General features: G+C 48.9%; 74 protein-coding genes across 74 annotated transcripts; 40 read left to right on the top strand and 34 right to left on the bottom strand.

Annotated features, from left to right (window-relative positions):
• Positions 1-27,677: 27,677 nt before the first annotated feature.
• On the top strand, positions 27,678-28,816 carry J7T55_009490 (uncharacterized protein; the record flags this gene model as incomplete). Its single annotated transcript, XM_053135674.1, has 2 exons — positions 27,678-28,233; positions 28,395-28,816. 2 exons carry the CDS (start codon positions 27,678-27,680, stop codon positions 28,814-28,816), a joined length of 978 nt encoding a protein of 325 aa, XP_052986749.1.
• A 2,274-nt stretch (positions 28,817-31,090) lies between these two features.
• On the top strand, positions 31,091-33,229 carry J7T55_009488 (mfs phospholipid transporter git1; the record flags this gene model as incomplete). Its single annotated transcript, XM_053135673.1, has 8 exons — positions 31,091-31,258; positions 31,400-31,669; positions 31,793-31,918; positions 31,991-32,006; positions 32,068-32,309; positions 32,385-32,745; positions 32,818-32,877; positions 32,931-33,229. 8 exons carry the CDS (start codon positions 31,091-31,093, stop codon positions 33,227-33,229), a joined length of 1,542 nt encoding a protein of 513 aa, XP_052986748.1.
• A 166-nt stretch (positions 33,230-33,395) lies between these two features.
• J7T55_009487 (mino-acid permease) lies at positions 33,396-35,193 on the bottom strand (the record flags this gene model as incomplete). Its single annotated transcript, XM_053135672.1, has 4 exons — positions 33,396-33,619; positions 33,675-34,572; positions 34,629-34,779; positions 34,829-35,193. The coding sequence occupies 4 exons, from the start codon at positions 35,191-35,193 to the stop codon at positions 33,396-33,398; spliced, it is 1,638 nt and encodes a 545-aa protein (XP_052986747.1).
• Positions 35,194-36,223: 1,030 nt separating this feature from the next.
• On the top strand, positions 36,224-37,492 carry J7T55_009486 (uncharacterized protein; the record flags this gene model as incomplete). Its single annotated transcript, XM_053135671.1, has 1 exon — positions 36,224-37,492. One exon carries the CDS (start codon positions 36,224-36,226, stop codon positions 37,490-37,492), a length of 1,269 nt encoding a protein of 422 aa, XP_052986746.1.
• A 240-nt stretch (positions 37,493-37,732) lies between these two features.
• On the bottom strand, positions 37,733-40,195 carry J7T55_009485 (uncharacterized protein; the record flags this gene model as incomplete). Its single annotated transcript, XM_053135670.1, has 5 exons — positions 37,733-38,060; positions 38,133-38,435; positions 38,498-38,636; positions 38,769-39,591; positions 40,151-40,195. 5 exons carry the CDS (start codon positions 40,193-40,195, stop codon positions 37,733-37,735), a joined length of 1,638 nt encoding a protein of 545 aa, XP_052986745.1.
• A 363-nt stretch (positions 40,196-40,558) lies between these two features.
• Positions 40,559-41,422, bottom strand: J7T55_009484 (glycoside hydrolase family 61 protein; the record flags this gene model as incomplete). Its single annotated transcript, XM_053135669.1, has 3 exons — positions 40,559-40,615; positions 40,667-40,696; positions 40,793-41,422. The coding sequence occupies 3 exons, from the start codon at positions 41,420-41,422 to the stop codon at positions 40,559-40,561; spliced, it is 717 nt and encodes a 238-aa protein (XP_052986744.1).
• A 1,312-nt stretch (positions 41,423-42,734) lies between these two features.
• On the top strand, positions 42,735-44,892 carry J7T55_009483 (uncharacterized protein; the record flags this gene model as incomplete). The annotated part of the gene is made up of 4 exons (XM_053135668.1): positions 42,735-42,878; positions 42,933-43,218; positions 43,282-44,725; positions 44,844-44,892. 4 exons carry the CDS (start codon positions 42,735-42,737, stop codon positions 44,890-44,892), a joined length of 1,923 nt encoding a protein of 640 aa, XP_052986743.1.
• Positions 44,893-45,326: 434 nt separating this feature from the next.
• On the top strand, positions 45,327-45,539 carry J7T55_009482 (uncharacterized protein; the record flags this gene model as incomplete). The annotated part of the gene is made up of 1 exon (XM_053135667.1): positions 45,327-45,539. One exon carries the CDS (start codon positions 45,327-45,329, stop codon positions 45,537-45,539), a length of 213 nt encoding a protein of 70 aa, XP_052986742.1.
• Positions 45,540-46,994: 1,455 nt separating this feature from the next.
• On the bottom strand, positions 46,995-48,870 carry J7T55_009481 (mino acid permease; the record flags this gene model as incomplete). Its single annotated transcript, XM_053135666.1, has 3 exons — positions 46,995-47,158; positions 47,350-47,927; positions 48,014-48,870. The coding sequence occupies 3 exons, from the start codon at positions 48,868-48,870 to the stop codon at positions 46,995-46,997; spliced, it is 1,599 nt and encodes a 532-aa protein (XP_052986741.1).
• Positions 48,871-52,228: 3,358 nt separating this feature from the next.
• J7T55_009480 (uncharacterized protein) lies at positions 52,229-53,345 on the bottom strand (the record flags this gene model as incomplete). Its single annotated transcript, XM_053135664.1, has 2 exons — positions 52,229-52,887; positions 53,102-53,345. The coding sequence occupies 2 exons, from the start codon at positions 53,343-53,345 to the stop codon at positions 52,229-52,231; spliced, it is 903 nt and encodes a 300-aa protein (XP_052986740.1).
• Positions 53,346-55,304: 1,959 nt separating this feature from the next.
• Positions 55,305-60,022, bottom strand: J7T55_009479 (uncharacterized protein; the record flags this gene model as incomplete). The annotated part of the gene is made up of 7 exons (XM_053135663.1): positions 55,305-58,203; positions 58,369-58,544; positions 58,646-58,936; positions 58,990-59,095; positions 59,224-59,287; positions 59,544-59,675; positions 59,845-60,022. 7 exons carry the CDS (start codon positions 60,020-60,022, stop codon positions 55,305-55,307), a joined length of 3,846 nt encoding a protein of 1,281 aa, XP_052986739.1.
• Positions 60,023-61,435: 1,413 nt separating this feature from the next.
• J7T55_009478 (translation factor) lies at positions 61,436-62,638 on the bottom strand (the record flags this gene model as incomplete). The annotated part of the gene is made up of 1 exon (XM_053135662.1): positions 61,436-62,638. The coding sequence occupies one exon, from the start codon at positions 62,636-62,638 to the stop codon at positions 61,436-61,438; it is 1,203 nt and encodes a 400-aa protein (XP_052986738.1).
• Positions 62,639-63,517: 879 nt separating this feature from the next.
• Positions 63,518-64,226, top strand: J7T55_009477 (stress responsive a b barrel domain-containing protein; the record flags this gene model as incomplete). The annotated part of the gene is made up of 4 exons (XM_053135661.1): positions 63,518-63,691; positions 63,781-63,891; positions 63,999-64,019; positions 64,092-64,226. The coding sequence occupies 4 exons, from the start codon at positions 63,518-63,520 to the stop codon at positions 64,224-64,226; spliced, it is 441 nt and encodes a 146-aa protein (XP_052986737.1).
• A 706-nt stretch (positions 64,227-64,932) lies between these two features.
• J7T55_009476 (diketo-d-gluconic acid reductase a) lies at positions 64,933-66,041 on the top strand (the record flags this gene model as incomplete). The annotated part of the gene is made up of 4 exons (XM_053135660.1): positions 64,933-65,007; positions 65,086-65,096; positions 65,170-65,227; positions 65,301-66,041. 4 exons carry the CDS (start codon positions 64,933-64,935, stop codon positions 66,039-66,041), a joined length of 885 nt encoding a protein of 294 aa, XP_052986736.1.
• Positions 66,042-67,021: 980 nt separating this feature from the next.
• J7T55_009475 (uncharacterized protein) lies at positions 67,022-69,169 on the bottom strand (the record flags this gene model as incomplete). The annotated part of the gene is made up of 7 exons (XM_053135659.1): positions 67,022-67,678; positions 67,733-67,983; positions 68,063-68,173; positions 68,300-68,494; positions 68,623-68,831; positions 68,990-69,073; positions 69,132-69,169. 7 exons carry the CDS (start codon positions 69,167-69,169, stop codon positions 67,022-67,024), a joined length of 1,545 nt encoding a protein of 514 aa, XP_052986735.1.
• Positions 69,170-71,065: 1,896 nt separating this feature from the next.
• On the bottom strand, positions 71,066-72,182 carry J7T55_009474 (uncharacterized protein; the record flags this gene model as incomplete). The annotated part of the gene is made up of 3 exons (XM_053135658.1): positions 71,066-71,577; positions 71,641-71,926; positions 72,120-72,182. 3 exons carry the CDS (start codon positions 72,180-72,182, stop codon positions 71,066-71,068), a joined length of 861 nt encoding a protein of 286 aa, XP_052986734.1.
• A 2,124-nt stretch (positions 72,183-74,306) lies between these two features.
• J7T55_009473 (uncharacterized protein) lies at positions 74,307-76,940 on the bottom strand (the record flags this gene model as incomplete). The annotated part of the gene is made up of 1 exon (XM_053135657.1): positions 74,307-76,940. One exon carries the CDS (start codon positions 76,938-76,940, stop codon positions 74,307-74,309), a length of 2,634 nt encoding a protein of 877 aa, XP_052986733.1.
• A 468-nt stretch (positions 76,941-77,408) lies between these two features.
• On the bottom strand, positions 77,409-81,181 carry J7T55_009472 (uncharacterized protein; the record flags this gene model as incomplete). The annotated part of the gene is made up of 8 exons (XM_053135656.1): positions 77,409-77,510; positions 77,553-77,744; positions 77,866-78,511; positions 78,565-78,631; positions 78,691-78,713; positions 78,779-78,827; positions 79,348-80,959; positions 81,119-81,181. 8 exons carry the CDS (start codon positions 81,179-81,181, stop codon positions 77,409-77,411), a joined length of 2,754 nt encoding a protein of 917 aa, XP_052986732.1.
• A 719-nt stretch (positions 81,182-81,900) lies between these two features.
• Positions 81,901-83,674, bottom strand: J7T55_009471 (major facilitator superfamily transporter; the record flags this gene model as incomplete). The annotated part of the gene is made up of 3 exons (XM_053135655.1): positions 81,901-82,665; positions 82,733-83,037; positions 83,152-83,674. The coding sequence occupies 3 exons, from the start codon at positions 83,672-83,674 to the stop codon at positions 81,901-81,903; spliced, it is 1,593 nt and encodes a 530-aa protein (XP_052986731.1).
• A 1,064-nt stretch (positions 83,675-84,738) lies between these two features.
• Positions 84,739-86,082, top strand: J7T55_009470 (lpha-ketoglutarate-dependent taurine dioxygenase; the record flags this gene model as incomplete). Its single annotated transcript, XM_053135653.1, has 4 exons — positions 84,739-84,967; positions 85,042-85,136; positions 85,208-85,649; positions 85,775-86,082. 4 exons carry the CDS (start codon positions 84,739-84,741, stop codon positions 86,080-86,082), a joined length of 1,074 nt encoding a protein of 357 aa, XP_052986730.1.
• A 454-nt stretch (positions 86,083-86,536) lies between these two features.
• On the top strand, positions 86,537-88,309 carry J7T55_009469 (uncharacterized protein; the record flags this gene model as incomplete). Its single annotated transcript, XM_053135652.1, has 2 exons — positions 86,537-86,571; positions 86,890-88,309. 2 exons carry the CDS (start codon positions 86,537-86,539, stop codon positions 88,307-88,309), a joined length of 1,455 nt encoding a protein of 484 aa, XP_052986729.1.
• A 704-nt stretch (positions 88,310-89,013) lies between these two features.
• On the top strand, positions 89,014-90,167 carry J7T55_009468 (uncharacterized protein; the record flags this gene model as incomplete). The annotated part of the gene is made up of 2 exons (XM_053135651.1): positions 89,014-89,023; positions 89,257-90,167. 2 exons carry the CDS (start codon positions 89,014-89,016, stop codon positions 90,165-90,167), a joined length of 921 nt encoding a protein of 306 aa, XP_052986728.1.
• Positions 90,168-91,444: 1,277 nt separating this feature from the next.
• On the bottom strand, positions 91,445-94,353 carry J7T55_009467 (cell cycle control protein; the record flags this gene model as incomplete). Its single annotated transcript, XM_053135650.1, has 2 exons — positions 91,445-91,630; positions 91,750-94,353. The coding sequence occupies 2 exons, from the start codon at positions 94,351-94,353 to the stop codon at positions 91,445-91,447; spliced, it is 2,790 nt and encodes a 929-aa protein (XP_052986727.1).
• A 1,205-nt stretch (positions 94,354-95,558) lies between these two features.
• Positions 95,559-97,201, bottom strand: J7T55_009466 (cell cycle control protein; the record flags this gene model as incomplete). The annotated part of the gene is made up of 3 exons (XM_053135649.1): positions 95,559-96,498; positions 96,577-97,066; positions 97,189-97,201. 3 exons carry the CDS (start codon positions 97,199-97,201, stop codon positions 95,559-95,561), a joined length of 1,443 nt encoding a protein of 480 aa, XP_052986726.1.
• A 585-nt stretch (positions 97,202-97,786) lies between these two features.
• J7T55_009465 (uncharacterized protein) lies at positions 97,787-98,432 on the top strand (the record flags this gene model as incomplete). Its single annotated transcript, XM_053135648.1, has 2 exons — positions 97,787-98,281; positions 98,337-98,432. 2 exons carry the CDS (start codon positions 97,787-97,789, stop codon positions 98,430-98,432), a joined length of 591 nt encoding a protein of 196 aa, XP_052986725.1.
• Positions 98,433-102,250: 3,818 nt separating this feature from the next.
• Positions 102,251-103,492, top strand: J7T55_009464 (uncharacterized protein; the record flags this gene model as incomplete). Its single annotated transcript, XM_053135647.1, has 1 exon — positions 102,251-103,492. The coding sequence occupies one exon, from the start codon at positions 102,251-102,253 to the stop codon at positions 103,490-103,492; it is 1,242 nt and encodes a 413-aa protein (XP_052986724.1).
• Positions 103,493-104,359: 867 nt separating this feature from the next.
• Positions 104,360-105,384, top strand: J7T55_009463 (uncharacterized protein; the record flags this gene model as incomplete). Its single annotated transcript, XM_053135646.1, has 2 exons — positions 104,360-105,036; positions 105,111-105,384. 2 exons carry the CDS (start codon positions 104,360-104,362, stop codon positions 105,382-105,384), a joined length of 951 nt encoding a protein of 316 aa, XP_052986723.1.
• A 784-nt stretch (positions 105,385-106,168) lies between these two features.
• J7T55_009462 (uncharacterized protein) lies at positions 106,169-107,180 on the top strand (the record flags this gene model as incomplete). Its single annotated transcript, XM_053135645.1, has 4 exons — positions 106,169-106,259; positions 106,442-106,495; positions 106,650-106,909; positions 107,019-107,180. The coding sequence occupies 4 exons, from the start codon at positions 106,169-106,171 to the stop codon at positions 107,178-107,180; spliced, it is 567 nt and encodes a 188-aa protein (XP_052986722.1).
• Positions 107,181-107,737: 557 nt separating this feature from the next.
• J7T55_009461 (uncharacterized protein) lies at positions 107,738-110,275 on the bottom strand (the record flags this gene model as incomplete). Its single annotated transcript, XM_053135644.1, has 3 exons — positions 107,738-108,363; positions 109,045-109,481; positions 109,548-110,275. 3 exons carry the CDS (start codon positions 110,273-110,275, stop codon positions 107,738-107,740), a joined length of 1,791 nt encoding a protein of 596 aa, XP_052986721.1.
• Positions 110,276-111,081: 806 nt separating this feature from the next.
• On the top strand, positions 111,082-116,862 carry J7T55_009460 (uncharacterized protein; the record flags this gene model as incomplete). The annotated part of the gene is made up of 12 exons (XM_053135641.1): positions 111,082-111,872; positions 111,966-112,105; positions 112,168-113,027; positions 113,087-113,110; positions 113,176-113,368; positions 113,460-113,819; positions 113,883-114,470; positions 114,581-114,638; positions 114,698-114,961; positions 115,027-116,164; positions 116,573-116,679; positions 116,754-116,862. 12 exons carry the CDS (start codon positions 111,082-111,084, stop codon positions 116,860-116,862), a joined length of 4,632 nt encoding a protein of 1,543 aa, XP_052986720.1.
• A 941-nt stretch (positions 116,863-117,803) lies between these two features.
• Positions 117,804-121,054, top strand: J7T55_009459 (uncharacterized protein; the record flags this gene model as incomplete). The annotated part of the gene is made up of 10 exons (XM_053135640.1): positions 117,804-117,816; positions 117,876-118,497; positions 118,569-118,673; positions 118,739-118,962; positions 119,247-119,315; positions 119,396-120,242; positions 120,322-120,507; positions 120,592-120,742; positions 120,814-120,915; positions 120,983-121,054. 10 exons carry the CDS (start codon positions 117,804-117,806, stop codon positions 121,052-121,054), a joined length of 2,391 nt encoding a protein of 796 aa, XP_052986719.1.
• Positions 121,055-121,419: 365 nt separating this feature from the next.
• J7T55_009458 (uncharacterized protein) lies at positions 121,420-122,543 on the bottom strand (the record flags this gene model as incomplete). The annotated part of the gene is made up of 2 exons (XM_053135639.1): positions 121,420-122,115; positions 122,187-122,543. 2 exons carry the CDS (start codon positions 122,541-122,543, stop codon positions 121,420-121,422), a joined length of 1,053 nt encoding a protein of 350 aa, XP_052986718.1.
• Positions 122,544-123,551: 1,008 nt separating this feature from the next.
• On the top strand, positions 123,552-124,616 carry J7T55_009457 (uncharacterized protein; the record flags this gene model as incomplete). Its single annotated transcript, XM_053135638.1, has 1 exon — positions 123,552-124,616. The coding sequence occupies one exon, from the start codon at positions 123,552-123,554 to the stop codon at positions 124,614-124,616; it is 1,065 nt and encodes a 354-aa protein (XP_052986717.1).
• A 537-nt stretch (positions 124,617-125,153) lies between these two features.
• On the bottom strand, positions 125,154-125,792 carry J7T55_009456 (uncharacterized protein; the record flags this gene model as incomplete). The annotated part of the gene is made up of 1 exon (XM_053135637.1): positions 125,154-125,792. The coding sequence occupies one exon, from the start codon at positions 125,790-125,792 to the stop codon at positions 125,154-125,156; it is 639 nt and encodes a 212-aa protein (XP_052986716.1).
• Positions 125,793-129,363: 3,571 nt separating this feature from the next.
• Positions 129,364-131,199, top strand: J7T55_009455 (uncharacterized protein; the record flags this gene model as incomplete). Its single annotated transcript, XM_053135636.1, has 5 exons — positions 129,364-129,650; positions 129,735-130,133; positions 130,194-130,280; positions 130,361-130,775; positions 130,855-131,199. The coding sequence occupies 5 exons, from the start codon at positions 129,364-129,366 to the stop codon at positions 131,197-131,199; spliced, it is 1,533 nt and encodes a 510-aa protein (XP_052986715.1).
• A 1,338-nt stretch (positions 131,200-132,537) lies between these two features.
• Positions 132,538-134,804, bottom strand: J7T55_009454 (uncharacterized protein; the record flags this gene model as incomplete). Its single annotated transcript, XM_053135635.1, has 5 exons — positions 132,538-134,024; positions 134,119-134,226; positions 134,292-134,299; positions 134,367-134,464; positions 134,658-134,804. The coding sequence occupies 5 exons, from the start codon at positions 134,802-134,804 to the stop codon at positions 132,538-132,540; spliced, it is 1,848 nt and encodes a 615-aa protein (XP_052986714.1).
• Positions 134,805-138,550: 3,746 nt separating this feature from the next.
• J7T55_009453 (uncharacterized protein) lies at positions 138,551-139,770 on the bottom strand (the record flags this gene model as incomplete). The annotated part of the gene is made up of 2 exons (XM_053135634.1): positions 138,551-139,483; positions 139,630-139,770. The coding sequence occupies 2 exons, from the start codon at positions 139,768-139,770 to the stop codon at positions 138,551-138,553; spliced, it is 1,074 nt and encodes a 357-aa protein (XP_052986713.1).
• A 7,434-nt stretch (positions 139,771-147,204) lies between these two features.
• J7T55_009452 (uncharacterized protein) lies at positions 147,205-148,226 on the top strand (the record flags this gene model as incomplete). Its single annotated transcript, XM_053135633.1, has 4 exons — positions 147,205-147,310; positions 147,430-147,564; positions 147,739-147,769; positions 148,070-148,226. 4 exons carry the CDS (start codon positions 147,205-147,207, stop codon positions 148,224-148,226), a joined length of 429 nt encoding a protein of 142 aa, XP_052986712.1.
• Positions 148,227-153,764: 5,538 nt separating this feature from the next.
• On the top strand, positions 153,765-154,466 carry J7T55_009451 (uncharacterized protein; the record flags this gene model as incomplete). Its single annotated transcript, XM_053135632.1, has 2 exons — positions 153,765-154,112; positions 154,371-154,466. The coding sequence occupies 2 exons, from the start codon at positions 153,765-153,767 to the stop codon at positions 154,464-154,466; spliced, it is 444 nt and encodes a 147-aa protein (XP_052986711.1).
• A 2,108-nt stretch (positions 154,467-156,574) lies between these two features.
• On the top strand, positions 156,575-158,208 carry J7T55_009450 (uncharacterized protein; the record flags this gene model as incomplete). The annotated part of the gene is made up of 3 exons (XM_053135630.1): positions 156,575-157,483; positions 157,555-157,825; positions 157,991-158,208. 3 exons carry the CDS (start codon positions 156,575-156,577, stop codon positions 158,206-158,208), a joined length of 1,398 nt encoding a protein of 465 aa, XP_052986710.1.
• Positions 158,209-161,761: 3,553 nt separating this feature from the next.
• J7T55_009449 (uncharacterized protein) lies at positions 161,762-163,369 on the top strand (the record flags this gene model as incomplete). The annotated part of the gene is made up of 3 exons (XM_053135629.1): positions 161,762-161,876; positions 162,083-162,520; positions 162,597-163,369. The coding sequence occupies 3 exons, from the start codon at positions 161,762-161,764 to the stop codon at positions 163,367-163,369; spliced, it is 1,326 nt and encodes a 441-aa protein (XP_052986709.1).
• A 1,960-nt stretch (positions 163,370-165,329) lies between these two features.
• J7T55_009448 (uncharacterized protein) lies at positions 165,330-167,570 on the bottom strand (the record flags this gene model as incomplete). The annotated part of the gene is made up of 6 exons (XM_053135628.1): positions 165,330-165,347; positions 165,437-165,727; positions 165,804-165,941; positions 166,036-166,092; positions 166,168-166,715; positions 166,781-167,570. 6 exons carry the CDS (start codon positions 167,568-167,570, stop codon positions 165,330-165,332), a joined length of 1,842 nt encoding a protein of 613 aa, XP_052986708.1.
• Positions 167,571-168,807: 1,237 nt separating this feature from the next.
• On the bottom strand, positions 168,808-169,760 carry J7T55_009447 (aspergillopepsin-2 heavy chain; the record flags this gene model as incomplete). Its single annotated transcript, XM_053135627.1, has 3 exons — positions 168,808-169,149; positions 169,235-169,286; positions 169,369-169,760. 3 exons carry the CDS (start codon positions 169,758-169,760, stop codon positions 168,808-168,810), a joined length of 786 nt encoding a protein of 261 aa, XP_052986707.1.
• A 2,070-nt stretch (positions 169,761-171,830) lies between these two features.
• J7T55_009446 (uncharacterized protein) lies at positions 171,831-174,223 on the bottom strand (the record flags this gene model as incomplete). The annotated part of the gene is made up of 4 exons (XM_053135626.1): positions 171,831-171,958; positions 172,022-172,446; positions 172,501-172,991; positions 173,093-174,223. The coding sequence occupies 4 exons, from the start codon at positions 174,221-174,223 to the stop codon at positions 171,831-171,833; spliced, it is 2,175 nt and encodes a 724-aa protein (XP_052986706.1).
• Positions 174,224-175,858: 1,635 nt separating this feature from the next.
• On the top strand, positions 175,859-176,877 carry J7T55_009445 (uncharacterized protein; the record flags this gene model as incomplete). The annotated part of the gene is made up of 2 exons (XM_053135625.1): positions 175,859-176,332; positions 176,413-176,877. 2 exons carry the CDS (start codon positions 175,859-175,861, stop codon positions 176,875-176,877), a joined length of 939 nt encoding a protein of 312 aa, XP_052986705.1.
• Positions 176,878-178,196: 1,319 nt separating this feature from the next.
• J7T55_009444 (uncharacterized protein) lies at positions 178,197-180,303 on the top strand (the record flags this gene model as incomplete). Its single annotated transcript, XM_053135624.1, has 4 exons — positions 178,197-178,709; positions 178,893-179,879; positions 179,964-180,069; positions 180,167-180,303. 4 exons carry the CDS (start codon positions 178,197-178,199, stop codon positions 180,301-180,303), a joined length of 1,743 nt encoding a protein of 580 aa, XP_052986704.1.
• A 2,973-nt stretch (positions 180,304-183,276) lies between these two features.
• J7T55_009443 (uncharacterized protein) lies at positions 183,277-185,029 on the top strand (the record flags this gene model as incomplete). The annotated part of the gene is made up of 2 exons (XM_053135623.1): positions 183,277-184,764; positions 184,940-185,029. 2 exons carry the CDS (start codon positions 183,277-183,279, stop codon positions 185,027-185,029), a joined length of 1,578 nt encoding a protein of 525 aa, XP_052986703.1.
• A 409-nt stretch (positions 185,030-185,438) lies between these two features.
• Positions 185,439-186,634, top strand: J7T55_009442 (uncharacterized protein; the record flags this gene model as incomplete). The annotated part of the gene is made up of 3 exons (XM_053135622.1): positions 185,439-185,582; positions 185,652-186,140; positions 186,302-186,634. 3 exons carry the CDS (start codon positions 185,439-185,441, stop codon positions 186,632-186,634), a joined length of 966 nt encoding a protein of 321 aa, XP_052986702.1.
• A 919-nt stretch (positions 186,635-187,553) lies between these two features.
• J7T55_009441 (uncharacterized protein) lies at positions 187,554-188,988 on the bottom strand (the record flags this gene model as incomplete). The annotated part of the gene is made up of 2 exons (XM_053135621.1): positions 187,554-188,594; positions 188,677-188,988. 2 exons carry the CDS (start codon positions 188,986-188,988, stop codon positions 187,554-187,556), a joined length of 1,353 nt encoding a protein of 450 aa, XP_052986701.1.
• Positions 188,989-189,987: 999 nt separating this feature from the next.
• Positions 189,988-191,457, top strand: J7T55_009440 (uncharacterized protein; the record flags this gene model as incomplete). The annotated part of the gene is made up of 1 exon (XM_053135619.1): positions 189,988-191,457. One exon carries the CDS (start codon positions 189,988-189,990, stop codon positions 191,455-191,457), a length of 1,470 nt encoding a protein of 489 aa, XP_052986700.1.
• Positions 191,458-194,130: 2,673 nt separating this feature from the next.
• On the top strand, positions 194,131-195,208 carry J7T55_009439 (glycosylhydrolase 11-2; the record flags this gene model as incomplete). Its single annotated transcript, XM_053135618.1, has 3 exons — positions 194,131-194,398; positions 194,520-194,902; positions 194,987-195,208. The coding sequence occupies 3 exons, from the start codon at positions 194,131-194,133 to the stop codon at positions 195,206-195,208; spliced, it is 873 nt and encodes a 290-aa protein (XP_052986699.1).
• A 491-nt stretch (positions 195,209-195,699) lies between these two features.
• J7T55_009438 (glutathione s-transferase) lies at positions 195,700-196,425 on the bottom strand (the record flags this gene model as incomplete). The annotated part of the gene is made up of 1 exon (XM_053135617.1): positions 195,700-196,425. The coding sequence occupies one exon, from the start codon at positions 196,423-196,425 to the stop codon at positions 195,700-195,702; it is 726 nt and encodes a 241-aa protein (XP_052986698.1).
• A 692-nt stretch (positions 196,426-197,117) lies between these two features.
• J7T55_009437 (lpha beta hydrolase fold protein) lies at positions 197,118-198,269 on the top strand (the record flags this gene model as incomplete). Its single annotated transcript, XM_053135616.1, has 1 exon — positions 197,118-198,269. The coding sequence occupies one exon, from the start codon at positions 197,118-197,120 to the stop codon at positions 198,267-198,269; it is 1,152 nt and encodes a 383-aa protein (XP_052986697.1).
• A 1,099-nt stretch (positions 198,270-199,368) lies between these two features.
• J7T55_009436 (catalase) lies at positions 199,369-200,259 on the top strand (the record flags this gene model as incomplete). The annotated part of the gene is made up of 1 exon (XM_053135615.1): positions 199,369-200,259. The coding sequence occupies one exon, from the start codon at positions 199,369-199,371 to the stop codon at positions 200,257-200,259; it is 891 nt and encodes a 296-aa protein (XP_052986696.1).
• A 772-nt stretch (positions 200,260-201,031) lies between these two features.
• On the top strand, positions 201,032-203,162 carry J7T55_009435 (uncharacterized protein; the record flags this gene model as incomplete). The annotated part of the gene is made up of 4 exons (XM_053135614.1): positions 201,032-201,428; positions 201,480-201,838; positions 202,002-202,748; positions 202,839-203,162. 4 exons carry the CDS (start codon positions 201,032-201,034, stop codon positions 203,160-203,162), a joined length of 1,827 nt encoding a protein of 608 aa, XP_052986695.1.
• Positions 203,163-206,000: 2,838 nt separating this feature from the next.
• On the bottom strand, positions 206,001-206,879 carry J7T55_009434 (dienelactone hydrolase family protein; the record flags this gene model as incomplete). Its single annotated transcript, XM_053135613.1, has 1 exon — positions 206,001-206,879. The coding sequence occupies one exon, from the start codon at positions 206,877-206,879 to the stop codon at positions 206,001-206,003; it is 879 nt and encodes a 292-aa protein (XP_052986694.1).
• Positions 206,880-209,989: 3,110 nt separating this feature from the next.
• Positions 209,990-211,345, bottom strand: J7T55_009433 (uncharacterized protein; the record flags this gene model as incomplete). The annotated part of the gene is made up of 4 exons (XM_053135612.1): positions 209,990-210,402; positions 210,508-210,699; positions 210,808-211,141; positions 211,223-211,345. The coding sequence occupies 4 exons, from the start codon at positions 211,343-211,345 to the stop codon at positions 209,990-209,992; spliced, it is 1,062 nt and encodes a 353-aa protein (XP_052986693.1).
• Positions 211,346-216,618: 5,273 nt separating this feature from the next.
• Positions 216,619-217,734, bottom strand: J7T55_009432 (uncharacterized protein; the record flags this gene model as incomplete). The annotated part of the gene is made up of 1 exon (XM_053135611.1): positions 216,619-217,734. The coding sequence occupies one exon, from the start codon at positions 217,732-217,734 to the stop codon at positions 216,619-216,621; it is 1,116 nt and encodes a 371-aa protein (XP_052986692.1).
• Positions 217,735-218,789: 1,055 nt separating this feature from the next.
• On the top strand, positions 218,790-220,047 carry J7T55_009431 (methyltransferase; the record flags this gene model as incomplete). The annotated part of the gene is made up of 4 exons (XM_053135610.1): positions 218,790-218,810; positions 218,937-219,615; positions 219,696-219,739; positions 219,853-220,047. 4 exons carry the CDS (start codon positions 218,790-218,792, stop codon positions 220,045-220,047), a joined length of 939 nt encoding a protein of 312 aa, XP_052986691.1.
• Positions 220,048-222,317: 2,270 nt separating this feature from the next.
• Positions 222,318-223,945, top strand: J7T55_009430 (uncharacterized protein; the record flags this gene model as incomplete). The annotated part of the gene is made up of 2 exons (XM_053135609.1): positions 222,318-222,522; positions 222,654-223,945. 2 exons carry the CDS (start codon positions 222,318-222,320, stop codon positions 223,943-223,945), a joined length of 1,497 nt encoding a protein of 498 aa, XP_052986690.1.
• A 246-nt stretch (positions 223,946-224,191) lies between these two features.
• J7T55_009429 (uncharacterized protein) lies at positions 224,192-224,940 on the bottom strand (the record flags this gene model as incomplete). Its single annotated transcript, XM_053135608.1, has 3 exons — positions 224,192-224,443; positions 224,498-224,654; positions 224,723-224,940. The coding sequence occupies 3 exons, from the start codon at positions 224,938-224,940 to the stop codon at positions 224,192-224,194; spliced, it is 627 nt and encodes a 208-aa protein (XP_052986689.1).
• Positions 224,941-228,482: 3,542 nt separating this feature from the next.
• On the bottom strand, positions 228,483-229,789 carry J7T55_009428 (uncharacterized protein; the record flags this gene model as incomplete). The annotated part of the gene is made up of 2 exons (XM_053135607.1): positions 228,483-229,068; positions 229,248-229,789. 2 exons carry the CDS (start codon positions 229,787-229,789, stop codon positions 228,483-228,485), a joined length of 1,128 nt encoding a protein of 375 aa, XP_052986688.1.
• Positions 229,790-230,046: 257 nt separating this feature from the next.
• Positions 230,047-230,298, top strand: J7T55_009427 (uncharacterized protein; the record flags this gene model as incomplete). The annotated part of the gene is made up of 1 exon (XM_053135606.1): positions 230,047-230,298. One exon carries the CDS (start codon positions 230,047-230,049, stop codon positions 230,296-230,298), a length of 252 nt encoding a protein of 83 aa, XP_052986687.1.
• A 1,010-nt stretch (positions 230,299-231,308) lies between these two features.
• On the bottom strand, positions 231,309-233,479 carry J7T55_009426 (uncharacterized protein; the record flags this gene model as incomplete). Its single annotated transcript, XM_053135605.1, has 5 exons — positions 231,309-231,649; positions 231,710-231,910; positions 232,042-232,214; positions 232,276-233,243; positions 233,294-233,479. The coding sequence occupies 5 exons, from the start codon at positions 233,477-233,479 to the stop codon at positions 231,309-231,311; spliced, it is 1,869 nt and encodes a 622-aa protein (XP_052986686.1).
• Positions 233,480-234,270: 791 nt separating this feature from the next.
• J7T55_009425 (uncharacterized protein) lies at positions 234,271-236,634 on the top strand (the record flags this gene model as incomplete). Its single annotated transcript, XM_053135604.1, has 3 exons — positions 234,271-234,489; positions 234,567-234,891; positions 235,094-236,634. The coding sequence occupies 3 exons, from the start codon at positions 234,271-234,273 to the stop codon at positions 236,632-236,634; spliced, it is 2,085 nt and encodes a 694-aa protein (XP_052986685.1).
• A 2,155-nt stretch (positions 236,635-238,789) lies between these two features.
• Positions 238,790-240,132, top strand: J7T55_009424 (pectate lyase; the record flags this gene model as incomplete). The annotated part of the gene is made up of 5 exons (XM_053135603.1): positions 238,790-238,956; positions 239,024-239,193; positions 239,265-239,509; positions 239,566-239,753; positions 239,853-240,132. 5 exons carry the CDS (start codon positions 238,790-238,792, stop codon positions 240,130-240,132), a joined length of 1,050 nt encoding a protein of 349 aa, XP_052986684.1.
• A 1,582-nt stretch (positions 240,133-241,714) lies between these two features.
• On the bottom strand, positions 241,715-243,654 carry J7T55_009423 (uncharacterized protein; the record flags this gene model as incomplete). Its single annotated transcript, XM_053135602.1, has 4 exons — positions 241,715-242,840; positions 242,899-243,083; positions 243,144-243,254; positions 243,313-243,654. The coding sequence occupies 4 exons, from the start codon at positions 243,652-243,654 to the stop codon at positions 241,715-241,717; spliced, it is 1,764 nt and encodes a 587-aa protein (XP_052986683.1).
• Positions 243,655-243,822: 168 nt separating this feature from the next.
• On the bottom strand, positions 243,823-247,668 carry J7T55_009422 (uncharacterized protein; the record flags this gene model as incomplete). Its single annotated transcript, XM_053135601.1, has 9 exons — positions 243,823-244,011; positions 244,279-244,317; positions 244,476-244,581; positions 244,666-244,914; positions 245,464-246,047; positions 246,105-246,317; positions 246,395-246,813; positions 246,873-247,279; positions 247,586-247,668. The coding sequence occupies 9 exons, from the start codon at positions 247,666-247,668 to the stop codon at positions 243,823-243,825; spliced, it is 2,289 nt and encodes a 762-aa protein (XP_052986682.1).
• Positions 247,669-248,288: 620 nt separating this feature from the next.
• Positions 248,289-250,183, top strand: J7T55_009421 (uncharacterized protein; the record flags this gene model as incomplete). The annotated part of the gene is made up of 7 exons (XM_053135600.1): positions 248,289-248,378; positions 248,458-248,599; positions 248,703-249,079; positions 249,168-249,254; positions 249,333-249,725; positions 249,924-249,948; positions 250,041-250,183. The coding sequence occupies 7 exons, from the start codon at positions 248,289-248,291 to the stop codon at positions 250,181-250,183; spliced, it is 1,257 nt and encodes a 418-aa protein (XP_052986681.1).
• Positions 250,184-251,526: 1,343 nt separating this feature from the next.
• On the top strand, positions 251,527-252,992 carry J7T55_009420 (uncharacterized protein; the record flags this gene model as incomplete). Its single annotated transcript, XM_053135598.1, has 3 exons — positions 251,527-251,552; positions 251,617-252,043; positions 252,105-252,992. 3 exons carry the CDS (start codon positions 251,527-251,529, stop codon positions 252,990-252,992), a joined length of 1,341 nt encoding a protein of 446 aa, XP_052986680.1.
• Positions 252,993-253,554: 562 nt separating this feature from the next.
• On the bottom strand, positions 253,555-254,664 carry J7T55_009419 (uncharacterized protein; the record flags this gene model as incomplete). Its single annotated transcript, XM_053135597.1, has 3 exons — positions 253,555-254,139; positions 254,206-254,489; positions 254,556-254,664. 3 exons carry the CDS (start codon positions 254,662-254,664, stop codon positions 253,555-253,557), a joined length of 978 nt encoding a protein of 325 aa, XP_052986679.1.
• A 520-nt stretch (positions 254,665-255,184) lies between these two features.
• On the top strand, positions 255,185-256,533 carry J7T55_009418 (uncharacterized protein; the record flags this gene model as incomplete). The annotated part of the gene is made up of 3 exons (XM_053135596.1): positions 255,185-255,680; positions 255,741-256,214; positions 256,292-256,533. The coding sequence occupies 3 exons, from the start codon at positions 255,185-255,187 to the stop codon at positions 256,531-256,533; spliced, it is 1,212 nt and encodes a 403-aa protein (XP_052986678.1).
• A 1,223-nt stretch (positions 256,534-257,756) lies between these two features.
• On the bottom strand, positions 257,757-260,351 carry J7T55_009417 (uncharacterized protein; the record flags this gene model as incomplete). The annotated part of the gene is made up of 5 exons (XM_053135595.1): positions 257,757-257,906; positions 258,157-258,319; positions 258,379-258,895; positions 258,960-259,710; positions 259,824-260,351. The coding sequence occupies 5 exons, from the start codon at positions 260,349-260,351 to the stop codon at positions 257,757-257,759; spliced, it is 2,109 nt and encodes a 702-aa protein (XP_052986677.1).
• Positions 260,352-263,665: 3,314 nt separating this feature from the next.
• J7T55_009416 (uncharacterized protein) lies at positions 263,666-264,891 on the top strand (the record flags this gene model as incomplete). The annotated part of the gene is made up of 3 exons (XM_053135594.1): positions 263,666-263,977; positions 264,031-264,409; positions 264,470-264,891. The coding sequence occupies 3 exons, from the start codon at positions 263,666-263,668 to the stop codon at positions 264,889-264,891; spliced, it is 1,113 nt and encodes a 370-aa protein (XP_052986676.1).
• Between the last annotated feature and the right edge of the window lie 796 nt (positions 264,892-265,687).

The raw sequence follows: 265,687 nt of genomic DNA, 5'->3' as shown, positions 1-265,687 counted from the left end.
GGCCTGTGGGGTTTATCTGCGCCTTCAGGGGACCAACAGTGCTCCCCTGGTTCTATTCCTGTCACGTTCGTGACAAAATATTATTATTTTAAATACTTTTTAAATATAAACTTACTTACTAAGTTTATTAAGTAAAAACTAATTATAATTATTATATTTTAATTACTTTTATTTAAATATATAAATTTTAAGTAACATTATATATAAATATTACTTTTATTTTAATATATTTAAATTTAAAAAAAAATATATTTTAATAATACTTTTAATAAAAATTAAATAATACGCTTAATAAAATAAAATAAAAAAGATTTAGTAAAAAGTTAAAACTTTTAAAGCTATTATTAATATTATTAATACTTTAATTTTAATTAAAAATAATATTAAACTTAATAGTTTAACTTTATATAATAAAATTTTAAAATAATTATAAGTTTACTCTATATAAGTTTAAGCTTATTAATGCTTTTATTAAATAAACTATTAATTAAATAATAAAAGGATAATATATACAGCCTTTTTTTTAAAAAAAAAGCTTTTATATAGTTCAAACCCTACTTTATAAATTATTTAAAAATAAAACTTTAAAAAAATAAATAAGAAATTTAAAACATTTTTAGTAGCTATAAAAGCTTTTAAGATGCTAGAAAAAGCTTTTTTTAAAACTTAAATAAAGAATAATAAGCTAAATAAAAACTTATAAAATTTATATAAAAAGAATTAGTATTAATTTATATTATAAAATTTTAATAAACTTATACTTTAATAATTTATATTAATAATATTTAAATATTTATATTTTATAATAGCTTAAAAAAACATAAAAAATAAATTAATTATTAAAATTAATTATAAGCTTTATAAATAATATTTTTAAAAAAAGTAATAGTATAAGAAATTTTTAATAAAATAGTAATTAAGTAAATATAAAAAATACAATTAGGTTAAAACTATAGTATATAAGCAGTTATTAAGCTTAATAAAACTTAATGCTACTTAAAAAAAGAATAAAAAGGATATGAAATACTATAATTATAATAAGAAAAAATACTTTATAAAGAAATATTAAAGTAAAAAGAAAAAGAAAAATTAAAAGCTAGTATTAAAAATATAATAAGCTAATATTACTATTAAATAATAAGTATTTAAAAATTATATATAAAAAGCTAAATAAAATGCTTTGATAATTATTATAAAATATATTGACTTAATAAAAAGGCTTTAAAATAGTTTTTTAAAATACTTAAGAAATTAAAAATATTTATTATAAGAAAATAAAAGCTTATAATAATAGTAATTAAAACTAATATAATAATATAAGTGAAGTATTTTTAATAATATTTAAAATATATATTACTTAAATTATAATTTTAAAATAAAATAAAAGTATAGTAATAATAATAGCTTATAATAAACTATTTAAACTATTACTTACATATTTTTTAATAAATAATTTAAAAATATATAACTAGTACTTTTGTTATAAAAATATTTTATTAGCTTTTTATATAATTAATTAATATAAAATATACTATATTAATAAGGTTAAAAAAGATTTCTTTTTTAAATAATATAAAACAATAAAAATAGTTTAATTTTATTAAAAAAAAGAATTATACTTTTAAATAATATAGGAATATATATTTAAAAAAAACTATTTTAAAACTATAATAAAACTATTTTCTAAAATACTTATAAAACCTTAAATTATAATAATAACATTTTTAAATAAACTATTAAATCTATTTTTAATTAAAACTTTAAAACTTATACTAATAATATTATATAAATATAGTTTTAATACTTAATATAATAATTATAGCTAGTTCCTAGCTGATAAACCTAGTAAGCGGGTTTATATTTAAAAAACGTTTAAGGTAGTGATATTTTAAGCAATATATAATAATAGTAGATTAAAAGCTTTATAGCTATTCTAAGTAAATACTTAGATTAACTGTTAAAGAGCTATTCTAAGTTAATGCTATTTATTAATAATAAGCGTAATTTATATAGCCTATCTCTTTAGCTAAAGCAATAAAAGTATTGCTTTTAGTAGCTTATTTAAAGCGTTGCTTATTTAGAGCAATAAGAGTATTAAATTATTTAGATTATTTAAAGTAAAGTATTACTTTAGTTATTTTAATTATCCTTTTACTTTATTATATAACCTGCTTTTATTATATAGTAAATTCTTTTAGGCTTGCTTTATTAGCTTATAAAGTTTATTTATGCTATTAGGGAACTAATAATACTCCCTTAGTTCTATTCCTGTTATATTTATAATATTATTCCCTTTTTCTATTATTTTTTTATCCTTAAAAAACCTAAATAAGTTCTTTTCTTTTTTATTTCCTTTTATATATTGGTTATATTTATTCTGCTAATAATTATATTATTGTATATAAAGAAACCGTATTTTAAGAAATTGGATTAGCGTAATTAACTATTTGTATTTATTAAATTGTTAGGCTTTAAAGTTATACTTTATTTATTTTATTTTATAAAAAGGTAATTTTATTAAATAATAAAAAGTATTTCCTATTATTTTACCTATATTAAGCAAAGTAAAAAGTATAATAGCTTTAAAGTGCTAATAAGTGCTTATAAGTTCTGGTTTTCCTTATTTTTTTATTTTTTATTTTTTTTTTTTTTTTCTAACTATTTCTTTAGTATCTTAGGTTATTATAGAAAAAAAGAAGTTACATTCTCAGAAGCTTAAAGCTTAAAAGGCCTTATATAAGGCTTATTGTTAGGCAAGTAAGGTAATAGCTTATTTAAATTGTTTATATTGTTAAAGGGAGTTTTTAATTTATTATAGGGCTAGTTTAATAAATAAAGGTTTAGCTGCTTTAAATGTGTTCAAAGAGGCTGATTATATTAAGGTTATTAATTAAATTATAGCTAAAAAGTTTAAAGCTGTTTTTAATATTTAATAGAATAAGGGTTTTAGTATTATAGATTAGGGTTTTGTAATAAAATTTATTAATATAGATTTTTTTAATTAGTTATTTAGTAATATACTTAAAGTACTTTTTAGTAGTTTATTAGGTTTTAAATAAGTTTTTATAAATTATTTTTATTACTATAATTCTTTTATTTAACTAAGTATTTTATTATTTTTCTATATATTTAGTAGTTTAAAATATATTTTACTTTATATTTTGGTTTATAATTATTAAGCTTAATATTAATAGCTAATATTATATTAGCTAATATAGGTTTTAATATAAAAATATAAAAAATTAGGTAGATTTTTATTTCTTTTAGTAATATAAGTTTATAATTTATTTTTAATATTTTTTTTTTAACTTTAAATAGTTTAATTTTTTTAAAATTAAATTTATTATTAAATTGCTTAGTTTTAATTTGTTTTTTATAAAGTAGGTAAATTATATTTTCCCTTTTAAAGGTTAGTTTTTTTAACCTTTATTAATTTGCCTATTTTATTATATATTTTTAAATAAATTCTAAATTTATTATAATTTTTTTATAAATATTTTTGATTTATTTTATATAATTAATAGCTTATAGTATTTTTATATTAAAAATTAAGTATTAATAGATATTTAAATTAAATCTATAATTAGTATAAAATAATAAAATATTAATAGTATATATATTTGTACTATTATATGCAAATTATATTAATAATAGTAATAATACTTAATTATTCTATTAATAGTTAATATAATAGCGTATATATTATTTTAATATTTAGTTAAATTATTTTATTTACTTATTTATTTATAAATATACTGTTATTAAAAGTTTATATTTAGCTTTTAATTATTTTATTAAAAAGAATTAAAAATTTAATATAAATAATTTATTTTAGTTAAATATAATTTTATTTAGCAGCTTATATTAGCTAATAATTATTTTAAGAAATATATAGATAAGTTTTTCTGCTATATTAGCTTTTTTATAAGGTATAAAGTATATATATTTTATAAATCTATTTATTATAATTAGAATACTATTGTAATTAATTCCTATTATTAGTTTTTTAAATAGAAAAAGCTTAATAATAAAGTTTAAACTAATTAATTTTTATAGTTTATTTAGTATTAGTAATAATTATAATAGCTTATATAACTTATATTTTATAAATTTACTTTTATTATAAAAATTGTATTTATTAATAATTTAAGCTATTTTTTATTTTATATTAGAAAAGTTTTAGTATTATTTTAGCTTTAGGTATATAGCTTAAATGCTTTAGTAGCTATATATTAATACTTTATAAAGTTTTTTAATAACTTTTTTTTAAAAAGCTGTTAAAAGGTAGTATTTTTTTTTATAAAATAAGGTTTTATTTATATTTTATAGCTGCTTTTTTTTATTGCTTAGGATGTTTTTATAGCTTTATTTTGCTTAATTAAATTAATTTATAGTAAACTGTATTTAATAGGCTATTACGATTTATTGCTTTAGTAGGTTATTTTTTAGTTGGTTTATAGTAAATTGCCTTTTTAAGTATTTTATATTTAAGCTTTTATTTAAGTTTTTGTAAAGTATTATATAGGTTTTAAGTGGAATTTTCTATTAATAGTTTAACTGTTTATTAAAAGTATTTGCTTTTTTATTTTTGGATTTCTTTTAATATATAATTTTAGTATTAAATTATAAAAAGTATTTTAATTATTAAATTTACTATTTATTAAGTTTTTTAGTAGTTGTAAAGTATATTAGGTTTTTGTAGTTTATAAATATTTATATTTAGTATTTTGCTTTAATTAAATAGTATTTTTATTTTTTAAATACTTTAATAATTGCTATTAGTTCTTTATTATATATTAAGTAGTTTAGTTTAGGTTTATTAAGTTTTTATAAGAAAAATATAATAGAGTAAAATTATCCTTATTTATTATATTATTCTAATTTTTTTTTAATAGTAAAGTTTAAAGTATTAGTATTTATTTTATAAACTTTTTTAAAGTTTGCTTTTATAAATATAGGTTTTAAAAAAACTTATTTTTTAATTTTATTAAATATATTTTATTTTTATTTTTTTTATTTAAAGGGTTAATTCTTTTTAATAAGGTTAGTTAATAGTATAAATAACTTTTTATAATTCTTAATATATTATTAGTAAAAGTTAATATAACTTTAAAAGCTTTTAATTTTTTTAATATTAGTTAGGGTTAGCTAATTTTTAATTGCTATAATTTTGGAAGCCTGTATTTTAATTTTTTTTAGTTAAATTATATATTTAAGAAAGTTAACTTTTTATATATAAAAGTAACTTTTTTTTAGTTTTATTAAAAGTTTAATATTTTAAAGAGTTTAAAAAACTTAATATATATACTGCTTATATTGCTTAAGTATTTTTAAAAAGATTAGGATATTATTTAAGTAAATTATTATAAAATAGTTAAAGTATTTTTATAAAATATTATTAATTATTATTTGAAAAGAGGTAAGCGTATTAATAAAGCTAAAGGGTATAATTAAATATTTGAAGTAATTATATTTTATTTTAAAGGTAGTTTCTTATTTTTTTTTATATTTTATTTTAATAAGGTTATAAATATTTTTAAGATTTAGTACTATAAACTATTATACTTTTTAAAGTTTGTTGTGTAATTTTTTAATAAGTAAAAGGGGGTATTAATTTTTAATTGTAATTTTGTTAAGCTATTAATAGTTTATATAAAGGTATAGCTTTTTGTTTTTTTTAAGTATAAAGAGAATAAAATAGCTTATAAGTAATATAAATAATTAAATATATCCTTTTTTTAGGTTATTATTAAAGTATTTTTATAGTGCTTTAAGCTATTTTTTATTAAGGTTATAAATTTTATAAAACTTAAAGTAACTTTTTTTTTTAAAGGTATTTTATAGTTTTACTAATTATATTTAAATAATTTAGTATTAAGTATTATTTAAAATAGCTTTAAGTATTTTTAGTACTTTTTTAAAATTTATTTTAAATTATTTATCTTTTTTTATTATTATATAAAATAAATAAATTTTTTAAATAGTAGCTATATTATCTTATAATATACTAAATGTTATTATCTTTATATTTATTGTAAAGTTTTTTTTAAAAATATAACTATAATCCTTAAAATTTTTAATAGGTAGTATACTTATTTAAGTATTATTTAAATTTCCTATATCTGCTGCTATACTGCTTAGGCTAGCTGCTTTATCTTTTCTTCAATCTATAGTAAACTAAAATACTGCTATTATTTATTTAACTTATTTAAAAAGTTAGCTATTTTTATTTTAATAATTAAGTTTTTTTTTTATTTTTAAAAAAGTTTATTATATAAATTTGTATAAGTGCTAGTATTGCAGCTATCCTTAAAGACTAAATTTATTTCTTTATTTTTAATTTTCCTATCTATTAATTAGTTCTAATAAATCTAGCTAGTAGTTTAATTAATTTAAAAGTTACTTTTTTTAAGCTATAAAATCTTTAATATAATTTCGTATTTTGCTATATTTATAATATTAAATTAAATAATTTTCTTATAGTTATTAAAGATAACTAGTAAATAATTAGTTTTTATATTAATAATTCTGTTTTTATAAAGTACTTTTTATTTATTAATAATACTAAATATATAAGATTTTATTTTTTATTATTATAGTATTTTATATTAGTTTATTATTGCTAATAATATAAAGTTTTTTTATACTTTACTATTTAGAAGTGCTATAAAGAGTTATTATTTAATTTATAGTATAATTTTTATATACTTGTATTTTTTAATATCTATTATATAAAGAAACCTTTTTATATTAGTTAAAGCTAGTTAAGGCTTATTTAAACTTAGCTTTAGTTATTTTTTATTATTTAGTTTTTTATTAGGATTTTTTTAATTTGTTAAATAGCTCCTTATATAAGCCTTTTTACTGCTTTTAATACTTATACTATAGTAATAAGGTTTTTTAGTATTATATTTTTTTTATTAAATAGTAAAACTATATTAAATTAATAATATTAATACTAATTTTAAAATTTTAGTTTAAAGTATATTTAATAATTAGTTTATAAATAGTGCTTTTATAGTTCAGAGTTTTATAAGCAGTATAAAAGGTAATTTATCCAAAGTTTAAAAATTATATATCCTTAGCTTAAAAAGTATTATTAAATGCTTTAATATTATAATTCTTTCTGCTTATAAAGCCTTACTATCTCTATTATACCTAGCTATTTAAAAAAAAAATCCTTTTTAATTTTGCTTATATAGTATATTCTATACTTATTAAAAATACATAAAGCCTATAAAATTTCTTTATAGTTTAAATACTAATAATATATTTAAGAGTTATTATTAAAAAAATACGCTAATAATAGTATAAAAAGTTCTTTATAAATTACTAATATTATTATACTCTTATTTTATTTTAAGATTATAATTTAAGTAATACTAGTATTAAGTGCTATAAAGGGTACTTTACTTACCTATTTATAAGGGTTTTAGTTTTTTAAATTTAAAAGTACTACTTAATTAATACTAACTGTAATTATAAATAACTTTTATTTTACTATTATAAAAGTTTTTTAGCCTTTAAGTGCTTTTAAAAACTATTTTAATACTTTTTTGCTTAAAAAGTATATATTATAGTTATTATTATAGCATACTATCTAGCTTATAAACATATAGTTTTCTATAGGTTTTTTAATAGCTAGGTTAGCCTGTTATTGCTTTAATATTAGTTTTTAGTTATTTTTCTTTTTATTTTAGCAATTTTATATAAAATATCCTTTTTTATTATAATTATAGCATTTAATATTCTTTTTAAATTTTTTTTAAGTAGTATTAAGTTTTATTAGGCCTGAATATTATTTATTAGCTATTATTTATAGCTGGTATTGTTTTTTAAAGTTTAGCTTATTTTACTAGTAAAAGGGATGTGTTAGGTTTTGCCCCTTTTTTTTAAGTTTGTGCTTATAAATTTAGTTATTAATTTAAATAGCTAATTTTATATATTAAATAAAATTATTTAATTAATTTAATTTAAATAATTTGTTTTTTATTTTATTTTTTAACCTATTATAAAATATAAAGATTTTTATAGTATTAATATAGTTAACTTTAATATAAATTTAGTAAAACTTTATAGTATAAGTTATAGCGGGTTCTTTTTAATATAGTTTTATAAGTTTTTTTTTTACTTGCTATTTTTTATCCAGGTTTTAAAAAAGTAACTTAAAGGTAAGCTTATAATTTTTAAAATTACTAAAAATATTTTAAATTTCTTATTTACATTATTTAAATTCGTTTTTTTTAAAAAAGTCCATAAAATAAAGTTTAAACTATACTAAAGCTTATCCTTTTAAAAAAAAAGCTATATATATAACTTATTCTTTATCAAACTAATTATTAAAGCTATAAAAGCGCTAGTAAACTTTAATTTAAATAAGGTAAGCCTATAATTATCCTAAGAAACTATTATAAAAGGTTAAGTTAATAAGCTTAATAAATTTTTTAAGTTTAATTAAAATATTAATAATATTAGCAATACTTTAAAGTATTTTAACCTTAACCTTAAGTTTTTCTATTTTATTATTTTAGCTAGCTTATTCCTAAATATAAATATAAAATTTTTTAATCTCCTTAACTATTTTAAAGTATTAGGCTTATAAAAGTTTAAAATTATTATCATTCAACTTTTACTAAAGGTTTTTTTAAGTATAGCTAAAAAATATATTAAAGTAAGGGTAGTAACTATATAAGTTATTACTTAAGGTTTATATAAAATATTTAAATAAAAGTAGTTAAAATATAATAATTATAGCTAGTTCTTAGCTAATAAACTTAATAAACGGATTTATATTTAAGAAATATTTAAAATAGTAATATTTTAAGTAATATATAATAATAGTAGATTAAAAGCTTTATAGCTATTTTAAGTAAATACTTAAATTAACTATTAAAAAGCTATCCTAAGCTAATACTATCTATTAATAATAAGCGTAATTTATATAGCCTATTTTTTTAGCTAAAGTAATAAAAGCATTGCTTTTAGCAGCTTACTTAAAGCGTTGCTTACTTAGAACAACAAAAGCGTTAAATTATTTAAATTATTTAAAGTAAAGCGTTACTTTAGTTATTTTAATTATCCTTTTGCTTTATTATATAACCTGCTTTTATTATATAGCAAATCCTTTTAAGCCTACCCTACTAGCTTATAAGGTTTATCTGCGCTATTAAGGAACTAACAGTGCTCCCCTAATTCTATTCCTGTTATGTTTGTAACATTTAATTTTAAAAATATAAAATTAAAAACTTTATAATAATAACAACTATACTAAAAGTAGTATAAAGGCTTATTAAAAGAGCTATTAATAAAATTTAAAATATTTATATTTAAAATTAAATAATAAAAAACAATAAAGGCTACTTTTAAATAAGCTTTAAATAGCTATAAAAAAACCTAAAAAAGGTTTTTTTTATATAAGAAATAGTAGAAAATATAAGTATATAAAAAATATAATATAAATTAAATAAAAGCTATTTATAATACTTTTAAATAGTAAAGTATAAAAAATCTTTATTTTATTTATAATAGTAAACTAATATAAATTACTATAATAAATCAAAAGTACTTTATAAAAATAAAATTATTAATATAAAAACTAATTATTTTTATATTCTCTTTAATAATTAAAAAAAATTATTTAATTTAATATTATAAATATAATAAAATATAAGCTAATATTAAAAATATTATAATTAAAAAAAGTAATTTTTAAATTTATTAACTTATTAATTAAATATTTTAAAATACTAAGTTAAAATATAAAATAATTAATAGTAAAAAATTAAGTTTAATTTTTAAAAATAGCAGTAATACTTACACTTATATAAATTTATATATATATTAGTAATTAGCAGTAAAACTTTTTAAAAAAAAAAGTAGTTAGTATATACAGTATAGTAATAAATAAAAGAAATTTAAATAATAGTAAAATAATTATACTATTTACTAAAAATTTTAAAAAATTATAATAATATTTTTAAAAAGAATTTTTAAAATAAGCAAAATAATAATAGCAACTTTTACATATAAAGGTAATATAACTATTATTAAAAAAGTTTATTTACTTTATATAAAATAATAAAAAAAATAATAGCTTAAAATATATTTTAAAAAAATACTAAAAATACTTAAAGCTATTTTAAATAATACTTAATATTAAACTATTTAAATATAGTTAATAAAACTATAAAATACTCTTAAAAAAAGCTTAATTAAAGTTTTATAAAATTTATAAACTTAATAAAGATTAATTAAAGCACTATAAAACTATTTTAAAAAAAACTTTAAAAAGAATATATTTAACTTTTTATATTACTAGCTAAATACTTTATTCTTCTTATACTAAAACAAAATAATAAATTATACTTATATATAAATTACTAATAACTTAATAATATTATAATAGAAAATTATTATTCTTTTCTATTTATTAAAAAGCTATATAATAAATTTTAAAAAATTAAATAGTTTAGAGCTTTAAATTTAATAAAATATAAAACTTTAATAAAATAAAAAAGGAAAAAAAATAAAAAACTATATTTAAAATAAAATATAATTATTTTAAATATTTAATTATATTTTTTAACTTTATTAATATATTAGCTTTATTTTAAGCTATAATTAATAATATTTTATAAAAGTATTTTAACTTTTTTATAATAGCTTATTTAAATAATATTTTAATCTTTTTAAAAATATTTAAAAAAATATAAATACTATATATATTAAGTTTTTTTAACTCTTTAAAAAGCCAAGCTTTTAATAAAAATAAAAAAGTATTACTTTTATATATAAAAAGTTAACGTTTTTAAATATAAAACTTAAAAATAATTATAATTAAAAATTAGCTAACTTTTACTAATATTAAAAAAGTTAAAAACTTTTAAAGCTATATTAACTTTTACTAATAATAAATTAAAAACTATAAGAATATTTTAAAACGTTTAATAAACTTTACTAAAAAAAATTTACTCTTTTATTAAAGAAATAATAAATAAAAAGTATTTAATAAAATTAAAAAATAAGTTATATTAAAACTTATACTTATAAAAGCAAACCTTAATAAAGTTTATAAAATAAGCATTAATACTTTAAATTTTACTATTAAAAGAAAATTAAAATAATAAAATAAATAAAAGTAGTTCTATTTAATTATGTTCGTTTTAAAAAAACTTACAATAATAATTAAAGTATTTAAAAAAATAAAAATACTATTTAATAAAAATTAAATATTAAATATAAGTATTTACTAATTATAAAAATCTAACTTATTTTACTACTATTAAGGAACTTAATAAATAATAAATTAAATAAATTAAGCTTTTTTTATAATTTAATACTAAAATAATTTATTAAAAAAGATTTAAAAATAAACAAATTAATGCTTTTAGTAAAAACCTAAACTATTAATAAAAGATACTCCTTAAAATGCAAATAATACTATGTACTAATAATAATACAAGCCTAGGAATGAAATAGTGCTAATTAGCTGCAGCTTATAAAAAATAGCTTTAAAAGGATTTAATTAATAGAATTAAGTAATAATATAATAATATTTTAAATATAAAAGAAGTATAGCTATAAAATATCAAGAGTATATTGTTTTATAAAAATAAGCGCTATTTACTAATAATTTTTTAAAAAGAAGTTATTATAAAACTTTATAAAATACTAGTATATAGATATTAAGGTATTTATACTATAGATTTAAAACTAAGAAAATATTAAAACTTTTTTAATATTTATGAAAAAGTTACTTAAGTTTTTAAAGCATGTAATATTTGTAATAAAAGCTAACTGATAAAATATAAGCTATATAAGCTACTTTAATTATTACTAGTATTTAAAAGATTCTAAAAATAAATTAGCTTAAACTTTATTATTAAACTTCTTTTTATTAATAAAATTAATAATTAAAATTCTAATAATATTTTAATTATAGTAAATAAATTTATAAAGTATATATACTTTATACTTTATAAAAAAGCTAGTATAGTAAAAAAACTAGCTTATACTTTTTTAAAAAATTACTATTAGCTAATATAAGCTATTTAAATTTTTTTTAAAATAAAAACAAGCTATTTATATTAAACTATTAATCCTTTTTAATAAAATAACTAAAAGCTAAGTTTAAGTTATTTATAATAGTATACTTATAGATAGATTATTTATATAAAATAATTAAATTTAATTTTTATTACTTATATAATTTGCGTATAATAGTATATATATATTATTAATATTTTAGTATTTTATATTAATTATAAACTTAATTTAAATATTTATTAATAAATAACTTTAAAAATAAAAGTATTATAAGCTATTATTATATAAATAAAATTAAAAGAATTTGAAATTTATATAAAAATAAATAATAAAATAAGTAAACTAAATGTTTTTAAAAAAACTAAGTTTCAAAAAAGAAAATATAAATTACTTGCTTTATAGAAAATAAATTAAAATTAAAAAAACTAATAGCAAATTTAATTTTTAAAAAATTAAATTATTTAAAATTAAAAAATAAATATTAAAAACTAACTATAAACTTTTATTACTTAAAAATATAAATATTTACTTAGCTTTTTATATTTTAATATAAAAACTCATATTAATAAATATTAAATTTATTAATAGTATTAAATTTAATAATTATAAATTAAAATATAAAGTAAAATAAATTTTTAATTATAGAATATATAATAATATTATAAAATATTAAGTTAAATAAGAAAACTATAGTAATAAAAATAACTTATAAAAGTTAGCTAAAAATTAAATAAACTATTAATAGCTTTTAGAAAATTACTATTATATTTACTATATTTAAAAAGCAATATTTAATTTATATTAAATATATTAAAATTAAATAAAAGCTAAATAGCTATATTTATAATTTTAAATAAAATAATATTAAAAACTATTTATAATTTTACTTTATAATAATACTTTTATTTAGTATTATATTTATTTAAATATTTTATATTTTATTAAAATAAAATTATATAATATTTTTTAAAATAATAGTTTTAATAATATAAATATATAAAGTGCTTTAAAGTAGCTTATAATTTAATTTATAAGAAAAATAACTTTTTTTTTTACTTTTTTAGCCTTTTTTAAAAATTATTTTTACTTATAGTAAACTTTTTTTACATAAAAAAATAAAAAAATATTAAAGTTAATTAAAGCGCTATAAAGAGAAAAATAAAAACTATTTATAAGCCTAAGTTATGATATTTTTATTTTAAAATAAACCTTAATTTATATATTTAGAATAATAAGTAGAATTATTTAAATAAAAGTAATAAAAGTTATATTAATAATAATAAAAATAAAGTATATTACTTTTAATATTTTAAAATTAAATTAAAGCAGTAAAAGCTTAATATTATTTAGTTTCTTTAAAATAAAGTTTTTTGATTTTAAATATAATAATTAAAAAAGAAAGAAATTAGAAAATTATATAAAAAAAGCTAATAAAGATAAACTTATATAGAAAACTAGAATATAAAAGTAAGTAAATAATTAAATTAAATTTTTAAAAATAAAAACTTTTTAGAAAAAGAATAATATTATAATTTTAATAAAAATAAAATTAATAATTAGTTTTAAAAATAAGTATAAGCTAGTTATTATATACTTAAATCAAAAAGAAATATTAAGCTATATAATTTACTAGCTTATATAAAGTATACATTATTTAAATTAAAATTAAACTAAGTAAATTAGTATTTAAATTAAAATGCTTATTTTTTAAGCTATTTAAGCTAATATTATAAATTAATAAAATTATATTCAAGCTTAATAATTTAAGCTAAAAAAATGAATTATATAAAATATACTTATTATCAAATAAATAGTATTAGCTTAAAGTAGCTTTTTAGCAATTAATTTAACTATTTACTTTAAATAGTTATAAAGCTTTTAATTAACTATTATTATATATTACTTAGAACATTACTACTTTAAATACTCCTTAAATATAAATTTGCTTATTCAGTTTATTAGCTAAAAACTAGTTATAATTATTATACTAATAGTAAATATTTTTATTTATTTATTATTTTAAATATAAAATTTAGCTAAAGCTATTTAAAAAAGTATTACTATTTAGCTAATTTAAATATAATAAAATATATTATAATTATTTTCATTATAAACTAATTTTTAACTATAGCTTTAAAATTAATTAAATTTTTTTTTATTATATTAAACTTACTAGCTTAAAAAAAGTATTTATTTTTAAAAATAATATTATTTAAATTAAATAGTAAAATTTTAATTATTATATATTTTAAATTAATTAATAATTTATTACTATATAATTTAAGCTAAATATTTAAAAGCTTTTTATAATAAGCATTTATAAATTATTATTAACTTTTTAATTTTATTTATTATTATAATTTTAAAATTATTTTAATATAATATTTTTTTAAAAAAAATAAAATAAATATTATATATATAAGTATAAGTGTAAAAATAATTAATTGTTTAACTATACTTTTTACTTAAATAAAGTATTAAAGAAAAGATTAAAATTTTAATAATTTAATTACTTTTAGCTATTTTATATAAAATTATAAACTATTTTTTTTAAAAAAGTATATTAATTTATTTTCACTAAAACAGCTTAAAGCTAATAATAAATTAATATAAATCTTTTATAAAAAATAGTTTACTTTAATATAAATTTATTTATTAATTATTTTTAATTTTCATATTATTAATATAATAATTAATATATTAAATATATTATATTAATAACTTTTATTAAAAAGGCTAGCTATTAATAAGTAAATAAGCTATTTTGATTAAGATATTTAATAGCTTTTTTAAAAATTAAATATATTATTTAAAACTTTAATAATATGCTTTTAACTGTAGCTTATTAATATAATTAATAATATAATTAAAAACTTTTTTACTTTTAAAAAAACTACTTTTAATAATAAAATATTAGTTTAATATATTTAAAGTTAATAATATAATATAAAGTTCTTTTAGCTTAATAATTATAACCTATTATTTAAAGCTTTATTTATAATTAAATATAACTTGAATTTAAATTTTTAAAAATTAATTTAATAGCTTTATTAAACTCACTTATATATTAAATGTATTCAAGTTTATTAAAATACTATTTTTCTAATTAAAAGTTAATTATAAATTAAATATTTAAAAAAGTTTTAATTATTAAATTAATTAGCTATATTAGTATTATTTTTTACTTTTTTAATATACTTTTAAGCAGCTAAACTATATATAGTGTTAGTAACTAAATTAATTATATTATAAAGTATTACTTAATATAAAAGTTTTAATTTATAATAAAATAATACTAGCTATTATATTTTATAAGTATTAATTTAAAAAGATTAAGTATTTATAAAGATTAAAAAAAGTAAAATACTTAAAAGTAGTATATATATTTTTAAATACTACTAATTGAATATTACGCTTAAAAAGCTAGCAATAACGCTATTAGTGAAATTTACTTTAATAAAAAAGCTAATAAAATTAATAAAAAAGAAAAATAAATAATTTAATTTAAATTAATTAAATTATTAAAAAAAAGAGAGTATTAATTTAAAATATACTATTAATAAAAGCTTTAATACTTATATTATAATATATATTTATAATAATAATATAATTCACTTTACTTACTATATTTAATTTAAAATTATAAATTAATAAAAGCATTATAGAAGAATTTACTAATTACTACTATTAATAGAAAGTTATTCTTAACTTTAAGCTAAAATATTATTAATAAAATATATTAAACAAACTTACTATTATTACTATAAGACATTCTCTTTTAAAAATAGCTTATAACTACTTTTATATTAGTTATATAGTTAAAGCTAAACAGCTTATACTAAAAAAATACTTTTCAGCTATACATAGCAGCAGCTAAACCTTCTTAAAATACTTAAATATAATAATTTAAATTACTTAAATAACAGCTTTAGCTTCTGCTAATTTATATATTAACAGATTATTATTAAAGGGTTACTTACTAAAATAAACTATATAATTTATAGTAATACTAGTATTAAAGAAAATATAATTAAGTAAAAGTTTTTAATTTTAAATATATTTTAATTAAAAAGTTTTATTAATATTAAAAAATTTAAAATAAGCTAATATTAATTAAAAAGTTTACTAAATTACCTTTATATACTTAATATTTAAAATAATAAGCTAATAATAATTAAATATATAAAAACTATTTTATAATTAATAACAATTTTAAGCTTAATATACTTTTAAATAATAATTAAAATAAACTTTTAAAAATAATAATTAATTATAATATAAACTTATTTTACTATTTAATTTAAAATAATTTTAAAATACTCTTTATAATAAACTTATTTAATTATTTTTATATTAAAAAAGTATAATTAAAATACAGTTTGAATATTTTTTCTAAATATTTAACTTTAATTATAATTAATTATAGGCTATTATTATAATATAATAACTTTATATTAAATAATATATATTTGTATACTTTTTAATTATAAACACTTTTATATTTTTTAAATTTTTAAAAATAATATTACTTAAAAACCTATAAATTAAGCTAATAAAAGTTAATAAGTATACTTAACTAAGTATTATTATAAAAAATATAAATCTTACCTTTTTTTATTAATAATATTATTTACTATAAAGGCTTTTATTACTAAAATTACTTTAATAATAGTAATAAATAAGCTAGCTTTAATTTAATTAATATTCCATTTAATTAAAGCTAGTATATTATTAATAAAAATAAAGTTTAATTTTATAAAGCTTTTACTTAATATAGCTATTTTAGAAATATTAAAAAAACCTGTTAAAATACTATAAATAATACTACTACTAGGAAGGTAATTGTATAGCTAAACGCCCTTAATAATTATTAAAAAACTTATATTTTTTTAAATATAGTATATAAGTTTATATAATGTGCTATACTTTTATTTACTCCTACTTTAGCTTTTAATACTAAGAAACTATACTTTTATATTTAAAACCTTTATTAAACTTTTAAAATTAAGGATTTTTATAAAAGTTTTTATAATATTACTTTTCAAAAAATCTATATTTATTATTTTAAATAAGTTTAATAGCTTAATATTTAAATCTTTTAAAAAAGAATTAAACTTATTAATATTTTTTTAAAAAAAAGTAAATAGAAGTTTCTTTTATTAATAATTAATAAAAATAAAAGCTTAATATATATACTTATTATTTTAATATTTAAAATAAAAAAGCTATAAATTAAATTTATAATTAACTTATTAAACTTAATTAGCTATATTTTATTTAAAAACTAATTTTTTTTATTTATTTAATTTTTATAATATAATATAAAGTTAAGAAAAAAGTAAAGTATAAATAACTATTAATTTATTATAAACCTTAAATAAAGTTATAATACTTAATAGTTGCTTACTTTTTTTAAATTATAAATTATAGCTTATTTATAAAACAAAAATATTTTTTAATTATTAATACTATATAATTCTTTTATTAGTTATATAACTCTTTAACTTATATTTAAAAGTTTTTAAATAGATTACTTTATTTTATAAGCTTTACTATATTTTTATTTATAATATTATAATTTATTTTAATATTATTAAGAAATATAAAGAGTAATTAAAATAAAATTTTAAGCTTTATATTTAAAAATATTATTATTTTATAAATATTTATTACTTAAACTACTTAGTTTTATAATTAATACTTTTAGCTTAATTAGTTTTAAAAAGTATATTAATATTTTATAAAACTTTAATATATTTATAACTTTTTATACTTTAAAATAATACTTTAATATTATAAAATTTTTTAAATATTTTATTTTATATTATACTTAAATAACTAATTTAAGTTAAATATATAAAATAATAGTATTTATTAAAAAAGTAAAAAGCTAAATAAGTAGTATTAAGCTAGTTAATAAAGTATTAGATATATATTTAAATAGCTATTTTTTAGCTAATATTAGCTAAAAAAGCTAGCTTTATAGCCTTTTAAAATGCTATTAATAATAATAAGTTTTATTTATATTAAAACTTTAATAAGGTATTATTTTTATAAGTAAATAGTTTTAATAAGTAAGAATTTAGTATAATATTATTTTATTTTTAAAAGCATGCTATTTAAAAACTTAATATTAATATCTTTATAATAAAGTATTTGAAAGTAATAGTATAATTTACTTAAAAAAATCATTATTCTATTATAAAAATATAATTAATTAAATATTATTTAATATATCTTTTATAAATAAAATAAAGTTTTATTTAATTAATACTTTTATATATATATTTTAATATAGTTTATATATATATTATCTTTTTAAGTAACTTAATTTCATTTTTAATACTTTAAATTAACTTTATATTATTAAAAATAAAAGATTTAAATATAGCATTAAAAGAATTATTTTAAATAATATATAGTTTATAGTAAAAGCTTTTATAATATTTAAATAATAAAACTAATTTTAAAATAGCTATTATTAAAATTTTAAATACTAACTTATTATTAAATAATTTTAATAAAATAATAATAAAAATACTAATATATTTTTTTAAAAAAGTTATTATTTATTTTAAATTATAAACTCTTTTATTATATTATATTAATAATACTAATAATATTTAATAGCTTTATATTTTTAAAAACTTTATTTAAAATTTTTTAAAATAATATATTAGCTAATTTAAATAGTTTTAATATTTATTATAAAATATAAAAAATTAAAAAATATATAAAGTATTATTATATATATTATTTAAATTAAATAAATTAATAATAATACTTTAAATATATATAATTTGTTTTTATAAAGGATATTTTTATAAAAATAATTATTATAAATTTTATTTAAAAGCCTTTTAATATACCTTTAATAAAAACTTTATAAGTATTATTAAATAAATTTACTTTTAATTAGTTTTTAATAATTATTAATATATTTATTAAATAAATATTATTTATTTTAAAATATATAAGTTATATTATTAAAAGTTAAATTAAAGTTATATTTTTAAATATTTTTAATTATAAATTAATTAATTTTTTAAAAATATTATTTATAATTAAAAATATTTAAAAATATAACTTTAATTTAAAGCTTTTTAAATTTATTATTTATTATTTATAAACTAATAGTTTATATAAATAAAAAAAATTAAATTATAAAAACTTTTATTAAATATTATTATTTTATTAATTTAAAATCAATTTAAATAAATATTATTTTTATTTTATAACAATACTTATTATATAAAATATTATTTAAATTTTTTTTAAAGTTTTTTAAATTATTTAAATTACTAATAATAATAAATAAACTATTTTTTTAAAAAATATACTTTTTATATAATTATATTTAATATAATATTAATTTAGCTATTAACTTTATTATAGCTAAAGTAAAGTATTATTATAATTATTATAATTATATTATTAAATTTAAATATACTTAATAATATTTATATTATATTTATCTTTTATATTATAAAAAAAGAACTTTTTTTATTATTAAATTTCTTTTAAGCTAATAGTAGTTAATTATAAAAATAGTTAAAATAAGCTTAATAAAATTTAAAAAGTTTAATATATAATAGCTTATTATATAAGTAAAAGCTATATTAAAAGCTAATTAAAATATTTTATTAAATAAAATAGTTATAATTATAAATATAATACTTAATATATATAGTAATAATTAAGAAATATATAAAAGATTATTTATACTTATTAATAGTATTATAAAGGTAAATAAAACCTTTTTAATATTATTAACTTACTTTTTAGTTTAAAAAAAAGCTGTATTCAATATTATATATTTAGAAGTTATTATATTACTTAAATATTTTTATAAGTGTTTTTAAAAAAGGCTAATAAATAATATATTATTATTAAATTTAATATTATAATAACTTTAAAACTAATCCTATTATTTTTAATAATTTACTAAAAAAAGTATGCTTATTATTACTAATATAAAAGTGGTTATATTAAATATATAGCTATTTAAAAAAAACTACTTTTATAGTTATTACTTTTAATAGTATTTCTTTTTTTATTATTATTTTAAATTATATATTTACTTATTTAAAAAGAAATTTACTTTAAAATATTTATATTAAAAAAACTTAATTAAAAGTATTAATAAAATTTAAAATAAAAAAAAATATTAAAGTAAAACTTTAAATTAGTTAATATATTTTTAAAAGTATTTAATATTAAACAATAGTACTTTTAAATAATACTTTTTATATATTTATTTTAAAAGCAAAACTTGATAATAAGCTTTTTATAATATAGCTTATATATTAAATGTTTAAGTTATAAAGGTTATTACTATTTTATAAGTATTTAAGTTGCTAGCTTATATTTAAAAGCATTCTTTATAATAATTAGTACTAGGGGAGAAAAGTAAATATATATTAAGTAAGTATATTTTAATTAAAAGTATATTATATAAGCTATATTAATTATTTAATTACTTTTTAAATAAAATATTTATATTTTAATACTATATTACTTACTTATAATAACTATTTTATAAAATAGTAAAATATATTTAAAATAATTTTTTTATAAAGTAAATATAATAATTTAATATTATTTTTAAAGTATATATAAAATTACTAAGTGTAAATAATATTTACTTTTTTTATAAAGTTAAATTATAAAATAGAATAGTATAGTAAATTATTTTTAAGTTTAAAAATAAATTTAAATAATTAAAAGTTTAAATCTTATATATACTATTTTATCTTTTTTATATTTTAAGAATGGTACTTTTCTTTACGGGCAGTAATTACTATAAGCACTTTTTAAAGGTGCTATGGTCAGGTATAGTATGCACATGTGTGAAGAGCGATGATGTTTATTTGCTAGACTTAGAGTGATGGGAAGGAAGTTATCTAAGTTCACCTGCCAGCAGGCCTCCTAAAGGTCTTGAGAGGTGCCTATGACTGGCCGTAGCAAAAAGTTTTAGTAGGCTACCTAGCAAACACTTAATAGCTAGCTAGCAGCTAAATTTAAATACCTTTTAATAACTCTAAGTTTAAAAAATAAATATTATTGCTTTTTATATATATGCATACTGTACCTAACTATAGTAAAATAAAAATAAAAGCATTATAAGTTGTTAATTATATAAATAAAATTAAAAATAATTTAAAAGATATTTAAAATTTATATAAAAATAAAGAATAAAATAAGTAAATTAAAAAAACTTAAAAGAATTAATTTTTAGAAAAGAAAATATAGTTTACTTATTTTATAAAGAACTAAGTAAAAATTAAAAAAATTAATAATAGATTTAATTCTAAATAAATTAAATTATTTAAAATTAAAAAACAAATATTAAAAATTAATTATAAACTTTTATTATTTAAAAATATAAAGATTTACTTACTGTTTTATATTTTAATATTAAAACTAGTATTAGTAAATATTAAACTTAGTAATAATATTAAACTTAATAAATATAAATAAAAATATAAAATTAAAAGGATTTTAAATTATTAAATATATAAAAATATTATAAAATATTTAGTTAAATAAAAAAAACTATAATAATAAAAATAATTTATAAAAATAATTAAAAATTTAATAAATTATTAGTAGTTTTTATAAAATTAGTATTGAATTTATTATTTTTATAAAGTAATATTTAATTTATATTAATATATTAAAACTGAGTAAAGCTTAAATAATTATATTTATAATACTTAGTATAGTAATATTAAAAATTATTTATAATTTTAGTTTATAAAAATGCTTTTATTTAATATTATATTTATTTAAACTTTATATACTTTTTTAAATAATAATTGTAATAATATAAATATATAAGATACTTTAAAGTAGTTTATAGCTTTACTTATAAAAAAAATTAAATATTAAAGTTAATTAAAGTATAAAAAAGAAAGAAATAAAAGTAATTTATAAGCTTAAATTATATTATTTTTTTAAAAAATAAACTTTAATTTATATACTTAAAGTATTAAATAAAGTTATTAAAATAAAAGTAATAAAGGTTATATTAGTAATAATAAGAATAAAATATATTATTTTTAGTATTTAAAAATTAGATAAAAGTAATAAGAGTTTAATAGTATTTAGTTTTTTTAAAATAAGGTTTTTTAACTTTAAATATAATAATTAAAATAAATAAATAAAGAATATAAAGGAAAGAGCGAAATTAGGTAAATTATATAAATAAACTGATAAAAATATACTTATATAAAAATAAAATATAAAAGTAGGTAAATAATTAAATTAAATTTTTAAAAGTAAAGACTTTAAAAGAAGGATAATAATATTATAACTTTAATAAAAGTAAGATTAATAGTTAGTATTAAAAATAAGTATAAGCTAGCTATTATATAGTTAAATAATAAAAGAAAAATATATTAAGCTATATAACTTATTAGCTTATATAAGGAATGAATTATTTAAATTATAATATTTATTTTTAAGCTATTTAAGCTAATATTATAAATTAAAACAATTATATTTAAGCTTAATTATTTGGGTTGAAAAGATAAACTATATAGAATATACTTATTATTGAGTAAATAGTATTTGCTTAAAATAGCTTTTTAATAATTAATTTTAATATTTACTTTGAATATTTATAAAGCTTTTAATTAATTATTATTATATATTATTTAGAATATTAGTATTTTTAACGCCTTTTTAATATAAATTAGCTTATTAGGTTTACTAGCTAGGAATTAGTTGTAATTATTATATTTCCTTGTTTTAAAAATAATTTATAAAGTATAGCTTAAAATATATAAATACTTTTTTTTAAAAAAAAAAGCTTATATATTATTACTTTTTTATTTAATTAGTTAGTTATTTAAAATAAGCTTATAATTATTTTAAAATACTATTATATAAAGTAAAGCTATTAAGTTTAATATTACTTTTAAGTAAAATTAAAATATTAATAATATTAATAATATTTTTAATTTGTTATAAAAATTATTTATTTTAAAATATTTTAAATTAAATTATTATACTAATTAATTTTAAATTTATTTAAAAATTAATTTAAAAAGCTTTTTTACTAATTATTTTAGTTTAATATATTAAAAATAGTAATAAAATATATTATTATTATTATTACTTTAATATATTAAATTAAAAATAATAAAATTAATATATAATATTATTTAAAGTTTATATAAAATATTTAAATAAAAATAATTAATTATTAAAAAGCTATATTATATTAAGATTACTGATTTAATAATAAATATATTTTAAATATATTATAAAATACTTTTATTTAATAAAAAAACTTTAAATTATATTTTTAAAGTGATTAAGAAATTAATAATACTTATTATTATAAAATAAAGCTATTAATATTAATAAGTAAAAATAATATAATAAATCTTTTAAATTTATAAAACTATATTTTTTTATATATTATAAAAAGGTTTTTTTATACTATTTAAATTATTTATTATTTTAATTTTAATTTTTTTTAAAAATATAAGAATATTAAAAAAAGTATTCATTTATAAAAATATATGTAAATTTTAATTTATATATTTTTTACTAAATAATTATAAAAATATATAATATTATATTATACTAGTAAAACTAAATAGTTTATTTTTATAAAAAAGAGTTTTTATTATTTATAAAATTTAAAATTATAATAATATTATTATTAATTAATTTATTATATTTATATTAAATTAAAATTTTATAATTAATATTAAAAGTTTATAATTAAAAAATATTATAATAATAGTATTATAATTATAATAATAAAATTTAAATATTTATAAAAAGGTTAAACTAAAAAAGTTTTAAAATAATATATATTAAAAAATCTAAATATATTAAAATTATTTATAATGCTTTTAAGTAGTAAATACTTTATATTATTAATTAAATTTTTTTTACTTTTATTTTTAAAAAAGTAAGTTATATTTATATAAAAACTATTAAAAAAATAGTAATACTATAAAAAAGAATTAATATTCCTTTTATATATTAAAAATAAAAATAAGTTATAAATTTAATTTTTAAAAAATACTAATTTTATTTAAAAAAAATAAAAATAAAAATACTTTTAAAATAAAATATAAATATTTAATTAATAATAATTTATATAAGTATTTTTAATTTATAATATTGTATTTAAATAATATTTTAATTATTTAAATCCTTTTTAAATAAATATAAATAAAAAGATAAAAAAAACTTAACTTTTTAAAATATATAATATAATTAAAAAAGTTTTAATATTAAATTAGTTAATATTTATAATATTAAAAAACTTTTAAAAATTTAAATTATATTATCTTTTATTAATAATTTATTAAAACTTATAAAAAATATTTAAAACTTTTTATAAGCTTTATTTAAAGTATTATTATTTATTTTATAAAAATAAAATAAAATAATTAAAGTTTTAATAAAATTAATTTAATAACTTATTAAAAAAAGAATTTAATATTAAAAACTTTAATAAAGAAAAAACTTAAAATAAAAATATATAAATATATTATTATATTTTTTATAAAATTTTAAATTTTTTTAATTTAAATACTAAATATATAATTTATAAGTAATAATAATAATTAATATATTTAAATAAAATAAAAATAATACTTTTTATTATTTTAACTTATTTTATTATTTTTAAAAAACTTTATAAATAATAAATTAAATAAATAAAGATTTTTTATAATAAAATATTAAAATATTTAATTTAAAAAGATTAAATAATAAATTAATAAATATTTTTAATAAAAAGTTAATTTTTTAATAAATAATATTTTTATAAAGTATTAATATATAAATAGTATAATTATTATATATTTTAAAATAAATATAAAACTTAAATAACTTTAATTTTATTATTAAACTTTTTAATTAATAAAATTAATAATTAATATAATAAATATTAATATAAAGTTTATAAACTATTTAAATAATCTTTTTTTTAAATTTATAATATAAAAGTATATTAATATTTTAAAATAAATAATAATTATTATATAAAATATTAATAAATAATTTTAAAATATATTTTAGTATTTTAAGTTTTAATTAATAAATTATTTATTTATTTAATTAAAAATATTAATTTAAAAAAATTATAATATTAAATTTATTAAAATTAGCTATAATACGGTTTTTATAATATTTAGTTTAATTATTATTATTATTATTTTAAAAAAAGTAATTAAAAACTTATATTAAAATTTTTAAATTATTATAATATTAATTTTATTTTTTTATTATTTTATATATTTTATTTTAAATAATTAATAATTAAATTTAAATTATAATATTTTATATATAATTATTTTAATTTTTTATTAAATAAATTTTAAAAAAGATTTAAGTTAAGTTAAATATAAATTATATTTTAAATTATATTAGTTAATTTATTATTTAAATAAAATTAATAATATATTTAAATTATAAAATAATATTTTTATTTTTAAGTATTAAAAGAAAATTAATTTTTTAATAAAAGAAAATAGTATTTATATTTTAAATAATTAATTATATAATAAAAAGTAAGTTAATTTAATTAAAAAAAAATAATAAATAAATATTTTAAAAATTAAATATTTTTAATTTACTTTTTTTATAATATTATTTATTTTTATATATATTAAGTTACTAATTCTTTTTTATAAATATTTTATTAAAATACTTTTTTAATTAATAATTAAATAATAAAAAACTTAAATAAGTTTTAATAATAATATAATATAAAGGTTTTAATATAAATATAAGCTTTTATTATAATTATAGCTTTAAAAGAATTATAATAAAAAAGTAAATATTTATAAGCTTAATAAGTAATAAATTAATTATAAAGTTTATTAATAAATTATTTTATATTTTATAATATTATTATATTATTATTTTTAACTTTATTTATTATAATTATATAAAATTTAGCTTAAAAATAAAAATAATATATATATTTAAATAAGTGCTATTTATATTAACTTATAAACTAAAACATATATTTATATTTTAAAATATAATAAATTAATTTTTATTATTTTATAATTATTTTTAAAAAAATTTAAAAAAAACTTATTTTAATATTAAATAATTTTTTAAAGTTTTATTTTAAATATTTTATATATTTTATTTATAAATACTTTACTTTTTAATAAATAAACAAATATTAAATATATAATTAATACTAAAATAGTTAAAATATTTTATAATATTGATTATTTAATTAAGTTTATAAATTTATATATTTAATATTTTATTAAATATTAAATAATAATAAAAATATTTTAAAGTTTTTAAATTTTATTTATTATATTTTTAAATAATATATTTTAAAAAATAAAGTTTATTTATTAATTTTAAATAAATAATTTTTTAATATATATATTAAATAATTACTTTTAATTATTATTATTTTATATTATATATATATAGCTTTATTACTTATTATTAAAATTAATAAATATATTAATTTTATAAATTAAATAATAAATATATATATATATATATATAATAAAATAAATATTTTAATTTTTAAAAAAAGAATTTAAATTAAAAATAAATATATATAAATTATAAAAATATAAAAATATAAAAACATTTTATATAATTATAAAAAGCTTTATAACTTATATTAATATTTTTTTAAAATAAACTTTTTATTTATATTTACTTTTTAATTAAATAGCTTTAATAGTATTTATATAAAATAAATAACTTTTTATTTTATATATTTTATATATTAAATAATTTAAATTTATTAAATTTTTTTATATTTTTAATATTAATTTTTAATTTATTTTTATTTTTATTTTTTTAAAGTAATATTTAATTAAATATTAAATAAGCTTTATTGTATATTTTTATTTTATTTTAAATAATTTAATAAAATAAAATAAGTATTATATATATATATATATATTATAATATATTTTTAATTTATATTTTTATTTTAAAATTAATATTAAATAAAAAAACTTAATAATATTTTTATATTAAAATAAAGCGCTATTATTAAATATTACTATTATAATATTAATTTATTATTTATAAATAGTTTTAAAAATTTATTTATAAATATTTTATTATTATATATATTTAAAATAAAAGTATAATTAAAAGTATAATAAATATTTTATATAAAAATTTAATTATAATTAATTTTTAATTAATTAAATTAATAAATAAAATAATAATTAATTAAAAGCTTTATAATTTATTTTAAATAAATATTAATATTATTTATTAATAATAAATATATTATATATATATTTATTTTTTAATTTAGCTTATAAAATATATTAATTTATTTAAAAGTTTAAGAGTTTAATAATTTAAATACAAATTCTTTTATTTCATTTTATAATTTATATGTATCTGAATGAAGTTTATCCGTTAAGTAAATGGACTTTTCATTTATTTTTAAATTTCAAAGATTATAAGCCAGTCACTGTAGTGCTAACAAGCCTAAGCTCATTTGACACCTGTTATGTCGCCTTGACGCACCTGTCCCAGCGTCAACCGCCATGTACCAATAAACATAGACTCCATACGTTGCCTTGATTGCTACTTCAGCCGAACAAACCTCATAGACTATATCATAACTTATCTTTTCGACGTTCTCTTATAAAACCATGGAGGATAAGTCGGACTCAGTCGTAATCATGGCAGAATGTCTTTGCAAAGCACATTCGTTCAGCCCCGAGGTTTCCAAATCCAAGCTCCCGCTGGAATGCAACGTCTGCCACTGCGACTCGTGCCGTCATTCCACTGGAGCATTATACGTGGTCGAGACGACTTGGCCTCAACCGCTCGAGGATGTCGACCTGAGCGGGCTTCACAAATACCAGTTTTCTGACAACATCGCGTATCGGTTCTGCGGGACATGCTCGACGCTGATGTTCTATGAGTCGCGCAAATATCCCAGCAAGCTGGGTACTTTTAGCGGGCCGCTGAAGAATACAGATTCAGAAACCATCAGACTCGCTCGGCACATCTATGTTGAGGATACCATCGACGGCGGGGCAACAGTCTGGCTCAGGAAGCCCAATCCCGATGGTCAGCAGATCCCACGTTACCTCGAGCGTTCTGGAGAAGAACTTTCATGGGACTGGCCTCAGATCTCGAGTTTGACGGGATCCACAGGGAAGCAAGAACAAGCACCCATCCCTCTCTGGTGTCACTGTAGAGGTATCATGCTACTCGTCCATCGCGGGAATTATGCCACCATGACGAACGAGAAACTTCCATGGTTCATCGACCCAAGACAAAAAAGCACATCACCAATCTTGATGTATGCGACTCTTCGCGTTTGCATTTCGGAAACGACATTGTTCCCTGGACATTTTTAGATCTCTCCAATGTTACTCAAGGCGATGGCGACGCGTTCCCAAAGACAATGGCAAAGCTCAAAGCTGCTGTGGATGTGGCCGACCCACTCATTGGAACGCTGGCCTACTATCAACCAACATCGGGTGTACAGCGATATTGCTGCAAGGTCTGCTCTACCTCCGCTTTTCTCGCTTCTGACGATAGGTCGGAGGCTGTAGGCGTGCCCGTCGGCCTGCTAGAGGCATCTGATGGATCCAGGGCTGAGAGTTTCTTGTCCTGGGGATTAGGGGATACCCCGATAGGGGTGGATGATACCAAAGGCGGCTGGCGAGAAGAAATGATAAAGCGAGTGCTTGCCGACGCGGAGAAATTCAGGGTTGCGAGGGATTATCCCAGGAGCTGGAGAAGACAATTCAGGGAGGCGAATGCTGGGTCATCTTGAAGAAATGATTGTGAGTCAAGGAAGGTAAAATCGAGCCTTCCTTAGAACCAGTGACAGTGACATGAAATCCGAGAACATTCTTCTAATGAAGATAAAATGAACAAGGTGAAAAATGTTGCGATAACTCCACATACCAGTTTTTAGGGTCGAGGACCAGCCTACACGGCTTCCATCCAAGATTGGCAGCTTGCAAACACTAGGGTAAAAGACGAATACAATCTGAGCTCGCAGTAGCTGTATGACCGCATGGCGCCGTCGGCTTAAACTTAAGAATGGCCCTCATCCCAACGAAGTGAACACGTCCACTGCTCATGAGTGTAGTGGCCCTTCCTAATACCAGCATTCAGGAAGACGGCCCGCTCAGCGTTCACTATAGGGCACAGGCTCAACATCGAACAGGTATAAAGTCCGCGCCAGCGCGAATCTCATCTTCCTTGGCGCAAGAAAATGGGACAGTTAGGGCAGTATACGGCCCCGAAGCTGAGAGCCCTGTGTGGTCAGGGTCTATAGCTCGCCCCATTTCGCGGGCTCGACGGCTATCTCGGTCGCGAGAAGGATCTGTACAGGAGGCCTCTTGGACAACACCGCGGTGAAGCTGAAAAAGTGTCCGTCTTCGGTCTCGAGCATCTCCCGCGCGCTCAGCTGGTACGGCTTGTCCTTTGAGTCACCAGCAAGGTCGTCCATGTGGATAGTGGTGGCGTCCAATTCTATGTCGGATGGGGGGGGGGGGGATTCGCTGATTGGCTAAAGGGCAAAAACCCGAAGCTGATTCGGCTCGATCAGATGCGTCGAGTTGTAGCGGAGGCAGAGGTGTTGTCGACAACGTTCAAAGGGAGGTTGAAAGGTCACTCACATTGAAGACAGAGTTGGCACCCACTGATTGAACCTAACCTGAGCTATGTTTGCAAGGTTTGTTGGTGTGTTCGAATACAGTCGATGTGAAAATCTTCTTCCCCGGCTGGGTGCAAAGAAAAGGGAACAAGAAAACAAGGAAAATAATGTTATTCAGGCTATAGTTTGATGTAGAAATGGGTCTTCCGACATGGGCTGAAAGCTGGTGCTACCTAGGTAGTTCAGACCAGGCGCACTGCCGTCCAACCCAACGCGAAATATCCCGAATAAAATGCCACCAGAAATCGAAGCTTCTGTAGGGTTTATCACCAACTTGCCCAGCCGCGGGTCTCCGTCGACTCACATGCACACCGTGTCAAACATAGAGGCTGGGCTTCATCGAGACTCGCAACCGAAAATGACTGCACCGCAGCTTCGAGATCTGAATGATCGTCGGCATTCAGTCAGATCTGCATCACCACCTTTATTGTGCATGCAGTCAGGCAGGCAGAGTTAGAACATTTCGGAAGTGAACATTGGTGTCATATTCAGGTCCTTCTATCCAAACAAGACTCCCGTAGCACTGTAGCATTTTCTGACACACACCAATGGTGTTGTGTGTTATCTATCTCCAGAGTAGTACAGAGAGTCTGTTACACCTTGGGTACTCTCATACCACAACTCATCTTTTTCGTTCAGCCAAATGTGAACACACATAGACCGCTGATAATTTGCTGGGCTGCTCTTTCTTTTGTCCTTACTCGTATACGGGGATGCATGTTGTTCGCTATTATTAAGAATAAAACCCTTATTGATCGATGTAGTCTCCAATCCGAGCCCAGGGCCGGGCGGAGGCCCATCCCTTGCAGCGGGACGGAGGCCCACCAGGTTGAAAGGCACAGCATAAATTCGAGCCCCGGCGTGGGGGCAATGTGAGAATGGCTTCCAAAGGTCACAAAGGAACCTATCTTCGTAGTAAATTATAGCTTTCTCATGGCTATACATTTCGGTCAGAAAGTAAGTTATACTTCATATTTAGCTGCACATGCGAAATTGCTCATGTTGAAAACGTTACACCAGTGACGACTCCAACCCTCCAGCCTCCCTGGACGTATACGGTTAGAGGTTAGTGGGGGAGGGGAATGGAGGAATCAAAAAGAATGGCTCAGATTGTCCCGTTTGAGTGTGGCGCTCCGGTGGACTTGTCATCGTCCAAATAAATACCTTATCAACACCCTTGCGATTCTTGACTCGTCGTTGTCTTTGAGATCCTTCATCCTTGAGCTGATTCGCAAAATACGCGTCTCTCCGCCCTTGGCTTCCTCAACATTCGCCTTTTGTCGCATTTCCCCGGTCCCTCGGACGTTTGCACAGGAGCGCAGTCGGTCGAGCAGTTAGTTGGAGATTCTATCAGGCGCCCATCGAGTCAAGCCACTCGCCACCATGCTCAATTTCCGAAGAAAGAAGTCGGCCGAATCCGAGGTCGCGGCACAACAAGAGGCCGAGGCCGTCGCTGTCGCCGTCGATGCGCCCCGCCAGCCGTTCCGGAAGGCGATCGTGCCCGTCATTGCTTGCGGCGCCGGGCTGTTCTCTGACGGATACATCAACAACGTGAGCGCTCAGCTATACCTGCGCTATCCGACCCGTATTTAGTTGCATCGGCAGTGCCAAGTGCCCAGTGCCAAGTGCCAAGGTGCGGCTCTCGAGTATGCTTTGCTTGGTTGCTAACTTAGGCGGCTTTAACCGGTGTAGGTCATCGGGTCCGTCACCACCGTCCTTGCCCTGCAGTACGGCGACCTATACACGGACTCGAATGCCAAGAAGTATGTCGGCGACATCGCCTTTGCCGGCACCGTCGTTGGCCAGCTGGCGTTTGGCTGGCTCGCAGACCACTGGTCGCGAACCAACTCGCTGCTCGTCTCGACAATCATCCTGCTGGTATTTACCGCCCTCGCTGCTGGATCCTACTACAAAGGCGACGCTGTTGGCATGTTCAACATGCTAGCCGCATGGCGGTTCTTCGTGAGTAGCACCCACTCACCCATATATATATATATATCTACATATATCACCCCCGCCCGACGGCATTCCTTGCGTGTCTCATTTACAATATGTCCTCCATTAACGTCATTGTCATCTTGAAAGGTCGGCATCGGCATTGGAGGCGAGTACCCCGCAGGTAGCGTCGGCGCAGCCGAGTCCACTGGCGAGATCAAGTCGGGCTCGCGAAACATGTGGTTCATCATGTTCACCAATACCATGATTGACTGGGTAAGAAAGGCGTCGCTCGCCCCCCCCCCCCCTTTTCCCGACCGACTCCTGTTTGCTGATTGCCTGAATTAGGGTTTCGTAATTGGCGGTTTGTTCAGCTGCTCCCAAACCTCTTTGAGGGTGTGACAATCATTTTAACACATGAACAGCTTTTGTGCCATACGTAGTCGCCGCCGCTTGCCACAATGGCCATTACAGCACCGTCTGGCGAACCAGCTTGGGCATTGGCGTGGTGTTCCCCATGTTTCTCTTTGCCCTCCGTCTGTTCGTGAAAGAGCCCGAAGCCTCCACCAAGAACTCGATGCGTTATGCCAAAACACCCTACTTGCTGTCACTGAAAATGTACGGCTGGCGCCTTTTTGTTGTCAGCTTGATCTGGTTCATCTATGATGTGAGTCCCGCTCAGTCATGTCTGCTGTGCCGATGACCTACTAGTAAATCACCTAACCCCCTTGATGCGTCGCAGTTCTCGGCCTACTCCTTTGGAATATACTCCACCACCATCCTGACCACCTTGTACAAGAATTCGGCCCCACTTACCACCGTCTTTGGCTGGAACACGGTCATCAACCTGTTCTACATCCCCGGAACCATGCTCGGTGCCCCGGCCTCTGACTGGTTGGGCCCGCGGTACGCACTTGCTCTCGGCGTCTTCTTGCAGGCTGTCATTGGCTTCATCATGGCTGGTGACTACTTTAACCTCTCTCAGCCCAACATGATCGGCGGCTTCGTTGTTGTCTACGGCGTCTTCCTCGCACTGGGCGAGTTCGGCCCCGGAAACAACATTGGCCTGCTGGCAGCAAAGACCTGCGCCACCGGCATACGTGGTGAGGGACTATCTCCTTTCTTGGCAATGAGCTTCTCTTCTCTCAATGGCGTGTGCGCTGACAATCTAAAAGGAAAATACTACGGTATCGCCGCGGCTATTGGTAAAATCGGTGCATTTGTTGGCACCTGGGGTAGGTCCAGTGGCAATCGGTTGGAGCGGCACTCACTAATCAACATTTCTCAGTCTTTCCATACCTCCAGGCAGCCGGCGGCGACGACGTAGTTGCCTCAGCCCAGTACCCTTTCTGGGTTTCTTCGTCGCTGTGTGTTCTGTCTGCTGCCCTCGCTCTATTCTGCCTGCCGCACATCAGCCAGGACACCATCCAGATCGAGGATGCACGCTACCGGGCCTACTTGGAGGCGAACGGCTATGACACCAGCCAGCTTGGCATGAAGAAGGGCGATATTCTTGAGAGCACTCCTGCCGATACCTCGGTGGAGGAACCGGCTGAGACTGCGAAGGGCGAGAAGACGGCAGCTTAGGTACCAGGTTGCCATGGAGGTGAGATATTGTTGCTGGTGACCACATGTCGAGGCGTCTCTTGACATCAATGGCGCCATGGATGAATGGAAGTCAAGGCTGAATGCCCGTGGTAATGACCGCCCGGGAACTAATTTAGTCCTAATGTCTACAGTATAATTACAATCTTTAATACCGACGCATCATCCACAAGACACCTTTCTCTAAAGTACTGGGATATTTGCTTCCATCATCTTCAAGTCTGTTGGTGACGAGATCCATGGTGGAAAGCTCTACTTTCTTTGTCTTGGCATACACCTTGTAGCTAAGAATGTTCACCAAGTAGATGGCAATGCCGATGTACGAAGTCATGAAAGTTGACACAGTAAAGTCGGGAATGAAGGCATTGTAACCTAGACCATGATGTCAGAATAATATGTTTGAGAGATTTGGCGAGGCGAGACTGACCATTGAAGAAGATGACGAGCATTGTGATACCCAGTGCAAAATAAGACCCGTACGGTTGAAGCGGTCCCCGATACGGCATCAAGATCCTTGGAATACCCTGTGCTTTCATTCCACGAGTGAAATTAATGTAGCTGATGAGGATACTGACCCAGTTCAGTGTACCAAATACAGTGACCAAACTGACAAGGTAGCCAAAGACTTGAGAAGAGTTCTTAGCGGCGTTCATGTACGCCAGGGTTGCAAAACAGCCGGTGAAAGCAACTCCATAGAGTGGGACGCCCTTTTTGGAGGTTCTTGTGAAGACCTTGGGGGCTTGACCATCTCGCGCTAATCCAAACAGTGTGCGAGACCCAATATAGATGTCAGAGTTCGCGGCGCTGATGACGAAAATCAAGAGACATCCGTTAACAACATGGGGGAAGACGGGAATATTTGCGATCTGCACTGCAATGACGAAGGGGCTTGCAGCGGCACCCGTGCTCTTCTTCGTCCCGCCGATGAGCAGGTCATTCGTGTAGGGCACCGACATACCAAGCACGACCGCGCCCAGGACATAGAAGAAGACGATTCGCCACAGTGTCTGACGGACTGCTTTTCGTATCGTCTTGCGCGGGTTCAGCGCCTCGCCAAAGGCAACACCAACGACCTCGGTGCCAGTGTAGGCGAAGCAAGCCTGCACCATGGCAGCCCAGAATCCGAGGAAGCGGCCAGTCGGCCCGTCGACGAGGTACTGTCCAAAGGCACCTGGGTCTTGCCAATATTTGAAGCCGATCACTTCGCCGGAGGGCTGGCCGCCCACGGAGATGATGAAACAGGTCAGGATGAGCATGATGATGACGAGTAATTTGACGGTCGACATCCAAAATTCCGCCTCGCCAAAGAAAGATACGTGGAGGACCTGCACCTGATTAGCGTGGTTGTACTGAAAGGTTTCCCGGCATATGTATGACTGACGTTGACAGCAATAATTGCTACGGTAAAGGTTGTCACAAATATGGCAACTTCGAGGTCAGGGCGCCAGTATTGTATGATGATGCCGGCGGCTGTAAGGTTGTTGGGAAGGACAATCGCGTATTTGAGAAAGTAATTCCAGCCTGTGGCGTACCTGGGCTCTGTCAGCTAAGTTTAGTTGTAGGAGGCTATCGTCAACTTACCCCAAAGCTGGATCAACAAATCTAGTTGCATATCCGGCGAATCCCTTGTCCGACGGCAGCATCGTTGACATCTCTCCCACTGCTGTCATGATGAAGAAGACCACGGCACCAATAATGGAGTATGCGAGCAAAAGGCTCGCAGGTCCGCCCCTGACCAGGCCTGTACCTGAACCAATGATGAGTCCAGTGCCAATGGCTCCAGCAACGGCGATCATGGACACATGGCGCTCTTTGAACTCCCGCTTCAGTTGGTTTGTCTCTACAAAGGTCCCTTCGGCATTGGAAGCCGTGGCTTCCAAAGCGGAGGTATCCGCGTCGATGCCGTTGGCAGACTTGCCATACTTGCTGATGTTGTCGTTATTCATAATTTGGTATCAAAGGCCACCAGCAACCTGTGGTGTCTCAAGAAGTTGATAAGAAATAAGATTCCTGCTTCAAAGCCATATTTCTTGAACGCGTTGTGTTCCAGGGCCGGGCACCAGTTTTTATACTTCACCCCAGACGAGATAGGGAGAAAGAGAGCGGAATTTCCCCGGCATCATTCATTTGGGATTAGATAGAGATAGAGCCTGAATAGACCTAGCGACCATGTCACTAAAACTTTCATTTCACTTCCAAGGGCTACATTTTGACGACGCATTCAAGATTGTTTTTTTGTACTCTTTCCATGGGCGTTTTTAGACTCACAAAGTCTCTCTTCGCCCACCCGAGTAGTAAAAGTGACTTTCGATCGAGAAGTCAACGTTTCACCTCTGATCTCCCTGAGAATGTATGCTCAGACGGAATCCGAGAAAGCAATAAGACCAACAGCGGAGAGATAGACCACCAGACTATCTTGTATGTAAGACTCTGGCACGAAGTGAGCTCCAATCAACGCGCGGGGACAGGGCCTCTCTTGTCGATCCTGGATCCACTAATGGAGGTTGAAGTCCGTCTCCTAGTACAATATCACAAGATCTTCTGGACCAACCTTGCAACCACCCCATCACATGATTCCAAGCTATCTAAGAGGATCAGTCTCAAGATCAATGATTGATGCGCCAGCTGTTGGCCTTTACCCGTGTGAGTGAAGCTTCGTGCCGTGTACAGTGTATTCCATGCAATGGTTCCTAGTAACGCCCCACACACAATGCAACGTCCGTCCGTGGAGTACTAAAGACGGACTTCAGCCTCCATGAGCTACAAATTGGCAGATGTCATCGCGTCGCACGATGTCGGGAGCAATGAGATATATCAAGGCGACCGTGGAGGAACAATTATACTTGCGCCGATCTAGGAGTGTCGTGCAACGATAAAAGCTGGCAGGAACACAGCAGAAACAAATTCCGCGTCCAGAACCTCAGTCAAACCATCCAAATTAACTCTTATTTTTCACTTTCTCCCAACATACTCACCATGTCGCCAAGCGCTGTTCAAGAAAACGTGGACGATGTTCCGGCTCTGACCAAGGCGGTCACTCAGCCTCCCACAGAAGCCGATTTCTCCACATTCCGGTCCCTCGTCCCCCTTGTAGCTGACGACAAAATCACTTATCTCAATGCGTCCTACCAACCCCCTTCCAACCTAGTTATTCACGGTGCCATCACCAAGTTTGCCTCTGATGCGCTCTACAACCCTCACCCCAAGCCTCAGTGGCAAAGCGCCGTCGAGGATACCCGCGCCCTGATAGGACGGTACATCAATGCAGACCCATCCTCCATAGCCTTTACTCGCGATACAACGGAGGGCTTGGGATACTTTATTCGAAGCCTCAAATTCGAACCCGGCGATAACGTGGTTGTCCTGGACACTGAGCATCCGAACCATGTGTATGGATGGATGACTTTGCGCAAGGCTGGTCTCGAAGTCAGACAGGTGCCCACCATCCCAGAGGCGCAAAAGACTGGCAATGTGACCGCCGCGAACGCCGAGACATTTGCACCCTACGTCGACGACCGTACCCGAGCGATCGGTCTCAGCTCCATCATGTTCCACAGCGGCCAGTGGAACGACGTCGCCGGCATCTGCAGGACGTTCAGGCCTCGCGGCATCCATGTCCTGGCAGACCTTACCCAGCAAGTTGGTTTTGCCGAAGTTGATGTTCAAGCCCTGGGTATCTCGGCGGGGGCTTTCAGCCTGCACAAGGGTCTCAACTGCCCAACGGGCTTCGCTGCGCTCTATGTGCACCCGGATTTCATCAAGCAACATGATCCCGCACCCCCAATCGCTGGCTACGGTGCCGTTAGCAATGTCCGATCCGATCTTCTGGTTCCTTCAGAGGAAGTCGTGTATCACTCGACGGCGCGGCGGTACGAACACCTGAACCTCAGCCTGGTCGCCACCGCCGCCGCAAAGGCTTTTTTGACTTTTTACCTGGACTCCATGGTCCCAAGGCGTGTACAAGAGCACCTCTACCATCTTGGTGATGCGCTGAGAGAAGAGTGCGAGGCTCTTGGAGTGAGTATCGTTGGGCCTTCCACCAGAAAGGAGCATGCACCTCACCTGTACATCCTCAATTTGCATGACTCGAGATGGATGGATCTGTTGATGGAAAATGGGGTGTTCGTTACGCCCTATCGTCTGGGTATCAGGGTCTCGTTTGGGTTCTATAATAAGTCTTCGGACGTGAAAAAGCTTGCAACTATTCTAAGGGCTGGGGTTGATCAAGGTCTTCCTTTGCCGTAGATTAATCTGTTTGCACATATACTTCTCGCATTGCAGTAATGAAACAAGTAAATGGAAGTTGTTGCGCATATCATTGAAATTATGCCTACCGATAATTTGGAAGTGCAGATGAGAGGTCACCCGAGTCGCAAAAAGCTCAATAGCGTCGGCATGCGGTCTGCTGCTCAATAGGACAATGGCAATACCCAACGAGCCGCAGCGAGTAGAGACAAGATAGTAGTTGATTGGGCAAAACTGTCCTCATATCTCAATTTGTCTCAATCTAGCCCTCGCCCGATGAGCTAGAGCCCAGGCAGAAGAGCACTCGTCGAGGGAAAGCAACAGGTACTGAGCCTCTTCCGGCGTGCCAAATACCGCCAGCGTCCTTGCGGCTTGCACAATCCCGTAAATCATCATTAATGGGCTATGTGCAAGTCCGAATTGGCTACGATATTTCCGCACGATGTGTGAAATATCCTGCGCCGACGACACGCAATCCTTGCGGGCGTTCTCTTTTGAAGCCTCTCCTATGTTATCTGAAGTCGCGTGGTCAAAGTTGAGTGCAATGCGGATGCTACGAAACAGAAGGCTATTTGGCAGGTGTTAATGCTACTCTGAACCACACTTCGTGGGCGATATAAAGCAAGTCAGAATCGCTTACTGAAGAGCGGCTACGCTTGGTCTGAGGGGTGTGCTTGGTGGCTCCCATTTGTTCCACTTCGCGCACTCCGGTAACGCCTCGTACCAGCCACACAGTTCGATATTGAGGCTGTCTAGGCACGACTGACGTCCAAGGCCTTCTAGGTTGGACTTTGTGGAGAACAATTTGGAGAGCATTTTCTCGACGATCTGGGAGAGGCGAATCTGTTCTTTGAAACAGGGAATCAGTGGGTTGACCGCGCCCAAGCCCCCGTCGTCATCCGCGAATCCAGCAGGCAGCCAAGGCCCCATCTCTGGGAAATCGCTGGGCGATGTGAATTGTTAGCTTTATCCACTTTATAGAAGCCTTGGAGGACCGTAGCTTACGGGAGTCTGTTGGTGGCTTCAACTTCTGCATCGTCGTAGAAGAGATACACCGGCCGCCCGAGAATGAGGCTGATCAACTTATCCGAAGAATAGCAGCCCCAGAAGATACGCCTGCGGATTTCTAAGTCCTCTTCGGTCGCTAAAGACGAGTCGTGGGATACCCAGTGTTTTGGGTCCTTTTGAAAACCTAGATCCTGCGCCATGCGAAAGGCGATACCTTTCCAAAATATTATTGGTACAATGGCAATAAATGACGTTGAAATTCACGTACCCGAGAAGCCCCAGCCTTTGGAGAGATTCCCTCGTCCAATCTCATAGAATGCTAAACAGAGAAACCCCTGCACGGTGACTATAGAGGGCCTCGTGAGCCCGGAGACGATAAGAATGCTTTCAGCCGCAGAGAAGAACTGTGCACTTGACTCCCGGTGCCGCTTATCAGGTGACATCAGCGTCCCCAGGGCGCAAATAGACAATAGTAGAGCCGAAGACCAATACTTGCAGCAGACTCGTTCAGAGAAGTGGTCTCTCAGAAACGCTTCACGATAAATGAACATGAAGTGGGGATACTGCCATTTGAAGAATTGCATCAGAGCGTCATGAACCAGCTCATCGTGCAAATTGATACCGAAATGTGCCGCGACGTACTCGAAATTGGTATCGGAGTCGACGGGATGTTTCGATAGAGCCGAACAGTCGCTGAAGGCGTTGCCCGTCGACGGCTTGCCAGAGTGTGCGCGATAGATGCTTGTCGGCCCGTGATAGATGAGTGAGCCCTCGAGGTCGAGTTGGAGATTGGCAGTGCTCTCACGCCTCTGGCCGCCATTGTCACCTTTGTCCAGGTTTACCGTCGATGCTGATGACTGTCGGGCTGGCAGATGATCGCCAAACGATACACTTTGCAGCATGTCGTCGCGCTCCTGGGTCGGTGCTGCTTGAAGCTTGCCGATGAACGACTCGAGCCATGCGACCCTGTTCTCTAGACTGACCACATACTCGTGGGTAGCAGGCCGCCTTTTCCGGTCGACTTCGCGATACTCGCAAGCCTGTCCAGCCGTGGCGCAATTCTGGCACGGCTCTGTGCGTGAGCACTTCAGCTACAAGCAGAGAGCACCGAGTCAGCGAGATCGAGCGGCAACACGGGTCGCGGGGTTTTCAGTGCCTTTCGGTACTGGCATCTCTTGCATCTATCTCTCTTTGTCAATGAACAGACTCCTTATAGCATGGACTCGGGGATGTAGTATTACGAGATTCTCTTGACGGGCTCTGACGACATATTATCTTTGATAAGGTCATCGTCCCAGGTGAGTCAGGTGCCTCCTGTGAACATCACTTCAGGTTTATGACCTGCGACCGGGTGCACGGTAAATTGCGGGGTCAGTCTCGAACGCCGTCAGTGGCCCACCCACCCGGGTACCGGATTCTAGAGAGCCTCCTACCACGAGCACATCACTACCATCAACATTCGTCCATTCACTGTTGTGTATCGCTCCCAGTTCCCAATGATAAAAAAGATTTATGATCTTGACGTTCATCGGGAAAACATGAACACATGCTGTAGTAAAGCTGCTTGGAGATGTGGATTACAGGTCTTAGCCAAATCCTTTCAAGTGCTCACTCAACCGTTTAAAGCAGGAAGAATTGCTTTTCCTTCACCTTGGTCGATTCAAGGGTCTGGGCGTATTTTCGCTCGGCGGACATGATGACTGTGGTCGCTGGATTGAAACGCTCTGGAATGTGAATGGTACTAGGGCTTAACAATATGATACAGATAGATGGTAGTCTTCGTTCAAGGTCTGTCTAAAACCGTGCTGGCCGCCGCAAGTCCGCCAAGTGAAATTCACATATTTGAGTAATCTTATTTTGTTGCCATCGCTATTGACAGTTGTGGCAATGTATCCATGTAAAAAGTAAGTCCGGGTTAAGTCCAAGAACAATGTATGTACCGAAGTTCTGCCAGCCCTGGCCTGGGAAGCGAGTGTATACGATCGGATCTGCCCTTTGACCACAATTGGAAATCCCTCCATTTAGGAATATCTTCATCCGTCTGACCGGGTCATGGATCTAGCAAGTGAAGATGGAGGGACCCGGGATGGTGTAAGATGTAAGCGGCGGATAGTACTGCGTGTCTGTGTCAGCCACGGCCAATAAAAGGAATTCACATTTGCTCACGATGTTGACTTTGACACCTGGATCAGTCCCCTATGTATAGCCAGGCAGTTAGCGCCTCATAGTCTCCCCCATGGGAGAAGGAATCAATTTATAAAACAAAAAGGAAATCGAGGACGATTTACTTACCTTGTAAGCACCAGGGAAGCTGACGATGTTGGAAGGTGTCTTGGAGCTAGTCCCGCCAACGACATTGATCTGCGCACACTCCATGTAAAATTGTGCGCCGGGGTAATTGCTGGCGCCGTGCAGGGCAATCATCTCGGCGCGGAGCAGGTACTGACCCGGTGCGATGCAGGACGGGATCTTGATCTGGTGCTTTCCCTGGCCATTAATGACCTTCTCGGTGCCCCAGACGCCGTTGTCGAGGCCATCCTCCTGGATCTTGAACCAACCGCCACCGACGCCTGAGTCAGTGGTCGCGTCCGTCACCTTTTTGAGGTAGGCGATGGTTGGGCCTTTATGCGAGGAGTCCATTATGTCGTTCGGGGCAGTGCCGCCAGTATTGAGCATGTAACGCCACGTTGCGGTCACAGTGGAGCCGGCCTGGACGTCGATGATCTTGGAGGTCGCGCTTGTCGGATTTGGAGGCCCGTTGCAGGCGACGGAGTTGGACGTCACGTCCTCTACAGGGCCGTTGTACGATGGCACGCGCACGCCGTTGCCAACACCGTGGTTGGTGCCGCCGACTTCGAGTGAGGAGAAGATGGTGTGAGCGCTCGCCAGGGAGGAGGCAAGGATAGGAATGAGGACCTTCATGGTAGTTTTGATAGAAGTCACTGAAAACGAAGGGCGGGCGCGTTACTAGAAGAATAAGATCGAGTGTGCTTGCTCGTCCGCATTTTGCGAGGTGGCCTTCCCAGTATCGACTTCAATAACAACGGTATATATAAGTGAGACCCTTCATAGAGGACCAGTATTTTATTCAGTGGCATTTCGTGGCAGATGACCCTTTTGGTCTCGGAGTCTCGAGCCGTAGCAGCGCTGGCTGTTGTATATATTGGTAGGCGCCCAGAAGCCAAGACTGCCAGGGCGGCGAGGCACCAGCCGTGATGTTTGTGGAAGTCATAGCATTAGACTGAAGAGTCCCGGCATAATTGGCTCTCCAAACCTCAAGCGTCGGTTGGGAAGCCTTGTGAGAAACACAGTCAGCTTGGAAATCAGATGATCAGGCGGGTAAATACGATCATATTGGTCAAAGCTCCTACAGCGGTGCGTAGACCGGCGGCCAGTCATGGGAATCAGACTCCGATGGGCCACAGGAAGGGAGGGCTGAAAATGAGGGTTTGAAAAACCTGATTTGAAGAAACACTTAATGGTAGAATTTTCTTGTATGTTAAACTCGGCGAATTTGCCCGTTACAAGAGTCCTCGCTCAAAAAGAACGAGTTTGGTATCCCTCACAGGGTTTGGACGGGGACGTTCGGCTCCATCGAGATCCCTCCCCTTCGCTGGTGCTTGGTCCTCGTCACTGCATGGTTACAGAGTGATTGAAGTGATTGGAATAAGCAGTTACATTATCTAGACTCTCGCTCGTAGTCAGGATTGGCGCTGAATATGCTTCGCCACGGCCGTGACAGACACGGCCCGAAAGTTTCGGGTTCCCGAGTCGTGGGTCGTATCGCTTCCGAAGTACGATCGAATCCGGGTCAGAGCCCGGAGTCGGCTTCCGCGCAAGCTGGATGCGAGACATCTTGGCAGTGTAACCTTTCTGCTGTTTACATAATCGCGAACAAGCAGTTGATGATGTATACCAAGCTCCGAAGAAGGAAGGTCGAGTGGGTTGCGAGCGGGGTGAATACACCGACGTCCTCAGGGTCCCCAAAGGTTAAACTATTGACTTTCCCACCGAAAGTCACTTTGGCTGCCAAACTTGGCAAAGTGCTACCTGGTGGGTCTAGTACTGCCAATAGGACAGGTACGGAGACAGTTTATCTTTGGGATCCCTGAGGAGGGTAATTTCGATAAGTATGATGTGATTGTCGGCGCGGTCGACATCCTCGCGGCGCGACTATGCTGCCTGATGCTTTCCTTCTGTGAACATTTGGCAGACTTCGCGCTCAATTTGCAAAATGTGGCCCTCTCCGTCTCTGTGGACTCTCGCTGGTACGGCTGCTCTGTTTACGCTGTCATTGGGCCAATTCCCTCCGACGCCTGATGGGGTGACGTTCCTCGAGTCAAAGTTTGACGAGAACATCACAATTAGCTACAAGGAGGTGCGTCTTGAACACTGTATTCATCTTGAATGACCGGTAGACTGACAGACCAAGCCTGGTCTCTGCGAGACAACCGAAGGAGTCAAGTCGTATGCTGGCTACATCCATCTCCCTCCTGGGACCCTCGAAGGCGTGGGCCAGGAGCAAGATTACACTATAAACACCTTCTTCTGGTTCTTTGAGGCAAAGAATGACCCTGAAAATGCGCCCCTGTCCATATGGATGAATGGCGGGCCTGGGAGCTCTTCTATGCCGGGTATTTTTAATGAGAATGGACCATGCTACATCAACAAGGACTCCAATTCCACGAGTCTCAGAGAGTGGTCATGGAACGACAATGGTAGGTACCCTCCTATATATCCTGTGTGTTCGTTCTCCTAGGGTTTTTGCTCACCTAGCCTAGTGAACATGCTTTACATTGATCAGCCAGTCCAGGTTGGGTTCTCGTACGACTCCCTCCGGAACGTCACCGTGGACCTGTTCGGCGGCATACAGACCCTGAATACTTCAGATCCCATACCGGAGCAGAATGTAACCTTCCAGACAGGCACCTACGCGAGCGGGAACCGCAACACAACGAGCTGGGGCAGCCGCAACGCCGCCATTGCATTATGGCATTTCTCGCAGGTCTGGTTCCAGGAATTCCCGGGCTACCACCCCAACGACAACCGCATTAGCATTGCGACGCAGTCCTACGGCGGGCGCTACGGGCCGGCATTCGCGGCCTACTTCCAGGAGCAGAACGAGAAGATCCAGAATGGCACCTGGAACGGTACTGAGGGCGAGAGGTACGTCCTAGACCTCGACACGCTGCTCATCGTCAACGGCTGTATCGACCGCCGGGTCCAGTGGCCATCGTACCCGGAGATGGCGTTCAACAATACATATGGGATCGAGACGGTCAACGAGACGGTTTACGAAGGCATGGTAGATGCGTATTACCGCGAGGGCGGGTGCCGCGATCGGATCGACGTCTGTCGCGAGGTTTCTGCGGTTTATGATCCTGAAAACATTGGCATCAATGCTACGGTCAACAGTATCTGCGAGGATGCTGAGACGTTCTGTACAAACTATGTCCGAGACCCGTACCTCGACATATCTGGCCGCGACTACTACGACGTGACCCAAGTCGACCCAACGCTGTTCCCGCCTCCTTTCACCCCGGGCTATCTCAACCAGCCATGGGTCCAGGCAGGCCTCGGAGTCCCACTGAACTTCAGCGGCAGCTCGTCGGCATCCTCGTCAGCCTTCCGCGGCATCGGTGACTATCCCCGCCCAGGCTGGATCGAGGACATCGCATACCTCCTGCACAGCGGGATCAAGGTCTCGCTGATCTACGGCGACCGAGACTTCGCCTGCAACTGGATCGGCGGCGAGCAGGTTTCCCTAGCCATCCCATGGGCAGACCAGGAGAACTTTGCCGCAGCGGGCTACGAGCCGCTCTTGACCAACGCCAGCTATGAAGGCGGCCAGGTGCGGCAGTACGGAAATCTCTCGTTCATCAGGGTATACCAGGCCGGACATGCTGTACCGTCCTACCAGCCCGAGTCGGCCTACCGCATCTTCAACCGGGCCCTTTTCAACCGCGACATCGCTACCGGCGAGATCGACACGGCAGCGGACCCGACATACGGCACCGAGGGACCGTCCGACACGTTCGCCATCCGAAACGAGTTGCCTCCACAGTACGAGGACTTCTGCTACATCCTCGACCCCAGCACGTGCACAAGCGAGCAGGTGGCCGCTCTGCGTAACGGCTCTGCCGTCATCAAAGACTACATCGTGGTCGAGCCGCCGTATGCTGAGACCGTTGCGGCTGGTGGTGCCAGGCTTGCACCAAGAGCTATGTGAGTCCTGACTCTGGTCTTAGCTACTTGAGGGTTGAACTGCTTGGAATACTGACTTGACCTAGTCTTGATGGAATTTAGTTGAAGACTTGCGGCGGTGACAATCTCATCTCCACAGTTACATACAAGAACGACATTATCTCAACATACAGAACTTTGATATCTAAGCTCTCGCTTCCCGAGTCGGGCCCCTGGGGCTTTGGTCTTCTTAAGATTAGGTTTTCCAAAAAGGTCTGCTCCTCATGTCGATAAGGTATCTTGACTTTGTAGCCCTTAGATAAGACTCCCTTTAATTACTGGAACCATCAACCTACTCATGTGCCCTGTGATAATGTTCAGTCTTAATGATCTATTTTTAATAACAAATCAAACTTTGTTTATTGTATAAAAGTTTGTTATAATATGATTTATGGCTTTTAAGTAGTGAGTCAGCCAAGCTATACTTATCACTGCGGCTGCTCAAGAGCAGGAAGATGTTGAGGTTGTGCTTGAGCATAGTACAGTCCGGGGGCCCACCAAGTTGCCCCCTCACTGATCGAAGGCTATGTAGTGTGTAGAGGAAGTCCTCATTTCTTAGAACCGTGATTGCCTACACAACGCTATGAAATGGCCCGGCGACGCCCCGGAAAAAGCGCCCAAGATCGCCAAGAGTGGCGACACCGTGATCTCATACGAGCCCACAGAAACTCACAAAAGAACTGACGAGATATACTCGGGCTGGATGAAGGCTTCTTTCACCCCGGCTCACTGGATGCCTGTGCAGGCGATCATAGAGGGTGATGATGAAGTATTGGAGACCTCGTTCTCGCCATAAGAAGGTATCAAAACCACAGCGACTGAGGGACTCATGGCCCCTGTTGAGAAGCAGGGCAGGTCTAAGGGTGTTGTCAAGATATCGCTCCTGGGTCGGCGACCTGGCATGCTGAAAGGGGCCCAAGACCGGCTCGCTGCTGGCAAATCAACTCCACAACCCAGCCTGCGTGTTGGAAGGGGGAGGCACTGCCGTGGCACTTTTTGTCCAAGGCCAGGTGGGCTCCCGTCGCCACCGTTGCTATGTTACAATGTTACAAGATGACACGGGTCCGGTGCTGGGCATCAGGTACACTGCTGTCGTCCGTATCTAGGCAGGTCAAAATATGGCAGACAATGCGACACAGATCATCCTCACCCAAAGGGATCGAGCGGACCGACTCAATTCGGTGAGCGGAATGAGGACCTTTTGTTCTGACAATGGCTTGATCAATGGCTTGCCGCCGTACATCCTGAACTCCGCCTGCTCAGCTGTCACTGGGGAAAATCCCCTGTGCGTGAGCCTTACTTCTGGCAGCACAGCCTCGCTCGAGGGATTCTGTCCCGAAGCATAGGTTGCTCGCCGCTTTCACGTTCGTCAACAGCATGTCGGACATGTCCGCCACCTTGAGAACCGGCGATCAGATTTACTGCTTCTGCAGCAGTGCATCTGACATGGCATGTCCACTGCGACAAGGTCCAGATGAGTGACACCTGCTGCGCGTTATCTCGTTGCTCGTCGAAGTGTTAGCAGAACAGACGACGGCCTCTTCGAGGGGCTCAGCTGTGTCAAAAGTGAGCAACGATATGAGGGATTCACCTCTTTACGGTGTTCTTGGAAGATCTTTGAGTTGAACATATGGCCGCGTGTTGATCTAGCTGGCTACCTAGCATGGTATAGTTTCTATAAACTTTTATTGTTCCAATCGAGTCCGAGTCCTGAGATACCCCTTTCGGAGGACCTTTGTAAAGTTGACAAATCAACCTATCCCTTCACATCCTGGCATGATCACAACTTTCACTTTTCGTACAGGACCCTTCCTGTGTTCCGGTAAGACGTTGCCTCTTGGAAATGACCGTCTACGTTGCAGGTTGACTTTGCAGTTTGCACTGTATTGACGATTGCAGCTGTCGATGGTTCTCACGAGACGTAAGAAGTAGTCATTGAGTCCTCGGAGGGGCGGTTGGTCCGGCAATAGTCGCGTTGGTGTCCGGCAAAGGGAGGTAGGTTGGGTAGCGGGCAATTCCGGGCGGTTCATGTTCGTCTTGGTCCGGGCGGAGGAAGTTGTGGTTTGGCCTTGGTTGTTGACTTGGATCCGGGCAAGTGATTCGGTCACGGCTTTCTCACAATCACACGCAAAGCCAATACTTCATCACAACAGACTCAGCAAGTCACGTCGGGGGACGTCAGTAATCTCGATCGGAGGACGGCGCGCAGCGGTCAGGCGGAAAAAGCAAGAAGAATGAAGACCAGTCCCGCCTACGTTGGTGGTCCGGCATAGTTTGCGTGGCCCCAGACGAAGTACCAGGCGGTCGAAATAAAGGTGAAGGCGACGAAGACGACAGACGCATAGTTCATGGTGGCAGCCTGCACAGGCACGGTGGTCGGCATACAGAACAGCGGGATGGCTAGAAGTGACCAGGCTTCACGCAGTCATCACAGTCAGCACAACACACACAAACGTACACGCAAACACGCAAACACACTTGCACATCCACCTGGGCAGGCTCTCCGCCTGCTCAGGCACACCAGGCTCGCTTCGGGAACGCATGTGGTACGTAAGAGCAGACATGACAAGAAACACCAGGGCAGCAGGTAGAAGGGAAAAACATACCGAGCGCGACGTAGTTGCAGACAGTACCCAAAGTGCCCAGGTGGAAGCTCGCTCCCTTGATGGCTTCCCTGTTGTTCAGGAGGTTGACGGCGATGGGCATGGCGTAACTCGTCGTGAGGCAGATGACACCAACGCCGGAGAAGGCATTGAAGGCGGCAGTCGAGCCGAAGTAGATGAGGCCCAGAATGATCTGGACAACCATGGACAGCATCATAGCGTTGAAAGGTACACCCATCTTGCCGTCAATCGTCTTCCACAGGTGGGACCCCGGAATGGCGCCGTCCCTAGCAAAAGCCCAGATACACCGAGACGAGGCTGTTGTGCATCCGATGCCGCAGATGAGAGCGAGCACAAGCAACGGGATAAGCAGACCAAAGGCACCTCCCGACGAGCCGACGGCAGACTTGATGATCGCGGGGACTGGCTGGCCGGAGGCGAGGGCCACAAGGTCGTCGATATTCGGGAGGACAAACATCATCGGAATGAGAGTCAACAGACCAGCGAAGGTATTGAGCACAACGGTGAAGACCATGGCCTTGGGGACCTGCGTGGCGGGCGCGCGTACTTCTTCGCACATTCTATGGGCTGTCTGTTAGCAAAGTCATCCCAAAAAAACATATCTGTGGCGGTGCAGGAGTAGCGGAGGTCAAAGGCTAAGACGTACGAGATGATCATGCCTGTCGATGAAGTGGCATAAGCGGCCTGCAAGAGGCCAACACAGAAGGACCAGCCAGGCGTCCACCCAGACCGCGGCTCAAAGGTGGTGAAGACGTATTCGGCGGAGTGGCGGCCGTTCTTTGCGATGGCAAGAATGCAGACAACGATGGATATCAAACCGGCAAACGTCCAGAAGATGGCGGCTGTGTCGAGAATGGGAAGCCACTTGTCACCCAGGGCTGACACAGCATTGCACAGCAGAGTGATGGCCAAGAAGATCAGGAAAATCTGATACGTCTCCCCGGGGAAGATGCTCTCACCAGCCGCGTTCTCGAAGACACCAATGCAGGCAACCAGGAACAGGGCGGTACCGAAGTTAACGGCGAGCGTGATGGTCACGTTTCCGACGACATAGAGCCAGCCACAGATCCAGCTCGCCACACGCCTCCATTTCGGCGGCGACAGCATAAATGTCTGGTAGTAGACGCCACCGGCGGTCGGATAAACGCTGGTGATCTCGCCCAGAGACGCAGCCACGCACAGGATGATGCAGGACACGAGAAGCCAGCCCCAGATGACATTGGTCGGGCCACCACCGGCCAGGGGATAGTACATCGTTGTCGAGAGGCCGTAGGGGATCGCTGCCAGCACGAAGGACATGAAGGCCACCTGCAGAGTCGATCGGTTGCGGGTCATTTCGGGGGCGTATCCGAGGGACTCGAGGAGCTGATCGGCCGAGGTCACTTCGCCGCTGCCGCTGTGGGCGTCGAGACTGCTCTTGTGCATCACGCCCATCTTGGCCTCGTGGTCGCCGCCACCGCTGAGGTGGGCGCCATGGTCCTGAGGCACGACAACACCCGCCATGGTGGTGTTGTCAGTTATGGATGAGGATATATTACAACACCGTGATCCGCTGGCACTGGCCTATAGGAAGGAGGAAGGAAGGAGGGAGCGAGAGGATAATATCTGGTGAGTATAGTGTTGACGGCAGAGAGGGAAAGGAGTGAGTAAGGGTCAGGGTGAGGGTGAGGATGAGAGGAGGAAGGAGGAAGAGAAGAACCGTCGCTTTCCTATTTCTGGGGAGACGAAGCACTAAAGAAAGAAAGAATGATGAGAAATGCGAATCCCAAGCCGGATGTGAAATGAGCATGGCATGGACATGCAGAGGCGGACGGACATGCTTGCCACTCTTGACCAAGTACTTACTTGGACGCTCACTTTAGATAGTATGTAGTCGTACAGTACAGTACACAGATTCGGGTGAGCGAGGGTCACGAAACCCACACTGGAGACCAAACCAGACCAGACCAGAAAAAAAAAAAAAACTCAATGCATCCCGGGGTGATCGCGTGGGCGAATAAGCAGGACGCTACATAGTACGAGGTACCATGCCCTACCCTATCATACACTGCCGACGGTACCCTTTCTCCCACTCGCATCGTACCCTTCCACGCTGCATTGCACATCGATCCGAGTAGTTGGGACGCTGGTACAGCAGGCAAGGCTAGGAGGAGGTACTTGGCTGATTTCTCAGTGGTGATCTTGGCGAGTCAGATGTTATACATACTACAGAGAGAGGGATCTCTGGGGACCCCCATCTGGCCCCATCTGGCCCCATCTGGGACTGCTGGGCCCCATCCGAGCCCCCCCTTTGCACGTCCAATGCTGCCAATGCCACCTCAGCGCGGTGCCTGTGACATCACAGGCACCACACAGGCACCCGTGGGAGGCCCACAGGCTTTTTGCCAAGAACTGGAGCCCCCCAGCGTGGGCCAGCGTGGGCAAGGAGAGCCCATGGAGGCACGGGCGAGTGCTCGGCCAAGCGGTTGGAGCTGTTGGGATGCCCACGCCGAGAGCCCGGCGTAACCGACGGCGCGGGTGCTAGGCTTTGTCTCAAAGAGTCGCCGACAAAAAATGACAGAATGGGAGCGATTGGGGAAGCCAGAGCCGGCGCCAGCGACCCAGCTCGGTCCGGCTTCTTGGCTGGCAAATCCTTGATCTGCCCATCATGCATTTGCCATGCCTGCTTCACTGTTCCGAACCATGTGCAGTACTGCGATACTATCAGTCAGGAGTATCTGCGGGACCTTGGCATGCACACAGTGTGTATCCACAATACTACATAGATAAAGGACGGGCAAAAGAGCAGCGATCGATCCGACACGAGCCAGCTGAGAGCCCTTCCCTCTCCCTATCCCACCCTCCCTGCTTCCTGATCCCCATGTTGAAGTTTTGAAACCGAGAAAAACAGCCCCGGCAGTGGGCAGACTGGAGGACTGGCTGTCTGCCAGTCTGCCAGTCAAGTGAGGCGGGCCGGGACTACCTCGGGGCTCCGCCTCCATCGCCAAACGCGCACAATGTTTCGTAAAGAATACAACACCCTGGGCAGCCAGGCGGCCACCTGCACCTGCGGGTCCACCTGCACAAACGGGATGACGTTAAGGGGGCCCACGCTGCGTCTGCTAGACTGCTGTGTATGTAATGCAAAGGATTGGACCTGGGTTCACGCTGGTGCAGTCGGTCCATGTACAGTACTGTCCGGCTGATTGACTGTGTTAGTAGACTATGCGATGAGGCAGACCCCCGTTGAAACGATAATACACATGGCACAACAAGGAACACACGCACCACCCACATCATCTATGTGGACATACTGTAAATATCCGACATGATAGGCAAGCCTGCAGTACAGAAACGGGCAGAGCAGATAAGCTAGATCTACAACGCAGTCCCACGTCGTCGGCATTGTGTCGGCATGCGGCATGTGCCTCGGGGCAAGCCAGCGGCCAAGCTCTTGCCAGTGCAGAGCAAAAGCACCAAGCTCAACGATCGACCAGGCACGTACTGTACTCGGTAGACGACAGCTCCTGTGCCTGGTAGACCTGTCATTATAGGCTACTGCAGCTATGCGTAATGTGTCTGTTGGGTGGAGCATTATGCAGCACAACAGGAGCATCTAAGGCTTCCGGGAATGTTCCGTGACACGCACAATATACTGTACAACATACACACAGCAGCAGCGGTACATCGTGATTATCTCAGATTACTACGGGCAGCAGCTGGCAGCTGCACGATCCCGACAACCGAGAAACCTCCATGATAGGAGAAACGCCGGGCGGCCTTGGCCTCTGCAGATAATGTGAGCCCATGTTGATACAGATATCTACGTTGGGCTGTACTGGGCGGCGCTGCGCCATATGTGAGCATCCCCCTTTCAATTTCTTGCCCCTGGCTTGCATACAGTCCTTTACGACTTGCCTATCGTCTGTGACTGCCGCAACAGGGTGGTGTAGATATCATTCATTGATCTGCTATTCCCAGTCCGATATTTTCCGTATGAGGATACCCAAGGACAAGACGCAGTGGGTCGCTCAGCTTGGTCGGTGTACAGAATAGGCCTCTGGACCTCACCGTTGACCGCTGGCTAAGGTCTGACTGGCGGGGGACTTATGATCATCCGCGTACAGTATCCGAGCCCTCTCATCCAATCGCTCACTGTCTGCTGGTTACGCAGATGTAGACTACCTATGTGCCGAGTGTATGTAGCATCCAATGTGCATAATGGAGTATCTACCTCTGTATGGGGTCCTAGCAGGAACATGGACGACTTTCGAGACTGGCGAAGAAGCGATTGGACTTTTACAACACCGCCCACGAACAGTACATTACTTTGACACGATTGTGTACTGCTACCAATCGATGAACATATGATACGCGAGAATATGCAATTACACTATGAATAAACACTCGGTACATCGATGATTTGATGTACTTATGCTCGATCGCTCATAGTCTCATCAATGATTCTCAATGCCCTCGACGTCTATCTTATCAGTATGTATTTCATTGAAACATCTCTCTCATCAGCAAATTTCACTTGAGTACAAATTGCATATCAGAGACATCCAGCCTCATCACCTAGAATGTTTGCCGGGAATGTATTCTGTAATATGTCGAACTCTCATGGCTTTCTGCGATATGGTAGAAGAGCCACAGAAGAAACTATCCACACTTCGTACAGCGAGAAGATTCACCAGCGGAGCCGTTGATAGAAAAAGGGCATACGATTCAAACATTTAGCCCAATGGTACTTGGACAATATACTATCACTTGCGTCTCATATCACCCGAAACGACCAAGTGCCATACTTGATAAACGATTGTAAAATGTCCACCCATGTATGACAAAACCCGAATGTGACAAGGCCTACCGACAGCTCATACTACATAGTCCTCTTCGAAAAGATGAGCGCCGCATCGCCCACTCCCTCCCAGCCCAGTACCGAGGCGCCTGTCAAGATCAACGCCCATAGCTCCCCGATCGTAGCCCCCTCCACCCCAGGGGCACCCAGTGGTGCCCAGGACGTGGTCTTCGTAGCACCTGCCACGAGGGCCAGTACCAGAGTGATCCAACCTTTCGCGTCCTCGGCGGACCGGCTCCCCGGAGGTTGACGGAACTCGACCGTGCCCTGGGACAGGGCCACGTTACTGCCCTTGGAAGAGGATGACCGAGGCAGCATCCTGGAGAAATCCCACTTGTACACCTTTCCCCGGACGAAGTCGTGCTTCTTGCCGTGTGCCCTCCCGTACGTCGAGGTCGCGGGATAGAGGTTCATAGTCCCGACCAGGGCCTGGGTGCGCCCGCTCTCAAAGGACTCGTTGCCGAGGGACGTGGTCGACAAGTCGACCGCGGCGTCAACCATGCCCAGGCAGTCTTGCAGGCTCATAGACCTCAGTCCCACGCTGGCCCGATTGCTCTGGCACCAGTACGCAGTGGATGCGCGCCTGTCGGCTGGGACAAGCTGGTCGAGAGCCGGCTCGAAGTACAAGGCGGCCTTGGCGAGCGCAGAGAGCTCCGTGGATGACAAGGGCATGGGCGTGCCTGAGATATGTATATGTGTGCTGCAATGGGGGCTGTGGGCCACGACAAAGTAATGTCTCACAGTCGAGAAGATCACCTCCATGTCGGCGGCCCAGTGCCATGTGGCTGGATAGACTGGTGACACAAGCTCTATGCCCCCTGATCATGCAGGCAATATCTCTTATTAGAAAAAGTCCAAACAACAAATCAAAATTGGGATGGAAAGGCATCATACAGAGGCCCTTTGCGAGCTGGTTCGGGATGGTGACTTCGCGCACGATAGAGTACTCTCGGTAGTGTTCAACTGCCTTGTCACCTCCATCGTTGATATGATTGGGGATCCCAGCGGCGGCAAGGCGTTTACTTAGATCATTTGCAAGGCTCTTCCAGGACGAGTGTGCTTTCTTGCGGCCGCCGAGGAGTAGCTCGATCTCTATGCCGAACTGGAGAGAGGCATTGGTCATGGCTGAGAAACTCATTGTTGACGTTTGGGTCGGTCTCAACTGGAATAGAATACACTAAGGCTGGGAATATGATGATATTGCTGATGGACTGGTAAACTGGTGAACAGAAGCCCACAGGTACTGCTCCTCAAGAACTTTATATACTTGAATTTTAACAGTCTCCCCGATTAATCGCTCCGTAGACGACTCTCGACCCTCTCCTGACATCACAGACTTCATCCTTGACCATAAGCGCTTCCACATGTTTGAGCATAGGGCGGGCTCGACGTTATCCGGAGGAGACCAGCTTCAGTCGGCCACCCGAGCGGGCCATCTCCCAAGGATGATGCCCTGCCTAGTGCCATGGACTGCGTCGACGAAGGATCGTCAACAGCGTCTCGCCAGGGCGATGGGTCATGCTAACCTCCAAGTCTCTGCTGGAGCCAACAGAATGAGCCTGCCTCCGCCGTGTTGGCCCCTCTCCCAACTGCCGTGGACCTTGTCAGCCAGGGGGAGTCAGCGAGACGCCCGGCCTTGGACCATGCTGTCGAGCACCCTACCCTGTCCAAGCTCCTCTTCACAAGATGTCTGACCGACATGGCGCCGCCCAGGTGAGTTAGAAAAGTGGGCTAGGCGAGACGCTGGCTCGGTCGTCACTCCGATATTCCAGAGCGTTCCTGTCGCCCAAATCCTCAGAGACAGCTGCCTTACAGAAGGTGCCAAACTATAGGAGTACACAGGGCGAGAGAGAGGTGGAGAGAGCTAGTTAGCCAAGCCTACGACCTTAGAATGCTGGGGGATGGAATGTACTCGAGCAGCTTGGCCCAAAAGGTGACAGTGGGATGATAATAGAATCTCGCCCCCAGGAGTTGCGTGATCGAAAAGAGGTGTATCCGCAATGGCTTCGACCCAGCTGCCTCAGACAGGTTGTCTCGTCCAGAGATGTTCATTCGGATATATTTCCGGCCCCCAAGAGCCCGGGGGCATCGCCGGCCCTGAGCCGGGGATCCGTGGCCGAGACCCTGGTCAGAAGGCCGCCAGACTGCGGCCACAGTCGAGCTGCGGGCAGAACCAGCAGCAGCATGGGGATGAGGCATTGGGCAGATAGTTTGCTCGATCTGAGGCCTCATTCGTGAAGCACATGGCCTCCGTTGGGGGCGCCAACCGCATGATCCAGACCTGGCTATCCTGGTGTAGGGCTAAGTTCAGGTTAAGCGCCGTGGAATACATGGGGAGGGGGGCATAAGCCAGGAACACAGACTGCTGTTGTATGGAACCGCCTATCGCGGAAAACGAGAGAGGGGAGGGAGAGGACTAGGAAAGGAAAGGGTGGGGGGGGGGGATAGAGAGGGACATAGACAGAGAGAGAGAAAGAGAGAGGGAGCTGACTGAGGTGGACTGGCCGTGATCATGTGTTCCAAGTGGACAGACGATGGTACCGCCAGCCGGTTTTCTTGGTGTTGTGTTGCAGTGGCTGCAAAAACAAATGTGACTGGCTGGCATACTGACTCCAAGAATGTTTCAGATCCCGCCCTGCAATCCTCAAGCTTCGGCAGACGAGACTCGGCTGCGAAACGACCGCCGTCCGGCTCCGGAGCCGAGCCTCGGGTGTGTGCCGGCTCGCCACCGGGTCGTACAGGCCGGACGGGAGACGCATCATCGCGGCGGGCACTCTTCGCCAACTCGGGTGTCCTTGCACAACCTCATGGTCTCGAAAGCACTCACTAACTGGAAGCACTCACTCGTTACTCACTCCACAGCAGATCGGATGACGACAAGGATTTATTCTTTGGTATCTTTGAAACAACGCGACCCCGTCCACATCTGCATGCAATCTATGGCTGCAGATGAGTCCAACTCCATGCTTGTATAGTGTATGGGCCTCCCCGCTGGGAAGGCCAAAAAAGCAAATTCAAAACCGAACCAAAGCAGATGGGCGATGGCCTCGATATCCAGACTAGGACCCAGAGCATTGTCCAAGACGTTGGTCTTGTATCAATTGCTCTCGTCATACACCACGCTCCCACAGCGCCCACAGACAAGGCGTTGACGGCCCTGGATCTTCTTGGGCCTGAACTTCTTCGCCCCGCACTTTCGACATGGGGCATCATTCCCATCATCGCTGCTCCGACGGCCCGCCTCACTGTCACTCGTCAGCTCCGAACTGAGCTTGCTGATGACTGAACCAGTCGGAGCAAGGCGGTTCTCCTCGTGGGCCGTCATGGTGCTGAGATTCGAAGCGCCACGCTGCCCGCCGGCCGGCCGCCTCTCGAACCCAGGGACTGGAGGTACCGGTACCGCATCGGCGCTTGGCGAGAGAGGCATCGTTGAGGACCTAGACGCTGCCAGACTCTTCCTACGAGGGCCATCGGACGGCGCCTCGCGATTCTCGGCCGCAGACATTACAGCGTCACTGGCAGTCCTTTGGTGGCCCTTATTCCCTGCGTTGGACTTAGCCTCCCCGCTGGACCCCCTGAGGCCAGCCAGCCCTTTCCAGCGGTTTAGGTTCCAGAATCCGTAGCTTGCTCCAGCTGGATCGAGCCGTAGCTCTTCTGGCCCATCTTCAGCGGACCTAAAGCTAAATGAGGGCACAGGCGGAGGCGTGGGGGCTTCTTCGGGCTTCTTCGGGCTCTTGCGCTCCTTGGCCGTTGACGGCCGGCGTTTTTCCTGTGAGAGATCCTCCCTGCTGTGGTTGTTGTCCGGCCCGTCATCCCCTTTGCTCGCAAGATGCAAGGGTGAAGAGCCGGTGGGCTTCTTCGCCTCGGCAGCACTGGCCGTTTTCGGCCGCAGCCGACCGCTCGCCACACTGTTCGTGGGACTATCGGGAGCCTCACTGGCAGATGCAGGGATCCGCGGAGAAGCCATCACATACTGCTGCTTCCTGGCGTCCGCGGCTAAATTTGCCCGGCTGCCGCTTGCCGCTGGCCGCGTGCTCTTCCCCGGAGACATGCTTCTTTCGCTTCGCACAGGCGTACCTATGCTCCCGGCAATCGAATGAGGCCGTCCGCCACCTTCGATATCCTGGCGCCAACTTAGAATCATGTCCGACGACACCTTCGGCGTCCCAGGTGCACCCCAAGTGATACCAGGCGGAAGGGCTCCGCCAGTACTCAGACTACCACGTCGTGAGTGCGCAGTGCTACTGGCGCTGGTTCTAGTCCTGATACTGGAGGAACGCACCAGGCCGGGTCCCAGGGAACCACCAGGCTTTCTTGAGAAATTGCTGCCGGTCTCCCAGCTCTCATGACGTCGTTTCGAGAAGGCACAGTCCTGTCGAAAGACCTTGATGATGCCTTGGTCGTCCGTTGTCACAATGATGTTGCCACTGTTGTGGGATTTCCGTGCGAGGTAGGCTGGCGAGTACTCGATCTTCTTGACCAGGCCTGGCGTCAATGGCGGGTTATCTAGATCTTGCGACTTTTCCTGGCTGTCGGCCTCGGAGGGTGCAGCCTGAGACGACGTCGCAGCGACCTCGTCCGAGGGCATGAGTGTGACCGGCGGAGGGTTGCAGAGGTCGTAGATCGGGTCTCCGGACTCACTCAAGAGTTGCCTGGTCTTGACCGGGGCAAAGAGCGCCGTAGTCACTATATCCCCGTGGGCATCGAAGCTTTCGCTAGGCTGCTTGTTGGAGTCACCGACGGCTGCCGCGCCCACCTTCCAGATGAATGTCTTTCTGTTCTCGCTCCCACTAATGACATACTGTGCGTCGTCGCTGAAGCTGGCACTGATCTGTGTGCAGGCGTTCTCGTGGCCCTTGAACTTGACATCCAGGCTGCCATCTTTCAAGTTGTAGACTCGAATCCTGGAATCATTTGTCGAGATCATTATTTTGACTCCACCTGGCTCCGTACCACCCGATCCGCCTGAGGTAAGGGGCATCGTCATGGTCTGTATCCCGGTGATTTTGCTCCCTTTCGAGTTTTTGCCCCGCGAGCTCTTGGCATGTATCTGGGTATGGAACTTGAGACCCTCCGTCTCGTAGACCATACACAGTCCGTTGAGGAGGCCTGCGATGGCCAACTTCCCGTCCGGAGTGAATGCCACGGCGGTAATGAGGTCTGGCAGGCGCACGCTGTAGGCGATGTTCTTGTCAGGTATGCTCCACAGCCGCAGCGTCATGTCAAGACTCCCTGCGAGGAAGAACCGGTCATCTGTGGGATGGAAGGCTACTTTGGTCACCACGTCCTTGTGCTTGAACGTGCAGAGGCACTCATCACGGCTGGTATGCCAGAGCCTGACCGACTTGTCCATGCTGGTTGAGAGGAGGAAGTTGTTCTTGCTCCAGCTCAGGTCGAGAATCTCGTTCGTGTGGCCTGAGAGCTCGCGGAACGGGCGTTCGACAAACACCGGCGTCGACAATCGTTCGCCCACAGGACATACAGCAGCCTCTTCCTCCTCTTGTGCCCGTCGCTCTTCTTGAGTAGAAATGACAGCCCATATCCTGACAACCGTGTCCTTACCGGCAGCAGCCAGGTATTTCCCGTCCTTGGAAAACTCGGTAGCCCAGATCGCACCGCCCGTCCGCTCCCTCCTCCTGCCACCGGCACCAGCCACAGACACGGTGACGATGGGGACTTTAGAACCTGCCTGTGCGCCATCGTTACCGGTCAACTTCGGATGGGTCCCTACGAGCTCCTGGGCAAGGAACATGCGGTTGAACTCCCGCTCTTGGTGTTTCTTGTTGTTTGCCTTGGTGCGGATATACCTCGGCGGCTCCTTGTGGCGTGGAATAAAGCCTCCCGCCTCGACAATGTCGGAAAATACCCGGGCATCTGAGCCATCCATCCGAGACTCACCGTTGTACTCGGATTCGCTGTCGTGTATGGAGTCGACATCGGCCCTTGCCTTCCTTGTGGTACGCATTCCGAGCCGACTGAGAAATGATGGGCCTTTCCTATACAAAGCCGACGACAGTCAGCCCCTGAACAATACTGAGACCAGCAATTAGGGATCACGGGGTTTATTGCGTCCCACGGTCCCCTTTCCACAGCCTAAAAGATGGTCTGCCAGGCGGCTGGAGTGCAAACCGACCCGGGCAAGGCAGGGCGAGCCCACTTACTTCTTGTCCTTCGCAACATCACCAAATGGCGTCGTCTGTTTGCCGTTCAGGTCTGAGCTTTGGCGTGGAACAGCTTCGAGTGGCTCTGGACTATCATCTGGCTTTGTAGGAGCCACGCTCCAGTTTCGAGGTTGCCTGGAGAGGGTAGACTCGGTGTTGGTGCGCTGGAAAATATGCTAGAACCAAACATGTTGTCAGCATGACAGTCCTGGAGGATTGGGCTGCTCCACCGGCGCAAGGACAATGGTTGATCGGCAAGAGCAGGCGCAGGACGTACTTGTGACAGCGGATCGACACCCGGATTGCTGGCAGGGGAGTGGGTAGGCTGGGCTATGCTGGTGGCAGATGCCTTTGCAGTGGCGTCGTGGGCATCCTTGGGCGTGGGTGCGGACGCTGCTGTGTCTTGTCGAGTGACGTGGTCGGGCGGCTTCCTCGCAGTGACAGTGACGGCAGAGGTAGGAGTGGGTGGGACTACGGTTGTGGCAGTGGTCGGAGTCGGAGTGGACGACGGAGTCGGTGTGGAACTGTGGTTGCCTGCTTCTTGTGGCGCTGTAAGCTTGGTCGAATCCTACGGAGGAGAGATGCGAAATGCGAGGCAATAGGAAGAGATCTGAGGGACACGGAGTGGTTATGGGATTTGAGAGAGTGTGGCGGTGAGTCCGGGAACGGGGACAGGACGAGGACGGAGACGGGAACGGAGAGACGGCGCATCCAGAGCTTGTATGCCCTACGCATGCGGCGGTTCGTTTCGGTTCGGTTCACATGTGGACCGATGGTGATGAACGACGAGGGGGTTGTGGACCTCAGGGAGGGAGAGGAGCAGATCAGAACAGGACAGGACAGGACAGGGCTTACCTCGTGGGTTTGGTTTGGTGGAGGGCGAGGGCGAGGGTGAAGGCGAGGACACACCGGACGACGACTTGGTGTCGAGGGGCGGGACGAGCACATCGTGGGCAGGGCGAGAGGCAGATGGGGCGTGTCGAGGACCTTGGGAGGTCTTTATGGGGGGAGGGTGAGCCGCCATGTTTCCATCATGTAATGGCACGCACAGCCGTGTGCCCAGCCAGAAAGTCTCGTGGGCGCGCGTCGGTCTGTCGGTCGGTTGATCGATCCGCTGTATGTGGTACTATGTAGTGTAGTCTAGGTGTGTAATGCAGGGAGGTAATGGGTCACACAGGAGTAGATGCAGGCGAGGTGGAGGTCGAGGAGGAGGAGGAGAAGCAGTAGCAGTAGCAGTAGCAGCACAAGCAGTAGCGGCGGCGGCGACGGTGGTAGCAGCAGGAGGAGGAGAAGGAGGAGGAGGAGGACTGGGATGGCCAATACAGTAAGCTTGTGTCTCTGCTTGTGTGTGTGTTTCTGTCCAGGATGGCAGCACCAGCACAATCACAAAAGGGAATCAGACCCACCAGGAGACGCAACGAGGACGGGGATGGACCAGGGTCTGCTCCAGTCTGGGCTCCAGTCTGCTCCAGGGACGGGCGAGATGCGAGATGGCAGATGGCAGATGGAAACAGGGGCCCCCAGGCAGCGTTTCCACGGGCTGGGCTGGCACGGCTTGCCCAGCAGCCCCAGGTGGGCTGGTGCGAGCTGGTGGGAGCCGGCGGGCTGGCATTGGTGGGGCGACGACGTGCAGAGGAATAATAAGGACAATCATTGCCGTAATCTGTGCGGACAAAGGCGACACAAGCCTCGACAAGGTCTCGACATGATGGCGTCGTATCCAGCGTATCCGTACCGTACCGTACCGTAACCGCATGGCACCGTACTCGTCTTCGTAATAATCGTATTATTCGTATTCACCGTATCAATCGTATTAATCGTATTCGACGCATGCAGCACAGCAAAAGGCATCACAAAATAGCCTCAACGGGTAATTCTCAAGACCAGGTCATTGATTGATTGACTGGCTGATTTGCTATCTTGATTTCATTCTTCCTTTCTTCCATCCTGTCCGGTTGCATGGGCGGGGCGTCTGTCTGGAAACAAATGCATGTATCAGTCAGTGCCTCATGCCGATCCCATCCCATCCCATCCTCCATCTTACCCGTACAGCATATCTCTACCGCCACTAGATCCCACTGCTGACAGTCCACGATGAAACCGTGAAACCGTGAAACAGACCTGAGTCCTCCGTTCTGTTTTGTTCTCGGCTCATATGCCGATGGGTGTGGGCACACATTCACACACACACGCACGCCCACACGGAACCCCGGACCCCGCAGCCTCGGAAGATGGGATGAGACCAGGACCAAACCCAAATTCAGGACAGGGACATAACACAGATGACAGGCATGGGCCCAAACTCAATCGCCATAGGGCTGTAATCCCAGCGCCACAATAAGCTTTTCCATTTGGGGGGGTATAAACCTCTGGGGCAACCATCTGCTCAGCAACCACCCACCCTGACCATCCTGACCATTGTCTCTGCATATTTACATTGAAGTCCAATTACGCAGTACGTGCGTGCATGCATGCACCCCATCCATCAATCAATTCTGGCAAATGATGGTGTAGTGTAAATGCCATGTCATTTGAATGCCGAATGCATACGTTGGCATCAACAACGCGAGCAAGGATGCAGTAGGCTTCCGCAGCTTCCGACTGCCACCCGCGTTCTCCCGTCACGTCCCGTCCTGGCTTGTCACGCAACGCAAGCCAAAACTTGGTTGCTCTCGCCAGCGACCATTTTGCAGGCCACGCCCTCGAAGAGCAAGGGCTCGACGTCCCTCGTGTGTCTGGCACGTGGCTCTGTTGCGCGGTACCGGTCAGCCGGGCGCTGATTGACCTCCACTGGTTTGTGTGTGTATGTGTGTGTGTGTGTGTGCGTGCGTCGTTTGTAAAGCAATGACCCTGTATGCTATATCCAGCAGCACATGCTTCGCCGGCTGGGCCGGCCGCCACAGACGCCGGGTTCGCCTGTCATCCCCAACGTGGCGCCTGAACGCATGGACAGGCTGGCCCACAGCTTTGGCCTTTGCACTTGTCGCCGGAGGCTGTTCCCAAGCCTGACGGCGTGGGCGATGAACCTTCATCGTGCTAGTCTACTCGTTGCCGACCGTGCCTGGCCTCATATGATCATGTCGCCGTCCTGTGGCCCACCATCTCCCCCTTCGTCATCCGACTCATCCAGGTCGTGCATGGGGTATGTCAGGATAGCGGCAATGCCGCCCAGGCTCCCAAGCCTCTGCCCACTCTCGTGATCGCTGCTCAGCACCCTGGCCTCACCGCCGTCCTCTTTGACCTTGTCGACCATGGCGACGTACCGCTTCCTCGTCGCGATGTCGTTGCTCCGAAAGAGGTCGTTGTTGACGAGGAGGACGCCACCGCCACGGCCGACGGCTCCCTCCATGACGGCCTTGTGGACGGGCCGGATGCCGTACCACGCCCTGCCGTCGTCCTTGCGTAGCCGCTCGCCGAGCTCATCCAGGAACTTGGTCTCCGAGGCCGACTTGCGCTCCTTCATGAGGCCCAGCACCTCCTTGCTCTTGAGGATCTCGTTGAGCGAGTAGACGTTGCCGCTGCTCGCGTGGGTGATGACGGCGTTCCGGGCCAGGGCCAGAAGCTTCTTATCGGCCAGCCGCGCGCCCTCGTCCAGCACAAACTGGCGGAAGTTGTTTGCGACGAAGCCGGGGCTTGCGATCAGGAGGGGTCGGGGTTGGGAGAAGTCGATGGCGCGCAGCAGCGAGGCGAGGGTCTTGTCGAAGAATCTGCGCATGCCCTTGTCGTCCTTGGTGGAGGCGGAGGCCTTGCGGGAGAGGGGGCTCTGGACGCGCGACTTGATCAGGGTCTGGTACTCGGTGATCAGGCAGATGTTGGCGATGCCCTCGTGCATGACAACCGCAGCGATGGCGCCGTCCCTGTCCTGGTTGAGGGCGTCGCGCAGGGTCTGGACGGCAACCGAGTCCCAGCCGTGCTTCTTCCACAGGGTGAAGGGCCTGTTGAGCTCGAGGTCGAGGGTGTGGTACTGGCCGCGGCTGACAAAGGCATTGTCGGTGGCGACGCGGCCGCTGACGTGCAGGGAGGAGGCGGCGGGGTCGAAGAAGGAGGAGGTGACGGCGATGGTGAGGTCGGTGTGGACGCGCTCGGTGGCGGAGGAGCCCGTGGCAGATTCCTTTGCGACCTTGCGGATGGCGTGGGCGCGGACGATGTCTTCGGGGGAGATGAGGTTGTTGGCGTGCCACATGTCCTCGGGGTCGGTGGGCAGGAGCTGGACCGAGTCCTCGCCGAGGTCCTCGATCTTGTGGATCTTCTTTGCGTTGACGAGCTGCATGCTGGGGCCTTTTGTGTGTGTGTGTGTGCTTGACGAGGCAGGCAGGCAGGGGCTGGGGTGGAGTGGAGGATGCAGAATCCTTAACAAAGATGCCCAGCAAGGCTTTGCAAAGTGGTGAGTGTTTGCAAGGTGGTGAGGGCGGTGAGGGTGGTGATGTTTGCTCAGGTGCTGGCTGGTGAGAGGGTAATCAGTGAATGGCGGGGTTGTGTTGATGTCACCGCAAAAATGAGGTACCCAGGTACTTGGTACGTTGGTAGAAAGTGGGGTTCCCTCTGTGTAGGCACTGTGCAAGCACACAGCTCCCCTCCCCACGTACGCAGGTACTGAGGTACCTATCGCGTACTGCATGTGGGCAGACGCAATCAGCTTCACCAACCCCACCTGTGTCTCTCGCCTCACAGCTCCGAAGACACGAATGTCTCTCTCCAAGGTTGAGAGGCGGGACAGACTTGCAATTTTGCAGCTTTTGAGACCTGCAGACTTGACATGTCACCTCTGCGCCCAGCTTGGAATTACTTACAATAGGTATCCAATCAGCCTGACCAGTGCACTAATGTCTGGGCAGATCCTCCTTTCATCCATCTGTTCCCCTCCCCTGCGTTGGAGGTGGCGCTCCCTACCGTAAATGGTACCTCCATCACAGTACTCTGCTTGCCACCTGCTAGCCTGCCAGGCCAGCCTGCAGTCTTAGATTGCATCTGTCCAGGTTGGAAGGATGGAATACTATGATGAAGAGGCTGGCTTGCTGGTTGGCTGATTGATGGTCTGCGTTACAATCTTTGACCTACATCAAGACCACACTCCATATGTGTTTGTGCTTGTTCACCTATCCTCCATGGTCAGAGGACATCTTGTACTTCTCATGACACAAGCTTCAAGATGAGGAATGCTGTCTTCAGCCTCGCAGCCATCAGCCTCACAGCTCTGTTGGCTCTGTGGCTCATCTTTGACCCCTTCCACACAGACTGGACTGTGCCAGCCTTCCACTTCTCCGTAACCCACACCGTTCTCTTCCAGTTCAAGAAGGACGCAGAACCACAAGCCATCCGAAATGTACGGCCATCCTGGTGGTGTTTTGCCTGTCCTGCCCTGCCCTGCCCTGCTATCTAACATGCACATGCTGACTTGCCCCGTCGAACCAGGCATGTAACCAGATGATGGGCCTCAGCAGTGCCTGTGTCAACCCTTCCACGCTCAAGCCATACATCAAGTCACTCAAGGGTGGCAAGGACAACTCTCCTGAGGGTCTCCAGGTCAGTCAGAACCCATCCTACCGAGCTGGACACCACCACTCGGTGTCATGTGGGCTGTGAGAGGGCAGAGGGGGAGAGAGGCTAATCGATGGCCTGTTGTAATACAGCACGGTGCGACCCATGGCTTTGTGAGTGCTCCCATTGACCTGGGCCTTTTCCTTTTTCATTGATAAACCAGCTAAATTCTGAGCTGTGCAAAGGTGGTTGAGTTTGCCAGCACCCAAGACCGTGACTACTATGTCAGCCAGGACCCCGCCCATGAGAAGGTCAAGAAGACCATGGCCTCGCTGGTCGAGAATGTTGTTGTGGTGGATTGGGAAAATGGCCAGTTCTGAAATGGGAGAGACAGAGGAGAGGTACCTGGGTAAAGGCGGATTGAAGTGGAACCAGCCTCGGATGTCACTGTAGAACTGCTTCTTTATCGCCGATCAGGGGAACAAACAACCCCGCCAGAGCTACATGCATATTCTACATACAGATATAAAACACGCAGTGACTGCTCACACCATAGGTAATGTCCCAATGAGCCGTGCACAGGGACCAGCAAGCCGGCAGAGCTGCCCATTTCTCCCTTCGGGCTCTCTACATAGTCTACTTGAGCATGTAGCACGTAGCAAGCAAGGCGAGCCCAAATACTCCTGAATCAGCCATCCAGCTCCCGGTCCGGCTGTCCGGCTGCATCTTATCAGATCAGGAGCAGGCCCGAAGCCCACCCCTCACCGTGCCGATCTTCGGAAGCCCGAAGCTTTGGCTTACAAAAGAGCTCTACCGGTGCAACGATCGGACAGGTTCCTTATTACCTCAGGAATGGTCCTGGGGTCCAGGGTGTTTCCAGCTAACGGATCTGACGTGACATGGAGCATGGAGCTTGTTTGAGAATATCTGCCTCTCTATAAGAGACAGCGCCTTCCCCCGTCATCCAGATCTAAAACTCTCTGGTCTGTTACACTGAGCCATCGCCATCATCAACTGCTCATCTCACCTCCACGAACCACAGAACAACAACAACTTCCCAACAGCTCCCTCCCAAGCAAGGACATTATGGCTTCCCAGTTGACCCTCCAGACCAAGGTCAAGCTGCCATCAGGCCACGAGATCCCTCAGCTGGGATATGGTGTGAGTGCTATTGTCCCTGGCGTGTACATGTCGATTGCTTTTATTGGGAGCTAGCTAGCTGACATACATGCGCTGCAGCTCTGGCAGACGTGAGAACACTTCGACTCTTGCCCTCGTGCTTGGTCTAAGAACACTCCGCCCGTCTTGCTAACACGCTACTAGCCCTGAAGATGTTGCCGAGGGCGTCTGCATAGATGCCGTCAATGTCGGCTACCGACACGTACGTGAGCCCCACCAAGCTGCCTGTGGGGTGTCTCTGGCCGGGCTTGCTGACCCTTTCTGTCTCACAAAAGATCGACTCTGCATCTGTCTACAAGAACGAGGCCGGCTGTGGTACCGCTATCCGCAAGTTAGCCGCCACCGTCCCCCGCGACCAGATCTTCTTCACCTCCAAGGTGCCCGGCCGGTCCCTGTCCTATGAGAACGCAAAGGCCCAGGTCGACACGACCCTCAAGCTCACCGGGCTCGAATACATCGACCTCATGCTCCTGCACGCCCCCTACGGCGGCTCCAAGGCCCGCAAGGAGGCCTGGCGCGGCCTGGTCGAGTGTGTCGAGGAGGGCAAGGTCCGCAACATCGGCGTCTCCAACTACGGCGTGCACCACCTCGACGAGCTCGAGAAGCACATCAAGGAGCTGGAGGCCGAGAGGGGAGGCCCGGGCAAGGGCGGCGTGCTGAGCGTGGGCCAGTGGGAGATCCACCCCTGGTGCGCCCGCAACGACATCGCCGAGTGGTGCAAGAAGCGAGGTGTCGCCATCGAGGCCTACAGCCCCCTGGTGCGCGGCGAGCGCTGGGGCGAGCCGGTGCTGAAGAAGCTGGCCGACAAGTACGGCAAGACCGAGGCCCAGGTGCTGATCCGGTGGTCTCTGGAGAAGGGCTACGTCCCCCTGCCAAAGAGCGTCACCCCCGAGAGGATCAAGCAAAACACCGAGGTTTACGACTTTTCCCTGACCCCGGATGAGGTCAAGGAGCTGGAGACCACCGAGTACAAGCCTGTCTGCTGGGACCCCAACACCACTCCCCTGGACAACTAGACAGCATTGCCTTTGGCTGTCTGTCTGTCAAGCGACCCGGCGGCTCTGGAATAGAGGCTGCGGCAGTGTGGGTTAGAAACAGAGCTGCGACAAATGAGCACTGCTGTCATGCAGTGGTAACTGTTACCAGCAGCCAATGTCCAAATTACTATAGTGTGCGATTCTGGCAAGAAAGATGAAAGTCTCGCAGCATACTTTTCATTTTATGTGTGCCACTCATAGTGTCGCAACGAGAGCTAAGAAAGGTGGAGCTACCTAGGTAGACTATGTGACTGGGCTGCAGATCCAGTCAACTTCCGAGAGAAAAGAACAGAACTTTTTGACAAAGCATTTGCCGCCAAATGAAGGCCTTTTGCCAGAGGGGTTTTCCAGTACTCCCCCTTCCAATACTCCATCTTGAAAGAAGAGTCAGGTCTTGTTAATCGTTTCCATGCCACCTGGAGCACAAAGTGCATGCCTGCAACAGTTGGAAAAGAGACAACCACATGTTGGTCCTGTGAGTGGCCTGATCTGCCCCGGGCCTCTGTCCATCCGTGCATGTCCATCTGCATGCAAGGCGCCCATGTCCAGCCTCTCCAGCACCTTCTGTCCAGCCAAGTGTAGACACAAGTGGGCTGCATGATGCATCATGAAAGAATCAGCCCTGTGAAATAAGAAGGCGAAATGAAAAATCAGTATCAAAAAATCAAAAAGAAAAAGAAAAAAGAAGAAAAACAACAACACAAGAAAACTCCTGGAGTGTTGAAAAATGTAAGCAGTCGAAAAGAACGAAATCCTTGGCTGGAGAAGGTCGAGAAGTGTTGCCACAACTCAAGCAGACCGTATCTGTAATGCTTGCAGCCTGGTAAGAGGGCTTGAGTCGCCTCCATACACATAGTTGCTAGATGAAACATTGTCAGATACTGGTAAGCGATGCTGATATGGTCTGGCCACTTTACCTCTGCAACGCAAGACACACACCAACCATGGCTTCTCTCGGTTCACTTCTCTTTCTCGGGCTCAGCCTCGTTCAGCAGCTCAGCCGCCTCCGAAAGAGCCACAAGACCCTCCTCGCTCTGCTCCGCACCATGTCCGAACTTAGTGCAGTTGCTGGTAGACTGGCAAAGATTGCTGTACTGAACCTCATCCTGGTCCTGGGTCGCATCGTTCGCCTCTGTAGCCGGTGGAATCTGAGAACGAAGCAAGATCAGGTCGTCGTCGGCAGCAACATCAGCAGCCTGAGTCGAGGTTCCAAGATCCTGAGTAGTCTTCATGATAATACCGGGCTGCTTCTTGGCGGTCGCTCCATCTCCGTGGACCCAGGTGTCAGTGTCCAAGGTGAAGATGCCCCACAGACCAACGGGAATAGGGGAAAAGTCAACAGCAAGAGCAGCCAGCAGGTTGCAAGGGCTGTACATGTACGGGTACGTGGCCCAGAACTTGCGGTAGGTGGGGACCATCGCGTAAATGTAGTAGGCGAGGAAGACCAGTGCAAGGAGGGGCTGGTGCTGGAGGGCATGAACCCAGCCAAGGATGTGGATCAGGCCAACAGGAACCCGGAGGATACGGTTGACAGTGCTGTACAGGATGTACGGGTGGCGGTAAGTCTGGGGGACTTCGGTGAGGAACTTCAGGTAGTTCTGCAGCGTGTTCCGCTCCTAGCGGATACGCTGGTCAAGCATAGTCGAAGTGGTCTTCACAGTACGCCAGACCATAGCGCCCTCGGTGTTCTGGATTGCGATGACATGGCCCTGTTGATGGAGGAAGCGGGTAACCATATTGTCAGATCCGGAGTTAAGGGGGCGACCGGCCCACGTCTCGGTGACGAAGGCATCGAGGAAAACGGGGTCCTGGAAGATGGCTGTGCGAGCCAGCCAGTTACAGCCAGCCAGGCACCATGTCCATTTGTCTGCGACCCAGCTGGCAGTGCTACCACCACGGCCGTTGAAAAGGAACTTGGCACCTGTCAAAAGAGGATGTCAGCTGCAGTGAGCTCTAAGGAAAGTGGTGGTATATAGGGGGTGAAGAGCATTCATACGCACCAGCAACCTCCCAGCCCGTAATGATGTCCTTGGAACGGCGCTCCTCAGGGATGCGAACACCAATTGGACCACCCGCTGCACCGACCTTGGGGTCCTCGAAACAAGGGAGCACTGTGAGTTTTGATACGTGTCAGTTAGCGGGCAAGGCTTGAAATACAGGGCATCGGTTTAGTTCGTTGGGAAGTGTCAACGAGAGGCCGTATGGGGTCAGGCATGGTGCTCAGACTCGATGCTTACTGCTCTTCAACATATCATCAGACCAGAGAATCTGATCATCAGTGACAGCCAGGATCTTGCCACTAGCCTCTTTGAAGCCCATGGCATGCTGGAGGCGGTGGCCCATAACACCCTTGTCAAGGTGGAAGACGTTGATAATCGCACGGTCCTCCGGAGTCAAGTCATAGGACTCAAGAGCTGAGAGGACAGTTTGGACTGCAAAATGTCAGTTCGCTGCAACACAGTGCACAGTGCATGAGGAAATGATTGTTGAGGCCCTTGTAAGATCTGCGTAGTAAAAACAAGACCGGTGCTGAGCAGAATCTTCGGGGTAGTGTACATACAATAGTCAAAGGTGGTGACAAAAATGACCTCATGCGGCTGGTTCTTCAGCCAGGACTTCAGACACAGCTCCATGATCTTGGGAGGAGTCAGGAGGGGAACGATGACAGAGACATCCTTGCTGGTGAAAAGAAGGTCCTCTTGGGTGGGAAAAGGCTTGTACTTGGAGCTGTAGTACGAGGCGACTTTGCTCTCAGCCGCTCCCCAAGCTCTGTGAGAATTCTGGTCAGTTACAGTTGATAAGATCTCCCACTTGCGTTTGGCCTCTCAGCGATGTGTGGATTGTTGGGTGTTTGTGTGTGGGATGAACATGCGTACACATTGCGTGTGCTGTTTGTGAAAAGAGACAAGTGACATAAGACACGTTACGGGACTGTGAGGAGGAATTGCGTTTCTGGATGCGGTTTGCTCGTCGCAATGGCTTGCGCGCGCGTGTCTGACGCGGTTGGGGGGCTGTCGTGATGTGTGTGTGCAAGGTTGACTGGGAAAGGTCACAAGAGGCTTGACTTACCGCATAAGGCCAAGAATGGCCAATCCAGTGTAAGACATCGTGAACAATTCCAGAGATCAGTTGTCTTGGAGTGTGAGAAGCTTGTCACGCTGTGGCTGTGTGGGACAAGATATTGACATCAAACCTTTGAGGGTCGTGGATGCGATCGAGTGGAAAGATGAGAAAGTGAGCGAGGCAGGAAAACAACACCCCGCAAGGCTGCCACGAGGAACGATTTATGCTTGCGGTAGCGCGCTACGATAACCGATAAGCCACTTGAATTGTTCCAATGTCACTGAGGTTGGGGGGAGGGGCCGCAAGCTGGAATAGAAAGAGAAAGAGTATGTGAATACAGAATAGCCTGCATCGGATGAAATCAATCCAGATGAGGTCAAGTTGAGGTCTATTAGAACCAGTAGTTTTCAAACACAACATGAACGGCTTATGATATGCTCACTCTTATTCTTAGGTAGTCTGAGGTGTAGTTGTGTAGAGGGTGTAGGTCACATCCAAAGCATCAAACATGCTGTCAATATTGACCTGCAATTGACAGCACTCGTAAAATCTAGGAACCAGAGTCTAGCTAAATGACCAACTGTTACCTAAGATCTATTACTTGCTTGGAACATTGGTCACTATACCATAGTGAAGTTGATTTCTACATGAATACATGCTTGTGTTCTACTGCACACCTGGCCACATTCACTCAAATCCAGTCCGTGGAAGGCAATAACAAAGAGGGTCCCATACACTTGAACAGGTCAGACACCCGCATTCTGTCCAAGTATCGCAAAAATCCGAATACTAATGCCTGAGATCTAGTTGTGAAGCCTTCTGCAGAATAAGTTATCCTTCCGCTTGTTAAACAGGGCACATGCCCGCAGAGAATTGCACCATGTCCCGCAATAGTGTTTGTATGGTTATATCCTAAAGGGAAGGCAAAAATCCGAACAAACAATCAAATCCCGCCATGAAAAGCTGATTCGCTTTGGTCGTCCATGGGTTCCCGGATGGTTTGGCCACCACCAACAAGACAGTCTGTTTCCCTCCGGACAGCAAACCCATGGGACATGTAAGGTGGCCAGACTACAGCATTTGGAAAGCATTGCCATCCCTAAAAATAACAACTCAAGGAATTTCTGCAGCAATGGAAATGTGATACAGTATACCTTGGCTGCATATGAAGGCTTGAGCTGCAATGACACGTACATAGGTCCTCGTAAACCCGGGAAACACAGATTGACACTTGAGGTGGTCAAAGGCGGAGAAGTTACGACGGAAAATTGAGTCCGGAGTAACACAAGATCTCTGAGCTGAATATTGCAATATGAATCATACTCGCTCATTCTGTATATGTGATGGTGGATCAGGAGCCCGACAGGCATCAGCGAGAAAGGTATATATATGTCAGGCCGCTCCCATGGAATGCACACGAGATGTTCAAAGCAAGTGATGCAACAATTCATCCATAAACAATTGAATCTATGCTGAAGCCTCCACGATGCTGCCAAATGATGCTTGGGACACAAGGGTAAGGTGATGTTCTGTTCCTTCAGCTGTTCAACACCTCCGCCAAGATTACACTCACGTTCCCTATACCGATCGTGCTTCTCATTTAGGAAGATGAGTCTAGCAAGACTGAGAGACAGTACTGGTCAAGAGCCGACATCGTCTGAGCAACCTGTCCAAATCATAGCTCATGTCAGAAGAATACAATTGTACAGATTGCTAACGGATCATCATGATGCTTAGGTAGCCAGGTAGATACGGCTAAAAGCCTGCACTGCATAATATCTAAGTAAAGCGGAGGCATTGTAAAGCGGCAGATGGATGGTCATGTAAATTTGTAGACATAAAGTTGTTTGCGGATGGTTAGCAGCAACAGCAGCAGCACACGCACACAAGCACAGTTTCAGAAGAGAAGCATAGAGCATTTTCAGCGGAACAAAAGAAAATCAATTTCTATCACTGGACTGCCCAGAATTCATCCGCATCATCTCCTTGAGAGCCGCCGTTTCAGCCTCTTGCCTCGCAAGCCGAAGCTTCAAGTCATCCCTCTCACGAGTCACACTGTCCAAGGCGTCCTCCAACTCCTGAATCCGGTCGAGGCGCTTCTGTCGGTACTTGCGCGCCGCGATGGTGTTGCGCTGGCGCTTGAGCACGATGTCAGGGTCTTCAATCGGCCTGGCAGGCTGTCGACCGGCTCCACTGGCGCCGACAGGCCGCGGACTGCCGTCGGACTGAGAGGACGCTGGCGACTTGCTTCCGCTTGAAGTAGCGGCGGTGGCAGTGGCAGTGGCAGTGGGAACAACAGCAGTGGGCGCGATGGTGGCAGTGATGGGGTCGAGGGTTCGAGGTGATGTCAGCATGTGAGGGTGATGGATATTGGCGCTGAGATGGCGTGGAGTATCAACGAAGAAATCTGGGATATTTGTAGACTCAGGGAGGGCGTCTATCAGGGCAGGGTCTGGGTCGCCTGGTCAGAGGGTGCTCGCACTTGTGGTACATATTTATATAGGTTACCACTCACCGAAATTGAAGTTGAGATCGAGGGGGGGCACGGCAGAAGACGGAAACTTCTCGCCCGACGTATCCCAGGCTTGCCCAAACGACAGAGGGTCTTGGGCAGCATATGTACCTCCAGTAGAGTTGCCGGACCAGAGCAGTGGCGACAGGAAGTCTGCATTCGAGGGATCGAGACTGAGCCCTGCCGCCGCCGAGGGGTCTTGGTGGAGACTGTAGTCTAGGAAACTACTGCTGAGATGGTCGGTAGAAGATATCTGCGGTCTGGCGCGCCGCCGCTGCAGAGCTTGCTCCTGCGGCGTCCATTGTTCGATAGTGTGGGACGGCCTCTAGTACCGAGGCCGGGCTCAAGTCTCCTGAGGAGAATCCTATGGGGAGGGGCGATCTGGTTGTGGCTATACCATCAAACCAGTACTTTGACTTGGAGGTCGAGGGTCTATGTGAAGACGAGGGGAGGTGAGGACATGGTCATTTATACTGAAGTACACCAATGCCCATGAGTGAGCATCGCCAAGAGCCAAACCATATCCGGACAGACGCATCCTGCATCTTGTCTGCCCCAGTGCTCAGCCCCTCCCTTTGCACCTGTATTAGGAATAGCCAAAATGACTCATAGTGAGTATGAAGCCGCGGCGCAGACTGAAACCAAGACCAGGCCAATCGGAGATTGCGTGCAATCTTTGTTCACCCACACCGCCCGCACCGTCTCGCGAAACCACTCCAGATCAGCACTCGCATCTACTAAGCACCATGCAGTTGGAATCGCCCGTTCCGATCCGACCTAGACGATGTAACGATCCCGTCTGCCGTACACAATGCCTTGGCGCCACCAGCACACAGCAGCAGCAGTACGGCGTGGGGGAACGATAATCGGCCCATCTGATCGTATCGGCATCTCTTTAGTCTGGCCAAAGATATGGTTGTTTCATCAATTAATAAAGAAGCTGTACCACAGTAGATCGCAGGCCTGACAACGAATGTCAACAGACAAATGTGAATCCATCCATATTTCGCACCGCCGCCCGATGTTTGTCCCTGACAAGAATGATGCTTGTCCGTATTTCCAATGGGAGTCCAGCTCGTCCCTACCCAGATGGTCAAGACGATGAGGCGAGTCTCAGCGACTCGAGCTGCCGAGATGTGGGAGAGATTGGCCTTCAGAAGTCAGCTTCTGGTAAAATAGTAATCCTCAAAGCATGTCATGTTCGCGAGTACGCTCGATTGAACAGCTCTTGTAGTCATGTGTAAAGACGTCTTCAGCACGCAAGCCACGATTATGGATTCAATTGGCCATCAGAGTCGCCAACTCCTTCCCAGTCCAGTCCCACAGCTTCTCCCCGAGCGCACGATCCTGCGATATTGAACTTCCTTTTCCAGCAACACCAACAGCCTTGTAGTACTCGCCGCTGACCACGCCCTTGGCTGTGGCGGTCCACAGCTGGCACTTAGCTCATTCTTGGACGTCGACTACAATAAAAGGGACAACGGTCTTCTAAATCGCTCGGATGAGCCAACTGCCCGCACTGGACTTCTGCAAAACCTTCTTAACTGTTCCGGGGTGGACTGGGACTGTAGTCCACTGAGTGTGCCTCTTTGCTAGTTCTCGGGCGTAAATGAGACTGGCAAGTTTGCTCTGCCCATACAAAGCACGTACGCCTTCACCAGTGTTCTTCAGGCCGCCCAACGTGGGTTGTTCCAAAGTGAATCTCGTAGCCGTCCTTGGTCTGACTCGGAGGACAATTCATGACGGCAGCATCGAGGATAAGGATGTTCAATCTTTGGGCTGACTGGAGCAGGGTCTGGGCCGCCTGTCGGATGGAAGCGGACGACGTGAGGTCTAGTTCTAAGAGTTTCACAGTCGTGGCTTGGGTGAATTTTTTGACAGTTTCAATAACATCATCTGCCCTTGCTGAGCTTCGACCAGTGATTCATATTTCAGATGGGTTGTGTTTTGCAAGAGAAAGGGCAGACTGTCGACTGAGGTTATTTGTGTCTCATGTGATGTGAATGACTTTATTCTCAAGAGAGGGTATGTCTCTTTCAGTATCGTAAGGGAGCTAGGTGGGTGCCATATTGGATTGTAGCAAGGTGTGCATGGAATAAAGGAAGAGGAAGGCAGAGCATAATATGAAATGTGAATAAAGTATTTGTTTGCAGCGTTTTCCAAAAAATTTAATATGAGTTCTTTGCACCCAAATTGAGAGTGAAAAGAGAAATGAGACCTTATCATGGATGGCATGACCCGCCCAGATAGAGCAGGCTGAAAAAGGGACACGCTTATCTGGACGGTTGGATGGTTTCAGCAAGCTGAAGTCAACGAGATGCTGAAAGTCGCCGATAGAGTTGACGAGAAAATCGATTCTGCACTCTACCAAAGCTGGTTGGGACTGAGCCACCTGAGCTTACTGAGCTCATTTGATTGACATTTTGAGATGGCCTTTGTCTAGAATTAACGGATACTTGCATTCTAGCGTAATCTTATTCTGACCCCATGTTCATTCTAGATATAGCGGCAGCTCAATGGGGAGGGGCGACTGCATGGGTAGATGATGCTTTTGCTATGCTCAAATAATGATCACAGGCCCAGGCCTCCACCCACTCCCATCTGGCTGGCCATCGGCAGAACGCCTCCAGCATGTCACGACATACAGGTCGCCGACTCCTTGTACGCCGTCATATGTCGCTCAAGTCATCATCGGCCCATGCAATATCGGCCAGCATGTCAAGTTCAGCCCCGGCTTCGAAGTCAAAGTCTCCGTAGTCTGTCTCCTGTGAAGCCACCATCTCCGTCGTGGTCCCCGCTGCCCAACCTGTGGCTTTGCCCACAGCGTCTATCCTCACCCCATGGGGACTTCGTAGCCTTGTGGCAGCTGGGGACCTGTTGCCGCTGCCGACATTGTCTACAAGTCCGCATGCATCTTCTGTCTGGATGGCCTCAAAATAAGTCTCATCATCGAGGAGGTCGTCTTCCACAATCTCGGCAAGCTCCTGCTGAGCAAGCTCCTCAGCCCGGGTCTGTCTCTCCTGCACGCGAAGTTCTTCCTTGCGCCGGCGCTCCTCGGCCAAATTCTGCTTGTAGCTGCGCTCCATGGCAACAAGGACTTCGGCGCCGGGTCCACTGGAGCCGAACATCCGCTTCTTCGGAGGCGACGCGCCTGGCGCGCGGCCATTTTGCGAACGTTGTGCGGTACCGCCACTGTTCGAGTTTGTGTTCGCTGGTGACAGTCGGGCTGGCGAGTGGGGGCACTGAAATGACGGCGACTGGCGGCCAAAGCCTTCGATTGACTGACTTTGGCCGGTATTGTAGCGTCTGCTGTTCCTCTTCGGCGAGGACAAGGGGTTCTGCGAGGTCGGTCGAGAGGGAGGATGCCCGTTGCTAGAGCCTTGAGGGCGCTGCGATTTTGGGCTATTTAGTGTTTCAGTCGGGCATTGCACAGCTGGCGTGACCTTCTGCCCTGAAAGTTGGCCACGGATTCCAATATCATTTATAGAGGGCGGCAGCAGTCGTCTGCGATCCAACTCAAGGCTTGTCGTTCCTTTGCAAGGGTACATCGTTGCACCTGCGCTGTCTTTGGCTGCCTGGACCTGGAATCCCGTCATAACCTGTCTCTTTGCACCAGAGCACAATGTCGGATCTTTCAAAGGCAAAGCTGTCACGTGCGAAGCCCTGGACGCAGGATCTGTTGGCACTTTGCTCGGGGTCTCCAGTTCTTCCATGTCCTGAGAAGAAAGAATGAAGTCTTGCGTCGCGAGAAAGGGAAGATCGGGCAGCGCATCTCTGTTCAGCTGGTGATGGAGAAGCGGCGAGGCTTGTCGATGGGCCACAGCCGGTGGCCTTCCGTTCTGATCATTAACGGGTATATCAGTGAAAATTGATGGGGTCTGAAGCAGTGACGGCCGGCCTGCTGGTACTTCAGCTGTACCTCCTAGCTCCTGACCCTCGTCGAGCTCCCGTGCTTCCTGGGAAGGGCTTGGAAAGAGCTCGTCCACATGATTCATGACCAAAAACTGAGTGCTCGTGGGAAAAGCCTCGCCTGTGTTGGCGGGCAGTCGCCTCGAGCCTGCATAAGTAGGAGAAGCCTGGACCGGTATAGGTCTTGGTGCCGGCCTCATCTGCTTCGAGAGGAATTTTGGCCGACCGGATTGGAGATGAGCAGCTCCTGCAGGTGGTTTAAATCTAGGAGGAGCGGATGGCTCGGCAGCCACTGCGCACTTGATTGCAGGTCCCTGCTTATCTACAGGGATGAATGGTGACGCTGGCTTCTTGAAGACATCCTCGACTTGTCTAGCACGGCCGTGGCCTGTGGGGGGTAGCTGTTGCAGGGGAAGCCGGTTGTCGACAGGCAGCTGATGGTATCGTAGTTGTTGCGGCCTAGGAGGCTGAGGTCGAGATTGAGGGCGGAGTGGTGGTGATGCTTTGGGAATGGCGGAGGCATGTGAGGTAGGCTGGACACGGGATGGCAGGGGTTCTCTGGCAGGGCTCTGTCTATTCGGGCTTGATTTGGTCGCACTCCTGGAGGAGGCCAGTTCAACATCTGCTATGAGCTGATCCTCCAGCATGACTTCAGTATCCGGGTCATCTGTGTCGATACTGCTCGGTCTTGACCACGACTCCATCTCGATCTCCTGTGCAACCCTTGCTATAGCTCCAGCTGATGTCTGCGAAGGAATGTATATCATCCTGTCGAGTAGGTTCTTATTTGGCTGATCGAGCTTCCGTCTCTTGGATGGCCTTGCCGTGGGATCTTTGAAGGCGTCCGTTGGCTCCTCGTTCTCCTTTTCCGGTGCTCGCTCCCCCTCGTCTTCAGCGGGATGACCTTGCCGCCTCTCGCTTGGCTCATGACGAGCGTCAGTCTCGGATTCGGCTTCTGTTGCGGACTCTGATTCGGCTTCCAGGACTGATTCAAGGTGGGCGTTGGTCTTTGCCCCGGAACCCAGCTTGTTGATGAATCTTGAAATCGTGTCTTGGCTGGGGTGAACCTCAACGAGTGGCAGACCCTTCCTCCTCCTCTCATCTCTCTCCTTTTCCTCCTTTGCCTTCTTTTTGTCTCTTGCGAGCCTTGCCCTTGCCTGGGCCTTTTCCTTCTCGAACTCCTTGCGTATCCGATCCTGTTCCATGAGATCGATGCGACGTTGCTCGGCCTTGGAAAGCTTGGGGCCCTTGCTCTTCTGCCGGTAGAGCTTCTTTGCCTGCTTGGTGGTCATGGGAGGCTTGCTCTGGACAGCGGCAGCGGGCTGTTGTTGTTGGGCATGACCCAGGCCAGGCAGGTCTGGGATCAGCTCGAAGGTCTTCTGTTTTGGTGCCATGGCGGCGGCATGGTTCTCCTGAGACTTAGACTGAGCCTGAGCCTGAGGTTGAGACTGTACAAATCAATGGATTTTTGATGGATGGAATAAATCCAGTCTGTCTGGCAGGTGAATGATTGATTGTGAATACATGGGATCGGAAGACGAGAGCTGACGAGGGGGGTGTAAGCGTGACCGATGGCCCCACGACGCGTCTTGACTTGGAGCTCGACCCCCTGTCATCACGCCAGCACGTGCAGGCTCCAGGCGCAGGCACTCAAGTATCCAAGTACCCAAGTACTCTACTCCTGCTTTTGTTGCCTTTCCATATCTCATCTCGACCTTGTATCTAGACTACACGGTCTCAACAATGCAGTTCGGCACACAGATGTATTTCAGCAATCAATAAGTCTACTGTACATTGTCATGCAGCTGGCCCAAGTCCTCTCATAGCTTCCACCCTGCTTTAATCATCGTGCAAGCTTGTCCTCAAATGGGACTGTTCAGCTCTGGGTGCTCGACATCTCGAGGCTCGATGAGCGTCTCCCTCTTCTCCTCCTTGTCCTCATCCTCCTCTTTCACTCTGATGAGCTGCTAGCACATTTAGTCTTGTCTCGCCGGATCCAGATCGACCTTTCCAACAATGCCGTCGATCTCGGCCAACACCTCTGGTGTCAGCTTGTCCAGTGCTTTCAGAGCTGCGCAGTTCTCCACCACCTGCTCCGGCCTCGACGCTCCCGTGATGACGGCCGACACGTTCTTATTTTTCAGGCACCATGCCAGTGCCAGCTGTGCTCGTGTGATACCCAGCTTGTCCGCGATAGGCTGATGGTCCCCAAGACGGCCTGTCAGCTATGCTGTTGCAAAGATACGCACAGTACAGGCTCGGTGTATTCGAATTCGAAACTCAACACAACTGGGCTCATCGGAATGGCTTGACACTCACCTTCAGCTGCCTCGCCTTTGCAATCGTGTCCTGCCACTCTGCATTCGCGAATGAGTCTCGGACGGAGCTCACAAACTTGTCATCTCCCTTGGCAAACCTTGACCCAGCTGGTGGCTTGTCCGGGCTGTCGTCGTACTTGCCACTCAGCAGCCCAAACTTGATCGGGCTGAACGTCGTCAGGCCAATGCCGAATCGGCTGTACAGTCGCTGGAACTCGCCCTCAACCTTCTTCCTCGAGAGCATGTTGTAAAATGGTTGCTCCACCACCGGCGCGATCAGTCCCAGCTGCTTCGCAATCCCGCAAGCCTCTGCAATCTCATCCGCCGACCACTCACTCGTCCCCCAGTACATTGCCCAGCCCTTCTGCTCGATGACGTGATTGAAGGCCCGAACAGTCTCCTCCATCGGCGTCAGACGATCCGGTCGGTGAGCGTACACGATGTCGACATACTCGAGGTCCAGGCGCCTGAGCGACTCCCTGAGGCCCTCAATGATGTGTTTACGTGACAGGCCATGGTTGTTGACCAGCACCTCCCCATTGGCACCTCCCCAGTTGAGTTTGGTGCTCACGACAATGTCATTGCGCTTCCACCCGAATTTCTTGATCGCCTGGCCCATCGCCACTTCGGACTGGCCCCCGGCGTAGCTGCGGCATTTTCAGAACGCAGCCCCTAGGTCTTGGTAGCCCTCAGCACTCACCTCTCAGCCGTGTCGAAGAAGTTGATGCCCAGGTCATATGCCTGCTTCATGCACGCAAAGGTGCCCTCTGACCAGAATGTTAGTGGCCAACAGCATTAGAAATATCCCGGGCCAGTTCAGACACACCGTTCTCAAGCTGTCCACCGAAGCTGCGCAAGTCGTCAGCACATTCCGGACCTAACTTCCATCCGGTCCAACGGTCGAGAACACGTACGTGAGCCATCCACCCAGCCCCAGCACGGACACATGTAACCCCGAATTGCCTATGCTGCGTCAGAATATAAATGTCTTGCCAGCTGTGGGCGTTCAGTCCACCATACCTAGCCTCCTGTAGGCCATTCCCGTCTTCCGAGGCTCTTCCCAAGCCATCTTGAGAGTCTCAATTGAAGCGATTACTGATGGCTGATGTTTAGAACAAGGCAATGGCAACCTGTCGATTTGGTTCTCGAGCTGATGATTTTTCAGGAAGTCATGCCAACTTCGGTTGCCGTCTCCAAAAGCTTTCTCTCAGTCAAGCGGCCTGGTCCGTCATCAACTGATGGGCGGAGAAATTCTCGGCACTGCTGGACCGGTGGACCGGCGGCTCAATGCAGTAGTCCGGACCGGCGCTTTTCGACGTCTGCATCGCGAACCCACATTCCAGGAGATCAACCCGCGCATATTTCTCCTGCTGCTCACCCTCGGCATCGAGCATCAGGCATCCAATTCATTTCACTCGTCATTCATTCATCCAGAGCTCCAAGTGCTGTGGTATGCTATCGATTAGATTCTATTACATTGCACAATGACTCATGTCCGCGAAATCCGCAGCCCATCCGTCCCACGACTCATCTGCCGACTGCGTGAGGAACATGGAGGCTATGCTTTCCTCAGTGCCAGTATCCAGCGCACGTTGGCTCGGCTCTGGTCGAAGATTGGTCCACACTGGTAGCTGCACACGCAGAGGATCGTTCAGCCTCATCATTGCGGCCATATTCAGGTATGCCGAGTTTGATGGCGTCCTAACAGCCGGCAGACTCATCTCGCAAGTACCGTCATCGACGTTGTCCTCGTCGGCTTCATATGTCTCTACGTTCGGGTTCCACGCCAGCTCAGCCGAGCCAACACTCTCCACCTCCGCTATCCTCGCGCATAACAAAGTCAGAAGAGTCTTATTGCCCCCGCGTGAAGAGGCAAGGAGCCTCTGTAGCTTGATGAGCATCTCGACAGGCCGTACGTCCGTATTTGTGAGGCTCCGGGCCATGTCCGAACCGGCTGTCAACGTGTATATGTACTCCGTGAGTGCACTGGCAATCTCGAAAATCTTGAGCTCTATGGTCGGACCGTGAGCTTCAAGTGCCGTCTTGGAGCAATGGCAGATGTGTGACAAGAAGTCAGCCACGATGCGGTATGGCTGTGAAAGAAGACTCTGCTGCTCTGAGGATACGCCTGCCCTGGACCTCCGTAACGATGCCCGCCAGACTACCGCCTGCATCCAACATTTTGTGACGTATATGTCGGCCCTCTGCACATCGTTGCTCTCGAACTCGTCTGACGAGATCTCTTGCAGGCGGTGCTGAAGATACTCTAGGCGACTTTCCTCATACGTCCCAGTATCATCATCAGCCTGTGTAAGCAGGTCGAAGGCACCGCTCTGATCAAACAGCCAAAAGAGATCGACCAGCTTCTTGAAAGCCGGCAGAATGTGCGCTTCATCTAGCTCGATGTTGGTCCTGTCCACCAGCAGTGGAAAGCTGGCCTGCCATTTCAAGACAATAGGGAGTTTGTGCAGCATGGCCACTCCTCTCTCTGTGACAAAAAGTAACCATAGAATGCGGCGTCTCATCTGCTGCTCCTCTGGCGATAGCAAGACATAGGTTGACTTCCGGTGGAGTCCCATGATCTGTGCCATCGTGATTGCCTCCCGGAGAAACATCAGGCTCTTGGTCCCCCCCGGACTTTGGTTCTCGTGATAAATATGTTGGAAGAAGGCTATCCGAACCATGTTGAGCCCCGCATCTGGGCCGTCATCTCCATTTGCATCCTGAAGAAGCAGCTTCGCTCTTTGACACTCGGCAGTCATGGATGCAGCTGTCGCTGGATCATTGTCGTCTGTTCTTCCGTCGAATGGCAGCTTGAGCTGTACAATCACTGCTGCGCACACGGCGTTTGCAAGTGTGTAGGTGCCAAGGTCTGGGGAGTCCCTGAGGAGTGACGCTATGATGTCTTCAGCAGCGAGGATGGGCCAAACTGGGAAGAGACGGAGGCGATAAATGCACAGTCGAACGATTAGGGATGACACAGGAGTCCTTTCAAAGCTGCTGGATATGCCGTCATTGCCTCTCACAAGGGACGGTTCTCCGCCAGGACAACTGTCGGTAGAAACACCATCCACCGGGCGACCAGCATTACTGTTCTGCGCACATGGGCTTTGCCTCTTCTGGGTGTTCTGTATCTCCTGCAGGGTCTTCGCTCTTAGACTTCGAGGGCCCCTTGTTGCCTGGCGTTTATTGAAGGTACATTCGATCCCGATGGAGGAGCACCTCGTGCATGGTGGCTCTTCCGTACATCTCACCTTGCGAATCTTGCAGCCATCGCAAGCCCGGCTGCCGATCTTGCGTCGTGGCAACGCGGACATGATGTCTTGACCTTTCAGCGTACAGACCCACTTGTCGGGCTCGTTTTAAGGATGGCGAGCACGCCACGCAGCATTCGATCACGGTGCAATGCAGGGACCAAAGGATCTACTGCATCATTACCCAGCGGGCCGTCCCTTTGTTTCGTCCGGCCTGCCAGTACCACTCAGTCGGGCTCGATAGCAATGTCGTGATCCGGTGCAGCGATGAGATGCCTGGGCAATGGTCGGCTCGCTGAGAGGTTGAACAAACACAAAAGGGTGGTAGCCACCACCAGCACCTGGAGAGCGGGAGGGGGTCCCTGGGGCCCTTCGATAATGACCCGCTGGACCCGGTTACCCCAGATTCCAATGCGGGTCCAGTCCTTGCGCCATTCCGCTCCACAATAGACTCATGCATTAGTGTGGTTCTATCATGGCTCACCCTTGGACCCGCCATGCGACCTTGGCGAGGTAATCCCCACCGACAGAACGCAGTCCTCAGTGTAAGGCTCTCTCTACCTAACTTCATGATGGAACACAAGGCTCAAAAACAAAAGTCAGAAGATATGTATATCCGTATATCTTGTAGCATTTGCTATACTCTTGAGCAGCAAGCAAACACGGACACAGAAGACCGTTTTGCCACGGCATTTTCGATCGCGACCTATTTCGGCCACAGGAATAATGCAGACAATATCGGGCGATTAATACTTCATAAGTGTGCATTGCCTATTGCGGGCTTAGTACACAAAACGAAAGTCTAGTCTTTTGTTTCCTTCTTTCTCCCTCGCCTCCGTGTCGTTCTGGTACGCAGCTTTCTCTGCAACGCTCATTGCCTGCCACTGCCTCTCCTTCTTTCTGTTCAAGTACACCAATACCTGTCGCTGTACCAAGATTGCCGCCAGTGATAACACGCAAATGGCCAGCAGAACTGCGTTGCCGTGCTTGTAGTATGGCGAGTCCCATGATCTATAGATCTGTGACCCGATAAGACTTCCGATCTGGACGATCACGTTATAAGTTGCCGCGGTAATGGCCCGCTTCTTGACGTCGAAGGTGTTCTCTGAAAGCCAACTTGAGATGATGGGGTGGAAATATGGGTATCCGGAAATCAAAGTGACCAGCGAGAAGCGGCCCCAATCCCGGCCACCATTTGGAAGCGTCAGCATCGCAATCAGCAGCGGCATGATCCAGAACTCGCCGAAGAATGCGTGGAACGCTCGTTCGTTGAAGTAGTCGCTGCTGAAGGCTAGAGACAGCATGGTGATGATCTGGAGGACTGCTGAAGGGATCGTCAACATATTCGAATTGAAAGTGGAGAACCCGAGTCTCTTGAGGGTCAAGGTCAAGTATGCCTGCACAGGAGTGGCAGGAATGTAAGCGACCAAGCCAACAAAGTACAGTCCCCACATGGATTTATCGGCCCAGGCTCCTCGCACATCCTTCCAGGTCACGGGCTCCTTGATCGCCGTGAGGCCCTTTGCTGGGTCATCACGCAGAATGCGCTGTGTCGGCCTCGTGTCAGCCTGGTCTCTTGATCGGGGTAATAGTACGATGGGCGGCGCGACTTACGTTGACCATAATGACCTCCTCCCTCTCGGTGTACCAGGGCTTCCGCCAGAGAGGCCCCTTCGTCGACACAGGAGATACTGGGAGGTACAGGAACGCCACGACGGCGATGACGCAGGTAAGTAAACCCTCGAGCAAGAAGAGCCAGAACCACCCTGGCCTTCCGCTAATGCCTCGCATCTCTAGAATGCCAGCTGCAAGCAAAGCAGATATGACCCGCGCAACATTGAGGGTGGACCAGAAGGCGGCCAGGCGCAGCGATAGCTCTTTCGACTTGTAAAAATACGTGGCAAAGAGGATTGTGCCCGCTGGTTAACGACAATTAGAGTCAGCGATTGTCAGACCAGGGAAGTTAAGCCTGCGAGAGGAGCGTGGCCCACGAAACAAGGGGCGCAAGAAACGGCATCCAGGCTTTCACTTACGTATGAAACCACCTTCGCACAACCCAATGAAGGCGCGAGTGATATAGAATGATGTGCGGTTTGTCATCCACGCCTGGGCCCATGAGACTGTTCCCCAGAGGAACATCATGGTGGGCAGGATGTATTTGAAACCGTACCGCTTGATGAGGATCTGGGCAGGGAATTCGGCGGCCAGGAAGCACAGAAGCTGGATCGTGGTGCCGTTGTTGTAGTCATCCGTCGACAATTTGAGGTCTTTCAGCAGGTTGTCGGCCAGAGCGTTGGACAGGTTACCACGGTCAAGCTGGAGGCCGAAGAACATGACACACAGCGCCGAGAGCAGGTACATATCCGTCTTGCGAACCACCCGGCGCTCCTCGGCCTCGGTCCATTTTGCCGTTGGATCAAAGCGGTGCCTGCCTTCGTAGCTCTCGTGCGGCGGAGTCACGTCGGCGAGGGCGTCGCGGCCAACATTGGCAGTCGAGACGGAGTCGCCAGCACTGACTGTCCTAGTTGGAAAGGATTCAACGTCCTTGGTGTCCATGGTGACGGTTGACGTGCGGGCAATGGCAATATTATCTATCACCGTGGGCTGTCTTGCTGACAGTTGTGCCCCTTCTGGGGGAAGGGCGACGTCGTCTCGGGCCGCGTCAACTGCACTTGGAGCGAGGATATCAGAGCACTTGCCCAAGACTTACTCAAGGCCCAGAGCGATGCTTATGTAGGTATGGAGCGTGTGATGTAGGATCCCGTCGGGTTACGGATTCTTAGCTACATGCTGGCTCCCGGAGATGCCAGAGCCAACGACATGGGCGAGGCATAGCACATCTGTCAAATTTGACCCGCCAGGATACAATAGCCATGTACCTTGGCGAAGATACGGAGAGAGCCGAGGCGTCTAGGCTTTCTTTTACAGAGAGGAGCATGATGAGGATTGCGAGGAAAGGTGGCCGACTACGTCGAGGCTTGTTGTCCTAGGCTTCTTTGGTCCAGTCCATGCCCAGCTCGGCGGACTGACATGGGTGACCCGGAACTTTCAACGAATGCAACGTCGGGGCACTTGGCTTGTTTTGTGGGGGGTCGCCGCATGCACTCACTCCGGAGCCAGATGGCGCGATCACTCCCACCCTCTGCAGCTCCGATATTTTCTCCGCCCTCGCCGCGGGCATCACAATGTAGCCGTGTCGTGCCGATCTGTCTGGCTTCCCTTGGCCCTCTCTGTGTCGAGTCATCTGCGAATCGAGATTGGCCGCCTGATGCTAGTAGACAAGGGCAACATGCCCATGTTCTCTTTGCTGCACTGTCCCAGAGTACATGCCCACTACAGCAGCACCCTTATTCTCCCGGTCTTCCAAGCGGATGCTCTGATCAGCCGATTATCCCGGGTGTCAAACCGGACCTGCGAACCATCGGCCGTTGACGATTAATTAGTGTGAGAATAAGTACCCAGCCGACGCCTGTCGAGTCCGCCGGGATATTCAAGCGAAGTTCTCGGGATACTTTCCAGCGTCGACATTTGGTTGCCTCACATCGCCTCAAATTACCCCTAACACCGCTCAGCTGTGTCATACCTATTAGGAAGCCTCTGACAGCCGACCGACCAACATCATGCCTTCTGTAGAGTTGCCCACGAGTGAGCAACAGCCTGACGGCCAGTTTTTTGGTGGCAATGCCCAAGCTCGTCCTCGTCTGCTGCAACCGTTGCGGTACACTGGCACATTGGACAAATTCACCAACCAAGATATTACCCCAGTGATTGGGCGCGAGTACGAAGGCCTCCAAGTCAGAGATCTCCTCAAATGGGGCGATGATATGATAAGGGATCTTGCTGTTACGAGTGAGCCTCACCAAATGCCACAATCTCTCAGGGTGTTCCGAGCTAGGCTGACCAAGTGAATTCATCTTCTTCAGTCTCTGAGCGTGGTGTCGTCTTCCTGCGCGACCAAGACGTCACTCCCACAGAAATGAAGGATCTGATGCTGAGAATAACAGAGCTGGCTGGCTGTGTAAGTCCCTCACCCACCCTTGCAGGCACACATGGCAAATATCACATCATGTGGACTGACACCGAGACAAGCCCGAGTCATCTGGCCTTCATGTACATCCTCTGACGGAGGAGGGCAGCGAGCTTGGTGACCAGATCTCTGTCATCAGTAGTGAGAAGCAGAAGAAGGGGGGCGGCCTCACGCACCAGCTCTCAGACGTGAGCAGGCTCGCTTCTGCAGGTTGGCACAGCGACATTACTTTTGAGCCAGTGCCCTCAGACTATGCAATGCTCAAGATTCACACGCTGCCGCCTACGGGCGGTGACACCCTCTGGGCTTCAGGTTACGAAATTTATGACAGGCTGTCCCCCCCAATGCAGAAGATGCTCGAGGGCTTGACAGCCACACATGATGCCAAATTCTTCCTCGAGGAGGCTGAGAGGTTAGGCAACCCATTGAGGAAAGGCATCAGGGGGAATCCTCTGAACCAGGGTGATGGACTGATAGCGGTGCACCCGGTCGTCCGCACAAATCGTACGTTTCCCCCCATTTAGCCCTCTTCCGGCCAGAATGTCACAGGCTTGTTTGACTCTCAATCCGGGCTTGGAAACGGGTATGAAATGCAACACTGAGGCTGTGACTGACATGATCCCATGTAGCTGTGACGGGCTGGAAATCTGTCTATGTCAACAGAGGATTCACCAAACGCATCAACGGCGTCACCAAGGACGAATCCGACGTACTACTTAACTACCTTTTCAACCTCGTCACGCAAAATCACGATGCGCAGGTCCGATTCAGGTGGCGGAAAAATGACCTGGCAATATGGGATAACAGGAGCATGTGGCACTGCGCTACCTACGACTATGTCGAGGCTCGTGCAGGTGACCGAGTGTGCTCTCTGGGAGAGGCTCCATATCTAGACCTAGCCTCCAAGGGCAGGCGGGAGGACCTTGGGCTCCTGTAAGAATGCGTGGTGGTCACTAGTGAAGCTATGAACATTTCCGGTCCCGTGCTTGAGCTGAAGCGATAAGCTCTGCCTGCTTGAATATAAATGTTTTTATTCGTGTGGAAGCTTCGTTTTTGTGACCGCTCACCATTCAATTTTGTTGGCTGCGCTCAGCGTGTCATTAAGGCCCTCGGATTGCGCAGCTACGGGAATCTGGCGCCAAACGAAGTGTCTGCTGATTGAATTTAATGGCTCCGTCTAAGTCACCCAGTCAGTGACTTGTGGCCTCGAGACCGTCAAGGTATAAACCAAACCGCCGCCGTTTATTTTCGTTCTGCCATGGGTCCGGTGAAAATTCACATACAAATAATTATTTTCATTGCATCCGAGTGCGGACACCAGTTCTGGCTCCTGATTGAAGTAATTTCGAACAACATTGAAGCACAACCAGAACACTGTTCGGAATATCACGATGGTGCATCCAACCCTCGCGCAGCCCGAAGCAGGGTATGTCTTAAATGGCCTTTCTGATATCGGGCCAAGCCAAGCAGAGACAGGCCCTATACAACCTGTAAAAGACACAACAGCACCAGCTGAGCGGCCTTCAACCTTGGAGATGAAGGCGTACGCCTTGTCACGCGTGTACAACAATCCTCTAACCGGGAGGAGGCAGAGCGAAGGTCCTGCCCCAAATGATCGTCACAATTGCAGACTTGAAAACTCAAAATTGAGAAGGAGTCGCTCTTTGCTTGACACACAAAATTTACGCCAGGTCTCGCACCATAAGCATCGGCCACGGCGATGGTCGATGTGTAACTCGGACAGGAAGGAATCGCAATACTCGGCAAACAAAGCCTGGACACGGACTCCCACAGCGGAGATCCATACTGCCACCGTCAAACGATGGTGCGAGGAGTTTCACGAGACAAGTGTTGCAAACTGGCACCAGACAGAATCGAATTTTGGCCAGGTGTGGAAAGGAATGTGTTTTGCGCGGAGGAAGAACCGGTTCTGGCAAGATGATCTCGTCAAGGATAACATCGAAAAGCTTTGGCAACCACTTGCAGACTTTGATTACGTCTTGAGCGTGTACTCATTTCTCGAAGGAGTGCGGATTCAAACCCTACAGCCGCAGTTACGAAGTCGTTACATGAGCTGGAGATCAGCGGCACAAATCAGGCTACATGCGACCCTTGACCTCATGGATGAAGAGCATGAGCCATCAGCGAAGATATCGAGCGATAGAATGTCGTGCGACGATGACCTCAGAGCCACGGCAAGCAAGTATCCGCTCACGCTCTATCAGCATCTCAGCATTGCCCGAGTCTGTAACGATGTGGACAGGGCATTAAAGGTCCTCTGGTGTTGGCTTAACGAGGTCCGGAATCGCCGGCTGATCTGCATAGGGGCCATTAGGGAGGCTGGTATCCCGTGGGTCATTATGCAGGAATCTCTGTCAAACCTGACCGAGGGTGCTAAGAGGTGCTCGAGTGTTGCGCAAGCTGTGACTCAACAACTCGAAGGCGCTCGCACCCGTCTCTGCGAGGCATTAGGGCTGGATCCCAAACAAGTCCCTGGTGGCGAAAACACATCGAATCCAAGCATGACCGCCATGAAGTACGACAAGGACCCCGATGCGCCTGGTAGTCCCGACTCCGGTCAGAGTAGAGCGGAACTTCCCCGACATTTCTGTCTCAGGAAGGCCTCCCTCCAGGCCAGCCGCATCGCCCTGAAGCTCAATATCCACATGACGCTACTTCCTACCAAGACAGCACAGAAGATCCTTGACCGAATGATGCTTAGATCGATGGAGATGGCTGTTGAGGCTAGGGAGGCGGGTGACTACAAGGCAGAGATCTCGATGCGCAGCCTGAATAAGAAGATCAGGAAGGTTTCCAAGAGGACAAACCAGGAGATTACGAGCATGAAGCCCAGAATGACGCTGTTGGACTCGGAAACGTGGCCGGCAGTCCTCAACCCACGTCAGGACATGGTGGTGGAAGTACATGGTCACAGATCGATGCCCGTTGAGACTTTAATTGACATGCTACACGCAATGCCGAACCCACCACCGACAGAAGGCACAGGGGAAAATCCTAATGGAAGTAACAACCATACTTTCGCCGATCCCGCCTCAACGTCGCCGAACTGCTCACCTGTTCAGGAAACGGGCGAAGACTGCCGGCGGTCGTGCAAGCCGAGTTTAACCGTGGCTGCGCCAGAGACTGAATCGAACGAAGCTTGACAGGTCAGATGGTTGTGGCAGCCTCGATCTCGCAGATGTATGGACTTTCCCTTACTGCATATGGCCCTAATCCGGTAAAACAGCACCCATGTCAATGCCCATGAGCTCGTGTGCACCGTGGGATTACATCAAGCTGTGTATCATCTGTGCTAGTTGTCTGGCTGAAACGTAGTGTTGGGGTTTTCAAGGTTCCCAGTTCCCAATCTGTCAAATGAAATTGTGTGACAAGTCTCACAAGGCTTCAGAGTTCCATAGCTTACAAATAAAACAAAAGAGTAGTCCAATATGTTACCCTTATTTTGCATTTGCGCAACAGCTTGAAAGATGTGACAGTGAAGAACGCCACCTCAATTTGTATAAAGGTTGTTTTTTTCTACCCAGAGCTGTTTTCAATTTAATCCATAAATCAACGTCGTGTCCTTTGAGACCGCGCATCATATGCATATGTGGCGTTCGATGACTTGCGTTATGAAGTTGGAATGAATGTCTTTTGTTGTACACAATACCAACAGTAAAATTGGCCAAAGACCAATTTCAGAGACATGCTGAAAAGTAGTAAACATGAAAATAGCCAGTAGGCAGTCTAGCGGCTCCTCACAAGCAAATCAGTTTATGTCTGGTGGTGATGACTTTAGCCCGGTGATGAATGATGTAGTCGTGCTCCTTGGTGTAATCACGACAATTTGACACTCTGTAACACGCTCATGCTAAGATGTAAGTCCTAGTGGAGGCCAATGCAGTAATATGCTTTAATATACTCTGATAGCTGTGAGGGCCCTATCGATAGGCTTATCTTATCAGCCCACTACGCGTAAATAGCTCCGACATCCAGAGCGCGCCCCAGCTGCATTAACTCTGGTATTCTTTTCGATGGGCAACCCTCAACGAAAATCGACAGATTTCTACTGTCGAATTGAGCTTTCGCGCCTTGACCCGTGATGGAGCAGTGACCATCTCAATGGCAAATATAAGAACGGAAGCGATAATCGCGAGCGCCAAGGCAGACCTGGCGGTGGTGCTCACAAAACAGTTCCAGGACGACATCAACCAGCTCCGCGACGCCCTGGACAGCGCGAACCAGCTGGTGGCACTGCTCAAGACGGAGAACGCGAGCCTCAAGGGGGCGCTCAAGGAATGCGCCGAGGGCTACGACTTCGACGCCAACATCCCGCCCATCACGCGCGCCAGGAATGGCAGCGCCGGGGTCCCGGAGTCGGAGCGAGCGGGCCTGCAGCGGCCGCCGCCCGAGGGCACCATCTTCTCCAACGGCGGCGCCTACGGGCAGCAGGCCGGCAAGGGCAACAGGCAGCTCATGCAGGAGCTCAACCGCTGGACCCAGGCCCACGGCTACAAGGTCAAGATCTACCGCAGCAAGCTCTCCGGCACCAAGAGGAAGCTCGTCATCAGCTGCATCTACGGCGGGAACCCCAAGGACCTCGCCGCCCGGCGCTGCACCGCTGAGGAGGAAGCTGAGAGGGCCAGGGCGATGGGTTTCCACACCTACGTCCTCCAAGAGGAGCCTGCGCCCGAACCACAGCCCCAACCCGAGCCCCAGCCCGAGCCCCAGCCCGAGGGTGACCCCCAGGTGCCGGCCAAGAAACCGAGGAAGAAGATGACCCCGCGGCGCAAGGACTGCCCGATGAGGTTCATCCTGCAGGAGCTCGTCGCGGGGAGCGGGACCTTTGTCACCAGGCACAGCAACCTACCGTCGAACCAGCGATGCAACCACGAGCCCGAGGTCAAGTTCGCAGCTGACGGCGCGGCCTCTGCTCAGAGCCCGGGGTCGGGGCCCGGGCCGGAGCAGGAGCCGGATGCGGACTGGGAGATGGAAGCGGAAGAGTCTGCGGCCGAGGCGTGATGACTCGCTCGGGGGCGATGATGGACGACGATGTGCACAGGAGCTAGGCATTTCTGGTCTCCGCACATGTACGAAAATCACACCATAGGTCTTCCCTTTGCGTCGTATGCGCTATCATACTTGCAAGGATCGCTGAGGACGTGATACTTCGCCAGCCCCGTTGCAGATGAGCTCACCGGGTACAAAACAGCCGCCGTGTGAGCAACATGCTTTATCTCATCGGCATGGAATTCAAGCAGAAGCCGGGGACAGCTTCAGGTGTGTGTATGAAGTTGAGAAACCGACTTCAGGAGTGACTGCCTAGGTATCTCCAGGAATATGTCACCATTGCGTAAGCCTACATGCCCTTGAACATTACGTCTGAGAGGTAGTGCTAATAGTACTAGAAGGATCATTATAATCCACAACGGGCAATACTAGAAACATTGTGGCGCAAAGTCATCCAACCAGTCTTAGCAAAGCAGCTGTATAAGCGCCCCCCCCCGCCCCCAAGGGCCGAGGGACGGAGTGCCCACTAACAAGAGACCTTCTTTTGGTTCTTGTGCAAAAATCCTTGGCTGCATCTCGACAGCCTTGTCAACTTTAAGAAAGGGGATGCTGAAAAGCAGATCTGGTGTCACAACAAGCGGAAATCACATGCACTAAGTCTGGAGCCAGAGGGCACGCAGCGAAGAATCTGGCCTAGCATATCACTAAACAGGGAGGACGCTCTATTGAAGTTTCATCTTCCACACACATCACATGACGCATGACATGCACCAGCTCTTGAAAGTACCGCACGTGAATTACTCTTGTTTGTCTGCGGATACGGAAAGCCCTATTAAAGTCTGGCTGTGATGCAGCAGTTGTAAGGTGGCGCATAGGCTGTATCTCATGCAAGTGAGTAGACGTAAAGGCTGGGCCATGATATCCCTTCTATCGTTTGTTGTTTGTGAGGATTCTTCTTTTTGCGAAACCATGGGACATGCCTTCTCCGTGGTGCAAGCTGCACGCAGCAGTGCCCGGTGGCATGGCTGAAGCCATGCATGTAGACGCCGATGCTGACGCTGACCGAGCGCCGAGTGCCCCTCCTTGCCACCTGTCTGGTGGCTCAAATGCAAAGTGCAATGTTTCGGTTTCCCCAACGCCGTGCAGGTGAGTGAATCATGATAAGTTGTGTGAATATACAGGTAGTCAAACAAACAGAAAAATGGTAGAGTCATGGAGTTGTTGATGGTGTGTGCCGCAGCTCCGTGGCTCCGCCGTGCCCTCGGGGTGGGCGCCTATGAGCTAGCTGCTCACATGAAGATGCCGACCCAGGCATTGTTGGGAGACACCTCGGACTGGCAGTCCTCCACGGCGCAGAAGATCTTGATCGACTTGGAGGTCTCGCTGGGCTGGAAGCGGAAGCCTGTCTTGGCAGCTGCCGACTCCTTGCCCTTGCTGTGCTTCTTGCGGTTGTCATAGCAGCTCTTGCAGTAAACCTAGACGAGGGGAGGGGAAGCAAGTCAGCAAGTGTCTCGTGGTTAAGTGGGGTAGGAGGAGGGGGGAAGGGTTGCGAATAGATGAGATGAAAGCAAACAAGAAGGCATGGTAAACATACATGGCCACAGTTCTTGACAGCCCAGAAGTGATGCTCCTCCTGACCCTTCTTGCCACGAGGCTTCTTTGCGGGACGTGGGTTGTCGTCCTCGTCATCCGGAGAGTACTTCAGCTCGTTGTCACAGCTGGGGCAGACGACGACCAGGTCCTCGTCGTCGCCGCTTTCAGCGCGTGTGTCACGGGTGAAGCCTGCCCGGGGGGCAGGTGGGGCCTGAAAGTCAGGCTTGGGCGTGGGCTGCCGTCCGCCGTAACCACCAAAGCCATTAGCCTGGTAGTTGAACTCGGGAGGGTTGCCTGCGAGAGGATTGGGATTCATTGGGAAGGCGGGCACGGGAACGGCTCCAACGAACTGAACGTCGGCTTCGCGGGGGTTGTTGACGGCTTGTGCGAGCAGGCCGGGGAGTAGACCACGGATCGATCCTATCAGGTGGCGGCCGAAGTCCTGGTACTGGACGCGAGGAGGAGCAGCAGCAGCCGGAGCAGGAGATGCAGCAGCGGGGCCGGGCAAGCGGCGGTTGCGGTTGACACGCTGACCGAAATGTGCCACAACGGCAGCAGGAGGTGGAGGCAGACGGCGGTCGGCGGGGATGTTGTCGTCTGGTGAGTCGAGGGTGAGGTCGATGACGGCGGCGGCATTCCCGTTGAGGATGCTGCCGTCACTGCGGTTGAGTGACGGCATGCGCCCATTCTGCGACATGTGTCTCCGCGGGTTTCGAGGTGCCTGGTACAGGGGGCTGTCGTCGTCGTCCTCCTCGTCGTCAGATATGTGGATGTGATTATGGCCGTGGTTCTGGCCGTGGTTGTGACGAAGGATATTGACGGGTCGGTGGCGCTGGAGGACAGGGCTGTCGGGCTCTTCTGTCAGGTCAATCACTGGGACTTGCTGATCAAGGCCCAGGCCCAAGTCCAATTCCTGGTCCAGCTCCATCAGTTCCTGGCCTTGGAAGTTGTTGTGATTGTGTTCATGGTTCTGTTGGCGCTGCTGCCTATGAGCCCTCAGGTGCCTTTGTTGTTGATGTTGTCTGCGTGGGGGTGTTGGAGGGGCAGGCGCTCGGCCCTGATACACCACCTCAATGAGCTCATCGTCTTGATCCATGCTGCCAGTGTAGTCTGAGTCCTCCTGGCCTGAGTCCCCGGGCTCTTGTTCTGCCACTGCCCTCCTTGCTGGCCTGTGGGGCCTCCAGTTGCCTCTGCCTGGGCGCTGGCGTCCAGCCTCCCTGGCTGCCCGTGCAGCCCTGCGAGCCCTCCGAAGGCGTAGGTGATCTAGCAGCGATAAATCGTCCTGATGGTCGTAATCGCCGATGTCCAGGTCGTCGTCCTCGTGCTGGTCCTCGAGATCTTGGACTTCCACCAAGGCCGACTGCTGTGGGTGGTGGCGATGAGGACGCTGTGGTTGACGCTGTGGTTGTCGCTCGTGGCTTGCGAGTTCGGCGTGGTGTGAGTTTCGAGACGGATGGCGGGGTTGAGAAACCGGTGAGGGCTGAGGGCGAGGGTGGGGGCGAGGTTGGTAATCGAGGTCAGGTCTGCTGCCGCCGAAGTGGTAATTGCCTAGTGGTAGAGCAGGAGGAGGATGAGATCGGTTGCTGGATCGGTCGGGGTGGCGTGTTGGGCGAGGAGAAGAAGCGCTGTCGTCGGAGTCGGAGTCGTAATCGAAGGCGCGACCGTGGTGGTGTGAGTGGTGGTGATGGTGTTGGTGTTGGTGCTGGTGGTTATTCTGGTTCAGGGTTGGAGGAGGCCCTGGCAGTCGACGGTTCGGGTGGATGTCTGGTGTCTGGCTCGCACGGGCAGGACGGGGCGGACGGGGCAGACGGGGTGGCGACCCGTAGAGTCCAAGATTGTGGTTAATGCTGTTAGCCTGCAAGTGGTGACGGGGCCGATCTCGAAGTGGGTCTGGGTTAGGTGAAGAAGAGGGCCCCGAACCAGGGCCTAAGCCTAAGTCTACTGGGTCTTGGTCTTGGTCTTGGTCTGAGTCTGGGTCTGGGTCTGGGTCTGAGTCGGATGGGGAAGCAGATGCAGCCGTGGAATCAGACACGACCAGGGGAGAGCCACGCAGCCTTGGGTCTGCGTCCAGATCTGCATCCAGATCTGCCGCCGAGTCCGAGTCCGAGTCGTTGAGGAGGAGCGAATCGGGTGAGGCTGACGGGGACGGCGAAAGGGAGAGGGGGGCGGAAAGCGAAGGGGAGCGTGATGAGGCTATCAAGGGCTGCTGTGGTGGACTGTCGTAATCGTGGTCGTAGTTGTAGTCCTCGTCGTATTCAGAATCAGGGTCGAGGTCAGGGTCGAGGTCAGAGTCGAGTTCGAGATGCTCGTCGTCGTCGTTGTCGCTATCATCGTCTGAGATTGCGAGGTTGATATCATCACCATCACCAGAGGCAGAAGGGACAGAAGAGACAGATCCGACAGAGGGCGACTGTGGCGAGCCAAGAGGCAGCAGAGCAGGGTCTCGGCCCTCGAAGTCGAGCTCGAGCAGCTCCAGCTCGTGCTCGTGCTCGTGGCCGCCGTCACCGCCGCCGTCGACTTGCTGCAGGAAGTAGTAGTCTGCTGGCAACACGGCAAGATATGGCTCAGGGTCCACAAGGTCGTGGGCTGGCCGGAATCTATTCATACTGGGCAGCAACCGGAATCAGAAGCATCCTTTTTGCTGGTCCTCGTTCTCCTTTGTCCGGATGTGTGTGCCGGAGATTGCGGGACAGGGTGTCTGTCTTTCTTGTGTGTGATTCAGGAGGGAAGAAAAGCAGAATCCAGCTGCCAAGAGGAGGGAGAGGGAGGTCGAGATCTAGGTCTGGGTCTGGGTCTGGGCCGGGTTCTGGCTGCCGGAAGCTTGAGAGTCAGGAGGGGAGAAGAGCAAGTCAATTCAATTCACTCGGGGGAAGTGTGGGTGAATGTGATGGCCATGGCAAGAAAATCTAGGTAATACAGACAAACGAACAATTAGACACGCGGGACACACTGTCTGAGCCAGGAGCTGGAGCTGGAGCTGGGGCTGGGGTTATCACAGCAGATAGAGCTGGACCCGGGATCTGGATGAGGATTGGGATGGGATGGGATGGGAGAGGTGTATATCGCAACTAGGACAATGGAGGCAAAAAGGGCACAGGGGGAAAAAAAAAATGAGAGCACACCATGGTGCAGCTAGACTACCTAATCAGCTTCTTTCTACTCTTTCTTCTAACCTGACCTCTGTCAGTTGTGAGACCTCAAGAAGAGAGGTCAAGGCTGTCGTGAGAAATGGCCTGGTCACCCTGTGTCAGGCTGTCAGCCACAATCCACAGCAGCATGAACCTAGCTCTGAACCATGACCAGCTTCAATTCTCCATTCATTGACTTCGCTCCCTTCTGTTTTGTTCGTAATCTATTGCATTTCGTAACTGTTGTCCCCCTACTGTAAGAGAAAGTCAGCACGGACCAAGAGGGGCGGGGGCCCTTGGAATTGGGGGTACATCCTCAGAAGTACCTGTCCTTAGGTACTTCACACGTACAGCAGCACATTAAGTTATCGTGGCCATCATACACAAAGAATGCCCATGACAGCTTCAGCATGCAGATAGTGGAAGCTCTTTTCGGCCAATGTATTTCCAGCTAGATATTATGTCAACCAACCATGGGCCTGTCTGTGGCTTCGTTCGCTTTTCGCTCTTCACTTTTCGCTCCCTTCCCTTTCCCCAGGAGAAAGCAATTCTCTCTCATGATATACAGTATACAACCCAGCTCTGCCCGTAGAATGGTCCCCACGTCCGAACCTCAGATACACTCTTCTTTGATCTCAGCAGGCTGCTCTTCCCTGAGCTCATGGGCAACGGATGACCCTCTCTAAGCCTCATCCGGAGCCCCCAAGACCGAGATGACACCGTCCCCGTTCACCGTCACCAGTTGCTTCGCCTGCTCACCCCAGCCCAGACCGACCGCTGGCGTCGCGCTCTGCAGGAGCTCGCTCCACTTCTTGCTGCTCTTGGCGTACTGCTGCACCGTCACCCCCGACGGCCCGGCCGTCGCCAGGAACTGGCCCGTGTAGTCCCACGCCAGCCGCTGCACCGAGCTGCCCACCTGCAGCACCTTGGCCGTCGCCGCCGCCCCCTCCTTGCGCAGGTCAAACACCGTCACCGTCGTCTGGCCCTTGGCCGTCGCCGCGATCCAGTACCCGTTCTCCGAGAACGCGAGGCCCTCCACCGGCGCCCCCAGCTCGAACGTCGCCGCCTCCTCGCCCGTCTTGGTCAGGAGCATCTTGATCTCCCCTGTGCTCGTCCCTGCTGCGAACAGGTGTCCGTCGGGGTGGAATGCGCATCTCGTCAGCGCCGCGTTGGTGTACACCCGGCTGACCCGCTGCAGCGCCGTCAGGTCGTACAGCACGAAGCTCTTGTCCGTGCCCACCGACGCCAGGATGTTGCCGCCTGGGTGCAGCGACAGTGCCGTCGCCGCTCCGGCGTGTTCCGTAAACGAGGCCACCTCGCTGCCGTTCTCAAACACCTTGACCGACCCCTTTGCTGTGGCGAACATGACCTTGGACCCGCTCCACAGCGTGTCTGTAATGGGCTCGTCCACCTTGAGCGACCGCTCCAGCGTGCCTGCCGTGGTCGAGAAGATGGCCACATCCCCCTTCAGGCCACCAACGGCGGCGTAGCCGCCTTCCAACCCGATGGACGATGTCTGCGGCGTGGGCAGCGACTCGGACAGCCGTGGCGCAAAGGTTGCAATCTCGTCGGGGCTGGCCCAGCCACTGGGCACTGGTCTCTTCTTGCGGCTCTTGGATAACCTGCAGAGAAACGGTCAAGTTAGAATCAAGGAAGGCGCGTAGCTATCACTCCAACAAAAGGGAAGGGGTGGGACATACTTGGCTTGGGTCTCATCCACGTGCGCGGCCAACTCCTCGGGCAGGGTCTCGTTGTCGACAGCCATCGCGTCGCCGTTTGCGCCGGCGCCGGAGCCGGCAGACACGGTCACCCTAGACAGTGCGGCCCTGGCCTCGTCGCGCTCCCTGGTCAGGCGGGCGATGACCCTGACGGCGGCATCGTGCTGGTAGAGGGCGTTGGCCAGCTCATCGCGTGTTTGTGAAAGCTGCTGCTTCAGCTTGAAGGTCTCGAGGGCGAGGGCGTCCCACTCGTTCTGGAAGGTGGACAGGAGGGCGGGGATGGAGGTCAGGTTGGGGGCTCGTGGCCGCACGACGCGGGCAGACTGGATGGGCAGCAGGTCTTCGGGGTCGAGCTCGTCGCCGGTGATGGGGTCCTTGCCATTCTCCTCGATGTACTTCTCGATCAGCCGCTTCTCGAAAACAGTGCCGGTCTTCTTGGAAACGACGGGCTCCTCGGGAGCCTCACCTGAGACTGTTGTTTGTCGCTTGTGTCAGTTGATGATCGACCAGGACGGCCAGACACATAGACTGGCTGGCTGTCTGGCAGGCTGGCTGGCCCGAGGGCAGGGAAAGAGCTGATCAGGATTTACTTACTGGCACAAAGCATCTTGACCTCTCTTGATGCGCTGGTTGTTCAATGGCAAGGCCAGCTGTGGGATTTGGGGCGGGCGATGCGCGGCGGTGGATGTTCTTTTTCTTGAAAGCTCGAGGCTGGACTTTGGCCTGGCACGGTTTTGCAGCCGCGTTTACTGGCTGAGCAAGGTTAGACTACGGAACAGTAGACCAGACCCTGGCAGGTACTTGGCAGAAGGTACTTTGGCCTATGCACACAGTCTGGCAGGCTGGCAGCCTGAGGACAGAAAGCTGCGGCAGGCTGGAGTTCACAGCTGGCGCCAGATGTCATGCGCTGGGTGCTACGTACCTGAACGGCCATTCAATCCTGACTCGCGTGCAGCTTGCGGCCAAAACAGTACCTAGGTACAGAGAAGGGAGCCCGTATTCTGAAGTGCCCTGGTACCTGCCATGACGACATTGGCTATCGGCAGCTAGCAAGCAAGCAAGGCTTAGCTTCCAAGGTCACTACTATAAGATAAGAAGCCTACCAGATATCTACCTCAGGTGTGCAAATACACACCATGCACCACGAACACTCACTCATACATACGCATACACGCATACAGCACGGCACATCATGGCTCCAACACTCCCAGATGTTACTAGTCTTGCGATTCTGCCCGAGGCAGAAGTGCTAGCCATCCTCGACCTTCTCTTCGAGCCCAGCGATGACTTACACACCCTCGCCCTCCCAACCCTGCGCGCCATCACCTTCGCCTCCTACCCCGAGCTCATTGACACCATTCGTGATCAGCTCCTCGTCATTGCCCAGAGCGTCCACTCTGACCCCAATGCCCGGAAGCCCCTTCACTCCATCCTGGGATCCCACCCTCGCCTGGGCGAGAAGAAGGTCCACAGCGCCCAGAGCGCCGCCGAGCAGGCCCAGCTGCAGACTGGACCCGAGGGCGAGGCCGAGAGGCTGGCTGCGCTCAACAGCGAATACGAGGCCAAGTTCCCCGGACTGCGCTACGTGGTCTTCGTCAATGGGCGCAGCAGGGACATCATCATGAACGACATGCGGAAGCGTATCGATCGGGCTGACCTCGCAGAGGAGGAGAAGGAGGCTATTAATGTGAGTCCAGGCCAGCTATTGCCATGTCAGCCCATGCTCTAACGGCTTCGCGCAGGCTATGGCGGCCATCGCCAAGGACAGAGCCAGCAAGCTTAACAAAGAATCCGACGAGTCCACTGTTGGACGCTCTGCTATCCCCTCAGAAAGCTGAGAGCGGCCTTTCAACACTTCGGCCAACAAGTCACGGCCGATCTGATGATGAAGGTCCATTCGCAAGCTCTCAAGCGACCAGCATCCTTGTGCCCAACCCTGTCTTAGACTATTCGTCCCTAGATTTATCCTATCTAGCACAACCCACTCCTGTATCGCCATGTTCGCGCCGAAGCCAAGCCGGTGTTGTTTAGGTTGGGACAGCATCCAGGCCGGTGTCCCACGCACGCGGGAAAGAATTGATGCGCTTCTGCTGAGTGGTCGTTATTACTGCTATGGGGAAACTATACAGGTCACGAGGAATGCCGTGGGTGTCGCGTAATACTCGACGGTCAAACTTACCTACCCTGCCGAGGACAAACTCGAGCCCATAGCAATCACTTTTGCGCGTTCGACTTCCGCTCTCCGAGTCGGAATTTGCAGCCTCCCTCGAGATATTTCGAATCTGCCCATCTCCTCGCTACCGAACCAAGTGTCTGGATGTCACGCTGTCCGCCAGGCCGGCGTCTCCTGATGGCGACCGCGACAGAATTAATTCTGAGCAGTTCACTCACATTTACTCACCAGTGGCGAACAAAGACATAAATGCTTGATCAATTACCCGCTTATTGTAACTATGTGGCGCCGAGGTACTAATGTTGCCGAGTAACGAGACCGCAGCGTGGACATGGTAAGTATCACGGGGGAGATTTAACTATGGCCCAATTACTTAGAGTCACATCGTGGCCGACGCATCCTGAGTCGTCTCATCCAATGCGAGTGATGAGATAGGACAGATCTATGCGGCTCACCCAGCGGGCAAAGTGGCTTTGAAACCGACTTTTCTGCAATGATTGGAAAAAAGGCAGGATAGCTCCTGGACATAGTTGCCAGACCTCCCGAGGTTTGTCCTCTGCGTCCACAACGCATCGCACGCAGCCACACCTGGAGCACTATCAGCACATGTAGTCCAACATAGATCCAACGGAGATGGCCATAAACCAGAGCGCATGTCTGCACAGGGAAGTATCCAGATATCTCGTTAGAGATCTGAAGTTGGCCGTGCAACCGCCATCAGCACATTTCAACTGTCGAGCTGGGACCATCGAGCTTGCACTTGTACAGGATGCGACTCAGGCAGGTTCAGGTCGCGGCAAACCCTCTCGCGCACAAGTATAGAAGACGTTCACATGTCAGCCGACCTGTATCCACCGTGGGCCGGCTTCAGGCGACAACGAAGCCTCATTGTTGCCGCTTTAGTGACATTCTTCCACTGTTCCGTCACAACGTCCTGTTGTGTTGTCCCGAATCATCGATCCACTCTAGATTTGGCGGCGTCCAGATCAAGCAGGTCTCATCAACGGGCAATGCCGCGGATATCCGGTCGCCGGTTGTGGGACAGGCAAACAACGGTAGTAAGCCTGCAGCGTGCTTGGTCAGACGTCGGAACAGGAACCGCGCGCAGGACGACTCTGGCGGGCTTGCACTGGAGAAATGATTGATCGCACACGCTACACCCCAAGGGCAATGTCACCTAACGATTTGGGTTCAGACAAGCATTTGCTATCTGCATTGGGATTGTCTCATCTCAGCTAAGCAGGGCGACTGGAGCGAGGAATATTCGCTCCCTCTGTCTCTACTTCGCGACGTGAGTGCGCGTGTCGACCGATATGCTGTGCTCTGTGTACAGAATTAGCCTGCGGGAATCGCAGCGGCTAATTGCAGGTGTCAAGCCCAGAATCCAGGGATCTGCCTGTTGAGTAGCATGGCTTGAAGTATCAAGTACTGCATACGGGAATGTCCGCACCATGCTACAATGTGTTACACACAATCGTTATTACAAGCCTCGGCGACAACCCATCAGCATTCCCACACCTGAAAAGGGCCACCACGAGTGCAAGTGGACAAAGGCGAAGCTGCCCGCTTCTTCACCTGCATGGAAGCGGCCCAAGATGCATGGATTCTTCCATACATGGACTCCAGACATGGGCTTATGCACACCCTGCAGTAAGGCTCATCCAGACCTGGCAGCCCAAACAGCTAGACAGCCCAACGAGGTCGACGGCGGGGACCTTGGTTGGCATAGCCGTCTTTCTCTTGAGCACCGCGTGACCAGCTCCCGCCGGATTGGAACACATGATTTGGCCTGACCGAGCAGAGGGGGAGCTGGGAGGGAAAACACCTCCCGCTACTGCTGTAGCAGCCTGCAGCTTGCGCCGACTACGATCTGGACTAGCCAGGCTAGTCGCCAGCTCTTCCGTTAAACCCTGTCAATAACTTTGCTTGGTATTCTCCCTCATCACCCTGACCTGAAAACCCCAAAACCGCTCACTGCATGCGGCATGAGGACATGATTACAGCATTGAATCATGAGCGGCGCACCAATGGGCTGACTTGGGACTCAATTGGACTCACGGACCCGGTTTTGTGGTGGCAGCACCACCATCCGCGATGCTCCGTCTACCTACTCGTGCGCACATAGCTGCATATATTATCTCGTCAGCGCCAGTCAGCTCCGTCGTCAAGCGAGCTGACTGAACATAGGACTGGTTCCCAATCACAGGTGAGCACCTGGCACGACGGCGCACATGTGGTCTAGCCTCCACGTCTCAACCGCGTGGCCTCTGGGTGGCTTTTCCGGTGCAGCTGGCGGTGCGGTACAGTAGTATGCGTAGGCTAATGGGCAAGGTAAAGTGCCAGCCATCCTGCGTCTCTCGTGTTCCTGGTCCCGACCACTCACGTCGCCGTCTTGACTACCCCGACTTTTTGTCATGTCACCCTCCCTTTCCTGTACATGGGCTTGGGGTGGTGGGGGACGCACATTGACATGCAGCCTCTCCGGATTTTCGCATGATCTATTCTCATTAGTTGGAAAGCAATGGTACCTGTGCACTCTCTGACATCCTTGTCACGTCCATCCCGTCCCATTTCCTCCTGGACACTTGCAGGAGAGAGATCCAGGGCCTCTAAGCAAGCACCTCCTTCCCCCTCCCCACTTCCATGGGCAACTGCTAGGTTGTGCTTAGTTGGGTGTGTTGTGTTCGTCGGATCGTGCTGAGCTGAGTAGTCATCTCTCTCTCTCTCTCTCTCTTCTCTCTATTTTTGCCACTTGCTTTCTCAGCCATTGGGCATTCTCATTCACCTTGTGTACTCCGTCTCCGGGACAAGGCAAGGCATATTAGCGCGTCCTTCCCAAGCTTTCCTCACTCACACCTGTTCGGACGGGGCCGATCGACGTGCAAGAAAACGAGTTTGACTAACGCCTCTTTTTGTGCACCTGACCTGCGTGCCGAAGGTCAGGTATCCCCAAGGATTTTCTGTCCTGAACAATCTATTGTCTCGCTTGGGTTCAGAACGGCCTGCTTACCTGACGCCTTGGGACATGGGCGTGGGCAACACCGTCTTACAATGATGTTCCACCGCACTTGATGAACCCGGGCTCTACTTCCTGGACGACATCGAGCCAGCAGTCCGACTCGATCACACGAGCACTCGGGTCTTCGGCTCTCCCAATGCCAGCCAAGCGCCGAGGGCTGAGTCCATCGCTGAACTTACAGAAACGTGTGCCTGCCTGTCACGACGAGGAAGGGGTGCACGTTGCGGCATCGGCCAAGGGCTTTTAGCGCCGATATCTACGTGTATGCGCCGCGTTTGGTGAAGGTGTTTCCGCGGAACCAAGACATGGCTGTCTCCGTTCATGGTCGGATCCAGCAAACCTCCTACCAAGCCCATCATCATCACCACCACAGGCAGACTGGATTCCGCACCAGGGCAGTCTCGCCCATCCGTTGCGACAGCAACCCCTTGAAGGACCACCAGCCGTCACAGCGAACCTCGTCTATGGCAATACACGCCGACTTCCAAGGTCGCCACGATCCTAATTCTGCTGTCAAGACGTCTTCATCGGGGCACACAGGCCGCCCTCCACCGGAGGGTGCTTCGCCCCTGTTCTTGTCAGCACCCTCGTCCCCTCTGCCCTCGCCGGGCACACAGGGACACCATGCATTCACGCCGCCAGAGCGACCACCAGACTTGACTCGTACCGCCCCCAAAAGACGAAGAGCCCTTCACGATGTTGACGGCCCTTTTACCGGATCTCTGGGCTGCAAAAAACGCCGACTTCGCCGCGACCTCATCACTTCCAGGCTGTCACGACCGTACTCGTCCCCGGCCACCCACATATTGAACCGTGAGGCGGCAGCCGGGGCCAAACGCTTCCTCAAGATGGCGGCGGCGGCGGCGGCCAAGAAGCTTACGACCGTAGTGGTACCCACACCACCCACGGGCGACTGGAACTCGGGCCGGGCGGTGGCAGCGGCCCAGGTGGCCACCGTCGTTCCCGCGAACAGCATCCACCACCTTGCGCCGGCCGAGATGGTGCGGCGGGCAGCCATCATGAACAGATTCAGAATCCGGGTGTGTGACGAGGCGAGGGAACGAGGAGACCGAACTGATCTCGAGCTGACGGCTGGTGCTGCTCTCCTGAGGGCCGGGCCGGGTTCGCATGGGGTGGGGTTTGTGACAACTTCGAAGGTCGTGACGGCGCCCAGGCCTCCGGACCCACCAGCACAGGAGCAAAGCAGCAGGCACATCGGCGCCGCAGCACACTGGGCCACCGCAGCACCCCCCTCGAGGGCTGCTCAGCTGACGGCCACACCCAGTGTCGCCGAATCTTCCTCAGCAGTCCACCCCGCTGGGCCGGCTGTCCGCTGGTCACCGCCGAGCAATCTCAGCAAGCATGCAAGGCCTTGCGATGCTGGGCGAGTGTCGCCGCGCCTGAGGCCTCTGAGATCACCCGAGCTGACAGCACAGCGCAGCCATGCCGATTTCGGTGGGTTGGACGAAGACGAGCTCAGCTTCCCGGCGACGGACTACTCGGATGACTTCCTGGAGAACGAGTCAGACGAGGTATACACTGACTTCGGGGCCATCTTCGGTGGCGGTCGTTGTGGTGATGCGGCGGATGGGAGTGAAACCATTGGCGAGGGTAAAGGACCTGCCAGCGAGGATGGGCACGGTGGTGGCGAGCACTTTGAGGATTATATGGATGACTTGGATGGTATCCCATGGGGCGCGAGATGAGAATTACCCTGTTCATTGTCTCAAGTCCAGGCCATCTGGTTGTACGAAAATGTGAGCATCATGTCTAGCATATCGGGGTCTCCAAAAAGAAAAAAAAGCGGCCAAAAGGGTAGGGAGCTTACCACATGTAACCATCTAGCCCAAGCCAGTGTGTGCATTGTGACTGACTGGTATTGAATTGAACATATTCGTTACATCTGTGCCTTCGGCTGTCTCTTTTTCAACAGCCACTGAGAAAATGAAGATGAAGATGAAGTGACATGAAGGCCTGGGCATGTCGTGCTGGAATTTACCATCTGGGTAGTAAGTGAGGTCCAGTTGTCAAGAAACAGCAAATATGGGTTCGTGCGTGCGCTTGTATGTGTGTTCACAGAAGAGTCTTACCAAACGCAACCTCCGGGGAAAGAATTGAATTGGACTTGAGAGAAGGGCCAGTGGTGTTGAGGTCGAACTTGGAGGCTTCTTGAAGCGCCACAGAGCAGTTTCTTACCTTCCAACCCAGCCTGAATCCAGATGATCACGTCCAAATCAGGCACCTTGGTCCCCAACCTGCACCCTCCACTTTCACCTTCACTTGCACTTTCACTTTCACTTTCACTTTCACCTTGACCTCGCCTTCCTGCACTTACCCCTCCACCCCTGGGACCTTCCTTCACAAAACTGGCGCTGGTTGGCCTACTCGTGGCCTCACTTTCCATCCCTCGACCTCACCCTCGACTTCCCTCAATTGACTCACCTCATGCACACATAGAAGCTCAGGCTCTACTCGCCCATCCACTTTTGGCTCATCACAACCGCCTTGGGTAAACAACAGCGCCGCTCACTTGATTGCACCAACCCAATAATCCATGCATTGGGCCTGCCAGAATGGCGCCTGATGTCAATTCCAAGCGGTGCAGGAGCAAACAACCTCCTACCACCCTAAACTCGTGCTGGGTCGACGACCTCCTCAGCTCCAATTCCACGGTGGGATTATCCCAAGAAAACGGAGACGGCCCAGGCATTGAGAACACCAAGACCACCGAGAAGATGGGCTCCTATTTCCGCGACGCCTTCTACAACCACTCTAACGAGCCGAGGCAACAAGGTGATAACAAGACCGACGGTGACGGCGAAAGTGAACGCGAAAGCGAAAGCAACCGCCTCGATGGCGACGCCATCCTCCCAGAGCTGATCAAGCTCACCATCGCCCAGCAACGCATGATCCTCTCCCTGCGCGACGCCAACAAGGAGGCCGACGTGCAGCTCCGAATCAACAACGCTCGTCTCGACCTTGTCGAGGAGGAACTCAGTCTTATGCGCAGTAGCCTTGCCGAGCAGGCCCACCCCAGCCTGTTCTCGGGAGTCCGCATGAATAGCAACTTCGGAGGCACAGGGCGCGACATAGCTGGTGACTACGTTCCCGCCTTCGACCTGAGCGACATTGCTGCCACACTTGCGGCTGGGCCAGGCCCTGTGGACTATTGTTTTCGTCCCAGACACTTGTCTCGTGACAGTAGCCCCAGCTCAAGATCTTCCAAGCAGCGCAACCCCCGACCCGAACGGTATGTTCAAGTCCCGGAATTGCCTGACCACCCCCCCACCCCCAATTACTGCATAGCTAAACCAAAACCCACAGTGAGGAGCACGTCAAGCGCACCAGGATATCGTACGATGGTGTGGGTGGCCAAGATCCCAAGATCCCCCCATCGACCTACGTATTCTCCTCCGCAACCCACGCCCACGAGTGGTCCATCACTGTCACGGACGATGCTTCATTGTCCGAGGTAGTCGAGCTGGACTTTCCGAGAGAGTCCAGCACGGATACTGTACCCGACCTCGGAGTCCTGCCTCAGCCTTCTTTGCTCAGCAAGCTGTGTGGCAAGATGGCGAGGCTGCTCCTCGGAACGTGAAGGAAGCGTATGCGAGGAAGGGAGGCAACGGCGTTTTGGCACAGAAATGAAACATAGGAAAATGAGAAGGGGAACAAGACCTCTAAGATTATCTTGCCGAGGTTAAGAAAAACACAGGATGAATTCGTTTACAAAAGTCAGGAAGAGTTCAAACAAGTTGGCCTTAAAGAGAGGGCCGACGCAGTCATAGAGGGGACTGGGTTGGCGGTCAAAAACGGAAGCGCTCGGCTTGTGGACTGGTGGCTCTGCCAAAAGTACGAATCGATCACCTTGGATCATGCCGAAATGAGAGGATAGCCAGAAATGGTGTCATTGAGACACATGGAGATGGGAAAGAGACTGAGATGCATGGACCATGTTCAGACAGACAATGAGCTTTAGATACGGATGAGGAAGCATTCCCACGAATCACGTGCAATGTATGTAGCTCTGCTCGCTGTTTTGTCGAACCCCCCCCCCCCTTAACTCTGACACAACCCCAACCCCAGTGCCTGCAGCAGGAAGCAAGCAGAGCTGGGAGCTGGCAGCTGGCAGCTGGTTGGGCCTTGGCTTTGGCTCTGATTTGGCTGGCTGATGATTTGACAGTTGCCGGTGCAGACTGGGGCCCGCCCATCCATCAGACCATACGATTCGTGCCGAAATCCCTCTCCTCCGAGCCTTGACGAGCCCTCGACAAAACCATTACCACCTCACCACCACCACCACCATAACAACAAGCTCGACGAGGCACTCTCCACTCCACCCACCCACCCCCGAGCCCTCGACTGCCGAACGACCGACCGTCATGTTTCTGCAACGCTCTGCCGTGGCCGTCGCCCGACGGGCCGCCGTCGCACCAGCTCTGCGACGCACCTTTGCGACCTCGATGATCCGCCGTGAGTCCGCCCGCCCTGCTGCGATTGCGAGTCTGGAGCTCCGCAATTGGCACCATGCGTCACCGCACCCAGCTGGCTGGGTGACTTGCCTGGTCTGGCCTTGCCTTGACTTGCATTGGGCTGCCAGCAATACCAAGTTGCGACCGTGGAGATAGCTGCTGACATGACATGATCATCCACAGAAAACGCCCACAACACTCCTGCCAAGTCTGAGAAGCCCGCGCAGTCGCTGTCTGGTACGATGCCACAAACTCCCTTACCTCCCACTGCTTGTCACGCACCCGGCACCATCCAATTGGCTTGCCCACGGCCTGCGAGCCATCATGGGGTGGCAGGAAAAGCGGTTGAGAGGAGCCAAGGGCACCCGAGCTGATTTACATGCAACTGCAGACATCAAGACCATCGACGACCTCGTCGGACCCGGTGCCCAGCCCGGTACCGTCCCCACCGACCTGGAGCAGTCCACTGGTGTCGAGCGTCTGGAGATCCTGGGAAAGATGGAGGGTGTTGACATCTTCGACATGAAGCCCCTGGATGCCTCGCGGAAGGGAACCCTGAAGGAGCCAATCCTGGTCCGCTCCGCCGGCGAAGAGCAGTACGCTGGTTGCACCGGCTACCCTGTCGACTCCCACGGAGTCATCTGGCTGACTGTACGTCTACGGCTGCTACCTTTACGACACTACTGAGATGCGCACGAGAGAGCAACGTGTGCAGCCCGGGGAAAGGAAAAAGTACTGACGCGAAGCCACTACCATCTAGATCACCCGTGACCGCCCCATCGAGCGCTGCCCCGAGTGCGGCAGCGTCTACAAGATGGAGTACGTCGGCGCCCAGGACGACCACCACGGCCACGGCCACGACCACCACGGCTACGAGGAGCCCAAGAACTTCTCCGACTTTATCAAGCCCGAGTACTACTAGGCGTGGCCTGATGATCTGGTGGTGCCGCCGGCGGTCCGATGGACAGCGGGCGACTGACGCCTTTTCACGAGACGAGATGCATAGAAGGAAGGAGACGAGCGATCTAGGGGATATTCAGCAGGCCAAGGAGCGGAGAGGAAGGCCTTGTAGAATACATAGTCTTTGCGGGAGGTGTATAGAAGTCTTTTATTTCTGCAGAGGCCATGCGTATGGTCCACCCTGCGTGAACGGCGGCTTTGCCCGGTCTGGGCCGGTATGCTCACACAGGGAGCTCTGAATTACTATGCCTGGAGGGAAGTCGTCGGCTCCGTTCAACCAGGTGCGGGTATGTTACTTCCGGAGGCCTAGTCAGGGCACATGGAGCGGGCCGAAGCTCCATGCTGGGGGTGAGAGGGAGATCTCGAGTCTCATTGCTCGAGCTCAGAGCTCAGGAGCTGCCTCGGGCCTGCCTTCTGTGGGCTCCTGTCTCTGGTGTCTCCCAGCTATGCCTTACTTGATGTGCTGTGACTCGATGTGGTGCGATGCTCAGTGACACTCCATCGGCATACCGGCAGCTCTCAGTCGCCGTCGTCGTCCCCGAAGCTCAGCTTGATCTTCTTTGCCTTCTTCTTGGCCTTGGCTGGGGCCTTGGTCTTGTCATCTGCAGCAGCTTTCTTGTCTTGTCCCTTTGCGCTGGCCTTCTCTTCCTTGGCGGGGCCATGGTTCCCATGCTCCTCGTCGTCGTCGACATCAGCGCCGACCACCTTTCCCACCTTCCTCTTCTTGGAGCCCCCAATGGTGGCGACCTTGTCCTCCCGCCCAGCACTGGCACCCTCCTTCCCCGTTACACCGGCGTCCTTGCCCCCGTCAGCCCCCTTGCTGTCGCCATCTTCCCCCCCTGCGCCCGCCTCCTCCGGGTTGGCGGTGACGGTGCCGTCGGCGGCGACCTCGACGCCCGCTACGACATTGCCGTCGTCGTCGACGATGAGGGGCGCGTCCTCGGCGTCCTCGCTGGCGGACCGCGGCTTGGCCTGGCGGCGGCGCGAGGCCAGGATCGGGTCCGGCGAGTCGGCGTCCGCGGCGTGCTGGCCCTTGAGGCGCGCGAGGAACGGCGGCAGGGTCTGGTCGTAGTGCAGGTTCTTGCCCGTGATCTTGTTGGACATGGTCGGCTTGGCGGTTGCACGGCGAGGGGCACCGTCTCGTACTGTAGGGTGCATAGAGAGTGGATAGTCTATGTACTTATATTGTGTAGAGACCTGTAGCGATAATCTCTTGTATCACAGGGTTAGGGTTGTATCCAAGCATGGTGACATCCTTTCTGTGACGGCGCGATGGGCGCAAGTGTGTGAGGTGGCTGCGCACAGATCACCTACGCCCTGAGGCCTCTTGCTCTTTCAAGCTTGATAGCAATCGGAGGCAACCTGCCCTCCTGCTCTTTTCCTGCAAGGCAAGGTCTTAATCAGATTTCTACAATAATGAGCAAGACTTGAGAGCATTGCCTCTTCTAGGGTCCTCTCGTGACACTTTCCCCCTACAGCCTTGCGCAATTCTTTCCTGTGATAAGGGCTTTGATAACTTGATATTATGTATAAAATTATATAATTAAATAACTCACATTCAAATAATAAGTATAATGATAAATAAGCCATAGTGCTTCGGGCTGTACGATATGATGGAAAGAAGCGCTCAATTCCAAGGTTACTCTTAAATCTAAGCTTCAGGTTTGCACCACATTCCAGTCAGATATCGTGCTTGGGGGATAATTAGCTGTCTCTTTCTCCTCGCCCCAGATACAAATCACACGGCACATCGAATATCTCATTATGTGATACTCCCTACCGTCCTGTTCCGCATAGGTGACTTCCATTGGGAACCTGCCACTGACACCATGCTACCCAGAGCTGTAAAGCTCCCAGAACGACGGACAGTGCACCGAAAACAGCAGCAAGGCCAAGCGCGATGACGGCAATCCAGTATGTTCGCCAGGTGGCCCGTTTCCCTTCGGCCAGTTTCTCCAATGCCGATCTTGGAGTGGGCTCATCAGCTTCCTCGTAGAGCGCTTGCAATCGTCTCGCCCAGTGCGGGTAAAGCTCATGAAGCTCCCTGGTATTGGTAAGAGGCCTGCCCACGTCAGCATCAATGATAGCATCGAATGGCGCGGCAAGGCGTGGATCCAATTCAGCTGTCTTGAGCCAGGCCCATCCAGACCAACAGAAGTGCGGTTTGATCTGTGACTTCAACCATCCTTTATCCTTGCCTTGTGGGAAGATAAGCGTGAGAGTCATTAATGTCTCCGCGAGAAAGTCGTAGGGAAGGCATCCTCTGAATATATCATTAGCGACTATGTCTTCAAAGTTGACCTCAAAACTTCAGTGTAGCCTCGCTTACTGCTGCAAGCAATCTGCTAATTCTGTCTTGGATTTGTCCACGACATTGATTGACATCTCCAAGAGCGACGCAAGTTGAAAGACGCGCAATACCTTTCCATCCAACTCAAGATGGTCCGGTAGATGTTTCGTCCATACCACCTCGATCTTGGCGTAGTTCCTCAAATGTCTCGCCCGCAACTTCTTCTTATTGAATGGCATCACTGCTGAGGTCGTTTGGGAAGAAAGGCTTCTCCCGGGTAACGTGGGGTGACGAAAGCCGGGGAGGCTCTGTTCCACTATGTCTTGCAACGACTTCGCGTCGTCCCAAATTATCATGGAATTCCCGATGATCTCCGACGAATTTGCCGCGACGTCAATTCCGAGCATGATGCGCACTGCCCTTGTGATGGCAATATCCTCTACTTTGAATGTAGGGAGGGTCAAGATTTGCTTGGATCTCTCCAGAGCGTGGTGGTGCTGGTTCTTGTCCTTGCCAGAGAATTCAGAGGGCATCGACCTCCTCGACGACCAGGCCTGGTGCATGTTTCCGACCATAGCCTTCAAAGACATTTTAGAGGCCTCGGGTTTACTCTTGAGCAGCACAACGAAGAACAAGGCTTCGTCTGTCACATCAACCTCCTCATCGTCACAATACCGGAAGTATGCGGCGAGCTTCTTATCAATATCGGCGGTCAAATCGACCCCCCATATTGTCTGCACCAGGGCTTCTTTGGTTGCGGTGTCCATAGATAATGTCGGTCCTTGGAGTTCCTCGCTACAGGCCGTTGTGCTTCGATAAGTGTCCAGCCCTGAGTGACTCGTCCGCTTATTTATTTTCGATTCCGGGTTATGTAGACGTCTGGTCACTTCCTGCAGACTCAGCCTACGCGAGGTTCCATGATTCGTCCGTCGGACGCCACATTAGCGGTCAACGGAGGCTGCCTCATGCAAGGGCACGTTTGTGCTGATTCCCGGCATTTGAATTCTCTTCACCCCGCTTTGCTTGCCTCACATTCAATAAATCATCGACGAAGCCTTGATAAGCGGAGCATTCCAGACAGAGGGTCAAGATGGCCCCTGAGGTTGAGGTGCAAGGGGCACGTTCTGACGCTTCCATGTTAGAAGTCTTCCGCAAAACACCACAAACCATCCAAAATAAGCAGCAGACCGAGCCAGATCTGCGATTGCGACATTCTTTTGAACTAAATGGGGATAAAAGAGCCCATCGCTTTACCAACTTGCACGCGCCGCCCATTGCTGGGCACGGTTCCTCCCTCCCGTGTCCCAACTTCGAGCAATCTTCGAGACAACCCGCTGGTTCTGACGAATCCAATGCATATCCCGAAACAAGGCCATCAGACTCCCATGACGCAATTATCGTATCTACCAACCCAGAAAGTCCGAATCATTTACTCTCGACAGAAGCTGCCGAGGGACCTCTTCTCACACCAACAACCGTAGAATCCCCCAAGAGGGTTCAAGAACAACAAGAGACAATCACAGCGAGAGAAAAAATTCTTGAAATCCTTAGACACGTGGAATGGACGAGGATAATGGAAGGGACAATTGAGGAGGTCGAGTCTTTTACGAACGTCGACAACGCCGAGACAAGATACAAAGAATTCAAGTCTTTCATATTGGAAAAGGGGCGAAGTCTAGGTTTCCCACATGGTTGTAAACCATACGACCGGGTACTACTTCGGCCTGGAGGTCCCAACTCAACTCCATTCCCATATATTCGCTTCACTGGATTCCGGAGTCAAGAACACGTCAAGAAATACCATGCGGTGTTGTCGAGAAGCTCGTTGAAGAAAGTCTACAAACCTCCTTTGCGGCTGTGCTACGAAATCCGCAGATTAAAGTATCTGGCAGGCCCCATCCAGACCCTATCTATCGAGTCGCTTACGAAGTGCTCTTTCAGCGGCTCGCTCGCTACGATCGGAGATGGAGAGAATGCACGTAAAGTCACAATCGGTGGGATACTTAAGACTGGAGAGAGCTACTCCATAATCACTGCGGGGCATCACTCTCAAGACGACGACGAAAGCCTGGATGACAGTTCATCTGAATATTCATTTGAGCATTCCATAAATCCTGACGACTATGACGATGATATATATGCACCTGTCATTCTTAGTGACTCTGCCAGCCATCCACCCCTGGACGACCTTACAGATGATTCTCAGCTCTATCAGGCCTTCCCGACTCCAGCGTCGGTCGTGGACATCTCCAGACATTCAACTGAATCCCCGTCACCGTTTCATCCAGTGAATGTGACCCAGCCTTCGAATGCATCGACGCTGGCCTGGCACAGCCCGAAACTCAGTGGCGACGATTGGTCTCTGTTCCCCATCGACGGGGCGCAATTAGCTCTACCTAACTGCTTTTGCCCAAAAAACAGTACGAGACCGATCTACCTGACACATCCAACACGCAGACCGCGATCAGCCAGAGCATGGCTACTCGCCGGGGTGACTGGCCAAAAGCATGTGACCATTACCCCAAGCGAAACGCAGCTTCCCTTGCCTTCGGGTGCTTGGGTCGCAGCATGGAAGGTTCGCTTAGACGATGGAAGCTGTGAGTATGTACCACGTGCCGTTGTACGCGAATACTTAACTGATCCCTGTAACCTGCAACAGCTCTGCGACCCGGAGATTCGGGCTCATGGGTCGTCGACTTCGACGGCGAGATTCTGGGTCATGTGATTGCGCAAATAGGCGACTGCGCATACATCATGCCTTTGAAGGATGTGTTGCGAGACATTGAAACAGGGCCTCACAGTTTCCACCCAGTAGAGCTCCCCTCTCCGTTCGAGCTCCTGATCCATCTGTCAAGGTCGCAGCCTGATTGGAGATCGGATGTCCGCTACACAAGCCACTCGTGGGCTTTCGATATCGTCAGGTTCCTCCTGGACAAGCCAAAGCAGATACAAAATGGAATGGTTACCATTTTAACAGATGTATTGGTGAACTCGCATTCGGACGTGCCGTCTGGACTCATAGAGATGTGGCAGAAGGAGATAGATTGGTCAAGTGATGTGGTCAGAGAGATGGCCAAGCTCAGTCAGGCCTGTGGTATCCAGCCCCCTGGTCGCTTTCTAGACGGCCACGAGAGTCTCAGAGAGAATTACCACGCAGAATCTCTTCATGTTAAGTATGAGAGCTCACAGGAGGTGATCCAAAAGGAACCTCTATCCGCAAAGAAGAGTGGTCAGGCCATACCTGATTGTTTGGCCATGTCAACTCAAAGTGACCCCTTGGCCTTCCAAACAGAGCTTCAGCAATTCAAAGATGGTCTGGACCACGCAGAAAAGGAGGCATTCAAACTGGTGGACTTGAACGACCTGCTCAGAGCAATCAATGATATCCAGGCACGGTTGTTCTGGCAGAGGCGTGGCAGGAATCTGGCATGTCTCAAACCGTTCCTCGAGGCAATGGATCAGCTCGGTAAAGTGGTCGAGGTCTTTGCCAACAGCAGCGAGTTTTTGGCTTTCGTCTGGGTATGACACCTCCCGCATAACCCCAATTCACCCGGAACGTGATCGCTGAGTAATATCAGGGCCCGATGAAATTTCTATTGCAGGTGAGTCTCTGGCCACGAGCCAAAAGAAATTTTGGTCTGATAGGATGTCATTAAATTCCCTTCAGGTCTCCAGTTCGTGGTCGGATGCATTTTATGATCTTGTCGACATGTATGAAAAAATTGGTGAGAGTCTGCCGCAGCTGCTGCAGACCGAACCTCTCTTTCGCGAGAACACAGCAATGTGCAGAGTTCTCTCATTGATGTACAAAGATATTCTCGAATTCCACCGCCTGGCCATGAAATATTTCAAGCAGCCAAGTACGTGAAAATCTGTCTCGTTGCTGCTGCATTCTTAGTCTTCTTTTTTCCCTGCCATATGTTGCGCTGACACAAGCATGGGGACAAATAGTGTTGAAGCAACTGTTCCAAGCCACTTGGAAGGTATACAAGACGCGCTTCGATCCGGTAATAGCCAATATACACGAACACGGGATGTTGGTTCAGAACCAAGCCACTCTAGCCCAGATGGAAGAGTCTCGAAGAGAGCATGAGGTCCAGAGACTTCGCGAGATCTACACCTGGCTGAAATCCCCTAATTATGACCAGGCTAGCAACGCTGAAAATGACCAAAACGAGTATTCAAGGCTCCGCAAAGACTGTCCGGGCAGTGGACGTTGGTTGTTAAGCAAGCAGGCCTTCAGCGAGTGGATGGACCCGGCCTATCCAGCCATTCCACCTCTTCTATGGATTAATGGAGTTCCTGGAGCTGGTAGGTCCCGGCGGAGCTGTTGCCGTTTATTTTGAATCCGTTCTCTGACGTTCCGGTCGCTAGGCAAGAGTGTCTTGACGTCCCTCATCGTCGAGCAAGTGAGACTCTTATCTCCTGCTCCGACACTGCTCTTTTTCTACTGCAAAGGTAGAGACAATAACCGAGACGACTTTATATCTATTGCTCGCAGCTTTTTGTCCGAGCTCCTTAGGTGTCATCCGGATATTCTATCTCCCTTCTTCTACTACAAGTTCTCTAAGAGCAACGAGGCAGTTCTAAGCAACGTACAAGACATTGAGGAGCTCCTGAGGGTGTCGCTGCTAAACTGCGCCAAGGTATATATCGTTATTGACGGCATCGATGCGTGTGGGAGAGAAGAGCGCAAGAGAATCACCTCGTGGTTCCGAGATATCGTTGAAAATCTAGAGCCTCCGAACCTGGACCGTGTAAGGTGCCTTTTCGTCAGCCAGGATGACGGTGTCGCTCGTAAGGATTTCGATGGGATCACGACTCTCAAGATCGAGCCCGCGGATGTGAAGGATGACATTGAGAAGTACAGCTTGCATGAAGCGGCCCAGATCCAGTCGTTGTTTCAGCTTTCTGATGACATGAGAGAGGATATCGCTTCCAAGATGAGGGAAGCCGCAGATGGTACGTTGTCGGCACGACTATGTCAAATCGTTGGGACTACTAACAATAAAGTGTAGGGATGATACTCATTGTGCAGCTAATGGCATCTAACCTGAAACACCAGACGACAGTGGAAGAGATCGAGGACGAGCTGCGAGACGAGATGCTGCCCAAGCAGCTTGGTGATGTGTAAGTGCAGGCTGGTTAATGTCGTAGTCACGCGAGATGTCTGACAGATGCGTGCCTAGATATGATAGAATAATGGCCAGGCTGTTTGAGAGGGCCTCGAGCAAGGAGAAGGAGGCCTCAAGAACAGTTTTCCGTTGGCTGTTATACGCAAAGCGGCCGCTGAAATGGCATGAGATCCAAGCTGCCCAGGCCATCAATTTGGACGGCCAGTGTGTAGAATGGGAACGGCGACGCTTCCGGGTTGAGCCCAAAGACCTCTGTGGCTCGCTGGTGGCTCTTTCGAGGGACGGAACGGTTGGCTTCGTGCATTCAACCGCGAGATCGTAAGGCCCTCTATTCCCCAGTCTTTCCACGTCTTAGCATTTACAGAACTGACGCTGGGAACAAGCTATCTTGCAACGTGCAAACACCTTGATCTGTCGTCAGGTGAATTGGACCTGGCAAATCTTTGCGTGGACTACCTAAATATGCCGGGCTTTCATCAGGACACCCCGAACCTGTCAAGTCTAGTCTCTAGGGGCTATTATGGTTTCATGGATTACGCGGTGGCCCATTGGGTTAGACATGTTGAGGAGGCGGCATCGGTCGCCGATGAAGAAGACGCCATGATCAAGGACCTGGCTGAGTCGTTGATGGCTCTGCTTGATACCCATTTCACGACGCCAAGGAAGCGATTGCCCGTCTCGCAAGGCAGTAAAAAGAGGCTCCAGGTGTTTGAAGGCCTCCCACGATTCCATGACCTGGAACAGGCTGTCGTATCGACTCGCAAAGAGCTCACTTTCTTCGGTGAGACCAGAGAGTCGGACAGGGCACTGGATCTTGCCTTAGTAGTCGGCAACATACGCTCTGAGCTTGAACATGCTCTTGATGGCGCCCAAAATGGGCCAGCCGGAGAAGCTGAAAGCCTGGAAGTAATGTATGGGCCGAGGCCGTTCAAGTGCGGCAGAATCAGCTGCCGCTACTTTTACGACGGCTTCACAACAGCACAGCAAAGAGACCAGCACAATGACAAGCATCTGCGCCCGTTCCGGTGTACCGTTGTGGGCTGCCCCAGGTCTTCCCTCGGCATGGCGTCCGGTAGAGAGCTGGAAAGGCATACAAGAGACGCACATGGGCACCCAGGAGATGGTGACTTTCCAGACCTGGACGAGCTCAAGAGGGATGCACAAGATGATGGTGAGCATAGTGACCAAGAGCGCACTATAAGGCCAGCAGGAAGTCAGATGAGCACAAAAATGCCAAGAGCCAAGCGACCCCGGATCAGCGAGTGGACATGTGATGTGTGCTCCAAGGTATTCAGGAAGAAGTTTAACCTGACGTTGCACATGGCCACGCACACCGAAGAACGGGGGTCCTGCTGCAGCGTGTGCGAACTGGAATTTGATAGGCCTAGTGACCGGAACAGACACAAGAAGACGCATGAGGATCCGCGGTTCGTATGTGAAGGCGAGTTCCCAGACGGGCAGAGGTGGGGATGTGGCCAAAAGTTTGTGAGGGCGGACATGCTGCGCAATCACTATAGGACAGTAGCCGGTCAGAAGTGTATAAGTGCTGCTCGTCGTCTCGGCGGCAGTTGATGCCTGGCGGTTGAAGGCTCAGAATTCATCTATAATGTTGCCTGTTTCGAGTTTGCAAGTCCAAAACCATGGAGAGTTGACGGCGAGGACTTGCCTTTGGCTCTCCTTGTGCATCGTATATTAGTGCTGACCTGCAGAATTCAGTTTCGCTGTCGAGTTGCCTGGAATATCTTGCATGTCTTTCATGTCCTGTCTTTTCCGCTCGGGGTGAACATTCGCAAAAGCAAGCCTTTGCAACACAACGTTGTTTCTATACATGTACCTGCTTCAAAGTTAGTTTAACAGGGAATTGATCATACGTTCAGAACGGTTATGCAGTGTGCCGTAAGTGTCGCTGCTCAACATAACAACCATCAGTCCTGTCGCCCTTATCTGTCCGAATTTGAAGAGAAGAGCTTTGCCCAGACCGCGGGCCACTGGAATGGACAAGATGGTATGCGGAGCCTCAAATGTGGTCTAGAATGGTGAGCCTCTGAGATGGACGGATGCCACAATTTTCTATGGCTTAGCCGAGCCCACGCAATACTCCCTTGCGTAGGAAGCATCCACAGATACTGCATTCATGTGAGAGGCTGCTTGCATACTCGTCGGTTGTCAACAACAGCTTCCCTCTTGCAACGGCTCTCTGCCTCTCCACGGGGCCATAGGCCATGCTAAACCGGCATCTGGTTCATCACTGTGCATCAGGGCTCAGCATATGTGTGTGCAGGCCACACTTAATCCTGAGAATACTTATCAGGTGATGTCGAAGCCTGTCAATTGGCCTCGATTATTGGCCAGAAGATGAGAGGCAGCTAACGAATCATCTCTCTTCATACACGAGGGGTCAGCAAAGGTGTCAGTCCGGACAATCTTGTATGCAGAAAGCCGAGCACGTAGTAGTGTGAATGTGATGAGCCTGTTGTGCGTAAGAGCAGGTCTGCAGAAGCAGCTCAGCCCCCAATAATAATCTCATGTTCAACGACTTGGCTGCCTGCTCGGGTGATACAGCCGGGGCTTACTCTACCGGGATTTTCCAAGGCTCAGCCAGTTGCAATCTGACCTGCTTCCTCTGCTTCACCCGCTCAATCCAATTGCTCAGAACACATTTCCAGTTGCTATGGTGTTGTCATACTCCTTGCGTTCTGTTCGGGCCAATGTGAAGGCCAAACTGCGTTGTATTTTGTGATGCCGCCTCTTCTAATTTGCGTTCATACCAATGCGGATGCAATTTGAAGGGAACCCAAGGATCTGCTACGCACTCTGACGAGCAGACAGAACGTGAAGAGGGGAAACAGAAAGAACATTTGTCTTTCAGCCAAACCACACAGACACTATTGGGATAACACCGCCACAGTCTCAAGATCTATTACGGAGCGCCCTGCGGCTTAGTTACTTCCTTATCTAGAAGGTTGTCCCACAGGACGCAAACTCACAGGAAAGCAAGTCATTCGGATATTCCATATAAAATATGCTACTGAATCGTGATGGATATTCATAATAAATCACACAAGCGCAAGCGATTGTCGATATCAGGTGGGGATAATGAAGAAGATTCTCCTGTGGCCCCTTCAGAGCCTACTTTCTCAACGACGTTGACCTCATCCACATGCTATGGGACGGTAAGTTGAGTTCTACTAAGCTGTTGAAAGCCCGATGACTGAAACGAGGCAACAGATAGTCGACGTGACTATCCAAATACGACAATGGCCTCAAGCTCAAATTGAGAGCAGTGGCTCATCATTCTGCCCTTACGCTGTTGTTGCACATGGCCAATTCTACGGGCTTGGTGTACACAGTGAAATATTTGCTGTTTTCAACAAAACAACCTCTCAATACATGCATCAGCTTGTCAAGGTGGATGGGGTACGCCTTGAAGGGTTCATTAGCCAGAGACTCTTTCTCACAGCCCGCGAAAAAGGCGCCAACACCATGCCCGTGGACATCAACGTCTACGGAAAGAGAGAAAATGCCTTCTCCGTCGGAAATGTTCTCTCCTCGTTTGGGGTAGATTTACAACAGCCAGTTTGTGGCTTGGAAGACGCTGCTTACTACAATCCTCACTTCTTTCATGTGGAGGAGTTATTGGGCCTGGGTCCGGTCCATCGAACTCCGCTTTTCCAAATCAGCGCGAAGGTTGACATGAATACTCATGGGGTTGAATCTAGCGGTCCTGCAACGCCTGAGCAAGACCGAAATCTGGACATATCTACTGAGATAAACAGTGTACTCCGCTCATTGTCCCATCATGCTATACTGAGCAAAAAGGCTGGGGCTGTCGCGCTTAAATCGCAACTCAAGGAGTAAGATGGTGGACTGTTCATGTGCAACGCATTCCGATCAGAGGAGGCTGACCATTGGAAAATTCTTGTAGGTACCAGATGGAAGGGCTGGATTTTATGTGCAGGCGTGAGACTGGAGAGCTTCCGCCTGAGTTGACTCTATGGAAACCGGTTGTGAATGATAATGGAGACCTGGTGTAAGAGAATATGTCCACCTATTCTAACTTGCCGGAAGAAGTATGTGGCATTGACTAGAAATCAGTTATCAACACACCATCATCGGCGCAAGGCGACCGCAACCGTCGGACATCAAGGGTGGAATCCTGGCCGATGAAATGGGAGTTGGGAAGACGATGGTTGCATTGGCAACCATAGCTGCATCGCTTGATCGAGCTTCAGACTTTGCATCGAGCAGCCCGGCAGACAAGGCAAACAATACTCTGCGACGAAGGTCAAAGGCTACTCTCGTCATTGCTCCCTCATCTCGTAAGTCAATCAATACGTACACTACCAGGTCATCGTAACTATTGTTATCACAAAAAACTAACCACAGTCTTATACTATGTCTATAGTTGTGATAGATGGATGGGTTGATCAAATACGAGAGTGAGATATTTCACGCAGCTTGGGTCGAATATTTACTGAGTATGATCGCAGGCACATATACCCCGGCGGTTTGACATTCTATAAGTATCACGGCCGACAACGACAACAAGACGCAAATCTATTGTTTGAGCGAGACCTGGTCTTCTCAACTTATGCCACGTTAGCGAGTGAGCCGGACAGGGGTATAGGTATTCTGGATAGTGTTGAATGGTTCAGGTTAGTCCTAGACGAAGGTGAGCAACGTCTGGTCTCAAGCTCATCACCTTTGGAATCAACTTGAAGTCCTGACTCCAGAAATCAAACTCATCTCTAGCCCACGAAATTCGCAACACCACGACCAAACAATTCCAGGCGGCATCCAGGCTTTCTGCTGAACACCGCTGGTGTCTGACCGGCACGCCAATCCAAAACTCAGTCGAGGATCTCGGCGCGCTCGTTGCTTTCTTACGTGTTCCTCTCTTCGAAACAGCCTCGACCTTTCGCAGGTACACCCTCAATCAAGCCAAGCACGGCAACAGAAGTCCATTCAAGAACCTGCAGATCCTCTTAAACTCGATATGCCTTCGGCGGACCAAGGATGTGGCCGGGATGTCCGATCCCGTCGTTCAGACGCAGGTGTTGTCGTTCGACCCATCAGAGAGACGAGACTACACGAGACTGGTGGACCAACTTCGAACACACTTCGACATGGATATCAGTGGGCACACAGCAGGAGGAGGGAGCGCGCGAATGCTGCAGGGTATCCTCAAGCTGCGGCTGTTCTGCAATAACGGCTTTATGGGCCGGGACGCTTCCAATATGGCGTTCGACGCGGACGAGGTGCTGAGCTGCTTGCAGCAAACCGGCCAGGCGTCATGCGTCTTGTGCTCACGCACCATCTACTCCATCAGTAGTGTCGCCGACACGGACGGAGGCTGTCCACTGGAGCCGTGTTGGCATCTCGCCTGCAGGGAATGCGCCAAGGGGCCGAGCAAGAAGAAATCATGCCCTCGATGCGTCGAAGGAGATACGGGCTCCAGCATCCGTGGAGTCTTGCAGAGCATGAAGGATCTACAAGCACAAGATACAACCTCCGTTGATGAGCCGTCACACACACCACAGTACCCGTCAAAGCTTCGGGCCTTTGTAGAAGACATCCAGGTGCAGCTGGCTGCCAAAAGGTGAGTGAGCAATCCCTAGCGTCTTAGTCTGCAGACAGATGCGTCTAGAACTTCAAGCTGACACCGTGGTTGCGACCAGTATTGTCTTCTCCTTTTGGAAGACGACTCTGGATCTCATCGGCCAACTTCTGACAGCCAGGGGCTTGGGTTTCTATATGATCCACGGCTCACTCCCACTCAGCGAGCGACGGCGCATCCTGGATGGTTTTCGTTCGGCTGGGAATGCCCACATACTCTTGATGACGCTGGGTACTGGGGCAGTTGGGTGAGTTGTGAATGCCTCTTGTCGGCTTGGCACCATCGACGAAACCAAAAATAATCTGAACTGACACTTGATACCTTTTCTCAGACTGAACCTGGCAGTTGCGTCGAGGATCTACCTCCTCGAGCCGCAGTGGAACCCGCAACTTGAGCAACAGGCATTCGGACGAGCCCAGAGACTGGGGCAGATGGAACAGGTCACGATCGTCCGCTACGTCATGAAGGACACCGTAGAAGATGTAAGTGCGGCGTGGAGTCCCACTCTGTGTTTACTTATTCGTGCGTGAGACGCTCTAACGCAACATCGCAGAGTAATGTCTGGCCGAGACAGGCCAAGAAGCTGCGAGATGCGGCACGGGGCTTCGAGAAGTCGGGTCGGAAGCCACGATCTGGAAATGAGCAGGATCTCCGTGTAAGACATAATGAACATTGGCTTTATTTCGTCTTAGTAGTGATGCTAACAAGAACACATTGAACAGGATGTCTTCACCCACGCGAGTCCGGCTGTGATGCCAACAGGAATGCCGTCGATCTCAGACTTGTGCAGTTAGACTCACTGCATTTGAGTCTTCTTAGACATTGGATAAAGTATCTTGCATGATCGGCCAACGCCTCGAGTTCTGTGACATCGGATTGTCGAAGAGAATATGAATGTCAGTAGCTGCGCTGCGTGTGAGCATACTAAACTCTCCTTGTACGCGCCTTTTCGCCACATTCCATCAACAACAGCGTATACAGCACAACGTTGGAGTATTCATATGTCCGCTTCAAGTATCTGTCCAGACGAGAATCTCTTGCATAGAGTGCCTCGCCCAATTGATGTTGTATCGTGCCGTGCTCTGGTTTTTCACCGGCGCATAAAAGCAAGACTTGTCTCTTTCTATTCACGCTCAGGATATCATGTATGACTGGCAACTTATTTGGCCCCCGGGGCGAACAGGACCTGCTTGGGATCGTAGTGATACTTGACCTCGCCGTGCCAGTACGGTACGGTATCAACCTTTGAGATCTTCCAGGCCTCGTCGAGGCTCTTGACCACTTCCTCCGGTAGGGGCCCCTTCTCGATATTGTCGAGGTTGTTGGCCAGCTGGTCGATGTTGGAGATGCCGATGATGATGCCGTCGTTGCCGTCCTTGATCTTCAGCTGGGAGTGGTGGACAACCCAGCGCAGGGCGGTCTCGATGAGGGTCAGGTTGTGCTTCTCGACGGCCTTCTCGATGAGCTGCAGGGCGTCAAAGGTCGAGTCCCTGAAGTAGCGGCCGCGGTACATCTTGCCGCTGTTGGCGGTGTCGCTGAAGCGGCCCTCGGCCGGGGTGAAGTCCTTGCTCTTGATCTTGCCCGAGAAGAGCCCGCCGGCGATGGGGTTGTAGACGACAATGTCCAGGCCGTAGCGGCGGCAGGCCTGGATCAGCTCGGTCTCGATGGAGCGGGTGATGGCGTTGTACATCCCCTGGTAGACCGTGGGGCGCACCCAGTTATTGTACTTTGCCGTCAGACATATCTCGGCGACCTCAAAGGCGGTGAAGTTGGAGATGCCCAGGCGCACGAACTTGCCCTGCTTGTGGAGCTTGTCGAGGGCCTCCAGGGTCTCGGCGAAGGGTGTGGCGCGGTCCTGATGAAAAGGAGCAGAAAGTCAGTGAGTGTGCATAGCATAGCAAAGCATAGCTGTGCAGGCAGACATACGGCTGCGTGTAGGTACAGCAGGTCGACACAGTCGGTGCCTAGCTCTTTCAGGCTGGTCTCGACACTGGCGGTGACCTTGTCGGCAGTGTTCTCGCCGGGAGCGTTGGGATACTTGACCTTTGTGGCCAGGGTGAGGCCCCTCTCCTTCCAGCCGGCCTCGCGGGTGAAGGCCTCCTGCTGGCCGCCAACGTAGACGCGAGCGGTGTCGACCTCGCTGTAGCCCCGCTGCTGGTAGAGGTCGAGGATCTTGGCGAACTCAGGAACTGTAGTAATGCGGGCGCCGGTGGCCTCGTCGGTGCCGAATGTCATCAACCCCAGGATGACGCGCGGGGTAGGTGCTGCTGCAACGAGAGGCATGGTGGGTGGGTGGTACAGACTCCTGAGTGGATGTATGAATGCTTGATGGAGGGGTTGAGGTAATACGAGCAGCAAGGTTGTCACGGAAACAACTAGATGTATGGAATTATGTGTACATAGGTGTAAATATATCGTATATATAGTATCGTGAGAAAGAGAGAAATAGACAGAGAGAGGGGCCGAAGGGAGGGGTGACGCAGCGACACTACGGAGATATGCCCAAGGCGATATTCTTATCGCCTAACTACTTCACATTGGTGCTGCTACAACATGTTTATCGAGACGATGAAGACCATGGAGGGCGGGCTTAAGTCCGAATGACCGTCATCGGCATCGTCTCGATGGCGACATTGGCCGGTTGCCCCTCCAGTCCCGGGCCCCCAGTTTCGTGAGGATGAGAGTGGGGGTTCTGTCTGGGAATGTAATAAGGAAGCTTGAGTTTGAGCTTGAGCTTGAGCTCGAGCTAAGCTGAGGTACTTGCTGTGCCCGTATGGAGCATGGAGTGAAGTGGGGCATGAAATGTTTGTGTGCAGTGCGCAAGAGCAGTCTACTTGTCCATCTTGCATGATCCACAGCAGACTAAGTTATCTATTGCTAGCATGTATGGGCTTGCTATGGACATAGACTATGTAGTTCAAGCTTGTTGGAACTGTCATTCGTTCCTGAATATATACAAGATACATCTACGTATGCGTGTATGTATATATGCATATCAATATGGTTAACTCGCACAGCATCCAAGCTGTAATTTGTGCCCGCAAAAAAGCAATGACGCTGGCATGTGGAGGAGGCTGGCGTTAACATTAGCTTCAGTCATGTCGTAGCAGATCTCCAGCCAAGACCAGACAATCGGGCGACCGTGTAGCAAGGAGTCTCCATGGACTCGCGAGTACTTGATTGTCAGTCAGATAAGTAGTCCAACGGTTTTTAACGGCCACTACCTACCCACGACCCGTTTATAGCCTTTGTTTTTCCACTGTGGTCCTCATATCTAGTTTAGAGGCAGCCATGGACACCTGGAGGCTCCCCTCGCTGTCTCGAGGAGACAGTCTCGCAGCAGTTGTGTTCTCATGGGTCGGCATCTTGTCCTGTCTCAGCGTTATCTACAGCGCGGTCAGCTTCGTCTCGCCATACTTCAGGCCCTCCAAGCTCAACCGCTACCTCCACGAGACCGACGGAAAGCCGGCCTGGGCCCTTGTCACGGGAGCTTCAGACGGTATAGGGAAACAGTTCTGCCACCAGCTCGCCGCCCACGGCTTCAACGTCGTCCTGCACGGCCGCAACCCAACTAAGCTAGCCCGGGTCCACGATGAGCTCGTCAAGGCCTTCCCCCAGCGCCAGTTCCGCTCCCTGATCGCAGATGCCTCGGCCATTCACTGCAACAACTGCCGCCCGTCGCTGGCTGCTTCGCCGGCCAAGTCCACGCGGAGCCACACTACCAATACCCAGCCAAGCAACATCGACTTCGACGCCATCGCCACGTCGCTGGCAGACATCAACCTCACCGTGCTCGTCAACAACGCCGGCGGCGGCGTCGTGAACCCGGTCTACCAGTTCCTCCAGGACTCCCCCGAGGCCCGGCTCGTGGGCAACATCAACGTCAACGCCATCTTCCCGCTCGTCCTGCAGTCCAAGCTGCTGCCCCAGCTGCTGCGCAGCAGCCCCTCGCTCATCCTGAACATCGGCTCCATGTCCGACATGGGGCTGCCCATGCTGGCGTCGTACGCCTCGAGCAAGAAGTTCGGCGACACCGCCTCGCACATCATCGCCCGCGAGCTGGCCCTCCAGGGCCGCCAGCGCGACGTCGAGGTCCTGGCCGTGCGCGTCGGCGAGGTCACGGCCACCTCGTACAACTCCCACCCCGTGTCCTTCTTCGAGCCCGATGCTGCTACCATGGCGCGGGCTGCTCTGGCGAGGGTCGGCTGTGGGCGCGTCGGCATCGTGGGCTACTTTCCTCATGCGCTGCAGCAGCTTGGATTGGATCTGGCCCCGGCGTTTATAATGGAGAAGTCCATGCAAAATGTCATCCGAGAGCGATGGAGGCAGGACCAGGAGATGATGAAGAATGCTTGAGCGCTGGATTATCGCTGCTGGCTCAGCATCTCATCCAGGGACATGCCATCTTGTGGGAAATTTCACACACGCGAGGAAGACACATGTCGTAGTCAAAATCCTTAAATGTTATGCATGATATGATTACTATGTTTCCCATGTGGGAGGGTATCTTCTAATTTTTTCAAAAAGCCCCCAACGCCTCTGTTGTCATACACCACCAACGCGGTGATGACTATGCGGTCAATCCACCAACCTGCTCCGTCATGTTTCACCTTTTCTTCCCACAGGATTCCGGCCACCCCAGAACGCCTACAGTCATTGATGCTAGACCCTCGGCCACGATATCCCACCGGCGACATGTTCGGACAGCTGAGCCGAAACCTCATAGAGACCGCTAGCGAGTGAGACGGGCTCGACTATTGCCCGGACCAACGGTCTCGACGCTGCGTCTGCGTTACCATGCATCCCTCCTGATGGCTTCAATTCATCAGGGCCAGTCTGCTTTCCGGTGGCCAGTGCCACTTATTCATCCTTCCAACAGCGAGCGCGAGCTTTTCAGGATGTGTGTGAGTGCACCATATCCAGTTCGCCGTCGACATCACTGCCCTCATCCATCTGTGCAGTGTCGGGGGTGGCGGGTTGGTCGTCTAATGAACTGTCGGACTCCATGTCGTCCGAGCTGGTGGATGAGTAGGCGTCCTCGTCCTCGTCGAGGCCCCCCTCGCTGCAGCAGCCGGCGGCGTGGTGCATGGCCCTGGAGGCCGCCAGGCTGGGGTCACTGTCGGCCACGCGCTGAGGGAACATATCCCCGAGCAGCCTGCCCGTGGCGGAAGCCGGGGTGTCCATCTTCGCGTAGAGCCCTTGGAGGTTGTTGATGGAAAGCTTCAACATTTGCTCCCAGTCGCCGGCGGACTTGGCCTTGTCGGCAGGACTGAGTGGCTTGTTGATGATTGTTGGTCTGTCGACTCTTCTGCGCTTGCTGACGCCAACCGGGCCATTCTCTGGGCGATGCCTCACATCGCTGCTCGCCCTTCGCTTCAGGGTGACAACAGATCTCCTCCTCAGTGGCAAGAGCCCAGACCCCTTCGACGAGTCTGCCATGTGTATTTGTTCGGCGACATGTTGACGGCTCCAGTCCTGCTCGGAGCCAACGTCGGCGATAAAGGGTGCGGATGAGTGGTGTGCGAACTCCATGACCAGATGGAGGGATGGTTTCAAGATGAAGAAACAAACGAGTATTGGGTATATTGAGGGTAAGGCTGAGCACACTTTCTCTTTTTAGTTTTTGCAAACAAATGGAAGACGAATTCTAGGAAACAACAGAAGGGGGGAAAGGGAGATCAACAGGCATGACGGGAAGAGATGAGGGCGGACAGGGGCGCATGAATATATAACTCTGGGAAGGAAGAGCTATTAATCGCAGGATGGCAGGAATATCGATCATGAATGAGAGAATGCAGTACGTTCCCCGAGCTTGTGCCCCATGCTCGTGCCCACGGGCGTGGGTTGGGGTGGGGACCTCAAAGGCTCTCATACAAGGAGCAAAAGCTTGGATGCGACGTCCGTTGGTGCCGCCCGCCGTCAATGGCAGGCGAGCAGGGGTGGTCGGGCGCGGTGATGCGGGCCAATCTGGATGTGAAACGTGAGACTCAACGTGCGTCTGCAGGAGCTCACAGGGTGGCTTGTTTCGAGTGAGCTCCCCAGGCTCCCCTTTGGTTTCCTTCCCCTTGGGTTGTGTCCAGACTGCAGACTGCCGACACAACAGAGACACACATGATCATACACACAGGCACACACACACACACACATACCGAAAGATAGAGTAATAGATAGAGAGGGGAAGAGTGTGTATGTGCTCTGCAGATACAAGCACAAGCAGCAAGCGCCGTTGCGGGTCTTGTTGGGAGCATGCACACAGCCTTCGGGCGCTCCGCATCTCACGCACACACATCCAGCGCCCAGCGCCCAGCAAGCTGACGTCCTGACATTCCTGATCTCTGGAGGGCACCCACGGCGCAGTACTGCGTACACGAAAGGGAACGTGACCCCCCGGCGGCCCCCGAGCTTGAGGGTTCCAAATTTAGCAGCGCGGGGACGAGACCGGAGATTCGGCCGATGGCACAGCAGATCCACAACGCCCAATGCCACTGCCGATAGTGGGTAGACAGCCATGCTATGGGCATAATTTTGTAGCCTAGGGCTGGGTCTTCCATGCAGGCCAGGACAGTCTCGTCTGTACACGCCGTTCACGGTACAGAATTTGGCTGCCTTGCTCTGCAGTTACATTGCTGAGGATGCAGGTTGGTGAGATGTTGGCGGGCCGCGAGCATTTCTATAGCGTCTATTCGAGCCCTGCGCGCGCAAGATAGAGGGAATGCCTAGAATAGCATCTCTTGTCTCGGTTGGCAGCATAGAGGCCGACCGCGATGCTGGCCGTGTTGGTTGGTGGGGGTTTGACTAGATGGCCCGCAGGATGGAGCCTTGGTCAACATGCCCGTGGCTGTTGAACTTCCTGTTGCAGTTGTCGTCTCTGCTGCTTGGTGGGCTGCCCTATTGGCTGGTTGATCGAGTCGCACACCGAGGCAGACCATGATTTTGCTTGCATGAATCTTGGATCTTGACTCTTGACCGAGCTCTGCAAGGTTGAGAGCGAGCAGGACGAGGACTGAGCGGGGTCGGTCCAAGTCGGTCCATTTGAGGGACACGACGCCGTGCTCTTGGGCGGCATTGGTGTCATGGCACATGGAGGCAGCACTTGTATTATATGTGAGCTATATCATCAACATCACGAAGTGGGGATGAGAGGAGAAGAGACGAGATGGCCATGGCAGCCGTGCAGCTCTCCTGTGTCCAAGCCAGGCGCGAGCGAGGCTTGTCTCCAATATCCTGCAGCGGATGTTGACGAATAGAAGGCCAGAAGCAGCCAGTGGGACTCGAACAGGCCAGAATTGAGTGGCACGTCATGGCCAAGGTCACGATCACGGTTTCGATGATGAATTCGATGCAGAAAGATGGTCAAATACGAGAGGAAGCTCGTGATGGCATTTTGACGCCAGGGGTTCGGGTTGATTCGTTGAGGTACATGGGGGGAAGGGGGGGTAGTTGATTAAATGGCGGGAGACACTGCCCAATTCGCCACGAAGTTCAGTGTTCATCTCCGACAGCAGCAGGTGATGAATGCAGGTAGCAGAACCTAGCGGTGCCAAGCTGGCAATTCTCATACTATTGAATGCAACAGCAGAGTACCTCGTATGCCAGCTGCAGTAATAGACCATCCGGGTGGTCATTGAGTAGACTGCGCAGTCTGCTTTGAACGACTGTGCAATGGATCTCGAGCAGAACCAGCGCCAGCAACAATACCAATGCCAGAAGCAGCTGGCCAGCACTACAGTAGAACTAGACCTTCTAGAAGCAGCAGCAGAAGCATCAGAAATCAGTCAATCACATCATCCTGGCTAGCCTCCAGATTTTTTCTCTTGACGCGTCCGGTCAGCTAATATTGGCCAGTCCCATTGTGGCAAAGGCGAAAAGGGGGTGCTTGCGTGGAAGGGTCAGGGATGGGAGGAGAGAAAATAGGGATGGATTGGACGGTGGACGGGCTGGCTGGATGGGCTGGATGAATTGACTGAATGAATTGGATGGACGGACGAATTGGAAGCGTTGAAGATGATGAGACAAGCGACACAGACACACACACACACACAGAGGAGAGAGAGAGAGAGTAAGCCAGCTTGTAGTCTACTATGGTAGAGACTGTGCCTAGCAATAAAATAGGGTCGGGGTACGTACCGTACGACCCACTATTCAACCCGCTTATCTCGCCTATCCACCAACCAGAAGCCTCCGTTTCCCACCCGCTAGCCCCGTTCCAACATCCGACCAATGACTGTCCCCGTCTCCCTCCGTCTCTAGTGTCCCGTTTCCCCCGTGCCCGTCCCCCCAGATCGGGAGAAGGCCAGACAGGCAGGCAGGCCCAGGCGAGCACTGCGCTGCACTACACTTTGGCCAGATAACGGACACCAACACTTTTCCAAAAGCAAGCTCACCTCACCTAACAACAACCTCGCCGCACCAGAGTGCAATACGACACGACAAGACACGACACGATACCATACGACACACCTCAACACACCACCAGCTCGCTCTTGATCAGGCTCGACTCGGCTCGATCATCACCCACTGCCCTCCCTCCTCGATGCCCCCGACCAAGGGCTCTGCATAGGGCAGTCCTGACGAGCAAACACGTGCGTGCAGAGAGTGTGGTCTGGTCCTGGTCTGGTCTGGTCTGGTCTAGTCCGGTCCTCTGCCCTGCCTTGCTTCGCCTTGCCTACTGCTTTCTTGCTTTGCTCGACCATCTTTCCCGTCACGCCTTTCCGTTGTAACACCACAACCATCCACACACACAACCAGAGAGGGATCATTTTTCCCTTGCCGCTCGTTAGCACCATCGCTCGCCTCGTCGCCGACGGCTTAATCGTACGCGCCTCAAGGCGAGGTATTCCAGCCACAGGCGACCAGTCGAGCTGGCTGCTGTAGTGGATCGCGTCTCGCTCCGAAACGCCAACCCTGTCCCGTACTAGACATCATTTCCAGCTTCAACCTCTACATATCTGTCCTTCGGCCTTGCGACTTATAGACTGCTTCTCTCGGCGAATCGTCCTTCAACACCCCTCCCAAGGCGCATTTTGCCCGAGCCGGGCTTCGCTTCGCATCGCATTACAGTCGCATAAAATCACAGCATCTCAGACGCCACCTCTCACCCGCCATGGATCTGATCCGTAGGGCTGGGAAAGCCCTCTCCGGCCCTCCGCCACTCCCAACAGCAGACGAGAAGCTCCACAAGTCAAAAGCACAACCGGGGAGGATATGGTCCCGCTTGGCCTTCTTCCGGAGACCACTCCGCCTGAGAGGCAATTCCGCCATCTCGATACCTCTCGGCGTCGTCATACTCTTTCCTCTCATAGTCGTCATCCTCATCCTCGTCCTCTTTGTGAGGCACCCCAACTCTGCTGGGAGGATATTGATGCCCGCTGGTGCTCCTCCGGCCATAAGGTGAGAACAAGCACCCAGGACACGCCTTCCACACGACATCCCCTTCGCACCTGTCCCTGCTGCTAACCCTGCCGGCCCACACAGGAAAATCAGCGAGAAATACGACAAGGTCTTCGTCGAGGGCTGCCTGGAGCCCGATACGTCCAAGCCTAGAGCCAACGGTGCTTTTGTCGTTCTGGCCAGGAACAAGGAGTTGGACGGTGTCATCCAGTCCGTCAAGTCCATCGAGCGCCACTTCAACCGCTGGTACCACTACCCCTACGTCTTCCTCAACGACGGGGACTTCAACCAGACCTTCAAGGACACCATCAAGAACTACACGTCTGCCCCAGTCGAGTTCGGCAAGGTCGGTCCTGACATGTGGGGCTTCCCCGAATGGATCGACCCCAAGGTCGCCAAGGAGGGTATTGCAAAGCAGGGTGACGCTGCCGTCATGTACGGCGGTCTCGAAAGCTACCATGCCATGTGCAGGTTCTACTCTGGGTCAGTCCAGCCCTACAAGACGCGATATGGACAAATGTCGATGGCTAACATCCCAACCAGCTTCTTCTACAAGCACCCTCTCCTTGCCAAGTATGAGTGGTACTGGCGCCTGGAGCCCGAGATCAGCTACTTCTGTGACATCACATAGTATGATAACCCGGCCCCCCTGTGCCCACTGCCCTCTGTTTCCTTTGGTTTGTCGGTCTTCTGACAGTCTCTTCCCGCAGTGACCCCTTCCTGGCCATGATCGAGGCCAACAAGACATATGGCTTTACCATTGCCGTTAAGGAGCTTCGAGAGACCGTTCCCAACATCTGGCGCTACGCCTCCGCCTACAAGCGCATGAACAACCTGACCTCCAAGGGTCTGTGGGAGATGTTTGTCGAGCCCAAGCCAGAACCTGAGCGCAACGAACCCCCGCAAGACCCGGAGACGCCCCCCCTGCCCGAAGAAATCTTGCGTTCCGAGCCTGGTCGCAACGGCCTGCCGGAAATCGATCCCGAGGCCATGGAGGGCGAAAGCTACAACATGTGTCACTTCTGGTCCAACTTTGAGATTGCTCGCCTGAGCTTCTTCAGGAGCAAGGAGTATGAGGACTTCTTCGAAATGATGGACCGCAGCGGTGGATTCTGGATGGAGCGTGTAAGTCTTCGAACCGTGCAATCCCTACTCGTCTTTTGTTCCCCGCCCTCCAATCTCGAGATACTGACCTTTGCCGCAGTGGGGTGATGCGCCCATCCACTCCCTTGCCGCCGGTGCTCTGCTCTCCCCGCGCGATATCCATTACTTCCGTGACTTTGGATACCGACACACGACCATCCAGCACTGCCCTGCCAACGCGCCTCTTGGGCGGCAACTGCCCCGGCAACCCTTCCTTGAGAAAACGACGTTGGACGAGCGCAAGCGATTCGAGGAGGACGACTACTGGGAGCACTGGGACCCGCCAAAGGAGAACGGCGTGGGCTGCCGGTGTCGCTGCGATACCGATATTGTCGACGTAGAAGGCAAGGAGGGTAGCTGTATGGCCGAGTGGGTCGACGTCGCCGGTGGATGGGCCAGCCCTTAGAAGGGGTAAAGTTTGTCTGGTAGGGGTGGAAGCCTAGTACGGGGGAAGTGGGGAGATGTACAAAATTACCAACATCGGGCTTGGCCTGGTCACGACGTGAACGGACGCTGACACGAGATAGGAGTTGGCATGACTTACAGCTGGGAATGATGGGCGGCAAAGCGCCAGGGCGGCGGCTGGGAAGGGCAGGCGGGCTTGGGAAACCTGTGCATCACGATTCATGTCGGAATTTTGTCTATATTCGGTCGCAAAAGAGCCGCAGAGCAGCGAGCACTGTGCGTGGGAGGTTTTAAAGGCGTCTTTGCTGAACGTATACCACACACACACACACCCACACACCAGAGGCGCGCTCGTGAAATTACACTCAGTCATAACTTGCATCTTGTTCTGCATGAAGTCAGGGAAGGAAGGCGAGAAGGAAGAGGGCTTGGAAGCCCAGAGCCAGCAGGACGAGACGGCGGCGGGTCGCTGGTCTGGGCTGGGTCGGACTGACTGAGGCAGAGGATACGGTCGTCCTGCGTGCCTCTCTATTCTGTTTGTGCGCGGCTGCTGGGCATAGGCTTGAGCCTGCTTGTCAAATATACAACGATACCATATACTTAATTGGAACGAACTGGCATAGGATTTAGCATCAGCTTTCGGGAATGTGTGTGTGTGTGTGTGTGTGTGCCTTCGTGTGTACCGCACGATGGTGGCGAGCGTCTCGATTTGGACCACCGAGGATAAAGCGCAAAATGCCGACCCATTGCGTCTCTCAAGAAACCTCAAGAGTTGGCAGAGGCTCTATGTAGGTCAAGCACAATGTGCAGAAGTGAATGATGGGGAGCACAAGCTCGTTATGGATGGATGGATCACTTCTACGCCGGGGACATATACGCATCACCGCAGGCCTACCACCACAGATTCAATACTGCTCTTTAGTCCCTGGATGTTTGCACAAAGAAGACGGCGTCAGGATAACAAGACTGCTTAGACACCCGTCAAGTCCGAGTATGGGACCACTGCGCGCCAGGAACTCAGATGGAAATGCAGGATGACGTTCCCGACCCCTTTTGCCAATACCCACGTCTCTCGCACCAAAACCAGGAGTGATGCCGTTGATAACACAAGCCAACCATGATATTTCTTTCACATCACTTGGGAATAGACGGTGAAGACAGTATAATTCAATGCGCCATCATTCCTCGCTGGGCATTTCTAGCTGGCCCGCTTTCCACGAGGAAACGTGGCGGTCGTGATACCACGATTATTTACACCTCCGTGTTAGATATCTGGCAACCTGTATCAATGACCCCCCCGAAACAGCCGACTGTAGGGCCCTCACGGTCTCAGTTTCCCTCACCACTCCGTGCTGCCCATTGGCTCGGCCGAATCAGTGACGGCACCGTGGCTCGCATCGCCCACCAGCCGCGCATACTTGGCCAGCGTGCCCCTGAGAGGCTTCTGGACCGGCGGCCGCCATTCCTTCTTCCTCTCCCTCAGCTCCTCCACCGTCGCGTTGAGGACATCGATGCGGTTCTCCACCGCGTCGATCCGGACCTCGTCGCCGTCCCTCACCAGCGCGATGGGCCCTCCCACCGCCGCCTCGGGGCACACGTGGCCCACGATGAAGCCGTGGCTGGCCCCGGAGTACCGCCCGTCCGTGACGAGTGCGACGTTGGTGAGGCCGGCGCCCATGATGGCTGCCGAGGCTGTGAGCTGCTCCGGCATGCCTGGTCCGCCGCGCGGCCCCTCGTACCGCACGATCAAGACGAGGTTGCCGTCCGTCACCTTGATGTCCCCGCGCTGCAGTGCGCTGTTGAGCTCGTGCTCCTTGTTGAAGACCCTCACCTTTCCCGTGAACGAGAGGCCTTCTTTGCCCGTAATCTTGGCCACGGCGCCCTGCGGCGCGAGGTTCCCCTTGAGCACCCGAAGATGGCCCGTCTTCTTGATTGGGTTGTCGAGCGGCCTGATGATCTTCTGGCCAGGGTCGAGGGAAGGCCATGAGCTGCAGTTCTCCGCCAGTGTCTTGCCCGTGACGGTCATGAGGGACCCGTCGATGAGGCCGGCCGCGATGAGCACCTTGAGCACCGAAGGCGTGCCGCCGATCTTGTACAGGTCCTCCATGAAGTGCTTACCACTCGGCGCCAGGTCGGCCAGGAAAGGGACCCGGTTGCTGGTCCTGTCGATGTCGTCCAGGGTCAGGGGGACGTCGGCACTATTGGCCATCGCGAGGAAGTGCAGGACACCGTTGGTGCTCCCTCCCAGGACCATGGTCAGCACCAGGGCGTTCTCGAATGCGGCGCGGGTGAGCAGGTCCCGAGGACGGATATCCTTGGCCATGACGACCTTGATGGCCTCGGCGACACGCTCGCACTCGCGGGCCTTCTCCGGGGACGTAGCAGGATACGAGGAACTCCCTGGTAGGGAGAGGCCCATGACCTCGATGGCCGTGGCAAGTGTGTTTGCGGTATACATGCCGCCGCATGCGCCAACACTGGGGCAGGCGTGCTGAGCGATATCCTCTAGCACGTCCTCGGGGGTGGCGGCATCGCCATTTGCTTTGGGACACTTGGCGTGTAACCTGCCGTAGGTGTATGCCCCGGTTGACTCGTAACACGTCGAGATGTTGATCTCGCGGTCGAGCAGGGAGGAGTGGCCCTTGTTGATGGTACCACCGTAGACCATGATGAAGGGCCGGTTGTGGCGCGCTGCGGCCATGATGACACCAGGCATGTTCTTGTCGCAACCTGGGATGGAGATGTTGGCGTCGTGCCGTTGCGCGCATGTCACTGTCTCGATGGAGTCGGCTATGATTTCCCTTGACTGAAGAGAGTAGCGCATTCCTGGTGTGAGAAATTGGTCAGGCTGCGAGGTTTGCCCAGATTGAGTGACGGAAGGGTAAGACCATCCCGGGAGGGAGACTCTGTGATAACCTACCCTCGCTCCCCATCGTGATGCCATCCGACACTCCAATGGTGTTAAATTGCCAAGCAAGCATGTCCTGCTTCTCGACAGCCCTCTTGACAATCTTGCCCATGTCCATCACTGCTGAGTGTTAGTCCGGCCATGGAGTAATGCTTCTCGCTGCAAGCCTCATGTCAAGTGCTTACGGTGTGTGCTGGTACGCCATGTCAGAACTTGATAAATGATATAATCGACGACGTGAGAAGGACTGGCTGGCTCACTTGCAAGGGTTGCCCTCCCACCAAACAGTGGAAATCCCAACGTGTGGGGCGTTCCTCATCGCCTGGCCATCAAGAACCCCAGCAGCGTAAAGCATGGCCTGGCGCGGTGGCAAGATTAGCACGATATCCTCTCATTGCCGCCCCCCCCCCCCAATAGTCCTCCTCTTGCTCCCCATGGAGACGTATCCACTGGCTTCCTCGGTGCGCCTCGCAGGACAAGATCCAGCCACATGCTCGGGAATATGAGTCCATTTCTGGCTCTGGGCCTTGGGGTTGGAATTTTGTACTGACCTGAGCTCCGACAAAGTCGTGTCCCTTGGTCATACTGTGACTCCATCGGTTGAGTGGCCCTCCGGGCGGTAGAGAATCCCATTGGATGTAGTCGCCGTCCTTGGGGACATTCCTGGTCCCCTCGCCATTGCTTGCTGTTGTGCTCATCTTCTCTTTTCTCTCTTGCGAGGTCTTCTCTTGCCGCCAGTAAATGTGTAATATGTATACTGTTGATGGACTCTATTGGCAACACTCTCGCTTCAAGAGTGTACGCAACACGACTAGACGCAACGGAGCAGGACAAAAGTCCAAAGAGGAAAGGCGATCGAAAGGAATAATGAGGATCAAATCGGGGCGAGGAAAGTCATAAGCATGCGCAATTGCCGATGCAATTGCCTTCAGTTGGCCCCTCTCCTGACAAGACCAGGTGAGAGGGAATCAAATATAAGGCGTGCACTAACACACACACAATATGACAAGAAGAGGGGGGAGAGAGATGGGGGCAGCCGGTGAGGTGTGGGTGTTGGAAAGGAGAGTCAAGAGAGCCGAGAGTGGTATGTCTTGAGTCCGAGCTTGCAAGAGAGAAAAGCACATGAGAGACGGAAGCAAGCCGGCTTTGTACATGAAATTTGTACCGTTCATCGGAAGAGAGACAGGCGACATGCGGCCGCCAGAGCCACGAGAACCACAGACCAGAGGGCCGAGGGACCAAGCCAACGGCGGCCCAGCGCACTGGTTCTGTCCTCCTGTGGGGGGGAATTTTGGGGGAACAACTTGGAAAGGTACGGGTACATACTCTACCTACTGTAGGTACAGCACTGTGCTGTGCATGATGTGGTGTGCTGCGCGGAAGCATGATCCATGCTGGCAGTGCCGGCTAACAAGGGGAAAGGTAGCTCGATGGACGGACGCATCTTGGTTGCTGTTCACTGGACCGTAGTAGTCGGCAGAGGGACGGAGGCCAAGGCAGGACAGGGAATTATGCCAGATCCCGGGCCGCGGGGGATTTAGTCGACCATCCTAGCGTGGACCCGGTCGACGTCTGGAGCAGGTAGACAGGCCTGACAAGCAGACAGCAGACTAATGAGAAAGCAGACTAATACTAATACATGTGAGCACGGTGGAGGAGCATGAGGAGGTGTGTGGGGGAATACCAGTACTATACCCGTAAGACGCCCAGGTTCTCCATATTTGGTTGGATGGCTGGCTGGCTGCTTGGTTTGTTGTGTGACAAAAGGACGACGTGACGAGGGGCCTGATGCGATGGACCGAGAGACTTGTGGGGTGAGGCGGAGACGGGGGCGGAGACGGAGAGAGCTTCTTTTTTCTTATATCCATTCTCAGTCCCAATCTCAGGCCTCATTCTCCTGGTCCAGCTCACCTCGTCTCGTCTCGCCCCACCACTGACAGCCACAATCAGAGCAGAATCAGGTATGGCCAATGCTGTGTAGTACGAGAGATTACGGTACAGGACCAAGGTTGTCCCACACCAGCAGTGGACGACGAGACGAGAGCTGGAGAGTTGACGAGACGGAAAAAGCGGACAAAGAGCGGAGAGGCGGATCGTGATGTACCCACTCGCGTGCATGGCCGTGGTCATGGTCATGATCCAGGTTCAGGCTCGGCCATCGGTCGAATCATCTGGTCGCCATTGGCAATTGTCCTTGTTCCTGTGTGTTCTGGCATCACAAGCCTCTGAGGCCAGAAGGAATGGATAGATGTCTTCAACAACATGGACAGCAAGCATTGATGGCGTGCAGAGAAGCAACAGTCCCATGAACGCCTGGCCTGTACTGTGCTCTGCTCGGTTGGGCTGACATGTGCTGACATGTGCTGTCACTCTGGATGACACGCTGCAGGTTCATCTTGACCATCGCCAGGGCCGTCCGTCATGGTACATGGAGGGAGCAGGTAGACAGATGGTGTAGTATACAGTACAGAGATGTGGTGGTGGAGGCTGGATGCATGTGGATTCATTCCGATTGACTTCTCCCTCCCCCAAGGTTGGCTTGTCCTTGGAAAAGGTTGTCTGGCACCCCGCATTGCATGTGGGGGAGGAGGGAGGAGGGGGGCAGGGCACCTGTTGAGGCTAAAGGATACGTACCTTTCTCCAGCTTCTACCCCTCCTTTTCCCTGCTCAACCTCGTTGTCGTCTTTCCTCATCGTCCTCTCTTTCTCCTTCTCAACGCCTCTAATCTCTGTATAACCGTACTTAGTCTGTGGTCTGAACTGCATGGTCCAACCACTATATGACCCAGGTAGATAGATACGTCTTTGTCCAGTAACGTGCGAGGTACCTCAGTGAGGCATGCCGTCTCGCTTAATTCCCTGCTCTGTCCTATCCCTCCTCTGTTCCTGTATCTTTCAAGTATCCAGGGTAAAGACTATATGGGAACTGCCGGACTATATAGGTACACACAGAATACATCCAGGAATGTGTCATCGGTTTACCACTTTCGGCCACCTGCCCATCTGCCCACACTCAGTCTACATGTACTCGTGCTCCAAGTACTGGTTCAGTACAATAGTCTCCCACGCCTGCATCCCTCCCACAGGTTCCAACGGCATACCCATTCATCACAGACTATCTATCTACATTAGACGACATACACCCCACGCTGCACCTTTCTGCGCTGTACTGCATAGCAAGCGAGACGCATGCAGAGCCTCCTGCTGCTGTCAACAGCCACCGACCTCGGCCCCAATGTTTGTCAGTGCCCATGCCCGCGGGATCCAAAGTGGCGTCTCAAGCTTGCTTGGTATGGCTACACACAAAGTATCTCGTAGTCCTGACTACTAATGCAGCTAATCTGACTCGTTTGATTTGATCTCTATGTATATACAATACATATAGGTATACACATATGCATATATATATGTATGTACACGAACGGAACGGTGTCTGCGGTAAGAGTGCCTGCACTCTCTGTCTCACCCAGAAAACAATATATCGACACATACATTGTCGAAACACTTTGACACGCTCGCTCACTCACAGAAAATGGACACAACAATATCAACAGTGGGTCTTCAAGACAGGATGTTTTCAAAATCAAAAACAATCAATGGTATTGCTCTCCCTTCGACCCCTGCCGCCTCCTTCGCTACTGAATGAACCGAAGTAGGCCAGATAGATACACCGACCCATCCCGTCCCAAGGCGGCCGGCACGTTCCTCTTGTTGAGCTACCAATGCCAGGCCGCCTGTCCCCATGTCCCAGATACAAAATGCACATGCCCATGCTTGTGCACATGCACATGCTCGTGCATTCCATGAGGCTTCCCAGATCCGCATGACTCCATGCAATCGTTTCAAAATGATGCCAACCAAGGAAATTCCCACCACATCAAAACCACCACCCGCCCGCTCTCCAACACAAACCCATACACACACACGCTGTTTCTCTCACGTACACAGACACATAGACAGAGATACAGCAAAGCCACCAGCTTTTGGTCCCTTACAAAACGCTCGCCCACTGGCCCGCTGACCCGCTTTATGCCTTTCACACCAAGCCGCCAGGTTCTCAAAAAAGTTGGTCAATGTAACGGGTCGAAGAGAAGAATTTTGTTCCACACGTTGGTGCGTGTGATGTCCGATTCCCCAGGCCGTAAAGGCTATAAGGAGAGATCAGGCGAGGTCTTGGTACAGAATGCCCATCATGTCGAGGAGGAAGGCTTCGTGGCTTTTTCTTTTTGAAGTAGAAATCCCCATCGTGTCCATCGTCATCTCATGGTTCGTCATCGTACAGGACAAAGGGAAGGAGAGGAAAAGAAGAAAAAAGAAAAGGAGACAAAGGAAATGGTTGATATCAGTAATGTGTGCCCAAAGCTCTAACGCATGAGGGCTCCCTGCATTGGGTGGGTGTTGTGTGAGTCCACTCCCAAGGGGAAACTCTTCAGGTTAGAGAGGCTTTAGGCACCGACACCAACCATGACCCTCTCCTCCTCCATCCTCCTCACCATCTCCCTCTCCTTGGGGCTGCGCGGGTTGGCATCAATTCCCAAGATGGCCGAGATCCTCGTCTTGTCCTGAGAGTGCTTGCCGTAGACGTCCCTCTCATCGGGGCTGCCGATCGGGGTGATGGGCGTCTGCGCGGCGTAGCCGTGGCTCGACACCGCACCGGCGGTGGTGCCGGCGTTGCCTGTCCTCCAGGCCTGCTCCAGCGCGACGGGGTGCGCCCCGTTGCCGTAGTCCGCCGCCACGGCGGACCAGAAGCTATTCCGGTGCGCGCTGTACACGGCCTGCAGCCGGCCCATGTCGACGGGCTGTGCGACACCGGCAGACGGCGAGGGCGCGGGCAGCCCAGAGCAGTCCAGGCGGAGCGGTGCCATGGTCGCGCTGCCCATCGTGGGCGTCGGAGCCCGGGCGTGCGCGGCAGCGGAGAAGCTGGCAGACGGAAGGAGGGGCGCGCTGTGCTGCTGCTGCTGCGAGTGCTCCTGCAGGGAGTTATACCTGGAGGTGCTCAGGGCCAGAGTCATACCAGCCGGCTTGGGCAGGATGGCAGGCAGGCGCGGGGACGAGCCGGAGCCCACGCTGGCGTTCATGATGCTGGGGAGCTGGACGCTGCCTGGGGAGCTCGGGTGGCCATAGCTGATGACGGACCCAGGGGGCGACACGCTGCGGCTGGGCGACTCGTGAATTGGGCTCGGGATCGTGGCCTGCATCAGGGGGGAGTGTCCATTGGACGACGAGCTTGAGGACATGGACGTCGTCCTCTTGCGGCGGTTGCTTCCGTGGCTCAGCTGGTGGTAGTGCAAGCGGCATGCCAGCTCCGTCTTCTTCAGATGGGCGGCAATGTGCTTATACGGCATCTTCTGCAGGCGGGTCTGAAGCAGATATACTTCCTGTTATGGACACGATTTGTTAGTAAGATAATCCTCATTGTTCAGAAACACCACAGTCGTCTCTCTAGACCCCAGACACGCCCTGGCTCCTCATACCACTATCCCCCCTACACAAACAAGTTGAGACCACGGTGCAAGTCACATACCTCATCCTCGCTCCAAGCTCTGCCTCCTCCGGTCGATGAGCTCTTGCGGCTCTTGGTGATGCCATACTCGTGGCGGTCCATAACGTCAGACGTTGGGGCATAGATCGCCGCCGGCATTGTCATAGCCATGGTTGGAGACATGATGTTATCGTGTCGATGTGAGTGTCCAAGAATCGAATACGTTCCAAATTGTTTCGTGTAAATAAAATGTCACAGGCCAAGCTGCGTTCTGAATCGAAAAAAAAGGGTAGCTGAAACCGAGATTATGGGCCTTTCCCTGGTGTGCTCTTGTTTCCGTCGAGAGGTGTGTTGATGATGATGATGATCGTCGTCGTCGTCGAGAAGGGTTGAGCAAGAATTGAATGTCGAGTGAACCGACGGGCGATAATAAACCAGATTACACCGTTGACTAAAAGTGTGTGTATTTCTAAAGAGGGAGGGGCAGCCAATCCAGTTGGTCTCCTTCGTAGAAGACAAATGAGCGTCAGGGTTTAGCCGCAGCAAAATGAATAACTATTAAAGAAAGGGACACACACACGCAACTGCGTTGTGATGAGGTCAGTAGTGTGAATATCAGGGTCAACCGTGATGAGAAGAAGAAGTAAACAAGACCAAACGATCTCCGGGAGGGAGGGGGCCATTAATAATAGTTGCTCGAGCGTATTGCTTGCTTGCCTGCTCGCCGATGCCCATGCCAGCAGGCCAGGATCGACCGCACCATCCAGGGAAGGGGGGTGGGAGACAGAGAGAGACACAGAGTGTGAAGAGAATACCCCAGTACCGTGGAGGCATATCAGCCTTGGGATGACGGCAGGGGTGCTCGGTCTGGCAGTCCAGGTAGGCTCTAGCCTTGTTACAGACCTTCTCTTGGAAACCCTGGGCCCCAAAAAAAGGTTGTGTACCGACTAGGTTGAAGGTCGGAAGTGTGTGGCAGCAGAGTAAAGCATAACAACGTGCGGCTCCACCCAGCCCATTCTTGGCCTGGTGTGGCCCTGCCCTTGTCAAGGCTCCCCACACATCAAGCAAGAGCCGCAGAGTTTGAAGTCTCATCCAGACATGAGCATCCCGGACACCCGCAAGGTCCATACGCTTCGAGTCAAGGGTCACGAACAGACAGTTGTGCGCGGCAGCGTCTGGGCATGGCGTCAGTATCCCGGCCAGAAACCACTTGATCGGTATCGCTCGTCGTCACTGGGGGGATGGACACAGCCCTACCACTCGACAGGGCGGCACACGCATCATGCGTGTTGGAGTTGTTGTCTTGGGCGACTACTGCCGGACACTAAATTCGTCCCAACCGCTCACGAACGCCTCTCGCTGCAGGCCTCGACTAGAAACAATCCTGCAGCTCTAGACGTGGGGCAGAAACCAATGATGATGCTCGCCGGGTCTCCTGAGAGGGGGTGGGGAGGGGTTTGGCGCTCGCACTTGACAGACAGACGGACTGACAGATTGACAGAGGCGGAGACAGAGGCAATAGAGAGTGTATGCGTGTATGTGCGTGTGTGTGTGTGTGTGTGTGTGTACATAGTATGCATGTGGCGGCTGGAAGCTATGGCATCCGGCAGCGAGGCACCAGGCAGGAGGCGAAAGGGCGGTAAACACAACAGATCCAAGACAACAGCCAGGCCTGGGCAGGGCGAAAATCTGGGTCCCGCGTTACATCGATCAGATCTGTTCTGTTTGATGTGATTCGTTTCGGACAGCGCGACCGAAGGAGAGGGCCCTTTTTGGGCCGGTCGTCGCAGCAAACACGAAGGAAAGGGAAAAAGACAGGACAAGGGAGCGCTACGCGAGCCAGGCATGGACTTGGCTCTATGGGGCAGGTAGTGGATTGTCTGTCTCAGGGATGTAACCGCAGCTCTGGATATCGCTATAGTATTAGTGTCGTATAGTGCCGTGCCGGGCCGTATAGGACCTCAGTCTACAGCCACATGTATCACATGCAGCGTGTGCAGAGCTCGCAGTGTACGCATTACAGGCGATGTGCGCAAGATTCAGAGCATGAATTGTTACATTCTCGGCCTTTGTTCAACGACCAACCGTGGGCACCATCAAGCGTCCCCATCGGTCGTCTATCGTCACACGTCGAGGGCGGATGGGCGATCGATGGGACCCTGTGAGCGAGCAGCATGATTGAGCCCGCATTTCTCGTGTGCCATCCGGGGTGGACGTGATGTTTGGAGTAGCAGTAGCCTACTTTGGGTTTCTGATGGATGGGGACAGCGTGCATGGCAGCGGGGTAGGAGGAAGAGGGGGAGGATAGGAAAGGACGAGTAACGAGAGAGAGAGAGATGGCGATAGAGAGGGGATCGGCAGCACCAGCAATTCGGCATCAGAGTCCAGCATCGGCATCAGAGTCCAGCATCAGCATCAGCATCAGCATCAGCGTCAGCATCACCATCATCTGCAGCCGAGGGGAGAGCACAAAGAGAATGATTGTCGAGAGTCGAGGCGAGGTGAGGTGAGGTCAGGGCCCGGCCCTAATCGGGTCTCGTCTGACTTCTGCCGTGTCCTGCATGTTTGAAAGGGTGGGGCCTGTGGCCGGTCTCTTGCTTCAGATCGTTACAGAGCCGCGCTGGTCCAGGAGCTGCCGCACCGTTGTGATTGGACACCACCGCCGGTTCCTGTCTCGTGGGCTGGGTCCTTCAGGGAGCACCCCAGGCCGTCTGTTGCCAATACTGCATATAATGCACACAATATAGTCTTGGGGGCCTAGCAAGGGCTGTGCCTGCGCGCGTGCCTGTGCTCTCTGGGTTGAGGCTCAGCCGCCCAGTCATCCTTAATAGGACCTCTGTTGATTGGTACAGCACGCCTGTTTGTTTTGGCACTCGAGGGACCCCTCCTCCTCCCTCGTCCCTCAACCCCCGTTGAAACAAGAGGCTGTTTCTATACTCCAGCCTGATACTGACGATTGGTTAATCATGACGCTGGTCGGATGGACGCGCGAGAGCCGAGGACGCTGCCATGCAGTATCTGCTCATCCCGAAACTCGACAGTCACTGGACGGGTTTCCAAACACAACCTGTAGGGGGCCACATGAGAGCGGGCTGTGGGAAACACAACATCAACTCAACGCGCACAACAAAGTCGAGGATCAACAAGCCTGGCGGGTTGCCTGCGGCCCTGTCGGCCAGCAAACGTCGACAAGCGCCCGGCTTCGGTCTTGATGCCAGCGCGCCAGAGACTAGTGCTGGGCAGCCCGTCCCGGTTGGGTTGGTCTGACAGCCTTGACGTGTTGCACCACGGTAGCCGATCGCTGGCACGGTTTGGACTTGCCCATTTGTCGCTGTGTCTTGCTGTGCTGTGATGTGCTGTGGCAGCTTGGGTCTTGGCCCAGCCAATTGACCAACCGGCCGGCCAGCCAGCCAGCCAGCCAGTCTGTTTGGTTTTTAATTTCGCATAAGGCAGTCTCCGGTCGTGCTATGTGGATCTCCGCCTTCTCCCTTCTCCTTGGCCCCACGTCGGCTCCGGGCAACAGAGCTCCGAGGCAGATTGACATGGAGATTGACCAAGATGCAGCAGCTCGTATGGCAAAGTCGGCTGCGGGCTGGGCTCGGCGGTTTCTTGCCAGACACCCTGCAGAACAAGAGAGGCGACCCCAGAAGCTGCCCGCAGGCTGGCACGGCTCTTGGGGCTGGCAACGAAATACTGGGCACCCGTCGGGGTGTGGCCGCAAGGCTCCGGTCCCTTGAAACTCGCTAGGTGGTAGCCACAATTTCACCCTTGTGTCAGCCTTTTACCACACCACACCAGTGCAGTTGAGAGTCCAATTCACTTCAGCTCGCTTGAGTTCACTTCATATTTTCCTCCCAGGGTCGGTTCAGTCCAGTCCAGCCCAGCCCAGTCGCCCCGTGCTGCCAGTACTGCTTGCTGGCCCGCAGCAAAGCACCTCATCTGGAGTAGCATCCTTGTCGAAATTCGACGCTCCTGGCCTGGCCTCGCCTGGCCTGCCACAGGGCACCCCCGTAACGTCTCCATCCATTCGTCTCTTCTGCCCCTACGGTCAAGGCTCAGAAACAAGATTCTCCTGTGAGAACTTTGCTTACCCGTCCCCGCGTCCCACTAATGCAGCCAAACCTTAATGCATCTTGTCCCGTCGCCGTTGGGTCCGCATTTTTGGCAGCCAACCGTGCGTTGCGGCTCAACACTCGACGTCCAGACCTGGCTCGACATACAGAGCATATTGCCCTGCCTGGTACAACACGTAGGCAGCATTGAGTGGTCTTTCATCCCCTGCTCTCTTGCCGTCTCTCAACCTCTTTTCAATTCTGAAAGAGGGCTTTCCACTACTGGTCGGGTATCGATAAGAGTTGGGAACCCCCCGACCCTCTCAGGTCGACCGGCTGTTCTGCGGATTGACAAGAAACAGAAGACGAGATGAAAACAGAACTGCTTGTGCCTGCGAATGTGGCGATCACAAACACCGCCAGCAGGCACGCCCTTGACCGCCAGTCTGTCCCATGATCGGCCATGTCTCGTCTCGACTTTCTGCACATCAGTGGACCCAATCAAGCCACCTCCATACTTGAGGCCAGTTTCGAGGCCGTTTGGCATGTTTTCAAGAACATTTTCTTCAACCTTGGACCACCCTTCCCCCCAAGAGGGGTTTGTCGAGTTACTTCGTGGTAGCCGAGTCAGTCTGACGCCTGGAATAGACCAGCATTATCGGGAGACGCCGTTCGTGATCGTAAACTAAGGCAGTTCCACCTCGCGTCGTCCAGGATCCGAGGTTTTCGCGACGGCGAGGGACACCCTCAGCATGCCTCACTGCCGCGTGGCGACTTGGCCCTCGTTCGTTTTGCTCGACAACGCTGGCGGTGATCATACAGGAGCGCATATCAAAGCATGCACCTCTCCAACTCACTGGTATAGCGCCCTTTTGCAATGTTCATAGCAGTGGCTCAACCTTCACTCTTGATCCACCATTTTCCTTTTCAAGTGTACGGGTTCTTGGGCCGACCTGTTGTTGTCTTGGAAAGAGCGCATTGGCAAGAACAATGATAATGATGAGAATACAGTCGAGTCTTCATCGTAAACTCGAGCCTGAGACCGAGCCGCGACCTCGAATGGGTGACTTAGTGTGTGGCTGCCGGCAATAGCTGCGACAGCGTCAGCACGCACCTAGAGGATCGAGCGTCGACAAGTTCAACGGGCTCCTTGGCATCCCATCATCTCTAGCAAATGAGCATGGCTCGTTAGTATGTCAGAGAACCTTGAGCGATAGACGATGGAGCGCAGACTCCATCGCGCGCGGTTGCCGTGGTGTGTCCGCTGGGATGCTGGGTGACCACTATTACACCAAGCACTTGAGAAACAAAAAAAAACCTCAATAGGGCCTGTCCTGTGATCGTCATCCCATGAACCCCTGAAAGGAGAGAAATCGGATGCTTGCTGGCCACCACATCTATCAGTGAAGATTCACAAGGGGGTCGAGAGTCTTCGAGTTGGTGGTTTTGCGAAATTGCAGTCCCCGGAAGCTTGGTGTGCCGCGGTACGTGGATCGTGGAGGAGGTTATGCCGAGACCGAGAAAGCCGGCGGCGAGTCTTTGTCCATTTTTGGAAGACCCGACACAGGGGTAGAAACTTGACAGGTGGCCCATCCCATCTGCCCGAGCCAGGCTAGGAAGGGTTGGCATGCGTCGCAGTTGTGGGTGGTTGAGGCTCAAAATTGGATCAAAAATGATGTCAAACATGCTGCCAGGTGCGCATATCTGCTCCTTTGGGCTATGTGACTTTTTGCTTTGCAAATTTGCTTTGCAAATGAAAGTGAAGCCGGCCGCAACGTACCTTATCAAGCGCTACAATGAATCAGCGTAAGAGCGGCTGTCCATCTTGAAGTTATTCCACAGGCGCCCACGAGGACTTCTCAGGGCTCGACGTTGGGTGAACGGCCTCGTCTTTTCGGCCAGCTTTCACGCACATGCTCCTTTGGAAAATGCGCAAGGGCCGTAGATTTAGGACGAATGGATCGCCGACTCCCAGTCGAAGGCCACAGGCGCTCAATAGAAAGAGTGAAAGACGATGACTGAAAACCTCGGCTGCACATCATCCAAGTGGTGTACTGCGCAGTAGAGGATGGACCAGTGCGATAGTTGCACTCCATTGCTTCGGGCATTTGACGGAGAAACCCTGGTTAAGGTTATCTTGATCATGGCCCACTTGGTCGGGCCCCTGGAAGCGCTTGGAACACCCTTGATGCATGAACTAGGGGGCTTATGTTCCTGCAGGGGCTGGGGGTCTCCACCTCCGACGCTTGCGGGCTCTTCATCAATTGTGGCCGGCGGTGCAGCTGTCAGTGGGCTTGCCGACCGGCAGAGGCCTTTATTCCGGCGGTGGACGACACCGCAGGTCCTCAAACGCCACTTGTCGAGGAGACTGACAGCTCTGCAACAGGCGCAGTTTCAGCACCGGGGTCGCCGTTGGATGACGAGGGTGGAGGTCGGTCAAGCACCAGAGACGTCGGCAGACAGGCATCTGCATAACAAGCGCTTGGTCTTGTCGTCTGAGCATCGCCAAGGATGATTGGGATGTTTAGGCTGGTTGGGATGGCTGTTCAACCCTAAGGTTCAACGGTCGGCCGCGAGCCTGGCGGCAACGGTGTGTTCTCGCGAAACGACGGGCTTCTTGAGGCCGGCAAGACCGTCTCAAACACAGCGAAGTGCGTGTCGAGCGTGCCGACGGGCCGAGTGAGAAAGAACAAGAGAGATTGTGTGCGTGTGACAGCGAGGCAGAGCGCGCGAAGCAGGCCGGGCGACCGTTGAGCACGGGTTAGTACGTGGCGGCACCTTCTCCCATTTCGTCCGAACTCGAGACGGGGATGACGACTTGAGGGTATGCATGAAGATGTGCATGATGGACAGTGGTCTGTCCCGCCTTGTTCTATTCGAGTCCGTTGTCGATGTTTCGGTTGAGCCGCGCGTTTCGATTCGATGTTGAGCATGTTTGGGATTTGCGCTTCTGCTGATGATGTCGACGTCGGACGGGAAACTTGCGAGGGTGGGTTTATCACCCTCCCAGGTTACGATGCTCTTGTCTGTCCCGTCATTTATGCGAAACAACTGTCCGCTTGGGTTATGTTCTGGCTTTGCCTTGTCATGGCCGAATGTCATCTGGTTTTGGATAGGTCGTGATCGCCCGCCTACCCAGACTTTCTTCCTGCGCCGGCAGACTGCAGCCTGGGTTTATTTCGACTTGCATCTTAGCCTGTCCTGCAGACGATTTCAATAACGAGCGATGGTATGTTCCATCGCATGCGGTGAAGTCATGTTGATATCGCTCTCCCTTTCTGCAGCACCACAGCGCCTAGTGAACCATCCTCAGTAGGATGAACGCACATGGCCACGTCGACAAGCCAAAGCTGATTCAATGTCAGTGCTGTCCTTCTGTCTTTGGGGTGCGCGGTATACTCAACACGTCGGGGTACTGAGCACCGCGGAATGATGTTTTGAGGATCAAGCAAGCAAATGTTCAAGCGAACATAACAGGATGATGCTGTTGATCGCCCGCCCGCCGTCACAGACAGATATGGATACTTTATGAATGCTTATCATGTCGGGATCCGGAGTCTCTGCCATGTCAAGCAGGAGCCCAACCGGCCGTGGTCGTGCCGCGTGGAAGGATCCGGACAGCCATGCTACCCTTCTCGCTGATTTTGGCACCGCGGCTGTCGTCATGGCTGGTAGGCAAAGAACGCTCCTGTCTGAATCGCCTGGGACGGCATTATCGCGGCGAACGTTGTGAGGGGGGTAGTGGAGAAGAGGCTGGCTTCTCATGATCCTTGTGCTATGCTGTGGCCAGAGGACAAGTCGTTGGTCTGGGATCTCATGGAGTACATGCACTCTAAATGGCACAGATTCGGCCATGACGAAGAGTACCGGAGTTTCTACGGCGCAACTTTGCTCTGGGCGGCACTGCCGGTGGCCGTTGCATTTCGTCCGTTCGCGGTGGTCCCGCAGAGGTCCCAGCCTCAACACTACCTGGCTGTGTTGCCAATGTGACGGTGCCATGCAAACTGCTGGGAGGTCGGCCCTTCACCATCGACCTCGTGTCGCGCAAAAGAAGGACCCACGAGAGTTGGTGTCGGATAAGGCTAGGGTCGCGCGGCAGCTCCGGCCAACAACAACGGCAAGTTGGGCCTGTACGCGATCAGTCGCACGCGCAGGTTGGGACCGCGTTTTCAAAATTGAGAAGATAATACGGCGCTGGCATTATCAATTTCATCGTCCAAAGCAGACCATCGTAACCGAGGGGCCATCAATGGTTTGCACAGATGACGTCTATACCTCCAGCTTAGTCACAAGTAAAGCAACATGCACAACGGCCGGCCAGACTGCTCTGGTGGCCAATCCTAACACTGAAGTCTTAAGTAAAGATCTCTTTTCCGAGTGGCCTCGAGGTGCCCCTGAGATGGCATTCAAGCTGATGTGAGTTCTGCCAGCGTGGATCTAGTGTTGGCAACATCCAAGTCCGAGGTGACGGGCTCCTCCGGTCCTCACTTCCGGAAGGCGGAGCTCAAGCCGGATTCGGGGCCGGGTGAAGTGGATGCCAAGCAAGTTCTCCCCGCCGCGCTTCCTATCGTGCTTCAAGCGGAGTGAACGGTCAGGTGTGGTTCGGGATACCCTGAGACAACGTATAGCTAAAATTTGCACGCAGAACCTTTGTCTAGAGAGGCCTTGGCACAGGGAACTATCCATGTCGGCGTGAACCTCGCGGATCGATGGCCTCGTGGAGCGGACAAAGTTTGACCGCGGCTTGGACCACGTCTTCGGCCGCGGTGTGCGCTTGACAAAAGAAAAGCAACCTCCCAAACAATTCTTGAGCCTGCATGCCGGTCGTTCCAACAACCTGGAAAGTCGCGTCTATCGTGGCGCGGGAAAAAGGACTTGGGGGCTAGTTTTGCCTTTCGACATATCCGACGCCGGTGAAGGCCGCCGCCGCACTGGCCTCTGTGTTTGATTTGACGAGGGTATTGATTGGCTCGTCCGCCTGGACGGGTTTCGAAATTGTGCCTGCAGGTAAGTTGCAATCGACTGGGTGTCTATTTGGTTCCTAAATTTGGGTTTCGCTGATACAAAGTCAATTTCGTTTCCTCTGCACCGCCTGCCCGCCCGCCGCCCGCCCGCATCCATGCCAATATGCAGCGAGTGTAGCGAACTTTTGTGACGAACGCAAGGACGACTCGTGAGACGACCAGACGGCCAGACACCGTGAGTCTTGAGTGTGGTCATTGACAGTCAGGGCATGTTGGGATATCAGGGTCTGGTGGCGATGCTCGAGCCTGACTGAAACGAAACATTGGCGAGGACATCTGACCCTGAGACAGCAATCCGTGCCAAACAGGTATCCAAATTCGGTCGTCGGTCTATGTGGATGTGCAGGATTGCGAGGCAGCACTCTCCTGCGGCAGCGATCAGGCGAAGGATCAACTCAGTCGATCCGACTCTGAAGGTTCGCCTAGACTGAACAGTAGCGCCATCTCGTGAGGCCTAGGCCGGTGGGCGACACGAGGGTGCTGTGAATTCAGGACGGCGATTACTCTACCACTGTGCTGACGTGCTTTTGTTCAGAATCCCGGGCCTAGGACAGCAAGAAAGTGAATTACTGGTGGTTTGGCCGTGAAGCCTGCTGGTGGATCGATCCTCTTCACGGCCAAGGCGATCGCAATACAACAGATCGAGTGAGGAATCCCGTAGTTCATCTTTGCCGACTCAACTGAAGTCGAGGTCAGCCTCGACGACAAAACGAACAACATAAGATTTTGTGCAGATGAGGTGTTGGTATGAACAGGCGATCAGTGTCTTCGCCAGCATGCAATACATGCAAGCAAGCAAGCATTGTTTACATATATGGTTGGGGCTCTCGACGGAGTTTCTCTGGATGCTTCGCTGACAGGGACAAACAGCACGATGGCCATAAATCAGCCTGCGATTCGGGGGTCGTGTGGCTTAGCGTCGAGCTCCACACTGCGATGGAAGCCGAGCGTGGGACCCTTGTAGGTAACGGGCAACATGACGGTGACCTCAGCTGGATGTACTGGAATCCAGAGTGTGTTTTTGGGTGACCTCAGCCGAGCAGGCGGTACCTCGTGTACTCGACGCGGAGCTAGCAGATTGTTTGGCCCCCACAAAAGTAGTCTGTGACCTTCCCAAGCTTCCAGAACGGTGTTCCTGGTTCTGGATTCAAGCATGCGCCCATGGACATGGACCATCACCCATAACGCGGAGCCGAGATGTGAAGGTCGACAAAATGGTGCGAGGACTGGACGTGTTTGTTCTGCCTGCCTACCTGCCTGCCGTGCCGTCCCGTGTTGTGCCGTGCATTGGCTTGCTCTTCTGAAGAAGGGTGGCTGGGCCAGCAGTCAGATAGCCATCGTCGATTTCCACCGAGTTGAATGAATTTGCAACTGACAGATGCTCCTGACGGGCGACGTCGTGGCCCAGCCACCAACCACCGACCATACCACCCCACCGATGGCAGGATCACCCATTACCCCCGTTCCTCAGTGTCACCAGAGGCTGGACCGAGATTGACTGACTGATTAACGGCTGGCTGACTGGTTGACTGTCTGACTGCTCAGGGATCGTCTCGGCCATACCTGATCGATGCATACAGCGAGCGGTATACAAATATTTGCACATGCGTGTGTTGCACATGCGTGTGAAAGGCTGGGTTCGAATACAGGCGCTTCAGTTGAAGAACATAAGGTGGACTGTGGGTGCGCCTGTCTGCGGTCCAAGAAGAGGTAGATCCTTAGATTGGGGGACCAAAGTGCTTGGTAGGTACTACGTAGGTATCCGTCTGAGGACAACGGTCCATAAGGCCGAACGGGCGTCCCGCGTACTTACGTACCGTGGCCGCGTGGGCAGCACCTGCCCCCGACTACCTTGCAACCTCAGGTAAGCTCACTCACTGCCTTGCTACAGCAGGTACGGTACTGCTGCATGTTACGGTGTGGTACAGAACGGTACTGTACACAGGCTGAAATTCTGCCGCCGCTGACCCCATATTTGGGGCTAGCAGGGACTGCTCTGTACAGGGCTGCGTTGTACTGTACTGTACGCACAACGGTGAATGATGATAATGGTGTCGTAAGGCGGGCTGTTCCCTGCCGTTTGGACCAGCTCTCTGTACTTTCCCGGTGCTGTGGCTTGTACCTGGGCAGGCAAAGGCAACCTGCCCTCCTGCAAGGCTGCTCGAGCTATGCTTAGTGCGCAATGCTCAGTCCTAAGAGACTGTCTGCCCATGTCCTTCTCAAGTACCTAAATCACCTGGGCAGTCAGTCCATCATGTCAAAGAGCCAGCGGATACCTAGGTAGACACTGAAGAAGCTGGACGTTGAACCGCTGAATTGTTGAATCATTGACCTGTTCAAAGACCTCTGAACGGAGCAGGGTGGAAAGGACAAAGAATGGAGAGGAAGGAGGAGGCAGTGATGAGGCATGTACCGTTCAATACCGTTAATGTGGCGCGCAGTCGCCGTGTACCTGACACTGAGGGCTTAAGGCGGCTGGATTGACCACCTGGGCACTTCATACTGTACCTGCAATCTACACAAGCCCTCTGTAGTTACCCAGATCTATGTACCGGATCAGACCTCTTCAGACCCTCCGTGCAGAGTGGAGAGTACAAACACTTCAAAGTCTGGGAGATCCTTGATATCATTATGATAGAAGGCTTACTACTCACATAGCAGAGTCCAGTCAAGAGAAAGTCTAAACACTAATGTAATTGATTATTTTCCCTCATCGGGTGCAGAGCTTTCTTTGACAGATGTAGATACATGGAAGACCTGCAGTGACAAGAGAGGAGAGGGAGGGAGGAAGCTGCCTCTGATCCTGACCTGACCCTGACCCTGACCCTGAGCGTTTGTCTACCCGTTTCTTGAGTTGAGCTAAGAAGGCGCCCGTGCCATATTCTGCCACTTGCCCAGCTGGGAGCCTGCCCTGTCCTCCTGGCTGCCCGTGCGGTAGAGTTGAAAGTGGGGAATGGGGAGAGAATGGGGAGAGCTGCAGCGAAAGTGAGAAGGGAAGAATGACGCAGACACACACACAGAGAGAGAGAGAGAAAGAAAAAAAGATTGCAGAGTAGCTCCATCCCTCCCACCTGCCGCCACCAGCAAAGGCAAAGGTAAGGAAGTCACTCCCCCCCCCCGGCCCACCGTTCCTGTTCCTGTTTCCTGTTCCTGCCGTGGACCTTGGGCCCTTGCTGTCACTCGCCGGTACCTACCTCCTACCTCGTCCCTCCCTCTCCGCATCTCACCTCAGTCAGTGACCTCAGTCAGCGAGTCCCCTTCGTCACTCAGGTCAACCTGAATCTTTCGGCCGACAGACTGAAAATTGTCCGTATCCATCCAGCTGGGTACACGCTCAAGCTGCACACTTATCCCACACACAAGTACCTGCGACAAGCTCACGACCCATCCACCTCCTCCTGTCCACCAACACACTACCTGGGTGGACTTTACTTACATACACATTCCCATACTCTGCTGCGACTGCTGCACGACACTAGATACATACATTTCACTACAATCCGACCACACTCGCCACACGGCATTGTCACTATCACGGCCGTCAAGTACCGGGTCAGACCAGAGGAACAACAAGAACTACATGCACGTAAGTACACCATATATTCATTCATTCCATTTCGACGTCGTGGCTGCGCCTGGCGTGCGTGTGCATGTGTCTGCACCAACGTCGCGGGCGCGTCAATCCATTCGCAATGTTCCCTTTCCTGCCCTCCTCCTCCTACTTCATCCTGCCTTGGACCTGGCACCTGGCACTTGGCACCTTGCATCTGCAGAGCCGCATCTGCTATGTACCAAGTACATCTTCAACGTCCGACATCAATTCCGTCAACATCAACATCAACCTCCTTGGACCTCGGCCTGGACCTCGACCTGACCTTGGACCTCGACCGTGACCGTGGACATGGTCATGGATTTGGATTTGATGCGTTTCTGGGTGGCCCTCGGCAGTGCCAGTCGCAATCGCAGTCGCCCACTACCGCCTAGACATTTACCCCAGCAGGCCCCGAGACGGATTGATGGCCTGCGTCCCAAGGCTGCTTGCTGCTGCGTTGCCTCGCCTTGAGGATGGACACCTTGGGAGCCTTCCCTCTGGTCCTGCCTGGGGGCATAGTCCAGCTCCAAGACGCACGCCCATCAACAACCAAGCAGCAGCCAGCAAGCAGCCAACAGCCGCCACGGTGCGCACGCACGTCTTGCATCAGCTCGTCCAGACAAGCCAGAGCAAAACGGCGTCACCTCAGCGCCTGCGCTAGTCGTCATTGCCCTCATCTGATTCGAAGACCGATAAACTTTGGGGGCCAACGCCGGCAAAATAGTACTCGAGCTAAGCCCCCGCGACACCACACCACAACACCACGCCGATCTCTAGCTGCGCCGCGTCCTACATCCGTCTGTCCCATCTCTATCAAGGCGAAAAGATCGGGCCACACATGTCTTTCTGATGGCTGACGGCACCGGTATTGCTTCACACAACGCAAGCCAACACAAAACAACACATTTCAGATCAAGATAACCCTGCACGGCACGACACGACGCGACACGTCCTTCCCGACCACCTGCCTCGGCTTGTCTTTCGCTTTTTGAAATCTGCCTTTTCTTCTTTCTCCCCCGGTCGCGCCAGGGCCAGCCAGAGCCAACCATAACCCATTTGGTCTCCACAAAAAAGTCTGCTGTCGCCACTTTCTTTTTTTTTTCCTTCCTACAGTCGTCTCTCCCCTCTCTTCTATTTCCGTTCTGCCCGCCCACGGAGCTGATCCCTGCCGCTCTACCTGCAGCCGCGCTCAATCCCAACCCGTGTTGGAACAGGGCTATGCACACCCAGCAGGCCCCTGTTCCCGTGAGTTGGGGGGTGTGGTGAGAGGGAGAGGTCGAGGTTGAGGCCCTGCGACGGTCGAACGAGGAGAAGAGAGACAAGGCAGGCAGAGCAGACAGACATACACACAGAGGCAGAGAGACAGGGCAGACAGAGAGACAGACAAACAGACAGACAGGCGTGAGGATTGATTGCATCGAATACGGCATACGATATCGTGCCACACCAGTATTGCCAGATACTACATTTACATCACCTGCAATTGGATCGTCCTTCGTCTGCGCCCTCATGCAGCAGACCCAGGAGCCAGCGACACCCAGGCGTGCCAGGGCCTACCGGGCCTACCGTGGCCGCCATGCTGGGTTTCGGCCTGCGCTTATGTTGCAGAACCACCAGCAGCTTGCGGCAGCACCACCACCACCACCAGCCCCAGGACCAGGACCAGGACCAGGACCAGGACCAGCACAGGAGCAGCACCAGAACCAGACGCAGTCGGACGCGGGCCAGCCTGCGCAGGCCGTCGTCTTCCACGGCGCACTTGATGAATTTCATAATCCCGATCCCGATCTGGGTGCCCTGGGTCCTTTCGCCTACCCGTCCTTTCCATTTCTATTTTCCGTGACACAAGAAGAAGAAGTACTTTGCCCTCTCACCACATCGCACCGCACCGCCCCACACTACACTCAATTCTCCATTATCCATTCCCTTGTGTCTCTCTCTCTCTTTGCCGCTCAACCTCTGTCTCTCTCACTCTCCCACCCACCTCTCTGCCCCCCTCTCTCTCTACCTATCACTCCCTCCCTACCTCTCTTTGCGTGTTCGTGCGAGCATCTGGCTGGCAATCGGCGGCACGACACTAGCTGACAATCTGCGCGACGCGCAACGACTATTTAGGAGATGCAGCAGTGGCAGGTCGGCCCCATGCCGGGCAACTACGCCCAGGCGTACCAACAGCCCAACTCCACCAACCACCCAGATGGTTTCAAGTGAGTGTCTACCCGCGTCTCTTGTACCTCGCTCGTATCGAGCACTCCCCGGCAGACGAGGGCCAGGTGCCAGTTCAATCTTCAACCCCAACCAAACCCCCCTCCCCCCTGGTCAGTCGCCCTTTCAGAGCTCGAATCCGCCAAGCTCCAGCTCCAGCTCCAGCTCCAGCTATCGCAGCTCTTTGCAGCTCTCGCAGCTCCAGCTCTTCCAGCTACAGAGCTTGTCTCCCCTACCGCAGTTGCTCGTATTCCGCTTGTTACTTCTTCGACTCTTCTTTCCCACACCCCCCTCCTCTCTTTCTCCCTGCTTCTGTCAAGGCTGGCTGTGTCCATCATCCCACCTGAGAGAATCCAAATTTCTTTCCTCTCCCAATTGGCGACAGACTTCAGCCAAACCTGCCAATCGGTCGGCGCGAACGTGTTCAAACTCGGAACAGGCGAGCCTCGATGATGTCCGGACGAGAAATGCAGTCATGATTTGGTCTTGGACGGCTCCCCAGGTCACAAAGTTTGCTTGCTGGTATCCCATCCCCTGCAAATGAAATAATGGGACGGGGCTTACGCAATGAAACCCTTCCCCGGAGGGAACCTGATCAGTCGGTGGCTTGCCAACGGGCCAGGTCTAACAGGTCTTGTCTTGGGTACTTTGGAGCCTCGCGCAGGGTCTAGGCTTGACCGCCTGCCGTGCTCGCCCTAGCGGGCTGCCCCGATTCTGTCCTAGACCTGTCCGGTCCTGTCCTGATCTGTGTTCTGTTCTGGTCCTGGCCTGTCCTGTCGTGTCCCGTCCCGTCTGATCTGAGATATGTACCCCATGTACCCCCGTCACATATCTTGTTTGTCGCAGTCCTGGTCCCTCTCCTTCTTCTCAATCTCCCTCCTCCCTCCTACTCCTCCTCCTGCTCCTCCTCCTTCCTTGCCGTGTCACTCTCCCTATCTCCCACCCCTCCACCCGGGGCAGCCCCCAGAACGCCATCCTGAACGAGAATGGGCATGACACCAGACCATGGGCGACGTTGCAAAGCACTCATCGCCACATAATTCTTGAGAAACAAGAACAAAAGAAAAGAGGAACAAGAACAAGAAGCTTGTTCTCTTTTTCCCAGTCTCCCTGCCGCTTACCAAGGTCACTGGCGCCCGCCGGCTTAGCCAGGTATCGGTGTCTGGTCTGTGTCGGTACAGTCGGTAGACTCGGTACTGGGGCGCTACGTACTTGGAATCTTTATTGGGATCACTGACTGGAACCTTCCCATTGTCGGGATAGTCTCCACAGCCCCAAGGTCCAGTACCCACACCTTACGGTGAACGAGCCCAGGTCGCGCCCAAGCTCCCTGCTCATCCGCCCGCCATCGACAACAAGACATCCCTCCCCCCAGCCTCCAAGCCCCAGCCCCCCCAGCCCAAGCCCCAAGCCTAAGCCCAAGAAGCCGCAAGCCCAAGCCAAGAGCTGTTTGTTCCCGCGTTCGCGCCTGCTCCACCATTCCACACACGGGTCTGGTTTGTCGACCCACGGGTTCCCAAAGGTCGAGCGAGGTTGCGGTTGGCCCTGCCTTGCTGCTTTGCTGCTTTGCTGCTTGCTGCTTTCTTCTTGCTGCTTGGGTGCTCCGTGCTGCGTGTGGTGCCTGGGTGCTGCTTGCCCCCCCCCTTCCCACAAACCCTGTGTACCGGATCCCGACCAAGGCTCTGCATCTACGTCTCTACATCTACATCCAAATCTACATCCACATCTACCTCACCACGCTACCACCTCTCTACCTCCACCTCTTGTCTCGCTACCTGACTCTACACTCATCCTTCTCTACCGCCCCGCCATTATTCAAGACCTCGACTGGCAATTGCTGTCTGTCTGTCTTGTCTGTCTGTCTAGTCTAGTCTATTGTTCACGTCATCTTCCGCGTCTCGCGTCTGTCTTTTTCCCTCTCTCCCCACCCACACAACGCATCAACCACGCACACACGCTACGCATTTCTGTTTGCTACCTTGCCTTGCGTTTGCGCCTGCTTTGTCTCGTGTGCACTCGACGCGACAATCCCCACACCCTCGGGGCCCTTCCTCGTCCCAAGCTCCTGAACTGCATCTTGCCCTCGTCTCGTCACGTCACGTCAAGCCTTCTCGATGAAGAAGCAGCGGGGCGACCTCCAGCCATCATGGCCTCCCCAACCCCAACAAGCGATGCCGATGCAGACGCAACAACAATCGCCTTTTGCTAACACGCCTGCTTGGGGTTACAGCACCCAGCATGGATACGGCCAGCCCGACATGAACCGTCGCAATGACTCCATGGACTACAGGGCATATGCCGCCGCCCAACCACATGCTCAGGCCGCCCAGGCTCAGGCCCAGGCACAGGCCCAGCACCATCAGCAGCAGCAGCAACAACACCACCCGAGCGCCATTCAGCCCCCGATCCCCGTGTCGCAGCACGCTGCCCAGCAGCAACAGCATGTGCCGCAGCATGTGCAACACCCCCAACATGTCCAACAACATCCCCAGCAGCAGCAGCAGCAACAGCACGCGCAGCACCTAGCGCAGCAGTCCCAGCAGGGATCGCCCGCCCAGCAGCACGTCCAGCAACAACACGTCCAGCCTCAGCATGTCCAGCCGCAACATGTGCAGCACGCGCCGCAGTCCACCTCGGTCCAGCCCCAACAAGTCCACCAGCAGCCTCCCCAGCAGTCCACCCCCCAGCCGGCCCCGGCCCCGGCCCCGGCCCCCAGAGGTCGTAAGCGCGCCGCGCCACCCGCCGCCGCCGCCACTCCAACGGCCCCCGTTTCGGCACCTCCGCAGCCTGTCCAGACCCCCGTTCAGCAGGCCCCCCAGATTGCGACTCCCGTACCCGTGCCGACCCCTCCAGCTCCCATAGCTGCCCCGACCCAGCCCGCTACCCCTGTCGACAACGCCCAACCCGCCGCGCAAGCCCCTCCGGCCAAGAAGAGCCGCACAAATACGCCGTGGACGCCGGCGGAGGAGTTGCGCCTGAAACAGATGAGGGATAATGGCTCTAGCTGGGCAGAGATTGCCAAGGTATGCCCATTGAGCAAAAGGCGGGGGACTTGTCGGCCATGGGCGTCAAGACTGATGACTTTGTCTTATAGACCTTTCCCGCGAGGACGGAGGGCAGCGTCAAGAAACACTGGTACAAGGACATGCATTATGCAGAGTTTGCCGAGGACGAGGTACGCATCACAAGCGCTCCGATGGCGGCATTCGCCAATGTTGTCAGCCTGCTAACAGTCGACTCCCTCCAGAGCGCGGCCTTGATGAGTGCGATAAAAGAGTACGAAAACAACAAGTGGAAGGTCATCGGACAGAAGGTTGGCAAGCCTGCAAAGGCTTGTGAGCAGTACGCCAAGGAGCATTTTCCAGGTAAGCAACCCCCCCCCCCCCGGACAACGCTTGACGAGCCTCGATACAGCTCATTTTCCCCAGCCTGCGACCCCGTTCTGAGAAGTGGCCTCAGATTGACCCGTCTCCTCACAGATCTGTTCAACCCTGCGAAGCGCGGCTAGGAGCCGCCACCACGAAAACAAGCCGTGGCGAAGAACTGCGAACAGGCCGAGGAGCAATCTTCAGCCGTCAGCGCATACCCGAACCCGATTGCGAATCCGCCTCTACCACCTCCTCGACCTGTCGAGCCACCTCCTCCTCTCCCTGCCTTTTCAAGTCCGTATAGCCAGCGCCCAGTGAGCACCACGCATCGGGGCTCAAGTCCCATCCCTCTGCCTCCAAACCTGGACAATCAGCACTAGAACTATTGAATTGTGATGGAGGACCTGGACAGTCGCTCCTAGCCTTGTGATGACAGCACTCGGAGGCTGTGGCTGATCAGACATGGAGGTCTTGTCAGCTGGGTGTGTGGGCGGGCGATGTTTCGATGGGTTCCGAACATTCTGATCGTTTTGATTTCTGAACATGGACGTGTGCCTTTCCGGGAATAGCATGGGCTGGGGGAATTGCGGAAAACGGTGACGACATGCCCCTTTAATGCCTCAATGATTTGTGTGTGTGCAGCTTGGGCACTTCTTTTTTTTTTCTATTTACCCTCTCTCTCTGCTCTCGGCGTCGACTCCATGGGGCGAGTTTTCCTTATTACGATTGGTCCTTGGTCTTTGGTCAACATCATAGCCCATCCTGTTTGGGAACGGAATCCATGTGCTTCTATTCTCCAACATATTCGAAGCAATGCTTGGTCGGCACGGCAAGGCGCGTGGGTGCAACACGCTTACGCACACACGCACGCACGCACACACACCTCTCTATACACACACATTCGCACGCATGACGTTCTCTACGGCACGGACACAGGAAGACGACAGTCTGCGCCGTCGTAAAACCCCCGCCCCGTCTTCTTCCCATATGAGCAGGATGAGGAGGTAATCATGGATGAGTGGTAGTGAGCTGGCAGGAGCAGAGGCTGTGGATGGAGTGGTAATCTTGGCCGGTGACAGATGGTTTCTCTGTTGGACGGCGATAAGGGAGGTTTTAGTATTGCTTATGTTTTGATGTCCAAAGGGGGCACAGGTCGCGGGGAGATTGTGATGACTTGACTTATCTTTTCGAGGGGTGGACAAGGTGGTCATTTGATGATGGGAATCGTTATACCCCCACCAATATATTGCTTTACATCTGTCTGGCAACAATGTCTTGGGATCGCCTCGTCGTCAACGGTGGTGGCCCGACGTGTCTCGCACGTGACGGGGCATGCAGTAATTTGATCATGGACTCCGCCAGGTGAAGCAGACCTCCGAATATGAATGAACCGAACGTACACTTGCTCCGACGCACACAAAAACACTGCACCATAGTGTAGGATACCTCTGTATTGTCGATGTACGCCCGCAGGTGCTTGCCACTGTGTTGGCTGACTGTCGACGGCCAGGGTACCTTCCCCGGTCTTTGGTGGTGGCAATACACCCGAGAGTCCATGCAGGTGACCGAGTGCTGAATGCTTCATAGGAGAGGGGGCTTATCTGGTATGACGGCGCGCTCTGCGTATGTGTACGGTACTGTGGGTGGCTCGACCAATTGATACCGACATGTTCAGACTTGATGGGGTTTCATCAAGGCATCCCTGCTGGGCGGGAAGGTATAGCACAAGATTCTAGCGTATATGGCTGACTTGAAGAAGATATGGCTGATGCTCGGGTGCGTAGGATGCGATAGGTTGGGATAGGGAAGCTGTTGTGTATGGGCTGGGCCAGGCCAGGCCAGGTAAGTTCAAGTCAGATGTGATATTTATAATAATAATGACGATGATGATCGATGTTTCATTTGGGAATGATGCGCCTAAGTGCACTGCAGGCCAGACCTCGAAGAAGCACACAATCCTTGCCTGCTTGCTTACTTATAGCCTCGGGTTATACGTGTATGGAAAGCCTGGATGGCAAGCTGGATCTGTACAATTGATGGTTGTACAGTACAGTACAGTACATCCCTATGTACTCGTTTATGTTCACTGGCGGTACGGTTCAAGGCCTGAGGATGGAGCTGTAGTGGAGAGAGAGGGGGGTATATCTTGGTACGGCGTCGGGATAAGGAACCAGGACATCCCTAGACAGGCGGCACGCACATGCACAAGGACTGCTGCGGACGTTCAGAGGTCGAAGCGGAGATGGGTGAGGTGATGATGGGTAGACCCCAGGAGACCAAGCTAAATCATAACATACCATACCATACCATACCATATAGAATACTACACCAACCCAAGAGAGGGCAGGCCGGGAGACCGGCAGCGGACAGCAGACACAGCAGACAGCCACCTGGATGGCAGGATGATTATTGATTGGGACGACTCGTGTAATGTCGGCCGAGTGTTCCGCTTGCCGTCAAAGCTCCCAGAGCTGGGGCAAACAAGCTCAAGAAGGTTTCGGCTGTTGGTGATCTGGGGCCGCGAATTGAGTTTGCGGGCACGACAATTGAGGTCATGGCATACAATGATTGATTCATTGATTGTACATGAACCGGCTGTGTGGCTGGAATGGCCCTGCTTGAAGCTGTAATCATCATATACTCTCAATGCAGAGAAGAGGCAAGCAGGATTGAGTGCATCCATCCAACGGGTACTGTAAGCAGAGTAGTATCTATCTCATGTACATCTCCCCCTCCCCCCTTCTCCTTCTCCTTAGCCTTACATGGTATGGCCCTCTGGGAGCCTGGAGGCTGCCCACCTTCTCCGTGCCCCCTTGCTTGATCGAGTTAAGCTCCCATTCGTATCGAGTCCGGGTGTGTGGGTCGCCAGGGTCGATCCTCGATCCCACCCAATCCAAATCCAATTTTTGTCTGGGGGAAACTGGGCCTGGTGGAGCTCGCCCGCTCACTCCCTCCCACTCTCGCCCGCTATTCCCTCAGGCATTTCCCCCCCTTGCTATCGGATGTTTTTTTTCTCTCACTCGCTCTGTGCCTGTCTATACCGTCACACACCGTATATACCCTGTGTGCTATATAGATTTGTTTTCCCCTTGATGGCTGTCTGACCGCGCGTGATTTGACAGGACCAGGTGGGGAGGACGGGGGACGTTCTCATTTTCTCCCTCGGCCCAGGCCCCCTTTGTGAAAGGATGGATGAATGGGTGAATGGAAGGATGGATGGTTGGATGGTTGGATGGATGAATGAAGGAGAGGACAGGATGGGGCTGATCGTCTCCTGTCTATCTAGTCTACTCTTCCGTTTCTTGCCTGCTTCGCGTGTGCATTGTGCTCGTCTCCCTTCGTTCACTCTCAAAACTCACCCTCACCCTTCAACCATCGCCCTCGCCTCACCCTCGCTCTCGTTACGGTTAGGTGTTTATTGTACGGCGTGGCAAGTGGCAAACAACCATTAATTTAATTTAATTGGTTAATCGGCTCTGTCTGTTCATTCAGGAGGCCATAATCACCCTCGACCTCGATCTCGACGTCGACACAAAGCACAGTCACAGCACAACCGCCTTTGACTGCACATCGTCACTCTCACTCGCTTGAGTCGTCGACCTGTGTTTTCTCAACCCCTTCGGCCGTGCAATTCGACGACTTTCGATCGCCCGCTCGCTCGTTCTGAGTCTGTCTGACCTGCCTGAGCCGAGTGCCTTCCCAGCCTGGTCCCCCTCCATTCCAGCGGCACCAAAAACAGTCGCACCTGCTATTGCGCTGTTTTTATTTATTTGTCTCGCGAATCATTACCACGCCAGAGGCCACGCGACTTGACTTTCCCAGATCGTGAAGCACCACGGTCTCGTTCAGTCAGCCTGGTCTTCCCGCTCAACAAAGCAATCGAGCATCGTCCATCCGTCTCCGTGTCTCTGACAGCAGACGTATTCTACCAAGATGCAGCCCTCGCTTCTTTTCCCTGTAGGGACCGCAGTCCTCGCTGCCTCCTCCGTCCTCGCCGCCAAGTGTGGCAGCGGCAGTCAATGCGCTGAAGATGAGCCCTGCTGCTCGCGTGAGTCCAACCTCCCAACATTCAACGTGCTTGCTGCCTTGAACATTGACTCCTCGTCCCCCCCATGCACCTACCACACCACGCCACACCACACCACATCGCACACTTTCCTTTTCGACGTGACACCAAACGTCTTCTCGTACCACGCTACACGTCGTATACCAACCTAGCACCCAGAACTCTTGGCTGACACCGGCGTCCTGCAGAATATGGCGAGTGTGGAGTAGGCGCCTACTGCCTCGGTGGCTGCGACCCTCGCTTCTCCTTCAGCCTCGACAGCTGCGTTCCCGAGCCCGTCTGCCAGTCACGCTCCCTGTCCATGGACTCGCTCGACCGTGTCCAGTCCATCGAGAAGTACCTCGGCGACTCCTCCGAGGCTGACTGGGTCTCGTCCGGCGACCCCCTCGTCTACAAGGACAATGTCCTTCTGACCATGCCTGCCTACAAGGCCGGCACCGTCCTGGCCTCCACCGTCTACATGTGGTACGGAAACGTCAAGGCAAGGATGAAGTCCTCGCGCGGCAACGGAGTCGTCTCGGCTTTCATCCTGCTGTCTGACGTCAAGGACGAGATCGATTTCGAGTTCATTGGAGCCGACCTCGAGACCGTCCAGACAAACTACTACTACCAGGCCAACCCTGTTTGTAAGTAGCCCTGAAGCCCTGGGGCAGCGAGATACCATGAGATCGCGCACGCACATGCTGAACAATCTTCTCTTAGGGACCAACTCCAAGAACATCACTGACCTCTCCGACACGTACGAAAACTTCCACGACTACGAGATCCAGTGGACCCCCGACCAGGTCGTCTGGCTCGTCGACGGCAAGGCCGGCCGAACCCTCAAGAAGTCCGACACGTGGAACGCCACCACCAACCAGTACGATTTCCCCCAGACTCCAGCCCGCGTCCAGCTGTCCATCTGGCCCGGTGGTAATTCCACCAACTCCGAGTACACCATCGAATGGGCCGGCGGTGCGATCGACTGGAACTCCGAGGATATCAAGAACTACGGCTACGACTTTGCCACCTTCAGCTCGGTCTCCATCGAGTGCTACAACGCCACCTCGGCCCCGGGCACCAACAAGGGCAAGTCTTACTACTACAACGATGCCGCCGGGACCAACAACACCGTGGTCGACAGCGACAAGCCGACCATCCTGGCGAGCTTGCAGGGCACGGGCACCGATATGGAGGCAGGCGCCAGCTCCGCCTCGGCTAGCAGCTCGGCCTCCACGGCCAACACCGTGCCTGGCGGCTCCAGCGGCAGCGGCGTGGGCAATGTTGTCGGCGGCGACACGAGCGGGTCCGGCAGCGGCAGCTCCAGCGGCAGCTCCACGACGAGCAGCTCCGACTGCGCCGCCACCGGCTTCACAGTGGACTGCAACAACAGCGGCTCTGACAGCAAGAGCGGAGCTGCAGGCGGCAACGACAAGGTGTTTGGCGCGAGCGCCTTCGCCGCCATTGTTGCGTTCGTCTTCTTGGCGTGGCTGTAAAGAGTGGAAATGTCCACACAGCACAGCACAGCGAGGCACGACACGACACAAAACCCGACATAACGCTCACGACTCCTGCTCAGTATTTCTCATGCCATCAATCTCCAAGACGACGAAACGCAGCCTTGTTCTTTCTTCTTCTTTTAATACCGTTTTTTCGTGTACAGGGTTTCCCCTATCTTCGATATAGCTTTTTAGTCTATCAGCATTGCGGCCCGAGATTCGCAAGGGACGTATCCTCTTCTCAAAGACCAACAAGGCAAAAGAGAGCAAGGTACATGGAGGCAGCCAGCAGTAATGAAGGAGGACGTTTGGTTACACTGCCTCGTGTCCGGGTACAAGAGCATCTAGGAGAGATAGAAACCGCGGAAGTAATGGCCTCCCAACCGGCCGCCCGCTCCTTTTCAGTGCGCTTCAGGGAATCGAGCACTTCACAATGAGATAAAGGGGCCCCCGAAGAGGGGGCGCACTGTACATAGTGTGTGAGCGGGTCAAGAAGAATCCAAGATCTCGTCATGAGCGAGTTTGACTTGAACCTCAGTCTGAGTTCTGCCTTTTTTATTTTGGCGTGATATAACTTGTTGATTTTCGGGTGTTTCCGTACTCGACTGCAACTCCACACACGCTTTGGACGCTGTGAAGGCCCTACTGCTATCGAGCCCTGCCACGCGTGCTTGGCACAAAGTGACTTAGTGGTCCATTGCCAGAGCACTCGTTTTGTAAGAGAGCCGGCGTGGTCGCCCTACTTTTATGTCTGGTGACGCTGCTGTAGCTGCGTTTCACGCCACCCGTGAAGACGATAGAGAAGCATATCCAACTTCTCAACTGGTCAAGAAACCAAGGGGCCATCTCATATATTCATTCTTGGAGCCAGTGATCCAGCCGGCATATTTTTCTCTCACACAACCCTACAGAAACGCTTCTATGTATTATTCCGGGCTTTTCCCTCCTTTGCTGTTTTCAGTGAAGGGCCAGCAGGTGAGATCTGCTTTTTTCTTTCTCGGCGCAGATGAGGCGTAGTGAGGAGCAGCCGCCAGTCGTTGGCGTGACTACATTATTTCGAAATCGAAAGAAAATTTAAAAATGGCTGCTGCTGCTGTTCTTTTCTTGATGACTGTGAGCAGTTGTAGATGCGCCGTACACGCCACAAAGCGACGTAATATTTGTGACGAGAGAGTTGTGGCTAGATAATTGTGACTAGATAATCGTGACTAGATAATCGTGACTAGAGAAAAGTAACTAGATAATCGTGACTAGATAATCGTGACTAGATAATCGTGACTAGATAATCGTGACTAGATAATCGTGACTAGATAATCGTGACTAGAGAAAAGTGACGAGAGAAACTTCATTACTTTCAACTCCAAGCAACATCATTTTCGTCTTGGAGTCCAATGATTGACTGGGGACAAGCGAATGTAAACCAATACCGAAAGTTCCCTGCCTGGGAATTGCTATTCCTTGTTCAGATTCTTCAACGAAAGGCCGCCCCTATCCCCCAAGCTCACACCAAGTTGCTGCTGTGTCATGCCTTGATTTTTGTCAACGAGGAGGCACTCTGACAACTAGATTTCATAGTTGGTGAGCCGACACGGGCAATGGAAAGTTTTCCTTGACACATCTTTTCCAACTTGTGCGCATATCCACCCAAGCCCCTCTAGCATATACGAATTGTTCGAGACACCTTTTGTGTTCGACACTTCTTGAAGCGTCTGCCCTTGCAATATTCCCATCCTTGGGTCAAGTCCTATGGAAAAGTATAGGTACAAGCCAGTCCGCGCGCAAAAGGGATCGCTTTTGTCATGCATTATATAGTCGACAACTTTCCCAATTTATGCGTGTAGTGTCCCTCAAAACGATTCCACCAGCACCAGGAAAGTATTTAATTCCTTCCAAAATGCTATTGTGCAATTTTTCTTCTTCTTTGCGTTGAAGAAGGTTGCCTACTTATTTCTTCCTCTCACCCAAGCGTGGCAATCTGATAGGTAATAACAACATGAGACTCCCTAGAGCGATGATGATACAGGACAAGAAAGCCGCCCTAATGGAAGCCTCATAACTTCTCACAACCTGCTCCAGGACGAGACCTCGCAAGTTTCCAATAGCCTCAACACTTTCTCTGACTCTTTCAATCACCTCGCCCTTCCCGCCGGGAATCCCAGCATCTCGTGCTGCGGTGTCGGTGACGTATGTCTCAAGATAACTCCAGAGTGAGTTCTGGACGATGAGACTGCTTCCCGCTATGCCGAGGACCGTACCCATGCTGCGCCAGAGAATCAAAGTGCTGGTGACGACGGCCTGATCAGCCTGCTCGCTTGCCGCGAGTACAGCCATGAACGTACCAGGGAATGTGAATCCCTAATAAAAGCACAATTGTTATTTTCCGTGCAGAACAGTAATGACATGAGAGAGCATGATTAATGTGGTAACTAACCTGTCCCATCGAAAGAGGCACTAGAAATATGAGGTAGACGAAAAGCGGCCAACCCCGCTGCAAGCACGATAGGACAACCGTGCCGATGAGAAACAAAACCGCGCCGAGCACGAGGGGCCACTTCAAGCGTTTAGTCCACTATAGAAGGCGAGTTAGTAAGTGGGGCGGGAAAGCTGATGAACCATGAAACACGGAGGATCTGCTCGGGACGTTGAGTCCAATGTTTACTTACGGTTACCAAGAAGCCTGTGGCAGTGCCACAGGTGCTAGCAGCGATTGTGGGAACCATCTGAAGGCCGAATGATTAGCTTTGCGTCTTGAAAGGCCTACTGAGAATTCAACGACAAGGGCATCTTGAACTTACAAGACACAGCCCGCTCGTGGTAGCAGACGTGAGAAGTACAGCTTGGAAGTATAAGGGCATGTTGAAAAGGATGGCGTTCATTATGAAGGCGGCGAGGAAGTTGGAGAATATCATGTTGGCGTGTGGGGAATGATGGATGAGGCGAAGAGGCATGATGGGCCGTGATGCAGACCGTTCGATCCAGAGGAATGACGGGAAGCTCACGGCAAAGATGGCCAGCGATGTGAGGACGAATGGATGTGTCCAGGCGAGGACGTTTCCGCCAAGGTTCAGACCAAGGATTAAAAACGTGATAGCGGTCGTCATGAAGAAAGAACCCCTGAAGTCAAACTGCTTCATTGCCTGCATCACCGTCTCCTTGTGCGCCTGGAAGCCCAGTCCGAGGTCTCCTGGGATGGTAATGACCGCAATGCCAACGCAGAGAAACAATGGAGGCACTTGAATGCCGAATTCGGCGCGCCAGCCGAGATGCTCTGCAAGAAAGCCGCCCAGAGCAGCCCCGGATGTCGAGGCGACTCCGTAGACCATGTTGATATAAGACTGGTAGGCTGGACATGGTTGCATCTGTCAGTACACAGTTCGGCAGGACCTGGACGGCAGCTTGGGCACTCACCACCTCTCCTCTCGATAGGCACCAGATCTGAGACGATGATGCTGCCCAGGGTCATGACCCCACCGGCTCCCAGGCCACAAACGGCTCGAGCCGCGATGAAGCTCGTCATGCTCTGCGCGAGTGCACACCAAAGAGTCGCCAGCGCGAAGATGGTCCCTGTGACGATGTAGGGACCTTTACGCCCGACCGTGTCGGACAATCTGCCCAAAAGCGGCTGGAACGCGGTCGAGGTCAGGAGGAAGGCCGTCGACAACCATGACGCCGAGTTAGAGCTCTGGAAGTAAGACGTGATGACCGGGTGCGACGAGGCCATGATGGTCCCGTCGAAGCAAGAAACGAAGTGGAGAGCCAGGACGTTGCCGAAGATCCACCAGAATCGGCCGCGAGAAATGCCTCCCAGGAAGAGCGTCGGCTTGTCTGTGCCATGGTCGGCTCTGTCCAGCTCAGAGGCCACTTCATCCTCGATGGCTTCGCTTGTCACGGATGGCCGCCGGCTGGAAAAAGTCGTTGCATGGCCTATCCTGCTGTTGGTGCTGTATTTGCGGTCCCCTCTCAGAAGCGGGGTCTCGTTGGTCTCTGGGCCCAGCAGGCCGGTCGTATAAGATGAGGAGCGAGTAAGCAGTAAGTCAAAGTCGTCGGGGTCGATCTCCTCGTCTTCTCCGTCTGCCGATTCATCGTAGGGCTCCAAATAGGACGACCTGGTATTTCCAATCAAGGGTGTCTGCTCGTCCGGGATGGTTGGCAGATGCTCAGGCCCATGCCCAGGCCGATGGTTGTGGGCATTGCTCATGATGCTGGAGTAGATTCTGGCATGTGGTTCTCTAGTAACAAGTCAGCAAGTGCGTTGGCGTCTGGCACATCACAGTCCGTTGTTGACAGGCGCGGGTGAATTTTGGAGTCGAGGGAATGGATTAGAAGTCGACCAGTAGCAGAACAGAGAGTATTAACGAGGTGCACACCGGGGTAAGAAATCGCTCACACTGGAGGGGACCTGAAAAAAAAAGCAACAACAGGGAGAGAGAGAGAGAGAGAAAGTCGCACTTGAGAAGACTAGTTCTGCAGTTATGCGATCAAGGAGTCATGCCGATGTATACACACTCTCTTGGTCTCTCTGTCTGTGACTCAGTCTCACTCAGTCTCCTCATTCTTTTTTCTTTCTCTCTCTCTCTCCCTCTTCCTCTCACGACGCACACACACAATCTCTCACTCAAACTAGAGATCCAGGCAACAATTGCGCGGAGGACTCCGTCCTGCGTACGCGCGCCATTGGCAAATCTGGAGCGCTGCTGGGGTGCGAAAATCGGGGCAACCGGTCACGACATCGGCCAAGAAACTAAACCCCGTCCTCGGCCCCTTGCCCTCCCCTCTCTGCACCAGCTGACCATGTACATAAGAAGCAATCCCGTGCAGACGCAAGCATTGAAACATAACTGGTCGACAACATCAAGCCTCCGATTCCGAGCCCGGGTCTTAGCTGCCGGGGCTGCAACACGCCCTCCGGCCCGGTAAGTAGTCTCTGCGGTGCCGAATCTCTAGTGACACTAAGTAGACCGAATGATTACCAGTGATCGGTCTGGCTACATTGGTCTATGCATGCAAAAAGAAAGTGCAGACAGCCGAGATCCACATACGGAAAATATCCGTGAGCTTGAGTGCCTGATGGCCCCCGGGACGATGTTTCATTTCGCCAACTGCCCACATTTGCATGCATGTCGTCAGTCAGTCAGTCAGTCAGTCAACCATTAGCTTCGAGGATTTCACGAGATGGGTGGGTCCTGCTTGGCAATTTTCTGGCATCAGGCAAACCACAAGCATGCACAGTAGACGGATTATTTCAAAGTATCGACAGTGAGTTCCATAATCGCGATGGCTTATGCTTTGCTAGGCAGAGAGTATCTACAAGATTCAAAAATAAATATTTCGACACGAACATGAACCATTCTCTTCACATCAACCACCCCCCCCCTTGCCTGTCCAACATGTGTTCGACTCCTCCCCTCGACCTGGAAGGTGTGGACTGCTTAGACTTAGGAATCATAAGTCACGACCACAGTGGATCCAGAGACCTTGGAGGAAGTGAGGATGTTGTTGTCGGTGTCCTGGATGTCCATAATCACAGCATCGCTGATGGAGGAGGTGGCCGCTCCACCCACGGTCGCCGAGATGCCGGAGAATGTGACGGAGCCGAAGTTGGCCAGGCCGGTGTTGGAGTCTTGGAAAGTCACGTCCTCGAGAATCCACTCAGCGGCGGTGCCGCACAGCGCATCGGAAGAGGTGACGGTCTTGGTGAACTTCTTGCCATTTGTCTTGTTCTCCAGGACCACAGAGGCCTCAGTGGTGCTGGCCGCGGTGAGCTCAACGTTGATGACCTAGAAAATGATACATTAGAACCCCGAGCCTTTCGTAAGTCGGACATGTGGAGGCATGTTTCGAAGACGGGAAAAGGAAGCTTACATCGCCAGCCGCGATTTCTCCCAGGTCGACAACCTGCGTATCGGCGGGATACCTATTTCATATGGTTAGAACTCAAAGTACAATACCAGCCTCGTGTAATGCACCCCGGCACAATGTTGCTTGCAAGTACTCACCACTCGTACCACGCATAGAACGAGGTCTCGCCCGAAGACTCGACAATAGAGTCAACACCAGCCTGCCAGAGCCCATTGCAGTCGTAGCCGTCGAGGCCCACCCACGCAGACGCCGTGTACTCCTTCTCGCCGGCCTCCTTTGAGGTGGGAACGGCCGCCTTGAGGACAGGGAAGCTGCCAGAAGCCGCCGTGACGCTCTTCCCGGTCAGCACGGCTCCAGCCCAGTTCTCATTGTAGTCGTCCGCGGCAGCGGCGAGGACGCGAGGCTTGCTGTGCTGGGCCCGCTGGGCCCTTGCGGCCTTGCGGCGAGCAAGCGAACGTGCCACAGCGTCCGGGCTGGGGGCAGCAAGTGCCGCGGCAAAAAGAGCGCTGAGGATGACGGCCGACTTCATGGTGCTAAGCGATCGGGGCTATATTGAGAGTCTGGGAGTGAAAGGACGGGAGAGGGTCTACCGGAGACTCTAGGTGAATGAAAGAATGACTAGTTGTGTTTGTAGAAACGAGAGAATGGTACTGGTTGCGAGAGTATCTCACAACGAAACACTGGAAAATGCATCGTGACGGTCCCTTTTATTCTTTATATGTAGAAGTAGGAATCAAACAATCCGCAGCCCTGGGCCTTGCTCATACGCGGTGATAGGTGGAAACTAGTGGAAACAAGCTTCGTGAAAGAAGCATTCTCCACTCCGATCCGCCCCAGTTCTCCGCAGCCGCCCCTGCAATGATCCCCTGAATGACTCGGTTTTACATTAAGTACACACACCCTCACAATGATTATGGAAATAAGCCGGCATGAATCGATTCTAGTGGCCGAGAATGACAAGAATGCAAGAAACCGACCACTGGGTTTGCTGTCATTGTTACACATTATGCACTGACTAACTCCTTTGGTAGTTCCGAAGCTGCGAAGTCCTCAAGTAGATGCTCGAGCGACGTGGACAATAGTAGAAAAGAGGCTGCGTCGAATACTAGATGGGGATGGTCATCCGCTGCGCGACTCTCATCACAATGGGGCTGATTACGATGCAAGTGAAACTCGAGTAATGAAAAAGTGGCTGTCAACGTCGAATCTATTTCGAGCATTCATATGGCTTACTCCTCCCGACCTACGAGCTCCACAGCCCATGGGTCGTGGGCAAGGAACATGCCATAGTGCATGCCGTAGTGATTGAAATAGGCAAAAAATCGGCGTAACTACTGGCCTGTCACTGTGACCTGCCGTATGGAGATGGTTATTACAACGGGCCATCTTTGTGGAAAGTCTAGATCCCGATGGCATGATAACGCACGGAAAATGTTCTACCAGTAATCTCTCGGGATTGTGATATCGTACACCTGTGCCCAGGACAGTTCCTCTCTCCCTCCGCTCCGATCATGTCGACGATCGACCGGTCGATCTCTAGGGTACTTTCTTAATTTTAACGACTCGTGGCCCTACAAAGTATCGTGGAGACCACGCTGACAAACCCTTCCCGTACCAGTCCTTAAAGGCACACGGATCCAGGAGCAGCTCAAGCTATGCGTGATCATCTCGTCTAAGGGAGCCGTCTACCCGAGTAAGATTTTTCGCACTGTCCTACATACGACGAGAGGCCGACCATCAGGTTTCTAGCTATAAGAGGCCTGGAATGAACAACACGAAACAACATTGAGGGTAAGGGAGCTCAAAAAGGGGCACAGACGCAGACGATCACTTCATACACACACAAGCCTAGCCCGTCTATACAGGTCAGCTTGAAACCGCCTGCTTAACTTGAACATAGCCTGTGAATATAGCAGTCTATTATAAGGAATTGAGCACACAAGGACATTGTATAAACTTCGTCTCCAGCAGGTTGTCCAGACGACGCCTTAGGCATAGTTGTCTGGCACAGACAGCACACGGATGCACCCTAACCACACAAAGAGCCTGTTGACAGCGAACTTATGCTGGCTTCTGATTTTGATTTTGATTTTCATGTAGACGGAGTTTTTATCAACGATAGAACTTGTTAATCATGTATTTGTTGAGTTGCATGCGCTCCAAAGTTAAGAACTATGTCTTGGAGTCAATTGGCCTAGAAACACGGCTAACATTGGCCGAAGCCTCTCTATCGCATAGTCAAAAGACTTCGCAAGATGTCGAGTAGTCGGGCTTTACTTGAGGACTGTAGACGCTGTGCCTAAGGTGTTCAAAGTACAGCCGAGTGTCAAGTCAGGGATGTGCGTGAAGTCCGATCAGATGTGCGCGTAGCTCAATTCTGAGGCGCTGATATCTAAAAACCGCATATGAACAGAGGATGTATATTGAGTTGTATCTTAAGGGGTGCCGTAAGGTCAGAGAACGAGGCCTCGCGTAAGAATGAAACTACACTACAGCATCCTGAGCCGCGCGCAATCGGATACGAAAACGGCAAAGCCGGCTCGACTGTTTGGTTTCAACCATTTCCAGGCTGAACCGCCGCGTCAGACGTAATGGCGGATCACGGGGTCAAGATAGCCGCGGCCCTTTCGATGGCGGCAATGGTCCTCTGCAGCTCTGATGATGCCAGCGAACTATTCCCAGCGTCAACAGCCTCGGTAATTCCTGGGTAGATGACAGGCGCATAACCTGTAATGCCTGTTAGCATGCGCTTCAACTTGAGTTTGAGAGAGCATGCTACTTGAGCCATACCAGTGTCAACGCCCGGGGCGAAGATAACATGTTTGAAAAAGCCTCGATCCGGCAAGCCGCCTTGCGAGGTGAAGCCACGCTGAAAATCACGATATTTTGAATTCACTCGGTCGATAAGAATCTTGTCCTCGGTAATGGCCGCCTCGGCTGCAAGAGCAGCTATTTCATTTGCCGAAGCTTCGAAGGTATCGATAGCAGTTGCCAGTGGCTCAACATCAAGTTCTATACCGGCATCAAGAATCGTGGCACGCAGCTCCTCAAGATAAGCACGGAGTTGCGTTGTATAATTAGGAAGGTCGAAGGGGATGATAGGGTCGTCCGCAAGATGGTAAGCCAGTAATGTGAGAAACTGGCCCATAGCCTTGTGGACGACGAAGCCAGGATCGCCGTAAGTGATCATCCAGTGATAACTGTCGTAATTGGAGCTGTATACACATCAGCCGCGCGGTCCTCCCACGATCCTGGAGTTTTCAGCTCACTGATAGTGATAAATGGGGTCATTGGGGCCTCCGCCGGCCCCTATGTCGATCGAGCTGATACCGTTGTGCAAAAATGCTGTGTAGTCCGAACCGCTGCCCAGGACGCCGACTTCGCCATCGGAACTGTCGAACCAGGCTTCGTAAAGGGTGCCATTGAGCTCCCCCGTACCTACCTGAGGCCAAAGAACCTTCTTCATCACGTCTTGGGTGATCGTATGCAATTCTGGTGTGGCGGAGAAATCCGGACGGGGTCCTGAAGTGCCGACGTCGATGTTCAGGTAGGCCACGCTCGTCTCGACAAGCCAAGGGGCGTATTCCTCGACCCATTCGGTTGAGCCGTATAGCCCGTATTCTTCTGCGTCCCAACTGCAGAGGACGATATTCCTCTTGGGCCTCCAGCCAGTGGACAGGAGCTTGCCAAATGCCTTCGACAGCTCCACCATGATTGCCGATCCTGAGTTTGGGTCGGCCGCGCCGCCAACGATCCATGCCTGTGACAAGTCAGCTGAGCGCCTGAAGTTGACAGTTGAAGCTATATCCTCGATACAGGCCTAGAGGGCCGAATATTGGGCGTGTTTGAGGCTTTGCTTACATCTCTATGGTTTCCAATTACTACAGTATAGTCTGGGTCGGTACCATTGATAATACCGACAGCATCCCAGATTGGGGTGACGGTGTCCTCCATCTGATTAGACAGGGAAAGTATTGCGTCAGGAGCAGGGCCGGTACTATACGAAACATTTAGTCCGCCAACCCATCCCGACCGGTTGACTTCGGTTCCAGGCACCCCGGACCCGTCCAATGCCGCAAGAATCGGCACAGCATCTTTCCAAGATATGGGCACCGAGGGGATGCGCGGAGTAACGTCTGATGTGTCAGCCCTAGGCGAGTCTTGCTTTGATGGATACCCCGGAGTAGTTGGATCACCGGGACGCTGTGAGAGGAACTGCACGGAGCCACGCTGTATAGACGTGGGATTCCGCGCAGGGCCTGCAGGATAGGCCGCATAACCGTTGGCTTCTGTAACATTGCCATCGTCTCCTGTATCTGTGAAGATCACGACGGCCTTCATGCCGTTGATCTGGGCATTCTTCACCTTTAGTCCACGGAAAGGGCCGCCGTATTTCGCAACGGCGATCTTTCCGGCCAAAGGAACACCCAAAGCCTTCAAACGATCAAAATCTACCTGCTGGCCTCGTCCGACGTAGACATATTCGGCCGACTCTTCCCCATTCCAGGAAAGCCCATGGAAAGCTGGGACACTATTGGGATATGAGGTCGTTTCGTCCTCGCTCAACGACTCCTCGATGAGGACCGCGGAGTAGCTGCTGCCGTTTGAGAGCTCGAGTGAGACCGACTGTGAGACTGGATAGTTGAGGAACACCCAGTACTCGGCTAGAGTCGAGGGAATACCGAACGATGACCATCGGTCCGCTGTCCACTGAGCCATGGTCTTGTTGCTGCCTGCAACGTGATAGCCATGCGTGTAGTAATAGGACCAGCTATCAATGGATGTGTTATCGAATGAATTGACCAGTAGACTCTCCGCCTCTGTCAAGACGGGCAGGGGAACATCCTGGCGGCTCTTGAGGACAGGCCGAGTATGGCGTAAGTGATTGATCCCACGGGGATCGTCAAAGTCTTTCTGACATGCCAGAGCACCGGTGATAGCCATGAGGAAGCCGACGCCAGGCAGTACCTCATTCGCCTTGATTGGCCACATGGTCACTGACACCTGGTTTGGCTCGCTATTGCGTTTATTGCTTGACTGCCCAAGGGTGAACCCGAAGCTAAAAAAACGGGGTATTGGATGATTTCGAAGTTGAGGACACTGAGGGCTCGGATGTGAGAGGTTCTTGTCTAAAGCAGACCGATTGAATGTATATGCAGGCAGAATATTCTATGTGTAGATGTTTAGACGTGCCTAGCAGGCGTTTCTTTCTTCGGATAATGTATAGAGGTCTTGTGCAGGCTTGCTCGTCTTAAAACTGCTATGTAGCCATGACATGCCCTACCTACCTGTGGACTGCTGTGTGCCCCCCATATATTCAAATATAGATAGCCACCCACATCTCTTTTTCTTCAAAGCCTTGGGCAGATCTTCGAGATTTTGTGCAATGTAACACTCCATAATGACAACATCACGCCTCGGTCAACACCAGTGATCCCACTCCCCGCACCGTACTAGACTGCAGTCCCAATCGGCTAAGTCTGTGGCCGACATACGCCAAGCCCGTGGGGTAATCATATACCTGTATTGGGCATTTGAGGAGGGGATGCAGAATCCTTATCGACGCCCACAACCGACGGCCACAGCCGAGTCTGGTTGAGCTTTCTTGCAGGAAGACTGTCTGCCCATCGGATGCGTCCGCTGGCTGATGGCACTCTGAAGAATGTTACCTATCTAGGCATGTCTTTGTGTTAGCGGCTTTGTGACGAAAAATTTGTACCTAGGGAGATATAGTGTAGTTGACGATGTCCGGCATCTTTGGTCGGTTCTATTCTACTGTAAATGTCCGGAGCATTCAGCCCTAGCCCTTCCTGAGAAAGCCAAGACATCCCTTGGCCACAAATGGCCCCGAGACATCAACCCACGTGAAGGGCTGGAGAATTCCGTGGAAAATTCCTTGGAAGGAAGTGGAAGCTTTGAGGCGCATCTGACCCGCCACTCACAATGAGATGATGCGGCTGTCTCAGCAAGCGCCTCATGACCCTTCCAATTTAAGATTTGCATCGAGTGGGCGGTTGGTCGCGGAACGTCAGCGGCAGCCTTTGCGCTGTGGATTGAAATTTGGTCCACGCACGCCTGTGGGCCCATGCCAGGGTGGCGGAAGCCATTCGACTTCTCAGGTTGCTTGGCCCTTGAAGGGGCTGACATTCCATATGCAAATGCAGCGAGCACACCCACTTGGAGTCGCCCAGGAGCATGAGTTGCAAGCGCAGAGCCGGCCGTGACATGGCCAAACTCTCTAGACTTTGTACTGTACCTGCCATGACTCCCAGGCGGATCCCGAAGTCGAACCCCGGATATTAAATTGTGATTGAACAATGGAGTTTTTAAGGCAAAGCAAACACACGCAACAGCACGTCACTTGCCTGCGCCTTTTGTCTCAACGGTTCATTGCCTTCTTGACTACGCAAGTACATACAAGGCAAACACCACCTAGCATCATGGGCTTGTTTCTCGACTAAGCATACTGCCCGCGCCGGTCCTTTCCATTTCTCTTTCCATTCTGAGGTTGATCTTGTATAAATAGACTGTACGGCTCCAGCGGCAAGCCGTCGAAGACACTCTTTTCTCACAAACAGCTCAAGCCTGCTGGCGCAGACGACCCGTGGAACCCCAGCTCTTATTGCGATGAAGCCGTCGCTCTCGCTCGCTCTTGTCGCTCTGGGAGCGGCACTTTCAGACGCTCGGTGTATTCGCAAGTCAACCACTTCGACAGCAGCCGTGTCCAAGATGGCCGCCTCTACGAGTGCCGAGTCCAGTCAGGCTGACGCACAAACAAAGGCGCCGCTGGCAACTTGGATATGGAACACGACCTTGATCACAGATGCCTCCCAGATGACTTACTTCTTCACGTTTGCCAAGGGCCAGGGCCTGCAGAGGGCGTATCTACACGTCGACGCGGACATAGACAACTCCTATTTTGAAAGTTTTATTCAACAATGCAACACCAGCGGGATCGTGGTGGAAGCACTCATGGGCAACGCCGAGTGGATCTTGGGGGGCGGCACGCCCAGTCTGCAATCCAACCTGGATTGGATCGCGCAGTACCAGGGCAATGCGTCTGCCAGCGCTAGATTCTCCGGGATTCACATGGATATCGAGGTAAGGATGATTTACATCCGGCCACCCCAACTGAGCTGGGGAGTACTTGAGACAGAAGGCGCTGACAGGAATGTATTCAGCTGTGGTCCCTAAGCGACTGGCAGTCGATGCTGGGTACATATATTCCCGCGTGGGAGAGCATCGTTACGTACGTGTCCTCGTTCGCAAGGTCACTCGGAATCACCACTGCAGCCGACCTGCCTTTTTGGACATATACCATGTCCGATCCCACGACCGGTGAGGCCATGGACTCGTGGATGCTGAATGCTCTGGACTCGGTCACCTTCATGACGTACCGCAACACGGTCAACGAGCTGTTCCAAGTGGCAGAGAAGCCGCTGACGGCCGCTGACGCAGCTGGGAAGCCAGTCTACGTGGCTGTCGAGACAGTGGCCAGCACTGAGGCAAGCGTCAGCTTCAAGGGCCTGGCAACGGTGACGTCGCTCTCCACGAGCCTCCAAAACATCACGATGGAGTGCTCCAACCACACGAGCTTTGCGGGCGTTGCCGTTCATGATTATGCCGGGTGGGTGGCTTTGGGCTAGAGAGACAGCGCATGCGCATGTGTCAGGCCCACTAAATGCCTGCTCAGAAGGGGGGAGGGGGATTTATCTCTGGGGGCAATTCTACAGCTTGCCTGAAGAGTCGCTTGCCCAGAGCATTCAATTCAACAATAAACCTGAAGGACGAATCGGGATATGTATCAAAGGTCTTCACCGAAGGCTCCGGTCATACTGTACTGTAGGTATTCTATCTTTGACGATGATTTTGAAAATAAGCGGGATAGTCCGTGATTTTCTCTACGTATTTTCTTGTATTGTAGGTGACGAGAATCTTTGGTAACCACTGGCATGTACCTTGAAACGACCCATTTCTTGTCCGCCCGCCTTTCGCTACTTCATTGGCACAATGTCTCACAACGAAGCCCTTGGCACCATTGGTTTAGGGCCAGACAAATAGTCTAGTTTGTTTCCATCCTCTTCCATCTTTTTCTTTCCCCCTTCCTTGTTTTGCCGCAGCCCACCACAAGTCTGTGCATGGGATCAGCGTGGTGATGCCGCATACAACTCAGGCAACTCAGGGGGAAAGACAGGGAGGCAACAAGAAGAGGCGCTTAAGGCTTTATACACCCCGTCTGACAAGGTACATGGGATCCGCACGTGCCCGGAACTAGTATTGATTCAAAGACTTCCCTGCCTCCAATGCTCAAGGCACATATGTACTCTACCATAGCTCGGTCTAGTCATCCTATACAGATTAGAAAGGTGTGACTTACAGATTACCTCGCGCAGAAGGATCTCCTCCATCTTATCTTATCTCACCACACCACCTCTACTGCGGGGTATTGTACTGTGTTGGTAGATGTCCGTTGAGAGTAGACCCGTTGTCGATCTGTCAGCAGCATTCATGGGTCCAAAGGCCATCATAACCCGATGAGACAATGCAACCCTCTCCTCACCCTCCCACCAACAGAGCTCTGACGAAATTCGATGGGAAACATTGGAGAAGGCACTCAACTCTTGTCCCGTATGCGATGCGTTATCGCTGAGCGCTGTCCAGGTCGAGTCTGCATATGCACAATCAAATGTATGCAAAGTGCTCTTTCCCTCGTCACCCTCGAGTGCTTGCACATGGGTGGCTATCAATCAGACAGGCAAAGAATCAGTCGACTGATTGAATTTTCGACAGTTTGAATACTTGAAGATTGTGATTCCCCTCTTCTATTTTACACATCTAGTTTGACTAGCCTCCTTCCTATCCCAATTGGCAGAGTCTCGCCACTCCACCATCGCTGGCTTTCACGCATCATTCAACGGAAGAGAGAAAGAGAGATATGATGAGCAGCACAATTGGTGTTTCCGACATGGACACCTCGGTTTGCGATCCCGTCAAGACCAAGCGCATAGCTCCCTACGAGCCATGGCACGAGATCGCAGCTGCCAAAAAAAGGGAGCAGCTCTCGCGTATCCCTGAGCACTGGTTACTCGACAATATACATATAGCTGCGCGGGAGCATCCGAACACAGGAGCAGATGCAGATAAGCACAGCCATCATGGAACTCACCTTCCCGTGGACGCTGTGGACCTTCGTCCCATCGCCGCCAGCTCCGGCGTCCTGTCTGAACGTGAGCTCCACATCACTGGTGATACTCTCGACGCCACTGCCCTGCTGGCCAAAATCGCAGACGGAACATACACGAGCGTTGAGGTCGTCTCGGCCTTCTGCAAGCGCGCTGCCCTGGCCCACCAGCTCTGCAATTGTCTGACCGAGATCATGTTCGCCGACGCCATCGCTACCGCAAGCGAGCTGGACAAGCATTACGGCCAGACGGGAAAGACTGTTGGTCCTCTGCATGGCCTTCCCATGTCATTCAAGGTGGGCTGTTCCGTATCCACACGAGCGATGAATTCCACGCGTGAGGGAGAAGTAGAGATAGAGTAAAGGCAGAGGGAGAGGGGAAAGGATAGTGTCAACCAGATCTGTGCCTAAAATCACAGTAATTGGCGGACACGTGTAGAAAAACATCTGTTGACCAGAGATAAACTTACACAAATGCAGGAATGCTTCCACATCAAAGGTTACGACGCCTCGGATGGCTACGTCTCCAGAGCATTCGACCCGTCCACCACCAACTCCTATCTCGTCTCCCTGGTCCAGGCCGCCGGAGCTGTCATAATTGCAAAGACCAACACTCCTCAAACCATGCTCGTCGCCGAGGCCCACAACAACCTCTTCGGCCGTACCAAGAACCCTGTCGTCTCTCATCTTACCTGTGGCGGAAGCAGCGGCGGCGAGGGTAGTCTCCTGGCCTTCAGGGGAAGCTCCCTTGGCATAGGTACGGACGTCGGAGGTTCCATACGTATCCCCGCAGCCGCCAATGGCATCTACGGCTACAAGCCCTCGTTTGGGATCTTGCCTATGCTCGGGTACGCCGCAAGCGGCTGGACAGGAATGAACACCGGTGTTCCCGCCGTCTGCGGGCCACTCGGCCACTCTGTGAGGGACTTGAGACTCCTGACAGAGGTTGTCAGGGGCGCCAAGCCCTGGATGGATGACCCAGCACTAATACCCCATGTCTGCGAAAGGGGAATTTCCGATAGATTGCCCATCGTTGGTGTCATCGAGAAATCTAGTCTCACGCCTCATCCGCCCATCTTGAGGGCAGTGCGCGCGGCGAGCGAGAAACTTCGACAGGCCGGCTTCACAGTGAAGCCCTTTGAGCCTGTCGACTTTGGTGACATTCGCAAAGTCACCCGGCAGCTCTTCACCCTTGACGGGCTTTCTTACGCTAAACGCGAGCTTTCAAAGACCGGTGAGCCGCCCGTGCCAAGTGTCAAGAATATCAACTTCTGGGGTATGCAGCCCAAGATGCCAGAGGAGATGTGGGTCTGGAACACCAAGAAGCTGGGTCTGCAGAAGGAGATGCTTGACCGCTGGACAGCAGCTGGCATTGATGTGGTGCTGTGTCCAGCCGGGCCGCACACAGCGGTCAAGCCCGATGAGTGGATATACGACACTTATACTGTTGCTTGGAACGCTACGGATGTGAGTTGAGAACTGTGCTCGGGTCGAAAACACATACATCATGTCTTGAATGTTAGGCAACGACAGGCTGACTTGCGTCTCTAGTATCCGGCAGTGATAATACCGTACACCCAAGTGATTCCCGAATTAGACCCCCAAGACGATACATTTGTGCCTCTGTCAGAGGAAGACAAGGAGGTCCAATCTTGGTGTAAGCAACCCGTGAATCCATTTTTGCCAGTGTCTCACATGTCGTCTTTGGCTATCTTTGGGACACAGAGTGCTGATCATGATCTCGACCTTAACAGATGACCCGGACCTCATGAATGGGGCACCTGTCAACCTCCAGTTGGTTGCGCAGAGACTATGTGATGAGCAGCTATTGCGGGATGTGGAGATTATCGATCAAGTTCTGAACTTGGGAGAAAAGCCATCTGAGTGCTGAAATGAGGAAGCAAGCAATTTGACGCCCACCTAGATAGGTTCCTGAAGTCCAGATTGATCTACACAGGACCTAGGGCGTCATTGTCCTGGTGTGGTGGTTAGAGCCTCACGGTGGAAGAATGGCACCTGCATCAACCTGGGCTTTGTCTGGACTATGAGTACGACACATGGAGCATGCTCCTACTCTACCATATCACATTACTCGATAATGATGGAACAGCTGCCTGCTACAAGTGGACACAGGAAACCGAATAACTTGGCACTATAAGCCTGTATCCTCGTATCTTTCAGCCCCGAAGAAGATCAGGCTATACCCACAGAAAAAACATACCCAAGAAGTTTGCCCTTTTTCCTCCAGTCGATGTCACTGGCAAAACAACGCAGCTACGGGGGGCTCATGCAGCTGAAGAAGCTGTATCAACTAGGAATGAAGACATTTGTAGATTGACGCGGGAACAATCGTTCGAGTCCCACAAGATACCTAGGTAGTCCATTCATCAGTTTATCGTGTAGCCCGCCTTTATCGTGGGCATTGTCTATACTGAGGTAGCCATAATGGTTGCACATGACACAACGTTTATCCATGTTCCGCAAAAGTTCGAATATCAAGAGGCTGGAAGCACGTCATTGCAAGCATATCTGAGCTACGTGCTAGTACTGGAATTACTGTTGAATGCTCTCCAAGTCCATGACTGAGCGGCCGAAAGGAATGTTACCAAACGATATGTACTTGTGAAAGCTGACCACGGCGCTCGGAGGCTGTGCACTAGAAACAAGGGGTCGGTAGGGTGGCTTACACATGTGTAAAGACAGGGCGCAGTGCAACACAGCATCATGCAATATAATTCCGCCCTCATGTATGCAGGAGGTGGCTGCCATGTCCAGAGATCCTGACGTATGTTGCGTGGAACTATCAGAGAAAAGAAGAGCAAGTAGGTGCGCATGCCTGCCTATAAACACGTGCAGTCCAGTTCCATCCCCATATTTGGTCTTGTGTGAGATGGCCGATTTCAAGATGAGTTCCACCTCGTTCATTCATAGTCACCGCCATTCGTCACTACAGGTCCTACGCATGTGAACTCTTCAATGTTCGCGTCTCTAGTCTCTGCCTAGCTATGCCCAGATCTGGCTGTATGGGGCCAAGCACCCACTGTCAGCTCTCGCCTGTACCACAGGCGTGGCATGCATGATATGCATGCAAAGTGGAAGCACGGCCACAATTTATAAAATTATGGGCGGCACGACGCACCTGGGCATAAGGCACCTGTCCTGGTATCCAATGAGGCCCATAAGCCACACGTGCCTGCCTCCTAATCCCTCAGGAATGTGTTGTGGACCAGTTTCGCCATGGCCGGAAGCCACCGCCCACCCTGCCGGTTATCCGGCTTTGTTTTTCTTGATGCTCGGCCTCCAAGGCTGTCTTATGTTGTGACCAAGGCATCTGCTGATGACATCCTTCGACTCCGTTTATCGTCCTGCAGCACGACGTCCCACAGCAACATCCAAACGACCATTGCTACGGTACTCCGTTTATTCTGCTCCACTCCACATATGCTGTTATACAACAGCACCAAATGCCGAAACGTCGTTGGGCGTGGTATTAATACGTGACCACCGACGACAAGAGACGTATGGAATTCAACCCACCATCTGGTGCATGCTGTTGGAGCGCCTCCATTGCATCCCTTCGGGCCTTCGGGGGGCCCCGGCATCTGTCCATTTCATCCAAAAAAAAGCGGTTAGCCCAATAAAAGTACTGACCTGGTTCTGATAAGACCTAATATTGCTAACCGAGGCGTGCATCGACAGAAAAGGCAGCCGTCAAACTCACCCGTGGCTTGGCACCACCGTTTCCGCGCGCGAGTGTGCATATCTCTTGGGAGCTCGGAAACGGCACGACGGCTGGACGGCCGCTTTGCCCTTGGTGGTCTTGGGATCGGCACAGGAACATTCCATCAGGCCTAGTGTTGGTTGCCCAGCCAGGGCTAAGAAGCAGAGCAAGCCACCAAGCCTGACAAGCTGCGGACTGCACCAGTGACGTGCCCAGGAGCTTTCACAAGCGCGCCGCACTACACACCAACACACCATTCGTTGCTGGCTCCTCGGTACGAATACGCCACTAATAGTCCTCGTTGCATTTTCCCTACCTGCTGCCTGCAGTCACTTGTGGAGCAGGGGTCAGTCTGTGGCTGGTTTTTGCTTGGTCGAGACGGCAAAAAGCCCTGCTTCAGAACGGGAATAAGGCCTTGGCTCTTACCTATCTGTTTCTCCGGAAGCTTGGCAAAGGATCCTGCGCCGTCCCAGAAACGGAATCGCTTAGGACTCTGGCTGGAGCAGACCGCAAGCGCTTTGCTTCTTTTATTTGGCTGCTTCCCGCACCTCTGAGAGGGTGGCGTTGCGTTACATTTTCCTACTTATCATCCACCTGTCAGCCCGTTTGCTCGGACCGGACCGCGCGAGGGAGAGAGAGACAGAGTGAGACTGACATAATCTACTAACGAACGCACGACTGACTTGCCTTGCTCAACACACAAGTCTGTATCAAGTGCGCCTGCCTATTCGTTCGGAGTGAGACGAGACAGGACGCGACGAGGCGAAACGAGACGAGACGAGACGCCTCTTGCCGGTGCGACCTAATTCACTTTCAGGTGTCCCAACAACTCACACGCGACAGTGGAAACTCGTGTGCTATTTTATCGCCAGCAGTATCCAACTTCTTCCAGAGGACTCACAGCTCACAAGCTGCCAGACTGACCTACGGCGCCAACACCAAGTCGGTCATCGGTGCGCCTTTGGAGCCGATTCCCCCGCCTTATCCAGACGATTGCCCGCAAAAGAACAAATGCTATGCTGAGACGTCTGTTAAAATCTGGAACTCGTCTTGATAGCCGGGCTGCGCCCACCTCGAGGAAGCGCTTTCTCTTCTCCAGCTTCACATAACTAGCTAGCAGCCTCGAGCTCGTCAACCGCCGCCATGGCGGCTCACCAGTCCGCGAAGAACGTAAAATGGGTCGAGGGACTCAGAGGCATCGCTTCGGTCATGGTCATCATGACCCATGTTGCTCGCGCCTTCGACTTTGCCCTCTTCTTTCCCAGGGACAGGCCAGACGTGCCACCGCGTTTCTGGCAGCTCCCCATCATCCGCGTTCCGGCGCAGGGCAGGATAGGCGTGCCCATTTTCGCCTTCCTCACAGGCTTCGTCTGCGCGCTCAAGCCGCTCAAGCTCGGCCGGAACCGCCACCAACAGGGCGAGGCCCTAATGGCCGTGGCGAAGAGTGCCTTTCGACGGCCGCCTCGTCTGGTCTTGCCGGCCGCCATCGCGACCCTTATCAGCTTCTGTCTCACTGCCATTGGCGGCTACGAGACTGCGCACTTCTGCGATTCCTTCTGGGTCCGATTCGACGCCCCCGGCATGGAGCCCACCTTCAGGCGTGAGTTGACGCGTCTGTTCCGCTCCCTGCTGACGACCTGGACGAGCACCGACAACGCATACGATCGCCATCAGTGGGCCATGCGGCCGCTGTTGGTGGGCGCATTCCAGGTGTACATCTTGCTGGCTGCTACTATGGGCATGAGGCTGAAGTATCGCATGGTTGTTCATGTTCTGCTGATGGCATACTGGTGGCTGAACAGACAAGCAAACACCGAGACGTTCGGCTCTTTGGTATCCCTCGGTACATTACTGGCCGACCTGTCTCTGCACCGTCCAACACAGAACTTCATCGCCTCCAACCATCGAATCCTGTCTCTGGTCATAGCTCCTCTACTCATCCTCAGCGGGCTGTTTCTGGGCTCCTATCCTCAGGAGCACGAAGACTGGTCCCGCTGGTCGCTCGGGCTTCAGCAAACCTTTGTCAACATGGACCCTCCTACGCCAGGTGCGTCTCGTGGCAGCTTCCTTGTGCCCGAGGGCACAGATGCTCGGCGCCGATTCTCCTCAGTGGCGATACAGTTCTGTGCGGTCGCCGTCTTCATCAGTCCTGTCCTTCGCGAATTCCTCAGCAACAGATACTTCCTGTGGCTCGGCCGCCACTCCTTCGCGGTGTACTTGGTTCATGGCACGATATTGAGAACCGTCGGGATGTGGATTGCGTATGGGTTGACGCCCAGATTCGAACAGCACGAAGATGGGTCATACGAGGAGTTCCTGCACATTCGAAGCGACACGAGTAAAAACGTGGCAATTCTGGTTTTCGTAGTATTGACGTACTCTGCGGCGTGGGCTTGGATGCGTTGGGTCGATACCGCATGCGCACGCGCGACACAATGGCTGGAGAGCAAAGTCTTTCAGGCTGAGGACGACGAGGAGGCCGAGGAAACCGAGAAGGGCTTTGGAGGTGGCCTCATCGACAAACACGGCAAAGACTACCAGCGGATGGCCAGTATCGCGGACTCAGGGGTCGAAGCCACCCCCGAGGGGCCTTACCCGTCAGCTGTTCCTTTTCAGAACCATCGTCGCTCAGTAAGCCAGGCGACCTTCAAGAGTTTGGGCACACCACTTAGGACGGGTTCGATGGACCACGGAGGGCGACCACCATGAGAATAGGACAGAGAACTCTGCCGGCGATGGATAATACAAGAAGTGCTTGTATCACAGTCCATTTGCACCATAATTGTCATGTCGCATGGAGCTTTAGGGCCGCTGCGAAGAGAAGGAGAAGCGTCTCCTGCCCTCGACGCTCGCACGCAGCGAGGCATATCGTGCATCTCCGCTGAGGATGCTTTGAATTTCGTATCGTATTTAATTACACGAGTAACATGAGCCGAGATACCAATACATGAGGGTAGTAGAGAGTCAAGGGGAAGGAAGGGGTTTTTGTTGTACATAGATACATGCATACGTACGTGGCGCAAGATGGCCAACGTGTAAGAGCCCATACATAGCCTTTGTTAGAGCGGACTCTTCGTCTGGCTTATATAATAATTCTTTTAAACCAATCAATCATGTTTCGAGAACGGTGGTTGTAGAGTTCAGGGGCTCGCGGCCGACCTAGGTCATGTTTCAGAAAATAGTGTCGGCACGGGCCAAGCCTGTCACAGACCGCGCCCCGAACCGCGACCACATTGCGATAAATCAAACGGCAGCTCAGGTTGCTCTCTTTTTCACTCGGGCTTATCTAAGAAGATTCTGCAGATATGGTCTTGTTCCAAATCTCGACGCGGCGATTCAGCATGTGGCTGGCTGCATTGATGCTGCTGCCCCGGGCCTTGTCACTGCAAGACTTTGTGTTCAGAGAGAAGAGTAACTTTGTGTTGCCTCTTTCCGCGCTGCAATTGACTGTGCGTAGCGTCAAGACTCGGTATTCCCTCGCGTTGAGTGAAATGATGAAATATCTGACTATGACGCAGTGTCCTGCTGGTTCACAACAGCAATCAACATCAAACGAGCAAGAGAATACATTACCGATATGGGAAATGAAGCTCTCCCCTGGCAAAGGTCGCGGTTTATTTGCTCTTGAAGACATCCAGAAAGGAACCCACATCCTGATCGAGGCGCCTCTTTTAGCCGTAAATCCCCCAGCTCTTGTCCCAGGCATGGGCTACTCTCTGTCTGCAATGGCTGCAGATGTGGAGCACGAGTACTCGCAACTCAGCCCTGAGCAGCAAGAAGAATATCTCTCATGCCATGAGCAACGACTCGAGGGAGATAGTCAGAGTGAATCAGGCCGGCTCATGGCGATCCTTCGAAGCAATGCCTACAACCTACAAGACGGCAGAGTTGCTATTTATCCCAAAGTCGCACTCATCAACCATTCATGTCAGCCAAACGTGCTCAATGCAGATAATGACGGAACAAGAGTCATTGTAGCCACACGGAATATTGAAAAGGGAGAAGAGGTATGCAACAGTGATACCAGCTGACGGACACTCCATGTATATTCTCAAGTTTCTAACCCCTTATCCACACACAGATACTTACAACATATATACCACTACTTATGGATACGGAAAGCCGCAATCAGAGGTTGCATCCGTATGGATTCCGCTGCGACTGTCAGGCCTGCCGGACTGGATCTTCGGATAAAAGACGAGTCCGGGCCGGAAATGACCTAAGGGAGTTGGAGAGCGCGCTTCAGAGCTCGGGCAAGAAGACGAAATTTGCAAGGAATAAGCTCATGTCAACGGCTCAAGCTCTGGCAGAATACGTTGAGGAGGAAGGGCTCGCGGATTACTACGTGAAGACAAGCCGACTGGCTCTAGACCACGCCGCCATGGCCCAAAACAAGAGCAATGCCAGAAAGTGGGGCAAGAGACACCTTGAGCATCATGAGATGGTTGACGGAAACTCATACGGGGCCCAACAGGCTCAAAGGCTCCTGGATTCACTGTGAGACATGTGCATTTCTGAAACTTGAATACCTGTGAAACTGCACTTTTCACCGCTACTTTGTAGGCTATTATTTCGAGAAATGCAATACTCCAAGACGTCCGGGGAGGCCGGGGCAAATGTTGTTCTCCGGTGCGGAAAGACTGGGAACGACGATATACAAAGATGACATGGCAATGATACTATGCCCGAAGTCTATACCCATACCATGAATCCTTGATTGCATTAATACTAGCCATTTAAGCTTCATTACCAATAGCCTTTCCATAGCTTTCGAGCTCACAGTTGGCTCGGCGTTGTACTCCTTGTTTCGTTCTTATTTGTTGCTGGGGAGAAGGGCGCTGGTAGGCACTAGATGGACAGGTCTCTGCATTCTCTCTGCAGTACTTTGCCGCGCAATCTTCATGTGTTGTAAAAGCCTGACGTCGAAAGCAGTATGTAGTCTCTTGGCTGTTATCCTATAGTTATGTTGGCTACGATGCGCGTGGAATTGGCTGGCTACCGCAAAGCAAGCGGTGTAAGCGCGGATGTTGTTAGTGACCTTCCGAGCTTCCGTTCGTATTGAACTGGCCGAGTGCTAAAGGTTCTAGTCGGCACTGAGGAGCATCAAGAGTAGACTCAAATTCCTGAGACAGTCCGAAGAACTTTCAATGATAACCTCAATACTATTTAGGCGCAAATTTCTATTTAATCTAATGGTTGTATCTCAGCTGTATAGTACTTCGCCTCGCATCTAGAAATTGTGCAAGGGAATGCTCTGTGCTTATAGCAACAGGCACCAGACCACAGCAGAAATTCACTCCTTGCGCCACGTTGCCCAAAACAAGGGTCCCTGTTTGCCCATGACCGAGACAAAGAAAACCCATGAACCCTAACTCCTAACAGCTGCATGCGTGTTTTCACGGAATCTATCTCGGCAGTGCTCATCGCTTTGCTATGGCAGTTTCCCGCACGAGTTGCCCAGCCTCCAGAGTATCATCCCTTGCCTGCTTCAGGAATGGCAACAGTGCCGTGCCTCCTGTTCCGGTCAGCTCCTTATCAGCTCCATTCTTCCCGGCGTCCTTCTTCTCATTCTGCTGCCTTGTCGACAGGGTCGCCAGGTTGACAGCCTTTTTGCCTGCGTCCCCCGTCCATGGTTTCCTGGATGGAATGACAATGTACGTGGTCACGATGCCCAGGTGTTTGTTCCTGAACTCGGTCAGTGTCTTGGTCGCCGCGGCATATGCCTCCTGCATCCTCGCATGCTTTTCTCCACTCGTCGGCATCATCGCTAGCGAGCGTATGCTGCCCGACCGCCCGATGTGCTCAAGGAAACGCCGGTGCCCGCCGGGCATATACTCCCTCACCTCCTGGTGGAAGCTCTTCTCCTCGGGTTTTCCGCCCTTGGAGTGCGGGTTATTGCTCCCATCGGATGTGTGCGTCACGCCCAGCACAACATCCCAGAACTGAATTAGTGATGATTGCCCGTTGCTTCCGCCGCGCCACTGCTGCCATGACCCCTGACCGTTGCCCTCGTCGTAAAAGAGGCCCTTTGGCAGGCCCGACGCGGCCATATTCATAGATCCGGCGAGGAATGGCCTGATCTTGTGGTAAAAGACCATGGGGTCGCACCTCTCGCGCATGCGGTCGAGGAGCACGCCGACCTTCCTAATGCAGACAGATAATTCGTCCAGGGCTGCAGCGATGGTGTCATAATCGCGCGTGTGGATGGCTCGTAGAGCCTTGAGCATCATGGGCATGATGTAGGCGCCCTGAGCCTCCATAGCGACCGAGACACAAAGAAACCAGGACTCATCTTCGGTGCCCGTGAAGGTGTGTGGCGACTTGAGGCTATCGAGGTCGGTGAAGCAGTCTGTGGACGAACTGAAATTCCAGAGGTTAAGGGCGGCGTATGTCGCTACTGGAGGCACTTCAAGGTGCTGGGAGATAGCGAGGAGAGGAACAGATAGTGTGGGAGGGAGGATCTGCCACGATATGATGATCAGTACAGGCCCATGTCGAGACACATCTGGCTTTCTCGGCTGTGCGAATGGGTTGTGAGCGTACCTCTGCAGCCTTGTCACCGCCCCAAACATACGAGTGTGTCAGGAGGGTCAAGATAACATATGCCCTCCTCCATTCAGGCTCCGTCCTGAGACCTTCGGTTGACAGCACCGGTAACTGGTCTACCTTTTGTCTCAGTGTGCCATTACCAAGATGACTCTGGAGGTTATGAATTAAGAGCTCCCATGGCTCATAGTATGAGTTCGGAAGGAACTTGAGGGGCTCCTCTGAAGGAAGGAAGCCATTGCTTGTGACATTAAAAGATGCGAGAAGCTCTTCGTCCTGAAACTGCTCAGTGACGGCGTGAGGCGACATGTTGCGTACGGGATGACTTGGGAGGAGTACAATCAGGGAGCAAGGGCAAGGAAGAACACGGGAGAAAGTACTATGTGGTCCGAATTGCTGTTGACAAGGTGATGAACAGAGTTTTGGAAGGGATGAAGATGGATTCAGAAGGATGTGTAAATGAGTCTTAAGCGCCAGAACAATTTTGGTACAGAGTTGCACGTCGGTATGAATAGTTGGTATTTCTATAAGAGACCCATCTTTCGTGATCGAACCAGACCTCTAGAATTACTGTAGACGTTTACTTCTTGCCAGGTTTCCGGGCAAAGGGGGAGGTGGGAGGATGCCCATCCGCTGGTATAGCCTTTTGGGGGGGGGGGGGCACAGAAGATCCTACATTGCTGCCACTTCTTCCGCAATCGAACCATAATGTCTACTTCCGTGGATGTTTGGCACTTCCGTGAGCAACACAGCATGGGCAAGGCACTGATTGCCTGAGACGTATGCTGGTTAGAAATAATGGACCCGGAGGATAGGCCAAGGCGTCGGTGCTTTGCGACGAAAATGACATCCGGACGGCGGCTAGACGCGGAAGAGAGAAGAAACGATTCGGAAAGGCGGATGTTCGGATGTCATCTCCCGCCACTACAACCCGTCGAGAGCTTTGCTTGGCTTGGCTTTGGCCCGGCCCTTTTTCTCTGCGTACGTCCGTCTCGCTCTGACCCCCAAACCCCACCCCTGATTCCCTGACTGACGGACTACTGGTGGCTAAACGCCGCTCTCGGGGCGAGCCGAAAAGCTTTCTCGTCTCTGGGATCCATTACATCAGCATCTTGGGCGTTGAGCGACTTCATTCGAGCTTGAGGGGCTATTACTCATTGCTTGGACTGCTGTCTACAAAGAGAAGCCGATCAGTCACTACCCAGTAGAGACGAGAAGGATCATCTCAACAGCCTGTCGCATAGACGTGTCTTCTCACCATCCGGGCACCAACCATACCCTCTTTACGTGTTATTAGTCATATCAAAGATGGACTTCAGTGCCACTGCTGGTCAGATACGGTCTGGCAAGAAGCCGGTGTTCAGCGACTTTTCACTGCAGCACGCCCAGTCGCTCGACAACTCTGACCCGATTAAGCATTTGCGGAATGAATACTTCTTCCCGACCAAGGCCTCACTAAAGAGCAAGGCGCTCAAGCCCGCAACATCACCTTCTGTCAACGGGCAAGAGAAGGATGGGCACGGCGCCATCTACTTCTGCGGCAACTCTCTGGGCCTGCAGTCTCAAGCTACACGCCGATACATCAACGCGCAGCTCGACACGTGGGGATCCATAGGGGTCAATGGCCACTTCGTAGACCTCGAGGACTCGCCCCTTGTAAACTGGCAAGACATGGCCGCCCAGTGTGCCACTCAGTCAGCAGATTTCATGGGCGCGCTTCCAAGCGAGATTGTCTACATGAATACCCTGACGACCAACATCCATCTGCTGTTGGCTGCCTTCTACAGGCCGACGGAGAAACGCCACAAGATCATCCTGGAATGGAAACCCTTCCCAAGCGACTACTATGCCATTCACTCGCACATCCAGTGGCACAACCTGGACCCGGCCAAGTCCATGGTGGAGATCTGGCCCAAGGATGAAGGCTTGTACATCCCCACGAGCCAGATCCTCGCCACCATCGACGAGCACGCCAATGACACGGCTCTCATCCTCCTCCCGGGAATCCAATACTATAGCGGACAGCTGTTCGACATTCCGACCATCACCAGATACGCACAGGACAGAGGCATCGTAGTGGGCTGGGACCTGGCCCACGCAGCAGGGAACGTCGACCTCCAGCTCCACGAATGGAATGTGGACTTTGCCATGTGGTGCACATACAAGTACATCAACTCTGGTCCGGGATCTATCGCCGGCGCGTTCGTGCACGAGCGCCACGGCAAGGTGGAGTGGACCTCGGGTGCTGACAGCGAAGACGGGCAGCCCAAGCCCGTGTTCCGCCCACGCCTGAGTGGCTGGTACGGTGGTGACAAGAGTGTGCGCTTCCAGATGGCCAAGCAGTTCCAGCCGACGCCCGGCGCGGGTGGGTTCCAGATCGGTAACCCTTCAGCACTGGACCTCGCAGCCCTGAGTGGGGCGTTGAGCATGTTCAACGAGGCGGGCTTCACAAACCTGAGGAACAAGAGCCTTGTCCTGACATGCTATGCCGAGGCCCTACTCAATCAAATTCTGGCGGATGAGCAGCGTGCCGAGAAGCCCGCATTTACCATCGTGACCCCAGCTAATATCGCTGAGCGGGGCGCACAGTTGAGCATCCTGCTGAGAGATGGCCTGCTGGACAAGGTGCTGGAGGAGTTCGCGGATGAGGGCATTGTGTGCGACAAGCGCAAGCCGGATGTCCTCCGTGTGGCGCCAGTGCCAATGTACAATAACTTCGTCGACGTCTGGAGATTCATGGAGGTCCTGAGGAGGGCCGTAGGTATCCCTCGGAGATAGGACACGTCCCTGCCACGGACAGCCAGGGACCGGATGTGAGGAGCTCATCCCAGAGCCGACGGTGAAATATCCAAATTTGGCCAGCGAGAAGACTCATCATACCTAGACCTAGTTCAATTCTAATTCCTAACGCTGCCTCGAAAGCATCAGAGAAGTCTTATCACCGATTGTGACCATTTTGGTTCCAAAAAATTGTTCTGCAAGCAGAAAGGCTGCATGAACGTATAGACCTATAAAGAGATAAACAATTATGACAATATGCAGGAAGCTTGAAACGAGGTTTGAAAACGGTAGATAGTCGGGAATCTACAGATATCGGGAGAGATGGATGATTCTCCAAGTAACAAGAGTGATGAGAAAGGAGATTGAAAGAAAACCCACCAAGTAACAAAGCATGGCTGGAGAAAAAACCCGAGATAGTAGTCAACCACAGCTGACGATGACGACTCCTTGTCACCTGCGTCTTGTCGGTAGCCAGACCTTCCGGACGTTGGGCGACTCGCAAGTGTAAAAGACATGAATTACCGACTTGATGAATACACACAGAACACTGAACCTTGTTCATAAATGGTAAGGGAGGTTTGAAAATGTTCTGGATCGTTGCCCGACTTCCTCGGCTATCTTCCAGGTGGTGGGACGAGTTTGATTGAGACCAGAACCGGGGGCGGGGGCGGGCGAAGACTACGTCCAGTGCTGATCTCGAAGTCTTTTTTTTGTTGAATCGGGACTGTGTATGTCTAGAACAATAACACCTGTTCCATGCCACCCCTTCCCTCCCAGGGTAAAGGCATCGAGGCTAGATTGGCACCATCTCTGTCACGCGTTTGGAGTGAGCCAGTTGCGAAGTTCAGGTCACAAGCTTCCGCCCAAGTAGTCTGATCTGCGCCCAGGCTCCGCCAGAGTCGGTCTACATGATAAGATCATATAGCCAATGAGATGGAAGTCACGTTCGGGGAGAAATTAGGGTGGCATGGCCCCGAGCCCTCTGTTCATCATAGTAGAATCTGCAAGCCACAAACACTTTCACCATGAAGAGCAGCCGAGAGTACAAGTCAACTACCCGTCGCGAGCTCAGCAACATAGCTAGACGTAAATCTAAACTCCTTCACTACTGAGGTATTTCTTATGTTGTGCTATTTGAACAACATGCTTGCGGAAATGAATTGAGACAAAGATCAAGGCGATATACCACGGCTACTTGGTAGGATTCCAATGAACACGTCAGCAAATAAATCCATTGAATCGAAGTGCTCCTTATTTTACCCGATGCCACACTTTTGTGGCCACTGCTTCGGTGAAACTGGAAGAGGAAGCGAAATGGTCGTTGGGCGGGAAAAAAAAAATAAACAGACACGCAGTGCCAAACAGCAGGGTATGAGAAGGACGATGTAGTACTGCTCACGCAATCCCACAGCGTCCTGCAAAATTCTTCAATTTCGTCTTTATCCCTAATGCCTGACACTTACACCTGTTCAGGCGCCTCCTATCATATTCGAAGAATACCTCATACCCCTGAAGTCTGTTGTAGCTCGAGTCCCAATGGTGGTGATACACCCAGTTCGGATTCACCGGTCCTATTGTAGCTTCAGATATCTCACAAAGACACCAAGTGATCCCCTCTTTTGTTCTGCGGAGTGCAAAGCAGTAGCATACATCCATATGTAGCGCAGGAGCATCTTCACCTTCACTGTCAATCCCGACTGTATGTACCAAAGTAGTATGAATCCGAATGGGAATATCCCTATTATGAGAGCCACTGAGCGATTTCGTAACCTGCTGTAGATGGGAGACCTTCGAATAGAAACAGTTTGGGCTGCCTACGCGTAGCCTTCGCCTTCGATTCCGCCTAAATTGAAAGCAAACTTACTACCAGCTTCCAGTCGCCCGAGTCAAGCAATCTGAGAGCCTGCATGTGATAAAATAGGTCCAAGACACAAGCTCTCATCTCATTTTGTCTGTGCAGGACCAGCTGCCGTCATCTGAATGGCCCGAACGCGCATCGAGAGACGGCATGTGAGTGTCCAGGAAAGCTTGGTCTGGAGCCTGTCTGTACAACCTTCGGCCGTGTTCAGCCGCATTTCCTATCTTGGGGTCAAGGCCAAGAGGCTTTTGGGGGGCACTTATGATACCAAGACGGTGCCAAGAAGGCTAGCCCCCGGATGTTGACATTGTGGATGTGAAATGTGCGAGCAAGCCACGTTGCATTCAGCCTGAATGCCCTTGTCCAGGGGCTTGGGCGTGAACCAAGGGAATGACATCCGTCGACGTCTGTACAGGTAAAATCAAGTAGTTGTAGATCTATGTACAGAATCAAGGCTGAGAGAAGCAACCTCAGAGATTTGAGCCTCTGATGATTCGTGGGTGCATCCTGCTAAGGTCTCGGGCATGTCTTGAACACGACGCGGTCATCAGATCATCTTCGCCCTTTTCCCGGCAGGGATTCATTTATTTCATTTGGTGTGCTTTTTAGTTACATCCGGCGATACGAACAGAATTGGCCAAGACGCCTAGAGTAGATGGAGTTCCCAAGATTCAACGATATGGGTCTGGTCTTGGGAGTATAAGTGCAAAGCTTGAACCCGCCGACAAACTACAATGCCCCTTTCTCACATCGCTTGAGGACAGGACTGTTCGACTCCATTCATCATACCCAACACAGCAAATTAAATCAAGATGATCGCTTTGCCAAGTCTTCTCGTCTCCCTGTTCGCCGCAAGCTCAGTGCTTGCAGTGCCTACGGAGCGCGGGCCAGCCTTCCATGAACTCCTCTTTGCGGAGCGTGATGCCAACGTGACTGAGTTCTCCGATCTGGTTGCACGTCAGTCTCAGAGCCAGACGGGAACCAACAACGGCTATTACTATTCGTTCTGGACCGACGGCGGCTCTCAGGTCACCTACACAAACGGACCTGGTGGCCAGTACAGTATAACTTGGGGCAGCGGTGGGAATTTTGTTGGAGGCAAAGGCAAGAGAAAACGTTCCGGTCTTCCTCGCAGGCAGACATCTATTCGGCGATTACTATACCTACGTATCTTAATGCTGACGGTTGGCTTGGCGTCTAGGTTGGAACCCGGGCAGCGCCCGCGAGATTACCTACTCGGGTACATACTCTCCCAATGGCAACTCGTATCTTGCCGTCTATGGCTGGACGAGAAACCCCTTGATCGAGTACTACATTGTCGAGAACTTTGGCACCTACAACCCCAGCACGGGGGCCACCCGCCTCGGGTCTGTGACGTCGGATGGCGGGACGTACGACATCTACCGAACGCAGCGAGTCAACCAGCCAAGCATTGACGGCACGGCGACCTTCTACCAGTACTGGTCCGTCCGGCAGTCCAAGAGAACTGGAGGGACCGTGAACACGGCCACCCACTTCAATGCATGGACTCAGTCTGGCCTTACGCTAGGCACGCACAATTACCAGATTGTCGCCACCGAAGGGGTGAGTCAAGAAACTGCCTGTAGCTTCATAATTAGATATTTTCTTGGTCCTGGCACCTGACTGACGATATTCTTCATTAAACAGTATTTCAGCACCGGCTCGTCGACAATCACTGTTGGATCTTCCGCCGGCGGAAACAGCGGAGGTGGTACCACTTCATCAGCTCCTGCGACCTCGCCGACTCCCCCTGCAAGCAGTTGTGCCGCCTTGTATGGACAGTGCGGTGGCCAAGGATGGACGGGGTCTACGTGCTGCTCGTCAGGGACATGCAAGGCCGCCAACACGTACTATTCTCAGTGCTTGTAATTTGGATGACTTGTAGCTTGAGGGGGATCGTCCGCGTCGAAGTTGGGAAAGCGAAACACGTGTCCGGGAGAGAAGAGACCGTTTACCGGAGAATTGTCAGCATTTCCCCGCGTTGTTGAGGACTGTACATAGCGAATGAGACAAAAACAGGTCATGCAGATTGGTGGTAATGCAGATGCTGTTGAGTGTTTGAAGAACCTATAAAGCAAGTGACTAAGTCTAGATGGATGCCAGGGCTGGGGCCACTGTGCAGGTGTGGTCGAGTCGTCCCGGATCTTGGACCGCTTGAGCGCGATGGATGTCATGAACCAGTAGGACTAGAAGATTGTTCCTGGATGAGACATTCTCGAAGCCCACCAGTGGAGCATTATTGGAACGATTGACACCATAGCTCACGTTCGCATTGACCCATCATTGATGCGGGAATAGAACCTCCATTGTTGTGGGGTGTCATAATTATGTTGACTATGCACCGACGGGAACGAAGACACTCAGTGGTCATTTCTCTCTGACCAGGGCTCGACAGCCTTCAGCAATGCCTCATGCAGGGCAGGGTCGCCAGTCCTCTTGAGAATCTCGCTGAACTTGTCATCCCCGATGCGTCGCCAGAAGATCAAGAAGCCAGCCCAGACAAAGTCTGCATAGCTGACAGTCTTGCCGGCAAAGAAGGGGCCGTAGGGGTTCTCCTTGAGGGCGTCGGTGACTTGCTTGAGCAAGGGCTCAGCCTTGGACCAGCTGGGGTCTCCGGCCTCGGACGCCTCCAGCTCATCCAGCTTCATACCTAGCTTGGCCTCGCGAGTCTGATACCAGTAAGGGACGCTGGCTTCGTTGAGCAGTCGCTTGGGGATGAAAGGGATGTAGTTGCCGCGCAGGGAGGGCATGAGGTTTGGCAGGATCTCCTCGAGCTTGGTGAGGTAGGGCGAATCGAGGTGCAGAGGTGGCTGTGGGTGGTCCTTCTCGATGGTCTGGGCGATGACCTTGGAGTCCATGATATACTTGCCATCGGTGTAGCGGATGGTGGGGCTGGTGTAGGCCTCGAGCGGGGCGTCGAAGTGAGGGGCCAGGCGTGGCTTGAGATCCGGGTACTCGACGAACTCGGTGTCGTAGTCGAGGCCCTTGAAGTTGAGGACGAAGCGTGCCTTCCACGGGTTGAGAGACCAGCACTTATTGCCATCCTTGCTGGCGAGGTCGAAAAGCGTGATCTTGTTGGCAGCCATGATGCTTGTCTTGTGTCTGTCTAGGAGCGCAGCCCTCTCTTTCTCTCTCTATATCTCTCTCTCCTCCCTGCGATTCTCAATTGAGTGAGTTTCCCAGAACGATGGAAACAATTTGTGCTTCTGATGCAAATTGAAAAAGGGCGAGAGCTCCAATGTAATGGATTTGTGGTCGAGATATGAGCTTGAAAGTTGAAGGGAGAGAAAGGAGAGGGAGAGGAGAAGAAGATTACAAATAATGTGAGAGATGACGTTTTCGAAGAGGATGTCCGGAGGGGGAGGTCGGCCTGCGCGCCAATTCAGGGTTAGGACCTGGGCAAAGGGAGGGGAGAGATGAAGAGGGGGAGGGAGGGTATCCTTTGCTTTTGTTCTTGTCCAGGTTAGGGTCGAGAATGTTTGAGTGAGGCAAGTGCTGATGTACCTAGGTAGACTACTGCCTCTCCACCGAGGCGGGGTACTTAAGCCAAAGTACTTCTATCATCTATCACAATAGACTACCTTCATTAGGAAGACTATCCCGAGGCCGCAGGAGGTGCTGCTGCGACTCGAGCTGCTGCACCATCCAGACTCATTCTGCGCCACGGTGCACCGTGTTCGTGTTCGCAAGAACATCGGCCAGGGAAAACAACTCCAGTTGGCATCCATCACATCATATCACATCACATCACTCAACAACAGCGACAACAACCACCACAATGGCTGACCAAGACACCAATGCCGTGCGTGCGGACGGCCGCGACAAGCAGCCCTGTGTGGCCAAGCCACTCCTCACAAGAGTCCTGTACACACTGGCTGTCAATGCCATGCAGCTCGTGGTCGTCGGCCCTGCCATGGCGATGCGGCACTGGAAGCAGCGCCGCAGCCCGCCCGACGACTACCCGACCCTCATCAAGACATACCCATCGCGCCCTCGCCTGCCCGTCCGCATCTTCTTTCCAGCCGCCTACGATCGCCAGTCGCAGTCACCGCTTCCTCTCCTGCTCAGCATCCACGGCGGCGGCTTCGTCGTCGGTGACCCCTCCGACAACGATGCCTGGAACCACCTCTTTGCCAACCAGCATAACGCCCTGGTGGTCGCCGTCAACTACGCCAAGGCCCCGGCGAACCCTTTCCCTGGCCCACTCTCAGACCTCGAGGCCCAGATCAACGCCGTCTTCGCCGACGAGGAGCTCAAGCCCCACATCGACCCCGCCAAGGTCGGCCTTGTGGGCTTCTCGGCCGGTGGGAACTTGTGCCTCACCATCAGCCAGTTCCCCTCCATCAGGGAGAGGATCACCGCCGGCATCGTCCCCATCTACCCCGTTACTGACCTCAGCATCACTCCCCAGCAAAAGGCTACCACGAGGCACTACAAGACAGCCCTGCATGGTGCCCGTGGCACGACCAGGGACCCCCTGCTGGCCCTTGCGGATGCTTTCGACTGGTCCTATATCCCCGTCGGCCAGAACCTCCGCGATCCGTTGCTGTCGCCCGTCTACGCGGATCGGAGTGCGCTTCCCGAGCGCGTCTGGATCATCGGTTGCGAGCTGGATATGCTTGGCCATGAGGCCTGGCGCCTGGCGTGTCGGCTGACTGGGAGGCAGGTCCCAGGGCTGGACCAGCGGATTGGCCAGGAGGCGCCTGAGGCGAGCGGCAAGCTGGGAGCGCTGATCACCACGGGTGACCAGAGGTTCGCGTGGGAGGAGAAGAACCGGGATGGGGAGGTCAAGTGGCTGTGTATTGCCGATGCTGGCCATGGGTTCGACATGCCGGGGGCCATGGGAGCGGATGAGAAGACGAGCGAGGATGGGTTGCTGAAGAGGGACGAGATCATCAGGCTGGCTGGGGAGTGGCTCTTCCGTCAGTGATCAGCCCATCTGAGGTCGTCTGTCTCTCCATCGAGCGCGAGAGCTGTCTCGTCTTGCATGTTTTGGAAATCGTTCTTTGGCCAAATAGCTCTTGGCTGAAATGTGCGCCTCTTGATGTTTGTGTGACTATCGCTCTAGGTGCCGGTTGTATATAATTATGCTTGCATTTTGCGATTCTGCGATTTTTTTGCCGATTCCAAAAACCGATCATGATAACTTCGAGACCTTGACTCTCGGGGACCAGTGACGCATGCATCCTAGTCACCACCGTGGCGACGGGCTCATGCTGATGATCCAGTACCGGCGCACTGCATGATACCTGGGCACCTTGGGACAGGAGCCATCATCGATGCAGGCCTCGGCTTACAACGTTGGAGCATTGCTGCTCACTATGGTAGTCGGGTTCAAATAATAATTCACTTGGGTGTGTTTGGTGCACGACACAGCGCTGTATAGGTCGATGTTGTACAGCTTCTAAGTTGCATTTGAAAGGCGCGTGAAAACATACCTTTCTTGCTATATTGATGAATAAAGTATCTGACAACCGATTGACGTATATGTGCTGCGATCCACCGCCCAGGTGTGGCATCTGAGTTCAGAAAGAAAGAATATACTACAAACGTTTCCAAATAACTAGCAGAAAACAGCTGCAGTCTTTGAAGATTGGGGTACTAAGGTACATTAGTAGCGGACAAGGCTAGACAATTAGACAGTAATTAATGACGCGGTGGGCGGGCCGTTGAGTGGTTCGATGTCACGCGACTCGAACATGAACCGAGACTCGACATAGACTGCATCGTCCCGTCCCGTCCCCCCTTCCCCAACGTCTGTGTCCATGCCCGATTCCTCTCCTCTCTGTCAACTCCCTTTCCCAGCCTCTCTGCGCCGATCTTGACACACGCCGACGTCTGCACAGGCAAGCTTGGCAAGCTGGAAAAAGAAGAGGACCAGGTTGGGCGAGGTTGTTGTGAGCTGCTTTGATGAGGGGAAGCCTGTCTTGCTTGAATGCGGCCACACCAAGGCCCTGCGTGTCTATCTAAAGCCTCCTAGAGCGCCCTTGAATCCTCACGACCTCTTTTACAGACACAGCATATAAAAAATGGAGAACGAGAACGACTGGCAGGATGCAGCTTTCAACACGCGTCACTTGCACAACCGAAACGACCGAGGTGGCCGTGGACAAAAGCGCCATGAATTCCAGGTCAGCAACATGTTTGGCACCCATCTGATCAAGTGTCCCGCCATCGACCGGCTGCAGGCAGATGGCGCAAATGCCGCGGCGAGCGCGGGGAACTCCAACAAGGCTAAGAGGCGGAGGAGCAGCGCAAGCGGCGAGGTCGTACTCGAGATCTACCGGCTGACAGACGACGAGGACGGGCTCCTCGGCTCGCTCAAGTCTGCCGGGGTCATGGACGCCACTGTTGTTTTCGCGGGCAGCAGAAAGCTGCTGTGGAGGATTTGGAGCCAGCTCGGGGGCACTGGAGCAGCCGACTCGGGGGAAGCTGAGTCCAAGGGGAAGAAGACAGCCGAGCGAATGGCAGGTATCCCCAATGGCAAGAAGGCATCCGGACGCAGCGGCAAAGGCGGCAGAAAGGCTTTTGTAGGAGACGAGGGTCAGGAGGACGAGGATGATGGAGAAGGTGATGATGACGATGACGACGACGACGATGATCTGCAGTCCTTGTCTAGCTCTATCGACTCGGAAGAGCGTCAGCGCCGTCGCACCTCGACCTTTGAGAAGAACTCATTCCGTCACCCCAAGTTTTGGTTTCGCTGGCAGGGGCAGATATCCGATGAGGCCTCGGTGCCAGATGACGCGGTCGACAACAACGGCAATGTCCATGGCTCTGGGTACATCGTCTTCTCCGGGAACGACTGCAAGCGTTTTCAAGGCACAATGACCTCGGAGCAGCTGGCCTGGAACAATGTCAAGATGAGCGGGTGGAAGGCAAAGCCCCAGCCGGAGCGAGACTTTGAGGTTGAATGGTGAATAGTGAATGGTGAATGATGATGGGCGAAGCTGATGACTCGCGAGAGGGAATCTTGGCCGAGGCACCTCACATCGTGGGTACGGGCGAAGGGCATGGCGGAGGCAGATCTCTAGAGAAAGACTCAGCAAGCCTGGCACATGTAGGCCAAAAGAGTGCTAGGAATTGAAAACCTGGAGACTTTGTTTCCTGTGCCTATTATACATCCTCTACAAACTGACGTGATTTCAAAAATCGGCTCTATGCCCTATCTGTTTGCCACCTAGGTAGTAGGCATGTTCGCAGTCACTGGCCTGCACCTACGGCACAACCCAGACCAGGCGTACCAAGAGGCGTTTTCTCCATGTTTCTTTTTCGACCAGATTTGAGTTCCTGAGGCATCTAGGTATCAGGCTTTATGTGTACCTAGCTGTTATGAAGACAAGCTGTGGGCTTCCTCTTGCGAACCGAATTGTCTTATGGTCAAACCCTTAAACAACGGGCATCACCATCTCTTTATCCTCGAAACTGGCCATTTCAAATATTGCAATATTGAAGTCCGTTGCACCCAGAGACAGCAGCGGCATAGTGGACGCGGGGTTTAAGGGCTGTGAGCATCATTCTTTGACTGAAGGCCTGCCTCGTGTGACAACCTTGCACAAACGCATCACAGACTTCACTTTTGTCCACATCATGTTTTCGTCTGATCTTTTAAACCCTAGATCACTCTCACTATCGACCTTCCCGCCATGGTTACTAATTTCAGCATCACAGCCAGCGCCACCACCAGCGGAAATGGACCGCCTACGCGACCTGGCAACTCAAAGACGCGTCGATTTTCACTTGCGAATCCCCAAGTCCCTCTCCACCACGTCGCTCATGCCCCACAAAGCTACTGATGGTGATGACGGTGGCGATACGAACTCAGCAGTCAGCTCAACCAGTGCCAATGCTGTCTTGGAACCAACAACCTGTCTGACTGGCAACTCACACCCTGCCATGCCCTCACTTCACCTCGACAAACCTCCCGTCCATTCCCTTCCTTCTTCTGACACCAAAATCGCCCAGTCCCAGTCCAAAGCTGGAAACGGTATGCCCTTTGATACCAGCCTGCAGACCTCCAGCATCAAGAAGCCCGACAAGAAGCCCAAGATGAAGGGGAAAACAAAGGGAAAGACAGCACTGAAGGGAAGTGAGCCTTTAGTGGCTCGCCGCGAAGCTGATCAAAGACTTTTCGACGCAGCCCAAGCTGTCATTGCCCAAGACAACGTCATCGCAAATAGCGGCCTTGAGGTCTCACGTCGCATGAATGAGTGCGCTCGTGATGTCCTAGAGGCCAACCAGATCATCAAGCGAAAGGAGCACGAGATAGCTGCCATCTCCACAAAGATCGACTCGATCAAGGCCAACTTTGAAAACGCCAGCAAGCACCTGCAGAAGGCCCAGGCGATCGCCGCCGAAGCCATTGACAACAGTGTTTCCGAGCAATTCAGGCGCAAGGAGGAGGCCAATCTGGTCAACATCCTCATGGGCATGACGGAAGCTATCGCAAAAGGAAATTCCCACAATTGGTCCAGGGCGAAGGTCAACAAGTCCCTTGAGGTATGTTTCTCTGTTATGTCTACATTGCCATGACCCAGACCATTCGCTCCATCGGCCCCTTGGTATCGATTGAATAAGCCTATAGCATTGCCTGGCCTCAATGTCTTATAACCCAGCCCCATGATTGGGTTACAACACTTGCTAATCATTTACGCGCCTTCAGGATTTAGAACTGGTCTACAGCAGGAACAAACACTATTGCCAGTCGCCCATGGTCAGCAGTGGGATCGCACATGTGGCGAAGCACTTCATGTTCCACACAGACTACGAGGACCAGTTCCAACCGATGCTCTTCCACCTAGCTAATCAAAACGACTACAGTGCCTTTGTGGAACGCTCTCGCAGGGAGGACCAGCAGTTTGCCACACAGCATCACGTCGACTATAGCACTCGGCCGAGCACTGCTCCGAAGCCAAAGACCAGTAAGACCACCTTGAACGGCGAGGTGCTCGCTGAAAATGCCAAAGGCAAGCGGAACGTTGACATGCCCTCATTTGGAGAGTTGGATGGCGCAGCAGATGTCGCTCGGGCCACGTTTAACAAATTGAAGCTGGAGCCCACTGAGAAGGCTACGGCCCTGCCGCCTCGATCCTCCTCCCTGTCGTCGTCAATTAACCCAATCCCGGCATGTGTGTTTCCCCAGACAGATGTTCATCAGACACCAGGAGCAGCTGCACCCCCCAACCCCTGCGGTGACGCCGCCTGCTCTTTCAAGCGTTTTGACGAGTTGAAGACCCACGACGACCTGATCGAGTTTGCGAATGGGCTCTGCTCTAAGCCAGAGCCACGGCCCGAAGTGAGACCCAACCTGATGGCCGCAGCCGTCCTCGAGTCCATCGCTGGTGTGGAGGCCACATACAAGGATGGAATGGCGGAATGTTACCCGGAGGTCAAGAAGGAGGTCGCGTCGGTAAGTCTACCAATACGATACTGGCGTAATTGGGTCCCCACTCCAAGCAAAGCGAGACTTTTGCACATTGCTGAGTCACAACGTGCGCAGGCGATCAAGATCATGCACCAGCTGAATAAAGAGCATGTCAAGTCTGAGGAGGTCGCCCAAAAGCTCAGCACCGTCGGTGAGAAGCACGGCTACTGCTTCATCCAGCCTTCCAGGGTCATTGACGGACGAGTGCGTGTTGAGGTGACGACGAGCTGCTGTTGCCCGGACTGCACGAGCGACATGGCAACACGCAAGGAAAGTGGCCACGAGAGCAAGGCTACTCATGACGAGGTGACGCCCCAGGGAGAGACTGCGCGTGGGAACGAGGACGTGGACCTGCTGTGGAAGGCTTTTGTCTCGGATGCCAGCAATACTGAGCGCTAAGCTTATGGGCGGGAAAATCTGCTTGTGTGGCCTTGATGCTTTAGGCAATCGGTTCGGAGCCTCGGTGTATGAGCCTAGCCGTCTAGGTTCCTACAGCCTTCAAGAAACTTCATTTACGATCTCTAATGACTGGCGGGCTGCTGGAACAACGATGGCTTGCCGCCCTAATCTTCAAACATGGAGGGCTTTCGATGGATATCTCTATCCGTACAGAGCGGATGGTTATATCGGAATGGACGCCATTGAAAGCGGAATCTCATATATTTGATATTGAAAGGACGCAAGGAAGCAGTTGGGACAATGTCCTGTCTGTGTTGAGCTCTTCCTAGAAATTCCAGAGTCTTATTTCTCGTGTCAATGACCCAAACTTCAATACCGGCTCTAATCCCAGGCAGTCTTAAGATGCCACACGTTGCATAGATTAATTAATGGTCATGATGCAGCATCTTTCGTTTGGCACAGATATCTTTTCTCCCTTGGATCAGATAATAGACCTTTCATGAGATCCTCCATCATCAAGAGCAGTCCTTGGACGGAAAATGCGCCGTATTTATGGTGAATCTCATCCTTGAAGTAGCCTAGCATACAGTAATACTTCCTGGGAATCCTGAAATCATGTATTGCCTTTTTTTCTTTGACGACTGTGCATGTATTAGAAGTACCAGATGCAGAGTCATCAATATGGACGTAAGAGCGTGGGCTAATTTCCAGGACATTTGTTGTATGCGAGTTCAACATTAATTTATTGATAACCCTGCTGGTTTGATCACACGAGAGACCTTATAAATCCGACGGGACCTGAGCCCTCAATATTGAGATGCCATGACTGCAGATATTACTACTCGTCGCACAGATTCAAGAATCTGAATTGTTTCCACATCCAAACGCTCAGCATCGTGTGAAGCCTGACCAGCCTATGCGCCAATGAACACCAGAAACCCAGTTTTGGATGTAGCCATCCGTCTTAAGGTGGATTAATTTTCTTGTGCCGCAGACCACGCAGTTGCCCACAAGCACGTCTTATTTTGGCGGTGACGATGAACGACTATGATTAAGGCAAAGTATATCATCATCGGTCATTGAGGCGGAACGATTTAAGGTCATGCCGTGACATCATGTCCAGGACAGATAAATGAAGCAAGATAAAGTCTGGCGAACGCCTGCCGGACTGATGCTGACAGGTCTGTGCGTGCAGGAAGTGAAATGGCCCAGAGCTGCTGCTGTCTGTGGCAAGCGAAATGCAGCCCCCCCCCCTGTTGCTTGAGCCGCTGCCGCAAAAACGACACAAATTTGCTAGCAACATCGGCAACTCATAAATATCCTCCATAACACGCTGCGTACACGTTCAATCGAGATGCAATCAATTGGAATTGATTCTATACCTCTAGAGCATTCTAAAGACTTATAAAATAGGATTGATGATAATGCACAATAAGATGTTAATATAACTATATAGAATTTAAGTTAAAGGTTGTAAATTTGATTAGTAATCAAGTTCTGCTCAGTATGGAGATGTTTGTGAATGAGCTGTGGCGCAAAAACAATGCAAATCGGCGTTCAACGTCGACAAAGCAACAGGGGGGAGGGGGCTGCAATGTCGCTTGCCACAGACGTCGGAGCTGGCTTCCCCAGACGAAAACAGTGGAGGACGGCAAGAAGACCGAGAAGAAGAGGGAAAAAAATTACAACACTGCGAGGGTGACATTCCATTAGCCATTCTGAAGAAAAATAGCAGGTCAGGGCGTCACATCGATGAACTGGTGTATTTCGATGGACATGACTGACACTAAATTTTAACTTGAACAGGTGCAGGCCGTTCAAATAAGCAACACCGCAGGATTCCGCAGGAGTCTTTCATCCCGTCATGCGACCTGTAATGGCCGAATATCAGCTAACTCCTCCCGTGCCATCGGAATTGACACCCAAAATCAGCTGAAGCTGAAGGAGGCACCTCGATTGCAAGGAAGAAAATTGAGCAGCCCAAATTTGGTATCATGACTAGGCTCTCGAAGTGTGCGGTAGACCTGCACGTCAACTAGCGCTCTTGGGTTGAATTAAGCTCGAGTCTGGTCTCTCGTGCGTAGCGATTCCTTGATCCCATGGAAGGAATTGGTATTTATTCCCAAGCTTGGTGGCTGGTAACGAAGGAGGCTGGGTACCTAAAGCATGGAGGTTGCAGTGCATGCTTCTCAGTCTCCCACTCCCCGGCTGGTGGGCTGCCAGTATAAGACCACGCGACATTATCAGCGGCAAAACCCGAGATCTTGGTTTGTTTGAAGGAACGTGCGTTGGGTTTCGTCTTGATTCAGAGGCACAGTATTTCCCAGTTGAACGAGAGGAAAAATGGCAAAAATTGCTGAGAATACAGTCAACAAATATCGTCAGTCCCAACAGTCAAAGGGACGGTCTACCCGTGGACGACAATTTGTCAAGCACCGTCTATATGGCTGTCATGGGCTGCGATCCGTCCAAATCATGGTCGTTGATGTCGAGATTGGCAACTGAAAGCGCAACGTGGCGTCTGTGTAAAATTTCAATGGTTCATAACGGGTGATGTAGATTGTAATTAGTCACTGTATTTGCCTTGTTGCAAATTGTTCAATCCACTGGGCTTGACCATCAAATCCATCCTCCCGAGGACAAGCAGTGTGTTCCGAGATGACAGCGGACACTGATGCGATCCCTCAACCTGCCGTCCCCATCAGGCTTGCCTCTTGACCTGTATGAAACACAAGGCAGTGACATGTGAAGTATCCCAGAACATATGCAGCAGTTGGGCAGGGCTCAAATTGAAAGTGATCACACCGTGGGGGTTATCCCGCAACGGACAGGATCATCTCAAACCAGCCATCTTCGGAACCACGCAACCGCCTGCTCAAGGGCCATGTCTGCCCCTTCGTTCTCATCGATCTTTCTCGGGTCTGCCCGCAATGCAAAGCCATGCCCACACCTCTCGTATATCCTAACTTCCAATCTGTCGAGATCGTTCCTGTAGACCTCCCTTAGGTTCGTCTCCAATTCGTGCGCCTGGTCGATCGGTAAGGCGACGTCCCTGTCCCCGAGCGCCAGACTCTGTGGTACTTTAAACCTCTCCGCAAACTTGGCGAGCTCACTGGGGTCGACATTTGATGGGTGGGCGGTGAAATGTGCGCCGACTAGGTGCGAACCTCCTCCCTCGGTAGCATGTTCAGCGCAGAGCCTTGACGACCAGTGTCCTCCCAAGCAAAAGCCGGCGATGCCAAGTTTGGCCCCCAATGGCAGCGAGGCTCGGACGGCGCGGACATAGCCTAGAACAATGGGGAAAGTCCTCCGCACCCGGAAGGAGAAGGCGGCGAGGATGACGCAGATCTTCAGAGCAGCCCACGCGCGTTTTGCGTGGCCAAGGATATTGTACCAATGTACGGATGTGGCCAACTTCTCAGAAAGACCTATCGTCGACAGCGGGACGCCTCCATTTGGGAGGAGGTTGGGCACGAGAACGCGCAGGCCCGTCTTGGAGGCGTACTGGTCGGCAAGGAGCTTGTTGTTGACAAGGTTCAAGCCGAAGTCGTCGGTCAAGAAAATGATGGTCGAGTTGGACGTCGCGGTCCCGCGTGTGACATAGGTCTGCACATCGAAGAGGGTCTCGAGATGGCCGAGCGGCTGAGCCGTGTGGACAGAGCCACTGAAGCAGTCGGCGCGGGCTTGCAGGCTGGTGGTTGTGGTGGCAGAGGGCATGTCGGGCCACGCTGATGGTGGTGGCGCTGGCCGTGATGTCGGGGCGAGCGTCTCAAGCTCCATGCATGTCCCTGACTCATTCCACACACGGCTTGCTTGGGACGAGATCGAACACACCCACTGACTGCAGGCCGTGGGGAGCAACAGCAGGTGGACAAGGCTCGTGGCGTTGCACTAGGCTAATTTACTGCTCGCGGCGGCATTGGCCTGACCTTTTGAACGAGTCAGCCGTTGCGGTTGTCGACAATCACAGCCTCGTCGTCCTTCCATTATGGCTGCGTTCTGTGGCAACCCTGATGCCCAAATACTTCCCGGCCCAGGGCACACACACATGGGCCCTCTTCCCGTGCGTGCGGGGGACAAATTTAGACCCGTTTCATTGACGCCATAATATACGAGGAGGCGGCAGCTGGAGTTACTCCGACTTGAGTCCCAGGTGCTGTTGCTACCGGGTAGCAGTCCGCTTCCGCCATGGACTCGGCCTTGGACGCGCCGCCCCTACGGGCCCATCCACCGGTCTTGCGTGGGCCTGCTCGTTCTTGCAAGCCTGCCCAAGGGGTTCCGGTTCTTTACTCCCACATCCTTGGCTCGCAGGAACGTTGAGCATGGCCTTCTGTGACACTGTTTTGGCTACAAGTACCCCATTCCGTCATGGCCCAGCAGGGGACGGACATTGGCCCCGTTCCGTCCGCAAGTAGCGGGAGCTTAAATTTCTCCCCATGCTGCTGTTTGCTGATTTCACGACCAACAAAGCCAGCTTTGCAAAGCCGGGAGCGATCCCGAAATCCAATCACACAGCTTCGGAGATCTCACCGTCTTTTTGGCACTGACAACTCACCAACTGATGCTTGTCTTGGCACTTCTCGGCGATAATCTGGCACGAAAGCACCAATCCTAGTGGCAGCCCCCGAGGAATTGGCGAAGCTTTTCTGGATTTTCCGATGAAAGCTGCACTCTCAGCCTACCGCTTATCCCAGTCCCGGTGTGACAGCCACTGTGGTGAACTAAATTGAAGCTGATATTGTGTCGCCGATGGTTTTGGGCCCCTAGATATCCAAGGTGCCTGTAAGTCACGATCTTGACGTGCAATGCCTCACATTGCCTGGTTTTGCCATCTTGGAACTGCCGCTATGCTACCGTCACATTCCTGATCTTTCCAGGGAGTGATCTGCGAAAGCGCAAAGTTTAGCGATCGGTGAGAACCTTTAGCCTACCGATACAACACAATCCAACGTGGAGACAGATACACGTGTAGGCTGAAGATTGGGACACAGATTTTGACCCTCTGGAGATGGTTAAAGTGATAACAGCAGGGCAGTTTCCTAGAACACTACATGGGTGAAATTTTCCTAGTCTCATATTTGGTAGAAAATGAGAATTTGGTCAGAGATACGATTGAACATTTGAGTATGTTTGCGACCCGTTTTTTATTTGGAACAATTCTCATTTGTTCAGCACCAGCAATTTGTCGTGCTAATGTTGCGCGTGCAGTAGACCTTGATATCTGGAGAGCCTCAATTCGTGGAAATGCAGTGGAATGAACGTAGCCTTTCACTATTGTCTACGTCTCAGAAACCTTTCAAAACAACAGCTTCATTCATGGCGCTCCGCGTAAGAAGAGCCGCATCATGGTCTACACCAGTTCCTTCTGGACAACTGTCTCGTACAGAAGATCAACCTCAAGGACTCAGAATTGTGAATGTGCTCTAAGATAAGAACTGCTTACGCTGCACGATGTTGTTTTAGTTGCTGATATAGCCCCGGTATCCTCCAGTCGTATCAAAGTCGTAGTATCAAGCTGGTGTCATAGATTGACATAATTACTTGTGCAAGCTCTCATCTGAGAAGTATTTAGGGGAATAACGGTGCCTTTTAAGTATGGATGCACACATTGAGAGAGACGGAGGTGCAGCACAAACGGTCATGTGACTTTTGTCCACCTCATACCAAGATGGTCATTGCGAAGAGATTGACAAGTCACAACAAGATGGAAGGGTTTATTTTGAACCCAGATACTTGGCTTTTATATAGAATAGAGAAGTGTACAGACATCAGATTGCGTTGGTGAAATTGCACGTAGGGGTGGGTATGATAGAATTGGATAGGCTGTAGCACAATGAGGGCTTTACGGTGCCCCTACTTAAGTAGCGACTATCAGAGACGACTTATAGGGGAAGAGCCGTCTAATGATCGTTGATGATCACAATTCTTGAAATACTGTTAACCTCACAGTGCGATTAGTTTGGAATCCTTTCACTGTCTGTGGCTACAATGGATACGACAAGGCGGAATGTGAGCAGAAATGATTCCATCCATGAATTGGTTGGCAACGACGTCGATATTATAAACAGATGCTTCTATCTCAAGGAAAATTCCATTCTAAAAGGTCAAATAAACAACACTTAAGCGCACGAATGAGTGCTGATGGTCACAGATGAAGTCGATACGATCATAACTCGTCGAGCACTCGGGTAATCTATACTATTTGTATGGTTTTCAAGCGATGAGTCAAAAACAAGTTCTCCCATCAAAGCAATTGTTTACTCAAGAACACAAAAGGGAGGAAATAGTTGAACCTTCGTCAGCTGGACGCAAGATATCCAACTTTTTCAGAAACAGTTGGCAAAGTATGAATACAAAGCCGTTGAACGAACATTGGAATAAGTCACCATTAGGACCACAGAATGAACGGAGGTTCATTTGAGAGGATACTTTGATCGCAACCGACACCTGTATCCCTGTGATCGTGCAGCGGTTTAGAAAATGGACAGCGAGGTGATGGTGTGAGTGCGACCGACCCTTCGCAGCGGTCAAAGCTCTATATACTAACCCTGCAAGTCAGATTGAAATGGTGCTCGCACGGGAATCATGGTCCATCAGCAAGTAGTGATGGCAAGGGTCAAGTTGAGCATTGAGGCCTGTAAAGATGAGCGTCATCAGCGGCATCATTTGTCCTAACCCATCCCGTCACGCAGCGACTGTCTCTTTAGGATCCGTGCTTCAAGGATCGATGATAGGGATGCGTGTTGTTAACTTCTTTTGACATTGAGGTCAGGCGGCAGATGCTATGTTTCAGAGTTTTTCGGGAATGTAATTGTTCGATAGGTGCGTTAGGCTTTCAACGCGCCCCTCTCACCGTCGTATGTATGTTCCCCAAAGTGCCCATTCACTTTCAAGTCTTTCCTCACCTCGCCGATAATGCCTCTCCAGTTACCAATTTGCGTCGATGTTCTGTGCCGTCTCGAGAAGGCACTCCTTCTAAATTCCACAAACCAGACCATGAACCAGTAAGCACTTGCGACCCAGGCAAGAACAGCCGACACCCAGATGATAGCGAGGTATGCACCGCCCTCCTTCACCTCGAGATTGAAACCTCGCCCAAGGTCTGAGATGCTGTCACTACCGGCAACCACAACTCCGGTTACAATACCAGCCAGACCCAAGAAGATGCCCGCGCCGAGGACTGAAAACCCAGTGTTGACGACACTCAATAAGCGGGATTGTGATCGCAGAATTCCGAGGACTTGAAATTTTGCGTTAGACTTGGTATTCTCGACTATGTTGAAGAGAACTAAGCGGGTTCATAGAAACATCCGCTCTCTGAGGACGCACGGGGTGGGAGTCTTACTGGAGCCGATGGCTGTAATAGCAGTACAGATGCAGCCAATGATCAAAAGCACCATCATGACAGTTGCCGCGGTGGCAGCTAGGTTGACTGTGCTCTGCAGAGATTGCTTGAGTGATGCGATAAGGGGCACGGAGACCTGTGCAGTCCCGACTGTGAGAGAGGACGGGATAGAGTTGGTGATGTTGACCAGGCCTAATCGAAAAGACATTTGTCAGTAATCAGCTATCTATCAGAGCCTCACAAGATGATTTGGGGAATAAAATCCCACGTGTTTTCCACGACTGGGGCGCGCGCGCATACCTTGACCTTGATCACGATACGTGAAGCACGAGTCGACCTCCACGGCACTGTTGGGATCATCTTCATTGCGGAAGCTTCCCTGGCACATCTTTGTAGTGTATAGTCGGTATGTGTCTTTGATTCCCAGCGCCTCTGTTAGGTTCCCCAAAATCGTTCCTGAGAGATCGTTGAGTCCTTGATCAACGCCATTTGTCAAGTTGTCCAGAATGCCACTGAGGCCTGGTATATCGTTGATGATCCCTCCTAAACCTCCAAGAGGGTCGTTGCTCGAGCTGCTCGACTGATCCGTAGGCGTGATCTGAATCAGATCCTGGCCAATTTTCGAGGTATTAAGCTAACGCATTCAGTAGATCAGTATTCAGTGATCCTCAAATGGGTCAAAGCTACACGCCGCCAGTCACATCTGTAGACTTACTGCAATCCAATAGTTATTATTTGCAGTGCCGGTGGAAGATCCGGAAGCCAGTAAGGCTATGCCGAGGGCTGTGGCAGCAATCGAGGCAATGGCAGGAGCTGCGGCGGTAAGACGGAGTCCCATTTTCTTGGTTGGCGCTTTTAAAGCTAGCAGATATTCATGTGTGAGGGCAAATGCGTTGCGCGGTGGTGGAGGTAGAAACCTGGTCTTGCAATGAATGGAGGCATGATGTTTTTAAAGTTGTGCCACTTGAAGCTGCCCGTACTCGTACTTCTTTAATTGCCCCGGATGGTCTAGTTTGTTGCCTTTGATTGACATGCGGTGGATCGCGAAGCGACGTCATGCTATGGATCATATAAGGGTTGTCTGCAACGAAGGAGAGCCTCTCAGCCCTGTATGGTTTCATTCTTTCAGGGTTCTTCCATCTTTTCATGCGCATCGGATGCCTGGCTTGTCATTTGATAATTGGGTGATTGGGGATGCCAACCCCCTTTGCATATGGGACTGGCCAGGGATACCTGGGCTGCCGCAAAGACGCTCATGAAATTGCCCGATATAGACATATCCGGCCGATCTTGTCGATTATCGTCCGAGGCTCGCTCCAGCCCGCCAACCTCCAAAGACTACGCTGACTGACCTCATTTCATCCGGTCAGTCCCAGACAATAAACAATGTTGTAGTCTGCTGTAAGGTCCAGAGATAGTGTTTTGATTTCGATCGGGTATCTGTGGGGTTGATCCGTTCGCGTCATCGTCTTATAATCTGATCTCAAGCCATGTTTCCATCCAAACAACAGCCCTAAGAACGATCACATGCCAGCACCATTGTTCTTCTTTGCCAAGCGTTTGGCCGCCGAGGGGTCAGCATAAGCCTAGGCCATGGGCGACGGGATGAGCCGACCAAATTGCAGATTTTATATGCACAGCCTCCTACCACCACCACCATCATCAGTGGCTTTGTATCTCAACTTACCAAAAGCTCTGTGGCTCTGTCTGAGATGCAAGGAACTGTTATAACTTTTCTGCACCAGCCCGTTGATTTGTGGTCTGCTCCCGGACAACATCATATACTGATTCCTCCCACCTCGGTCAAGTGACAGAGTGTTCAAGTTCCTTGTGACTTCTCCGTGTGCCAGAGCCTAATCAAAATGGTTTAGAGATAAACTGAACAATCGGAACATATCCAAGGTGAACCCAAGGTGAACCCAAGGTGACTCTGTGAAAGAACATGAGAAAAGGTGTTGTATTACACAATCTGCGTGGGGATGTGATCGATCAATCTCTGTTCCCGAGCACAACGGCGCGCTTCCTTATGTTTATCATTGAGACTATCGAGACCTGAGCGTGAAGACAAAAGGCGTCGGGGCAGAGTGAGGCTTTGTTGTCTAGACATGTATATATGGCCGTATGGCATGATTAAAACCGCACATGGTAGCCCTGAAACCATGGGCAATTTTGGCTCGTCTGCGCGTCAAACGATCAATGTTTCCATCTATTTTCCCTCAAATTTCTATGGCAATGGTATATTTCGTATTATTTGTTTTGACCGAGGGCATACGTCCCTAAGATGGAGCTTATTATAACGCCGTATCATCCTGCCAAGAAGATCCCGTGTGTGAGGCTGGTGATATGATCAAATCCCGTAGGTAACCCTATCTCCAGTATTCGACTTTTGACGTCATATACGAGGTGCATGAGATTATTTTCCTACGCCCTAGAGAAGAATAGTCAGAGCATGTATAGGAAGATGCAAGGGAGGAATCAAGCCGTAGAGTATGCGCGATGTTCAGATCAGGGAAATCACTATCATCACCTCTAATAGGCTACGGTCACTCCTTACGCGAACCTTTCCGGGGCAAATTGTGGGGCGAGGTAAGGCGTTGGACTGGGTCTAATCATCTCTACGAGTGAGCTTCCTTCAACATGGCTATCAGAACATTATCGGCCTCAATTGAATTATACCTAGGTAACCATCATCCTGCACTGGCAGTCCTTTGGATCATGCACTTCAAGCTCAAATTGAAATTGCTTGATTTTGCGAAACTGCGATACTGAACTCACTATGTATCTATCCGTCTGTGATGTACTCGCGTGGGAATTTGTTCTTCCCAAGAACACGAAGTCGGCCGATTGAAATAAAGTCCAAGCATAATCACCATGGCGTTCCGGCATATACACTAAGCCGGCAGGTCAAAGATAACAGACAAGGCAATCATACCTAGGTTTTCAATCTAGTGTCGCAACAAAAGTCAAGGGCATCACAAGCTATCCGTGGAGCAAACTCTTTTCTCAGAAGAACTTCAGATGTACGCTTACTCCTTAACAGTACAATATCCATTCTACGACTCGCAGCAAACGAAAACCGACCTGAACTCGTAACAAATCCTCACTTTATGGGAATGAACTATGCAATTATTCTGAAAATGGAGTCTGATCGGTGTAGTAAAAGGTGCTCATCTAATGAAGGCCGATCTCTTCAGGCGGTAGAACTGAAAATCGATGATTAGCTCGTGGGCTTCTTACAATATACAGCCTCCAAGTATGTGAGGACGGCTTGTTAATCATGCAAAGCAGTTCATACCACCCAAAGCGCGCCAACTAAGTATGTGAACTCGACCCGACGACGCAGAGTTTTCATGGGACTCCGGCGAGCAACTGCATCTGTACGATTGGGTCCTTGCTGGAACTTCTGCAGAATCAATGATAAGGACGACATTGTTTGACCCTGTGTGCTTGCGGTGGACTATTATCAATTTACTGCCTGGGCTGATATTTGTTTGCTATCGTAACTCAACAAATGTGTTTGTAGCAAACAGCTATTGCTTATTCGCGGGCCCATACCTGAGATGTGTGAATTCCAGGTTGTAATGTGTAGCGTGGTGTAATTGACAAGATGCTCTAAAGTAGTTGATGTAGTGGATATGATTTTCCTGGTTTGTTATGTTATGATTCAGGCTAAAAATATGAAAAGTAATCACACATGTCTGGCTGTGAGCAATTGGCGAGGGACAGGACGGGACAGAGTTAAATAACCAAAAATGCATTATGCACCTGTCCGGGGTAGTCCCTGTGGTGTGAGTCGGGTAATGTCTTGGCGGTCTGCGAGCACAGTCTTGAAACAGCTTCCCTCAAGAAAAGCTTCCCAGAGGCTTGGAAAGAGATGTCGATCAGACGTCGAGCTCGAGCAGTCCAGATGGTTTCAAACAGTTGAAAAGGGAAGGAGTATAGAATAGCAGATACGATCTATGTCTGAAACACAGCTCGTTGACATAAGTAAGGTTTGAGTGATCTTGCACCGAATTCTTTTTTGATGGTTCGAGAATACCCAGACGTAAGCATCGAAATAGCTACTTATACGTCTATACTCCTTTGATCCGGCTTGGCTCGTTGGGCGGCTCTGTAGCACATGCAGGCATGTCTACCTCCTGGAAAAACGCACATAATTGCCATACCCAACGAGATTTGAGTGGATGATTCTTACATGCATCAATTTCTGCTTCCCACATTTAATGCGCAAGAGTCCTCATTGAAACAGCTTGCCTCCTGGAGATATAAAGCGAGACCCGTATTCAATGTTGATAGTTCAATCCACCCTCCCCACCCGATTGTCCCATGGTAGGTGTCTCGAATAGCAATTATTAGAAGACATAAAGCCTGCAAAATGTTACATGATCCCGCAGAAACGGATTGTCTGTGGTATAATCATAATGCTTCACCTAATCTGATATCGACTGAAAAACAAGACAGCCGGCTTCAAGTTCAGCGACGTCAACTATTATCTATGTAATGAATACATGCTCCAAGAAATCTGAACTGATTATCTCTTTGAATTCCTTTGGCTTCTCCTTCCACTTGATCGTCGAGGACCGCTCCGTACTTGATTGTAATCATACGTCTGGTCTGACCCACTCGCATAACCAGAGTCATAACCTTTCTCATCTCTAATCGGTTTCTTCCACCTGCAAGAAGGGTTGTCGGAGGAGCTATCGTAAGATCTTTGTCGGGATTGGGACGATGTCAATACATGAGAGGCTCGGTTGGACTGGTATTCTTTTGCGCGGCTTCTCTTCCCGGCCGTTGATGAGCTACTTCGGGATGTGTTGGAGCTGGAGACATTGTGAGATTGACGCAGGGGTTGTGGAAGAGATTCAATCTCCCGTCTTCGATCGCTTCTGCTGTTCTTCAAGAGTTTCTTCGACCTCTGAGGATCCTTCCTTGACTGATCCCTGCCCAAGACGAATTTAGATGCCAGGGCAGCAGCGCCAGCAAGAGGGAGCTTTCCTAACAAGGGTTTAGCAACGTTCAACATAACTTCTTCATGTAGGGGCTCGTGATCATCAACTGACCTAGTCCACCGTCTGATGACCATTCTACGTGCGGCAAATGTTTTGTCGTGTTCACTACGAGAGCTGCTGAGCTCCGCGATCCCTGCAAAAGCCTGAGTTGAGTAAATACGCTCGTGTGCAGATGTGGAGGAAAAGCGCACATTGACATTGAACTTCAGATCAAATCGTTCACCCTTCTTCACATCGGGCCCCTTCCCTACCAAAGCAGCAATACTTGACGGATGGAGGCCCCAATAGTTTATGCCACCTCCTGTGTGATCATTCGTTTCGACGCTCAAAGTTGGAAGCGCAAGCCCGGTCCAGTTTTTATGTGGCATACTTGCCGTTATGTACAGGCGAGACATTGTGGGCGATAGGGAGGGCTGACCGGTTCTAACGATAGATGTGTTTGTGCTGGGTTCTGATTTGCACGAAATTTCAAATTTCAACTCCGGAGATGATTTCGAAAGTGATGCTGGCACACTGCTGTAATGTACGGAATATAAAGGAGAACACTTTGCAGGATTGACGTTGGTGATACGTAGGACATCATCGATTGAAGACTACGTGACAGCCCTGGAATCCTCTACTTCAATCTGTCAACCACTCAGTTTTGATCATGAACAATTTCCGATATCAGCATCTGCTGCCTCACGAACAACAGGCGCAAGGTGTGTTGCCGAATCGGAGTGAGCTGTGAGGTTCCTTATCTTGGGCGTCAGGGATGATGCTTCATCCAACGCCTGACCGACTCGCAGGACGTAACCTTAAAGACGCACCACATGTCATGCAGCCAGCATTGTTGTTCAATGACGTTTTGAGTGGAGTTTTCTGGACAGTTGTACACATTCGAATGGCTGGAAAAGTTTCTGATAAGGCGCGCTCTGCGCAGGGCGGGAACAGAAAGTCTTACAGTACCTGAGAGATATCGACGAGCTGTTGAGCGATTCACGCAGGAGCACAGGCCAAGGAATTGAGAAACAACTGATTAAAGAACATGAGTTTGACAGATCAATGCGCTTCTAAGTTAGTCTATACCTAAATGTTTTACAAATGTCTCTAAATAATCTACTCATGCCTTCGCCTCCAAGTACTCCTTGCTGAATGGATAGGTGATGTACCCGTCCGGTTTTCCAGGGTTGTAGAAGGTGCCTCTATCATAACCGGTAAGCTCGATGCCCCGGCGCACCCTGAACACCAAGTCTGGATTGGATATAAAATATCGACCAAAGACCACAATGACGTCCCTGTTCGGGAAATCCTCATCCACCGTAGACACAGCCGAAGCCGGTCTGAACCCTCCTGCCAGCAGCACAGGGCTCTGGTTATCCCAGATATCGACCAGGAAGTTGACCTTCTTAGTAGCTTCGATGTCCGCACTCCCCGAGACGCGTGACTCGACGAGGTGAATGTATGCGAGGTTGTACTTTTTCAGCTCCTTGACGAGGTACGAAAACTGAGGTTCTGGGTCGGCCATTTTCATGCTCTGGAAATCAGAAAATGGACTCAGCCTGATGGCTGTCCTGTCAGAGCCCACAGCCTCCGTCACGGCCTTTACTATCTCGAGCGCGAAGCGAGCCCTGTTCTCGATGCTGCCGCCCCATCGGTCGGTGCGCTGGTTGGAGACATCCTGGATGAACTGGTCTACAAGGTAACCATTCGCACCGTGGATCTCGACGCCATCGAAGCCTGCCTCGATGGCATTCTTGGCTGCTTGGGCATACTGCTTGACATACCAATGGATCTCGTCCTCGGTCAGTGGCGTCGGCTTCTCGCCGCCTTCCAAGGGGATATCACTGGCAGACACGACCTTGGCGTCTGGGCCGGCCACCTTCTTAAGGCCATCGAGATGCGAGGCCCGGCCCAGAGCCCAGAGCTGCATGTAGATGAAGCTCTTCTTCTCGTGCACGGCTTTGGTGACGGCTTTCCAGCCGTCAATCTGTGCCTGTGACCAGATACCAGGGGCCAGAGGATATCCTGCTGCTTGCGGCGCGATGTACGTGGCTTCTGTGATGAGCAGGGTGCCTGGTACGGAGGCACGTTGAGCGTAATACTCGGGTACAAGGTCTTGCAAGGGAACATTGTCGTCGTCGGCGCGGAAGCGGGTCAAGGGCGCCAGAGCGATGCGGTTGAGCAGCTCGGAGCGGCCAACCCTGAGAGGCTTAAATAGCGCGGATTCGTTGGTCATCTTGCAGTCCTTACCAATGATGGAGAAGGGCTGCACGTAATTTGTTGATGGCAAGCACGATAGATAAAAGTGGATGAGATACTCGAAAGACGGGAGTGAATAGATATCGAGTTGGACGCGCTGAACCTGGACTATCAGGGGCAGATAGCCGCAGACCATAGACGAATTCTTCTCTATTTAAGTGCGCTACCTAGGTTCAATAATTTGCAATACCGTTTGTGATTGCTAAGCATGGTGGTGTGTCTACAGACAGGCGGAGAAGCGTAGGGAAAGTGAGGATGATGGTTCCGAAACGCTAGTCGATTGCCTAACTCCCGCTGTCTCTTTTGTGACCGCTGGCTGGGTGGCATTGATCAGTCAGTGTCGAGGGCCCTCTGACCAGGTCCAGCATACTTGCTGCGATGGTGTGATGGTGCCATGTGGGCAGCATTGAGTGCAGTAGACAAAACCAGACGGGAGACAGGGCGGCCCGAGAGCCCTGACCGAACATGTGGACAAACGCCGACTGGAGTATTCGCGATGTGGACGCCGGGATGTGTATTTCTCAGCTCTCGGTGTCTGGTGTTTGAAATCACGAAGCTTTCTGCCGAGGTTGTTGAGGGGCTGGGTTGACTAGTCTTCTCCCTAGGAGAAAGCCGCGGACCACCTGGCCATGTCCAACGAGTCAGCCAGACCGCCCTACGCCCTGGACGCCCTGCAGGCTGACACTTGTATTATTAATACTTCGACGTCACTCCCTAGTCGATGAACGTAGGTGGAGGGGTAGAGGGGTTGGTGAGTGGACGAGAAATGTATTGCTCATTGCCCACTTCGGCACTGCAGATCCGGCACCGATGACCGCGGACTGTTGCATGGACCTCCACTAAGCTCACAGGGCGGCGGTTGGAGAATAAAACTTCTTGCTCCATTCACCGTCACGCCAGGACGAAAAACGGAATCGATAGCATTTGCAGACTCGGAGCATGCGCCTGCCCCTGAACGCGCTCAGAACATCACCAGCTGTAATCTTCAAACGCCACCCTCGAGCTCACAGTCTCACCAGAACATCCTCCACCATGACGACAGGCGTATTCCGGGTATGTACATATGCCATCTCGCGCCGAACAAGCTTCAGTGCGCCCGAACAGACCCCGTCTTGCGCCAACCAGTCGTGCCCAATTCTTGTAATCAAGAGGTCTGACTCGGCAGCATTATGCATCTAGTACATCGATCCCGCCACCATCACGCAGTCCGAGGAGCCCTTCATCAAGCCATGGGCTAAAGTCGATACCGACTCCACCTCCTTCGAGCGCACAGAGAGGAAGCGGTCCGTCGCCAACATCCGCGAGGCGGCTACCAACGGCACAGAGTTTGGCGTCAATGTCTCCGGGTTCGCAGTATACAATTACCCATCCAGAGTCCAGCCTGGCGCCTTCTTCGCATCCGACGACAGCGAGGTGCGCTCAAGCTACTATGCCGAGGTCGAGCAACTTCTGGTGGAAAAACTCGGACCAGGCGTTAAGAAAGTTGTCATTTTTGACCACACCATTAGGAAGCATGATCCTACATCGCCCAGGCAGCCTGTCCAACAGGTCCACGTCGACCAGACACCAAAAGCCGCTGAGACGAGGGTCCGGCGCCACGTGCCCGAGGGCGAGGCCGATGAACTTCTCAAGGGGAGGTATCAGCTGATAAATGTCTGGAGGCCCATAGGGCACTCGGCTAGTGATTTCCCCCTTGCGGTCGTTGACTGGAGAACAACTGCACCGGAGGACCTGGTTAAGGTGGACTTGCTCTACCCCACAAGGAACAGGGGTATTGGGGACGAGAAAGACGACAGAGGCAAAGAGATACTGCCGGACCCGGAGAAAGCAAAAGATACCACGGGATACGAAGTCAGAGGTAAGGGACCAGTGTGACTCTCCCAAAAGCCGCAAATGGCCGGGTTGGGACCAGGTCGCTAACAAGCACGGATAATATAGGCGAGACTTACTCGATCGCGCCTAACGAAAAACACAAGTTCTGGGTAAGATACTCCTTGCGCTGGTTTCACACCAGTCTAGCACATTATGCTCCCATCTCTGGCCCCTTTTTCATCTGTGGGACGTTACGAAAGACTGAACTCAATGTGCCAAACAGTATATGAAAGATATGACGCCCGACGAGGCTATGTTTATTAAATGCTTTGACTCGGGAAGCCAGGGACAGCCGAATGGACAGCACGGTGTTGCAGCTCTCACGCCACACACAGCATTCATAGACCCGAACACGCCCAGCGACGCCAAGGGAAGACAGAGCATAGAGGTCAGGTGTCTGGTCTTTTACGGGTCATAAGACGCGATTGGTCAGACTGAGCGAATCAGATGCCTGCGACTGTGATGTGTCCAAAGACTCGACCCCTAGCTGAGTTTGCGAGGCGCAACCCGGCCCCGGGGAAATGGACCCTTCGAACTTGTGGTCAACAGGAATTGATATACTGCCGCTGATCTATCTATGTGCAAACACCGATCAGCCGCTCCCACCTGGCTATTCTGCTTGGTGGTTGTCAGGCTATGGGCCGAATGAGCCCAGACCGTGTGAATGATGAACATACCCGCTCATGTCTGTCCGTCTTTACCTGCAAATCTTTACCAGTCGGACATTCTGTAAAAATTCATCTACGACTCCCGTAGAGATAATTTCTAACGCTGCTTTCCTTGGTAACACCATCTCGCAAACCACTGGTCCGTTACCGCGAAACTTTTTCGACATAGCCCTGCAGTGTGATCCTAAGGAAGGCTTCGGTGTTAATCCCCTGGGCACCGACGCACTGCATAAAAGGGTGGCATAGTCCACGTACTGCCAAGTGGCCTTCTCGAGGTGTGCAATCACCTGCATCAGCACACTTTTTAGTCACACATCCGAATCTGTGATGTGGAATCGCCTCATTTTGAAGTCTAAATATACATTTATACAAATGCATTATTAATTGTCTTCGAGCTCACTTGACGTGATAACGTCTCAAAATCACTGCTAATGGACGCAAAGTAGACAACCCGTCCACGCAGCCCACCGTCCACACCATTTTCGAGACCTATGATGGATGGGATCGAACATTGTCCAGCGCTGGCGCCCGGAGCTATCAATAGGTCAAGCGGTACATTTATCTTGGTCGCTTCATTGTTGAACCCGAAGACAATACACGTGGAGGCGAGACTGCAGGGGACATCCCTCAGCAAGACGGCACTTTTATCATTTCGAGTCTCTACGCCCAGCGCTTGGGCCATTCCTCGGACTGCATCTGCGGGAAGGTAAAGCTCAGGGTTGCCCATATCGAGAAGTAAGGGCTGTGTGTCGTTAAGTAGGTTTGCTGAGGCTCGTTTCTTGGTCTGTCCCTGCTGCCCATTTCCACCGACCGTGTCATGAAGCTGAAGCTTACGACGAATTCACACCTGGGCATTGGCAAGCAGTGGAACCGCTTGAAGATCACCGTTGAATTCGGCCCTGTCCATGCCGTCAAAAGCGGTGGATCCCGATATACCTCCTGTAGAGTAGGTTAGACCTGAATCGGGACCGATAAAGCTCACTCAACGTCACGAGTAGCACAAAGTGGTGTCCTACGGTGCAGTATTGAGGCGGCGCACCCCAACTGAGTCTCGGGCGGAACGGAACCTCGGATCTTGAGACAAAACATTGGGAGCCGAGAGGGATGGCGTGCACAGGTATGGTTAGCATGCTGTCGACCGAGCACCCATCTATAGACTCGGACCATTTGTTGTACGAAATTGGACAACATGGCGCGTTATTTACTGCGCAGGTGTCTTGTGGCTGCATGTCCAATTAGAGGGAGGTATACTGCACGCAGGAGTTTACCAGATGTATCGTGAAATGTGGAGCCAGACCAGCCCTCGAACTTGGGTTGGTTTCGTCAAACGTCCCTACATGTATGCAGTAAGTCGACGAGTGTAGACTTTTAATGGTTACGAGCCTCTGCCATATAGTTCTTTTCTCATTACACTCCAGATCGGTCGAATAGGTGTTATCGGCAGCCCGTGCCTCCACGACTGGCACAGAGGGATACGATGGGCAGTGATACAAGGTTGTGCACCTATCAAGGTCTTGACCTCTGTGAGGCTCAGTTGCACTTGTGTGCTTCCCAAGCGGGTGCTAAGACGGTGAAAGTGACGATGAATATGTCATGCCACTATGACAAGAGTAAGTGGGTAAACAAACAACTTGCTCGTGCAGCAAAGGGACGGCATGGATCATTACACATAGGAGGATGACGGCTTGCAACTAAACATTGAAAGTGACGAGATGAAAAGGAGATGGATGCACGCACTCACTCACTGGTTTGGCTGATGGGATCGAGTGCTGCAGCGCCCATGCGACTTATCTTATCGAGGCTTATCTTATCGCCGCCCAAAATTCTTCTATTTTTTTTTTTTTTTTGGGGTTCAAGGCCAAGAGCTGCACCAATCCGTCACCTCGGTCGCCTCACTCGCCTAGCCCGATTCCACCTCACCTCAACTACAAGCCGCTGCACCTGCACTTGACTTCCACTTAACTCCTACCAATTCAATATCAGTGTCCTTATATCTGGATACGATTGAGGCACATACGCTATGTCCAAGCGTGCGGGAGACCACGATCATGGCCCTCTGAAGGGCGGCCATCGCCCTGACGCAATGGACATCGACGACAAGGTCGAAGACGGGATGGGCGAGTTCGAGGACGAGTTCGAAGATGAATTTGAGAGCGAGGACGAGATCTTTGAGGCAGGTGTCGATGGCAGGCCAGACGCTGAGAGGGAAGCCGAGGAGAAAGCAGGTAGGTTGATCGGATCGCCCCAACCATCCCATCGCGGAGGAAGCACGTCGAGAGAGGCTACGATGGGGCGAGGCAAGACGAGAAAACAAAACTTTGGGGCCAGCATGGCTAATGATAGTCCGAATGAGTAGCTGCAGGTGAAATGGATGTCGACAGCACCACCACGGGCCCAGGCACGTTCATCGTCGGCCGCACAAAACTCGAGCCAGGCCAAACTCTTGCTCCGGACCCAAGCACTTACCACATGCTCCACAACCTCTCTACCCCGTGGCCCTGCCTCTCTTTCGACATCATTCGCGACTCCCTCGGCGACAACCGCAAGGTCTATCCTGCCACTATGTACACTGTCTCGGGCACGCAGGCTGAAGGCCAACGTGCCAACGAGAACGCGCTTATGGTGATGAAGTTCGCCGGCTTGAGCAAGATGGACAAGCAAGGCGAGGACAGTGATGACGACGAAGACGACGACGACGACGAGGACGCCGACCCCATTCTAGAGTCTAAGAGCATCCCCCTCTCCTCGACAACGAACCGGATACGGGCCCACCAGACTCCCAACTCCGACCCCTCCAAACCTCCAACAACCCTCGTCGCTACCATGACCGAGTCCTCCAACGTTTATATTCACGACATCACACCGCATCTCGCGACTTTTGATACCCCTGGGACAACCATTTCCGACAAGCAGAACAAACCCCTCTCTACGATCCGCGCTCACAAGTCAGAGGGCTATGCTGTCGACTGGTCGCCCTTATCTCCGGCGGGAAAGCTTGCGACCGGTGATAACGATGGTGTTATATATGTAACAACTCGTACGGATGGAGGTGGCTGGGTCACAGATACAAGACCTTTTACTGGACATACCGGCAGCGTGGAGGAAATTCAATGGAGTCCGAGCGAGGACAAGGTATTTGCCTCGGCATCGTCTGACGGCTCCATCCGCATATGGGATGTCAGGAGCAAGAGCCGGCAGGCCATGATCACTATGCAAATCAGCAAGACCGATGTCAACGTCATGAGTTGGAGCAAACAGAGGTCCAACCTGTTGGCCTCCGGAGACGACGATGGTGTCTGGGGTGTCTGGGACCTGCGTCAGTGGAAGCCCAACGCCACTGAGAAGCCCACCCCTGTCGCAAGCTTCGACTACCATAAGGAGCAGATTACGAGTGTGGAGTGGCACCCTACCGACGACAGCATTGTGGCCGTCGCTGCCGGCGACAACACGGTTACGCTGTGGGACCTTGCCGTGGAGCTGGACGACGAGGAGAGCAAGGACACCGCAGGCGTGAATGATGTGCCGCCCCAGCTGCTATTTGTGCACTATCACGAGCAGGCGAAGGAGCTGCACTGGCACCCTCAGATACCCGGCACCCTGGTGGCCACGGGCCAGGAGTTCAGCGTCTTCAAGACAATTAGCGTCTAGGCGAGCCAGCAGGACCTGTGTCATAATGGTACTTGATATGGTCAAAGTGATGAGAAAAATGCAGAAATGATACCAATTGATTCACACCACATGTGATACAATTTTACTCGAAATCGGGATAGCTAGCCCCATCGTATTGAAGAAATTGCGATCCTGTGAAGAAATGAATACACATGATTCGCCAATCCTTTCTTTTTCACCAAACCGCCCAACTACAAGCATGAACCAAACTGGGCCTTCGTACGCTTAGCAGGTGTTGAGCATACTCGTCAACGCTGTCTTTTCCGCGCTGCTGATCGTCAACTTGTAGTAGTACTTGACCTGGACCCAGCTTCTCGCGTAGACACAGTAGAAGCTGGACAGGGGCGGCTTCCAGTCGGCGGGGTTCTTGTCTCCCTTGGACTGATTCACATTATCCGTGACGGCCCAAAGCTGAGGTCGGGTCACATCGTTGGCAAAGGACTCCCGCTGGGCAGTAGTCCAGGCATTGGCACCAGACTGCATTCTTGTTAACTAGGCCATTGATGGCAAGGTTACAGGTGGGGCACTTACGATCCAGGCATTCTTCAACGGGACCATATGGTCGATGTCCACGTCACTAGCGGCTGTCCATGTTGCACCGTCGTACGGGCTGAGCCAGGACCCAGATGTAGCGGTGCATGCTGAGTTGACCACAACACTGGTGCCGTCACGCTTCAGGACATACTCGCTGGGGCACAGAAGAGACAATATCAGCTTTGATCGGCCCGCAGACGGGTAGGGACGGAAAGGACATACCGAGTGTTGCACGTGCCCTCTATCGTGTCCCACGTTGGAAACAAGTCCCTTTCGTAGTTACCATCGTCGGTCTGCGTGGCAACCGTCAGAGATGCCAGCTGGGTTTTGGCCGTGGATGCCGTGGGGATGCCTGGTGGTGTTGGCATCGGGGCCGGCGCTGCCGCGACGAAGGCCACGAGGCCAACGAGGCCGGTGAGGAGGGAAGCCGAGGTCTTCATGGTGATGACAGCAGGCCTTTCACTATCCTTTGCCAGCAGGTAAGAGGCTTAGTGGGAGTTGTCAAGATCCAGAAAACTGTTGCGTGAAGACACCCAGCCCTTGGATCGAGCGCTGGACGGTGGCCATGAAGATATAGATATATATATGTATATGTTGATTCAATTATAAAGCCGTCGACTACTCATACAGTCAGTCCCAGTGGTTAGATACACTTCAACGCACTCCGCGCGCCCGCGTTGGATGGAAGTCATCTCGCTTGCGACTCCACCTCGAGTCAAGTCGGCACCGCATCCTCGCGCCGACAGCCAACGAAGATAAGCACGCGCTCCGGCAGAGCTGAGCTCGGTGTCTCGTCTTGACCTTCGATATCCCAGGTGGACATCGTCAGCCTTGGCATCTCCGGCCTGTCCAGTGATGTTTCTCGCTCGCGCGTTCGCCAAGACTTTGACACCGATGCAGTGCTACCAGAACCGGATGAACAAAATGTGAAACAAGCCAATGCCGTGACGCGGTTGGGGCACGACCTATCCCAACATGGGAAGCTGGTCAAGCCTCAGCGGGTCAGGGTCGGAGCCGAGAGGTTAAGCTTGAATCCAAGGTTATACTGCTCGGCAGTAGATCACAATCACAGATATGGGATGGGACCCAGAATGGACTTCGAGCTTCCTCTTCCGGACCAAAACCCGCCTTTTGCTTAACAGACCTCAGGTATGCCGGCAGTGCAACCATAGGATCACCGATAACGAATGACTAAACAAGCACGGCAGCAGCCGGCCTATCTACATGAAGTGATAGTGCAAAGCACGAGCCCAGCACTTGTCTAACTTGAGCTACACGTAGTACAGGCGCCCTGGCTCAGCTCCCCATACTACACCACATGATCCCATGTCTCCGATAAGTTCATATGGTAGTCTCAGTGATATAGCTAGGCCGAGGTTTGTACCTCCTTATCGTTTCTCACACACCAAATGTACAACAGATGCATAGCTAGCTAACTTGGCTACGGAAGATGTTAGATTCTAGGAAGGTAGTAGATGACACTATATATCAAGGAGACAAATAGTTTCGAAGACTGCTGTATCTAGCACGGTGCTCTCAGTCACTTCTGATAGGAATTCGGCGAGTCCCGCACGAGGCAATTTGAGCATTCTGGCTCAATGGTCGTGGGCAGATCGAAGTGTATACTCTCAGCGTAACCAGTTATTTGCCCGTAAATTAGGCGCAAAAGGTCAGAAAGTGTGACTTGCCGAGAGCTGCGATGAGAGAAAGCGCTGTCGGGCACATCTTGCGAGAACATGTGACGGAATGACGGGCAAGGCATCATGGTAAGTTTGCTGCGATACTACTGCAATGCTTTGCAGTCACTCTGAGGTACCAACTCGACAGAGCTTAAGCATCGGCGCAGAGGCTTGCAGCCTTCCTTGATCGTTCAAGTTTTGCAATCCCATGGCTTCTCCTGGGCTGATCATACCTTGTCCGCACACATCTCTCGTCCTCGTATGAAGTTAGGTAAGCAGTGTTGTTAAAAGTATCGCAACACAGTCAGATTGGGCCAGCTATGGTAATATTGAGAGAACGGAAAGGAATATCGATTAATTCTCTCGCGCGTCCGGCGCTGTTCACATTATTGGCCATCCTCGGTCAAAAGGCCACTTGTGTGCGTCGGAGACGATGGGTTTTCGCTGGTTCCTTTCGTACTCGAAGCTGTAAGACGGCCACCAGTACTGCCTTGTCTCCTCGCACGATTCTCAACGCCTGGTAGCTTTGCTATTGTCTTGATTGCCGGTGGTTCTGCCAAAAGACGCAAAGTTAACAGCACCTTGTCTTTACGTGCTCCTGTCTCACGAGACATGAGTCTTGTGTTGGGAAAGATCCAGAACAGGCTCGCAGCTTATGTCCAGCCCATTCGGGGCCCATTCGAGGATACAATTATGTTTATAGAGAAGCGCTATGCAACCATGTGAGGAGTATGAATGTAAGTGAGAATACTACTGATAATAGCATATTAGAAGTTTGCTGGAACCTGGGAACTCAGCGACTCCTACCTTCTAAATGCCGAGAAGTTCACTCGTATTAAAGGCCTTATCAAATCGAGGAAATCCCGAGAGTACGCCCCTGAAACAATGCTATGGCTACGTGAGGTTCTTCTACGAGAGTACATTCGTGCTTGTAGATTCGGAGCAACGAAGCGGTCAAGTATGTGGCTGTGGACGTTCGTGGCGAAGATAGCATCGCGTTTCGCCTCGGAAAGTGGCAGTCCACTTTGGCTGATCAGATGACTAGACCCTAAACACTTGAAGAGGGTGAGAACGACTTATATCTCGAAACTCCCGGATTGTGGAGCAATACCCTCTACAGTGACGTTTACGGTATACCAAAATCATTTCTAGTTTTGCTGTCGCAGGTAGTCCGACTCAGGCGTTGTCGAGGCTATGCATCAGGGCCGTTTGACGGCCCTTTCCATCTACTTCTATCGAAGGATACATGAAGTCGATGCGTCCATACTCCAAAGCCATGTAAGAAAAGTCAAGGACGCCTTGTTCAAGTGCGCCACGGATGCCACATCGCAGCTTGGCTTTACGGCCGCTTTCGGATGGCCGGGGTTTATAGCTTATGCGAAGCCCTAGACCTCCAACTGCAGATTGAACTTTCAACATGGTTCAAGGGAAGTCCGTCAAGCAGTGGGTTGCAGTTTCTTGCATTTATTATTCAAACAATTCGAGAGGTCTGGGACCAACGACAAATTACTGGCGACTATCGATATAGTTGGCCTCGGCTGTTACGAGAGAAAAACCTACGTATCTTCTATTCCTGAACATGAATAATATTTTTTACGAAAATGCTACTCTGTGACAGTAACCACCCCTCAGCTATTTGTGGACTCTTAGTGGACAACCAGCGAGATAGTTTTGGGCAAAGTCTCGTTTGCGTGCACCACTCAAATACCCCTTTTGACAGATCGAGAGAGGCAGAATAGTCTGAAGGTAAAATCATCATTTCGCAAGTGAGTTTGGGAATCTGGAGCTAAAGTGGAAGTGGGCATCTGACATGCATAGAGCTGGAGTCAACCTGAGCGTGGCCTTAGCTTAAGGATCCTATTTGGAATCCCGTACTTCAGACACCTGTAAACCAATCCTGCGCAAGAAGAGAGTGGAATGGGCACGTGCCGTTTCTTATGCAGATCGCGTCACCAAGTTTTGCTCTATAGGCGTACGAGTCCAGCTTCCCGACTAGCGTCACCCTCGTAGCATCACCTCTAGTAGGAACTTCTTGCCTGTAACTAAAGAACTAGAATCAGTTCTTGACTGCGGCCGGGCTTGTAGGGAAGTGACCGGATAGCGACTTGAGCTCCCTGTGTTTGCCCGAGGGCGGGACCCAGTCCCAAGCCATGGAGCTTCCCATTTCTGTGAGCTGTACCTCAAGACCGAGCAAACTAATTGGTTTTACAACGTATGAGAAATCTCCAAGTATCATTGATAGACGAAAGTTGAAATCCCGAGATACTACTCAAACAAAATTCTATCTTGTAGTGCGTACACTATTACTTAAGCATCGTGTCGGCCGTCGCCTCCCTGACCGCCTGTCCATACTCCCGGGATCCCATCCACCTCGGCTCTCGCTCTTGCATGTCAAGCCATACACGACATCTTTCTCCAATCAGTTTGAGATTCATATTGTTGGACAGCTGCAGATGCCGGTCATCATCGATTTCGAAGGGCTCTAGGGCATCTCGAATCTTTCGTTCTACCTCTGCGAAGGATCTAGCCTCAACACTCGTTATGGTTCTCAGAGTCCAGGCGTCCTGGAGGATATCTGCGATTGGCTCCGCGCCAGGGGCAATAGCGTACTCGCCCCGCCGGACCTTTTCGCGCCACTGAATCCGATCTGTCTGGCCGTGACGTGCATGACCCATTTCCTGAGCTTCTTCATCTGGGTCAACGCCGGTGAGGATGTAGTGCAGGCAGGACGCGAGGCGTTGGTGGGCCCTTCCCATATCTTTTCGCACAATTTCGTCGCTGGGCATGGGATCGCGATGAGTAGCCTTGGCCGTCTCTCCTCGTTCCGCGGCTCCCGGATAAGAACGGCGTGGCGATGCGCCGAATCCGACCAGCTTGAGCCGCCCATCTCTACGACCCTAGGTTAGCATTTCAAAATTTGAATTTGGATTAGAGCTACTGTTTAGACAGAGGCTTGGAACCGAGGCGCAGTGTGATGGGTGAATGCTTCACAAGGCATGGGAAAGCAAGGTGCTGGGTTGGAATGGCAAGGTGTAATATTATACAATATCAAAGCTCGTTATACGTACTCATCAAGCCCGAGGTCACGGACACATGCTTTTGTGGGTATGATCCCTAGTAATTCGAGGTGCGAAAAAGCCGAAGCGAGCTCGATAGCCCAGCGATGTTGGCGAGTCACATCAGACTCAGCTAGGGCTGTACTCAATGGCTCAAGTCTCTCAAACAACAGAATACCGTCTAGGAGACCTGGATCCTCGACCACATGAGAATCGAGGCAACGAACCAGATTAGGGTGTGGCGAAATTTGCAACATGCCAAAGGCCTCTCGTTCAAGCTGTGTACCCGTAAAGTTGGCGAGCCCGAGTTCCAGAAGTATGCGATCTCCCGGCAACGAGACGCTCGGGATATGATATTGCTTTTGCGCCTTGAGGACAATCTGCTCGTTCAAGAAAAAGACTGCTGAGCGATTGAAACCCTGCCAGACCTGAGGAATTGATGAATCCATCCTCAGTGGAATGATCTCCGCCTTGAAAGGGTTGATAGGCGAGCCGCGATTATGAGCCTCGAGAGTAAGATCCCGGCCACGTTCGAAAGCTTCAAGGGAATCCATTTTGCAAGAGACGAATGAATTGAGAGGGGAAAAAGGAGATGGAAAGAGGGCGTGGACTATAATAGACTGCTAGTGTCCCCGGGATGGCAGCCTGGCGGAACACTTCGCACTCATTCGGTGGTATGGCATTGCATTACCTGTATGATCATTTCATGGTAAAAGAAGAGGAAACGGACCCACTCAGTGATCGCCTTCGCTAAAGGAACACCCTGTACATACTGATTATACCCCACCTCCTACCACACTTCATTCAACCAATGGCCTCACGGCCGCTTGAAGACTGGCTTGAATGGTCTGAACTCCCGCCGCACGCCTGCGTCCAACAAAAATCCTCTTCACAAATCAAGACCCGATCCAAGGGCGGTGGCGCTCTCCTCCAAGGCGATGCCCCAGGCCGCGACTCTGTTCTTCAACCTGAAGCCAGCGACGCGAAGGACAAGATTCTGGAATATCCCGGGTTCTTCCCGACCTCCTTGAGTCCGGAGATCCATCAAGTTGCCGTATTCTAAAATAGAGCAGCTGGATGAACCCGTCGAGAGCGGCCTCACTTATACTTGCATAGGTAGAGAAATTTCAACGACTCTCCTGAATACGCCCAAATCAATCTGGATTGAGTCATATCTCGTCACTTGTATACCGAATTGATTAAGAAGTATTCCTCTTCCAAGGGATGAGCTATTTTTTGAGCGGCCATTTCTGACCGAATATTGATAATGCTGATCGATGGCTATAAGATGTCACAGATTCGTCTTGATTCTGGAAGCTTCTCTGTGAAGCTGCTATGCCTGTATCTAATATCGCTCTTGATTTCAGCGGCTGGACGCACATAAGTACGCGCCTCTTGTTCTTTCTAACCCCGTACTCTTAGCGTTGTTGACCGAAACACTCGCCGGACTAGATGGAGAGCTGCATACAACTGCTTTTATGGGGAGTTTGTCAGAGGTTATCTTGCTGCTTTCTGTCGAAGTTGTATCGATAGAGATATACTCACACATACACACACCAGACCTCGCTATAATTGCAATTTGGATCAGAGACCCCTAGAAACTGCAAGCCGAGTGAAACCGAGTTTCCTATCTTGTCAGGGATAATTTGAAGGAGACGGAAGTCTCAAGCGGCCGCTGGCCATAGAACGTAGCCTGAACAAATGTACATGCTATTTTTTGAAAAGTCCAAAACAGGGTCTTCTTTAAGTCCAATACAAGAGGCGTACATTGTCCGTGACTACCAGGAAGCAGTTGCAACCATTGTTAACAAGACCAATACTATTAGGAGTCGCTCTACGTTCTCATCGTACCATAGTAAAGCTTTGACAAAACTGGCCGGGCTAACAGTGAACGAAAATCCTTCAAATGACCCTAATATGACATTCATTGTGATGGGCCGCGACAGTGTTGAACAGGCTATCGGTTTGGAGGCCGGGAAGTACCTGATCTAAATCCGCATCAGTAAGTAAAACATGCAGCGTATTGTGTCTTGATTGTGACACTCCCAGTCTCAAATTATGTCTCTGCTGAAGTCAACGGACTTCAGTTTCTCTCGATTCCAGATCGGCAAGCATCCCCGTTCCATTAATGTGATCCGGCAGTCTTTTCAAAGGTATCAACAAGCTGATAAGAACAGACAAAGTTGCACCGGCCAGAGAGCAGACGAACACATCCCTAATTCCAACCATGTACGCGTTCATAACATGGTCCAAATCCGCAGCGTTGAAGACATTACGTATTTCGGACGCTCCTATGCCTAGAACAATTGCAGGGTCTAGATTTGGAGCCGTGGTCGCAATGGTATGTAGCAGGCGGTTTGCGAAGATAGCCTGAGCCACAACAATAAAGACAGCCCCGGCACTAGATTGGCATGCTGTTTGGCCACCTGGTCAGCCTTCTCAACTTAGAGGTATCAGAAACAAGATGTACTTACTGAACATAAGAGCTGTAGAGCTGGGCACATCCTCAGGTTTTGATAAGCCCTGTACTGCGGTAACGGGAACTTGGTTCCCGAAGCCAACGCCAAAGCCGAAGAGGACTTGAGCACCAACGTACCAAGCTTTCGGAGTTTCGACATCAAACATGTATAATATAGTCATTCCAGCAGTCATTAGGAGCGTGCTGACAAGTTGGTCTTTTTATCTGTTAGAACTTTGGTACAGAGTCTGAAGTGATATGATTGGAACATCCGGCCAGGAGAGTTTTGGCGCAAATGAAGGAAGGTTCCGTAAAGCAGTATATGGTGTAGCAAAAGGTCTCACTCACAGGGCATTAGATATCTCGTATACCCAATCAATGTACCACTGCACACGGCGCCCAGAGCAAAGAACGCCAAATATGGCAGCGTATAGACACCACTCATGATGGCGGACTGGCCTTTAATCGATTGGAAATATATTGGAAGGTAGAACATGACCTGGTAGAATGCAGAGTTGGAGCTATACACAGAGTTATGAATCAGCCAATCGGTAGGAAACAGAGTGTTATAAATGAACTTACATAAAATTGTACAAAGCATTAACCCATGCAATGCGTGGCTTGAGCAATCTCAAAGGAATCATAGCTCGTGAATTTTGGAAATGTTCAATTGAAACGAAGCCCATGAACAAAACAATGGACATTATCAAAGTTGCGATGACCGGGCCGTCACTCCATGCTTTGGTCTGGCCGCCCCATTCCATGGCCAATGTGAGGCACACGAGTGATGCCAGCAAGGCGAACAAGCCTGGAAAATCCAGCTGCATTAAGATTTCTTTCCATGTCCCTGGAGCTGGCTTAATATGTTCCGGTATATGTAGGAGCAACACCAGTAGAGTGATGATAGGAAACCCCAGCGGCAAGTTGATCCAAAAGCACCATCGCCAGCTGGCTCCGCTCGTGAAAGCTCCGCCGATGATAGGCCCAAGGATGGTTGAAACCATAAAGACGCCTGTCCAAATGCCGATGAGCAGAGGGTGTTGACTGGGGTGAGAAACAAAGTTGATGACAATGATTGAGCCATTCATAGAACCAGCGATTCCTAGACCTTGGATTGCCCGGCCGAGGATGATGGACCTGCTGTTTGGAGCCGCAGCGGCAGGAATGCTTCCGATCATGATAAATGCCAACGAACTCAGAAATACCCACTTGGCGTTACAGTACTTGTACGACTTTCCCCATGACGCCGAGGTCGCGGCAACAATGAAGAATGTCGCAGATCCATACCATCCTACATCACTCAGAGAATGAAATTCGTCGGTGATCTGCGGAATCGCAGTAGAAATGATGCCTATTTCTAGTGCGGTGAGAAGAGCGGCCATGTTGATGGAGAGCATGATAAGGAAGAGCTTGAAGCCCTCCACGTATTGAGGCTCGACAGCCCTGTGATTATCCTCTTTATCACTGGAGGGCTTTTGAGAGAAGTCGTTGCCGCTGATGTTCAGACCCAATGGGCCGAGAGCGTTTTCCCCGCCCTCTTGCTTTTGACCCTGAATTGACATTTCCAGAATCGTCACAGTGGAAGTGGACTATGCCGTACCGCGTGGACGAGGCCACGATTATTCTGGGTCAAATTGATGATATCAATCTTTTGTGCCTTTGACAAAATTGATGTTGGAATAGGGGAACAGAAGACGCTGAGGGTTGTTGAGAGAATTGATGCCACAGCGTGAATTGAGCAGCTGTCAAAGGGGATCTGACATGGAAAAGCCGTGTCGAAAATCATTTCGCTCTACTGTGGTTTTCCCAGAAAATTGCCTTGGATATTTATACCCAAGTCCAATGTCGCCCTCTGCTCTGGCAGGAAACCTTCTACGTAGGGTTACAAATGCGATCAACAGCCCGGAAACCCAAGGTCAGCAGTTAATGGCTTTCCAAGAGTGGATAACATAACGAGTGATTGGGTTCCTGACCAAGAAAAATTATTCCGCCGAACGTCGATGTAGCCTTCCTGGAAGGGCCGAGTTTCAGGAATCCATGTCTCGGAGAAAGCTGTCTTATGGTTTATTCCCGTCGCCGTCCCCCAATCTTCCGCCGAGGCCGACTGCGGCCCGCCGCAATGGAAGGCTGTGTGCCATGTCAACGCTGACAAATGTACACTCTTCCGCCGCTCACGTGCTTCAATTGTCTAGTTGGGCCGAATTTCCATTCAATGGTATAACTCCCCCGCCGTCTGGCTTCTCTTTCCACGTGCTCTTAGTTGGCATCCACACAAATGTTCAACGGAGTCCAGCCTGACACATAATTAAGCCATTTTGCTCCGAATTGTACAAACACATGAAATTGTGCTCTATGTCGTCCAATTTAGCGGCACCGGCCGATGTTGAGCCCCTGGTGAAGCGGAGACGCCTTCGAAAAGGGACACATTCATGTTGGCACTGCAAGAAACGAAAGGTGAAATGCGTTCCTGATCCCTTGGTCGATGGTGGCCCTTGTGACGAGTGTAAGCGCCGTGGCTCCCGTTGTGTTGGACAGGAGTGCCCTGAGAATGTGTCACTCTTGGCAACTCCTACGCTTATGCCAGACCACACGTCTATGGGCATAACCACCACTGCTAACACGAATCGCCTGTATGAGCCTCCTGGGTGCACGTCCCATCAAAATGGCGAGAAATACGGGGAGACGACGCCCGCAAAGGCTGCCCTTAGCGTTCAGTCGAATCATCAGAATGGGTTCCGGACCCCGGTATCAACAGTCTCGCGGTCCTCCAGTCCAACATATTTAAAGGCACATGAGGTTGGTATCCCGCGATCCGAAGACAGACTTATTATACTTTAAGTCGTCACTACAAATTGTGTTGACTGATTCGTCAGCGTCGTATCATCGGGGATGACACCCTTGGATCAACTCCAGGAGCTCGGGTGTCTAGGGACCATACCCAACAAGTCAGCCACGGCAAACTGGAGACATTGTCTCGATCTTTGCATAACTCGCTGCCTTCCCGAGAAGATATGGAAAGAATATGCATCGCCAGTCAGCACCCCTCTGTGCTCGCTCATGAAATAATGACCATGCCATACACTACACTCTGCCAGAATGGGCTGAAAACTCCCAAGGTTCTACTAGAGATCCCTGGTCCACATCAACACCCGGTCTTGCTTGCGAGGCACATGCTACTGCTGGCTACATTTATGCAACGTGAGAACCTTCCTAATACGATTTTCATACTTGGGAGACACTGTTCATATGGTGTTTACTTGCTGCCTTCCTCCTTGCTTTGGGCAATTTCTGTTGAGCTGCAGCTTATGAGAGGAGATGTAAATGCGTAGTGCTTATTCTGACCCATTACGATGTGAGATCTCCTTCTCTGTACCTCGATAGCTAACCTTGAATGCTGTAGATCTTCACCCCAATCTTCAAAAAGAGATCAAAGGCCTCTCAGAGTCTCCACAAGATATAATGGAACGACTGTCCAACCTGGCCATCCGCCTGGTAACGACAGACGACGAACTGCTTGGAAGCATTGAGAGTCTTGAGTGTGTCATGATCGAAAGTGTATTCCACGCGAATGTTGGCGATTTGCGCCGAAGTTGGCTGGCGGGCCGCAGAGCAATGAATATTGCACAGATCATGGGCCTCAATCGAATGGGTCACAAAGCACAGTACCAGATTCTTGATTCTAGTTTGAACTACCACCCGCAGTTCATGTGGTTTCGGATACTCTTTACGGACAGATATCTTTGTCTGATGCTAGGGTTTTCCCAGGGCTCTCTTGACCGCAGCATGGGCTCCGAAGAGTTGCTCACGAGTGATACCCCTGTGGGCCGGCTCGAGCGGATCCACTGCGTTGTTGCATCTCGAATATTGGAGCGGAACGAATCTCGCTCAAACATCGAAGACCTTACTCTGACGCGAGCCATCGACATGGAAATGCAGGGTGCTGCCAGAAGCCTACCTAGCAAGTGGTGGCTGACCCCGGACATGAGCAGCAAATTAACCGATGCTCAAGAGCTGTTCTGGAACACCAGACGTATCTTTGCACAGCTAATGCACTACAATCTTCTGAACCAACTCTATCTACCCCATATGCTTCATTCGCCATCAGCGTCACGCAGCTTGGCATACTCGCGCCTGACGTGTGCCAGTGCCTCGCGTGAGATTCTCTCACGTTTTATCACGCTACGAAGCTTCAACGGATTTGCCTATAGCTGCCGCACAGTCGACTTCCTAGCTCTGATGGCCGCCTTGACGTTGCTGCTGGCCCATCTGGACAGTCGCCGCCACCCGACCGACGCGGGGGACCTCCTCGCCCACCATTATCACAGCGACCGGGCGATGATTGAGAAAATCCAAGAGAACATGGATGAGTTTAATCGGCTTCACTCAGACGCACTGAGTGCGCGGAGCACAGATCTGCTACGTCGGCTATCAACTCTTGACGCTGACACTACCAACTCAACCTTGCGGAAAGTCAATGTGATAAAAGAAGCAGGCGGCACTCTTACATCCAATGTGGAAATCAACACTATAGTGAGCGTCGACATCCCGTATTTTGGCACCATCGAGATTTTACAAGAAGGGACGAGCAAAGAAATTTCCAAAGCTGGACCCGCCTCTGCAACAGCCAGCGGCCCCGCGAAATCACCGCAAGGAGTCTCGCCACCATGTACTCCGGTCCAGTCTCAAATTAACACAGTAATGAGTGCTGAGGACGGCATCTCAATTGCTGCTGGTTGCAGTCCCAGCGATGCACACCTCGAGCCACTTGCCGCTCTTGGCACGAATGAGGTTGAACTATATGATTCGCAACTCTTACAACAAGAGCAGTATCCTGGGTTGGTAGCAGACAGAGAAGATTGGGTCTTTCAGGGTGTGGACTCCTTCTTCTTTGAAACTCTACTTGACGGCACTAGCAACAGGGATACGGAATCTACGGCGTAGTGAATCTATTTAAACATTCGCGAAGCTTTAACACCGTGATGTCTGCTGCTGGAAATGCCCCTCAATTGTTAATTAGCCCATTCGACGTAGGACGCTTGTTTATATTCAAAGTAAACTGTTTCACTTGTGAGGGTATTCTCAGGAAGCGCTCGTTGTTTCGCGATGCAAAATAGTGCAACTTGGCATGTCTTACGTCCGTCATATAGCTTTTCCTGATTAGTCACCTTGGCCAGCTCGCAGGTGTTCCGACTTCTAACTACAGTCCTGGTTGTCAAAGAGCAGGCTGGCCAGCTCTTCTGTACAACTTCATTCAGCACAGCAACCCAGGTCTTGCGAGGACACAGTATATAGCTTTGCTAAGCCCCGCATTATTCTCGTCGACTAAGACAACGCATGTGGAATCTGGGACCTCTCATCGATGGAGACAAACAAGCTGCTAGCGAAACCAGCCGGCGGCTTCTGTAGGCGTACATATGGGTCGACTCTCCAGGCTGGGTACCACATAGTGGGAGATTGCAAGACCCCTGGAGGGCTGGTCGATGAAAAAGCTCACGAGGTCAGGCCGGAAAGAATTTCACCTCCCTGCACCCAACAACGATTGCTTCGATTTACCTATTCGGAACGGATAGTGTATGCGACATTGCGCCAGACTCATACTGACAGCGTTGTCATGCACTCGCAATCTGGTAGTAGCCTCATCTACAATATTAGTTCTTGCCTAGTTATGTATGAAGAAACTCCGGTGTTGGAGACCCTCCTGATGGATGTTTGCCACGAGGTTGTATTGTAACATGCTGTGATTGAGGGCATCTGCTCAGTCAACTGCCAAGGGGTAGGTCCGCTGCCAAGACGCGATGTTGTACACCATGAGAAACCACATCCGGAATTTCGATGATTTAAGGACCTCGGGCCGCACAATGTGGCATCATCTGTGATCATGTCAGATCTGCTAGTTAGGTGTCATCGCTACGGACGAACCTGCTTAGCCACCTCAAATCGCCAGTTAGCCTACCAGTAATAAACGGGAGACATATTCTCCTCCAACGATATCTCCGTATTCTTCCCCGCAATCGCACACATCGGCATGCAGCCTCCGCTTGTGGAACAAGGGTTCTTATAACTTTGAATTGACTGATAGACTATAACGAGTACCTTCAAATTAGGTCCTCACCCATGGAACTCACTCCACTGATCTTGCCCGGCGTCCGGCTTTAATGATTTTACGGCATTCTGAAATGAACGAGGGCTCAATACTCTTTAGGTATTTGATGGGACAACAGTGACAGAGCGAATTCACGAGTTCTCCAAATCCATAACAACATCTGGGATCCCTGAAAACAGTACGCAAGGTACCAACAAGGGTCAGACGAGGTGGTACGACAAGGATTCCGCAGTGTTTCATCTTCAATGTTCGATATTTGCACCGGCATGGGGACCCAACTATACAGAAAGATGCCAAGACGTCCACAATAGGCTCTCAGCCACCTGGCTTTACATAACTTGCATGCGGGCGCAACCGACCCATGTACGCTAGACTTTGCGCATGACCAATTGGCCTGTCCATCGCCGAGGAGTCGCGGCATGAGTGCCCGAAAATGTACAGGCGGTCCCCTTCCCCGGGATTTCCTGTATGTTGTCAGTACCCAGTCCCATCACATCAGTCTCCGATCCTGATTTCATGCCCCTTTGTCGAGCCTCGGAATGTAAGCAGCCGTCAAAGTGGACGTCGCTCGCATCAGACGACGTGTGCTGGCCTGTGGGATGCAGCTACAAAGATGAGCGAAGCCTGTTATAATTGACATGTCCAGCTGTGGAGCTCCTGTAGCTGCAAGTACCCCCGGGCTGTGGTGTTTGTCTCTCAAAGGAGACGCTCAGAGCCGCGTCTGGAAGATTTTCTAATTCGTGCAATATTGAAGTCCGCTGGTCTACGCCATGGATAGCGAGGTCGACATCATCTTGACCATGGGGCTCGCGTATTTTCAGGACAGACTCGTCCAGTATGGCAACGAGAGGGCTTCATGAATGAAGATATATAAGAGCCACAGAGAGACCATCCATCAGCGAAAGACGCCTCGCAAGCTCCAGATCAACACCCTGCCAATCTCTTGCCGAACACTTTCTCCATTACCATAAATTCTGTTCCGCTAAAACAAAGATGAAGCAGACTTTGATTCTGTCCACCTTGGCGTTTCTTGCGTCTTTCGTCACAGCCTCGCCTACTCCCACTGTCCAAGATGACGCCGTCGTAGACCCGCGCAGCATCGAAAAGCGAGCCGCAATCACTGACGCCGCTGATGTCGGCTACGCCACTCAGAATGGAGGGTACGCCCATTTTTACGTCGTCCCGTTACTTTTGCTGGTGCAGTCTTACTGATGCTGTTCTTTCCAGAACCACTGGAGGTCGCGGAGGAACTACCACTACTGTGACTAGTTTGGCACAGCTCACGGCCGCCGCCGGATCCAGCAGCGCGGCCGTCATCGTCGTCAGCGGAGCCATTTCGGGATCCGCCAAGGTGAAAGTTACCTCGAACAAGTCTATCATCGGAAAATCCGGCAGCTGTACGTCTATCTCCTCACTCGTGGAAACGACTTTTATCTCTATGGCATGACTGACAAGATTTCGACCGCAGCACTTACTGGCATTGGTCTGACCATCAACGGGCAATCGAACGTTATCGTGCGAAACTTGAAGATCAGCAAGGTTCTCGCTGACAACGGCGATGCTATCACTATCCAAGCATCCAACAATGTCTGGGTCGATCATGTTGACTTGTCCAGCGACCTGGACCATGACAAGGACTACTACGACGGCTTGGTCGATGTGACTCACGCCAGCGAGTGGGTGACCATCTCAAACAGCTACATTCATGACCACGTAAGTATATACATAGCTCTACTTAGACAAACATACACATTACTGTTTCTCAACAGCTTGGGGGACAATACAAAATACTCACCAAGACTCTATCTGTACAGTACAAGGCTTCCCTAGTCGGGCACTCCGACTCCAACGGCGACGAAGACACCGGTCACCTGCACGTCACCTACGCGAACAACTACTGGAACAACATTAACTCGCGTGCCCCATCTTTCCGATTTGGCACAGGTCACATTTTCAAGTAAGTCATGCTGAATGGAAATTGGGAAGCCGCATCCCCCTTGGCTTGCCTGTCTCTCCGCGGGCGGCCAGCTGACCACACGTAATTACCCGCGTACAGCAGCTACTTTTACGCCGTCAACACCGGCATCAACACTCGCGAGAACGCCCAGCTCCTCATCGAGTCGTCCGTCTTCGAGAGCAGCGGCACCAAGGCCATCTACTCGGCCGACAGCGACGTGGTCGGCTACGCCGTCGTCAGCGACGTCGCCCTCGGCGGGTCCGCGAACACGGCTGCGACCGGCACCCTCAAGAGCGTCCCGTACTCGTACTCCAAGCTCGGCTCGGGCAGTGTCAAGAGCAGCGTCACCGCCAACGCTGGTCAGAAGCTGAGCTTCTAAGATGATGGATCCTCTGAAGCCGGCATGCGGATCTGCACTATGGTTCTGGCCTCTGAGGTAGTTCTCCAAGGTCTGATGAGATGTAATGGTCGGATAGGGTAAGAACCTTGTGGGCCTGCAAATGAGCAGTCTTGAAGGAAGAATGAATGTGGGAGAGTGCTGCAGTAATCGTGGCATTGTATATATTCGTCTGGCTCATTCTCGTCACTCTTTCAGCGAAAGCAAACTTTTGAGTCTCATAGTTCCTTGTCATGCTTATGCGAGACCTCGACTTCCCCAGACCAAGATATATCAGATCTGCGAATCTCGCGAGTCTCCAGGTTGTGTTGATTCTGCAACTGGCTGACACACGCATGTGGTCGAATCAATCTTGCTATTTACTGTATAGCAGTGTTATATGTGCTCACACTAAGACTTTCGAGCTGAACAATTTCTTCACATTCTCTTATTTTTCTGTATGTTGGCCTTAGTTCATTGAGGGGTGAGCTTTTTGTATTTTTGATTGGCCGGGAGTTCTAGAGAGCTGTCAGAAAACTGGAAAAGCCTCATCATTCCCGGGGACGACCCTTGCAGTAACAATTCTTCATGAGAAATATTCGCATAAAGAACTAGCCAATCAAAAACTGACCTGCAGGAAAGGATTCGAAACCGTGCAAGTTGGTAATGAAGAAATCTCCATCAGATGATTTTTAAACTTAGCTGTCCATTCGCGACGTTGGCGTTTGGGCTGCACGTTTGGACGGACGAGGAAATACAAGGCGTTGGGGCACCAACTGATCTGGATGAGAGTTCTAAGGGGATATGAGCATGGTTTGGACAGGATGAAGAGGGATGTTTGAAGCTCCTAAGGTCCAATGACGCGAGAAAATGAATTCTTGGTTGAGTTCAAAGTAACACAGTTGATTTTGTTGAATTCGACGAGAAATCGTCACTTGTAGATAGAAGATGGCAGACAGCAGGGATGAGCCATCTCATTTGCTACTCGGAGGACGATATCAGCTACCAACACTGTCTATCAACTTAGCCGAAAGTTCATCTATCATAGTAGAAGAGGCTTACAACGGGTCCCAAAGTTAAACAGTAAGGCGGAAAGTCCCAGTGATGGTTGCAGGTCTTTGGATCAAAACACCCGAGGAATGGAGTCTTGTCATCCAGTGACGCACTTCGGTCACCCATGCGTGAAGCTTGTGAGGAGCTGAGCATGTAGGCCGTTGGGTTAATAGACGACGTAATCCTTTGTCTTCACTATTCGGGTAAACAATACTGGAAGAATTACATCCCGATGAAGAGTTTCAACGATGTAAAAAGGATGGAGTGTCTGCTCTCCACAGCTTATATTTCCCCGATATCATGCGACACATAGGTATGAAGGATTGAATCTAGTCTTACTTATCAGGTTCCACAATCTTGAGCCTTTCATGATTTACTTGCAGGTTCCACAAAGAAGGTACAATTCTATTATCCATATAAATCTTTCCACAGATCCATTATGATAATTTACAGTGAATTTGCTCTATAAGCGCCCCGTTCTGAACTTTTCTTGCGTGTGCTCAGAGACGATTCTATAATACATATACCCGCTCTACCACTCATTATTCAGGCCTCCTTGTATTTTTGTGTAACCACCCTCCGCTTTCGTGTCACACGGCAGATGTTCCATATATAAATCATGGATGCCGTCTTCCGAAACGAGCTTGTGCCTGTAGATCCACTTGCAATCAGGGCAGTAGCCTTTGGAGGAGAAACGGCAGGTCGAGTCTTCCCTCAGAGGTTTGTCTCCCACCTCCCCGCGTTGTGCAACGTGAGTCTCTCGCGCCATTGATTTGAGTAGCTGAGCCATTCCAACGAGCCCCTCGGGCGGGATAATGACCTTATAAGACATGCAGGCCAGGACGATGCTCAGAACGAGCTGCGCGACAACAGCCGACAGTAGGATCAACGATGCGTAGTCCCAGTGGTCGACTTTGACCCGCGACCCTCTGACGGGCGGATACCCCTGGATGATCATCTCGTTGTTGGAATCAGCAGCTGCGCAAATGACGCCTATTGCAAACCGCGCCATCCTCATGGCCATCGCGTCTGCGTCGCCCCCGGCCGCGAGCCCAAAGGCAGTCTCCGCGGGGTAGCTTTGATACTGTGATCGCGAGTCGTCGACGAAGGATAGGACGGCATAGCCCTGAAGTGCGATGCCCTGCGCCGCGAGGAGCCGGACGTGGTTTGAGACCTGGTGTGCTGGCTGCGTGGCGTTGGTTGCGGCCCCGACTGTCACATTGCAATCGTAGTACCACGACGTGGCCGGGGAGGATTCAAAGGCTGTCACGACACCACAGCCAGCGCCGCAGTCCAGGGACGTGTTGGTCATGTAGGTTGTCTGGTTCGTGCCTCCCGCAAAAGGAATCTCGATTGTCCGATTTTCACCACCTCCGACATCAATGGTTACATTTGTGCTTCCGCCGTCACCTCCAGCTATGACTTGGTGGCGGATGCATGTACCGCTGCTGTCGATCCTGCGGTCTGTGGCGACGACAATTGGTTGAAAGTCGGCGTCGTTGGGCAAGTCTGTGGGCGGAGTATTTTTTTCTCGAAAGACGTATTGACACTGTTGCGCATCGCAGAATATCCGAGGGTCTGATGCCAATCGTAGGTCACCGCGTGAAGGAGCGGACTCGGGGAGATCGTCCGCATACGTGAGGGACATGGAGCCGTAACTGAGGTTCTCATAGGTCAGTGCCACGCAAAGGCCGGAGGGTCTAGAGAGCACCTAACCTGTTTGCGGTGTATTCTTGGGCGCCCGAACTTGAATAATCGTTGCCTGCCACGACAGTGCTAAAGGTCCGAATCGCGCTCAGGTCTGGCACGAGTACTTTCCCGGGAGTCACCACCAAGGCCAACTTGCTGGCATCTTCGACTGAGTAACATAGTCCGAGGGTAGCGAGGCCGATTTGAGATGCCTGGGTTAGACCGTTAGTGAGCAAGATAATTGTCTCATCCACGGCACAGCACAAACTCACGACTGCTAAGAGGAACCACAATAGCGCGGCAGTGTATATTGTGGATCTTTTTGACCTGATGGCAAGTATGAGAACGGAAACAATCCCATTTGCCTGCAAGATGAGCTCGACCTGGATAGACGCCTGGGTATTAGCAACGTCTAATCTGGGGTACCTAGTCTCTGCTTACGGTGCGCCTGGGCCTGAAGCGGAGGCTGAGGAACCACCAGCGTGCATCTCGTATTGTCCTGTCGACAAATGCGCTGACAGATAAACTGAGAAGGATGGAAAAGGCGGTGATCAGAGTATTGAATTCTTTTTTCGTCTGTTTCCCCATGATCGGTACGACCTCAGAGTATATGTGGAGCGTATAATAAATCGCACCGCTGAGAGCCACGGTGATTACCCATCCGAAAAAGAGGCGGAGGGTGTAAGTTCTCCGGTATGCCTTGGTAGCTGGGCAGCCGTATAACTCAGCACGGCTGCATGTGCTTCTCAGGTCCTGCAGGCTGACGGCCGTGGGAGACTGCATCTTGACGTTGTTGCTGTGATTCGATTGCTTACAAACGAAGAGCCAAACACAGAGCCGAGCAGGCAGCCTCGAAGGCTTTCGTATTGAGCCGGGCCCATCAGGCCTTAAGAAAAACACAGCCCAGGTCAGTGCCGAAGGTTGGATACACTCATTTTGTAAACGATTCAGTCAAGCAGCCAATGGGGTCACCGTCGCTTCGGATGGGACTCCGTACTCAGTCTCGGCCAGCCCTATTTGATGAAACAGGGGATTTGCCAAGGCCACCATCCCGGCAGTACTCTGGCCAAACCGCAGCAGCTGTCCGCCACTGTAATGCTGATTGGTTGATTTCAACCCTAAATCCTGAACCGCGGCCGACTGTTTTTAGAATACCAATGCCAAGACGAGGACAGGCTATCGTAGTGGACTGTGGATTGTGCAAAAGCGGTCTCGTTCTGTCTGAATATACCTGAAGTTAAAATTAAATCATTGACCTTAAATACTGTGTGGACGAGCTTCCAGTGCGTGTGTGCAGCTGCGCTACCTCTGTTTTTCTTTTCCGTAGGCGACTCTCAACAGAAATCAACAACTTTATAACTCGAAGGCTCAAATCACTGGTCACAATAATCAGATTGTCATTCTTACCAGCGGGGATTTGCGGAAGGTGTCAATCACAGGCAGAAGCTGCGTAAATGTAAGGTCGTGATGGCGACTCCCTGGCCTCTGAAACATGCATAGGTTGGTGGCCTGGCGTCTTGTCCATGTGAACTTCATCATTGAGTACGTGCAGGCACCGCAGTGGTCTTGACCCCTCACCGTCAAATGCAGTGCCACTGGCTTACCAAGCCATCGGGCCCCGACATGCGGGCTAGTCGAGAGAGGAATTGAGAGGGTGGTTCCGGTGCGTCGCTGGCATGAGAACCACATGCTGAGGCCGGTACTCTGGAGCTAACCGCAGTACGATTTGAGGGTCGTTCCGAATCTAGAAGCTGTCCTGTGAAGCAGTGTGATTTTCAAGTCTAGGCCACTGACTTCATTTCTTTTACCATCATATCAAACACGATATTTGAGCTGGCTTGGCCCACCGCCATCCGTTGACTCTGGCTCTTGGAGGAGTCCCATAGGTTGATAGTCTTGTCCTTAGACGCTGATGACTCCTGTGTGCTGTCGCCCGACAAGTCCACCGACCACATAAGCTCGCTATGGCCCTTGAGCGTCTGGAGACACTTGCCCGTGGCGTGGTCCCAAACCTTCACGATCCTATCCTTGGACACCGACGCTCTTGAAGTGACCCTTGTCCAATATCGATCACCATGGTCGGTTCACACCACGGGGGTCCAAGTGGCAAGTTGGCAAGATGGGGGCAGGCATTGCGATGCGGCTACATGTGCTGCCAGTATCCGCTATGGTGCCCGATATTAGTGCAACCGGGTTGATGCGGAGGCTAGCATCGCCGAATGGCCTTTTTTCTTGAAGCGGAACGATATCACTGGGGTCAGTTCAGCCACTAGATTCCAACGACTCATTTCGAAGCACAAGTGCAACACGTTCGAAAAGGCCACCAGAGGGTCCCTGGACGGCGGAAACAACAATAATTTCGCTTATGCCGTGAATGAGAATGGGTCGGTCATTTCGCACAATCTACCTACCAAGGCGGCTTCACGTGCGTCTACGATGCCTGTTCCGGTTTCAAAACACCAGTTCCGATTCATCCCAAAGATCCAAGGTTGTCATTACCGCGTCAAAAGTGGGACCAATGATTTTGTCCTGGCTAACACAATGTTAGGCTGGAAAGTTCTTGTGGAAACTTCCTGATTGGACTTGACTCACGGAGTGTTGATGTCCTCAAGGACCTGCTTGAAACATTCGGTGGCATAGGCTTGTATTTTGCCTGGATATTCTTGTAGAATGTTCTGCATGATTTCCGCTTTGCTGTGGAGATCCGTACACGATGGATCCTTCAAGATTCGTAGAAGCAAAATGAGAGATGTTGAGAGTATGTAGTACGAGTCGAACCAAAATGAGTTGGTAAGAACATTTCTGGCTTGCATATCAAGAATTATCTCGATGGACTTGTCGTTGTTGTCGTTGCAGATTTCGATGTAGCGATTCATCGTCGAGCTCTCCCAGGTAGGATTGAAAAGGAATGTTCGAGTAATGAGAACTAGGATATAATGATATCTTAATCGAAGATAAAGCGTTGCGCGCGCGAATGACTCCGATAGTATTGCCTGAGTTAGATATCCTGGTAGGCTCGCCCACCAGGCATTGAGACCATGGAGGAGGTCGTCTATGTCCCGTCCTCTACATGTCTTCTTGAGGAAAATACAACTCGTGGCCCTGGAGAGAAACTGTGCCAAGCGTGCTGACGCGGCTGCATACATTGGTGGAGTCGTGGCGCTTGCGGTGAGGCTCTGTATTATATTAGTCGATTAGCAATCCGGATTGTGGTGAGTTGGACTGATGCTAACCTCGCACGGCGATGGGACAGTATCGATATTGACAGAAGTGTCAGGGGATCGCCCCAGGTTGGACGAGCTCCATTGGTCCAGCTCGTACAATGACCACCACAGTCTTGTCTTTTGCTCCGCCACCATCCGGCTCTCGTCCTCCGTCCTGATGTGCATACCGAGTGACTGTGCGATTCTGGTTGCACTGCCTAGAGCAACCCAGGCTGTGTGCCGCTGATTTTGATTCTGTCGGTACAAGGACTAGAGACTACTTATTAGCTTGTATGATCGAAAGTGAAGATATTACAGACCATGAGCATCATGGCCTGGACACTTTCCAGGCTTCCCTCTTCAAGGACGCTTTCCATTTGCATTCGTGCAGTTTCAAAGTTTTCGGAAGATCTATTCACCAGAGCTACGACGAGGTGGATGATCGCTTGAGTAGACGTCGGCGTGTCTCTACCGCTGTAAGCAGCCTCGACGGAGTTGAAGAACTTTTCGGGACTGAGAATATAGAGAACACTATTGATCTGGGTGAAGAATGTGACACCACACTGCTCGCTCAATTTTCTAGATGGCAGTGCGATGGCCGGGATTGCCCAGAGTGGTTGACCATCGCTCAGGTCGATTGTGGTCTCCCGTTGCAACATCGAAAGCCGTGGGAAGCTGTCAGGGATGCACGAGCTGATTCTGGAATTGAGAACGGCACAGCTTGAAGCATTATCGAAACCTATATTGCCCTCAATATGGGATTCGGTACCAGCTCGACAGCTTTAGGGGGCCACCTACGGCGCTGGCATGTAGCGTCGGGTATGAATTCACCATCTAGGCTAGATTCAGACAGACCAGGCGATGTCCCATCATCGGCGCCGTCGTCATACTCCTGTGTCTGTGTATATGAGTGCTCATATGACTGTGAATGTGACCCCGGAGTTTTGGAAATAGTGCCTGGCTGAGAGATGGATGGCGGAGGCGAGGCTTCTTGTCCGGGGCTCCGGCATGATGAGCTGTCTGAAGTAGCTTTGCTCAATGTGGAGACGTATTCGCGAAGGTTTTCCACGGTAAGTGGGGTATTGGGCGAAAAGTGCCGAACAACTGCTGCCATCAACTCGAAGCGCTCCTTGGAGGTGTGGTAGAATGGTCGAACGACGACCTCGTCGGTTACGGCGCAGTCCAAACCCAGTCGTTCACACCTCCTACAGTCTCTCGAAGATGACTTGTCGCACTGGTACGTCCAGACAGCCGTCAGTAGAGTCAGAGAAGGATTTGACGGAGCAGAGAGACAGAGCGAGACGATGGGGTGCTAAGGATGGCGACTTGCTCTGATCTTGCGACGCCGGCAGTTGACACAACTAGAAGGTAGCCGGCGAGCTTTTGCGTTAGTGCTCATGCCGATGCAGCTAAGAAAAGAAAAGAAGAAAGAAAGAAAAGAAAAGTTGGCAATAAAAAAGCTGTGGTGTAGCAAAAGTGTTGGTCGTTGAACTTTGGGAAAAGAAACATACAGTAGTACAGCGAAGCGTTTCTCGGGCGACTCGGAAGGAGGAAAGGGGAGGTACTGGAGAGAGGTAGGTGTGGTGGGGCTCAAGTTGCAGACGGGCAATCGAGTCCCATCCCCCACTTCCCCACACTGCACATCCGCCCTGCCGCCTTGAAATGTGGGGGAAGGTGTGTATGGTGGTTCGTTCCTACAGTAATTACACTACACCCAGTCGCCGACTATGATACACCCTATTTGCTTAGTAACCCGAATCGGGAGCTGAGCCGGCTCAGAATGTAAGTAGGCCCCCCTGAGCGGTAAGGTGAGCTGTTGATAAAGCTAGTAAGCAATGGGGTGTCGGCGACCGGGTGTAGGAATCACCCGCACTCATGCGGCCAAGAGTTTCTTTCTGGGTGCAAAGGCTTTGGCTTTGGCTTTGGCTTTGGCTTTGGCAAATTCACCCGACCGTCATTGGATAAAGGAGACTACGCTAAAAAGGCAAGGCTTTGTCGGCGGTCACCGTCAGGGGCACTTCAATTGGAACCCCCAGTGCGCGGTGACCGCACTTGTGGGGCCCAATGATGGATATTTGACATGATAGTCTATGCAGGATGCAGTAATCATCAGTACCGGCATCGACTGTCCTCGCTGTTACTTGCAGTCAGTCAGTTAGTTGCATCGCGTCTGGAGCTGACCATACGTTGCGTTCAATGTTTTACCCGCCCACCATGTCGTCGTCCTTGTTCTCAAAATACGAGATTCCTCTTCCCGACTCAGGCCAGAAGCTGTTGATCTTGGTTCTTGCGGCTTGTTGCATCGTAAGTCTAAGCACCTCAATCTTACCCGGACCGATGCACCGTATCTTGGCCAAAACTTACAGTAAACCAACAATTCAAGCCGATTGTGTACTCCATAACCCTTCACCCCCTCGCTCGGGTTCCGGGGCCTTTCCTCGCCAAACTCTCCGACCTCTGGCATGCATACCACCTATCGACCGGCACTCGGCACATCCTTCTTTGTGATCTTCACAACAAATATGGTGAGTCCGTCCTGCAAGATTGATTGGGAGGCCTAGGGAAATCTAAACTATGCCCAAGGTCCATTGGTGCGCATCGGACCAAATACGGTCTCTGTGAATTCAGAACAAGGACTGCACAAAATATTCTCGGGCTCCTCCCCCATCGAAAAATCCCCTTTCTACAAGGCTTTTGCTCCAGGCTTTCCCAGTAGCTTTGCAGCTGTAGGAGATGCCTTTAAGCAGAAGAAGTCGATCCTCTCTCATGCATTCGCCCAAAAAAAGCTCGACGCCATGGAGGTGACCTTTATGGAGCACACCATGAAGCTCTACGAAGCGATGGTCGCCCAAAAGGTCGTGGATCTCGACCAAGCCCTCTCGGCCTTGACCATCGATATCCTCTCGGATGTCTGTTTTGGAGAGACCTTTGATCTGATCCACAATCCGGCAGAAAAGGCAAGGGTTAGCGATGGCTTGGTACAAGCTGCGAAATGGGTATCACTGGTAAGCAGCGCGCCCAACCGACCCCCTGGCGCTGCAGCCTCGCTCCGCCCTCACCAGGGATCAAAACTGATGCCAGCACTTACCACAGGAAGGGACAATTTGGAGATGGCCGTTGCTGCAAAAGATAGTCAGAGCACTGTCCAATAAGTTCACCACCCGTCAGTACCCGGCGCAGGTAAGTATATCCTCACCCACTAGATGCGGTCAAGGCACTCACACCCAGTAGAGAGCAATCGGGGCGATGCTAAAACAGAAACGCAATGCCTCGCGTAGAGAAGACATCTTCAATTATCTGTTGACGGCCCAAAAGCCCGAGACTGGTGAACCGTTCCCTGATCCAGAGTTGTTCGGAGAAGCCATCATTCTGTTTGTTGCAGGATCTGACACCACCTCGACCGCTCTTCTGACCACACTGTGGCACCTGATATCTCATAAGGAGACCTACAAGACTCTGGCCGAGGAAATAAGGTCCAAGTTCAGCTCGATTGATGATATCACCTACCAGGAGGCCCAACATCTGCCATATCTCAGAGCAGTGATCGAAGAGGGCTTGAGAATATTCCCTCCAAACTCTGGGTTCATACCGCGCCAAGTCATCGATTCACCTCGGCCATTCACCCTTCACGACGTGGTCATTCCTCCTGGAGTAAGTGCATGATTTGCAACAGTGACTAGCACTTAGAAGCTTACAGACTGCAATCCTAGACGGAAGTGGGTGTTTCCAACATGTCATTGCACAGAAATCCTATGTACTTCGAGAAACCAGACGAATTTATCCCGGAACGCTGGATTAGTGGTGGGAGATCTAAGAGAGATACGACTGCGTTCTCTCCGTTTTCAAAAGGTCCAAGGTCTTGCTTGGGAAGAACGTGAGTCCATGTTCCTTGATACATTTATGAAGTTTGTACTTACAGCTTGAACCCAAGCATGGCATACATGGAAATGACTTTGGTCGTGGCAGCGTTGCTCCTGGAGCTTGACATGGAGTTTCAAGATCCGTTGAGTGAATCAAGAAAGGGATACACACCAACCGATTCATTTGTGTTGGTCAGGCCTCATGTTCGGGTGCTAGCAAAGCGCCGCAGCAAGGAGGAGTGTGCATAAGGTATGAGAAGCACCCATTTTGGGTGGGCCTCGTTTGATGAATTCATTAGGCGCCTGTAGTCCTCTAGGAACATCTTGTCTATGCTGCGGCTACGGGTTCGGCCGGTCGGTTGTGGCTACGGCCACGCCAGCGGTGGACCGTGACCACGGAAATCTGCACCGGACCACCGCCTTCTGTTCGATATTATTGTGCCTCGGGCCCGCTTGTTGCAAACTCTTCTCCCCAGCTTAGATTCTTACAATTAGAGCACCCTTATGTTGTGCAAACTAGGCTTCGTGCCATCATAGAATGCGCCTCAAACGTTTCTAAGTGGTAGTAACAGAAATAGACTTGTCCCAGTATGCAACATGCAAGATCGACTGCGGACGTTGCGTGAGCAAATGTGTGTTTGCACTTTCTCGGGCCTCATCGGAGTCATTCGGGAATAAAAGCGCATGCTGAGAGAGTGCTATCTCACCGGTACAGGTGTGGGGGCTACGGCTGCTTGTTTGTTACGGCCAAGTATCCAAAAGTAGGGGTCTGCTAATTACTGTAATTCTCCTCCTTGGACTCGCTCCTGATTGACCTGTTGGTGAGTCGCCAGAGTTCTCTGCCATCATTGGTTCGACTATTACAGGACGGTACCGCAATGCCTCCGTTTATTTCACTAAGAATTACATAATGTAAAATAATATTTACAGAGATTAACGGACCAAAGCGTTTATGCGAAAGTGTGGCTAAGAGCCAGATCTACATGAATCGCTCCAATCAGGTGCTTCTGGTTCCCAAACAAGACCGAGAGAAAGAAGCAGGGTGGTTTACGTATTCGGTGGCTTGGCTTCTTGTGGGTAAGGAAGTCTAGACTAACCTCTTAATTATGTCCTGTATCGTCTTGCTTAGACGATGACGTCGCCTGATTATTACTCTGGCACTGCACTTGCTCTCACTTATAAGTAAAGTGATGCCACCCCCCCCCCCCCCCCCCGGGCACCCGACCTGGCCGTGAATTTATGATCGCGACAGGGGGGAGGGACATCACTTCGCTTGTAAGTGACAGCGGTCTCCGCTGTGATCGGTGCTCCGCTACAGCCGGTGTCCGCTGCAATGAATCAAATGGTGTGACTAAAGGACGATGGACTATCCCGACAACAAAACGTCTTGAGAAGAACGCCATTTCTCTGCATGGCGATCAAAAGACATAGCAGGCAAGATGACGACCGAGAGACAAACACCAATTGAAGGAAAACTTGTTATAAATGGAAAGGTTAGGCTTCTGCGATTTCCACTTAAGGCGTTGATTACTTATTTGAAAGCTCTAGCTTGTGGACGCATCTGGGAAATAGACTTTCCCACTCAAATCGCCATGGACTCGTCAAGTAGTAGCGAACGGTAAAGATGGAATCCCACGCTAGTCTCTTCCTGTCTAACCATCCATCACAGTTGCTGAAGCCAGTGTTGAAGATACCGACGCCGCGGTGAGCGCCGCCAAGGCAGCACAGCCAGGGTGGGCAAAGCTGTCTCCAAGGAAGCGAGGGGAATATTTGAAGAAACTCGCTGCCCTCCTGCGAGAGAATGGGGCTGAACTAGCATGCCTCGAAGCCCACTGGCAGTCCATGGGCAGGCCAATTAGTGGCTATGGCGATCATCTGATAGCAGCGGAGCGATTTGACTACTATGCTGAAGCCGGCTACACGATCCTGGGCCAGTCAAGTCTCAATACGCCTGGGATGTTGAAAGTCACATTGCGACAGGCTTTTGGTGTCGTCGCTGCGATAATCCCTTGGAACGTTCCCCTTGTCGCCCTCTCTGGAAAGGTCGGCCCGGCGCTCGCGGCGGGCAACGCGGTTGTCTTGAAGAGTAGCGAAAAAGCGCCGCTAAATGTAGGTTTCCCTGGCATCCACCACTCATCTTGACGCTCTATGGCTGACGATTGCACCTCAGTCAGTCAAAATGGCCGAATACATCATGCGAGCTGGCTTTCCTCCTGGGGTAGTGAATATTCTCTCTAGACACGGCCACATCAGTGGAGCGGCTCTGGCCTCGTACATGGATGTTCGGGGCCTGTCCCTTACGGGCTCTACGCGAACGGGTCGTTTGATCCAGGAAGCCGCCGCCAAGTCGAACATGAAAAATGTCATCTTCGAATTGGGAGGCAAGTCTCCGGCGGTTATCTTCGAAGACGCAGACCTGGATAAAGCCGTTCCCGCAACTGCTCACAGTATTCAGTGGAACAGTGGTCAAGTTTGCATGGCGAATTCCAGGATCTACGTTCAGAGGTCCATTGCCCAGACTTACATCAAGGCTTTCGAGAAGTCCTTCGGAAATGTTCGAGTGGGTGACCCATTGGATCCCGCAGTCAACCACGGTCCTTTGGCAGATGCTGCCCAAGTAGACACTGTCGCACAATACCTGGAGATGGGTAAGAGAAGCGGCCAGCTCCTGATGGGGGGCGAATTCGAGCCACAGACCAAGATAATTCGGCCCACCATATTCACCAACACTGCTGAAGGCGCCAGTATCCTGTCCGAAGAAACTTTTGGCCCGGCTGTCCATATTGAAACGTTTGACACGGAGGAGGAAGCCTTGGAAAAGGCAAATGCGAGCGAGTACGGGCTATATGCTGCTGTTTATAACAGGGACATTGGCCGGGCCTTGCGATTTGCTGTAGGCTTTGAGTCGGGTACAGTGGGAGTCAACTGTACTTCTCCAGTGACAGGTTTCGATATGCCGTTCGAAGGATACAAAGGAAGCGGAATTGGCCGTGAAGGCACCAGAGAGAGCTTAGATGCGTTCCTCGAGAAGAAGACAGTCTTACTCAAAATCGACTGAGCAAGATACCGCAGGTCCCAGCTGCACCCATCAATGATTATGTCTACACTACTCCGTATGTAGATATGTAGATATTAAATCGAATGAAAGAAGCCTCGGTATTTGTTTTCCGCGTCTTTTTGTGATAAGTTGCTTCTTTGTGAATTTGGTCTACAGCGGGGAAAGTAAACGTCAGCATTAAACACGCTTCTGATTTGACGTGTTACAATGCCATTGATCTGCTCAGAGGTCGATTGACTCCTCCCGACCGCTCGCAGAAGGTCAAAATTTTTGTATTTGGTATCTGTGGAATAAGTGTAATCTTAATAGTCTCGAGAAGAAAAGGTCAAAAGCCCCTCAGAGGGTATCTGGAGCGTATATAAGGGGGTACTGTATAGTTCGCTAACCCTTCTAATTTCCACAATATCTACACTGGTTGTCAAGAAACTCTGTATTGCTCGCCAAATATGTCCATAATTTTACGACGAAGCACGTTCAGTGGCAAGCAAAGGTCAAGGCAAGAGCACCCAATCTTCAAACAATCCAAGCTACGTGTAAACAACCTCGAATACAAGTCATGTCATTATTTGTCCCCATTCAAGACAAGAAAATCCAGCGCCCTGCGGACCTGTTGCCACTTTGCATCGTCTGAAGATAGCCCGGCATCAAAACCGTGATCTTGATCGGGGAGCACCAAAAGGAGTGTCTCAATGCCGTGCTGATCCAATTCCTTGAATGCTTTCTCGCTGAGCCTGCATGGTACCATGGAATCCGCGCCGCCGTGTATGATGACCGTTGGAGGGAACCAAGGACTGAAAGCCATAGTTGGTTCAACGTCCTCAAAAGCGTCGTCCTTTACAACTGCTTTGATTTGCGTTCCATCCTTGAGAGCCGTGAAAAGCCAGGCGTTGCGAGGAATAGACAGATCTGGTGGAGGGAGGCCTCTTTGTTTAGGCTGATTCTCCATCCTTGCTGATGACGCGGCCATGATTTCCAAGGATGTCAAAGTCGTCGTCAGAACGGGTTCTTCGTAAATCTTGTCCAGCAAGTTCTTTTCGAAAGGGGGAATTCCTGCGAGTGAGGGCAGCGGACTGTGCCAAAACTCATCAGCAAGATACTTGACGCCGTAAAAGTCCAGTATGGCTCTCGGTGGCTCTCGGAGGGTGCCCTGGTGGATAACTTTCAGTCCATGTCCTGTTGGATCTGAAAAGATCATTCGGAACCATCCTCATACCAAGTGTAGGGCCAGGAGACCGCCGGCAGATTGGCCAAATGCCACAATCCTCCCTGCATCCACTTCAATACCGGCATCGTGAAGGAGTTTGGTAGGGAGATCCGATTTGCACCACGAGAAGGCATCGATGGCGTCTCGTATGATGTCGCACACGGCGACCTGTGGACACAAGCGATAGTCCGCTGACACCACGATATAGCCTTTGTCGCAGAGATACTCGATCTCGACCTTTGCGATGAGGTGTCTGGAGCCGATAACAAAGGCTCCTCCATGAAATCCGAGAGCTTAAAGAATTTAATTAAGCCTGACCTTAAGCATTTGCATTGATTGGTTTTCGTTACAGTACGTACCGATTCCATATTTATGGTGGCACGTCTCGTCTTCCACGGTCTTCCAATATGCAGTAGCCCCAATACGAATGTCGCCCACCTCCTTGAAAAAGTAGTCTTTCTTGAACATGGTGAAACCAGAAAGAAACGGAACTTCAAAATTAACATTAAAATGATGGTAAAAAGAAAATCGATTGCGGCTTGTGGTAGATTGTTCTGGGTTTCCACACGATCAGTTGGCAAGAGAGAACCTTCGGAAATGTTAAATTTGGGATGAACGGGGGGCTATTTCCGTACTGATACTCTCCACAAGGAAACAGAGCAGCGCGGTCGCCGTGTCGTGACCACTCGGCGGTGCAAGAAATGACATCTCTGAGCTGTCTTTCGGGTGTAACTGAAACCGACGAAGCACCTAGGGGCGGTCTCCGCGCTTCCCCGTCTATGTGGAAATGGGCTAGGGCGGTCACCGTGTGTCGTGTACCAATTGGCGATGGTGCTTGAATGCTTGCCCAAGATATTTAAGATTGCAATAGATGTGCCAAATGCATAGACTCCATATCGTTGTGGGCTCAATCAAATCAGTCTACGTTACTGGCTACCATAAGTTCATACCTCTTTTTATTAGAAGTACATCCAGATCAGCCGCCGACATGGACGGAATGGCAAAGGCCCACCAAGACCTCAAAGCACAAGCCGAGGTGGATTTCCCTGACGGCCCCTTCTTTCAGGGAGCAGAAGCGCCCTGCCGCTTCGAAGCTGAGGTCTACAACTGCATTGTACGGGGGAATATCCCCAAGGAAATCGATGGAACCTATTATCGCTGTATGCCTGACTGGTCATGGGCTCCTTTGTATGAAGACGATGTTTTCATCAACGGCGATGGTGCCATCGACGCGATACAAATCAAAGATAGCCATACCAATTTCAAGCAGAAGTATGTCCGAACTGCGAAGTTCCTCATCGAGAGGACTGCTAGACAGTCGGTTTTTGGCAAGTATCGCAACCGTTATACCGATGATGCCCGAGTCAAACACGAGGTTCACTCAACAGCGAACACGCACATCATCTATTTCGAGAATCAACTCCTGGCGCTGAAAGAGGACTCAAGGCCCTACGCAATGGATCCGAACTCTCTCCAAACAAGGGGTAAGTCAACTTTTTTCCATCTCCTAGTATTATCATAATCGTCTAACAAATGCTATACAGGGCTTTACGACTTTAGAGGCCAGTACTCAGCCCCAACGTTTACTGCGCATCCCAAGATCGATCCTGAGAATGGTGAGCTGATCACTATGGGCTACGAGGCAAAGGGAGACGCTACGAATGACGTTGCCTATTATCTCTTTAACAAAGAGGGCAAAAAACTGGAGGAATGCTGGATCAAGACCCCGTACGTGGGAATGATGCATGATATGGCAGCAACCAAAAATTGGGTTGTTTTTGTTCTCATTCCGCTCGAGACTCAACCAATCGAGCTCTTACAGAAAGGTTCCAAGCACTTCGCTTGGTCTGAGGATAAGCCCCTGACGTTTGGTATTCTGCCACGACGCAACCCCAAGCCGGAGGACGTGCGATGGTATAAGTACGAAAATGCCTTCTACGGCCACACGGGAAACGCTTTTGAGGGTGACGATGGATGTGTCTACCTGGACGCTCCACTTACCTATCACAACAAGGCAAGTCGAAGAGGGGCATGAAAGAGGAAGTAAATAGTCTTTGTCTAACTGTGTGCAAGTTTTGGTTCTTCGAACCCCGAGGGGAGGACCCCTTCACGCACCCCAGCGGTAAGCCTAAGAACGACGGACGTCCAGAGAGCCACTATGTTCGCTGGAAGTTCGATCCCAATGCAACTGATCCCCGCGTTGAGCCCACCGAGTTGGTGACTCTTGATGGCGAGATGCCCAAGATTGATGAGAGATTTCTCACCAAAAAGTACAACGCACTCTTCCTGTGCATCCACGATCCGAACGCCACGCACAGCCCTGTTGGGGGGACTTAAAACACTATCGCAGTTGCAGATATTAATACGGGGGAGCATACTTTTTGGTCTGCTGGCGAACATACAGCCCTCCACGAAGTTGCCTTCATCCCGAGATCCCCTGAAGGTAGGTTTCACTCAAGCAATAACTTGAGCATTAGTCATCCGGTGCTAATAAGCGTTTTGACCTACAGCACCTGAGGGTGATGGTTACTTAATTACCATCGCGAACAGGCGCGACGTCAAGCTTTCCTGCATTCTCATTCTCGATGCGAAAGATGTGAAGGCAGGGCCAATCTCCATCATCGAACTTCCATTCCGGCTACGCAACGGCATTCATGGAAGTTGGGTCCCCCAATCTGACTTACTATCGGATAAAGATCTGTGCGACATGTCTGGTGTGACCGAGGATATGCGGATGGAGTTTGCCCAAACAATTGTCAAATCAGCTCTGGTGTGAGCTGAGAGGTGTGGCTGAGAGATGCACTTTGGGTGGCTAAGACTAGTCGAACGCATCCGTGTAGCAGCAAGAACGGTAGCATTCAAATGTCGATTCCATAATTTTGGTTTGGGTGTCAAAATATCCATCAGTGCCAACTTGCTGCCTGAGTAAAGACTTTCTAGGAAAAGATGTTTGGTCCACGTACATATCACCACTCATTGTGCCTATAACATTCCTTTCTGGATCCTAAGTGCCCAGGAACCGTTTTCTAGGACTCTTGCATTAGAAGACTGTCGCATTAGGAACCAACCGAGATTCGAGTCACAGAAGACATGCTGTAACACAATGCCTAATACCCCATACCCAGCATTCCGTGGCTTGCGTACGGACCGAATTGGCCAGTGGAGAACCTGACATGCCGCGAGGGGCGGAAATAGCGTCTATGCTTTCAACTTCCGCTAGATGATGGTGATTGTGTTGGGCGGATACCGCATGTGACGGAGACGGAGAGGAGACCGACAATTAGCACTTTGCTTTGGACGGCCTCCGTCGCCGGACCCCTCCATCCAAATAAAGCACAGCTTTGCAGGATGAATACCAACAGATTAGCACCAGACACCTGTATCAGGGCGCATCAAATAATATTCAGAACAGTTCCCGGTATACGACGCTTCATTTTACCCTACAACTCGGCGATCGGAAAGTGATCATGGAGCTCCTCCGCACTGGCGCCGACGTGAACAGACAGGATGGTCAAGGCCATATGGCGCAGCATGAGACCATTATGCATTCGGGTTAAAGCTCAGACAGCAGCCGCGATCTGGTAACCGAGCTGATTGACCGCGGCGCATTGATCAACATACGCGACATGAGAGGGGCGAAAAGCGTTGGCATGCAATCTCATGGGAGACGATCGCGATAGCTTCACTGTTTTACTCGGTGCGGCGGGTAACTGTCAGTTGGAATCCGAAGTCACCAATACGAAGCAGTGCAAGACATTCAAATTTCCAGATTGTCTAGATATGCCAGCATTGTTTCTAGATCCCCCTCGAACAGAATCAATCTGTGTTAGATCCCGCTTTTGATAATATCGGCAGCCTAGAGGGAGGAAGAAAGCACTCTTAATACCCATGTGCAAAAAAAAAAAAAATTGCGCACGGTTTAATGTGAAACAAAGATAGAGATACAGTAGGCCTACTTACTTTCTCAGCCACGGCGTAGATAGGTTGGCAAGTATTGGCACTTGGGACCATTGGTATAACACTGCCGTCCACAACTCTAAGACTCTTGACTCCATACACTCGTAGTGTCTGGTCGACACAGCCGCCAAGTTCTAGGGGCAACATAGAGCATGAGCCTACAGGACTGTTAGGAGGTTAGCTAATGTTTCATGTCAAACAAAGTGATCAGCCTTGGAAGCTCACTGGAGGTCGCTCGGGGACAGTGTCGCGCGCAAGAAGGCCCTAAGATCTGCCTCCGAAGTTACGTTGGTTCCAGGAACGACTTCGTGTGGAGAAAGCGTGTTTAGGGATGTGTTGTAATTCAAGTAGCGGATGAATTTTATCAGGTTGAGAAAGACTTCCTCCTCGACGGGATTGCTGAGAGCATTATAATCAATCATAGGCTCTGCGTTCCACGGGTCAGTAACTTTGATGTTGATAGAGCCACGCTGGAAAGACTGCATTAGCACTGGCCCCTGTATTCCCCAATCCGCTTGAATCTGAGCGCGCGTCCAGGACGTGCCACTAGAGCGCATCTGAACCGCCAACAGCTTCATCTGTGCTTTATATCCAGCTATGACGGTTGGGTGTGCATTGGGTGCCAACAGGCTGGCGAAATCTTGCTGCTCCAGTCTTCTTGCCAATGCATCAACCTGGTCGGGCATAGTGACGGTCAATGGCAGCCAGCCGGCGATCTGTGGTGCTGCAATTGAATAGGGGCCTTGGTCGGCTTGTCAGCTTGTGTAAAGAGGAATGTCAGCCCTAATTATACAGGTACAACTCACCAGTTCTGTTGGCTGCCCATAATGTCTCGGCATAGGTTTCGAAGTCGGAGTTATTCGCGAGGTCACCCTTGTTTGGGTGAATATCCTTCAATCCTGGGACTATTGTGCAGTCAGTTTCCATGAGAGCGGTAGGGATGTACTTTTCAAAAGACACCGAGGGATTCGTACGTTCTATCTTCATCGGTATCAATCCGCTATGGTCATGAAAGTTCTGACCAACCCCAGGTAGGTCAACAAGAGTTTCGATACCGGCAGCCTGCAAGACCTTGTGAGGGCCGATGCCACTCCGCTGCAAGAACTGAGGTGTGTGAATGGCCCCCGCCGAGATCACCACCTCTCCTGCATTGATAGTGATGAGGCGACCATTCTCTGCTGGGAACTCGACCCCAGTGGCAGTCCGAGTGTGGTCCAACAACACTCTCCGTGCACGTGTGTTAATCAGCAAATGATAGTTTGGCCGTGTTTCATTAACGTTGCTGTAATGACCTGTCCGCGCATAGGAACGCTGTACGAGTCTCGGATCAACCAGTGAAGGGAACCAATATACTCCTGGCTGTCCGGCACCGCTGTCTGGAGGGAACTCGACACCCTTGACTTCTCCATATGCTTGCATGAATTTAGGAATACTAGGCCAGTAAAAAGTAGGCCATCCGACGTTGACTCCAGAAGTATTGCCCCAGTAAGAGGCATCAAACCGGAGACTATCGAATTCCTCGACAAGCGCAGGAATGGGTGGGTTAAAGCGCAGAGCCTAATATAGGAAAATGGAGTCAGCTTAACGTAGACTTCTGCGGGCCTTTTGCATCTCATCGTCATATGGCGCCCGACCGTTTCTTTTCAACCAAGTTGAATCATGGAACTTACCTTTTTGAAGTACGGCAAAATTCCCTCCCACGTCCAGTCGGCTGGACCGCTGTGAGCTGCCTGAGTTCCGAACAATGCACCCCAACGATCATAGTCCTCTGCAGACCCACGCATTGCATACATGCCATTCACAGCCGAACTCCCTCCGACAGCCATTCCAATTCTGAGATGATTAACTCGTCCATTCAACCTAGCCTGTGGTAGAGATGTTACATTGGGCCAAAAAGCGTCGTAGTTCGCATCCAAATTTTCGTCGGCAGGGATATGGACTGCCAGTATCATGGTCTGATTTCCCCAGCCACCGGCTTCAAGAACTAAGACGTTGATGGTAGGATCCTCGGTGAGGCGATCTGCAACGGTGAGCCCCGCTGTTCCCCCTCCCACTATAATGTAGTCGTAATCTGGAAGTAGCTCCGATGTACTGATCTGACGAGGGAAAACCAGATTGTTATGAAGAGGGCTGCCTATAACAAGGCCGAGGCTTGATAAGCCCGTCCAGAAGAGTTTAAGGCTGTAAGAGAACTTCATAGTGTTCTGTACATATAGAGTATGATATGATGCCTTGTTAAGAGATTGAAATTGTTTGAAATCAGTCTTTAGATTTCCGTTTTTTTTCTGAATCCATCTTTCAAGTCCCAGTCAAAGCAAGTGGGGAAACTTTCTATATAAGTTTTGTTGTCTTTGCACAAAGGCACTTCCATAAAGTTAAGGAATCCCAACTGCAGTAAGATCAATAGTTGCAACATCATTTATGTATCTAGATAGGTTTAAGACTGTTCTTACCATTTCAATCAAATATACATCAAAGCAACGTTATAACCACTGGTCACACTGCCATTCGGGATGTTGAAAAGTTGTATTAAAGGCAATTTCGCACGACTAGTGAGTCAACATGCTCGCGAACCCATCAAACCTTATTGGTCTGTTGTCCGAAATCGCAGGTCCGACGCCATGAAGACAAGTAGGGGAAGAAACTAAAATGACAGGACAGGTAGCAAGAAGAAGCCTTGCATCATGAGTTCAATCATAAATATCAAAGCAAGAGGTGGAGCTTGCGGATGCAGAGATATGGATCTCATGACGACTCTCTACCTCAGGTAGGCATCGTTCATGATCCATTGGTGCGAGTGTGATGGAAATGAATTGAGACAAGTTTCCCCGAAAGCTAAAATCGATTGCATCATTCTTCAAATCTCGGCAGATCCGAACAAGCACCCCGCCGTACGTCTTCTTCTCGCTATGATGATGCCGAAAGGTATTTATATTATATATATTATCCACGTTGTATACCTTGAACTCTCTTTTACTTAACAGGGCACCATTGTTGTAACAAATAAACTGCGGCTTTAGGTTTAAGTCTGACGCTAAGCATAGTTTTGAGGGTATCATCGACTTTCGTGCTGCAAGTTGGCCTGTCCCTAGGATCGCAGAGTGCATTACTGATACCACGTATTTATGTATTTTAACTCTTGTTCCTGGCTACCAGCTTTGGCCAACAAATCGTTAGCGCCGCAGAGGCAGACACTCAGCCTGGGCATCCATTCCGTCCTCAAAGGAGAGGCACACAAATGACGGTGTACTCATAAAACATCATTTTCTGCCACATTAGGCTTGATCATGCTAGTGGTCTTGCCGGGTCGGTCAGGCGTATAGATTTATTGAAAGAGGCCGTCGATGCTACCGCGTCGCATACACCATTGTCTGGTATGATACCTTGAAAGTTCTCTCACAAAGAATTCGAGTATGCAGGCGGCGTTGCATATTGCAGCTCAGGGACATTTCAAACCCGATGCAACCCAGCTCAAGAGCAGCTTCTTTGCAATAATCTCAACTCCATTCTCACATCGACGCTGTTCAATTTTCACAAGATAAATCAGTTATCATCTTATCGAGAGGAGACTTTGGAGGACGGGATCAGCCTCTATTTCATAGCATTTCTTCAGTCCCGATCTTCTTCAGGGGCTCATGTCTCCTAGATATCACAATTATATCTTCTATTTTTTTTTATCTGCAGAAACATCATAAAGGATATATTTCCAAGCCTCTCATTCGATACATTTAGCGCTTTTATTGCCTCGTGATTCTTGATGGGACCTGACCAACCTTTGGCCGTCATATCAGCGTCCATAATGAACATGCCGCTCTGGTTTCGGACAAATATTCTGGTATTCAACATGAGCAACCAAAGAAGTGAAGCGTCGATCAATGAGGGGATGGTGAATAAGCCCTGGAGGGCGCTGCCGTCTGGTCGTCTTACATCGGCTGACGAGACCCGCGTTTTCTACTGCATGCGTCCAACGGTGCTGCTTGTCTCCTATTGAGTTGGTGGGCTGGTACCATGCATCTCGATAATTTGTCTATTATATTGGTACGACCACTGAGGTACAGCTTCGAACCCTCCGATTAAGAACCTGATCAACGGGATGGGCATTGGCTGTTATTTTGCCGGGCCTTTTGAGGTCATCACGGGGCGTTCGATACTGTCTCGAAAGAGAGATGCAGCAATCTGGGTGCTCATGATTATGGGAGCCATCACCACGGCTAGCAATGCCCAGGATCTAAGAGACAAGGAGGGAGACAGGGCGGCTGGAAGGGAGACTCTGTTAAACATAGTAGGGCATATGAACGCCAGACTGCTTGCCGGGTTGGGTGTCATTGGCCGGACATGCATAGCCGCTTCATGTTGGGGCGTATGCTGGATGAAAGGAGGGTTTTCGGGCATCTTGGGGGCCTTGATGGCAGGGAATATGCTTCGAGACAGGACGCGGAAAGGAGACACTCTAACCTGGAAGTTCTTCCCTTTATGGATGTTTGCACTGTTCCTGATGCCCGTTTGGGCCAATTAGGGATATCTAGATGGGATGAGAGCATTTGGGATTAATATGAGCAGAGAACACTTCACATGCACAAGTCAATTGACTTCAGCATTGCATCACATTTATCCTAGTAGGTAATTTGTAAGAATGATCAGCCGTGGTCTAAGGTCTTCGACAGAGGTACCCTGGGATGGGCAACTGTACTAACTTGCCATTTCCATGGCGTAAATAGATCATCCGTCATTGCACAGTCTTGAAATCTGTGCAGTTGAGGTTGCTGCGACTGTCGTCTGTCTGACTTATCATGATCATGCTCCTTGGCAAACGCCGGACAGAGAGGCCTTTCGGGAGTCTGACCCGAGGTGACACGGCGGCCAAGAGACAAAGTTGAGACATATCTACTTAGTGCCCAGTCTCATCAACCTTTGTCTTGACTGTGCCAACCATCTGAAGCGATCCTACCAAGCACATAAAAGGATACATCCCACGGGAATGGTTGGAGGAGCCGGCCGCTTCTGTCACCAACTGTTCACCGGATCTGCGAAGGATTTGTGGATTAATTGATCATTCAGTCGTATATGCATATGCCGTACTTGCCACCATCTCCCAAATGGCAGGACGCAGTTCGTGTATCACACAGCCTTGTGTTGGTTATACCCGCATGACGCTAATGCCAGTTGGTTTGGTGTGACCAATACTATTCAGTATACCCTGTTCAATTGATCCCTGGCGCTACTCAACCAGGGCGTGATGCGCGCCATTACATTGCATGCTCTTCTGCCCCCTTACTCACTGCGTCAGGCAGCCTGTTCTCCCGTGCCTACTGTTGGTAGCTTCGCAACCCCCGCATCCCGATGTCTGTTGGGATGCACAGCCGAGTACAGCCTTCGAGAGAACTTGGCCTTTGGATTTTAGGAGACCATGTCGTCCAGCATTGCAGACTCCTAGACCTTACTCTTGAGCCTTTAATCGCCAACACTGGAGTCAATTCTAAGCTATCTTCAACTCCCTGTCGAAACAACAGCCATGGCCCTCAATACTTCCAACAGCACTCCTTTGGACTTCACAACCTTTCACAATGTCATCGATGGAAAACTCGTAGGCACAACCAAGATGCGGTACACCATCAGCCCCTCCACTCTGGCACAAAATCCGTCACTGCCTCTGAGTGCCGCAGAAGACGTTGACAAGGCAGTGGCAGCAGCCCAGAGGGCAGCAAAGCAATGGGCTGAAGTCCCCTGGGACGAGCGGGAAAAGGCTCTCGAGAGCTTCATCGAGGCTTTAGAGTCGCACGAGGAGGATTTCGTCCAGATGCTCAACAAGGAGCAAGGGAAACCGGTCAGTGGTCACCTCTTTGTATGCTAACTCCCTCTTCTAACCTCCTGAACCAGCTCCTGTGGGCTCGACATGAGCTTGCTACCGGCTTGGCTTTCCTCAAAGGCTCCTGCAGCTTGTCTCTTCCTGAAGAGGTCCTTGAGGACACACCTGAACGCAAGATTACCACCCACTACAAGCCTCTTGGTGTCGTTGTTGGCATTGTCCCTTGGAACTATCCTGTCTTCCTCGCGTGTGCAAAGATCGGCCCCGCCTTGCTGACCGGAAATGCCTTCATACTGAAGCCGTCCCCGTTCGCGCCATATTGCTGCATGAAGCTTGTCGAGCTTGGATCGCGCTTCTTCCCTCCTGGCGTCTTTCAAGCTCTGAGCGGAGACAACGACCTTGGCCCTCACTTTACAGCCCATCCCGACGTGGATATGGTTAGCTTCACAGGTATGGTTCTTACCCACGGATGCAGAACGAACTGCGCGAGTACTGAGACGGCAATCATAGGTTCTGGTCCGGTTGGAAAGGTTATTGCCAGGTCATGCAGTGCGACCCTCAAGCGAGTGACACTCGAGCTAGGTGGTAATGATCCTGCTATTATATGGGCCGACGTCGATCCTGTAGCCACGGCGGCCAAGGTCGCCCTGTTCGCGTTCTACAACTCTAGCCAGATATATACGGCTATCAAGCGTGTTTACGTCCACGAATCTGTCTATAGCGAGTTTTTGGCTGCGTTAGTGAAGCACGTGGAAACTCTTCAAGTTGGAGTAGACGAAACCTCCTTCCTGGAACCTGTGGCTAACAAAGATAAGTTTAACTGTTACAAGGCTCTGCTAGGAGACGTCGAGAAGGCTAGGGTCAAGATCACAACGGGGGACCCAGCTATTGGTCGAAGAGAAGAGCTTTTATCTTCCTGCTATTATTATTAATAACTTACTAAATAACTTAGTAATTATAAAATAAAAATAATTTAATAAATTTATTTTATTAAATTTTTATTAAATATATTATAATAGCTTTATTAATATTTTTTAAATTTTATATTTTTTTTATTAAAATAATTTAATAAATTTAATATTATTAAAAAAGCTAATAAAATAAAATTTAATTTAATTTTTTTATTTAAACTTATATTAAAAAATAAATTATATATATAAAAAAATAATTAAAATTAAAAATTATTATATAATATATATTAAAATAATATAATATTTTTATAAATAAGTTTTTAAAAATTATATAATTATATTATATATATATTTTTTTTAAATTTTTATTAAAATTAAAATTTAATAAAGTTTAATTAAAATAATTAATAAAATTTTATAATATAAATAATAATAATTTAAAAAATTTAAATAAAAATTTCTTTTTATAAGAAAACTTAAACCTTATCTAAGCTGCTATAATAAAAGTAAAATTACTCTATTAAAAACACTATATAAGATAAAACAATACTAATAAAAACTAAGGGGAATATACTATTAAATTAAGGGAATTGCTATTATAAACGTTCCTATAAGCTAAAATTAATATAAATAATCTTATTTAAAAGCATCGTATAAAAAAAGCTTAATTCTGTTATTAGAATTAATTTTCCTTATATAAATATATAGTTAAAAGTTAAATTAATATTATTATAGTTTACATTTAGGGTTAGGGTTAGGGTTAGGGTTAGGGTTAGGGTTAGGGTTAGGGTTAGGGTTAGGGTTAGGGTTAGGGTTA

The sequence above is a fragment of the Diaporthe amygdali genome (assembly GCF_026229845.1).
Source record: "Diaporthe amygdali strain CAA958 chromosome Unknown NODE_57_length_265687_cov_63_683457, whole genome shotgun sequence".
NCBI lineage: Eukaryota > Fungi > Ascomycota > Sordariomycetes > Diaporthales > Diaporthaceae > Diaporthe > Diaporthe amygdali.
Note: the sequence above shows the minus strand (reverse complement) of the source record. Positions and strands in the feature narration are given on the sequence as shown.